Source organism: Canis aureus, chromosome 8 (genome assembly GCF_053574225.1).
Source record: "Canis aureus isolate CA01 chromosome 8, VMU_Caureus_v.1.0, whole genome shotgun sequence".
Taxonomy (NCBI): Eukaryota; Metazoa; Chordata; class Mammalia; order Carnivora; family Canidae; genus Canis; species Canis aureus.
Genome location: NC_135618.1, coordinates 49417147 through 49635241, shown reverse-complemented (window position 1 = coordinate 49635241; position 218095 = coordinate 49417147). Strand labels below are relative to the sequence as shown.

Sequence of the window (218095 nt, the reverse complement as noted above, 5' to 3'; positions counted from 1 at the left end):
CTTCCCTTAGACGCCGCTCGCAATTTTTCCCCAACTGCTGGGAGGGACAGAGATCCAGGTCCGCTCAGGCCAAGCAATGCTCCATGTGGCCTTTACGCCCATGATAAAGATTTCAGCATCGTTATCTTCTTCAAAGGCAGCAGACTTCGCGTCTAAGGCTTTGGCTCCGAGCCTGGCTTTGAACTCTAGCTCTGCTCCTACTAGCTGGTTGATCTTGGCAAGTGACTTAAACTCTCGGTGACAGTGTCCTCTTCTATAAAAGGGGGGCTCTGGGCAGCCCGGGGGGTGGGGGGCTCAGCGGTTTGGCGTCTGCCTTCGGCCCGGGGCGTGATCCTGGAGAACCGGGTTCGACTCCTGCCTGCATCGGGTTCCCTGCATGGAGCCTGCTTCTCCCAATACCTGTGTCTCTGCCTCTCTGTGTCTCTCATTAATAAGTGGATTAAATCTAAATAAAATAAAATAATAAAATAAAATAGGGGCTCCTAATAGGATTATGCAGAGACAAGATTTGGAGTCTGTAAAACATCTAGGGTAGTGCCTGGCACACAGTTAAAGACAATTGATATAACTGTTAAGTGACCATGATTTCTTCATTGGTTATGTATGTCAGGCACAAGTTAACCTTTTTTTTTTTTTTAAGATTTTATTTATTTATACATGAGAAACACAGGCATATAGGCAGAGGCAGAAGTAGGCTCCTCGCAGGGACCCCAATGATGACACCATAAGCCGAACCAAGTTAGATGCTCAACCAACAGGCTACCCAGGTGCCCCCACAAGGCTGACTTCTTAAATGTGGGTTTTCTTATTCATAACAGCAATCCCAACTGTTCATCAACAAATATTTATTTGAGCACTCGGGCTTATGACACAACAAATGTCAAACAAAATGCCAGTCCTCAAAAGGCTTATGCGGCTAAGAAAGCAAGACACTACACCAGCAAACAGAAAGAGTAATTTCAGGTGCAAGGTCACTTGAGATAAAAGAGCTGGAAGGGGTCACTTTAGATGGTGAGGGAAGGCTGCTCTAAAGAGGTGACAACAGAGCTGAGACCCAGATGAAAATGACAGAAAAGCACTCTTATTGCTCTCATTTTATTAAGATTTTATTTATTCATGACAGACATAGAGCAAGAGAGAGGCAGAGACACAGGCAGAGGGAGAAGCAGGCTCCATGCAGGGAGCCCAATGTGGGACTCAATCCCTCGTCTCCAGGATCAGGCTCTGGACCAAAGGCGGCCTAAACCACTGGGCCACCAGGGCTGCCCTATTGCTCTCACTTTAAAGTTGAGAAAACAAAGGTGCAGGAAATTAAATGCATTGCCCAAGGAGTCCCAATTAGCAATAACAAATCAGGCTTCAAACCTGGGTCTGTTGGACTCCTACACCAGCCCTCTTCAGCACTACCCTAGAGACAAAGAGATTTTTAGCTATTTTGAGGCCTCCTGCCACAATCTTTAGAATCCTTCCTGCCTCTCTGCCTTGGTTAAGAATGGCCTTTTTCTAATTTGACTTTGTTTTGACTCCTCAAGTTCCTAAAGAAACTCAGACCCAAAAGGGAACCTCACTACCTGTACCAACAGAGTTAAGGAAAGTACCAACATGTCTTTCAGGAAATTTCCATCCCGGTCACAAACACTAATAAAATCATTCACACCCTCTCGACATTTTTCCTCTGATGCTCTCTTTCATCCTCAGAATTTTGACTCTCACCACTCCGGGAGGTCTCTGGGCAGGGAGTAATCATTCCCAGTTTACAGATAAACAGAAACACAAATTGATGAGTTACCAGTCCTGCCTCAATGGCATTGATTAAGTCGCTTAAAGTAGCTAGTTTCCAATTTCCTTCATTTTCCATAAAGACGAGAGGGAGTGCGTTGAAATGATGAAAGTCCTCTTCAGAATAGTTTAGGGGAAAGGGTTTGTTATTGGGTAAAACCTTTGCAATAAAAGGAAAATTCAGTGTACTTTAAAACTTTTTCCTTCTTCTATTCAGTGTTTTCCTTGTAGCTTTTAGATACGAATTAGCAGAGAGCTCAGTTTCTCTTGCTTTCGTCCTTCCATTACAATTCATTATTTCGGAACGCTAAACCTTTCGGAAGGGAAGTTGCTGGGGGAGAAACCCCATTAGTGGTAGCTAAGTTAATTTAAGAGGTGAAATGAATGTAAAGTGGCCTCTTAAGCAGCACAAAAATAAAACATCCTGGTTTCATAAACATGAGGATTATAATTTGGACATAGAAAAACCAAAAGTTACTCTCTGGTAAAAGAGTCTGGCCAGCAAAGAAATAAGAGTAAGATTAACAGAGACTATATTTAAGAAAATAACCCCTAGGAAAAATACGAAAGCACTCTTTCACAAGTATCAAATTGCTTTCACTTCATAATTGCTTTCAAGGGCTGGTGGTCTGCTTAGGCTGGTTTTCTACAGAAAACACTAAAACTGCATTTCCTTAAAAATTGTGATTCAGACTTTTCATTAACTTTCCATGTAGTAGGATTGATTCCACTTTACTTAGGGAGTTTAACCTGTTGAGATCAGGGACAGCTCTGGACTTGGAAGAATGCCAAGCAAAGTCAAACAAAATGTGTCTGTTCTGTATTATTTTGTGACCACCACCAACTTTTTTTAAAAGGCAATTTAAAATACAGTCACTTTGTTTCCTTTTTGTTATGTTTTTAGTTGCTTGGGTCTGTGTTCAGAGATACTCAACCAGAATAAAAAAGAAAAAACTCCTCTAAAGAGAAGCATATTTGGTACTTTGGGAGAAAGAAAGAGAAAAAAAGGAAAGAAAGAAAGAAAGAAAGAAAGAAAGAAAGAAAGAAAGAAAGAAAGAAAGAAAGAAAGAAAGAAAGAAAGAAAGAAAAAGGAAGAAAAAAAAAACAGACACTGGGTTGTTTTTTCATCTGTTCTAATTCCCACTTGGAAAATAATACCCACACACAGACACAATGAGGATTTACTTAGCAGTAATAAATACCTAAGCAGGCAGATGATGTGTGTGCTTGTCATCTGCTTTCTGGAAAATGAGAATCAAGCACAAAGGGTGCTTCAGCTACGTGTTTGATCTTGCCCTCCACAATAGGACTATACAAGGATGCCTACAGGGATGTATCAGCTTCCCTGAAATCACACCCCCCCCCGCCCCCGCAACAAAATCCAAATTGTTTAATGAAATGGCCTCATCCTGCAGGGGGTTAAAAAAAAAAAAAATCTCATTTGGCCATTTCGGCTTATTCTTCTGCAAAATGAATCTGTTTCTCAGCAAACTTCAGAATTGAACTTGTAGGTCGGATTCAGCTTGCACGTCTTAAATATGTCTCGATTTAGATGCGGGTTTTGTTTTTCTCAATAGCCACAGGAAGTAGGGAGCGGTTGGCAGTTTCGGAAGCGACCGTCTCATGCTTAGGTTTTTTTTTTTTTTTTTTTTTTTAATGACTTCAGGTAAAAGACCGTGAAGCACCAACCCTCCCTTCCCCCCCCCCGCCAAAAAAAAAAAACCCAACCATGCATGTCACATCCACCCACCGAAAACACAAGCCCCTACAGGCTTCGTAGCGCTTCCCCCTACCCCATCCCTGAAAAGTTTGCATGCACTTGCAGCGGGCTCTGGGCTACAGGGCTTTTAAAAATGACGTTTTCTAACTGAAAACACGAGGACCCCTTAGTGGGAGGGGGAGCCAGTGTGCAGCACACAGCCTGGGCACACACCTCCCTTGTTTGCCCCCTGGGTCACCCTCTTGCAAGAAGTGGCCCCACCGGGACCTCGCGGGAAGCCCCGCGGGCGGTTATTTTTCTCTCCACTCGCCACTAGGTTGCAGTAGATGAAGGATGCTGCGCAAATTATGCATCCCTTAATTTAAAAAAAGAGAGCCAGCGAGAGAGCCATCACGTGACCAGAGGGAACCAGGGAGAGCGGAGCTCGCGCGCGCACATCAGCGAGAGCGCCAAAACCGTCGCGTTTTTCATCAAAATCCTGTTTAAATCGCCTTCCCTCCAAAGACCCAAAAAGCTCAATCGTATCAAAATCCCGATTGGCAAGTTTTTTTCCAACCCCCACCCCCCCGCCCGGCTCCACCTCACAAGCCCTCTCATTCTCCGCTTATCAGGTTCCTTTCCACTCCACCACGATAAGCCAGGGAGAAGGCCTCCCTAAGCAGGGGGTTTTGGCCCCAAAAAGCCGGGGTCTCCCCCTGGGAAGGTCCCTATTTAGGGGTTTATCGGGAGGGGACTGAGCCTGACGAGGCTGCAGGGCCGCGAGGCCCCGCCCCCCCCGGGGTTCCCAGCACGCCCCGCGCGGGGAGGACGCGGCGGCGGGGGCGGGGTGGAGGAAGGGGCGGGGCCACGGCGGGCGGGCGGGCGCGGCGGGGGGTGGAGAGAAGGGCGTCGGTTTTGCGACAGGGGCGGTGCGGTGCGGAAGCGGAAGTGGAGGGTGCGCTTGGCGGCGGCGGCGGGAGCTGCGGAGTCGGGAATCAAAACAAAGGGCCTGGGGGGGCGGGGGGAAGGCAGCGGGGCCGGAATGTGAGCGGAGGTGGAGCCGGCGGCTGAGGTGAGTTGGCTGGCACCGCTGGGGACTGGTTCCTGATGGGCTCACTGCTCTGGGGCCACCGGCTGGAGGCGGGACAGCGTCCCCCCCCTTTCCCCTGCCCTTTGCTGGCGGGGGTGGGGGAGGTTGTCTGCTCCGGGGGGAAGGACTGGGACCCACCAGACAGGCCCCCACCGTGGGTTTGGGTTGTCACCCTTTCAGGTCGGTTCACGACTGTCACTGCCGCGCCGCTGCTGCTCTTTGGGGGTGTTTGGCTGCCCGCCCGCACCTGTCTCCCTGTTCCCTGGGGGGCTTCCAGGTGTGGAGAGCAGCCTTTCCGGAGCAGCGTGCACAGTTGGAAGGTTAAGAAGGGAAGACAGGGGTGAATGTTTTTCAGCCCCCCCCCCCTCCTTGAGCGTTCTTGCACTCCCCTCGGACGGTTCAGCACTCCCTAGGGTATAGTCTCTGGCTTGACAGACAGACTCAACACTACGTTGAGTTGCCTTAGGGCTTGAGCCACTCCCACTACTAATTGTAACGCTACGCCTCCATACACGTTTTAGTTTCCCAAGTAGTTTTTTTTTCTTTTTTTTTTTTTCTGGCATTACCAAGAGCTTTCCAGTCACCTTTTATCTTCTGGACTTCCCCCACATCCCCCCCCCCCCCGAGCTGGAAATACAGTTTTGCATGTTGGGAAATCAAGACCCAAAGGATCTTCCTAGACATTTCTTGAACACTTGACTCGTTCAGCAATCGTTGAGACGGTGCTAGGCACTTGGCAGGTGCAGGAAGTGGAGCAATGAATGAGAAAACGTGGTGTCTGCTTGTCTGCTGCCATGGAGTTTATGTTCAAGTCGGGGAGGCATAATTAAAAAAAAAAAATCAAACAATTTTAGTAAGAAGAGCTACGAAACAAAAGTAAGTAAGGGGACTGTGTCGTGTGGGGGTCGAAGACTAACTCGTGTTAAGAGGAGGCCGCTTCTAGATTTTATACTTCGTCTCGTTAAATCCCGACAACAGCCCTATGAGGATGCTACAGTTATAATCAGGCCCATTTTACGCGTAGGATCTGAGGTTCAGAGAGGTTGCGAACTCTCTAAAAGCTGCCTGGATAGGGAGCAGCAAAATTGGAGATTAATATACAGGCGGACATCAGACGGCTGCGCTCTCAAGCACTAATTGTTCAAAGACTCCCACTCAAATCAACAAAAAACTTGTTTTGGCTACCTGAGTTACTTAGTGGCATTCCCAGGAATGGGAAATTTTCTGGGTGCAGGCAACTTAAAAGCTATTACATATTTTTTGAAGATTTGTTTATTTATTCATGATAGACATAGAGAAGCAGAGACACAGGCAGAGGGAGAAGCAGGCTCCATGCCGGGAGCCCGACACGGGACTCGATCCCGGGACTCCAGGATTGCGCCCTGGGCCGAAGGCAGGTGCTAAACCGCTGAGCCACCCAGGGATCCCCAAAGCTAATACATTTGTACTTTTGATTGTGTTGAGCAATAAATACAGAAGGCAGGTGCCTTGGTGTGATGGAAAGAAAGAGGTGGACAAGCCTGGCTCTGCCCCCTTTCTAATTCTGTGATCTTGGCCAAGTTACAAAACCTAATTAAACTTGTGTTTACTCCTAGGTAAAATGTAGCTCAATTCTCCCTTGTCTAGTTCAACCTTGTATAGTTCAGGCTCAGGTTTCCTGCTCCTGCTTTACTGTGGGGGGAAAAAATTACACAAATGGATCTTATTGTCTGGTTGTTTTCATCATTGTATCTCTTGTGCCAAGCACAGGCCTGTTATATAATAGATACTAAATAAATAGTTGTTGAATGAGGAAATAATGTTAAATAAAAATGGTTTGTGATCTGTATTGTACTCTGCCTCTTAACTCACTTTCAGGATTGGTCTTGAAGAAATTTGAAAGAGCATGTTGAAGTTGCATATTGTGAACATCACAGGTTCCCATGATCCAGAGAGGAGATGGTTGGGGGTTACGAGATCTGTGTTCAGTAGGAAGAACAACTGTCATAATTTATTGTAGTTGTGGAGGTACACTCCATCTCTCCCTCCAGATTAACTCTTTTAAAGTTTTTTTTTTCTTCTTCTTCTTTTTTAATTTTCATTGATTTATGATAGTCACAGAGAGAGGCAGAGACACAGGCAGAGGGAGAAGCAGGCCCCATGCACCAGGAGCCCGATGTGGGATTCGATCCCGGGTCTCCAGGATCGCGCCCTGGGCCAAAGGCAGGCGCCAAACCGCTGCGCTGCCCAGAGATCCCGATTAACTCTTTTAGTAGTAGGTAAATAGTTACAATATTTATCCCTTCACTTAACAATAATTACTCAGTATATACTATGTTGCAAACCCTGTACTTGGCGCAAGCTCTACATTGGTGAAGACAGATGGTGGGGTCATTTCCATAATTTCCCCCCTTCGTAATGCTGTAGAGGGGAAGAACTTAGCCACACTCTGCAGAGGAAGAGACTGAAACTTAATATAAGTTTTTGTAGCTTCCACATAAGGGCCAAATAGTAAATATTTTAGGCTTTGTGGGCCATGCAGTCTCTGTTGCAAATACTCAACTCTGTAGCTGTAGTGCAAAAATAGCCAGACAGTATTTAAACAAAGTTATCTATTTAAAATAGAGACACCAAAAGTTGAATTTCATATAATTTTGGGTTACAAGATATGATTCTTTTGATTCCCCCCCCCCCCCAAGAATTAAAAAGTATAAAATACCTTCTTAGTTTGAAGGTCTTTAAAATACAAGTAAAGAGCTGGTTTTGGCTGGCAGGCTATAGTTTGCCTGCCCCTGCTTTATGTGATTGGTTCTATATTTTAGATAGAATACTCATCTCTCCCTTCACCATACTACGTAGATATTAAAATCTCTTGAGAAGAGCATCTTTTCAGAGAGAGAGACTTAAAAGAAATTGTTTTCTTTATGTCCAGTTGAAATTTCTGATAAATTGATAACCTTAAAATGGCCACTGCAGGTAAGAATAGGCAGTTGTTTGGTATAATGGCAAAGACTTGGAAATGAGGTTCAGTTGTCCTTACCATTGGCAGTCTGCCTCCACGCCCACTGGCTGTTATTGATTTGATCTGCTTTTATTGTACTGTTTAAGACTTGTAAGAATGCAGTTGGTTGCACTGGGGTAGATACAGCACATCTGTGACTGGAGATTTCTCGATTAGATTTTTGGTGGTATATCTGATTGTATTTTTGTAATAAGTAAATGAAGAAATTGGTTCGATTTGTTCTGTAGCAAAATCAAATTCAGAGTCCAAAGAGTTCACTTAGTTTGGACCTTCCATAGTCACATCAATGACACAGTGGGATAGGTTGCTATTAAGTCAACTTCAGAATCTTATGTAATTGGTAATGAAGACATGTAGCTGTTCTTTTACTAAAATTACGTACTCGGTTAACTTTTTGACCTTTACCAGGAGAGTCTTTAGGGAGAGATGGTTGAGAAGAATTAAGAAAAACTATAGAAAAGACCTGCTCAGGGCTAAATGGGTTGGCATTTGGCTAGAATTCTACCTTTATTCCTTACTCTTTGACTTAATGGGAGCCATTATACCGTAAATAATGTTGTTCCATAAGTACAGTTGCGGTCTCACTTTTTAAAATTTATTTGAGAGAGAGCGGCAGAGGGAGAGGGAGAAGCAGGCTCCCCGCTGAGCAGGGAGCACAACGTGATGTGGGACTCTCCATCTCTCCATCCCAGGATCCTGAGATTGTGATCCGAGCCAACAGCCACCCAGGTGCCCCTGCAATCTTCCATTTTAATAATGAAATTTGTACTTAGGCAAATAAATAACATTGCAGTCTCCTTCTTAACAGGGTGGAAGAATGAAAGAAAAGAAAGATGAAAGAATGTTGAACCACTTTGTATGGCTGTATGATGGAAGGAAGCGGAACTGAGGACTCCTGCAGTAGAACACCTGGATGGCTGCAACAAAATAATGATGCTAAGCCATGGCTTTGGAAATTCTCTAATTGCTTTTCTCGTCCTGAGCAGACATTGCCACTTAGTCCCCAAACGGTAACTATGCGCAAGACTGAGGACACAGCAAACTCCTTATGCAAATAGATGAGCGGTCCATTTGGTCTGGGGCAGTGTCTCTCCCTGGAGTCTGTACTAAGTTTTATCTCGTATCCAGCCTATTCCTCCTTGTAGCACATGGTTATAATTCCTGACTCAAGGAGAGCCTAAATTTTTTAACTCCTGTATTCCTATTCTAAGTATTGTAGGTGCTTTAAATATTTAATGTTAAAATTTGGGGATGATTTGTTTCTTATCAAAAGTCACAGATGCCAGAGATAAAATCCAAATTATAGAGTCAAATCAGAGGAAAGTATAAAATAGATTTTATTTCACTCTAGCCTTCTGAGATTTGAGTCTCAAAATTGAAGCAAGATTAATAGGACTTTATTGGCAGTCTTTTTCTATTCAAGATTTCTCTTGAATATTTAAACATGTCTGTAACTTCCTTTGCTTTTTCATAGTGATTTTGACTTTTTTTCTGATTCCATTTCATGCCCCATATTACCACTTTTTTTTTTTTTTTTTTGCTATTGCACTTGGAATTTAAATGAGTCTTTACTGTAAATTTACATAAGGGTATTAGTAACTTTTAAAAAACTCAAATTCCATATCTTCTCCAGGTTTTCATTATATACTTTTTTCTTTTTCTTCTTTTTTTTTTTTTTTTTTTTTTCATGGCATCAGTAATTGAGGTCATTTCTTTTAGGGACATTTGGCAACAGGGTTGGCAGCTTAGGCAGGGCTTCTAGGCTGGAGGATCTGACCCTTGTGGAGTCACATTGTACAGGATTGTGCTCTCAGCTTTACAGATCCAGAAACCTGATTTTATCAGTGGCACCCAGAATGGAGTAAATTCAGGGGGACCAACTCATAATAACCCTGATCATGAGAGCCAGGTGTCTGTAAATCACAATGCCAGTAGATGAATTTCCAGCCTGAACTGTAATTACGAAGAGGGCAGAACACACTGCTTGTTGGCAGTCAGTCAATTGCTGTCACCTCCCTTTTAGGAAATGTCCAAGTGAAAAATCCAGATTTCTCCTAAATGAGTGTACTCTCCCAGATGAGTGTAGAACCACAGCCAAAGGAGTGAAATCATAGCAGTCATATGGCCCTTTCTGTGCTCTGAGAGAAGAGCATGTCGCTCTCACTATATCAGGACATCCTCTTTCTCTTAATAGTTCCTGCAGTGAGTAAGGGCTACTGATTAGCTGGATCTCCTTTAAGAGGCAGGTACTCTGCTGAGTGCTTTACATGCACTATCTCATTTCCTCCTTCTAACAACTGCAGGAGGTATATCCTATTGTTCCCAATTGAAGGCGGAAGAAACTAAAGTATAGACAGGTTGTGTAACTTACCCAAGGCCCTCAGTTACTGAGCGCATTCAGACCCAAGTCTCTGACACTGCTATGCTATAACCTTGTAAATATTCTGGCCTCCTGTGTCTATGTTAGAGGCGAATAACAAACTCTTTCTCTGGAACCTTGTTCCCAAATAATTTTCTAATTACTCTTAATCTTGTCCCTGGCTATAAAGTCATTGTTGGCATTATGGCTTTAGGTCATGATACCCTGGAACTTGCTTAATGTCATCAGCTACACATTTGAAACCTCCAAGGGTGGGCCACTTGGACAGATAGCTAATCTCATCTTTAATGTTTGGAATCCTCTGGAGGACCTTCCTAAACCCTTGATGATTTGACTGCAGGAACCATTAAGTATTTTCCTCAAAGTACATGGCTTGGAAGCCATCTTTATTGAATGCTGTTGGTGACTGTTGTTTTCATGCCACCTGTTTTGTCTTTAGAAGACCCTAGGAGGCAAGGGGAAGTTATCGAAGGGAAGTCCCTGGGGCACAGATGGTTAACCTGCCCTGCTGAACATGGAAGCAGAACCCGCCCCCAGTCACCTAAAATTCAGGAAGGACAGACACGGTCTTGATTTTAGTGGTCTGTTTCAGTGTTCACCTCCTGCAGACCTCTCTGAAGAATACCCCTGGTTTCAGCTGCCATTCCATATTGTTTGGTTATGGTGGAGTAATGTGAACAGGATTGAACACTATTTTCATTTTGGGATTGCAGTAGGATGTGAGTAACCAAAAGTCACTGGCCTCATAACATTAATTTGCGTTTTGATCTTCTCTTCCCAGAAAGATTACATGGAGAACAAGAAAGTTGCTGTGGAATTAAAGGATGTGCCATCTCCCCTTCATGCTGGCTCTAAACTCTTTCCAGCAGTCCCACTTCCAGATATTCATTCTCTTCAGCAACCTAAAATACAGCTTTCACCTGTCCCCAAAGTAAGCTGCTGTGCTCATTGCCCTAATGAACCCTCCACTTCACCAATGCATTTTGGTGGTGGTGGTGGTGGCGGCGGTAGTGGAGGTACTGGTAGCTTGATTCACCCAGGCGCACTGTTAGACTCGCAGAGCACCAGGACCATCACGTGTCAGGTAGGGTCAGGGTTTGCTTTCCAGTCTGCGTCTTCACTCCAGAATGCCTCAGCTAGGAGCAGTTTGGCCGGCATTGCAAGTGACTTTCCCAGCATGTGTCTAGAAAGTAATCTATCTTCCTGCAAACACCTGCCCTGTTGTGGAAAGCTTCATTTCCAATCATGTCATGGTAATGTGCACAAGCTGCATCAGTTTCCGGCTCTCCAGGGCTGCGCCTCTGCTGGCTATTTCCCCTGTTCTGATTTCACAAGCGGGGCTCCAGGGCATTTGGAAGAGCACATATCACAGTCGGAGCTAACGCCTCACTTGTGCACCAATTCTTTGCACCTAAATGTGGTACCTCCGGTTTGTTTAAAGGGCTCACTTTACTGCGAAGACTGTCTAAACAAGGTGTGTATCTTTTTATTTGTTCTGTTGGGTGCAGCTGATGTTTGAGGAATGACTTTTTTTTTAAAAAAAAAGTAGATCTTGAAAAATCTTTATTGTGCATGGGGTTGAAGATTCTTCTGTGAGGTAGCTTTCACCCCATCAGTGCAGCTTCTTTTGGTCCTGAAAGAAGCAAAGGGTAAAAATGGAAGGGCCATTCAAAAAAGTACAGAGTCATCATTTATGTAGTTGATGCTTTTAGAGGCTCTTGTAATAAATCTGTTTCTTGTAAACCCTAGTTCGGCAAAGCTTCGTGTTCTGTTCTGTCTTTAAAGGCTAGAGCACAATTGCAGTTTCTCATAACTTAATACTCACCTTATACGTGGACCCATTTGTGTAATGTAGGTCACGCCATGTTGTTCTTTTGTAATAATTTGAGGGTCTTGGAACTTGGCCTCGATCACATGAATATTCAAGCAAAGATCTCAATCACTTCCACGTAGATTGTTCAGGGTCGCCTTTGCGGTATACACGTGCCCTAGATTGTAAAGGTCTGATCATGTGAATATCTTCCTAGATCATTTCAAGTCACTTCTTGAAGTGAGTTTATGAACTGATGGCTAATAGTTTTAGGAATGCCCTGAAGTACTGAAAATACATTCCACCAGAGGTTAACAGGTGGAAAGAAGAAACACTTAGACTGTATTTTCAGTTGTTGTTTATAACTCTAGGTTCTGAAATGATGTATCTGAAACCTCCTCCTCTTTTTAAAAAAATTTTTAAAACAGCCGGCAAGAAATAGTATAATTGATGCTGCTAAAGTCTGGCCAAATATACCACCTCCAAATACTCAAACTGCACCTGTTACTATTCCTCTGTGTAATGGCTGTGGAACCAAAGGAACAGGGAAGGAGACCACGTTGTTATTGGCGACCAGTCTAGGCAAAGCTTCTTCGAAATTTGGTAAATGACAGTATGGTATAAAATGTGCATATTTAAGTAGTTTGCAGTATCTGATACTAACACCGCATTTAATCGCCTTGAAAAGATTCCTTGTGGTTCTAAAGCTACTGTGTATATGAGTCTTCATTTCTACCTCTTGGTAAAAATCTTTTTATTCTCACAGACCAACAAGTCATTTGTCTTTTATGTTGAGCTGCGCCTATTTGAGACCAGACGCTGTGTATAGAAAAATAGGGAGTATATTAGGAGAAGTAAGCGCTAGAGGAGACTCTTTATCTACACAGGTTCATAAATAATCATGCTTGTTAATTGTGTACTCTATAGAAATACTTAATATTTAGAAAGATTTTATAATGTTTGATGAAAAACAGTAAGTGAAAAACCTATTGTCATTTCCCCCAAAACTAGCTAATGTGGTATTTTATCTTTCGAAAACCTTTTTTTAAAATATTAAGTCAGATGTTAATGCAGTGTTACATTTTTTTTTTTTAAATCAAGGACAGTAACAACTTTACACTTTGTCACCTCTTCATTGCTCTTCCATACTGAGTGGGTAGACAAGCATGAGCAGACATAACAATCAGGTCGCAGAGCTGCAGTGTCCATTCACCTCAGAGAAGCGTAATGATCAGCCTGAGAATGATGATGGCTCGTGCTTTGCAATGTGGGCTTGAAGTATTGTGGGTTTGAAGTAACTTGACCTTCAGATTTGTTCTCTCCTGAAAAATAGGAATAATGGCTTAGAAATACTATTGCAACTTGCAGTTGTGCTATTAGGTCAACCAGTGAGGTTGGTATCCTTAAACTTAACATCAATCAGTAATTTCATTTTTCTGCCAGTAAAAATGATAGGTAGCTACCTATGATTTTATTTTAGTTTGCCATTTTTTTTTCACTATATGTGATTGAAAGTGTTAACATTTCCTAAGGGTCACCAGAAGTTGCACTAACCGGACAGGTGCTGGAAAACTTACCCCCCATTGGAGTTTTTTGGGATATTGAAAACTGTTCAGTTCCCTCTGGCCGCTCAGCTACTGCTGTTGTACAGAGAATCCGTGAGAAGTTTTTTAAAGGCCACAGAGAAGCAGAATTCATCTGTGTGTGCGACATTAGTAAAGAAAACAAAGAAGTTATCCAAGAGCTGAATAATTGCCAGGTAAAAAAAAGAAAATTATTATGGTAGAAGAATAACCACATGGGGTTTTTTTTCCTAAAGAATTTTAATTTAGAGTTAGTTTAATATATATTTCTGTCAAGTTTGCAAATAGAGGAAATTAGCAAAAAAATATTTCTAAAGTGCTAGAAATCATTTAATCATATCTGATGTTTCAATAATCTACTTATATGTGATTATTGCTCTGCTAGTATGATGGTTATGTCTATTGTTTCTTTTGACTTCCATGACTGCCCTATGGAAAGGGCTCATAGAATTTATTTGAAATAGACAAATTCAGCTGAGGCACCAAGATGTTAACCAACTTTTTATTTATTTATTTATTTTTAAATGTACCTTTTTTGTTTTTATTTTTTATTTTTTTAAAGATTTTTATTTATTTATGAAAGACAGAGAGAGAGAGAGGCACAGACACAGGCAGAGGGAGAAGCAGGCTCCACACAGGGAGCCCGACGTGGGACTCGATCCCCGGTCTCCAGGATCAGGCCCTGGGCTGAAGGTGGCGCTAAACCACTGAACCACCAGGGCTGCCCTTAACCAACTTTTTAGTTCACATGGCCGATGAACTAGGATTTACTTGGGAGAGGCAGGCTCCCTGCAGGGCTCAATCCCAGGACCCAGGGATCATGACCTGAGCCAAAGGTGGACACTCCACCACTGAGCCACCAGGTGCCCTGGATGAGCTAGGATTTAAATCCAGATGGTCTGACTGCAGTCTGTTCTCTTAAACCAGAACTAGAATCCAGTTCTTTTGACTCTTGGACAAGTAATTCTATTGATATGCTATATTGCTGCCTAAAATTCTATGTCCATGCTCCTTAAAAAAACTAATAAATTCTATGGTGTATTGCACGTAGTTGAAGTACCTCTCAAACCCTTTCCTTGCTCTGGCGACTGCTATGTAAGCCTCATGGCTTTAACAGAAATAAACACGTTTTAACTCTTGGGGTGGGGATGGGGGACACAGAAGCCTCCCCTGTCCCACCACCTGACCCCAGACCCAAAAGCCACAGGCAATGTATGGTGGAGACAAATGACATTAAATACAGCGCTAAGTCATACCTTCATTATATACCAATCTCTGCTATTTCCCCAGCTGTTGGCAGAAGCTGTTAGAGCTAATTTACCTACTTCAGATTTCACTTCCTTTTCTGCCTGTTCTCTGAAGGGGGGATGGATAAAGTATAAAAGCAGAAGATCAGAGAGGCAAGCAGGCATAATAATGGATCCAGTTCATTTGTACGGAGAGACCAATTTGAAGTTACTGAGATCCACTTATAATTTTCTTCCATTCCTAAGTGGCAGTAATGTGTCTTTCCTCGGGGACCATCTCTTAAGATGTGGGCAGAACGCATAGTGGTTTTCTGACCTAAGCTCTCGCTTGTTTGTCCTTATTCTATATTAACACAGGTAACTGTTGCCCACATCAATGCTACCGCAAAGAATGCGGCTGACGATAAGCTCCGCCAGAGTCTCCGAAGGTTTGCAAACACGCACACTGCTCCAGCCACGGTGGTTCTTGTGTCAAGTAAGTGCAGAAACATCTGCTAATTTCAACAAAACCCACTATATGGGAATAGTTGGAGAAGCCGGTACACATTAAAGTAAAATATGCCCCCAGAGAGGCTGAAACACACAGGACATACTTAACGCTTATGTCTGAGAGCTGTTTAGAGAAGAAGTGGAGTCTATGTGGGTTTTCTGTATTTTCTCCTTACAACTTGAGTACAGGTTCTTGTGGAGCCAGTTAAAGAAAATATATTTTTATTTATTTATTTTTACCCTGGTCCCAGTATTGCTAATTGTAAAAATCTAAGAAGAATCAGTTCCAAAGTTGATGCTCCCTAATAAAATGTCAGTATTTGCTCTTTTTTATTACGGGAAGTAACATGTGTCTTGGAATTCAATGTAAATATGTGGTAAAATTGTCCTGTTAGTGTTAATTTGTCCCACATGAAGGGGATGGGAGGTGGTAAGCTACTCTGGATATGGTCTAGCCATCCCTCTTTTCTCAATATGTGTCGGTGGAGTTGTATGTCTCTGTCCTTCTAATGTTTGGGGGTGGGGGTGGGCTGTACCTTTTCTTTCAGCTGATGTCAATTTTGCATTGGAACTGAGTGACCTGAGACACAGGCATGGTTTCCACATAATTTTGGTCCATAAAAACCAAGCGTCAGAAGCCCTGCTACATCATGCTAACGAGCTGATCAGATTTGAAGAGTTCATTTCCGACTTGCCCCCCAGGTTACCACTAAAAATGCCAGTAAGTGGGTTTGCATTCTTTTTTGCTGTATTCTGACATTACATTATGGAGACTAAAGACCACCTGTAATAGGGGTCACCAAGTGAGGCCGTTCTTTGCAGGAGGCTGGCCAGAGTTTTTTTATTTTTATTTTTTTTAATTTTTTAAGAGTTTATTTATTCATGAGAGACACACAGAGAGAGGCAGAGACACAGGCAGAGGGAGGAGCAGGCTCCTTGCAGGGAGCCTGATGTGGCACTTGATCCCAAGTCTCCAGGATCACACCCTGGGCTGAAGGCGGCGCTAAACCGCTGAGCCACCAGGACTGCCTAGCCAGAGTTTTTAAATAAGGCTTAGAAATAGTTCTTCTCTTAAAAATTTACAGAAAATTGATATGAATGGATTTTACTTTTATTTTGTTGCATAGTATCATAGGGAATTATAGGTTAACCCTACCAAGAGCCATTTGTGTCTCCAAAGCCAGCAGTGTTTTGTGTCTAGTGGTTGGAATAATGGAAACATTATTACTCCATTAACTTCCTGGCATGGATAAAGAATATGGTGGTGGTTTGCACACGCTCATGTTTTGCAACAAATAAACAGAATAATTGTACACCTTTTTTTTTAAAGAGTTATTTATTTTAAAGAAAGAGAGTGCATGTGTGAGTAGGGGGAGGGCAGAGGGAAAGAGTGAATCTGAAGCAGACTGCTCAGCAATGAGCCTGACATGATGCTCGATCCCACGACCCCAAGATCATGAATGGAACTGAAACCAAGAGTCAGAGGCTTGACTGAGTCACCCTGGTGCCCCTAGTTGTATACCATTGAGGCATTTAATCCTTAAGCCCCAGGAACCCTTGGGCTTGTTTTCTACAGTTACATTCCCCACCATGCATGCGCACTTGCACAATTAGGTGTGGTTATTGCTACACCTGTAGCTCATTGAGCCACATGCTAGGATCATATTTCCAGCAGGGTGAGCATTTCTTTTAGTTTTAATTTGGGATAAGCATGTTTACCAGTGTTGAGCTGTGTTTAAGCTCTTTGGAGAATATATAAAGAAATATATAAAGAAATTGGCATTCCCTTTTCTGAAGTCAAAGACCTTTAAGTCAAATATATTTTAGGTAACACACTGTCCACTTTTGGGATCCTTATTCTTTATGGTTAGGAAAAAAAAAAAAAAGACTTGATTATCCAGAACAGTAAATCTGGCCATTTTCATTCACTAGAGTGATCATTTAAGGTACATTTCTCCCTTTCTGTGTTTTTTTTATTCAGTCTACATAAGTTTACCTTCTCCCCTGTAAATCATTATGACCTCCTCTCCAAGGCTAAGGCTGTTAGCTTAAGTCTAGAGATCCCTCCTTGTTGTTCTAATTATGTAATTGAACGTGTGCCCCTGAGTTAACCTGTTGTAACACTTCTCCTCTGTATCAGCAGTGCCATACTCTGCTCTATGTTTATAACCTACCAGCAAATAAAGATGGCAAGAGCATCAGCAACAGGCTCAGACGCCTGTCTGATAATTGTGGTGGGAAAGTGCTGAGTATCACAGGCTGCAGTGCGATTCTCCGCTTCATAAACCAAGATAGTGCGGAACGGGCTCAGAAGCGAATGGAAAACGAAGATGTCTTTGGTAATAGGATCATTGTGTCATTTACTCCAAAAACTAGAGAACTCTGTGAGACAAAGAGTTCCAGTGCAATTGCCGATAAAGCGAAGTCTCCCAAAAAACTTAAGAATCCAAAATTGTGCCTCATCAAAGATACAAGTGAACAATCTTCCAGTGCCAAAGCCATGCCTGGAAAAGGGTCGCAGGCAAATTCTGGATCTGCTACAAAAACCACAAATGTTAAAAGTTTACAGGTAACTTTGATACCTCTTGCTTTCTGAAGTTTATGGTAGGTTTGGTTTTTCTTTGGTGTCTGTGTTTTACATGCCTGCCTGCTTTTGGTGTGTCCTTTTTTTATTTCTGTCTTTGATGATACTCCGAGTTCCATGTTTTTCTTTTCTGTACGGTCGTTAACCCTCCTTAGGTACCTACATTTTCACATCCGTTGCACTTGTCTCTTTTAAGGAGCTGTGCCGCCTGGAGTCGAAGACTGGGACTAGAAACAGTGACTCCCAGCAGGGTAACCCAAGGCTGGCAGCACCTCCTCACAGAAGCTCGAGCGCCACAGCGCCCGCACCTAAAAGCTCGGGGACAGCAGAATCTGCTTACAAAACCAATCCGAAGTAGGTTAAATTACTCTTGCTCACGGATGCTTGTCTAACATGAAGGAAACCCAATGACCCATCCCCTTCAATTTTTCCCTCCTTTAGAAAAGAGAACCTCTGTGCCCGAAGTGTCACCAGTTCTCCCGTAGAGAAAAAAGACAAAGAGGAGACCCCGTTCCAAGTGAGTTACCCGTCTGCTTTTAGCAAGTTGATCGCGTCGAGGCAAGTCAGTCCTTTGCTCACTGCACAGTCTTGGTCTTCTCGGTGAGTCTGGCTTCTTGATCGTGGGGGTAGTTACTCAAAAGGGTAGGGCTTACAGAATAACATTTGTTGAAAAGAATGCAAGTGATATAGGAGTGCTCAAAGGGAAAGATGAGTCTTCCACCCCTCCTCCTCCATCACCACTTTTTCTTAGGTAATTAGCTAACGTTTGGGGCCAGTGGTCCTCACCATTTCTCCCTCCTCCAAGTGGGAATCAGGGTAAGCAGAGTACAAAGAAATTTATCCAGGAGTCCCTGGCCTGGACGGGAGGCACGTTAAGATGTCCTTACTGTTTCTTCCTTACTTTGTCATGTTGGGGAAGAAGCCCAAACTGGACACGAGTTGGTTATTCTTATTCATAGCATAATTACCAGGAGCTGTTTGAGAAGCAAGGGTCTCTGTAAACCACCATAATTACCTAAGTAACGCTTAGCTTATCTAAGCTATCCAGACTCCCTCAGTACTTCTGGAGGACAGAAGCCACAAGCCCGAGTTGCATCACATGAACTCCTTCAGGCATCATATTTGTTCTGCTGAGTTGGTGAAGACTCACTCCAGAAAGTGACTTTGTATCTGTAAAGTCACATTTTATTTTTATTTTTTTAAAGATTTTATTTATTCATGAAAGAGACAGAGAGATAGAGACATAGGCAGAGGGAGGAACAACAGGCTCCATGCAGGGAGCCCGATGTGGGACTTAATCCAGGGACTCTAGGATCAGGCCCTGAGCCAAAGGCAGACGCTCAACCGCTGAGCCACCCAGGCATCCCTGTAAAGTTACATTTTAAAAGTCACATAATGGGGATCCCTAGGTGGCTCAGCAGTTTAGACCTGCCTTCGACCCAGGGTGTGATCCTGGAGTCCTAGGATCGAGTTCTGCATTGGGCTCCCTGCATAGAGCCTGCTTCTCTCTCTGTGTGTCTTTCATGAATAAATAAATAAAATCTTTAAAAAAAAAATAAATCACATAAAAGTTTTCTGATCTGGAGAAAGACTGTAACACATGAGCAAGAACATATAGCGTTTTCAGAGCCAGGGAGAGGTTGAATGACATATTGGTATAACAGGCTAAACCAAGAATAAATGCCCAAATTGGAAAACTAATTCATCAGGGCCACCTATAATTTCTTTTCTTTCTTTTTTTTTTTTTTTTTTTTTTTTTATGATAGTCACACAGAGAGAGAGAGAGGCAGAGACATAGGCAGAGGGAGAAACAGGCTCCATGCACCGGGAGCCTGACGTGGGATTTGATCCCGGGTCTCCAGGATCGCGCCCTGGGCCAAAGGCAGGCGCTAAACCGCTGTGCCACCCAGGGATCCCTTTTTTTTTTTTTTTTTTTAAGAATTTATTCATTTATTCATGAGAGAGAGGTAGAGACACAGGCAGAAGGAGAAACAGGCTCCGTGCAGGAAACCTGATGTGGGACTTGATCCCCGGACCTCTGGGATCATGCCCTGAGCCAAAGGCAGATGCTCAACTCCTGAGCCACCCAGGCGTCCCCCACCTATAATTTTTGCCTTTAGTTTTAAATAATCCGGTAAAAGAATATTTGATGTTAAATCATGTACTGGTTGTTAATAAGGGGTCAACGTAGTACTTTTGACAATAAATATCAATCAGTGTGTATTTAAGATAAACCTACATTTGAAAACCAAATAGTTTGGTTGTGTTGTGGAAGGCTGCTTTCTACATATAGCTTCAAACAAAGTCTAAATGATATACATGAAGTGAATAGAGTCACAGTTTTTAAAAATAATTCAATATGTATGTCTTAAGCAGGAGTATGTCTCCAAACCTTTTAAACAGAGCATCCCCACTTGCTTTCAACATTGCAAATCCGAGCATTGGTGCCGACAGCCCAGACCCATTTGCAAACGGTGCTGACATCCAGATCAGCAACATCGACTACAGATTATCCCGGAAGGAGCTGCAGCAGCTCATGCAGGAAGCATTTTCTAAGCATGGCAAGGTAACCTTTCTCTTTTGTTCTTGCCTTTCTTTTACCTTTTGCTAGCACTCCATGTCAAGAGAATGTCATTCAACACATGTAACCACAGGCAGGATATAAGGATTACTGAATAAGTTTGAACTCCTTCCTTTTCCCTATGATCTGCTCATGGTCATGCTATACATTTGGTTTTTAGGACATAGCCCGAGAGAGCAAGAGACCTACTGGAGAAGCAGCTGTAGTTATAGGCAGGGACTTAAGTGGCACTTTGGGAAATAAAACGCTGACGATCTTATTTGGCTCTGGCTGCTAAAATACAGAAATAGGATTCTAAAGTAATGTTGTCTGTTTTCGTTAATACCTTACTGTATTTGATGGAGTTTTTAGGTGCTGTTTGCTAGAAGTGCACCTCTTCCAGATTATTAAAATGGCTATGTCCCAGGTGTTTGCAGGGTCTGGAGAAGACCAAAGACTCCTCGCATGTGTTGGCCCCTGAGCCTGCATGGGAGAGCTGTGTGTGCCAGAGCATGCAGGCAAGCCAGGCCAATTTTATATCCCTGAAGGTCACTCAGTCCTAGTTCACTTAGGTTTTGCTTGGCAGAAGTGTAGAGTTCTGACAAGTTCCCTCACAGAAGCATGGAAGTTCACAAACATGTTCCTTAATGATTCACCTTTAGTTTTAAGATGACAGGGTTCTGGGTAGACCTAGCGTTCCATTTTCCTTTTTACTGCTGTAGGTGAAGAGTGTTGAGCTCAGCCCCCATACAGATTATCAGCTCAAGGCTGTTGTTCAGATGGAGAACTTACAAGAAGCAATCAGTGCGGTGAATAGCCTCCACAGATACAAAATTGGCAGCAAGAAGATCCTGGTCTCACTTGCCACAGGAGCTGCTAATAAATCACTCTCTTTACTGAGGTAAAAACCAACCATTTATTTCAAGAAATAACATTGTAGCCCAGAAACAATTTTGGAAATAAGAAAATAGATTTGATCACATTTCCAGCCCTCTTTGATGATTAAATATGCAATAATGCTTATTCCTAATTGATAGAGCTTATAAATAAGCTAGAAGTTAGCAAAAAGCTAGTTAGAATAATCCCAACTCTTTTTCAAGTCATTACTCAAAGGTGAAGTACAGCTTAAGCTTGGCAGGCAGTTAGGAGTAAAGTAATACACCACATATCCAGAACAGGTTCTAAAAATAGTACCCCTCTACAATAAAAGTTTATAAGCCTGGAAAGTTTGAAATATTACCTCCAAATCTTAGGAGAAGGTAGGTTTGTCTGTAAAGGGTAGATCTACAAAGCTCCAAACTCAACTTACAGATAGATCCTAAACATCAAATAGATGCTCCGAAAGTCTGCATTATGATAATGTCAGTTGTAGGAATCTGGTGATGATTTTATTCTCAATGCGCTTTGGTGATGCTTCAGTTCTCCCTGTTTTGGGGGGAAACTAGTGAAACAGAACTCCCTCCTAAAAAATCTGAACTCTCAGAGATCTTTTTCTGTGACATGTACTTCACCATTATTTTAAATTATGGTTTTTATCCCCTAGAATAAAAATAATACTGAAGAAACTTTGGAAAGATCAGAAACAAAAAAGAAGCCGGAGGGGGCAGGGGGGTGGAAATCCATAATCCTGCAGCTCAAAGCCAAGCACTCAACAGTTTGCCTTTTCGTTTTCTCTCAGAGTGTTTCTGGGTGTCTTTTTATTTTTTAAAACCAAAGTTTGGATGATATATTCAGTTGTGTACTGAACTGTGGGAATTCCACCCCCCAGGTCTCTAACAGGTGAACCACAGCATGGCAGGAGACATTCAAGCCTTTTTCTCTGTTAACAAGGTGTTTATCTCAGAGTGGTCACCATCCTTCTGATACACAGGTGTGAGAAGCCCTATGCTTGAGTCTGATAAAAATCCCATTGTCTGACTTTATATTCTTCAATCACCTTGTCTCTAACGTCATGTTTTTAAGTTTTTCCAGGAACTAAATTTTGATATATCAAAAACTGGCAAATTTATGTTGCGTGGACCATTGAGAAATTCAGGGGTGAGGGGTGCTGACCACTCCCCCACACATGTAGTCAAACACCTTCATATAACTTTTGGCTCCCCAGAATCTTAACTACTGATTGTGTACTGTTCACTGGAAGCCTTACTGATAACATAGACAATGGATTAATAACCTGTTTTGTATGTTCTATGTGTTACACGCTGTATGTTTACAATAAAGTAAGATAGAAGAAAGTGTTACTAAAACCATAAGAAAATGTGTATTTACAGGACTGTACTACTTCTGTTGAAAGAAATCCATATATAAGTGGGCTCTTGAAATTCAGACATGTGTTCAAGGGTCAGCCATGCATCTTGTTAATTTTATGAGTTTTTTAAGTACAACTTGGAAAACATTTTTTTTTTTTTTTTGGAAAACATTTTTTGATATCCAACATCTATTCGCTAATTGAGTAAAATTTTGTTTTACAGTGCAGAAACAATGTCGATTCTTCAGGATGCTCCTGCCTGCTGTCTGCCTCTTTTTAAATTTACAGATATCTATGAAAAAAAGTAAGTTAGGTGTTTTTTGTTTTTTCATTAATCTAGTCAGTACTGATTGGTGGCTTCCAGAATTCCTATATTGATGTGGAGATTGGCATAAAATTATGGTAGCTGCTTTTAAGGAATTTCCAGCTTGGTAGAGGAAAAGACACAAAAGCAGTGATATTCTGAATTTGATTTTAACATACATCTTAAAAATGTCTTTGGTTTTTAGTAAATTGAGACCTCATTCTCTAAAGCTGTACTTTTATTATTTTCCAATTGAATTTTGAGTTTTATTCATCATTGAGTGAACTTTTTTTTTTTTTAAGATTTTTTAAAAAGTTATTTATCCATGAGAGAGACAGAGACATAGGCAGAGGGAGAAGCAGGCTCCCTGAGAGGAGCCCGATGCGGGACAATTCCAGGGTCCTGGGATCATGACCTGAGCCAAAGGCAGACGACGCTCAATCACTGAGCCACCCAGGTGCCCCAACATTTTTTTTTACATAAGTTTGTTTGTTTGTTTATTTATTTATTTATTTGAGAGAGAGTGCACAAGCTAAGGGGAGGAGTACAGGGAGAAAGACAAGTGGACTCCCTGCCAGCAGGGAGCCCGACACTGACAGTGGGCTCATTCCCAGGACCGTAGGATCTTGACCCAAGCTGAAGGCAGATGCTTAATCAACTGAGCTGCCCAGGCACCTTGAGTGAACATTTTTTAGTATCTTCTAGAACTAGAAGCTCCAGGACAACAAGGACTTAAGACCATCGCTTTCAGTACCCAGGGCTTTGTAGGTGCTCAGCAGGTATTAGTGTAATGAAAGTGTGAGGCTCTATGGAGAATGCAGAGCTTGGAAGACACAACCCTTGTTCCTGAGGAACTCATGTCTGAAAGGAAAGAGCAAACACAAATCATTACATAGAACAAAGAAAACAGAAGGGAGAAGCAGGGAGGAGAAAATGCTATAGCATTTCTATATGGAGCTGGACCATTACCCTGTGAACTGTGGGAGCCCTGAGTAGTGGAAGAGTAAGGGGGGTAGGTGTGGTGGTGGGAACCATGCTTCAGGATGACTCTTATGGTGGTGGTCTGGTCTGAGATGGAATGGACAGGGCAGGAAGGGAGATGAAGGAGGGACAGTGCCACACCAGCCCCCAGGCCTGGGCAAATGCTGTTGGAATGCTGAGGTTCCAGTTGTCAGGTGAGACAGGACTGGGTGACTGGTCTTACATAGCAGGGAAGCTAAAGAGTAGAGGTCAATTTGATGCTGAGTTATTTTGCCAGATGACTGGGAGAATGGTTGTATCGTTAAGCCAGAAATTGAGAGATAAAGGAAGCATGTTTAGGAGGTACAGTGAATTTTTGACCTTGGTTTTGGACATTTGAGATCTGATGTGACAGTTACTTTCCTAAAGGGGATCGTGAAAGACGAGAGCAGATAGGGAGGGACAGGGAACCTAGAGAGGCAGAACTGGATGGAATGCCCCCAGGGACGGAGGTGAGAATGACATCGGGATGTATGGGGATGTGCGAGGTTTGGCAGGGAGGAGGCAGCTGCTGGTGACTTGAGAGCCATCCCTCCAGAGTTCTGTGGATAAAATCCTGAGGGGAGCAGGCTGACGGGCTGGATGGTAAAATGGCAGAGCAGCTCCTGAGATAGCAACTGTTTCCATTAGACGCAAGACCAGAGTATAGGACTGAGAGTACTAGGGGTGTGTATACGTGTGCAGGGGCAGACCGTGCGAGTGAGGGCGTGAGACTGCATTTGGTCAGGGGGACGTCTGAGTGTGTGTGTAGGGCCTGGGGAAAAAAAACCACTGGAGTGGTTGAACGAGTGCTTAATATGTTCCAAGTTCTTTCCAGACATTTAATCCTCACATCAACCCTATGTGGTAGGTAATATCTTCCCATTTTGCATTTGGGAAAGCTGAGGCCCAGGTTGGTTCTAGAAGGTGACTGAGGCCACACAGGTTGAGTCAGGATGTGAACTAAAATCTGCCTTCCAAGCTTGTGATTTTAAGCTCCCGAGTATGAAAGACCTATGTTGGGAGCAGTGGGGGGTGGCACATGTGGTTGAGGAGTTCAGCTTCGGGAAGAGTGGGTCATGAGGAGGCATAGGTGAGGTGAGAGAGTAGCTGGAAAGGACTATACCTCTTTTGAGAGAGGAAAGCAGAGGTGGTGAGGGGTAGCTAATACAGAGGGATTTCCAGCTTGGTGAGCCAAGTTGAAAGAGGTCCTGTCAGATAGCTTTCCATGTGAGAAAATTCAGTGAGGTCATTTACAGAAACTGCAGAGTTCGAGGAATAGGTACCAAATGACACAGAGACTACTGGGCAGTGGGCCAGAGGTGACTTGAAGCAAGTGCCAAGCATTACTGGTTTAGTAGTGAATGAATTTATAGTAGAATTATTCCACTCTGACTTTTGAAGAATCTGAGGAACCATTTTTGGTGATAGCCCTTTGTTTCATCAGATACATAGGCATTTCTGTATAATCCAAGAAAAACATCCTATGTCAGCATATCTCTCCTTTTCCTCGCTTTTAGGTTTGGACACAAGTTGAATGTGTCGGATTTATATAAATTAACAGACACAGTCGCAATCCGTGAACAAGGGAATGGCAGACTGGTGTGTCTCTTACCCAGCAGTCAGGCCCGGCAGAGTCCCTTGGGGTCTTCTCAGTCACATGACGGTTCCTCGACAAATTGCAGCCCAATTATATTTGAAGAGTTAGAATATCACGAGCCTGTCTGCAGACAGCATTGTTCCAATAAGGACTTCAGGTATATATATTCCCCTTCAGAAATAATCCTTTTGCACGTGGGCGTGGACTGTCTATGGCAATCACCTTGCAGACGTTTTCAACCACTGAGAAATGTCCCCTAACAGTTTTTTCTCTTTTCTGTAGTGAGCATGAATTTGATCCAGACTCCTATAAGATTCCTTTTGTGATTCTCTCTTTGAAGACATTTGCGCCCCAGGTTCATAGTCTCCTGCAGACACATGAGGGCACTGTGCCTTTATTAAGGTAAACATGTCAAACCATTGAGATATGATGCCTTAGGTCTTCTCTTTAAAGAAGGTCTGCCCTCTGCCTGTACCTCTTCCAAGCAAGTATTCTAGAATGCTTCATCCTCACATTTTTAGCACCGTGCAAGTCAAAGTAGATCTGAAATGGGACCCATTGGCTCAGTACTTCAAGTAAATTAGTGTTTGTGCTGAGTTTTAGAAACATAAGCAATGACTAGGAATGTCTCTTCCCTGCAGAGATGAGATTAGTGTAAGCACTATTCTAGAAGTATGCACACATGCTGCAGGAGTGTACAGGACCTCAAGCAGTAGGTTGTAAAACTTGAGAGAGAGGTGTCCTTCACAAGGCCATATAACCATCCCATGGGCCACATGGTACACTTAGGAAAAGGGCCAGCACTGGATTAGGTTGCCCTAAAGGCACTGACATATTAAAGCAGGTAAATAACTGGCTTGGAACCCAGTTGTGCCTTATTTCTAACTCCCCTCTGCTGGAACATTGTCCAGGAATTTCTGGTATCATCAGAATGCATCAAGGAGATCAGTGCCACAGTGGTTGCCTCCCCTCCCTGGGACCTGAATTTTCATGTTCAAACCCAGATCCTGAAGATTTAAAGAGAAATGATTTATTAACAGATATATTAAAGATTTCTGTTTGGCAGGTGCTTTGGTGTTCCATTATTTTGATTAGCCTACTTTTTCCCCCTGCTTCAGCTTTCCAGATTGTTATGCTGCCGAGTTTGGAGGACTGGAAGTGGTGCAGGAAAATCAAGGGGGTGTTCCCCTAGAACACCTCATCACTTGTGTTCCAGGTGTAAACATCGCCACTGCACAGAATGGTGTCAAAGTGGTCAAATGGATTCACAACAAGCCCCCACCTCCAAACACAGGTGGGAGTCAGGCATTTGGTGTTTCTGAGCCACTGTCTACTGTGAGAGGAGGCTGCTTGCCAAGCACAAAGCACCGTGAATGTCTCCCTTGATCTTTTTTTTTTTTTCTCTTGATCTTTTAAAAACCAAAACTACTCTAAAGTGCTGAAGGTTTGGCAGAACCAGACTTTTTGGAAGTACCACACTCCTGAATGTCTTTAGCCCTAACCTAATTTTGTGAAGCTTTTTGGCTTGTCAGTTGACTTACCTTTTAAAAATCATTCCAGGCATTTGAAAGAAATACCTCTAAATGCTGATTTACCTTTGAAATTCATTCTGGTCAGTATTTCTGACTTTGATAAATGTGAAAACAAATTGAGTTCTCAGTGTGAAGGACCAAGAAATGTAAACGTAGCTTTGGGTGAGTTTCTGAGTTCCTGTCTAATCCCACCACCTGTGAACAACACTCTAAATTATGGCCTTCCTATGGACTCTTCGTTCTCTTTGACCCCAAACACTTCCTCTTTTTGCTCCTTCTCCAAGGGGAAGAAAGGTAAAGATTACCAGGGAAGGAGAAATGTTTGTGTCAGAGCTGCTCACCACCTTCTCCTGCCTTTCCCTCAGTCCTAGACCACACAGGCTCCCATACAGTGTGCTCTTTCTCCTTTGTCATTAGCTTGCCAATGTTGTATAGAAAGGTTTCCATCCAGTTATACTTTTATAATTAAATTTTTTTTCTTAATTGACATTCAAGATAATTAAGAAAATTTTTTTCTTAATTAAGTGGACATTCAAGATAAATGTAAGAACTTCATTCTTACTCAATTTTATATCAGCAAGTTTTATGTTACTGCTTTCTGTGGTTTCCTGAGCAGTTTTTCAGCTTTCCTGTGTGTTAGGCTTTTCTGGGCTACCTGCTTGCTGCTCATCTAAATAACTTTGTTTCTATTGGAAAGTATGTTCCATGGGACCAAGTTACAAATGAGTCTTTGAAATACAACCAGTTTATAAGCTGGAAAAATCCTGTATTAATTTTTACTTCTGCTTTTGACACTTTGCCAAACTACTTTGACTGTAGAACACTGAGAAGTAGTGGTCAAGCATCTGCCAGCCCATAAAGAAGTTTCACTAGCCTGCAGATTATATGGGACCCGAATATAGATGCTGAGAAGTAAAGCGGCCCTTTGGTCTCGTCTCCTTGGTCACGGTTGAGCTTAGGCAGGGGAATGCGGGGTTAGTTACCTTTCTTTCAGTGGTGAAATCCTGCTTTCTATCTGAGGCACGTTCTGTTTTTCTCCCTGTCTAGACCCTTGGCTTCTGCGTTCCAAAAGTCCTGTGGGCAACCCCCAGCTGATCCAGTTCAGCAGGGAAGTGATTGACCTGCTCAAGAGCCAGCCGTCCTGTGTCATCCCCATTAGTAATTTCATCCCATCCTACCACCACCATTTTGCAAAGCAGTGTCGGGTATCAGACTATGGATATTCCAAGCTGATAGAATTATTGGAAGCCGTGCCTCATGTGTTGCAGGTAAGGAAAGCTTAGGGATTATTTGTTTAATGACAGGAACGTTCCTCAGTAGCTTCTTAGTTTTCCCAGAAAACTGTGAGTTTAAACTTAAAGAAGGAACCCGTTAGAGCACTGAGGAGTATTTTCCTTCTAACCTCTGTAGACTGACCCTCCTCTTTCTGGCCCAGACCACTTCAGGATTGTTTATTCTTACAGAAGAGCTGCCATGAACACGGGCTTTGCTCTCACCAATGAGTTGAAGACCAGCTCCTGGACTGGAGCCTAGCATTGGTTCCTAAGGAGTCTTTGCCTTATTGAGAGTGTTCTTTTTTTTTTTTTTTTTTAAGATTATATTTATTTATTCATGAGAGACACAGAGAGGCAGAGACATAGGCAGAGGGAGAAGCAGGCTCCATGCAGGAAGCCTGATGAGAGACTCCATCCTGGGACTCTGGGATCATGCCCTGAGCCAAAGGCAGACACTCAACCGCTGAGCCACCCAGGCATCCCAATTCAGAGTTTTCTATATCCTACCTATAAAACAGTTTTCCATTTATAAAATGACTTGGAACACCTTAGCTGTAGGTGTAGGCAAAATTAGTTTAGGCAAAATTAGTTGTGTAGATTAATAATAAGCTTTTTATTTCTATACTCGTGACTCTCTGAGAAGGAGCATGAAGGGCAAACAGAAAGGGAATGGAGGTCCCATTAAAATTTTAATTAAAATTAAAATGATCTGTTGATCATTTTAACCATCTATATTCTGTTGATCTACATGTGTTTGAAAATGCAGATATCATACATAAAAGCACTTATTCTCTGAGAGTAGCAACAGGTGGGAGAGAATGCCATCAGCCAGAAAGTCAATACATGCCAAGGTCTGACAAGTGTAAATAATCAAAAGTATTTGATTTGCAGATTCTCGGAATGGGCTCCAAACGTTTGTTGACCCTTACCCACAGGGCTCAGGTGAAGCGCTTTACTCGGGATTTACTAAAACTTCTCAAATCCCAAGCCAGCAAACAGGTCATTGTGAGGGAGTTCTCACAGGCTTATCATTGGTGAGTTGATGAGAAAGGGGGAGAAAAAAGCAAATATTTAAAACACGTTTTCTTCCCACAAATTTAAAATAATTAACATTCTCTGTTTACCATTCTTTTGGAACACTTAGAAAGTTAATTAAGCAAGTGATATTTCTCATTATTTACCCATTTCCATGGTTAAATTCTAGGTGTTTCTCAAAAGACTGGGATGTTACCGAATACGGTGTTTGTGAGTTGATCGATATTGTATCAGAGATCCCAGACACAACCATCTGCTTATCCCAACAAGATAATGAAATGGTGATTTGTATCCCCAAAAGAGGTATGTTGACTTAAATGTGCTGGAAGACCATTGCATATCTCAGTGGTTATCTTAACACAGAATTCTTTATGCTCCCCCCCCACCTCCCACCTCTGTGGTTTCTGAAGATTCCATAGACAGTGCAGTGTGAGAACTCTCACTTAACAGTGGATCCAAGGTTCTTTGGAGCAGATGCAGCCATTTGCCAACAAGAAAAGCAAGTTGGTTTTTTAGAATTCAGTGTAGGGGGGGAAAGGGCATAAGCAGCATTTTCTTGAAATGCCTTCTTCAGCCTGTCTGTGGCTTTTGACACCACAATTATCCATCTGAGAGTCAGTTGCCATGGCTGTTGGTTGCTTGTCTCTGGTCTTTAACTGAGCTACTTGACTGCACTCTTGAGAAGGAAAGAAGATCCAAGCAAATGTTTTGCTTTATCTTTCACATTTTGGTCATTCTGGTTGAGGTCTGGGAGCTGGGATAGGTGAAATTACATCTATCTACTGTCTTGTTTTCCCAGTAATATTAATCACTGATTCTTAACCTGTGTTCCTGCAGAACACTGATGTTCGTGGAATCATAATACTCCAAAGCTTTTGGAGTAATGTCAGTCTTACCAATTCTAATTTAAAAATAGAAACAAAAATGGAAGCTGAAGATTTTTCTCCCTGTATTTTTGTTAAACTTTCATTGCTCTTTTCTGCTAGCAATTTTAACTGAAGATCAGAAGAAGAAACAAAAAGTATGTGGCTATTGAGAAATGTGATTTTACAAAAATAATTTCTAGGCCACTTTTATAAGTACAGAGACCTGGATGCATGTTAGACTCATATATATAGGATGGGGTGGGTGACAAGGAGCTAGAGAAAATACGTCTAGCTTGCAAGGCGAAATTGCAAGCTAGTATATGTGTATTTGCAAGATGTGTATTTCATAGTATTCCGTGATAGTCTCCTGGCTTCCTGGTGTTGTGCCCTTGAATGCATTTGAAAACCATTCTGGAGAGAGAACATGAACATTTTTGTTTCAGGTTGAATGTGTTCAGAAGGCAGTGATGATATCCCTTGGCTTCTGGGGTAGGACTAACTATAGCAGTAAAGCTTAACACAAATGAGTGGAAGAAAACTGTGACTTCTTTCTTTCTTTCCTTCTTTTTTAAGAGCGTACCCAGGATGAAATAGAAAGGACAAAACAGTTCTCCAAGGATGTAGTGGATTTGCTGCGGCACCAGCCACACTTCCGGATGCCCTTTAACAAATTCATCCCCTCCTACCACCACCACTTTGGCCGGCAGTGCAAACTTGCTTACTATGGGTTTACCAAACTACTTGAACTTTTTGAAGCCATACCTGATATCTTACAAGTGAGTGAAGAGATTCCAATGATGTTTTTCTGAACAATATATGGGGGGAGTGTTTGTTTTTCCCCCAGGCCTATTTTCCTGGGAAGCAGAGAGTTAAGAAATAGGAAAACTTTAAATATTTCGGTCAGAGAAGCTATGTCATTGGCTCACTTGTGTTTTTAGGTAAACATAGGGTTTTTTTTCCTATTCAATAAATCATTCTTCAAATTTGTTTCAGATAATTCTTGAAAAAAAGTTGAAATATTTTTATTTCTTAAATGGGATGTCCTTTTATTAGCACCATACTTTTCACATCTTAGGTTGGAGGTGGGGACAAGAGTATACAAAGTGATAGGAATGCTTAGCTGTTAAGCCATTGCTAAGTTGAACTAGATTTCTCTTGTTTTATCAGAATTACTATTTTTGACACCTGAAGTGCTTTTCAGGTTTTTCTCATGTATCTTAAAATACACATTACCTCTTAAGCCTCTTTAAGCATGCGGTTCACTGGTATTAAATACATCATATGTGGGGCACTTGGTGGCTCAGTCCGTTAAGCATGGGGCTGCTGATCTCAGCTCACATCAAGATCTCAGTGTCGTGAGTTCAAGCCCCATGCTGGGCTCCACAATGGGTGTGGAGCCTACTTAAAAAATAGGTGTATATGTATATATATTACATGCTGTGCTGCCAATTTCTGGAACTTTTTAATCTTGCAAAACTGAAGCTCTATATCCATGAAGGAATGCCTAAGTGCTTCTCAGTCACGGACTGTATATGTTTCTCTGCCATTTAATTCCATGAAGGTAATAACATGTTCACTCTTGCCTTCCTCCTCTGTGTTTTCCAAGGTATTAGAATGCGGAGAAGAAAAAATCCTCACGTTGACAGAGGTGGAACGCTTCAAAGCTCTGGCTGCCCAGTTTGTCAAACTCCTTCGGTCCCAAAAAGATAACTGCCTCATGATGACAGATCTACTTACAGAATATGCTAAAACCTTTGGTTACACGTTTCGTCTCCAAGACTATGACGTCAGTTCAATTTCAGCTTTAACACAGAAACTCTGCCATGTTGTAAAGGTGAGCAGGGTTTTATTTTTATGGACGACAATATGTGGTGGCATCATCATTGCCAGGATGCTTACCTGTGCTTCGCATGTCTCTGTCCACACCTGGCACTATTTACTGCTTCACAGGCAGTGCTTTATATGCCATTAATACATTTAGGTAGTAGGAGATGACTCTGGTTTGGCAGGTAAAAGTGTTGGTCTTGCTCTTTCTTTGGCAAGGGGCCTTGGAACATCTTTTTGAACTGAGGAGATCTCTGTGTTATCCAAGGGTGTTTCTTCTCAGGTGTATCCTTCTAAGTGGATTGTGGTCTCTGAAGTTTTGGGGAGACTGTCATCACTTTCTCCCTCCTTCACCTTCCAGATTCTGACTCACTTGAGTAGATTTAGAAGCAAGCAAGGCTTATGGCTACCTTAGTTGCTGATAACAGGAGGTTGGAGAGGGTAACTCCTTTTTCCTGCCCTGGCCAGAGCAGCTAGATGGCTTCAAGCTGCCTCCAGCACGAGACCACAAAACTCACTTTAAGGAAGGAGAAGTGGAAGGTGAAACGTACCACCAAGTGGGGGTCAGCCCAGCTTACAGATATGGAAAGGATCCAGTGACATACTGTCTGGTGATGGGGAGAAGAACCTTCACAGGACACAGAGAAGCAGCTGCTGGAGAGCAGGACAGGTGGGAGGAGTGTGGTGCACTCATGGCCACAGAGGAGGAATGGCCTTAGTGTTGCCTGCTGGGAGGATGAGGGAGGTAGGAACTGATATGACCTTTGGGCCTAGCTATGTGGAAGGACATGGTGGTAGTGCTGGCCAGGGTGGGGCCAAAGAAAGGCACACTGAGTGGATTGAGGCAGGAGGAGTAGGAGGTGACCATGGTGACAGGTGATGCAGACAGCTTTCGGCTTGTGTACTTGTAGGGAGGTGAGTGAGTGCATGGTGAGGGGAGATCACGAGACTGAGTGGGCCAGTGAGCTTTCTGGTGGCCAGCTCCCAGGTGGTCTGCTTTCTGGTGGTCTGCTCCCAGATAGGGAGACCTGAGTTGTGTGGGGGCCACAGGGACAGATCTGCTTGAGGAAGAAAGGCAAAAGACAGCTTGGTGGGGCAGGGCAGGGGTCCTGAGGAGGCAGGCCTGGGAACTGCTATTCAGTGGAAGGAGGCACAGCCCTGATATGAGCACTTTGAAGGAAGGGAGTATAGGATGGATGCAAACATACATAAGTGTGATGTTCCTCACTGGGAAGAGGAGGGAGGTACCTTTTGTGAGCTGTTTTTCTCTCAAGTGGATAGTGAGAGCAACTGCATGGAGGAGAAACGGCGAAAAAGACAGGATACAAGATTGAAGGAGCCATTGTAGTGCATGGGATCGGCCAGGATATCAGGCCAGGGGTGCTGAGAGTAGGGGGAGCTCTGCAGGAGGGAGGCGGTGCCCATAGGGCCACCGTGGGGACAGTCAGTGGTGCAGGGCTATGAGAGCAGACAGTTGAGCTCAAGGTGGGAATTTGCTAGAAGGTGCAAAGAAAAGGCACAGGGACAAAGGAGTTTACAGAGTATGACCAGAATGGCAGTGAATTAATGGCCTGTCAGCACCAAGATGGACCAGAGAGGAATGTGAGGAAGGGAGAGGACTTGAATTGGGAGGACATGGGAGTCTTCGAAGGCAAAGCTGAAGAAGGGGAAGAAGAGCTGATCATTGGAATCTCTTTCCAGTCTCCTACCCCATCTCGAAGGCAGTGGGGCTTCAGTGGATAGCAAGTCTAAGCCGTGACCAGACACTTTGATGAGTGAGGGCAAGCAAGTAGGGAGTTGGGGCATAAGCAGTCAGGATCGGATGGGCTCCAGTGTGCTGCCCTGGCTGCTGCTGCCTCTCCCGGGAGCCTCTGGGAAATGCTGATGCCAGGATTTCACCCCTGCCTCTGAGATTCTGATGTAATTGGTCCTGGTGGGCTCTGAGCATTGGCATTTTTTATAAGCTCCCTAGTTGATTCTGTGCATAGCGTGCATTGAAAATCAAAAGATGTATCTAAGTAGCATCAAAAGAGCAGGTTTTTTTTTTTCTCCTTGAAAGGCTGAAGTTGTAGCAATGATCTGGGCATCTGAGATGACGACTCAGATTCCCTAGACTTGAATCTGTTGATTGATTAAACCCTGCATCCTCAGAGGAAATCTGTCATCAAAATCTCCACAAATCTGTAGCCCTGATAAGTGGGGTGGTGGGTTTACCCAACTGACTTCCTGCTTTGGCTGTGGGTGAGCGTCCAAACCAGGGACACACTGGGAGTGTGATGGTTTCTCAAGTGCTACTTTCCTCTCTCTGCCTCTGAGAACCCAAAGCCCTAGAGATTGTGAGTCTGTGATTACCCAGATGAGGCACTGAGATGGGTGGTCTTGGCTAGGAAACCTGACAGAGGGAAACTCTGTGACAGTAAACTTGGTTTGCCTACCTACACCTAAGCAGCGCGCATGCTGAAGCTCTGCCTGTTGTAAATCCAGGGATGGCTCGCTTCACAGACTTGTTCCTCTGCCCGAGGCCTGCGGCTCCCACTTAGCAAATGCTTGTTTCTTCACATGCTGTTTGGTCCCCAAACGATAACCTATGTCTTTTCCAGAAGGTTCCCCTTCCATTTGCACTTCATCACTCCAACCCTGTATCTCAAGAATCAGAGAGAATCAAGGGATATACATTTAGTCAGATAGGAAAATACCCACTTGCTGGCTGGTGATGATGGATTAGTGTGGATGCCTGTAGTCCAAGTGGGCCTTCAGTCTCCACCCCAGTCTAGTCCCTGGGGCACAAATGTGGAGTATGTGGACAACCCTGTGGACTGTCACCTGCAGTCCAGACTAACCCCTTGAGTGCAGCATCCTTCAGTTCAGGGGCGTGGGCCCTGGGATGCCAGCGGCCAGTCTCACCTCCTTGCATAGGGGAGTGGAAGGAGTGCCCTAAGAGAGGATGGTACTGATGGCCACCTGATTGTGGACCAGCAGAAAGGGAGGGAACAGTCCCTGCTCTGGTATGCCACAGCAGCTGGAAACAAACTCACACGTTCACTTCCGTGTAAGAGAAGGAAGTAGAGGTTTTCCCTGTGTTGGTCTCCCTAGCCCCAAGAATAGTAGCTGAGCCAGTGGCTGTGGCCCAATGTGCCATTCTCAATCTGGGAAACTCTGGGACTCTTGTTCCCCCAGATTGCTGACATGGAGTCGGGCAAACAGATTCAGCTGATCAACCGCAAGTCCCTGCGTGCCCTCACTGCCCAGCTGCTGGTGTTGCTGATGTCTTGGGAAGGAGCCACTCACCTTTCTGTCGATGAGCTCAAGAGACATTACGAAACTACCCACAGTGCTCCCCTCAACCCCTGTGAATATGGATTCATGACCTTGACTGAACTTCTGAAGAGTCTGCCCTACTTAGTGGAGGTATGCGTGCTCACAGTTCTGTAGAGCCATCTTACTGAGAACTACTGAACTGTTCCTGGATCACCTGATGGCCTGAGTTAGAGGGTATAACGTGGGAAGGGACCTTTCAGTTATTTTGTTGTTGAACAAATGAGAGAGCCTGGGTGCAGGCACCTTGCCCGAATGAGTGCCCAGCTAAGAGGGAAGCCCTGGCCTCCTGAGTCCTGAGCTAGGGTGCCTTCATGCTACTCCAGGCTGCAGTTTGCTACTGTTAGTTCTTTCTGAATAAAGTAGATGGTGTCGGGACAGAGGGTAGGGGTGGGGCTCTGTCATCAGTTAGGCACAGGTCAGAAAGAAATATTGGTCACCTGGGTAGCCTTTTAAGAACAGCAATTAAGGGGGATCCCTGGGTGGCTCAGTGGTTGAGCACCTGCCTTCAGCCCAGGGCGTGATCCTGGAGACCTGGGATCAAGTCGCACTTTGGGCTCCCTGCATGGAGCCTGCTTCTCCCTCTGCCTGTGTCTCTGCCTCTCTCTCTCTGTGTGTGTGTGTCTCTCTGTGTGTCTTTCATGAATAAATAAATCTTTTTAAAAAAAATAATAGCACTTAAGATGAGAAGAATCCTAGAATACTACAGAAATAGATGAGGTCTCTACACACCCCCCATTATCAAAATTGACCCCAAGAAGTTAAAAATTAGACCAGTTACAAAAAGGAGGCTGTAAGATCATTGAAATTTTACCACTGAAACAGACACCAGGACCAGATAGGTTAACAGTTGGATTTTTGACTAACTTTAAAGAATAACTCCCAACTTCTAAAAATCATTCTAAGCCATGTTAAAAACAAAACCAAAAAAACCTCACCACTTCACTTTATGAAGCCAAAGCAACTTTAAAACTAACACAGTCCCTCAAAAGATAGTGATTCTAAATAGGGTACTAACTAGTCAAGTCCAGCAACATGGGGAAAAGAGTGTTACTGTGTAACCATGTGAGTGATGACTAAGTAGTTAAGAGATGTGGACAAAAACTCTGTCCCTGGCCAAACTCGGGCCGGGCTCCTGGGAATCGCCTTCTAGATGACAGTGCGACTTTGGATGTTAGTAATTGTCCGTCCCCCAACACCCCCTTCCACTTTACCTATATCTCCACTTTCTTTGCTATATTCAGAATTGAGCCCAATTCTGCACTGAGATTCTTTCCTTTTATTGCAGTAGTTCCTGAATAAAATCTGTTTTTCTTACTGTGACTACTGTCCAGCTCTGGTTTGTCCTCACAATATCAAATCCAACATTTTCGAGACTCTCTTAATTATCTATTAAGTGAACAGTGCTTCTAGGCAGCATAAATGGATGATCCAAGACGGAAGGCTTTCCGTGGCCAGCTCGGGTTGGGAAGTACCCCTTCCCTTGGAGATTCTCAGCACACATTAAGAGTCTGAAAAGGTTTATGGTAAAGAAACTTGTTTACTTGAGGCCAGAAGAGCTTTTGGGGTTTCTTCCCCTACTGCCCCCCTCCTTTTTAAAGACTAATGGCGCCATCCCGCAGCACAGCATTCCTCAGACCCCCACTTTGGGAGAGGAGGTTCATTGGCTGCAGTCCCTGCTGTCCAATGCAGTTCTCTCTCTCTCTCTGGGGGTTTGCTCCCTCCTCACTGTGTCCTTCAGTCTGAGACCCCCAAGTCTGCCAGTTTCCCTCCTTCCTGACAGTTTCCAGACCTCTGCCATCCCCGACACACAGATAGTACTGAAGTTTGTTCAAGGCGAAGGAGATCCTTGAATGAGCGCCCCCTCTTCCCAGGCTTATTGCCCATTTTCGAATTGACTTGGCACCTTTTCACTCTCAGCTGGAGGCCCTGGCTCCTAGGGGGCATGGCCAGTCACTCTGGAAGTTTCTAATGCCACAATTTTCTCTTGAACCAGGTTTTCACTAATGATAAGACCGAAGAGTGTGTGAAGCTCACAAGCCTGTATTTGTTTGCCAAGAACGTGCGGTCTTTACTTCATACTTACCACTACCAGCAGCTTTTTCTTCATGAGTTTTCCATGGCCTATACCAAGTATGTTGGAGAAACACTGCAACCCAAGACCTATGGCTACAGTAGCGTGGAGGAGCTCTTGGGAGCAATTCCGCAGGTGGGTGTCCTCTGAGCTGCTTAGAGAGCATCTTCCTGGAGAGCCCCAGGTTCACTCTCCTGAGCACAGAAATGAAATGCTTCCAGGAGAAGAAAATGGCAGGCATTTCAAAAAACATACTGTTGGCATTAAAGGAACGATTTTAGCGTTTCTGCTTCATTCTACAAGCCTTTATTAAATTCCTGTATGCCAGGTGAGTAAGTTGTAGCCCCTTTCCTCAGAAAGCTGTCAGATAATGGAGAATAAGGGCACCTGGCAGGTGAAGAGGCGGTGTGGTCAGTGCAGCCTTGGGTGGATATAGCCCATGCCCAGACTCGGGGTTCCTTCCAGAGTCTCAATATCAAGGATTTATAGAAATGAACCATGTGACGAAGAGGGGACCACATAAGCAGATGCAGAGTAGTGACAAGTAGTGTGGAATATTGAGGGCATTAAAAACCAGTTAGGGGCCCACCAGTGGAGTTAGAGCTCATGCATGGAGGGCCTTGCTCCTCCAGGTAAGTAGAATGACTTGGAAGAGAGGAGCGGGGAGCCTCGGGTTTGTGTGTGAAAGGCACCAATGTCACCACGGTATCCAGAGTAGCAAGAGGGGAGGAGGGAGCTTGGTGAGTACCCTGGCCATGGCCAGAGCACAGGTGAGAGTGAGAACAAGACTGAACCTGTGCGAGGGGCAATAAAGCGCCCAGGGAGGCTGGGTGGAGACTTGGTGACAGATGCATGTCGGGAAGTGCTGGGAGCCAACAGCCTCCATTCCTACTCTTGCTTGGCTGAGGTGGAGAGAGGACTCTGTTTCAGGATTAGGACCGGGAGCTTAGTTTGAGAGGTCTGGAAGTTTTGCATGAATTCTTTTATGGAATATTTAGTTTCTGGGGAAAATAGTAAGGACTCTTGTGTGATAACTGTCTTCTTTAACAGACCAGAACTGATGTAGAGGAGATAGTTTTTCTAAAAGCCATAAAATATTTTTAAAGCTGAGTCGCACCATTTTTAGACCACACTTCTTATAAGGGGCATGTTTCTGCCACCTGTTACTTTAAAAGCTAAAGAAAGTATAGAGGAATTTTCCTTGGCATTGGTTTCTAATTTCTAATATATTTAGGGTCACCACAACAGGTCACGTTCTTCCTGGATTTAGGGCTTATTTCCCCTCCTTTTCCACTGCTTAACCAGTAGTATGTCTTGTGTGCAGGTGGTCTGGATAAAAGGACATGGTCATAAGAGAATTGTAGTGTTAAAAAATGACATGAAAAGTAAGTAAGCCCCCATCCCCTCCCCACTTCAGAAATCCCAGTTCTCTCACTGACTTCTCCCTCTGACGGGTGCTCTTGATCCCCCAGGTCGTTTGAGTTCACTCAGCCTGGCCCCCACCCATCCTGAAAACCAGCCTTCATCCACAGAGCACATTCTGGTGGCCCCTGAATCTCGCATAGCCTCGGAACTCACCCTTGGAGCAGGCAGCGATGGTAAGCAAGGCAAAACCCAGCCAAGCTTGTGAAAGTCTCAGAGAACTGGCTGGGAGTGGGTGGGAGTCAAGGACAGCAGGGGACCATCTTCATTCATTCAAGTTAAGTCTTGGTACATTTTCCGAAACAGTGTGGTATTCAGTTGATAACAGAAAAACCAGCCTGCACTTGATAGCATTTTATGGTTCCTGGTTCAGGTTCTTGAAGGATGTTGACACCCCTGTAATGACAATATGTCAGCTCAGTTCAGACGTTAGAGGAAAAAATTTTTCTGATGTTTGTTAAAACAGTACTTTAAGACGATTTCAATAGGGTCAACTTTGCTGCACCCGGGGAGGGAGATGGAGGTCAACTCTGAGTACAAGGAGGAGCAGAGATGTTTTAGTCAAGGAGCAAAGTGAGGGGGCGTAAGTGTGGGCGGACATCACGGGAAGATATCAGGGTGGAGGAATGAGGACCTTGATCAAAGAGCAGGGATTGGAGGGGCAGGAGGGGGGTATTCTCGCAAAACGGACTTCCCAAGATGGTTGCTAAGACTGGGCTCAGTAAGGACCAGACAAACACAGAAAGCCAAGGTCAAGGCCTTGTGGAGAAGAGGGCTGAAAGGGCCAGGCTCGAGTTGGATCAAGGAAAGAGTCTTTGTCCCGGGGCCTCCCTGGGAAAGACTTGGTAGTAATGCATTAATAATATTCAAAACATTGACTCACTCAGATTTTATGTGGAGCCTCCTCTGGAAGCTCAAACTGACTCACTTGAGCACTATAGCAATTGTAACTTCACTGAGTCTTGAACCCATTGCTGTGGATGAGACTTCTATCTTTCTACGACTCTGTAAATCGCTAATTGGAAGCATTACTGTGGTCTGTGTGTGGAGGACACATTTCACATTTTATAAAGCAGGGAATGGCACACCCTGCCCTCAGCTATCAACACAGCCTGCAGGGGGGTTACCTCCAGTGTCCAAATGAGGAACCCAAGTTCTGAGAGGTTAAAGAACTTACCCAGGATCACTCAGCAAGGGAGTGACAAAACTGGGGCCCAAGTCTTAAAATTCGGAGCTTGTGCTCATTTTAATTATCTTGTGCCTCCTCTAAGGACTGTCATTTCCCTTCTTTGGAAACTGACTGTGGAACACCGCCCCCCCCCCCCTTTTTTTTGGCTGGGACCCCTTGGGGCATTGCTGTTCCTGAGAATACAAATCGGGAGATCCGGGCTTGTGGCATTTCCTTTACCAGAGTGACCCAGACTTTTCTGTTAATGGCTTTGTTGTTGCTGTTAACCTTGAGTTCTTGAGTACTTCCTGGCCTTTTTCATCTTGAAGGCCAAGAGAGAAAGCCTCAGGCACAGACTTGTGGTAGACTGCTGTCCTGAGTCGAGCCCGGCCTGCCTTCTCTGTCCAGGGCCCCACCAGGCAGAACAGGAGCTTCTCCGCCTGACCAACGACTCTCCTGTGGACCTCCTGTGTGCACCTGTCCCCTCCTGCCTGCCGTCCCCTCAGCTGAGACCAGATCCTGTCATCCTCCAATCTGCTGATCTCATTCAGTTTGAGGAACACCCTCAAGAGCCTTCTGGTAAGGATGCACGGTGTTGTTGCGGGGGGATTTTCTCTGTGGGTTAAAAAATAAAAGCACGATTCCAGAACGGTAAAAAGTTTGACGGAGGTAGGGAGAGGCTACGTTTTCAGGCACAAGAATACCTGCCCTGATTATTCAGGACCATCTTTTCCAGTCAGTCTTCCTTGCAAAACTAGGTTCACAGCCCTGGGTGGCTTGGGGAACAGCAAGCCCCAAAATGATGGCGGGTCTGGAGGGATGATGTGGCTGGGCCATGGAGAAGCCCACAGAGGTGTGCGCGGAGGGCTTCCTGGGCCCGTGTTGCCTGCCTTCTAAAGGTACAGCAGCTCCGGTCTGGCGCAGAGCTGAGTGACTGCTCTGGTACTAGGGCCTCCTGGGGTATGAGCAGGGGAGGGAGGGTCCTGCACAGGTGAGCTGAGAAGGGACAGGAAGTCCGCTGCTGAGGGCATCGACCTGGTACCTGCCTTGGGTGGCCCCCTTGTGTCCGATCCTGCGCTAAGGCTCACAGGCACACTCCTGCCTCCTCCTCACCTCAGCCCTGCAGCGCAGGGCACGGCGGGCTGGTGCAGGTTGGCCTGCCGCCAGAGACCACACCAGCCCCAGGCTGCTGGACTGGGAAGTGGTTGAGCTGGGATTTGAACCCCAGGCCTCCTGTCTTGCTGCTGTGTTGCCTCACCTCCGGAGAGGATGGCCCACCTGCTCTGTCCGGACCCTTCCCTCATCTGCCACAATGAGTTCTTCTCCGCTCTGCTTCTGTTTCCAGGGGAAACAGCCTCGTGTTGCCCCATGAAAGAACTGAGGCTGGAAAGCAGGAGGTGGGGAAACTCAAACCTGCTTGTGCTCCTGGGAGATATAACCTGTGGCAGAAGCAGGAGAGTGCTCCCCTAGGAGGCTGCAGTTGGTACGAGACCGACTCCAGCCTCCCGCGCAGGCTGTGGCTTTGGTGCATTTAGTCCACGTGAGTTCAGCCGTCCATCCACATGTGACCAGGGAGAGAGATCTACTCTCTGGCTTGGGCAGTTCTGTCCGTACTTCTCCCGAGTGCCCGCCTGAGAAGGGAGCTGGGAATCTGCATCCCTCCGTCACTCTGGCCTTTCTGTGCCTCTGGTGCCTGGGCCCCTGGCGCACGCAGTGGGAGTCTGAGGTACACGACATCTCAAGCAAAATTGGCTGTGTGTGTGCGGCACGCCCAGTACCTGGGGCTCGACCAGAGGAAGAGCAGCCTGTAAACACAGGGGAGATGGCTGTACTTCACTGCCTGGATATTTGAGGGTGATTCTGACTCTGTGCACATCTCTCCTTGTCCCTGCCCACCTTAGAGCCACGCAGGGTACAGTCCTCTGTCAGTGGTACAGGCCAGGGCTTCCTGACACTGAAGCCCCGTGTCAGGGGAGAGTCTTTTTTTTAATATATATTTTCTTTTTTTTTTTTTAAGATTTTATTTATTCATGATAGACACAGAGAGACAGAGAGAGAGAGGCAGAGGGAGTAGCAGGCTCCATACAGGGAGCCCAATGTGGGACTTGATCCCGGGTCTCCAGGATCGCGCCCTGGGCCAAAGGCAGGCGCTAAACCACTGCGCCACTCAGGGATCACCTCGGGGGAGAGTGTTTAGGTCCCGTGAGGGTCATGTCCTATCTTTACCTGACAGAATGAATGGGCAAATAATCCACATGGGGGGCAGGGGGGTGGGTGATATTTCTACACCATTGCCCATGGAGTTATAGCCCAAAATGAAGCTTTCTAAAACTTTGTAATTCCAGAGAAAGCTGAGGTGCAGTGTATCTATAAATATCTGACTCAAAAAAAAAAAAAATCTGACTCACGTGACATGTTGACCATGTGACTGGTATGTAATTGCAACAAGGGCATGATGTTTGGTGGGTGACTTTAAGAATATTTTTTGAAATAATATGAGGGAGAAACTAAAAACCCAGCACATCTTACAGGTCTTAGAACTGAATGTGTTTGCTTTTTTGTCTTTACAGAAATTATGATTTTAAACCAAGCAGAGAAAATTGAAATCCCAGTACCAGTAAAGAACAACCACCCAGCCTCAGACTCCAGCTCCTCTGGCATCTCAGCAGCTGACCCAGTGCCTCCCTGCCCCTCCTCGGAAACCTCAGAGTCACTGCCCAGCAAGGACCCCGTGGAAAGCCCAGCCAAAAAGCAACCCAAAAATAGAGTTAAATTGGCAGCCAATTTTTCCTTTGCACCTATAACCAAGCTTTGACTCGCGTTTTGAACATAGAATTAGGATGGGGAAACACTGTCTGATTCTGCACACAAAAGTGGGTTCAGAAAACACAGCCTTTTCTGTTTGAATGCAGACCCCCTAGAAGCCACTTACTTCATCTTTAGATGTATCCCATAACGTTTTGTTTCTTTTACGTTGAACACAGCTTAGAGCTGTTTCTTTTTCTTCTCTCCTAATTATTTGGAAAAAACAAACCAAAAAAAAAAAAAAAAAACCCAAAAAACCTCTTGGCATTTGTTAAGGAATCCTTAATATATATATCTTACCAAATTTTTTTGAATGATTATGAAATGTAATGGTGTTCTGTGAGAAGAAAGCAGTGAGAACTCAGAAGGAATGGTTTTACTTCCATTCAAGCCACATTCGTGGTAGAGTCTTACATGTAGCATAAGAAAGCCTCTCAGCCTTTGCTTGCTGGTGTTTCCAGACAGTATGAATCCAGTGCAGAGTGTGTGACGCAGCAAAGCCTGCTCCACGGCCCTGCGTGTTCCCACGCGGAAGCAGAAGGGCAGGCGAGGTGGGGAGAATGTATTTTCAGGTTGGGTGTTGAAGGTTCCTGGCGTCCATGTGACTTGTAAGCGTGCCTTGTTTGTCTTATTGAACTATGTCTGTAGTTGACAAATGTGACTTCATCACAAATTTTTAAAAATGTTTCCACTTCGGGGTGCCATGTCAGAGCTTTCTAGAACGTTGAGGATGTTTTAAGCTTCCCTTTTATGTTAACGTTCCAGTGTGATACGGATTTAGGTTAAGGAAAAGGAGATGGTCTTGGTGTCATGAATTTAAAGTCAGCATTTGAATTCCAGCACACAGTATTGTGTGTCGAGCGGCAATGTTGGGAAGAGAGCCTGATTTTCTAAAATATGCATGAAATGCATAAATTACAAATCAGAGCTGAGGGGCAAGGTGCTTTGACAGGAGCGATATCGATACTCTTTCCACTAGGAAGAGACAGAAATTCTATCTATACGTGTGAAGGCCAAGGTTGATCATCTTAACCTTGTATTTGTAATTTTAAACCTGGTTTTGGTAGCTGGGAAGCTTTATGTGGAGTGTGAGCAAGTGTGTGTGTGTGTGTGTGTGTGTGTATGTCTATGTTGGCTCAGTGTCTTTTAATAGCATCTGCTTTTACTGTTACTTCTCGCAGTTGGAAGCATGTTGGGTTTTTTGTGGTGTCTGATGTTGGCATTTGGGAAAAGCCAGCCTTACGAGGGAGCACTGCCCTGTGGACCGAGCTTCGCCTCGAGGTGGCAGAGGCATCCGGTGACGGGTGGCCTCCCACCCCTCCTGGAGAAACCTGACATTTACAATGGGTTGTATTTGTTGGGCAAAAAGGCGGATTCATTCATAGAGCAGAAAGAACCAGTTGGCATAAGGTCTTCCACTACTGAGATGGTTTCTTTTGGGGAAAATGTTCATATTCTGTAATTTCTAGAAAGCCAGAAAATGGGCTCTGATTTCATAGCCAGCATTTTGATAAAATGCCACAAAACAAGGGCTATAAGAGAGATTTTTACAAGTCAGGTTTTTGTTCCCCAAAATCTTTAAAATGAAGCCAGTGATTTCCCAGTTCTTCACACATGGCCCCAGTCAAGATGGAACAACACTGGAAAAGCCTTCCAAGCATTATGGCCCTGTGCGAATCCTCTACGAATGAAGGCATTTCTTCTACAGACATAGTACGTACGGCAGGAAGTCAAATGCAGATGTGCAATTTTTTTTTTTCTTTTTAAGAAGCTTTTAAACAGTGTGATAAAGTTGGTGTTGAGAACCTCAGTTGCCTTATTCTGAGACTTCTTAAGGCTGAGTTTGCACTCTGGGACTTTAGTTTTGCTCGCATATGCGGGATTGATTCTAAAAACGTCAGAGGTACCATTACAAGTCACGAGGAACAGTCTCAGAGCAGCTGCTTTGGGCAACAGAGCCTGCAGGCGCGCACTGTCATGGGAGTGTGGCCGAACCGAACTGTTTGCTGGGATCGCCAGTCAGTCTGGGACGCGTGTGTGGCCCTAACAGTCGCTGCTGGAAGATAAGAGAATATGGCGTGAGCTTGTTGTGTCCGTGATGTACTCCACAAATGGCCAGTCTGATTGCTATCTATTTTTTTATCCAGAGGCTTAATTAAATGATGTGACAAAATAATGTATGAGAATTAAGACAAAGAAATTCTTTATTTCTGGGTGGAAAGATGTACCAGATTAGATATATCTGTTAAAAGGAAAAAAAAAAAAAAAAAAGAAAAAGTTACCACCACAACCCCCTTTCCCATCTTGCACTGTTTGTTTCAGATTGGGCTTGGGGGAAGAGATGTTTTTTTTCTTAACCGTCTACTTTGTTTGAACACTTTTTTTGTGGTTCAAGTGCTGTTTTGTGTGTTGGGACCAAACAGTTGTCAATAAACTTTACGAAGCAAGCATCTAATTCGAGTTTTCCAAATCTTTGTGACTTGTCTGAGTGGAGGGACCATCCGGTCTGGTCCTCTTTTCACCTTGGGTTCCCCCCAACTTCTCACCCCTTCTGAAAATCCAGCTGTTGGAGAGAGTGGATTGGCCTGACAGTTTAGGGGCCCTTTTCACTTAGCACGCGGCGCTGGCAGGTGTCTGCACTAATGCTGCCCTCCCACTGGCATGGTTAGGACCCTCCAAGGTTTCCAGCTGAGTTCCAGTGTATGAACACATGTGGGGCAAATACAGTAACTACAAGCCCCTCTGTTTATAAACCTGAGATAAATCCCTTGGATCTCTCTCCCCGTAAGAGAAATCCTGTGTTTGCAGGCCACCTTGTTTTTTTTGTCACTGCCAGGCATGCCTTTCCAATAAGTCCATTTGGAAAAGACCCCTTTCACAGACTCCACTGTGAAGCCCTTCCCCGGACACCACTGTGACACTCCCTGCCACCCTGCCCACTCCCCCCATCCCCGTGCGAGAATCTGAAAGGACCTAGAAGATACTTGAATGTTTGGCTAAATTGCTTCTTCATGAAGAACAATTTTTTAAATTGCAACACTAAAAAGTTCTTAAAGACTTTTGGCCGTCCTTTCTAGTCGTCTTTTATGGTAGCAGATCTTCCAGAAAGACTTGAGCTGCCACCGTGCCCCTTTCGTAGTTTTGTAGGTCTGGACATGGGTTTGCAGTGGGGCCTTGCCTTTCTCTCTGTGTGTTCCCACATGGTCCAGAGGTGGTGGCTTCGAAGGGGGCCGGCTGAGCGCAGGTAAACCTGTCTGTGCTCAGGAGATGGGTGTTGACATCTAGAACCTGGCTCCCGACGCTTTGCCCTAGCTGTTCCCTCTACCGTGAGGAGCGCGGTGCTCTGGGATTTCTCTTCTCTGCTTTCTAGCAGCTTCCCGTGGGCAGAGACCAAGTCATGGCTCAGAAGCGTCCCTGCTGCCTCCCCCATCTGTGACCATGCTCCGCAGACTGGGACAGGTCACACATTAGCTCTGGGACTGTGGGAGGACCAGCCACCCTGGCTCACTGTCCCAGAAACCAACCCTTGGCGTGGCCCCGCCACTGCCTGCTCGACCTGCACTTCACACACTCCCAAGATAGCCAGTCTCCTGGCTGTGTTAACAGCATCAGTGTCACCTAATGCCACTCTTTGGGGACAGACCGAGCCAATATGTTTGAATCAACACTTTGCCAGGAAAGTTCTAGTCTCTCCCTGGGAGGAAGACAGCCCTGGGAAGTAGGAGGAAACAGCTGATTACCTATGGGACACAGTCAGCTAATGATGGAAATGGCCCGACAGAGAGAACCGCTCACTTTGCAGGTGTGCGGGGACAGGAACCCAGAAGCTCTCAAGTCAGAAACCGAGGGCCATGACGTTTCTTAGCCAGACAAGAAGAATTCCCATTTTCTGGGAAGGAAAGACTTGGAAATGGGGCACTCAGTGCAGAGGAGGCAAGAGGAAGCGCATGCAGGTGGAAGCTCAAGAGCCACCACCACAGTGTGAAGTGGCCAGGAGTCCTGTGGTGGTCAAGGGCACAGTGGCACCATCTTCTCCGTCCGCTGCAGGCAGCTCACAGGAAGACCTCTCCTTCCACCTCCCTTCTGCCCAGAAGCCTTCCCAGCTGCAGGGCCTGACGCGGGAGAAGGCCCCACTCCCACCTCCCACCCTGCCTCCCTCAGAGTTTCTGAGGTCGCTCACAGTGAGTGCGGGGCCCCTGCCCTCGGTGTTAGCAGCCTCTGAATCTGGTGTGTGGCCCAGACGTGGAATCAGGAAAGACCTCTCTGTTCTCGAGTAGAATCCCTGTCTCACCTCCCTATGTGAGGAGAATAGGGTTTTACACATGGACTCTGAGTCCTGAGCCTCCCGACTTCTCCCCACTGCCCTCTGTCCTGAAAGAGGGCCCCAAGTTTGGTTGGTTCTCAGCTAGAAGCCACCTGCAAACCCTGAAGCCCACCTGCAATCTCTGGAGCCCCCCTGCAAACCCTGAATGAAGCCCACCTGAAAATCCTGGAGGCCGCCTTCAATCCCTGGAGGCCACCTACAAACCCTGGAAGCCACCTGCAAACCCTGGAGCCCGCCTGCAAACCCTGGAGCCCGCCTGCAAGCCCTGGAGGCCGCCTGCAAGCCCTGGAGGCCGCCTGCAAACCCTGGAGCCCACCTGCAAGCCCTGGAGCCCGCCTGCAAGCCCTGGAGGCCGCCTGCAAACCCTGGAGCCCGCCTGCAAACCCTGGAGCCCGCCTGCAAGCCCTGGAGGCCGCCTGCAAGCCCTGGAGGCCGCCTGCAAACCCTGGAGGCCGCCTGCAAACCCTGGAGCCTGCCTGCAAGCCGTGGAGACCGTCCACAGTTCCCTGCCACATGGGCTCCCTCAAAATGACACCTTAGCTCATTGAACCCACAAGAATAACCTCCAGTCGGCTAGGAGGGAGCCTCACAGAATGTAACCTAGTCAAGGGAGTGCCTTCCCATCGTCCTTGCCAACATCCCTCAGGTAGAAGGAAGCCTCGGGCTCCTCCGTGATCCTGGAGTGAGTGGCTGGGTCCCGGGCTGAAGCATCAGAGAGGGTCAGCAGCCACGTTTCAAAGCTGCGAGGGCCCTGATGGACTGCCTTCCAGTCCACCCACCTTCTACCTCTGCACTGACGTTTACAGATGGGAACGGGGGGCGGCGGGGGCGAAGCAGAGAACCAACCTCTCTGACCCAGCAAAGTAATACTGGGCCTGTCATGGGACTGTTAAAAAGAAAAAAACAAAAAACAAAAAACAGGACAAGAGGCCCAAAATGGAATTGTTTATGCTGAGCTCCATACCACTGACCAAGACTTTGCTACAATTTCGGGGCTCCCAGTAATCAGAATCAGCACTAGTCAGGTAATCTGCCTGACAGGCCCCTGGGGTCCCCTAAAGGAAAGCGGCCTCACGATGACCAGCCTGCTCGTTGCCCTAGTGTACCTTCCGCCCCTGCTCCCTCCTGCCCATGAAAGGCTTTCCTTTTGTGCAGCTCCTCAGAGAGCCTTCCTCTCTGCTTTTTATTTTTTTAAGGATTTTTATTTATGAGAGAGACAGAGAGGCAGAGGGAGAAGCAGGCTCCATGCAGGGAGCCCGATGCGGGACTCGATCCGGGGAATCTGGGATCAGATTCCTGAGCCGAAGGCAGACACTCAACCGCTGAGCCACCCAGGCGTCCCACCTCTCTGTTCCTTTGGATGTTGCCTCATTCGAATTGATTTTCGTTCAAGTGAGCTTAACATTTTTCACATGCCTCAGTTTACCTTTTACCATGACACAAGCCAGGCCTGCTGACCCCATGGTGGGATCCAGGAGGCCCCAGGACGGGTGCCCAGAGCTGCTGCTGGAGACCCTGCCCAGGATAAAGCCAGCCCGAGGGAGGCAGGCGCGGAGGCAGACAAACATGGAGTCCAGGTGACAGCACTTGAACCCCTGGGCCCAGTGGGTTGATTGAACCCCTGATCTCAGCCAAGGCAGGAGCTAGGAAATGTTCTTCTGTTCTGGCCTCTTTGGCTTCCATTTTGGTGACTTACAACCCAGAGCATCCCCCTGCGGGGTTGGCAGCCCCAGGCGGCCTCTGTCCTCACCCCGACCTCACCTCCTCCAACTTTTCTCCGAGCTGCGTCTCGCTGCAGAGGTGCGTCCTCCTTCAGGGACGTCCCCGAACCCCAGACTCAGGCAGCTGTCCCCTCCCATGCTCCCGGGGCCTCTGCGCTCACCATTCTCCCAGTAGAACAGAAGTCCACAACCCCACCACTGTTTAGCAAAACTCAAAACCGCTGCACCTGCTGCTCCTGTGGTCAGAGGGGCAATGAGTTGCAGACACCTTATTGGCAGAGGAATAGACCCTGGTGTGGGTAGTGGGCCCGGGGACCTGGATTTGGGTTAGTGTGAGCAGCCCAGAAGGAGCTGAATTGTTCCTATTAAAGTAGGAGGGAAATTGCTCACGAGGAGGCCTGGGGACACAGAGGTGGGCCCTACGGTGGCTGGTGGCAAAGCTGGTGGGAAAAGCGGTGGGTCCTCACCAGTGTGTGCGGCTGTGATGCAGACCCGCACCCACCTCCATAGACATTCTGGAAGGTCGGCTTTGTGTCCTGAGGCTCTGTGCAGCTCGGTTTCTGTGGTGAGTTGGGGAAGGAGGTGAGTTCCACGTAGGACTCAGCGGGTGGAGGAGGGCACGGCCGAGGGAAGGGATGTGAGGGGTGTGCAGAGCTCGTGGTGGCACAGGCCAGGTCGCGGGTGACCAGTGGCGGGGGCTGTAGGCCCGGGCAGGTGCCAACATCTTGGGGAAGCACGTGGATTGGGGCTCCAGCTGACACGTTACAGCAACTTTTGTCACCACATCCTATTCCCAAGTCTGCTCACTGCCAGCTTCACGGGGGCAGGACCCAGTGGGTCTTACCCTCTCCCCCAGAAATTCCTGAACCTGAGCAGCCTTCTGATCACGCAGCTCCTTACCTTCAGCTGTGGCCAGTAACAGCCTGCTGTTCTAAGGACATTATTTACTACGTGCATTGCCCTGAGCCCGTCCTGCACGGTTGACGTCGCATCGATGCCCCAGTGTTCTCTCCGTCTTACAGGTCTGGACACTGAGGTGCAGAGAGCAGAAGGGATCACCCAGGCTCCCACAGGGAGGGCTTCAGCGGGGATTTTCACCCAGGCAGGCTGACTCCAAGCCGAAGCCCTTCAGCACCTTCTAGATTGCCTTCCCTTTTGCTAATCCTGCTGGTCAGCAGGTCTTGTTCGGATCTACCGCCACTGAGGAGGCCTACCCCCGTCCTCCTGTTCGGTGCCCATCTCCCTCACTAGACAGGTTACAGGAAGACAGGACCCACCCCCTTATCTGGTTCATCCGTGTTCCCTGGTACCAGCTGTGTGCAACACTCACTAGTGGAATTAAACACATGAAAGGATGGAAAAATGACCTGCCACTTGTTCTTCAAGCCAGCCGTCCTGTCTTGCCCCAGCCCATGACGCCCACCCTGAGGTCCTGTTGGTGGTGGCAGGTGTCTGAGCCTTGGCTGGTGGCAGTGGTGTAACTGCTGCTTCTCAAGCTGCATTCAAGCTGAGCTGGTGCATTCCTGCAGCTCAGGGCTGTCCAGCCACCACGGGAGGAACAGAAAGGTTTAGAAAAGGCTCAGCTGCTGCAGGTGTGGTCGTGACTCCCCTCCATTTGAGGACGGCTCAACAGGGAATGGGGTGCGAGGCAGCTGGGGTTCGAAATGAGAAAGAAACACACTGAGCCCAGCTCTCACCGTGCTCTCAGACTCAGGTCTTCGCTCTCCCACGGACATGCTGTGTGAACTTGGGCTAATCACACCTTCCCTTGCTGAGCTTCTGTTGTCCCATCTCCCAAATGGGAGTGATGGCCTCTCCCCCACTGTGATGGAACAGTAGGTGAGGGGACACTCTCCTGCCTGATGCATCTGGCTTCCATGCCAGCACCTTGCTGAAACTGCTCACACCAACCCCATGCTTCAAAAAAATATATTTATTTATTATTAATTAATTAATGACAGAGAGGCAGAGACACAGGCAGAGGGAGAAGCAGGCTCCCTGCGGGAACCCTGATGTGGGACTTGATCCCAGGACCCCGGGGTCACGCCTGGAGCCGAAGGCAGATGCTCAACTGCTGAGCCACCCAGGTGTCCCCCCACCAACCCCATCCTATTGCAACATCCCTTGGGCCCTTTCCAAGGTTTTTAAGGTCACATGATCCCCAGGTCACAGTAGATGCTAAAGAACATCCCCTCTCTGACAATGCCAGGTGTTTCTTCTTCCTGCCCAGCTGCTCCTACTGCTTGTTCCCTTAAATGATAGTGTGAGCAAGGGTGTGAGGCTGGAGGAATGGTGAGGCCGGAGGTTGGAAAGGCCCTGGAGGTGCTGATCACATTAAGGTTTGGCAAACCAGCCCAAAGACTTTACTGCAAGAGTGGGGGCAGGTGCAAGAGAGCTGGAAACTGGCCAGGTTCGCACATTAGGAAGGTCGTTTTGGCTTCAGCGTGGTGCACAGGTAGAGCTAGAGAAAGAACTGACAGGGAATCTGAGAAGTTCTTGGCAGGGAGAGTAATGTGTAAGGGCCCAGGAGAGATGCCGACAGGCGGCATAGCCAGAAGAACCATAAAAACTTCAGAAAACTTCGGTGGCCCCCTGCACAACAGGCTAGTGGATGCGATGGGGCCAGGGATGTGGGGAGGGGCTAGGTCCAGAGGGCCTTGTCATCCACACGAGAGAGCCTGGATTTCAACCTGAAGACATGGGCACTGTTTTATTTTTTTAAAGATTTTATTTATTTATTAATGAGAGAGAGAGAGGCAGAGACACAGGCAGAGAGAGAAGCAGGCTCCACGCAGGGAGACCGACGTGGGACTCGATCCCGGGTCTCCAGGATCACGCCCTGGGCAGAAGGCAGGCACTAAACCACTGAGCCACCCGGGCTGCCCATGGGCACCATTTTAAAGAGGGGAATGACAATAAGGTCTGTATTATTCAGAAAGGCAGCCGGCTGGCCGCTCTGTAGAACTGACCAGGTGCTAAGGAGCCCGGCTCAGAGCTCCGAGGTTGATCAAGCAAAAGATGATGGTGATTACACTGGGGGTGTGGTGGTGTGCAACAGACACTAGGGAAACTCAGTGGGCAGAAGCTAAGGACTTGGCAGTTGTGTGGATTTGAGGAGGGACAGATGAGTCAAGGTCAAGTCCTAGGATAATCTTTTTTTGGGATGGGAAATAGCAGAGGAAGCTGAGGCTAAAGTTTAGGATGGGGGTTGGCCAACTTTTTCAGAAAGGGCCAGAGTAAATATTTGAGGATTTGCTGGCCACACAGTCTCTGTCACAAGTACTCAACTGTGCTATTGTAGCACAAAAGCAGCCGGAGACGATATATACACAAATGCTCTCGGTTATCTGCCAATATAACTCAATTTACAAAAAACAGGTGATGGGACCATGGGGCTGGCCCCTGGTATAGGACCTGTCACATTTGATGTGCCTACTCTGGTTTCAGATGGAGAGTCTAGGCAGCAGGGAAGTGGATCCGAGGACAGGAGAAAGTTCTAGGTGAAGGAGAGAATCCAGGAGCAGTCGGGGTGCAAAGGCCATTTACCAAGGCCAGGAGGGAGGAAGAGCAGAATGCTGAGAGCCAGGCCCAGAGGTCAAGAAAGAGAGAAAGGAGACTGGAGAGAGGTTCTCCTGGGTGCTGGGAGGTTCCCCTAGAGAAAGGGCATGTTGGCAGTGTCATCAGTGGGCTCTAACACACTCCAGAGAGCTAGCATGAGGGCCGACTGCATGGAGTGGATGTAAATGCCGGGTGCCAGAAGAGGCCACCCCAAGAAATGCTGCACCTTGGCATATGGGTTATTTTGAACTAAAGGCCCTTGAGAACCAACTAGTGCAGGGAAAGCTCTCCTTTCAGAAAGGCAATCTCCATTTATTTATTTTTTTTCAAATTTTTTTTTTTTGCAATCTCCATTTATAAAGGAAATTTCCATTTGTAAAAGGTGTCTGGCTCTCACACACCAGGAAGAGGAGGAGTCTGATCAGTGAAGGCAAGTCTTAAATCTGCATAACAAACCGTACCATACAACCGCTGTTTACCATACTCTTCCTGGGGCCTGTCCCCATAACTTGCCACCCCACCAGAAGCCCCAAACCCCTTTTCCTTTTAGTTCAAATGGTTTGTAAGTTCAAGTTCTAAAGACCTCTTTGGGTTGCTGCGTGCTCCCACGTATACTCGTGCAACACCTATGTTCATACACTCCTGATTGCTTTTCTCTTGTTCTTCTTTGGGCAGTCTTATGGAAAGGGACCAAGTTGAAGAACCTAAGCTGAATAAAGGAACGGATTTTTCTTCCCTACATAACCACATGGTGACATCCCCAGTGAGAGGGCTCAGGGATAAGAGAGTGACAGAAACCAGACTGAAATAGGATGAGCACAGGAGTAGAGATGAGGGAATGAAGATAGCAAGATGGCGGACAATTCTCAACACGTAAGGCCGTGAAGATGGAGAAAGAAGTGGTGGCTGCAGGGGAAGATGGGATGGAGAGCTGGTTGGTTGGTTGGTAATGGGAGAGATTTGTTTCAATTCTGAAGGGAAAAGGAAGCCTCTTGAGTCTACAGGAGGAGAGTTGGGATGAATGGCCCAACCATTCATCCCAACTCCTAGGTGGTGGGCTCCCACCACCAACTCCTAGGGTGTTGCTCAAAGGACTTGGGACCACTTCCTCATCTGTACGGTGGAAGTGACGAAAGCATCTGCTTCTGGGGGCCATGTGAGGGACTTTAGAGAAAATGCACATGTGGCTCTCAGTAAATATTTCTCCAGTTGTATCCTTCCTGCTCCAGCTTCCAAAACGAGTGTGTCTGGATCTGCAAGGTTTCCTGGCTTTGCAGGCAGCCCTGGTGATCTGGGAACATCTTGAATGATTACTTTCTTCTGCTCTTGTGTGAAATCCTAAATAAATGGTGGAGGGTTTTTGTTTGTTTGTTTGTTTAAAACAAATCAATAGAAATAGCAGGAACATAAATTAGCTGTACCCCAGGGCTCTGGGGATGTACTAGAGGCAGGATTTTTATGAGGGTTTCGATCTCCTTTGGCTCGTTGGATCAGTGAGTGACTGCTCTCTAATTGGTGTGAGGTCAGGCCTTCCAGACTCATGCTTCCTACAAAGGAGGAAGAGGGGCAGACCCTTTGCAGCCTGGATTTTTATTGCAAGAATGGGAAGCATGCGTGGAGTGGCTTGAATAGCATTCCCCCCAAATTCAGGTGTACTTGCTATCCCAGAGTGTGACCTTATTTGGAAGTAGGGTCTTGGCAGAAGTCATTAAGCTAAGGATCTACAGGAAAGCATTCTGGGTTGTAGGCGAACCTTGGAAGAAGAGGATGGGACATAGACACACATACACAGAAGACAAAAGCATGTGGAGACAGAGGTAGAAACTGGGGTGGCCAAGGCAAGGAACACCGAGGATTTCCAAGAGTCACCAGGAGCTGGAAGTGGTGAAGAATTCTTCCCTAGAGCCTCCAGAGGGAGCATGGCTCTGCCAACACCTTGATTCCAGACCTCCGGCCTCCGGAACTGTGAGAGGGTACATTTGTGTTGTTTTAAGCCACTCTGGTTGAGGTAACATGTTATTGTCGCGTCCTGGGAAGCTCACAGAGTCTGGCTTCATGCTTGGTCTAGGGCAATGAAGGAGGCCAAAGGGTCCCCTGAAGCCAATGTGGTGGCTCAGGCAGTGGCCTAAGGCACCCTCTTTGGCTTCAGAGTGGCAGGAAGTGTGGTGTAAGCCAAAGCTTGGACTGAGGCACAAACACATCCAAGATGGGGGCAGGGTTTGAGGGTGTGCTGCCCCCTGGGAGATCCATGGATCCCAAGGCTCTGGGGTCCTCAGTCAGAGATATTTGTGTCAACTGCAAAGCTGCTGTGACTTGAAAGACCTTCAGATTAACTTTTGATTTACAAATATTTTTGAAAAAGGTGACCTAAGAACTTTACTTTTATCTTAAGGAAAAATCAGAAATTCAGATACAGCTCTATCCCCCAGGGTATTTATCTTGACTTTTTTTTTTTTTTTTTTAAGATTTTATTTATTTATTTGAGAGAGAGAAAGCATGAGCAGGGGAGAAGCAGAGGGAGAAGGAGAAGCAGACTCCACACTGAGCATGGGGCCCGATGTAAGATTCGATTCTAGGACCCCAGGATCATGACCTGAGCCGAGGCCCAACCCAATGAGCCACCCAGGTGCCCCATGACATTCTTAATAATACTAAAAAGTAGAAGCAGTCTAAATGTCCGATAGTAAGATAAGGGTTAGATAGATTATGGCATAGCCACGAGATGGATTACTGAGCAGCCGTTGTAAATATTTGTGAGGAGTGTTTGTTACAAAGAACTCTTGATGACGTGGGAAAATGATAGTGATCTAATGCTCAATGAAAAAAGAAACTGGTTATAAGATGATACAATATGATGCCGGTTGTGGGAGGAAAAAAAATGCATGAAAGGAAACCTGCCAAAAGGGCAGCATGGTCTCGAGCTGGAAAATTTGTGGGAGATACAAACAGAAAACAAAGAAACTTCTTTATACTTTCTATACTTTTAAAAGGTTTACTATGTACATGGATGACTTCCATAATCAAGAGAAAAAGTAAAAAAACGTTAAAAATGCTGTGTACGTGGTTTCCACTTTTATTTTCTCCGATGGATGATTGCACATCAGCGAATCTTGAGTTAGGCTAACTATGTTAGGCCGGTCACGACACGCACACGTACAGAGAAGTCACACGGGCTGCGCCGAGCTGGCTGTAGCAAATGTACATCAAGTTACACAGGTGGAATTATTAAGCTGGTTGAAACACACCACCGACTGATGGGACACGGTTGGGTCAGGCCACCTCTCCCGCCCGCCGCCGCTGATGTTTACGGAGGTCTGTGTGTTAGGCTGGTGAGTGTGTCCTGTTGGCACTCCCTCCAGTGGCCCCCCAGTGGGTGGAGGGCACCCGAGGCAGCATCTGCTCTGGGGCCCCTTCTCAGCCTGCCCTTGCCCGGTGTTGGAGCCTCTAGCTTTCCGCTACCTCTTCCGAGCGCTTGTTGGTCTCCAGCCCAGGCCATCATCCCCACTGTGCTCCACACACCTGGGGCACACATTGCAAGGGAAGGAAGGGCCAAGAGCAAACGGACACACTCTCGATGTGAACCGTGCCCAGACACGGGAGGGGAGGAAGCAGGAGATGTAACCACGACACCACACATGAGCTCAGCCTTTACAGATGGGCCCTCGAGTCTCCATGGTGCTTGGGCTGAGTGAAGGCCTCCAGAACACAGCCCCTGGGAGGGGACAGACAGGGGGGCGGGAGCTGTGCCCATCTGGGGCTGGCCGGATAGCAGAGCTACGAGGGTGGATGAGGCATGTGTCCGACGTGGTGCTGGATTGTTGAAAAGTCATGACTATACACACCTGGGGATCGTGCCCCTCGTCCAGATCATTCGCACGGTGGGTTAGATATAGATAGATAGAAGTGGAGACATACTTTTTCAAGGAAGGATCTTTCCTGGTGGTTGGATAAACAGTGAGACAGACTCCTGGGTTTGGCATGCTCTGGGAGGGTGGGGGGCCATGCGACGGTGAGGGACTCCCTATTGCTACACTCTGTACAGGGCGGTCGGGCCCGCCCGCCACGCCCACGGCCCCTGGCGGCAGTCACAGGCTGGCCTTCAACCCCTTCCGCCTTGGAGAGCTCTCAGGCCCCGGTGAAATGGGGGCTATGAAGACAGGAGGGTGGGGGGGTCCCCGTGGCCCCGGGGGCACCCCACATGGGGGGCTACATGATATTGCACTGGGTGGCCCCACAGCAATCCTTGATGAGTGCCAGGCCGGTCTTGGCCACTGTGGGCTTGCTAGGTGGGGGCTCTGCTTTCTTCTCTGCTCGGGAGCCTGCAGCAGGGTAGGAGCGTGGAGGGGGAGAGGGAGAAAGGGAGAGAGGGGAAGAGGTGATATAAGGAGAGCCCCTTGACCACCTGCAGCCCCTGCCCCGTCCCGACCCCTAGCCAGGCTTGCTCAGCTCCACAGGTACAGAGAGCGGCTGTGTGTTTTTAGACGGTTCCGAAGCCTGTTCCCACCCCCACCCCCCCACCTCACCCCCGCCAATCACAGTCTTCAGCTCTAATCCTATTCAGTACTCTTTGCTATTGTATCTGCCACGCCTGGCACAGGGTCTGGCTTTCAAAGCATCTGGTGAACCGATAAATGGGAAATTTTGTCCAAGTCACTTTAATCTGGGGATTCATGTCTTTCAATCCCGGAAAGTGGCCATAACGTGATCTTTTCAGATACCTCCAACTCTCTTGTTCCCTGTTGCCCCTCTTCTGGAATGCCTATGAGAAGGAAGTTGGACCTTCCTATTCTCTCTTCCATGTTTTGGAAGGCATTTTCTATATCTTTGTCTCTTTGTGTTACCTGCTGGTTAAGTTCCTCAGCTCTGCCTTCCAATTTCTGAATTCTCACTTCAGCTCTGCTTAATCTACTGAGTTTTTACTTCTGTGACTATGTGTGTGTGTGTGTGTGTGTGTGTATATATATATATATATATATATATATATATATATATATATGTATATATTTTATAGAAACCTAATTGTTTGCAAATCTACCAATTCTTTGCTCGTGGCATCCTGTGATTTCACTTTGGGTTTTATCCCTTCTCTTATCTCTTTCATCATTTTAAATACACTTACGATATTGCCTCTTTTAGGTAGTCTGTTATCTCTGATTCTTGGGAGGGCAGCCACTCTCCTTGTGGCAGCTACTGACTCCAATCATGGTGGTTCAGTTCTTCATGGGTTTAGAATTTTTATTGACAGCTCATCTTCACGGAGGTCGTTTTATCTGTGGGTTACATATTGCGGGATGCAGAAGTGTCCCCACTGAGTGGTTTTGCATTTGCTTTGCTGGAGTCCCAGAGATTTCACTGGTTTTATATTCGTTTTAATTTTTCAACTTTAGATCCCAGCACTAGATGATTAGAGTAAATTTGAACACTTGGCCCCTTGCATAGGATATAAGCTTGGTGTTTTGACTTTCTTGCCAGATTTCTTTTGGCTATCGATAACCCTGCGTAAAAGGCAATTTTCCTTGCTCCTTCCCCACACTGCTAGGTGAGATTTTTCTAATTGGCCTGACATGAAAGAGACAGTCCACTGAGGATGCTGGATTTAGGCAAGGACCCTGTGCCTTGTCATATTAGAGGCTTGCTGAAGGGACTTTCTTCTTCCTTTATACCCTTGCACTCTATACCACATTTCATGGGACATTAATAGATGGTCAGGGAAAACTGAATTTATGGCCATAGTAGATGGTGGTGGCTTTTGGGTTTCATCTTCCTAGCAAGAATTCCAGTCCCTTCTCTGTGATAACAGCAGATGTCCCTGTGGCTACAAGAGTAGGCATGCAACACAGATCTGGCCAACCATAGTATCCCAGCCTCTTGATGATGGTGATGGCCTAGGAAGTGGGAACATGATCCAAGAAGGTCCAATCAGAATATGCCCCTGAGATTGATGTGTTTGGATACCAGGACGTAGAACCCACGGTGTTGTCTTGCTGCTGCTAAGCTATGGTTCTGGAGTTCAGGCCCTATGAAGAAGGCCTGTGTAGTAGGAGAAAATGAAGCTCACATACAATGAGGGGCAGAGATAGAAACGGAAGGGAAGTGAGGGCATTCTAATAGTGTCCAGTCCCTGAAGCTCGTTCCTCTTGCTCTTCTTCCAACAAATCCCCCTTTTTTGCTACAGCAAATTTGAATTGGGTATCCGTTTCTTACAACTGAAAGTGGCCTCACTGGGCCAACAAAGAGACGACAGTTCCTTGACAGCAGGACCTGTTATCACTTTTATAGGCTAATAGACATTGGCACCAAAGTCAGGGTCAAATACACAGCACTTCCCAAACTTATGTCACATAGAACCCGTTTCGCTCTGAGTATCAACAGAGGCTGGAGTTCCCTGAGCCTCAGCTCCCATCTTTTTGCCCCAGTGGTTACACAACTCCTAAGAAATCCACCAAACCAGTGATTGGTAGAGGGACATTGGCTGCCAGGACCAGAAACACAGTCTGCAGAACCCAGTGCAAAATGAAAACTCAGGGCCCCTTGTTGCAAAACTATTAAGAATCTCAGGACAGCAATAGCAGAACATGAAAGCAGGCATGGTGCCCTTCTGGGCATCGGGGCCTGGGCAGCTTCACTGGTGGCATGCCCACAAAGCTGGCCCCACCTGCTGCCACCGTGTGCCCAAGTTTGATCTCTAGAAAGCATCTTATTGTCCCCCCACTATGGCTCCGGGACCTCTTTTAAATTTCCTTTTCTCTTGGATGGGGGAAGGAGGAGGAATAACGGATGCACTCACTGGCTGGAGATTTGGTTACTTTATCTAGAGGTTTTAACTTGATTCTCAGGAAATCCGCCATTTCCTTGTCTTCTTCTTGCTCCCTGTGGAGACAGGTGTATAAAGACATGAGTTACGAAGGGTAAGCAAGGAAAGCATCAAGGAACTGAAGAAATGGAGCCAGAGATTGTGTGGGACTACGTTGGGCTCTATGGCTAGTGCCCGCATGCCGCGTGTTATGTGCGGATGGGAATGCTGTTCTGTGTTCTGTGTGCGTGGTGCACATATGTTGTTGTGTGTTATGTGTCTATGGCGTGTGCATGTTGCATTTGATGATGCACAGAAGCTCTGAAGCACAGACACATATCAACAATGCAGTGATGGTCTCACCGGGGCCAGGGTGAGATCCCAGGGCAGAGGCAGGGCCATGGTAAGACTCAGCCTCTTGCTGGGGGTTCAGTGAGCTGAGTAACACCCCTCCTGACCCGGTACCCTTAAGTCACCCTGGACATCTGTGCTCCCCCGAGGTATGTGACAAGTGTCCAGAGCAGGTCACCTGAACTCTTCCAACAATTTACCAGGAATGAAGTTGGAGGACCCAGCCTGGCTGAGACACGCAAGGAGCATTCCAGGCCTTGGAGGACCCAGGAGGACACAGACAATAAAGAGCTAGTTGCCTTCTGGGTTGGAAGAGGCCCTGTGAGCCTCTCTCCTTGCGGAGGGCTCCAAAGGCCTGGGTCCAGGGCGAAAATACTCAAGAATCAACATTCACATCTCTCCTTTGAGCAGGAGGCTCCAGAGCCCATCGTTGTTCAGATCAAGTGGCAGGTGTGTCTGCCTTTGAAGGCTTTTTGGAGCTGGATTCCAGTTTCCCTGGAATGTGCAACGGGTCCTCAGGCCAGAGAGCTGGGGGTTCATTTGGATCCAGTGTTTGGGAACATTTGCCAAGGCCATACCTGGCAGGCGGGGCCATGAGTCCCTGCAGCAGAAGACAGGTTTGGGAGGAGGCCGAGGGCTGTGTTCTAGCCGCCTGGTGCAAGGGCACAGGAGCCCACTCACCTTAGCCGCTCGACCTCCGCGTCATCCACCAGAAAGTCTCTCTTCTGCACCAGCTTGTGGATCTTCTGGATTAGCTCATCCTCTCTCTGCTTCTGTGGCTTCGTCTTTTCTTTTTCTGGGAAGAAGAAAACACCAGCAAAGAAACAGTCGAGTGCAACTGCTGGAAGCACATGGGTCCGAGGGCCGGGGTTGGAATCCTGAACTGCCATGTCACTTGCTGGGTGACCTTGAAGAGGCAACTGGACCTCTTCAAGGCTCAGTTTCCCTTCCTGTAAAGACACACAATGGAGCTTAAACAGAGGGGCCTGAGTAAATGGCTTAGCACAGAGTCTGGTCCATGGCAGCTACTCGGGAAGTGGTAATGATCAACAAGGGGGGTCACGCAGAAGTCTAGGGGCTCGGAGGGCTGGGGTAGGGGTACGGGAGGGTTAGTCTACAGCCAAGGCAAATAAATCTGCACATGGAAATCATCCATGCTCATGGCTCTAGTCTTGCCCCAGATACTAAGGGCTAGAAGGCCAAAGAGAGAACAAAAGACCCAGGCCTAGTGATGATGACTGAGAGAAGTAGGAGGGGAGAAACTTGAACCCGCCTTGACTCCCTCTGCTCAGACCTCTTCAGAAGGTAAGAAGTATGGGGTGGCTTGTCTTGCACCACCCACTGGCCTCCAAGCATCAACCACCTACCTCCAGGCACCAACCACCTGCCTGTAGGCACCAGCCACCTGCCTCTAGGTACCACCCACCTACCTCCAGGCACCACCCACCTGCCTGCAGGCACTACCACTTGCTTGGTCATGTGATCCTCGTGCTTGCCAACATCCTCCACCTACTTGCCAATGAGAACTGTCAATTTGCCAGCTTCACCCCCTGCTTGCTGGCACCACACACCTGATTCCTAACATGTCCATGTGCTTACCAACGTGACTCTCCAACTTGCTTCTCCTCTCCTCCAGCACATCTCCTTAGCCCAGGCCATCTCTTCCTGGACCATGTGTGCCCTTCTTACTGGACTCGCTGGCCTGTCCCCACAACACAACTGTGAGCACCCCATTGTAGAACCAGACAATCCTGCCTTCAAGCCCAAGCTTCTCCTCTTCCTAGCTGTGTGACTCTGGGCATGTTCCACAACCTCTCCGAGCATCCAGTCTCTCAACATAGATAATCATGAAGTTACTGCAAATTTTAAGAGAGATAAACCAAGGAAAATAGTAGGCTCACTGCCTAGCACATAGCAAGGGTTCATAAACTGTCAGCAGCTCCTATTATAAGCCATTATTTTTACATCGCCTCTATTGTTTCAATGACTAAATGCCTCCCTCTTAAGTATTTACTGAATCAAGTATAAAAGAAAGACTTATTTAATGAATAAAAAGCAAATCTCATGGCATAAGTGTGCAGATGAAAAGTGCTTCATAAATTGGAGCTATTATATTTGTATTCCCATGAGCTTGTCACTTTCATTTAATCCCTGTTCCTCAACCTTGGCACTACTGATACTCAAGACTGGATCATTCTTTGTTACAAAGTCTATCCTCTACACTTGACGATGTGTAGCAGCATCCCCGGCCTCTACCCACTAGATGCCTGGAGTACACCACCCCAGATGTGACAACTCAGAATGCCTCCAGACATTGCCCATTGTCCCCAGGGGGCAAAATCACCTCTGGTTGAGAACTACTAGTTTAATCCTTTCCAACAACCCTATGAGAGAGCTACTATTTTTTATGTCCGAAGGCAAGGTGCCATGGCTTCAACAGCCAGGGCTACACATCCCGGGTTCTGAGGTGGCGGTGGTGGCAGGGAGGTGAGATAAGACATCTTGACTTGTCCCTGAGGAGCCCTCAAGGCAGAGAGGGCCCCAGGCATTCTCTCCAACCAGACATCTGTACCCACCATCTGGGAGCTGGTGAGTGATCTTCTGACCCTGGTTGGAGAAGTGTAGATTTCTTGGCCATTCAGTGAGCTCTTTCCTTAATACCTCTATTGATGTGCTGCCAGGAGCCCTGTTTCACCCTCTTCACCCCCCACTCAGCTTAATCCATCTAGACACCTGGTTGTGGTCTGGGGAATACACAGAAAGACTCAGCAAGGAGTTGGGAGGAGAATGTAGGGAGGGGTGAGTGGGAAAGCAGGAGAAAGAAAACTTTAGTATGTGAATTTCTACACAAAGGTGTCTGGGAAAACTTGATTTCCTGGAGCAATCAATGGGACTGGTATTAAGGACCTGGGCTCTGTTGCTGACTGGTCCCATGACCTTGTCAGCCCGTGTTTCTCAGCTGGATAGTCAATGACATTTCAGGCGGAATGTGCTCTTCGTGTGGGACTCCCTCACACTGCAGGTTGTGGCGTCCCTGGTCTGCCTACTGAGTATCGGTACTCATCTTAATTTAAACTTTTGGGTTTTTTGTTCGGCATGGATTTTGTGTGTGAGTGTGTGTGTGTGTGTGTGTGTTGCGGTTTTTTGTTTTGTTTTTTTAAAGATTTATTTTATTTTAGAGACTGAGAGAGAGAGCAGGGAGGGGAGGGGCAGAGAGAGGGGGAGGAAGGATATTTAACCAGACTCTGCTGAGAATGGAGCCCAAAGCAGGGCTTGATCCCACGACCATGAGATCACGACCTGAGCCAAAATCACGAGTCAGATACTCATCTAACTGAGTCACCCAGGCACTGCAATTTTGGCATTTTAAATATTGCGTTAATATATTATTTGTCCTGATTACTGACTCTTTTTGTGCTCCAGCTGAGCACCTTGTCCTCCTCACCCTAGTCCCGGTCCTGGTCAGTTGCGCATGCCAAGGACTGTGTCAACCAAGGACCCCTGCTCCCAACCATTTCCACCTGTGTTCTAGAGGCTGCCATGGCCCTGACTGGAGCCCCTATGGCTTGTGGTGGCCCTGGCTGGTCCAGTGGTCACACACCCATGTCTCCTTTGCTTTAGCAGCTCCCATGTGTTCTGCTGAGCTAACAGTGGTCTCAGAAATCCTCCTTCCTAGGAGGGAGAAAGCAACCACGTTAGGCCCATCAGAGTTCTCCAGGGAGGCTGGAAATTAGGACACAGTGGCCCTAAGAGTTGGGTTTTTGTGTGGGAAGATCATGGGAAGGAGATGGAATGACCTGGCTTGGCTCATGCAAAACAGGAGAGAATGACAGAGAGAATGACACAGAGAGAGAGAGAGACAGGAGACAGAGAGGGAAGGAACATTCCAACAACTTCCCTGTCTCTGGTTCTGGACCCTTGTGAGGTTGGATTGAGCTTCATGCCAGTATTGGGTTGAATAGTATCATTCCACCCCCCCCCCACATTGCCAATGATATGACTACCCTATTTGGAAACAGGAGCTTTGCAGATGTAATTAGTTGAGATGAAGTCATATTCACTAGGGTGAGCATAAATCCAATGACAGCTGTCCTGTGAGAAGGGGAGAGGACGCAGAAACGTATGGGGAAGAAGCCATGGGACGACGGAAGCAGAGACTGGAGCAAGCCAGCCGCAAGCCAGGCAGTACCAGGGATTGCAGGCGGCCACCAGGAGCTGGAGGAGGCGAGGAAGGACTCTCCTCTAGAACCTCCACAGGGAGCAGGGCCCGGTTGACACTTGGATTCTGGACTTCTGGCCTCCAGCACTGAGGGAGAATTAATTTATGTTGTTTCATGCTGCTGATTTCAAGGGAATTTGTTACAGCAGCCACAGGGAGCTAATACAATGGCTGAGGTCTCCAGGGGGCTCCCCTGTCATTGTCCATTGGGTGCTTCTGTCAGCTGGGGCGGGTATTTATATCTCTGAAACTACTTCTAGACAGGATATGAAATGCAACCGCACAACAGGTCTGGTGGCTCTTCACCGTGGCTGCTCCTCTCCATCTCATGAGGCTTTCAAAAATGACCCATGTACTAACCGAATGGAATTTCTAGTGGGTGATGTCTGGACATTGCTCTCTGGGTCTGACATGTGACTTTCTGTTGTAACGGTTTTATTGAGATATAATTCACATACCATTACAAGATACCCATCGAGTCATGCAACCATGACCACGATCAATTTTCGAACAGTTGAATCACCTCGAAGAGAAACCCTATACCCGTTTGCTGTCACCCGACACAGTCCCTGGCACCTGGTGACAGCTCGCTAGAGCAGTGGTGTCCGAAGGATCTGTTAGCCCTATACACACTGCCCGCAGAACGAGAATGTACTGAGTGCTCCCCTGCTTTGCCTCTACTACCTCACAGCATCTGCAGAGCAACCATGTGAGGGTGGCGTTATTGGCCTCGTTTTGCAAACAAGGAATTTAGGGCTCAGAGAAATCAGGTTGCCTTGTGAAGACCACCTGTCTGGCAAGCCTGGATTCAACAGGTCATTGGGCTCTAATGTAGGGCTCCTTAGACAGGTGGCAGTGTTGCACCCTCCTGCTAGGGTATATTTGGCAACACGTGGAGACATTTTTGGTTGTCACAGCTGTGGGGGAGTTGCTACTGGCATCTGGGGGATAGAGCCCAGGGGTGCTGCTAAGCATCTGCAGTGCACAGGACAGCCCCCCACTAACCCCAACAAGGAATGGCCCAGCCCTGCATGTCCTAGTGAGAAGGCATCTAGAACAGTGCCCAGTTCTATGACGCATTCTCGCTTTCTCTTTTTTCTTTACAGAGGGAGAGAAAGAGTGTGTGCGAGGGAGGTGGCGGGAAGGGTAGAGGGAGAGGGAGAGAGAGAGCATCCCAAGCAGACTCCACGCTGAGCACAGAGCCCCACATGGGGCTCGATCTCTCCATCCTGAGATCATGACCTGAGCTGAAACTGAGATGAGTGCTTGACTGACTGAGCCACCCGGGTGCCCCTGGATCTGCAATGCATTCCACTGCGTGTCCTGCTCCGTCATAGCGATTGCTCTCGCTCTCCGGAACCCGCCGTGTGCCAGGCCCTGTCTCTTCCCACTGGCTCATGAGCGGCTAGAGCAGGGAATCCTTTTGTCTTCATCACCACATGCCCAGCACCTAGTTCCAGGCTTGCAGCTGCAGTGTCTCGTGAGACACACTTACGGAACTGATAGAAGGGCAAACACATTCAAGTAGGGGCCAGGGGGTGCTTATCCGGCCTGTGCTGCTCCTCCCCAAGGCCAAGGCAAGGTTCTTGAGATGGAGTGGTGTTCCTGGATCCACTACCCCCTCCCTTAGCACCTACCAGGCCCTCATTCCCGCACCCAGCCAGCCTGGATGAGCAGGAAAGGCTCTCTCGGGAAAAGGGGCCACATAAACTATGACCTGAAGGATGGGGAGAAATTATACGTGTCTGTATATCTGGATTTATTCCATATACTTGAAGCCAAACAAGATTTTCCAACACAATACCTACCAGAGCAGATATGACAATATATTAAACAAGATGTAAAAGAGATTTCATAAAAAAAATTTTTAAATGCCACTTTTCTCAGGGCACCTGGGTGGCTCAGTTGGTTGAGCGCCTGCCTTCAGCTCAGCTCATGGTCCTGGGGTCCTGGGATCGAGTCCCTGCTCAGCGGGGAATCTGTTTCTCCCTCTCCCTGTGCCGCTCCTGCTCATGCTCACTCTCACTCTTGCTCTCTCTCAAATAAATAAATAAAATCCTTGAAAAATGCCACCTTTCTCATTAAATATTTGTGAGTTTGGAAAAGATAATTATGGTTCAGTTTTGTTACTGTCATGTTAAGATGAATTAATAAATAAATATGTTAAAAGGGTGGGTGGAAATTTGTTCAGTAAATGACAATAACAACAGGAATAATTTATTAAGCACCTACTATAGGATGGGAACCGTGCATAGCACTGTACATGGTTTTCCACTCAGTCAATCCCACAACGACCCTACGAGGTAGATATCATTGTTGTCCCAGTTGACAGGTGACAAAACCTGAGTTTTAGAGGAGTAAGCTGCTCTAGGTCATGTCATTAGTAATGGACAGATCTAGGTTGGACTCCAAAGTCAGAGCTTGTAACCACCCTACTCTATCTGCCCCCCAAAAGAACAGTAATAGTAATAATTATTAATACTCACCAGACTCTTATTTTTGGGCCAGATGTGAAGCTAAGCTCATAGCTTGCCATGTTTTGTGTATCACAATGAGATTTATAGCCAATGAGTGCTATGACTAGTCCCATTTTTAGAGGATGGGAAATTGAGTGTCAGATAAAGTAACTTTTCCAAGGTCAAGGGGGATGTAGAATTAGGACTTGAAACCGAGTCTACCTGATGTGGAGTGGTGCATTGCAAGAATGGTGCTGCATTAGGACAGGAGGTGAACTCTGTCTTTCAGACGGAAGGGGCACAGATGGGGCCGGCCAGGGTGCTCTGGGTAGCTCCTTCGCTAGGCTGGAGTCCCTAATGCTTACCTGGGATGGCCACTAAGTTCTGTAGCTCCTGCTTCAGGTCCATAATGTCGTTGCAGAGCTGGATGTCATCCATCCTGGGGAGACAGGACACCAGGCCACAGCAGGTTATGTTGACCGAACGTTCTACACCCTGAGCATCACCCAGTTTAAACAAAGGGTTTAGGGGAGGATGTTATCCTCTGTGAAGACTACACATGCTCTTTTTTAAAATTTAAGTTCAATTTAATTAACATAGTATATTTTTAGTTTCTGAGGTAGAATTTAGTGATTCATCAGTTGTATGTAACACCCAGCACTCATCACATCATGTGCCCTCCTTAATGCCCATCACCCAGTTATCCCATCCCCTCACCCCATCCCCTCCAGTAGCCTTCAGTCTGTATCCTAGAGTTAAAAGTCTCTTATGGTTTTCCTCTCTCTCTGTTTTCATCTTATTTTTCTTTCCCTTCCCCTATGTTCATCTATTTTGTTTCTTAAATGCCACATATGAGTGACATCATATGGTATTTGTCTTTGTCTGATTGACATATTTTGCTTAGCCTAATACCCTCTAGTTCCATCCACATTGATGCAAATGGCAAGATTTCATTTTTTGATGGCTGAGTAATATTCCAATATATGTATTGGAATATATTCCAATATATATATTGGAGATATATATATATATATATATATATATATATATATATATATATATCACATCTTCTTTATCCATTCTTCTGTTAATGGACATCAAGTGGACATCAAGGCTGTTTCTACATTTTAGCTATTGTGGACATTGCTGCTATAAACATTCTGGTGCAGGTGCCCCTTTGAATCACAGTGTTTATATCCTTTGGGTAAATACCTAGTAGTACAATTGCTAGGTTATAGAATAGCTCTATTTTCAAATTTTTGAGAAACCTCCATACTGTTTTCCAGAGTGGCTGCACCAGTTTGCATTCCCACCAACAGTGTAAGAAGGCTCCCATTTCTCCACATCCTCATCAATATCTGTTGTTTCCTGACTTGTTAAATTTAGCTATTCTGACCAGTGGACCACACATGCTGTTTTTTTTTTTTTTAAGATTTAATTATTCATAAGAGAAACAGAGAAAGAGGGAGAAGCAGGCTCCCTTCGAGGAACCTGGTGTGGAACTCGATTCCAGGACCCCGGGATCACAACCTGAGCCAATGGCAGATGCTCAACCACTGAGCCACCCAGGTGCCCCCCACATATGCCCTTTATACAAGTTCTCCTTCAAAAGAAGAAAAACAGGGGTGCCTGGCTGACTCAGCCAGAAGATCATCTGACTCTCGATCTTGGGGCTGTGAGTTCGAGCCCCATGTGGGGTTTAGAGATTACTTAAATAAATAAAAAATTTTAAAAATAAGAGAAAAGGAAGAAAAACAGAAGTGCCTGCTATCCTACTACTTAGAAATGATCAATAACTGTTAATAATACTTTGATTGCTTTTGGTCTTCACATCCTTGATTCTGTTTGCTTATACAAGTGAACTCAGGCTGCAGGTTCAGTGATTTCTTTTATCAGTTATATTAAAAAATTTTAAACATTATAGAAATTCATAATGTGGAGGAAAATCTCCCACAATCTTTTAGAAAAAAAGACATTGTCAACACTTTGGTATATATTCCTCCAGATTTTTTTAAATGTTCATGTTTATACCATAAGTTACAACATCGTTATTATGCAAAAACATTTTGCAATTTTTTTAAGTTCATGATATATCTTGGGCCTTCTTCTGTGTCAGTACATGCACATCTCCTCGTTTTTATTTTTTTTTTATTTTATTTATTTATTTTTTTTACATCTCCTCGTTTTTAATGGCTGCATACTATTTCATTATATTGCTATGTGGTGATTTATTTAACCATTCCCCAATGCGCAGACATCTGGGTTGTTTCTAGGATAAATTCCTAGAAATACATTAATTCCTAGAAAAATTAATTCCTAGAAATGTAATCACAGGGTCAAGTGACATATAACATTTACATTTTTTTTAAAGATTTATTTTATTTGACAGAGAGAGAGAGAGAGAGAGAGAGCAGGGGCAGAGGGGCAGGGCAGAGAGAAGGGGAGCCGGATGCGGGGCTCCATCCCAGGACCCTGAGATCATGACCTGTACCAAAACCAAGAGTTGGATGCTCAACCAACTGAGCTGCCCAGGCACCCCAACTCTTATGTTTTAATTAGTAACTTCCAAATTGCCCTCCAGATGGATTGTGCATGATATTCCCACCAATATGTGTGAAAGGACGCTCACTCCTATTATCTCACTCATCGGGCTGCCTGGACAATGTGGCATTACGAATTACAGTTTTGTAGATGTGCTATAATTTTAACTTAGATGGTTGTAAACAATACATGTACTGGATACCCGGAATTTCACCAAGTAGATGTTTCAAGGCTGCTTTAATTACCTCCTTATCTTCATTACGTAGGTGGGGTTTTCAGGTTGGGTTTTGGGGGTGCCATTTTAGCCACTGTCGGATACATCTGGAATCTTGAAATAATTTTCCAGATTTTGGAAAATACCAATAGGTACGAGAAAGGAAAGGATTCACATGAGGCTTTTTCTTCATGTTAGATTATTTGGAGTGGGGGCCGTGGATTCTCAGAAGTGGCATCACCGAGTACAAAGAGCTTGACGTGGCTGCAGCTACTGAGACATATTTTCAAATCGCTTCCCTGTGGGCGTAGAGGGTATCTGCCTTCATTCTGCATGTCTTTATTGAACATCTCTTGTGCCCACCACCGTCGTGGGCTCCAGGCAGGCAGCAGCTTCCTCTGCCCTCAGGAGCTATAAATTTAGGTGGGTTGACAGATAGTGAATGCAAATACAACAGAATGTCACATGCTCTGAAGAAGAATAAAGCGAAGGGCATGGCTGGGGTTGGGGGTAGGTGGATGGAGGGGCCAGTTTGGACACATCATCCTACTATCCCAGCAAGAGGGGAGCATTCACATTCTCAAAGGACTTGTCTGAGTCCACATAGCAAGTGGGAACAGGCCAAGGACTAGAAATCAACTCCTCTGAATCCAACCTTGCAGCCTCCTTCCACAAATCTGCTCCCCCCATTCAGAAGTGCCATCCACAGACCAGCTGGGCCCCCCACCCCCGCCCTTCCTTTGCTGGCCCGTATGACCCCCCTCTTCTGATACTAGCTCCCAGCTTTCAGGACAAGCAGCAGGATCATCTCCCCATTGCCAGAGGCCCCCATTTGTCATTCGTCAGGCCCTGCCCTAAAATGTCCTAGCAGGTGGCAGCTGCCTGGAGCGAGACAGAGGGCTTGCCAGGAGGGCACAGCCTGTTCCCGTGGGCTCCTATCGGCGATGGTTCAGCTGGAGGGGCTCCAGAATCCTTTTCCGCATCGATTGCAGAGATCAGCCTACATCAGTGGCTCTAATGAGGATGATTTCGGTCTCCGGGGATATTTGGCAACGACTAGAGACACGTTGGTTGTGACAACTGGGCGCGTGTGGGGATGGCTGCTGGCATCTACTGGGCAGAGTCCAGGGATGTTGCTAAACATCCTACAGTGCACGGGACGGCCCCGTGGTAGAGACTGATCCGATCTGAATCAATCATGCTCACGTTGAAAAATCGTGGGTTATAACCACAGAATTGAGACGGGTACCTGACTGATCATTTTTGAGAGATGAAAGAAGGAAAGGTGGGGTGATAGGGGCAAAAGAGAGGCAATGGTTAGAAGCAAGAGCACTGGCACCCAACAGCTCTATGTCTAAGTGGCTGCACACCAGCAACTTAACTTCTCTGAGTCTTACTCTCCTTGGTTTTTTTTTTTTTTTGAAAGATTTTTTAAAATTTATTCTTGAGTGCCACACAGAGAGAGGCAGAGACACAGGCAGAGGGAGAAGCAGGCTCCATGCAGGGAGCCCGATGCGGGACTCGATCCCAGGACCCCGGGATCATGCCCAGAGCCAAACGCGGTGCTCAACCACTGAGCCACCCAGGTGTCCCCACTTTCCTCATTTTTAAAATGGAAATAGTCTTGTCTCCCCAGATTATTCCACGTGTCAAAGGCTGAGCGTGTGCCCGGGACACATAGAGTAGAGTGCTCGGTAATTGGCATCTGTTGTAACGATTAACTATGACAAAGAAGCAGGGAGAGAGAGCAAATGATGCTGGGGAAAAATCTGACAAATGGAATGTGTTCAACCTGAGAAATAATCATCTTTATTGGTTATGTTCCTTGATGCAAAAGTTTTCAAATAACTTCTTACCTAATTGTAGGAGAGACCCTTGCTCACTGCAGAGTTTTTGGAAAATACCAATGGGTACGAGAAAGGAAACTAAAATGATGCGTGACCTCGAACCTTCCGCGCAACCCAGAGGCCGCTGTTCTGCTCCGAGTGTCTCCTCTCTGTAACCCAAGTGTGGCAGGCGTGCCCTGGGAGGTCTTAGTCCTCACTCTTCTGTCCTTCTCGAAACCACAGGCAGCATGATTTTGAGTTCTCCCAAACACACTCAAATCTACCACCATTAACAGTTAAGGTGGAAATCTTCAGAAGCTCTCAGGGGGAGTCATGCTGCAGATCCTCATGAAAATCCCCATTAGATAGCACTCTTGCCCTCACATTTCTCTCTTGCTACCAGTTCTCATGTCTTCTCTTTCTCTCCATTCCTCTTCCACACACCTTGCAGCCAAAGGAGGGCCCTCCCATCCCAGACAACCCAGTTCTGGCCTTCAACTTACAAACCCCAGTTGTGAGAGCCCAAAGCATGCTGGTTCCTGGAACATCCCCCCAGGAAAGGAGCGTATTCTCTCGTCCTCCTTCCCAAGTTATTTATCAGACTATTCACCTCAATAAAAATCAGGTCTGGCTGGCCTGGGTGACTCAATAAGTTAAGCATCTGCATTCAACTCAGGTCATGATCCCGGGGTCCTAGGATTGAGTCCCTCGTCGGGCTCCCTGCTCAGAGGGAAGTCTGCTCTCCCTCTCTCTTGGCCCTTCCCTGCCACTCACGCTCTCTTTCTCCCAAATAAATAAATAAAATATTTTATTTTTTTAATAAAATATTTTAAAATAAATAAATAAAAATCAGGTATTTCTCTGGAACATGGAGGGAAGGCTTTCACCATTAAGAGAAACAAAAAGTCAACATGTATTGAGCATCTGCTATGTGCCAGGCACTGTCTCACACTTTCTATGCATAAACTCAACTAAGTCCTTGCAGCCCATCCTATGAGAAAAGGGTGTGCATCCTCATTTTACGGAAGATGAAAGGGAAGTTAAGCAACGTGCCCAAAGCTCCACCCTGAGAAAGGGCAGTTGGGGTTCAGCTTGTGCTCTTGACCACTTTGCCATGGTGTCTCCTGTCTGTGTGACTCCTTGAGTTGGTTCTTGTCCTTGAGTTGACATGATCTGTTGCCCATCGAACTGACCTTCACCCTCCACCTTCTTCCTAGAGCCCTGGCTTGTTCAGGAAGCAGTATCTCCCCCCTCCCCCCCATGGAAGCCAGTTGTCTTAGTAAGCTCAGGCTGCCATAACAAAATACCATAGGCTGTCTGGCTTAAACCACGAACATCGATTTCTCACAGTTCTGAAGTGCTAGGAAGTCCACCAAGATCAAGATGTCAGCCAATATGGTCCCTGGTGAGGGTCTCCTTCCTGGTTTGCAGGTGGCTACCTTCTTGCTAAATCTTCACAGGATGGAGAAAGGGATCCTCTCTCTCTGGGGTCTACTTGTATAAGGACCCCAATCCCATTTGTAGGGGCTCCACCCTCATGACCTAAGTACCTCCCAAAGGCTCCACCTCCCAGTACCATCACACTGGGGATTAGGGCCTCAACATATGAATTTGGGGGGTAAAAACTTAGTCTGCAGCAATAGTGATAGCAATCCCATCTGCCTTTGCCAGACATCCACTTTCCCAGGCTCCCTTGCAGCTAGAGGTAGCCAAGAGACCCACTTCCAGTCAATGAGATGGAAGAGGAAGTCTGCTTGGGGCCGCTCCATGGAAAGATGATCCAAATCCTCAGTGTTACCCCGCCCCTAGTCCTGATGCTTCAGTTTGTCACTGTGGTGAGAATGGCACGGGGAAGGAAGAAGGAGGCACCCTGCTGACTCTCAGACCACCCATATCTGAACTTCTTGTGAAGTAAATACTAAATGTTCTTATGGTTTAAGTAGAGTGACCAACTGTCTTGGTTTGCCTGCAACTGTTTCAGCTTTAGCGCTGAAATTCCCATGTCATGGAAAACCAGCCCCTCCCAGGCAAAGGGGGACAGCTGATCACCCTAAATTTAAGACACTATTAAAAAAATTTTTTTTTGAATAGGTGAGGGACAGAGAGAGACTCTTAAGCAGGCTCCATGCCCAGCTCAGAGCCCAACACAGGCCTCGATCTCATGACCCCGAGATCATGACTTGAGCTGAATTCAAGAGTCAGACGCCAAACTGACTGAGCCACCCAGGTGCCCCTAGATTTAAGACACTATTAATCGAATGTTCTGTTACTTGTAGCTGAAGACACCTTCACCGATACATTAAAAAGTATTTCAATAGTTTATGCAAAGCACTTCTGAAGCTTGGCTGGAACTTTTGAATAAGGCACGTTAGTCTAGTTCTCTGTAGAAATAGAGCTAAGTCCTAGAAATTAAACTCTTCTGTTGCCAGCTTGTTCCAGAGAGAGAGAGAGAGAGAGAGAGAATGAGAGGGAGGGAGGGAGAGATGTCATCTCCAAGAACCTGATTAATGCAACAGGGAAAAGAAGCCAGCCCATGCCATTCTGCGTCTCAGCCTTTCATGCAGGGATGATGGAGAAAATTGGTCATTTTACCAGCTTTGGGCAGGAAAAAGTGATCAAGCTCTGTCAGAATAATGGTGCAGCTGCTTTACCAAATATCTTTGAAAATGACATGGTCTGGAGCCTAATGGAAATCCAGCAGAGACCGTAATACGAAGGTGGAAGTAGACTGACAGAGGAAAAGGCTGACTTTTAAAAATAATATTTATCTGGCTCTTTCTTTTATAAATTATGGATGCTGTGGCATTCCTGGGATGGGGTGAGAAGAAATAGCATCCATCCAGAGATGAAACACTGGTCTAGGGCCTGGAGCCTGGACCCTGACCTGAGTCCCAGCACTAAAAGGAAAAGCCTCTCCCATCACTAAAAGGAAAACTCTGGCTTTCTATACACTCTACCCTTCTGACACCAAATGTGTGTGTTTTTCCACACTGAGCAATTCTCCAGGTCTCGGCAGACCCTGACTGGGTGTCCTACGACTTAACTCAATTCGATACTTGCTGCCTAAGGGTAGCACAGACTCTAAGGTTAAGGGCTCCATCCCCTAAGCCTACCCCTGCTTCAGATGCCCATGGCAAACCCAGATCACCTGCACTTTTGACCAACTGGCCATAAATCGGGGTTCCCCCCATCCCCCTGCTCAGGTTCAGTACTTTGCTGGAACTGCTCATAAAATTCAGGGAAATGTCCATTTAGATTTTCTGGCTTATTATAAACTATATTACAAAGTGTGAACAGAGTGATGAAGAGAAAGCACAGAGCCAGATATGGGGAGCCCTCTCCAGGCTCTCCCAACATCCTACTTTACAGATTTTTTTTATGAGGCTCCATCATGTAAGCATGATGCTTTCTTTTTTTTTTAAGATTTTATTTCTTTATTTGACAGAGAGAGAGAAAGCACAAGCAAAGGAAGTGGGAGAGGGAGAAGCAGGCTCCCCCCTGAGCTCTATCCCAGGACCATGAGCTGACCAAAGGCAGATGCCCAACCGACTGAGCCACCCAGGCACCCTAACATGATTAATTCTGAAGTCAGTCTCCAGATCCTCTCCCTCCCCTAGAGAATGTTCCAAGCTTCTAATTATGCCTTGGTCTTTCTGGTGACCTGCCCCCATTCTAAAGCCATCTAGGGGCCCCAGCCACCAGTCGTCTTATCAGCATACAAGAAGATACTCTAATCACTCAGAAAACTCCTAGGGGCTCCTCATGTCGGGAACTTTGGTCAAAGACCAAATAGCAACACAAAGGAGGTGCTCCCAGCACCTCCTACCACTCAGGAAAGTACAAGAGTGTCAGGACCTTTGTATCAGAAACTGGAGTCAAAGCCCAGACATACTTCTTATTATACCACAGTGACTTTGGACAAGTCATTCCTCCCCTCTCAGGAGCTCTGTTTCGTGTATAAAATGAGGGGATCCCTCATTCTATGTTGGGCCATGCACCTGGCCCATCTGGGCCATGTTCTGCTAGCACATGGAGCCCGCCAGACCTGACGGCTGATCTCATGTTCACCGTTCACTGCCTGTACAACGTGGGCAGGTCCCGCCCTGGTCTGGGCCTCAGTGCTCTTGCTTGGAAGAGGAATTATACCCTTGTCTTGGGGTTGCATGAGCATGAAACAAGTTCCCGGTGTCCAGCAAGTGGCCCTGCGCTCAGCACACACGTAGTCGGTGCACAGGATAAAGGTCACAGCCGTCTGCCCTGGGTGAGGAGGTGTGTGGCCAGGCTGTCGCCTTTCAGACACTCCTGAAGAATCCTCGCCACTGTCCCCGCATCAGAGAATGAGTCTCACTTTCCTGTGCTATTTCAATGTTCTCAAGCCGAATGGTGAGGATGATGAACGTGGGCATTTGTTTAGTGTTCTTGGATTAATGAGCTTAAATGTTATCCCCGGGGGGTGGGGGGATATAAGGACTGTGACATCTCGGGGAGCCCGTGGGCTCAATCACTTCTTAGCATCCTGCCAGGGATCAAGGGCCCAGAGAGACGCCTGTCACGGGCTTAGGTGACACATCTACGACATGGACATCCTTGTGACGCAACACTGAGGAGCAAGCTGCCTGTTTGCTCTGTGACGTGTCTGTGATCTGCGTGCTTCTCCTTCTGTTATAACCCTACCCTTGTTCCTCGATGCGACCCTCTGTTCCCAAAAGAACGTCACCTCCCCGGGACCCCCTGTTCCCAAAAGAACATCACCTCCCCAGAAGCACAGATTACTTCTCTGCACCCCACCCCCCAGGGCTTTTCTAGACTGTCTCACTTGTGAGTCAAAGGAAATTGCTAGCACTGAAAAACTCATCAAGCTGAACCGTGAGGGTCTGTGTCCCTTCCTGTGTGTGTGCCACACGCGTCAATTACAGATTTACCTGAAAAAAAAAATTTCAACAATATTGTTGAGTTTTGTTTTAGGCCTGGAAGGGTATTTCTGATCTTTGGTTATTGTCTAAATATTCCTTAAATGCAGCCTCCCTGTAAAAATGTCAAGCAATACAGAAGTATAACCGTAGTTGACATTTATTCATGTTTTTGTACTATCGGTGCCGGGCTCTGGGCTAAGCATTTAGCACAAAACACCTCAATTAATGCTCACAGCGACCCTCCCAGGTGAATGCTATTATTATCACCCTTCTGATGATGTCAGGAATTTGTTCAAGGTCACAGAGCGACAGGAACTTGAACCACCAAGGCAGTCTGGTCTCCCCACTGGGAATATGCAAGTTCCATCCCCTATGGTGGTTGGAGTCTGGGGAAGACAGAGCTCAGAGTAGTTGGGGGGAAGGTTTTTCAGCATGAGGGGCCACTTGCAGGGGCACAGCCTTGATGTCGGGGAGAAGGGTGCCAGGCCCTCAGGCAACAGGGGCAGCTCACTCAGCTGGCTGCAGGAAGGCGTGTGTTGTCCCCAAGTATGTGGCAAGTGAAGAGTCCACCTGCATAGGACATATTGGTGGGTCTGGGTTACAATGGCCTACCATGGGAGCCATCATGGGTTCTAGAGTGAGAGCATGGCACGGCAACGTGTCTATGAAAGCCAGTTTGGCTAGATGTGTGACCCGTGTGCACACACCTGGAAGAGAGCACCCTCACTCTGAACTTTCTGTGTAAGGTACCCAGGAGACTTCATGGAGGATGAGTTTGTTCATGAGTCTTCAGCACCATTGACAAGCTACAGCCCATAGACCAAATCCAGCCCACTGTCTGCTCTGGTACATTGGATGAGCTAAGAATGGGGGGTTTTGTTCTGTTTTGGGGGGGTTTGGTTTGGTTTGGGGCATGGAGCCCAATATGGGGCTGGATCTCACAACCCTGAGATCACGACCTGAGATGAAATCAAGAGTCGGACATTCACCAGACTGAGCCCCCCCAGCATGCCCTGATAAGACGGTTTCTACATTTTTAAATAGAAAAAAAAAATCAAAAGGAGGATAAAATATCCGGACACATGAAAATTAAATGAAATTCAAAGTTCAGTGTCTATAAATAATGTTTTATTGGAACACAGCCGTGCCCATTCATTCACAGGTTGTCGGTGGCTGCTCTCGCTTAACTGCAGAGGTGAGTCATTGGGACAGAGGTTGTATTACGGCCGGCTGCACTCTCACATTTTTACCAGCTGGCTCTTTGTAGAAATGTTTTGTCAAGTCCTCATCTTCAGAAAGGACCATGCATTAATCAGAGACTAAAGGACTTGCTGAGGCTGGAAGAGCTCTCACCTTATATGGATGAAGAAGCCAATCCCCAGAGAGGGGACTATTGCTCACAGATGCATTGACTTGCTGATGCATCTAATAAATCAATCATCCTGAAAATACTTATTAAGAGCCTACTGTGTGCCAGGCTTCCTGACTCAATTTTCACTTGCACAAGCCACTGAGTATCTAGGCCAGCCACCAAGGCCATGCGGTGAGCCGGGAGGGCTCTCACAGGTCCTGCTGCTTTCACTAGGGGTCCAGCCTGCCCTCTTCTCCGGGCTCCAGCGAGGAATTGGGCTGTGCCCAATGCATAGAAGGTTGGCCAACAGACTGCCTGCAGGCACCAGCTAATGTGATCTGGCAATTTCTGCAAAAGCATTTGTCCTTCTATGCGTCCTTTGTCTCTTGAAAGGAGATACTAAGTTTCTGAGATTTCATTTCTCATTTTATGTTGAGGCTCCAATCTCCTACCAAGATAGAGCCTAGATAGCATCCGTAAGTGGTCCCTTGAATAGCTCAGAAAGCTAGGAAGGGGAGGGGGTTCTGGCCCCAGGTTTTTCTAATCCTGGCCCTGAGGCCCTTGGCTGAGTGGCTCACCAGGAACTGAAGATGCAGACAGGGCGCCTGGTTAAGTGCCTGCCTTCTGCTCAGGTCATGATCTCAGGGTCCTGGGATCAAGCCCCATGTTAGGTTCCCTGCTCAGCAGGGAGTCGGTTTCTCCTTTTCCATCTGCCCTTCCCTCACCCATGTGCTCTCTCTCTCTCTCTCTCAAATAAATAAATAAATTCTTTTTAAAAAAAGAATTAAAGATGTGGAGAAAGATTAAGTTTCAAACAGGTGAGGGTAGGAGGGAAAAAAGGGAAAAGAGAAGGGAGCAGAGAAAAGGAATCACTGTAAATACTCCAGAAGAGCACGTGGATTCCATATATAATTTTCAACCTCTATAGGGAAGAACTCAACAACCATTACGAGGTTATTGCCAGCCAGCCTGAAAGATTTTCTCAAGAGGACCCCTCGAGAAAGTACAGCCAAGAGAGAAGAGATGAGCTGAGATACTAAGGGGTTAGGGCTGCCCGATTTGGTAAACAAACAAAAACCAGGGCACCCAATTAGATTTGCTTTTCAGATAAATATCTGATAATTTGTAGTATAAAGATGCCCCACACAATGTTTGGAACATACCCCACCCTAAAAACAGGATCTGTGGTTTATCTGAAATTCAGATAGAACTCGGCGTCCTGTGTTTTCTCTGGCAATCCCAGGAGAAGAGGAAGGCTAGAGTTTCAGCATCGACTTCATTTCCAAGCCCGGGGCTGGGGAGTAGGGGGTAGAATGTTCTATGCTGGGGGAGGAGTGAAGTCTTCTGCAGGCTGCAGTAGTCAGAATAGTGGCTGCATCTCCTAGACTTGGCCCTCCCCACGGCCACTGGACAGCCCTCTGTTGAATGGTTTCCTGCCCTGTGGGAGTCTGAGAAGACCGGGATGAAAAGCCTCAGGGAGAAATAAGAAACATGGCCCATGGACTGATGGGAGGAGAAAATTGGGGACAATTTGGAAACCTATGTCAAGGGCTTTGAAAATATTTAAACTCTTGATTATACCCACTGATTTCCATTTCTAAGGTTTCATCCTCAAGAGAGTGTTAAGGGTACCATAAAAATTTAGCAATGATTATGTGCAATACAGCCTCGTTTGCAATAGCAAAAAAAACAAAAAGCAACCTAAATGTCCACCATTAATAGCAGGCTGCATAAGTAAGTATGGGACATAGGCATAACGGGATTCATAACCCAGGCATTAAAAATGACGTGTGGGAGAGATGGGATTGGTGTCAGAGAATAAACCCTATAAAAAATGGTTAACAAATGTGAGGATCCAGTTTTGCAAAGTACATATGCACAGACTCCATTCGAGATGTTACAGTGATGATTTTGAAGGAATTTTTATTGCTTTCATTTGCTTCTCTGTGTTTTTTTTTCACAATATGCATATACCTCTGTGGTTGGAAAAGATGCTTGGTATGCTATCTGGATGACTTTTAAAGTGTTTTGTTTTTGGGGGGCGCCTGTGTGGTGCAGTCGGTTAAGCATCTGACTTGCTTTTGGCTTGGGTCGTGATCTCAGGGTTGTGGGATCGAGCCCCACGTCAAGCTCCGTGCTCATTGCAGAGTCTGCTTGAGATTCTCTCTCCCTCTCTCTCAAAAATAAATAAATAAATTTTTTAAGAAAGAGGCATTTTGTTTTTTAAAGATTTTATTTATTTGGCAGAGAGAGAGGGCACAAGTGGAGGAGTGGGAGAGGGAGAAACAGGCTCCCCACTGAGCAGGGAGGGAACTCAACACGGGGCTCAAGTGCAGGACCCTGAGGTCATGACCTGAGCCCACGGCAGATGCTCAATCACTGAGTTACTCAGGAGCCCCTTGTTTTTCATTTTAAATTACTACAGGCCACCCCTCTCCCCAGAGGCAAACCTGGCCAGCCTTGGGTCACTGCAGCCACGGTAGAAACCCATCTGCGGCTTTATTTCTTTGGCCTCATCTCTAGCCATGGACTGGCCACTCTGGGCTAGTAGCCCAGTGCACACCTGCGTGCATCCTCACCTTCGACCTTCAAGCCTGCTCTCCCTTCAAGTCTTCCCGGGATCAGAACACCTTTGTCTCAGGCTAATTCCTCAGCAGTCCCCGAGACGGCCTTCCTGATTACCCCTGTGGCTGAATCAGGTGCTCTTCATTCACGCTGCCAAGGCCCAGGTCATACCGCCGTCCACCCCCCCCGCCCATAACAACCTGGACACTCGTATTTCTCCCTAATAGACTGTGTGCACCCTCTAAGGGACCTCAAGTCTTCCCTCTGCGGTTCAGGGTTCAGGTTCACCTGCACCTGACAGGTCTCAGTAAACCTGTGATAAGGAAAAGCAGGCGGGCGGGTGGCCACGGAGCAGACACATGGTCCCCGAGTTTTTATTAAAACAAGGCCTCGGGACTGCAATTGCAGGTGGAAAATTTTCAAATCCCATGATAGAGACCTCATGAGAGCAATAGCATTTATCAAAGGTGGTGAGTCACCCCCAGAGAAATCCAATTAAACATCCGGATTTCAAATGATCCTGCTTTGCATTTTGCTATCAATACAGTTTCTATTCTGAGCCCCTTGGGCGTTTGGGCCTCCTGTGCTTTCTCTGCTACCTGCTGAGTCTCCGCAGGTGTGCTAGGTCCTCTCCCAAACCTACCCTCCCCGCCCCACGGCCACCTCTCATGCTCACACAGTCCTAACAGCAGCGAGCACTCGCCTGAGCACGTACACAGGTCGGGAACAGGACCTGGTACTACCTCATTTCATCTGTAGGGCAGGTATTATCATTCCTAACTTTATCGAAGGCTCAGAGAGGTTAAGTAAATCGTCCAAGATCACATAGCTGGCAAAGCATGAAAGTAAGATTGAGGGCACCTGGGTGGCTCAGTGGTTGCGTGTCTGCCTTTGGCCCAGGGCGTGATCCTGGGGTCCTGGGATCAAGTACCGCATCGGGCTCCCTGCATGGAGCCTCCTACTCCCTCTGCCTGTGTCTCTGCCTCTCTCCCTGTGTCTCTCATGAATAAATAAATAAAATTAAAAAAAAAAAGGCAAGATTGAAAGAAGGCGGTCTGACTCCAGAGCCCTAACAACTGCCACTATGACACACTGGCTAGAGATGCTACCCAGATATTATTGTCCCATTCTGCCCCAGGACCCCCATCCTTTGCCCCATCCATGCAGTCAGGATGCTTTTCAAACGGTTTTAACAAGTGGCAGTTCCAAGGTGTGGGCTTCCCGGGGGATGACTTCAGCTCCATCTCATAATTTCCATTAGCTAGCCAAACCACCTTGACATTTCAATGTCTTTGAGATAGGCTATAGGAATTCCCCCCAGTATTTAGTGTAAAGTTTAAGTAAAAATCCTGGTAGAAAATCATGCTACATGTGTCGCTCTGTCCCATCCAGCGTTGGATAAAGACCGTGGTCATGCTATGGTAGCTGCAGCTTTCAGATCAATCCCCTGCTCCCTCCTTGTGACCACACAGCAGTCCTGAAGCTTCCCCATATGGGAATTCTAAAGCTGTCATTCCTTTCTGAGCATCTAAGGATGGAAGAAAAAAAAACTTAGAAACAATTTGAAAGCCCCCAATCCAGGAAGGGCTCCCCCACCGCTCTCCCCACCCATCCCTGGGGGTCTAGGCATTGGGCGGTCTGCCCACACTCTGGCTCAGCTCTAGACCTACCAGAACGCCAAGGATTCTTCTGGAGTGTGAACAGTCTGCCATCACCACCCAAAGTCCCTGTTAGACTCACTGCATCCCCAGAAGCAGATCTGCTTTTGATAAGTATATTAACATTTAAATCAACCTCATGTTTATTCAGCACCAGTGATTAGTGGCCTCCTTTACATGGAAGGAGGACCTTAGGGTTTGGCCGAATCACAAAGAAACAGCGAACACAAAAATCCAGCATCTGCTGGATGCCCCAGAACCAGGCAGAGTAGGGTTATCATAAGCAGTGCTGCTGGCAAATACTTAACAGCTGCCTGGAAGTCAGGGACCAAGTAGAAGCCTTGGTTTTTGTGTCATTTGCCAATTTCCATGGTGTAAATACTCCCATCATGGCAGATTCCGAGTTTCCAACAGTTCAACAATGAGCAGGGAAGATTCCTGCAAATTTAACATCACTGGTTGGAATCAGCAGGTGGACACATTTAGGGGGGTGCCTCTTCAACATTCTTTAAATATTTATTCAACATTTATTTAGAAAGAGGATCTGAGGGGCGCCTGGGTAGCTCAGCAATTGAGCATCTGCCTTTGGCTCAGGACGTGATCCTGGAGTCCCGGGATTGAGTCCCGCATCAGGCTCCCCGCAGGAGCCTGCTTCTCCCTCTGCCTGTGTCTCTGCTTCTCTCTCTGTGTCTCTCATGAATAAATAAATAAAATCTTAAAAAAAAAAAAAAGAGGATCTGAACGCTGTGTGGGGAGATTACCAGTGGTGATGATGATGGTGACAAGATGATGATGATTTTAACTACAATTTATTCAGAATTCACCACATGCCAGGCATTAAGTGCTCTGCACAGATTTTCTCAATGAATCCATATAGGGTTATAACAACCCTGAGAAGTGGATTCTCATGTGATCATCACTCTTATAGCTGAAAGATCCTGTGGCTCAGAAAGGTTAAATGGCTCAACCGAAATCACACAGCTGCTCTTCCCCCAAACGGCCTGGGGTGACCTCCGAAAATGGTTCACTACTCACTGGACCCAGAAAACCTTACAAAATCATGTAAGTTGAGAGGTTCAAATCTTCGTGTTCACTTTAAGAACACACGTGAAACTGCGCAGGCCATCAAGGGTATGCATATCCAAAAAGCCACCAAGTATCTGAAAGATGTCACTTTGCAGAAGCAGTGCGTGCCATTCCGTCGCTACAATGGTGGAGTTGGTAGGTGTGTGCAGGCCAAACAGTGGGGCTGGACACAGGGTCGGTGGCCCAAGAAGATTGCTGGATTTTTACTGTACATGCTTAAAAATACAGAGAGTAATGCTGAGCTTAGGGGTTTAGATGTAGATTCTCTGGTCATTGAACACATCCAGGTGAACAAAGCCTCCAAGATGCAACGTAGAACCTACAGGGCTCAGCGCCGGATTAACCCATACATGAGCTCTCTCTGCCACATTGATGATTCTTACTGAAAAAGAGCAGATTGTTCCTAAACCAGAAGAGGAGGTTGCACAGAAGAAAAAGATATCCCAGAAGAAACGGAAGAAAACTTCTGGCCCAGGAGTAAATTCTGCATAGAATAAATGCAAATTAAAAAAAAATCACACGGGTAATTAAATGGCAGAGCCAGAGTGTTAATCTAAGTAGTCTGACTTGGATGTCCATGCGAAGCCTCTCCTTTATTGCTCCAAGAAATTTAATTCTGACATCAGTACTATATAACCCTCGTAAAAGACAAAAACCCCAAATCCTGCAGATGGCAGGACTCAGCCTACTTAGAAAACCATTTAGAGACCATCTATTGTGATTCACACTGTTACCCTTGGGGTGAGGGAGGGAGTGGGGTGTGTGGAGCATGACTCCTGGATGGGATGAGAGTTTCAAGTTTGGGTTGCTAGATAGCCAAACTCTAAATTTAGGGGACCCATTCACTGTGTCAATTCTCATCAGAGAAGTTCAAACATGGAGGCCTCTGCCCCAACTTTGCCAGACACTACCAACCAGAAGATCCTGCCAAGACCACTGAGCAAATGACAAAAAGGGTGGTGAAGCTGGAGCTGTAGTATCCAGCAACGATGGCAGTGGTGTCCTGGTCAGATCGGTCCTGTGGCCAGCCCCTGGAGCCCTCTTAATTCCTGCTCATTTCCAAGCCCCCTCTTGGGTTCTATGAGCCCTCCACCCCACTCAACCCCAGTTTCAGCCTTGCAGTCAATCCTGTTTTAGTTCTGCTTGAGTCCAGCAGAGCTGATTTCTGTTGCTTGCAGCCAAGAACCTGAACGGAAACAAGCTTCTCCCCCAAGTGGCTCCTGCCACCCACACGATCCTTCCTCTAAGGGAAGTTGGGATGGGGACAATTTTCTCCATCTCATGTCACTTTACTAAGTCTGTTGCACCTCCAATAGGTTGGTAGCTGGCTAGCTTGCCCCTTAATTCCTTTCTGGACAGAAAGGTACCACTAAGAAGGTGTTAGAAAGGACTGATTATAACAGTGGGGCTTCTTTAGGTGCTTTTGGGGATGGTTTCACTCCACATTGGATATTGTCAGGAAGTGGGGAATGATGATCCTCTGATAAGTTATCTTAGTAATTCTTACCTATAATGTGAGAAGAACAGAGCAAGCTCAAGCTATGACCGGTAAGGAAGCAGCAGTCCCTCAAATGAGCCAGGATACCTAGATGTCTGGTCATTTGTGTGGCTTGCACAATGTTCACGTCTTATTTGCTCTCAGATGCACTCATGAAGTTGTTTTATTTGGTCTTGATCTACCACGGTCCCGGAATGGCCTTGTCCGATGCCGGTGATCTGCAGAAGGGTTATGTCCGGCAGGAGAACACTTGGCCTACGAGTACCTGGCCAGCTCTTGGCTACCTCTAGAGGTTCTTTTCTCTTCCTCACAGTGGAATAATTAATTTATATATTTCCTATCTCCCCATAAGTAATTAATGAAATCCTTGGCTCTGGGGACCAGTCCTACCCATTTCTCATCATTCCTGTGGTGCCCAGCACGGTGCCTCGCACATGGAATGTGCCCTGGGAATGCTTATTGAACTAAATCGTGGGCATGGGGAACTCTCTGGGACCTGGCACTTTGATGATCATGCAGGAGCATAGTTTCAAAATTTAAAACAGTGACTCCTACAGATCGAGAACAAACACTTGTCAAAAGGTATTTAACTCATTAGGGAAGCAGTAAGATGGTAAGGCTCATTCTCAGAGCATTTAAGAAACTGGATTCATGGGCACTTTTTAATGACAATCTTGGAACGAGATTGCTAGGTTGGAATGAATAAAATCATAACCTTTAGGGTTAGTTCTACTGGATAAAATCCACAGGTTAACATGTAATTTCCTAGTGTCGGTGTTCTGGTCAAATAGTAGGTGAGAGAGTCAAATACATGCACACACTTCACCCCAGATAATTCAATAATGCTTGGACAGGCCTCTAAATAATGCTCCTCTATGAAAAGGACATGCTCCCTCCATCCTCTTTACCTTATTTCCAATTTGTAATTTTTATTTAAAAAGTGTAATAAGGGGTCCCTGGATGGCTCCGTTGGTTAAGCATCCAACTTGATTTCAGCTCAAAGTTGTGAAATCAAGTCCCACATCAGGCTCCGTGCTGAGCATGGAGTCTGCTTGAGATCCCTCGCCCCCCACTTCACCTTCATTCACACACACACTCTCTCTCAAATAAAGAAGTAAATCTTTTTTAAAAAGGTGTAATAAAAAAGACTCTGGCTTCTTCTCAACACATTCAGTTGACATTTTTCAACACTTTATATCTGGTAATCTCTCACATAGCAGCAACATCATGGCTAGTATTTATTGAGTAGTTACTATATCTTAGGTACCATCATGACTTTTGTATATAGCTTACCTGCTCTTCACAAAGTAATCCCTATCAGGTAACTCACTCTGAGAAAACAAGTGTGGTATAATAAAATACAGCAGTCCTGAGGTGCCTGGGTGGCTCAGTTAGTTAAGCATCCGACTCTTGATTTTGGCCCAGGTCATGATCTCAGGGCCATGAGATTGAGCTCTGCATGGAGCTCTGAGCTGGGCATGGAGCCTGCTTGAGATTCTCTCTCTCTCCCTCTCCCTCTGCCTCTCCCCTATTCTCTCTCTCTCTCTCTTTTAAGATTTTGTTTATTCATTCATGAGAGATACACAGAGAGAGGCAGAGACACAGGCAGAGGGAGGAGAAACAGGCTCCATGTAGGGAGCCCGATGTGGGACTCAATCCCGGGACCCCAGGATCATACCCTGAGCCAAAGGCAGACATTCAACTGCTGAGCCACCCGGGTGTCCCCCCAACCTCTGTCTCTTTTTTAAAAGATTTTTAATTTATTTATTCATGAGAGACACACAGAGAGAGGCAGAGACACAGGCAGAGGGAGAAGCAGGCTCCTTGCGGGGAGCCTTATGCGGGACTCGATCCCAGGACCCCAGGATCACACCCTGAGCCAAAGGCAGACCCTCAACCACTGAGCCACCCAGGCGCCCCCTTTCTCTTTAAAAAAATTTAAGAAATAAAGTAAAATACATAACTCCCCCCTTATCCACGATTCCTCTTTCCATGGTTTCAGTTACCCGCGGTCACGTGGGTGGTCCAGAAGCAGATGATCCTCTTGTTAGTGTATGGTCAGGTCAGTGGTAGCCTAACGCTAGGTCACAACACTTACGTCATTCCCCTCATTTCATCTCATTACTTAGGCATTTATCATCTCACGTCATCACAAGAAGAAGGGTGAGTACAGGACTGAGATATTCATTGAGAGGCCATATTCACATAACTTTTGTTACACTGTATTGTAATTGTTCTATTTTATTATTAGCTACTGTTGCGGATCTCTTACTGTGCCTAATTTATAAGTGAAACTTTCTCATATATATATATATATATATATATATATATATATATATGAAAAAACATAGTGTATACATAGAGTTTGGTACTATCTGTGGTTTCAGTCATCTACCTGGGGGGTCTTGGAAGTATCCCCTCAGATAAGAGGGAACTATTATCTTTCTATTTGGTCTTTGTTCCTGGTTTCTGGCACAAAGCTCCTAAAACCTTTGGTGGAATTTCTCCGAGGGAAAGGAGAGTCTTTCCTTATTCATAATGACCCGCTCAGGCACAAACACCAGAGTCTATGCCAATGAGGGGGTCATAGTGGGACCCCTAGAAAGCTTCTTGTAGGGGATGGTCACCAGAAAGACCAACCATATGATTAGAAGCTGGGAGCTTTCAGACACACACACACACACACACACACACACACAACACACACACACACACACACCTCCTTCAGAAGAGAGGAAGGGAATGCAGGTTGAGTTATAAAAACATTTGAATGATGTGATTCAAGGAGTTTCTGGGTTGGTGGACACACATGAGCTGGGAAGGGCAGTGTGCCCAGAAAGGAAATGGAAGCTCTTGCATCACCCCACCATCCCTATCTTGTGCCCTACACATCTCTTCCATTTGGCTATTCCTGATTGTATCCTTCATAATAAACCAGTCCACACAAGCAAAATGCTTCCCTAGATTCTGTGAGTCGATCTAGCAAATTCTCCAATCTGGGGGGACGGTCATGAGAACCCTGAATTTGTAGTTGGCTGGACAGTAGCGTAGGTACCTGGGGACCTGTGATGGGCATCTGAAGTGAGGGCAGTGTTGTGGAAACGAGTCCTTTATTTTGTGGGATCCAACCTTGACTCCAGGTAGATAGTGTCAAAATTGAATTAAATTGTTGGGTATTCCATTAGGGTCAGAGAATCAGAGAATTGGTATGGAAAAATGACACATATTTGATCAATAACATCACACTAAACAAAAGAGTTACAGAGAAGGTAAACAAGTTGCCCAAGATCACACAGCTGGTGAGCTGCTCAGCTGGGACACAGCTCTAACACAAATACAGTTCTTGACCTTCGATCCTTCCATAGGCTTCCTCTATCTGTAGTGACTACCTCACCTCCCCCAGAAGAGGCAATATTCACATGCCCCTTGCAGGAAAGAAGGCTCACTGGGGTGAGGTCAGTGTTTCCTGAACATTGGTCATGTGCCTGACACCATGGCAATGACCTCCAGGTCTCATGCCTGCTCCACTATTACTCAATATTTTTCTTTCCATACGAAAACATTTTGATATAAAACTTTTGACAGCATCGTAGATGGCGAACCAATATTTTTCCTTAAAAGATGTGAAAACGAATTCTCAATGAATGTTTCCCCGGCTACCACCTAACATCACCCCAGACTGCAGCCCACTTTGGGAAAAACTGGACCAACTGAATCACCTGAGGTCACATAGCCGAGATCTCAACCCCGGTCCTGTCCTCCAGTCCAAAGCTGGTTCGGCCACAATGCAGAACCGCTGACCGCGCCGTGTGTCTTGTTAACTGTGCCAGCGTAGCAAGGGGAGAGGACCTCTTGAAGTTTCTCAAGAAGGCTCAATGTGACCAAAGGGAGAACCAGACAGAGTCACAGCAGACAACAGATGGCCAGAGGGCTGACTCTTCCAGGCAGTTAATGATGCTCTGGGCAAGTCTCCCTGAATTTAATCCCAGCCGATGACAGACTGCGATGCATCTACTCTAAATTGTTCTAGCAGCAGGTGCAATTTTCCCCCAGAACCTGAAAGGCCAGTCCTGGCGGGTCTAAGGGGCAGCCCGAACTCCTGAAGACCTGGAACAGCACTGGATAGTCATCATCCCCCCTTGTGGTGTGGGGCAGGAAGGTGCAAGATTCCCTTTTAATGACCTGGTACAGCTCACCAAACTCCCATCTGAAGAAACCTCATGTGAAGACAAAATGGTAGTTTTTTTCAGGCATTTCCTGAAGTGTTGCTTTCAAAGTGAAATTTGCATCTCATTTTATAAACGGACAATTTTTGTCTTGAGCCAAGTGCTCATTCTGTAACTTCCTCTTGGAATCACAGGCAGGCTTCGGTGAGCATTCCCATGACTAAGACATAGGAGGTGCTTACAGGGGCTGCGCTCTATGCTAAGTTCTTTTCATGCATTCATTCATTTATTCCTCACTCCAGTGCTATGAGGTGTGAACTTTAATTGCACCAGTTTTACAGGATTTGAGGCTTTGAGTGTGTGCAGTTCGTCAGTGGTAAGGCCGAGAGCAAATGTCTGCACCATCCAGCTCCAGGATCCACCTTTATCATATTACATTCTGATCCCCAAATCCCTCTGCGGTTCAGTGCAGAAGCTCAGAAATTCCCTATCTCTCAACCCTCAGCTGGCTCACTTGAGCTCTTTTAAAAAATTAAAACAAACAAGGGAGACTGTGTATTGGGTTTTTAGAAGTCAAAAACAGGTGGGCAACGGAGCAAAATGAAAGCAATCGTTGCTGAATGATTTTAAATTCGGCTTTCGGTGACAAGCTTTTAGAAAGCTAATTGTTGTGATTTTCTTGGTAAATACAGAACCAGGTTCAATTAAAGTCTTAATCAATGTATTTTGATAACGGACACGATGATGAAGACAACAGATGGCACTGGGATTTTCATATGCCATGGGAGACCACAAACATACATTTCATTCTGATTCCAATCACGATTTGAAGCAACTCGAAAGAGAGGTACCTATTGGCATGCCAGGAGCCATGCTAATGTTGGACAGATTTTATACTTTCAGGCTGAGACCAATTTTCATCAAGAAAAAAATTATAAAGAGAAAGTAAGAAGATGAGTCATCTGTAAGCAACCAGCTTCTACTTCACCCAGGGAAGAGGTGAAGGGACGTCTGTGCGGTGGGAGGTGGAGGTGGGCACAATCACCCCCAACTGCTTTTAAAACTTGCAATGGCTGCACTACAAACCTGGGGTCAATTAAATCAGACTCTAGCACAAGACCCAGGCATCAGCATTTTCTCTAAAGCTCTCCATGTGATTCCCATGTGATTTACTGCCTCCAGCCTCTGGCTGCTTTTTCTGTAAAGGCTCTGGATGCGTATGGGTCAGGGCTCCATCAGAGAAGCAGAGCCACCATGAATCATGGGGTAAGGGATGTATGGTAGGAATTAGGCCTTTCATAATCGTGGGAGGAGCTGGGGATGCAAAGGTCTGGGAGGGGCTGTGGAAGACCAGAGGAGTCACCAGCCAGCCCATCTGAGAAGTCAGGCACATCTAGCTGGTGAGGTGGGGCCGTAGAGGGAAAGCAGGTGGAGGGATCTTTGGGAGGCTGTTGTCTTGCCTGCCAGGTGTCTAGAAGACGGAGGACAGCTGTTGGTCAGCAGGGCTGGCAGTTGGGATGTCAGCTGGATGATAAGTTAGGGAGAGTGAGGGTGCGCTGGAACCTCCATGGCCTCCTCTCTCTGATTACCTCCTCATCTAAATCTGGTGGCCCTCAGCGAGTAAACACTGCACTTCCCGTCTGTCTCTCAGATCTCCCACCTTTCATCTGGAACCAGACAAGGAAAGGGATTCTGAGAAATGGAGTTCTCAGCAGAGCTTCGGTTTCAACAGAACCTCCCAGCATGGGCTTAGAAGGAATAGAAATTCCCTCAAGCTCACTTGATGAAAGATAGTTTAGTAAAGGTGTAAAAAATGGGGAGAAATATTAGTACCTCAACAGCTGGTACCTAGATGATTCTTGGGGAAGAAAGAGTTTTTGCTCAATTATAACCTGACGAACAGATGGAGTAGGGTTCCCGAGAGCCCTAGCATCTCTTGTGCCATGGCTTCTTGGAAGCAGGTGAAACTGCTCTGCATGAAACAGGGAGCAGGGTGTACCTGGGTGGCTGGGTCAGGTGAGCATCCAACTCTTGGTTTCGGCTCAGGTCATGATCTCAGGGTCCTGGGATTAAGGCCCATATCAGGCTCCAAGCTCAGCATGGAATTAGCTTGAGATTCTCTCTCTCTCTTGGTCTCCCTCTGCCCCTCCCCCTGCTCTTTCTCAAATAAATAAACCTTAAAAAAGACGAAGACAGGGAAGGGAGGTTGTCTTCCTTAGAACTGAGAGGTTTGAGCTAGGAGATAGCAAGCAAGGTGGTTGAGCCTGGGCCCTGTGAGTAAAAAAAAAAGAAAAGAAAAAGAAAAAGGAACCGCTCAGTACAGGATAGCTAAAAGGACCTCATTAGCCAGGAATGCCAACTGTGGGTTTTTTCATTGCTGTGAAGAGCTCAGTGCAAGCCCTTTCTGGATGTCTAGTTCGACAACTCCTCGGATGACCTATGGGAGTAGCATAGGGCTTTGTTACATTCTGTCGTTATGGAAACTGGTGAAGCAACCAAGTTTCCTACCCACGTGGATGGGGTTCCAGGATGCAGGAAACCAAGCCTGGGAGCAGAGAAGAGCTGAGCAGGGAAACCCTGAAATTCAGTAACATCACAGCGGCAGGCCTTGGGCTTCTCCAGACTGCAGAAACCCGGGTGTCAGACATTTCTCCAAGGGCCTGGACAGTGGACACCCAGGGGGGAAGAAGATGTGACATCTTATGGAAAGGCCCAGTTCAGCTGAGCTGCTTGGAGACTGGCATTGGAATGTCATGTCATTCTCTGCTTCCGGGGACAAGAATCTTTCTCGTTTGCTATGCTGGGGGCAGCTGTGCTGTCCTCCTTCCCGAAGATAGGCCTTCTGTGCTCATCCAGTGTCTTTGGTTTGCAAATCCATCACCAAACTGGCCCAGTCTCTGTGTATCTCAGGAGAGAGACTCTGATCTGCCCAGACTGAGCCCATCTGGACCAGTCAGCTCTGGCCAGGGGGAGGGGAGTAAGGAGAGACAGGAACCAGCCCTACACCTGGAACTGGTTCTCTAAGGAGAGGGGATAGGCTGGAAGTCAAAGATTGGCACTGGGTGAGCACCGCAGAGCCAGGCGCCAGGGCCAGGCTGCTGCATCTAGAATCCCAATCCTGCTAGTTCTTAGATGGGTGATCTTGGGCAAGTCTCTTCACTTCCATGAAACACAATCTCCTCCCCTGTTAAATGTGGCTCACAATAGTAGTTGCCTCGTCAGGTTGCTATGGAGATGAAAGCAGGCGATCCACATAAGAAGTTCAGCATCGTGCGTGGCACCGTGGGGGTGCTCAGGAGATGTCAGGGAAATCAATAAACGTGACAGCCTTAAGAGTTGAGCATAGCACCCTGGCACCCACTGGCCCACCCCATCGCCCATCTGAAGCTTCCGCACATCCCCCAGGAGTCACGCAGCTTTTATGTCCTCCCTCGGGCTGCACTGGGGCAGAGCTCCCATCTACACTGTTCATTCCCACGTTCCCAGGACATGACACACGGTAATTATATGGTAGATGCCGGCTGCATGAAGGAAGGAATAAATAAACTCTTGATAATCCCCAGGTGTGGAAACTCATTACCTCCCAAGGCTCCAACTTTTTATAGCTCCGAGTGTTTCGAGAGGCCTCTCTTGGGCTGAGATGGTAAGCTGATTCACCGGCGGCGTCTATGTTTGGTCCCGGTTGCATGTAGGAGAAACAGACTCCGCCTTCCATGGGCCAATCCTTCAGCTGTCTCGAGACCTATCAGGTGCCCCGAGCCTTCTCCTCTCCAATCCATACATCCTCGCCGTGGAGATCTTCGTGCCGCCTTCCAATCCCCCCTTCTTCTGTGCCCCCTTTTCAAGCTAAATAACTATTACTAAAAATCCAGAGCGTGGGCCCCACGTCTGCTCTTAAGGATGCACCTGTTCGTTTCCAAACTCGATTTCTTCCAGAAGGAAAGAAAAGTAACATTTACTGAGCACTTACATTGTGGCAGGCACGAGGCTGGGCACTCCGTCTGTAAGTGACTACTTTTACTCCCCGTAAGCCCCCTGCGTGATGTCAGAGCCTTTCCCGTTTGGCAGATGAGACAGCTGGAGGCCCAGAGAGGTTAAGGTGTTTGCCCAAGACTGCACAGCTTGTAAGTGGCAGGGCTAGCGTTCAAACGTAGGGATAATCTCACCTGGAGCAAGTAGAGGTCTCTCTCTTTATCAGAAGGCAACGCTGTCAAAGGCGAGGACACCCAGAAGTGAAAACACAGGCTGCCTTCCCACCGGCAGAAGCCAGCCCGGAGTGTCTTGGATTGACTGAATCTAACCCAAACCCCCTGAGGAGTTTAGGGGACCAAGGACAGAATGACCCAGAGTGGGTCAAAATTCCAGATGGAAATTCAGATCAGATCCCCTATCTGATCATTCAGTGAATGGCAGCCAATTAAATGAAGTGAAAGATGTAAATCAGGATATTTACATTTCCGGGGGAGGGGGGGCAGCTAAGCTTAAGGACCCGGAACCCCCAGGCACACCTGCTAAGCCCTTTGTACTTTCCGTCCTTCCCTCTCTCCGTGAGCCTCCCACCCCGGGAAATCTCAAGGGAGGGCTGGCTCTCATTTGAAGAGAAACGTGGAACTGAGGCGGCCCTGTCCAGCATCCTCTGATTCTGAGCGCAGAGGAAAAGCGGAGCCCTCGGTTGAGACCAGCCAGTGACAGGGACAAGCACTTCTCAACCTCTGCTGCCACTCAAATCAGCGTTGTTCCAGAAACAAGCAAAGAGAGCGCGAAAACCCTTGTCGGGCCTCTCTATTTGCATTACTGAGGCTCGCTCCCCACCCCCCCACCCCCGCCCTGTCTCATAAGATGCTGTTTCTTTGGGAGATTTCAAAAAATAATGAGAACTTAGCATAAGATAAAGCAATGAGGGTTCTTTCTCCCCATGGAGTTGTGCCTTCTCCTCTGCTCAGCCTGGCGATGGCCCTATCTGTCACTGTCAGCCCTATCTGTCACTGTCACTGCCACGCTGGGACCCCAGCTCAACCTTGAGCCCTTATGTGCATTGCAATTGTCTCTCCTACTGTGGTCAGCTGAACAATGTCCCTCAAAGATATGCATGTCCTAATCCCTGGGATCTGGGATTATGTTAACCTGTGTGGCAAAAGCGGTTTTGGGGGTGTGATCACATCAGGGCTCTTGAGACGGAGAGATCTTCCTGGGGTTATTTAGGTGGGTTCAAAATGTAATCACAGGGCAGCCCCAGTGGCCCAGCGGTTTGGTGCCGCCTTCGGCCTGGGGTGGGATCCTGGAGACCCGGGGTCAAGTCCCACATCGGGCTCCCTGCATGGGGCCTGCTTCTCTCTCTGCCTGTGTCTCTGCCTCTCTGTCTCTCTGTCTGTCATGAATAAATAAATAAAATCTTTAAAACAAACAAAATGTAATCACAAGTATCCTTATAAGAGGGAGACAGAGCGAGACTGGACGCAGAAGAGGAAAGGAGACAGGAGACGTCAGCAGAGAGGGATTTCAAGATTCCATTCTTCTGGCTTTGACAGGGGAGGAGGGGACCACCAGCCAAGGACTGCAAGAAACGCAGCTCTAGAAACTGGAAAACACAAGGAAAAAGATCGTCCAGAAGGAGCCTCCAGAAGGAGCATGATCCTGCTGATGCTTGACTTGAGCCCAGTGAAACTGATTTCAGACCGCTGGCCTCCAGAACTGTTAGAGCATAAGTGTGTGTTATTTTAAGGCACCAGCTCTGGGCACCTGGGTGGCTCCATGGGTTAAGCATCTGCCTTTGGCTCGGGTCATGATCCCAGGGTCCTGGGATCAAGCCCCACGTGGGGCTCCCTGCTCGGTGGTGGCTCCCTGGTTCTCCCTCTGCCTCTCTCCCTGCTTGTGCACCTTCCCTCTCTCTGCCGAATAAATGAATAAGATCTTTAAAAAAAAAGACAAAAAACACCGACTCTGTGGTAGATTGTTACAGCAGCCACGAGAAACTCATGCACATAGCAAAGCATCTACACTGCAAGCTACTGCATCACACTGTCATTCTGCAGGAAGGCTACGAACTGGATCCAGATAACCCTTCAGAGGGCCAGGAAGCTCTCCCTGCCTGGACTTGCCAGCCCCAGGGGAGCCCTTGCAACGGGTCGGGTGTGGGGACAAGTGGGAAGATGAATACTCTTGCTCATCTGTATGGTAGATATTCACTGTGCACCTGCTCTGAGTTTGGGCACGCGTTGGGTGCCGCCAATACTGCTAGGGGTGCAAACAGCTCAGCCTCTGCTTCCATCAAGGCCAGTGTCAGGTTGGAGAAGGATACTGAACACATACTCACACCAATGCATGTATTTATAAATGGAGGGAATCTAAGGAAAGGATCGCGGTTATGGGGATCAGACTGGACACAGTCTGGGAAATGCTGGGAAGGCTTCCCCTCAGATGCAAACCTGGATCTAAGCCCTGGAGGGAGAGAGAGAGATAACCAGGCAAAGAGGGTGGCAGGAGGAGGAGTCCAGGCAGAGGAAACAGCATTGGAAATGGCCCCGTGGCAGGACAGGGCCTGGAGGAACTGAAGGGTGGAACTGAAGGGTGGGGGAACTGAAGGGTGCCCATGGGATGCTGATCAGTGGTGGCGGCTGAGGGTGGAGGAAAGATGAAGAACAGAGGGCAGAAGAGACAGGAACAGACTCACTGGAACCAGATCCAGGCTTGGTCACAGTAACAAATTATGGAGGGTGTTTAACACTGGGACTGTGGCCTGATTTGCATTTCAAGAGGCTTCCTCTGGCTGTTCGACCCTGGCGACCCTGGCGTGGAGGGCAGCAGCAGGGTGGAAAGCTGGGATGCTCTTGAGATCCAAGACTGAGATGGGAATGCACACTTGGGTGACGACTGTGGCGGGGGAGGAAAGTGGACAGTTTTTAAAACTACTTTAGGAGGTAAAATTGACTCAATTTGGGGGTGCATTAACTATGCAAGGTGGCAAATTGGAAGGAATCGAGAATGGTGTCTGACTTTAGATTTTGGTATTTCCGTGAGTAGATGATGGTGCTGGGCCATTTGCAGAGCTACATTTGGTGGGGACAGGGCTGTGGGATGGCATGGGGGTCATGAGTTTGGACTTGGACATACCGGGTTTGATGTACCTGCAACATAGATGTGAAGATATCAAAGATCATAAACTTCCTTCCCTTTCCTAGCATTTTTCCTTTAAAAAGGTGCTTGTGGGGGCACCTGGGTGGCTCAGTCAGTTGAGTGTCCGTCTCTTGATTTTGGCTCAGGTCATGATCTCAGGGTCATGAGATTGAGCCCAGCATTGGGCTCTGTACTGGGTTTGGAGCCTGCTTAAGGTTCTCTCTCTCCTTCTCCCTCTGTCCTTCCCCTCTCCCATTGACACTCATGCACTCTCTCCCTCTCTAAAAAAAAAAAAAAAAAAGCAAAAGTAAAAGGTGCATGTGTGTCCAAAAAGACAAACACTGTATGATTCCATTTATGTAAGGAAATTAGAGTAGTCGAAATCTCAGGGGCAGAAAGCCAACTGTGGTTGCCAGGGGCTGGGGGGCAAATGGTGAGTTGTTGTTTGATGGATAAAGGATTTCAATTTTGCAAGTTGGAAAGTTCTGGAGATGGACAGAGGTAATGGTTGCACAACAGTGTAAATATTCTTAATACCACTGAACTCTACACTCACAAATGATCACAATGGTAAATTTGATGTTTATGTATATTTTGCCACAAAAAAAATTGGGAAAAAATGTGCATGTGTGTGTTTGTGAACTATATACAAAAGTAGGCATAAAATAAATATATGTCTTTTGTGGAGTAATAAATAGTTATGTTCCCATCATCTTGCCTAAGTCATAACCTGTATGGGACCCTTAGAAGCCCCATTGTGCCCTGTTCCTTTGAGTTTCCCTCATTCCCTCAGAGGTAATCACTAGGCTGAGCTTCTTGTAATGCTTTTTCTTTCTATAATTTATATCTTATAAATTTATTTATAATTTTATGTATTATATACATATTATATATTATATATTATATTATATATTATAATATATTATTATATATTAATATTATATATTATATTATATATTATATATTATATTTATAATTTTATATATCTTTATATGAATACCTACACATTATTTGGTTTTAGACATTTTGATCTTTACATCATCTTGACTGAAAGTCTTATTTTTGAGATGCATCTGGGTTAATGCCTGTAGACCATCCATTTTCACTGCTATATAGTATTCCACGGAGTGACTAGGCCACAACTCATTTGTCCTTTTCTACTGCCTATAAACACTTGAGCTGTTTCCAGTTTTTTGCTCTTACAAACAAGGCTGATAAGAATATCCTGGGATATGCCACCTGGCACTCATGTGTGAGCATTTCTTTAGGGCACTGCTGTGATGATGGAAATGTTCTACAAAAATGTGTATGCCTTCCAGCAGGACAGCCATTAGGCACAATTGATTAAGAAGCTCTTGAAGTGTAGTAGCTACTGAAGGACTGTATTTTTTTCATTTCTTTTTTTAAAGATTTTATTTATTTATTCATGAGAGACACAGAGAAGAGGCAGAGACACAGGCAGAGGGAGAAGCAGGCTCCCTGTGCGGAGCCTGATGTGGGACTTGACCCAGGACCCCAGGATCACGACCTGAGCCCCAAAGGCAGACACTTCGCCACTGAGTCACCCAGGTATCCCTCTATTTTATTTCAATGAATTTGAAGTGAAATGGCTATGTGAAGCTAGTGCCTACCCAGTTGTACAGAGCAGCCCTAGGGTATTACCCAGGAAAGAAGCTGCTGGCTGTAGAATAAGTACATGCTCATCTTTACTAGGTGATGCCAACTGTTTCACAAAGTGCTAGAACCAATATCCTTTTATCTTAATCAGTCTTCAACTTCCTAGGTCTTTGCAAGCCAGATAAAGCATCCAGATGGAAGTTTCTGAGAATAAACAGGGCTGATTAGTCAGGATTCTCCTATGGAACAGAAACAATCAGAGGTTTGATCAATTGATCTACTAATTAATTATAAGGAAGTGGCTCACATGATTATGGAGGCTGAGAAGTCCCAAGATCTGTCATTGGCAAGCTGGAGAAGCAGAAAAGCCGATGGTATTGCTCCAGTCCCAAAGCTGGCAGGCTCGGGCCCCAAGAAGTGTTGATTTTTCAGTTCAAGTCCACAGGAGGAAAAGATCAATATCCCAGCTCATCAGCAAAGCAGACAGAGTTCCCTCTTTTTCAGCCTTTTTGTTCTATTCAGGCCTCCAATGGATCACATGGGGCCCACCCACCTTGGGAAAAGCAATCTGATTTACTTGGTCTATTGATCTGAATGTTCATCTCACCCAGAAACACCCTCACAGACTCCCCCAGAATAATGTATGACCAACTATCTGGCCACCCTATGGCCCAGTCAAATTGCCACATAAAATTAACTGTCACAAGAGCCTAGGATGGTGGGACGCCTGGGTGGCTCAGCAGTCGAGCATCTGCCTTTGGCTTAGGGTATGATCTAGTGGTCCCAGGGTCGAGTCCTGCAGTGGGCTCCCTGCATGGAGCCTGCTTCTCCCTCTGCCTGTGTCTCTGCCTCTCTCTGTGAGAGTCTCCCAGCAAACAGGAGACTCAGAGGAGATCCTTGGATGTAAGAGAATGAAGTCCTGGTAAGGCAGTCCGAGTTCCAAGAGAGAAGAATTTCCTTTCCTGAAGTGTGGTCTGGCTGCAAAAGGCAACTTGGAACAGAAGCGTGTCAGGTGGGGGACATGTCTTTCTCCGTTTGATCAGCCGAGATTCCCACCCTCATCCCTACTTCCCGGCATGCTTAGAAGTTCAGGAGGATCCTTGCACTCAGAGGTCCAACCTGCAATGTCCTCCATCCTCTCTCCTCCCTCCCCCACCCCAACTCCTCACATTCCTGTACATTTTGTCCAAAACAAGTTGCTTTTCAGATCTTCTGCATCGAAAGGCATTGCTCCCCACCTGTTGTGTACAGTGGCTCTGGGAACAGTGACCTGTTCTTAGGGGATGCTATTTAAAACCCAGAGTGCAACCAGCATGATGCAGAACCCCTGAAGGTGGCTAAGATGTGTCAAGTTATATAAATGCACATGCTTCAATTTGCTCTTGGCTTGAAGCTTTTCCTAACAAGACTTGAGAACATCAGCTCATTAAAGACAAAAAAAAATGCAGGTGTATAAAACATTTTTAAAAATAACACTAGTAACAATAAAGTTAAGGCCCCGGAGCAGAGATGGTCTTACTGGTGGAGAGCCACTCCCCAGCTTCTGGGGGAGACAAATGTGTTTTTGGGTATTCCCTGGGGATGACTAAGCAGCCCCAAACCCTTCCAATCTCTCAAAGCTCAGTGTTAACAGTGAAAGGGAGGAGGGGAATTTGGATCTGCTTATTTCCTAGGAAGAGCCAGGCACCTACTTTCACACACATCCTCTCTTTTCTTGCTGTCTTGCTGCCAGGGAAACATCGATGCCCCACTGGACAGAGGGAGAAACTGAAGCTAGAACACGGCTAAAAATCTGCTCCAGGCCAGATAGTTGGTAACAAGTAAAAAGTGAGATTCTAAGCCAGTTGAGAGACCCCCCCCACCCCACCCTGGGCATGATGGTTGGGATGGACACTGGACCCAGAATGCTTGGGATATGTCATTATCTGCTATTTAATGGACACTGTGCAACCCCAGGCAAGTTACTTGACCTCTCTGTGCATGAGTTTCCTCCTGGCAGGGAGGGTGGGAAATAGCGGGGTGGGGTGGGTACTACCTATCTCTATAGTTGTGGTGAGGATGAAATGAATCAACACATGTAAAATATTTAGAACACTGCTCAGCATTGCAAGTATTGAAAAACTGCTATTTACAACTTACGCACTTTCCACCTCCCCAACCCGAATCTCCGCCGGATCCTAGGGCCTGACCTCTTCACCGCACCGAGTACTTCTTAATGAAATGAAGCAACTGGGGTGCTCCGGGTGGCTCAGTCGGTTGAGCATCTGCCTTCAGCTCAGGTCATGATCCTGCGGTCCTGGGATCGAGTCCCTGGTCAGGCTCCCTGCTCAGCGGGGAACCTGCTTCTCCCTCATTCCCCTCTGTCCCTCACCCCTCTCCTGCTCTATCTCTCTGGGTCTCTTGCTCTCTAAGTCTCAAATAAAAAAATACAATCTTAATATAAATAAATAAATAAAATGAGGTCACTGGGGTCCAAGTCCAGGCTCTGGAAACAGCGGACTGTGAGCACCGAGCTCCTGAGATCCTCCCTTCCCTGGCCTGCCTCCCCTGCCTGCTGCGGTTCTCAGTGTCCCTGCTTAAAGCCGCCACCGCCCAGGGCAAGCTGAGTGACAGAGCACACTGTCCCTTTTATGAAAATCCACCAAGCGGGTGTGAAATGAAGATAACCACCCCCTGCCCCTGCTCAGAGGCGGAAGATTCTTAATTATCTGAAAGCCAGTTAAACAGCAGGACTGGGATGGTCTGGGGATGCAGGAGAGCCAGGCTGGCTCGGGCTGCGGAGTCATGGGAAGCTGTTGGTGTGACTCAGTGCCCGGAGTTAAAGGTGAGAAAATGAGTGTGATGTTGGAGACAGCCTCCGTAGGACAGGCTAGGGAGTGGCACGGACGTGGGGCAGCAGCGGATGGACGGGAGCTGGGTGGCATAGAGATCAAGGAGCCCACAAAGTAGGCTTCAAGCTCTATGGCCTGGACATTTGGCACCTATTACAGAGGCATTTTTGTGATACTGAGGGCTTTCACTGACTCATTCAGATGAAGCTCGTAAAATCATCAAACTTCATGAGGGAGATCTCCAGCTGCCGCTTAGCTGCCTATAAACCAGAGTACAAGCTAAGGGACACAGAGAAGGTGACAACACCATGCCCACCGGAGTCATTCATAGCCCTTCCCTGAACCTGACCTTGGGCACCTTCACCAAGGCATAGGGAAGGCTGCCCTGATTCATCCTTCCATTAGTAGGCACTTTCCATAGATGATGTGATAACATGTGTTCAGGGCTCATTGAAAGTTGACTGCTGAGCTCCCTGAGAACCCCCGTAGAGCACTACTATGACTTCCTGGCGGGTTGACTTGCATACCTGGCCGCCCAAGTGAGAGCTCATCATTTTAGGTTCCAAATAAATCACTTGTCTCCAGGGCAAGAGTATGGAGAAGTCCTGACTCAGTCCTGTTTACTGAGCCTGAGCCGCCCTCAGTAAAATCCTTTCCATTTCTACCACACTTAATTCAAGATGGCGGAACAAGACAAAACCCAATGTGGGATGGTGAGATTGTGGGATTGTAGGCATCCAACCGGGAGTTTGTCTTTGCATTCCAGAAGTGCTGGGCAAAGACAGGGGGAATGAAGAGTACACAGCAGTTTTTCTATACTCTGTCCTGAGCCCAAGGTCACACACCTAGGATGTGGGAGAGCCAGGATGATCCCTGAGTTCACTTCTCATCAATTCATTCTAGTTCCCTGGGGATTGGGTAAATCTCCTTCTTCTATTTCCTCACCATCCTGGCAAGAGGAGAGGTTGAACCAGCAAGGTTCAAAGAACATAGCAAAGAACATAGAAATCCAGGAAAGAAAAATGCTAAACTTTGGGAGTGTTAGGAGCAGCAGCCGTTGGACCCATTCTCTAATGAGTCAATATAGCAGGAGACAGTAAGAGTGAGAAGACACCCGCAACCATGAAATGTGGTCGGACTCACATAGTCTCCACAAGAGCTGATGGGTATGAACCTGATTACTTTAGAGCAGGTGTGACAAAACCAATCTGGTCTTGGTTATTACAGCTACAATCATTGGGTCTGTCTCAGTCAACAGCTGTCACATTCCTGTCACTCAGCGCTTCTCCACCTGAGCCTGCAAATGCTTAGTATGGTCTGAAATTCTATTTCCCCTCTTACCCTGTGCCCAGAGCCCTAGTGTGTGTGTGTGTGTGTGTGTGTGTGTGTGTGTGTGTGTGGTGTGTGTGAAGGGAAGTTGCTCAGTAAGGACGGAATGTGAAAGAATAATTTACTGCATGTTCAACAAATAATAATTGGCCTAATAAGTGCCCAATTCAAAATGCTGGAAAGATAGAACAGTGAGAAAGATGAATAAGATTCCTACCCTCGTGGTGTATACTCTTTAAAGAATTTTCTTCCTTCATTCCCTCCCTCCCTCCTTCCTTCCCTCATTCACTCACTGAATCAATACTCTGGACTCCCTGCATCCTAGCTTGGCTTTTTATTAGTTAATGCAACCATGGACAAAATTTTTAACCTCCAATTTTCTCTTCTCTAAAAGGGATGCAAGAACAGAGCCCCTATAGCTGTGTGAGGGCCTGGCTCTGAGAAATAGCCAGGGTACTACTGAATTCAAGAATGGCCACCCATGGACTGCTAGCCTGAGAGGCCAAGGATGATGGAAGAGGCGTTTGTTTGGGTCTGAGTGGGCAATGATCTCTATCCTGTCCATCCGGGGTCCACTGTGTACCTCTGAGATTGACAAGGTAGATGCACCACCAGGTACAATACCAGGCTGGGTAGAGGGATGGGGGAGCTGTCAATATCACCCACTATTGTTTGCAGGCTCCTAGCAAGTCTCCCCACTCCAGGGGGCCTGGAAGTTGGCCCCTCCCCTGGAGAATGTCACTGAGCCTCTCTTATATCCTGACTACACTGACATCTTTCTGTATCCTTTGAATAATTTGATTTATTCAAGTATCTACTGATGTATTGACAGTCCCCTGGAGAGCATAGCTGCTTTCAAGTATCTATGGTCGGCATTTGTCCCTAAGTGAGCATGATGGAACAATTTATCGAGGTTGCAGGTCAAGAGTTTAGTGCAGCACTTGGCTCAGAGCTGGAGCTTAAATGCCAGGTATTTTTGTCACTGTGCCCTCACTGTGTGCCAGGCATGTGCCAGAGGCTGGGGCTAATGAGTGTGTGCACACTCGATGCAAAGGTCAGTAAATGCAAAGTGACAGCCATTGTTCCTCTAGCAACAAAAGCAATCTTTGCTCCCTCTTGACCATTGCAGGCTGAAGGGAGCTCTTCACTACTTTACAGCAGAACCTGTATGTTCTCTGTCTTCTTTCTTTTATTTTTATTTATTTATTTATTTTTTAGATAGCACACACGGGGGGGGGGGCTGAGGAGAAGACAGAAAACTGTTTTTTTTAAGATTTTATTTATTTATTTGAGAGAAAGAGAGAGAGCAGGAGCAGGGGGAGGGGCAGAGAGAGAGGCGGAGACTCTCAAGCAGGCTCCACACTGAGCACAGAGCCTAACACGGGGCTTGATCTTGCGACCCTGAGATCATGACCCGAGCTGAAATCAAGAGTAGGACACCCAACTGACTGAGCCATCCAGGCGCCCCAACTAAAGGTTCTAAGTTAAGTAATAGAAGAGTAGTCAGAAAACTATCCACCAGAATTAATAAAAGCCATTACTATTAACACAGGTCATTTTTATGAATTGGGATTAAAGATAGAATGGAGGAACAAAGACTTGATTTGCATGCACAAAGTATGTACAGGCACACCTGATTTTACTGTGCTTCACTTTATTATGCTTCACAGATACTGCACTTTTTATTTTTTATTTATTTTTATTTATTTTTTGATATTGCACTTTTGAAAAATGATTTTATTTATTTACTCATGAGACACACACAGAGAGGCAGAGACATAGGTAAAGGGAGAAGCAGGCTCCCTGCAGGGGAACCTGACACGGGATTCGATCCCTGGACCTGAGCTGAAGGCATACGCTCAAGCACTGAGCTACCGAATATTGCATTGTTTTTACAGATTGAAGGTTCAAGGCTCCAGTAGGGGAAGTTGGTGCAGATGTGGTGGGAATAGCAAGGGAATTGGAATTAGAAGTGGATCTTGGAGATGAAACTAAATTGCTACCACCTCTTGATAGAACTTTAACAGATAGGACCTGCTTCTCATGGACGAGCAAAGAAAGTGGTCTCTTGAGATGGAAACTACTCCTGGTGAAGATGCCGTGCAGACTGTTGAAATGACAACAAAGGATCGAGACTATGACATAAACTTAGTGGATAAAGCAGCAGCGATGTGGTTTGGAGGATTGACTCCAGTTTGGAAGGATGTTCTACTCTGGGTGAAATGAGATCATGGGAGCATCACATACTACAGAGAAACCGTTCATGAACAATCCATACATGTGACAGATTTCATTGTTTTTTCATCTTAAGAAGCTGCCACAGCCACCCCCACCTTCGGCACCCACCAGCCTGATCAGTCCGCACCAGTCAACATCGAGGCAAGACCCTCCACCAGCCAAAGGATTATGATTTGCTGAATGCCGAGATGACAGCTAGCAGTTTGCATTTTTTTAGCAAAAAAATCTTGTTTTAATTAAGGTATGTGCGTTATTGTTTTTTTTTTAAAGACAACACTATTGCTCATTTAGTAGGCAATAGTACAGTGTAAACATAACTTTTATATGCACTGGGAAGCTAAAAAATTAATCTTGCTCAGTTTATAGCAAGTTTTGCTTTACTGCAGTGGTCTGGAACTGAACCCACAATAGGTCTAAGGCACACCTGTATTATTTATAGACTGTGATCATCCCAAACCCTCTTGTTGCCAGGGAACCCTCAACTATTCCAGACTCTCTGGCTTTTCCCTTTGCCCTGAGTCCATCCACAAGGAGGAGCTGCATGGAGACTGCAGCATTCTCCAATCCCATGCTTGATCCTTGCTGTTTGTCTACTCGTTTAACGCAGGGGGACCATAGCCATTACTTGAATTCAGGAGTTGCCGCTCTGAGGGCGAGCCCTGGGAATCTGTATCAAGTCCAGTGGTCTCTTGTGCACATCAGACAAAGACACAGAACTTCTTGCCACTCATCTGTACTTGGATCACCCACAGGCACCTCAAAGTCCTCTCCTGTCCTAGTTATCTCCGTGGTTGGAATCACCTTTTTTTAAAAATTTCTTTTTATTGGAGTTTAATTTGCCAACATATAGCATAACACCCAGTGCTCATCCCATCAAGTGCCCCCCTCAGTGCCCGTCACCCAGTCACCCCAACCCCCCTCCCACCTCCCTTTGCACCACCCCGGAATCACCTGACTTACTAGAACAGTTGGTCATACTTCTCCTTCACAATCGATCCTTCCTCAAGTCCTTTTGATAAACCAAAACCGAAACCAAAAGCAAAACCCATGAAGAGGAAAGAATTGTTTCTCGACACTCACGTATGGAGGGATTTAGCTTATTCCCAGGTTAGAGGGAAGATGTTTCTCATTCATAGAGTGGGGTGCTTTAGAGCTTTCTTCTAAGGGACCGTGCCTGTGAAGCATTTAGCACAGGGTCTGGCCTACATAGAGAACCGAATAAATGGCAGCACTTAAATCCAGTGGGCCACCTCATGGGGTGAGAGAAGGCCACACAAGGAGAATACGGGTTTTGAAAGCAAGAAGATCAGGATCTGAAGCCTAATTGTTCTATTTATTAGCTGGGAGGCCCTGGGCAGGGTAACTTCCCTGAGCCTCAGTCTTTCTCATCTGCAAAATGCAATAATCCCATAATGGGCCTAAGTGAAATCAGTAAAAGGGTACATGCACTTTCCAGGGCACGCCCAGAAGGTGTGATGTTGCTGCTTCTTCCAGTGGAGGTTGGGTCAAATCATGTGACTCTGAGGTTGCCAGTGACCCAAGGGGAGAGGTATTATCATTTTCCCCCATTTCCCAAATCAGGGAAATGAAGTGCTGAGAGAACCTGCCCCAAACTCTCCCAGCTATTTTGGATCTCAGAACTATCTGAACCCAGAGGGCATGCACCTACCAACACGGGCAGAGGTATCACCTCTGGGTCCCCATCTCTACCACCACCAACCCTCCCCCACCACTGCCCACCCTCTCTTGTCCCTTTTCTCTTCTCAGAAGGAAACATAGAAAGAGCTTGGACTCTTTTGGTCTTTGAGTCAGCCTGGCTTGAGTTCAATCCCAACTTCAAGATCTTGTTTAAAATGGAAGACTCCATGGGGGCACCTGGGGGGTGCAGTCAATTGAGCATCCAACTCTTGGTTTCAGCCCAGGTGACGATCTTGCAGTTGTGAGATCGAGCCCCAGGTCAAGGTCTGTGCTCAGCGCCGAGCCTGCTTAAGACTCTCTCTCCTTCTCCCTCTGCTCCTCCCCACTGTGCTCACTCTCTCTCAAATAAATCTTTGCTAAATAAATAAATAATAGAACAGGAGACTCTGATACCCACCCCTCTAGGCAGTAGTGAGAACCAAACAAGATTTTTTTTTTCAACGTACGCAATGCCTTTATCCCAGCGCCTGGCCCACAGTCACGAATAGTAAATGCTAGGTTGTCTGGGCGCCCTCCCCTCCCCGTCCCTTCCTTTCCTCGGCCATGTCCCTAAGGCACTCACATAAACCTGAGCTCAGACTCCCGTCGGACCAACACTTCTCGGAGGCGCTGAATTTTCGCCATCTCCAGCTCGATCTCCTCAGGCATCATGGTTGTCTCTGCCATGGAGATGATGTCCAGCTGATCTGTGCAGGAGACATGACACGTAGGCGTCAAGACCCCAAGGCCACCCCAGTTTTTCAAGAACTCCCTTAGGACAGTCCTTGGGCTGGTTCCAGGGGGCTGCCCTGCCCCAGTGCCCATGGCACCCCGAGAGGGCACACGGATGGCACCCTGAGATGCATGCATGTATTTATGAGCCAGCCCTTTGGAAACCTGGAAAACCCCATTTTCCATGGGAATCTTGTTCTGGTGGCAAGGAGGAGGCTCAGGTGGGCTCACCAAACCCGTGCAAGGTTATATACATGGCTCTGACAGTCCCTGCCAGGTCCCCAGCTCCTGAGCTTCTGCTCCCCCCAACCGCAGCCCTTTGTCCTTGTCCCAGCCTCAAGACCAAGGCCAACTTTATGCAGAAAATCATTTTATAATCATTCTTTTACAGTCATACTATTAATTATTACCTTATTAGGAACACTAAGTAATGAAAGTAATACAAGTTCATTGTAGAAAATTCAGGTAATACAGGTTGGCAAAAAAAAGATCAAAGTAAAAAAGTCACCCATAACTCCACTGCCCGGAGAACCACTATCCACATTTTTTGGTGGACATTCTTTCCATCTCATGTTTATAGTTAGAATAAAAAATATGGCAATATATAAAAATCCATATATTAAAAAAACTCTATGTAGTGGCTCAGTCGGGTAAGCGTCTGCCTTCGGCTCAGGTCATGATCTTGGGGTCCTGGAATTGAGTTTTGTGTCGGGCTCCCTGCTCAGTGGGGAGCTTGCTTCTCTTTCTGCCCTTCCTGCTCGTGTTCTTGCTCTCACTCTCTTTCTCAAATACATAAATAAAATCTTTTAAAAATCTTATATGTATTACCATATATATGGAAAGACACTAAATATATATGCATATATCCGTCTATGTGTGCATGTGTATTCACTCACTTGAGTTAACATAAAAAATACCTGAGGGGCACCTGGGTGGCTCAGTGGTTGAGCGTCTGCCTTTGGCTCAGCTCGTGATCTCGGGGTCCTGGGATCGAGTCCTACATCTGGTTCCTCTCAGGGAGCCTGCTTCTCCCTCTACCTAGGTCTCTACCTCTCTCTGTGTGTGTCTCTCATGAATAAATAAATAAAATCTTAAAAAAAAATACCCGAGGCTGGGGCTTAGGCATCAGATATTTATTTTCTCACAGTGCTGGAGGCTAGAAATCCCAGGTCAAGGTCTGGCAGGGTCAGTTTCTAGTGAGAGCTCTCTTCCAGGCTTGTTAGATGGCCACCTTGTCTCGATGGGCTCACACAGCCTTTTCTTTGCACACACGCAGAGAGCGCTCTGGTGTCTCTTCTTACAATGACACTAATCCTATCAGATCAGGGCCCCATCCTGATGACTTAATTTAACCACAGTCAGTTCCTCAAAGGCCTTCTCTACGAATTAGCCACCCTGGGGGTTAGGGCTTTAGTATATGAATTCAGGGGGACGTAAAGACTCAGTTCATGACAATATGCATGTATAATATATTTGTACATATACGTATTAGCACACATAGTGCCATTAACATTCTGGTGTACATTCTTCTAGTATATACATGGTAATTTATACGATTATATATATTATATATGTGGTGTGCATATTTGGGGTAATACATGTGGGGTTTTTATATGTTTTCTATGCATAAGATTATATATACACATGCATTTCCCTATAGCGAAGATATGAGATCACCTAAATGCCCATCAATGGATGAACAGATAAAAAAAGACGTGGTATATGTACGATGGAAGACAAGACAAGTATGATTATCACTTACATGTGGAATTTTAAAAAGTCAAATTTGTAGAAAACAGAGTACAATGATGGTTACCAGGGGATGGGGGGTGGTAAAATTGATGTCGTTCAAGAGTTGTTAAGGGTACAAACTCGCAAAAAAGGAGTAAATACACATACCTTAAAAAAAAAACTGGAAAAATGTATACTAAACTGTTAGTAGTTAAAAATGTTCATACACACCCACACCAATGTATATCAATATTTCCACCAACATACAGGTCTGGTTTGGGTGATATAAAGTTAGGGTCTCACATTTTATTACCTGTTCTTTTCCCGTAACGTATCGTGAGCATTTTCGTACATCCTTGGGTGTTTTTCCCCAGCAGCAGTGGGAAAGGTTTGTGGTCTTCTATTTGTGGTTTTACCATGAATCACTCCACCAACCCCCAGACATTTAGATTGTTTCCCATTCTCCCCTCCATAAACAGCCCCGTGACGAGCATTCTCAGAGCTCAGTCTTTGCATTGCCAGAGCAAAAGGCTGGGTTTTAAAGGCTGTGGGATCCTGAGATCTTTCACAGGGAGAGAAAAAGATACAGGGGAGGAGATAGCATTGCTTTGCTGAGGCCAACTCCACATATCCTACATCTATCTGCCCATTCCTTCTACACCCAGCACCTTGGCTCTACCGCCTGGCATTTGTCTTTTTCCTTACCTCCAGGTCAATTGTTTGGAAAGCTGCTCTCTCTCTATCTGTCTCCCTCCTATGACCTGGACTCCTGACTCTGACCTGGATCCCTGATCCAGGGGACCCAGGGGCTGGGGCGTTGTGATTTGCAGACTTCCCTGAAGTCAACTCCTGCTTGCTTGGATCTCGCGTCATCACCTACTCGGAGAAGCCTGCCGGACTGCTCTGTCATCTGTGGGAAACTCCTGACCCAGGGTTCTCCACTCAATATCAGGTTGGGGCGAACTGCCATATTGGTCAATCACCCGCCCCCTAACACGTCTGTTCCGTAGGCCTCCCCTCCACCCACCAGAACTCCCTATTTGTGTTGAGGAATCAGGAGGAAGCTGATTCCTGTAGCTGACTCCCACCTTCCAACGAATGGTCTCCCTAATGCTCTCTGTGATAATTCACAATTTGTAAGAGATAAATGATGACAAAGGCAAGAAATGAGTCAGGGTGAAGAAACTGTGGCCCGGCAGCGGTAGGCTCGCTGGAGTCCTTGTCCCCACTCTGCTCAGCCCCTCAGAGCAGCATCTCCTCTTTATACTTTCCAAGAAGTCCCAGATTTCCCAGCACGGACAGTGCATGATGCTGAGCCAGGGAGAAGGACAGTGATCAATTGTCTAGATGGGTGGTGGGGAGGTGGGCAGATGGAGGAAATGTCAAATCGGGGACACACTATCCCCTCCCGCAGCCCTCCGAGCATCGTGAATCCCGAAGACCATCCTGCTGTCAGACTGAGCTGGTGCCAAAATGGGGGTGAAAGGGGAGATGGAGGGGTTGGGGGTGGGAGGGTGAGCGTCAGAAAGAGAGGGGAGAGGGAGGGGGATCAGAGGAGCTGTCTCAGGACTGGGACTTGAGCAGAGAGACAGATGTCTAAGGAGGAATTTTAGGAACTGTCCATGTGACATGCTGAGTCATGATCTCAAGGCTCCCGGAATCAGATGTGGGGTCCTATGATCCCTGACGCCAGAATCAAGGTGGCTCCTGGGGCTGGAGTAATGAGGCCTGACTTGAGAGAGGAGGAAGGCAGGGACAGGATAAAAATATTGATATTAATTGAACGTTACTGTGTGTCAGCCTCCAACGAGGCTAGAGGTTGAGGCCAGATTGGAGGAGTGTGGACTCTGGGCACAGGGCAGTGCCGGATTGTAGTGACCAGGGATGGGGGTTGGGGGCGTTCTAGAGTCAGATGGCTGTGGTCTGAGTCCCAGCTCTGCCCGGCACTACCTGTGCGGCCTCAGAGAGTTAGCTAACATCTCGTGACTCAGTTTCCTCGTCTGTAATGTAAGGACACCCAGGGCAGTTGTGATGATGGAATTAACAGGCACATCAGCCTCCATGCCTTGTTCCGATGCCCTGTGTCATCACCACCAGCCCCCTCTGCCGCGCCAGCTCTTTTAATCCTCACCATAAACCAGTAGGATCAAGATGTTCTCTTGTTGAACAAGTAAGGAAACAAAGGCTTGAAGCTGGCTACGGAAGGAGCCAGGCCCTTGTCTGCCTCCTAAAGGCGGGCACTTGTCCCCATCACCATCACCCTTTGTGCAAACAGATGTTTTACATCCAGCTCTCGCTGTCTATGCACATCATAAAGGCAAGGGCAGTGTCTTGGTTTCCCAGGGCTACAGGAACAGAGCAGCACAGACTCAGTGACTTAAAGCAACGGGACTTTATTTTGTTTGCATTTCTAGAGGCCAGAAGTTCCAAATCAAGGTGTCGGCAGGGCTGTGTTCACTCCAGAGGCTCTGGGGAGCGTCCCTCCTTGCCTCTTCCAGACCTTGGTGGCTCCTGGCAATCCCTGGTCTGTGGCAGCATTGCCCAACCTCTGCCTCTGTGTTCATGGGGCTGTCTTCCCTGCGGCTCTGTGTGTCCTTTTCTGTAAAAACCCTATTTTCAAAGGTCACATTCTGAGGTTCTGGATGGATGTGATTTTTTTTTTTTTTTTTTTTAGATTTTATTTATTTACTCATGAGAGACACAGAGAGAGAGGCAGAGACATAAGCAGAGGGAGAAGCAGGCTCCCTGTGGGGAGCTCAATGTGGGGACTCGATCCCAGGACCCCGGGATCATGCCCTGAGCTGAAGGCAGAGGCTCAAATTCTGAGCCACCCAGGTGCCCCGGTGGAGGTGAATTTGGGGAGCGCACTATTTAACCCACCACAGGGATGAATGGCCATGGGCTTGCAAGCTCCCTGCTGGCAGCGTCCCCTCTTGGAAAGCTTCAGTCACTGCACTGGGTGCAGCCCTAACTGGAAGCAGCTGGGGTCCCAGGAAGCAGTCAGGGGGAGAGGCAGAGTTTAGAGATCTTTGGCCTTAAGCTGATCCCAGCTGCATGACCTTAAATGAGCCCTTCACCTCTTAGCTTCTCTTACTTCCTTTGCAAAATGGGGTTCAATAGCTACTATGCACTATGCTGTACTGAGGTTTTGTATGATCTCATTTATTTTTTTTAAAGATTTTATTTATTTATTCATGAGAGACAGAGAGAGAGAGAAAGAGAAAGAGAGAGGCAGAGACACAGAGGGAGAAGAAGGCTCCATGCAGGGAGCCTGATGTGGGACTTGATCCCAGGTCTCCAGGACCAGGCCCTGGGCTGAAGGTGGTGCTAAACTGCTGAGCCACCCGGGCTGCCCCATATGATCTCATTTAATCTCTATTTTATACCTGAGGAATCAGAGGCTTAGAGAAGGAAGTGACTTGGCCAACATCACACAATCAGAATGTTGCAGAGACGGGATGCAAACCCGGGGCACAATCTCCGTCTCTCTCAGGCACGTTACATAGCCTCTGGGCAAGGGCTAAAGGCATTTGTGGATGGAAAAGCGTGTGGTTAACCACCCTGAAGGTATAAGTATCCTAATTTCTCACATCGTGGTTCAGATGGGCAACCTGATTGCCATCAGACAGATGTTGAAAATGGCCACATACCCTGGGGCAAAACACAGGACAAGGCCTCAATCACCTTCTATGGTTTGGCATTTTACCTCCGACCTCAAGGGAGGATGGAAGTGGTAGCACTGCCAGGCTCCAGGTGCTAAGATGAGCATTTAGGGTTGACTTGGGGCAGAGAATGGGTTGAACCCTGTGTTGAAAAGTCTTGCAGGGGTGCTCTCCATCTCCTGGAGAAAGGAGCAAAGCCTAGGCCTCAAATCGGATGCGGCATGGTTAGTATCCCTTCTTGCGCTGAGTGCTCTGTGCCAGCTCTGTGCTAGGCTCACGATAGGCCTCCTTGCAGAAAGAAAGAAAGAAAGAAAGAAAGAAAGAAAGAAAGAAAGAAAGAAAGAAAGAAAGAAAGAAAGAAAGAAAGAAAGAAAGAAAGAAAGAAAGAGAAAAGAAAGAGAAAGAAAGAAGAGTTACCCAGTAACAATAAGAGCTAACATTTATTGAATATTTGTCATATGCTAGGATCAAATTACCTTATTTGAGTCTCAAAACAGCCCTATTTAGCACCCCCACTTCATAGACAGGCAAGATGAAGCTCAAGAAAAGAGCTGAAATTTAAAGTCAGATCTGTCCTACTCCAAAGCCCTTGTTGAAATAATCACACTCATTTCAGAACTACCTCCCAAGCTTCAGAAGTATCATCACCATCTTGACAAGAGAGAAAATGGAGCATATTCTATTGCTCTAGGTAAACGGGGAGGAGCAGGCATGGTGATTATCTGCGCAGCTTGTGAAAAAGGCAGGTTCTCTGATTCTACCCCAGGAGAGTAGGCTAAGACCGGGCTGGGGAGTCCTGTCCAGGGAACCTATGTAGAAAGCCTTCAGGCCAGACTGTGAGGGGCACCGGTACAAGTCGTGAATAAATCAATGTCACACATGCTCAGCTTCTGTTCAGTCTGAACTTGCGAGACAGAGCTAGCATGATGGAAACCTTCCGGACAACATTTTCCAGCTGCAGGGCAGGCATCCAACGGCTGCCAATGAGTGTGTCCACCAGCAGGACCAATCCTGGGAAAACACGACCAAGCTTTTCTGGCTGGCTAGAGAGGACGGTGCCCACAAGGCTCCAAGGCTGCTGTCTAGAGAGAGCAGAGCCCGAAGGCAAGGAAGTCCCCAGGGCTCCAACTGCCACTGCCATCGTCACTGAGCTCCCGGGAGCTGAGTCACTTCTGGGGGTTGAGGTAGCTAAATCCATCTTTTTATCCCCAAATGCCACACCAGGGAAATGCATGCCTCATGAACCCTGCAGCACAAGCTAACAAGAGCTGAGCCCTGGGCACGATGGGGATGTTGCTGCAGGTTTCACCATATACCTGGAAAATTTAAAGCTGTCCAGGGATAGGGTGGGGATAGGGTGGTGGTGATGGTAGATGAGGGAGGGCTGACCATCTCCTAGAAACGTGTGATTTATTTTTTTATTATTTTTTTAAAGATTTATTTATTTATTTATTCAGAGAGAGAGGCAAAGACACAGGCAGAGGGAGAAGCGGGCTCCTCGCAGGAAGCCCGACGTGGGACTCGATCCCGGGTCTCCAGGACCACACCCCAGGCTGCAGGTGGCGCTAAACCGCTGTGCCACCCGGGCTGCCCGAAGCTTGTGATTTAAATATAGGCAGGTAGGGGTAAAACCATGCTGGGGAACAGAGAAGGCTTCCCTAGTCTGTCTTTTCCAACTATGGATCCGAATAGGAATTTAAGCCCGGGGTCCCCCAGACAGTCTCCCACCCCCATCACCTTGTTTCTGCTTTGCAACTTTCATGTACCTTGTAGATGCCCCCCCTCAGAGCTTGAGCTCATGGAGCATTTACTGTGAGTGTGGTGCATGTCACCACACACCCCAGTGCCTTAGCAGGGATACACTAGCATTAGTACCCTTCCTTTAGAGACTGATAGGATGGAGGTTCAGAGAGATCGTAAGTCATTGGCCAAAATCACTGAACAGGTGAATGCCAGAGCTAGAACTCAGACCCGGGTCTTTCTGATTTCAGAACCCATGTTGTAGATCAAAGGGCTACAGAAGAGCATTTCCAAAACCTCAATCACTGCTTGGAACTCATCACAGCTTTGCATCACACAGTATCGGCTATGGCCTGAGTGACTGCCCCCCTCCAACCCATATGTTGAAATCCTAAACCCTAGTGTGATGGTATCAGGAGAGGGGACCCTTAGGAGGTAATCAGGGTTAGATGAGGTCATGTGGGTGAAGCTCCATGATGGGATTAGTGTCCTTAAAGTAAGGGGACATCAGAACTTGCTTTCACTCTCTCTCTACTCTCCCCCATGCAAAGACATAGTGATAAGACCACCATCCACAAACCAGGAGGGGTTCTCACCAAACACAAGATCTGCCAACGCCTTGATCTTGGACTTCCAAGCCTCCAGAACCGTGAGAAGTCAATGTTTATAACATAAGCCCCCCAGTCTATGGTATTTTGCTAAAGCTGCCCAAGCAAAGGCACGATCTATACTATCATTTATTCAATATTTCTTTAGATTGGCTTTTTTTTTTCACTCAAATAGGCTCCTTAAGAGGAAAGTCCTATCATATCCATAAAGAATAAGTCACTATTACTTAGCATAATTGGGAAGTGGCCATAAAAATAATTCCAGTGGAAACAAAGCAATGTTGTTAAATTCCGGCTAAATGCTCAGATTGAAGCCAAATGCTTCTTTCTCAACAAGGTAGATTAGCAAATCCTAGAAAGTTAGCAAGTGCTAGAGAGATATTAAAGGCAAACCACCAGATTGAGGCTTTCTTTGATAATTGGGGGGGGGGGCAAATTTCCCACAATGTAATTCAATGTTGTTTGATGCTAGAAGCATCTGAGTACCACTGGGAGTACCCTTTCACCCCCCTCCCCGGAAAAGTTGTCATACAGATTGGAACAGTGTTAGAGGTCGTTTGGTCAGCGTCATGTCTGTGCCCTACAGGGTGTGACCTGACACAACAGGATTGGGTTCTGAGGGTCCCTTGATAAACAGCAATAGGCCTGCACTCTGGAGTTGTCACTGGAAAATTAAATGAAAATGGAAGTCTGAAGGAAAAGTCTCAACCATGTGTCACTTTGTCACCCAAAGATGCATCAGCCAACTGAGTCATTATTTCAGCCCAGCTCATATCATAGAGGCAATTACATGAGTTGACACACTGATTTCAGCCCCAACAAACATTTGTGAGGTGCCTAGCATCCTTAGAACAACCTCAGAAGGACACCTGAGAGAAGGGCCTTGGTGGTTACCTGTGGGGAATGGGGAGTCAGTGTTAGGATCCCCTTCCACCATCCTTTTCCATTGTTTGAATTTTTATTTTTTTAAAAGATTTTATGTATTTATTCATGAGAGACACACAGAGAGGCAGACACATAGGCAGAGGGATCAAGAGGGTCCTTGATCCCAGGACCCCAGGATCACCACCTGAGCCAAAGGCAGATGCTCAACCACTGAGCCACCCAGGTGCCCCCATTGTTTGAATTTTTAAATAAACTTGCCGTTTTGGAATTATTTTAGGTTTATAGAGAAGTTGCAAAGGTATCACGGAGATTTCCCGTATACCCTTCCCACTGTTGCCAACATCATCAAGACATTGATGTTGGTGCATTGCTATTGGCTATATTGTTTGAATTGTAGCATTAGCAGGAGTAAATCAAGGTAGATTTAAAATAAAGAAATGAAGAGCAAAGGAAAAGGGTTGGTGAGTGCGGGCTCTGTAGGAGCAAGGCCAGCCCCCGAAGAGGGCAAGTGAAGGGGGTAGTTATGGGCATGGACTCTGGGGTCTCAGGCTTGGCTCCTATGCTGACCTTGGTCTCATCCATTGATGACTCTGGGCCTCAGTTTCTTCATCTGCAACATAGAGACAATCATACTCATTTCATAGATAATTTATTTAAGTGCCAGGCACATAACAAGTTCTCTTTAACTCTCTCTGTAATATTTGCTCTTATTATTCCTTTAGTAAGTATGCACTAAAAACCCACTTTGTGCCAGACACCACTCTAAGCAGTGAGGATGGAACAGACAGACAAAATCCCTGTCCTCGTTGAGCTGACCTTCCAGAAAGGGGCTTACACGTCAGGGAGGAAGGTCATTAGTACACCATCAGCTTAACCCGGATGGTAGATCTGGGCAGAGTCTGGTTCAAGTCTTGGATCTACTATTATGTGTGTGATCTGGACACACCACTCAATCTTCTTCTTCTTTTTTTTTTAAAAGATTTTATTTATTTATTCATGAGAGACACACAGAGAGAGGCAGAGACACAGGCAGAGGGAGAAGCAGGCTCCATGCAGGGAGCCTGACGCGGGACTCGATCCCAAGACCCTGGGATCACGCCCTGAGCCAAAGGCAGACGCTCAACTGCTGAGCCACCCAGGCGTCCCACCACTCAATCTTCTTAATCTCAGCTTCCTTTTCGGTTAAATGGGACTCCTACGTCACAGAGTTGCTGCTCTGGAGGCGACATAAAATGTCAAGTGCTTGGTGCCGCACCTGGCACGACAAAGAGTGCTCAGTCTTGTTCTGACTACCCTCATGTGTTCTTCCCCTGGAAGAAGCCAGACTAATGAGGAAAGGAAACAGGATGAGGAGCATCAGATCTGGAGATCAACATGCTGCATTTGGGCCATCCTTCTGTCCCTCTAGGTAAGACTTTGGTCCTCCAATTCCACCTGCCCTGGAAGCAGAGTCCAGAGGGTACCCATAAGCCCTCTGACAGGAGCCAGTCTCTTAGCTCACCCCCAAGTGTACCCAGGCACGTCTTCCCACCCGACAGCCTTAAATACCAGGGAAATACAGCTGAGCCCCATTGCTATATCCTGATGCACTTCCAAGGCTCCTGGTGACACCCCCACCTTTTATTGTCATCAATCATTCATGTAGGAAAGAAGCTCATCTCAACCCCCAAACATTGCATTATGGGATGCACCAAGCATCTCGCCCTCTCGCTATAACGGGAATATGATAGGAAACAGCCGGTTGCTTTTAATGAGTCATCATTTCCCAAGAAGATGAAGTAACTGCTTTTAATTCCAATACTCCCGGCGGCTCCATCCCCCCCTCCCCCCAGCCTGCCTCATGAAGGAGGGTGCCCTGAGTCCTGCATGTAATCATCCCTCCTGCTACATTGGGCCTTCCCGCCCCAGTCTCTTTATACTCACAATCACCCCACAAGGAAGGCTTTGCAGCCGAGGAAGCTGACTTGCCTCCAAACTTTGGCCATGATAATTATTCTCTGATGTGACTTTGGGCTCATTTTTTAATGTCTCTGAGTTTCTATTTTCTCAGCCACATCTGACTTGTCCGAGATGGCAAAAGTAATTAAGAGAATGTATGCTCAGCACTAGGGTAAAGAAACAAGTGCCCCAGCCAAGTCGACTTGGGTTTAAACTCTGGCTCTGCCCCTTTCTAATTGCTGACCTTGGGCAAATGACTTAACCTCTTTAAGCCTCTGTGTCATTATCTGTAAAATGGGGGTAAGGAAACAATGTGAGAACACTGAAAGCTCATTCTGAAAGCTCGGGGACCGAAGCGAAGGCAAGGGTTTGATCTTACCCCTGCTCGGCAGCTTCTAAGCACTGTTTGGACCTGAGTCCCTCCCTCTCAGCACCATGGACATTTAGAGCCAGATCATTCTTTGCTAAGGGGATTGTCCTGTGCATTGTAGGATATTTAGCAACGTCCCCGGCCTCTACCAACTAAATGCTGGTAGCATCCTCCCACCAACCCCAAATATCTTCAAACATTTGCCAGTATCCCCTGGGGAACAAAAGTATCCCTGGCTGACAATCACTGGTTTAGCTCCACTTTTTCAGGAGAGCGCCTAGAAACACCTTACATTTCCTGTTTGCTGTACAAGGTTAACATAGTCACACGTTTCATAGATTAGTCTGTGGACATCTTAGAGGTGTCAATATTCAGCCTGTCACAGTCTACCCTCCCTACCATGGAGGGTCCTAGGATGGGGTCATTATCATCTTTGAAGGTAGAAACTTTGTCTGTGGGGAGGGACCTCAATCCGGTGAAGGACGTGAGACAACCAAGCAGGGAGAGTGCCCTCCTGCTCACTGGCCACTGTCCATGTCACCCAGCTCAATGTCAGCAGCCATGGCACAATACCGCTTAACTGATGACAAGGCTCAAGTCAGAATGTTGGCTCTGCCCCTTACTGGCTTGTGCCCCTGGACAAGTTATTTAAATTCTTCGAGTTACCTCTTTCTCACTAAAGTCGGTCTAATAATACTCGCTCACAATATTTGTTCATCCCATAACAACTATCTGCACAGTTGGTAAGTGGATTATGCAATCTTATGTACCCTTAGTATCCATCATTTGTAGGTGGGGACAATAATAGAAGCTACTCATTGGTTGTAGTGAGGCTTGAGTCAGAGATTATAAGGCTAGTACATCAAAAAGACCAAGTTAGATCTTGATGAGTGTCAATTATCATTCACCATCACCACCACTATCATCATCATCATCACCATCACCACCATCATCATCACTATCACCACCACCATCATCGCAGTCACCACCACGATCACCATCACCATCACCATCACCGTCATCACTATCACCATGCCCATGCGCATGACATCATCACCATCACCACCACCATCACCATCACCATCAAAAGAGAAAGCACCCGGACACCTGGGTGGCTCAGTGGTTGAGCACCTGCCTTTGGCCCAGGGCCTGATCCTGGAGTCCCAGGATCGAGTCCCACATCGGGCTTCCTACATGAGTCTGCTTATCCCTCTGCCTGTGTCTCTGCCTCTCTCTGTCTCTGTGTGTCTCTCATGAATAAATAAAATCTTTTAAAAAAGAGAGAGAAAGCACCCCACCACAGCTGGAGGTAGGAGTGGGAAAGAACAGAGATCACCCCTTGGGAGCCCCTGTCCCCTTTACTTCCCTTCCCAGAACTCTGTTCATTGGGAATACTCCACCTCATACACCATCCCATCTCATGCCTTCTTAAGAAGGAAGAGAAGGACCAAAAGTCGTGTGTACCACCTACATCATTCACAAAATCAGCATTAGGCTTTGGGTGGGGGGGGGGTGATAATAAGGTAATGGAAATAAATTATTTTTTAAAAGCAAATATTCTAGAATATTATCCTTCAAGGAATCATCTTGGAATCTTTATCCTTCCATTAATACCAACATTCCTCAAGCCTTTTAAGACTTTTCTTAGACTCTTATATGACTATTAAATCCTTTATGGAATAAGGAGAGGTATTAATAAACAAACTCTTTGATAATTACTTTCAAATCAGCTTAGGAGCCATTGAAGAAAAGCAGTTTAACACATTTTTTTTTAGTTTAACACATTTAAATTCATGTTTTTATATTCACATGATCTGATTACCCATTTTATGTGCATAAGCTGACTCAGAATGACTTTGGGTAGTTCCAAAAAATCAAACTCCCTCTCCAAGGCAAAGATTTATCACTATTGTGGATGTTCACAAGATCTCAGCACAGACTGGAACTACAATTCCAAAGGAGGATTTCCAGAAAGGCTTTCATCTGAATAATGCATGTGTAACCACCAAGGTGGGACTTTGAGGGAGATGACACATGAGTTGTAGCAGATCATTTAACAATGTGTAATGTCATTTTTTATTACTTGGCATCCTCCCTCCAACACTTCTAAGTGACCTTCAATGTGTCACCAAACAGCTCTGTCATATTTCTCCCAACCCTGAGTGGAAGGGCTTGGGTTGGCTTATGAAGTCCTCTGAGATCATATAAGAGAATCAAATACTCTTGCTAATTCAGTAGGAATTGTTAAGGATGTAGAATTAAGACTGTGGAATGGAGGGACACGTGGGTGGCTCAGCGATTGAGCATCTGCCTTCGGCTCAGGGCATGGTCCTGGGGTCCTGGAATTGAGTCCCGCATCTGGCTCCCTACAGGGAACCTGCTTCTCGCTCTATGTCTCTACCTCTGTGTCTCCCATAAACAAATAAAATCTTAAAAAAAAAGACTGTGGAATGGATAAACTTGTAATAACAATAAGATGACTGTCCAATTAAAACTGCATAAACATGGTGCACCTGGGTGGCACAGTTGGCTAAGCTTCTCACTCTTGGTTTCAGCTCAGGTTGTGATCTCAGGGTCCTATGACCAAGCCCTGTGTCAGGCTTGGTGCTCAGTACAGAGTCTGCTTGAGGATTCTCTCTCTCCCTCTCCTTCTGCCCCTCCTGCTCATGCTTTCTCTCTTTCTAAAATAAATAAATAATTATTCAAAAAATAAAAATAAAATTGCATAAACAACTAATTTTTAGCACCTTTGCAGGTTCATTCTATTATTCAAAGTTCATTTAAAAAATCCTCCAACCCTGTAATCTCAGAATGATTTCATGAATATAGACCATTATTAATCTATCCTGAGTCGTGATTCATGCATCTCTACTAAGACTCCCTAACAGGGATCCCTGGGTGGCGCAGCGGTTTGGCGCCTGCCTTTGGCCCAGGGCGCGATCCTGGAGACCCGGGATCGAATCCCACGTCGGGCTCCCGGTGCATGGAGCCTGCTTCTCCCTCTGCCTGTGTCTCTGCCCCTCTCTCTCTCTCTGTGACTATCATAAAAAAAAAAAAAAAGACTCCCTAACATTTGCAATTTACAAACCAATTCAGAAGTAAGTAAAGGACGAGGGTCATGCAAGGATGGATAGAGAACCAGATGGTACTGCTTAAAACCATGCTTGGTGGGGCTAAATGATTGGGATCTAGAGGAAAATTAATTGTGACTGTCTAAAGTAATATTTCAGTTTTTAAAAATTGCCTTGCCTGGAAATCATGTGGCTCATTTCATCCTTCACCGGCTGGAAACTTAGGAATAAACCACTTGGAGAACATTATTTTCATTCAGAAAATGCGAGACAGGGGAACAGCATGGATAAATCATGATATGAATGGAGACAATTTGGGTGGGATTCAATGTGTCTGAGGGTCCGAGAGCATCAACCAAGGAAGCCAGTGCAAGGACTGCACACGAGCATGGGTGGGCCAAGGTCAATGTTCATCAACACAGATGGCTCACTGGGAAGCCAGGGGCAGAAGCCAATGTGGAGATGGAGATGCTGGACTGGAAGTCCAACATGGGAAGTAAGCTGTGGTCCCAACAGGGAGATGATCAATCACAAAGGCAAGAGCTTCAGGACTGGAAATACTCAAGGATTTTTCTTTTAATTAACTGAAGTCCATACTTTATTCAGATTCCCTCAGTTTTTACCTAATGCCCTTCTTCTAGTCTCAGTTCCAACCAGGTTACCACAACATTTACAGTCCTCTTGGCTGTGACAGTATTCCTTGTTTTGGATGATGACTTTGACAGTTTGGAGGAGTACTCAGCACCCATTTTGTAGAATGTCCTTCAACTGAGATTTGTCTGCTATTTCTCTGATCCTTACCCTGAGGCTATGGGTTTGAAGGAAGAAGACCACAGAGGGAACAGGCCATTCTCATCACTTTCTGTCAAGGGCGCATGTTCTCAAGATGACTTGTCAATGCTGATACTGACCTTGATCACCTGGCTGAGCAGTGTTTGTCAGATTCCTTCACTGTAGGGTTATTCTTCCCCTTTGCCACACTCCTTCCCATACTGCCCTTTCTAGAAAGAAGTCACCGAGCACAGCTCACATTTACAGGGTAGAAAGTTATATTCTCCTCCTTGAGGGGTGGACTATGGTATTATTTTAATAATCAGAAGATATATATTCCCACCTTAGTAGATGAAGAGGAGGGGCATCTGGGTGGCCCAGTGAGCATCTGCCTTTGGCTCAGGTCATGATCCCAGGGTTCTGGGATCAAGTCCCGCATTGGACTCCCTGCAGAGAGCCTGCTTCTCTGCCTCTCTCTGTGTGTCTCTCATGAATAGATAATTACAATCTTTTTTAAAAGATGAAGAGGATCACATGCCAGTGGAGCAAAAGCCCAGAATTTCTCATGTGTCCCAGCCTGACCTGGAGATGTGGCAAGAGCCAGCTCCCCAGCAATGCTGCAAGAGCTGCAAAATTTGAGCATTAAGTCCAAGGGTCAACCTGACTTCAGAAAAGCTGAAGACACCAAAAAACCCAAACCAAACCAAACAACACACACACACACAATTTAAAAAAAAAAAAACAAAAAAGAACACTGGACACAAAAGCAAGGCAAGAAGTTCAGACAGTATTCTTTTCATAGGCGCTGACTTTTTTCATTTAGTTCGTTCTTTTTTTTTAAGATTTTATTTATTTATTCATGACAGAGAGAGGGAGAGAGAGAGAGAGAGAGAGGCAGAGGGAGAAGCAGACTCCCTGCAGGGAGCCTGACACAGGACTCAATCCTGGGTCTCCAGGATCACGCCCCGGGCTGAAGGCGGCACTAAAACGCTGGGCCACCGGGGCTGCCCATAGTACATTCATTCTTTTTGAACACTCAAGGCTCTGTCCCCTTGGGTGGTCCTTTCTCTGTGGAGCTTTGGGCAGATGACATGGCTGCATATGTCACTTGGTGACTCTCCGTTTATTCGACATAGCTACTGTACACCAGACACTCTTCTAGGAGCTGGGCTGCAGAAATGAAATAGCCCTCCTAGGCAGGGAGATGAGCCAAAAGCAAGCAGATAGACAACATCCTTTAAATTGACAGAATTATACAGTGAGTAAAATGCCCTTATGAGCTACGACACGATAGATGGGGCACTCCTTCAGACAATGGGGTCAGGGAAGACCACTCTGAGAAAGGGACATTTGAGCTGCCATCGAATGGCCAACAGGATCAAGCTTGGGAAGTTAAGAGGAGGTTGAATTGCAGGTGCAGAAGCTCTCAGATGAAAGCCAGCTTTGTGTTCAAGAACCAACAGAGACGGGCCCATGTGGCTAGAGCAAGATGAGGAAGCAGAGCAGCATTCTGGAATGTAGGGACAGGGAGAGGCCGGAGGACTCAAGGCCTGGAGGTCTCCAGCTACCGCCTCAGAGGGCTGTTGAGGATTAAATGCATCTCGACGCGTGCAAAGTGCTTAGCCCGGGGTCTGGCCATAGCCAGCAATCAATAAATGCAATAAAAAATAAAATAAAACAAAACAAAGGCAATAATTTTGAACGCAGTTACGCAGATGCGGGCTGCTTTCCCCCACTCAGCCACAGCCAGCTCAGCAGCAACCTGTCTGGATGTCTGCTGGGTGTGGGACAGCCCAGAGCCCCCCCACCCCCACCCTGCATCCCTTCCATCCTGTTCCAGACTGGGGGGTGTGTGGCATTCAAACCACAAGGATACAGAGTGTTTGGGGGCACACACACCCAGGCACACACGGCAGGGCCCGAAACACCAGCCCAGGCCTCAGTCAGCCCTGAAGTGTGTCCAGAAGTTTCCTTGTGAGGGCTTAGCAGAACGTGAATGCGCCATCCCCAAATTTGCCACTTTGGCCTAAGAATTATTTTGAGCTAAAGGCATGTGAGGAAAAAAAGTGAACAAACCAGAAACAAAGACAGCTCTCTGCCCTTCCCCACTTGCCTAAAAGCAGGACATCAATCATTAAAGGTGTCTCTTGCCTCGCTCTCAGGTAGGCCAGAGGTTAATCACTGCAGAGAACTCTAGACCCTTATCAGCATCAGACAAATCTAAGAAACAAATGCTGCTAAAAACTAGCCCTTGTCTGCCATTAATTTCCCCCCATACATTTACCTTCCTGCGATTTACTGCCTGGCAGCTCAAAGTCCTTCCCCTCTGACTTCTCACTTCTCTAAAACTGTACTGTTCTTTTGCAAAGATGCTGTACGAGCCCAAATTCTAACCAGTACCGAGAGTTACTGATCACGGGGCGCTCTGGGCTGTGAAATCAACTGCTATTCGTTTCTGTCTTGATAATCCATCTTTTGTCAGTTTAATTTACAGGCCCCCAGCCCAGCACTGTAACCTGTGTAGGAGAAAAAGATTTTTTTTCTTCCCCCTACACCTGTTTGGTGTCTCTGAAAGTGGGTGCTGGTAATTAGGGGCCACAGCCTGGGTCTGGGAAAAGCTGGGGGAAGCAAAAACAGCGTGGGAATGAAGTGTTCCCTGCAATAAGGGCATGGGGGGAACATGTAGGAAAAGCTAAACTCCGTGGGGTAGAGAAGCGCAGAAGAAGCTGTCCACAATATCCGTGAGCGTGGAAAACTGCAGTGTGAATCACGGAGAGCCCACGTCAGGAAAAGGCTATTTTGAGCCGAGTGACAGAGTTGGCTGTTCACTATTCAAGTCACTGTTTCCCTGAAGCAGAATTTCAATCAAAGGAGGCCTATGAGTCGAGGCCACCCGATTGCACGGAAAATGAAAAATAAACCTTTCTGTAGCTCTAGGCTTCCCAAGCCCAGGAGGTCTGCTCCAAGACAAGCTGGACTCTGCAAAGATTTTGCCAAAGGGGGTAGACAAGCAGTCCCCTCGAGACAAGGGGGTGGGAAGGGCTGTTTCCTGCTGTGGGCTCATTTTGTTCAAGGCCTTTAGATTCTAAATGTCATTGTGTCATGTCTCTGACGTGGACTGGACATCTGTAGATTTTGGCCTCCCTGCACCCATTCACCTTCCTTGGGTAATAAGACCCCTATTTCCATTGGGGAACCAATGTGGGCTTCCCTCCCAATTCCGCACCACCCCCCGGCCCCGCACACCCCAGTCTTGGGGATTGTGGAGCAGAGCCCACCCAGGCATTGCATTCCATCTCCCCAGCTGCTGGGGCTGGTTCAGATGGGCAAGGGGCCCAAGGGCAAAATGCAAGGAATCTGGCCCAGAACTTTTACGTGAACTCTTGGAGGAAGACAAACTGTCCAGCTTCCTGCTGGACATGAACCTGCTGTCACATGGATCTTGAGAGCGAAGCCTTCATGGAAGAAGGTCAAGGACTAAGAGATGGACAGAAACCAGTGAGGGGTTTTGAAACCCTGGATAGACCACCCCCAGAGAAATAGAACCTAGTGAGTCCTCTTTTTGCCTAAACAGTTCTGAGAGTTTCTTGCTGCATGTAACCAAGAGAGACACACAAACACTCCACACACATCCTTTTAAGAGAAATGTGTGAGGAGGAGCAGCATGGGGTGGAAATGCCTCCGGAGGAACAGAGCTGCGGATAAAGGGCAGTCCTGCTGTCTCCAGCCTGCCTTCACTCAGAATGCTCCCATGATGGGCTCCTAAAAGCAGGATCTGCAAACCACAGCCTGAGGGCCAAATCCAGCCCTCTGCTGTTTTTGTACCGCCTGTGAGCTAAAAAAGGGTTTTTACATTTTTAAATCGTTGGGAGAAAAAAAAAATCAAAAGAAGAGGAATGGATCGTGACATGCGAAGATTATACAAAATTCAAATTTCAGTGTCCATAAATAAAGCTTTATTGGAACATAGCCATGCCCATTTGTTTATGTATTGTCTATGGCTGCTTTCACACAGAGTCGGATGGTTGGGATAGAGACCATATGGCTTCAAAGACACAAATATTTACTATTAGTCCTTTAAGAAAAGGTTTGTAAACCCTTATCCAAAGGGGTCCTTTAGACATTTGGGAAAAGTGATTCTGTTACTTGTCTTTATAAACTTACTATGCTGATAAACTTGGTAAAAAAAAAAAAAAAGGTCTTTCTGGCCAGGTAAAGTGAGCAGAATAGCTTTTTTGTTTTTTAAAAGATTTTATTTATTTGTTCATGAGAGACACACAGAGAGAAGCAGAGACACAGGCAGAGGGAGAAGCAGGATCCCTGCGAGGAGACTGTTGTGGGACTCGATCCCAGGACCCCGGGATCACAACTTGAACCAAAGGCAGTCGCTCAACCACTGAGCCACCCAGGCATCCCAAGAAAGAAAATATTATTAAGAAAATCATAAGGAAGAGAAAATACATTTGCAGGACTGTACTGTATTTATTGAAAAATATCCTCATACAACTGGACCCATGTGGCTCAAACCTGTGTTGTTCAAGGGTCAACATTAGATTGCCTTCCCCAGTGTGGGTGAGCAGCCTCCAATTCTTTGAGGGCCTGAACAGGGCAAAAGGCAGAAGAAAGAGGAATTCACCCCTGCTTTTTTGTTTTTTGTTTTTTTTCTACTTCATTGACTGAGCTGAGCCAGCTCATCTCATCTTTTGTCAGTTTAATTTACAGGCTCCCAGCCCAGCACTGTAACATGTGTAGGAGAAAAAGATTTTTTTTCTTCCCCCTACACCTGTTTGGTGTCTCTGAAAGTGGGTGCTGATAATTGGACAGCCTGGGTCTGGGAAAAGCTGGGTCTCCAGGTAGCAGAAGACAGATCATGAGAATCCCCAGCCTCCATAATCTAATGAACCAACTCTTCCTAATAAACCGTATACATACATATACGTATCCTGTTGGGTTTCTCTGGGGAATCCTAACTAATACAATCCCAGAATCCTTAAACAATATCCCCTTGTGGCCAAATCGAATGGGTTTCAATTACCTACAGCAGAAAGGATCCTCTAACGTTGCCCAGTTAAGGGCAAAACAGTCTTCCAATTTTTATATTCTCTGAATCATCAGCACAGGCATCTCAAATAACGGATTTTCTGTATTTCTAATTATTCCCTCAGCTGTGCGCTAACTAGGCCAGCTCTCAGGAACTACTGGTTTACAGGTGGAGGGACTCGTTGACTATGCCTAAAATGGACAATCTGGGAGTCCGAGAATTGGTTGTAGGCTTTGGTCTTGGTTTTCTGGTGGAGGTTTGTTTACTTATCTTTTCCTGAGAAGGAAGCAAGCATCGCTCCCCATTTTCTTCCAGTTAAACAGCTGGAAATGGCAGTTGATACTTGGCGTGGAGCTGGGGGAGATCAACAGTGTCTCAGAGCCAATTACTAAAATGACTGGCGCACATCATATGGATGAGCAGTGGAAGGACCTGAATGGCCAGGAGATTCGTGAACTGTGTCAAAGTCAGAATCAGGCCTCTGGCCTCAGAGTCCAGCTTCTCAAGCTCAGTGACCTCTGAATGACGAATTTTCTTTTGCCCCAGCTGGTGCAGACATTTCCTGATTTTCCCTTGGAAGATAGGGCAGGTGACCCAGAACCCGGCCTATCAGAACATTCTACTGCCACCTCTTGCCCTTTCTCCTGCCACAGTAACTCGTTCAGATGAAGAAATTATCCCAGTTGGAGCAACCAGAGTCAGTCCCAGGACTTCTAGTGAAACTCCTGGAGAAGAGTCTATCCCACTGGGATTGCTAGCTGATGGGTAACATAAGCTTGGGCTGTTGGCATCGCCAACACTGGGAATCCAACACTGGGAGATACAGAATTAAAGAAGATGAAAAGACTGAGTTCTCCGGATCCAGGACTGAACTGATGCATTTTTGAACCCCTGGATTTAGCCATGCCTGAAGCCAACATGATCTATTCTTAAGCCAATAACCTCTTTATTTTTTTAAAGATTTTATTTATTTATTTGAGAGAGAGAGCAAGCATGAGTGGGGGGAGGGGCAGATGAGAAGGGAGAGAAATCCTCAAGCAGACTCCCGGCTGGGCCTGGGCTTCTGTGGGGCTCAGTCCTCAGACCCTGAGATCATGACCTGAGCCCAAATCAAGAATTGAACACGCAACCAACTGAGCCACCCAGGTGCTCCCAATCACCTCTTTCTTTAGCTTAAACCAGTTGAATTAGTTGTGTTGCTTGAACCTGAGGAGTGCAGCCATCATCTTATAGCCTACAGGGCTGGCCACTTCCTGCCCTACACATTCCAAACACCTGGCAATGACCAGCAGGATGAACATGACAATGGCCATTCTTGCACACACTGTTCAGTGAGCATCTACTACATGCCAGATGCCGGGCCCAATGCTGCAGACACAGAGGTGAACGAGAGAGACTGACCCACTCTGTCCTCACAGATAATGGGATCGACTATTACAATAATGTAAACATGTGCTTTGGCAGGGGGAGGCATCAGGGCCTTGCCTAGTGTAGGTGTCCCTGAGAAAGAGAACTTTAATCGGACACTCAAAGAATGAGTTAGCTGTGTAAGAGGACCGAGAACACAGGGAAGTGGGAAAGGAGAAGAGGAGGCAGAGGGAAAGCCAACGCAAAGACCAAGCAGCAAGAGAGAGGGAGGGCAGCTGAGGATCTGGGCTAGGAACTGGCAAGAGACAAGGCTGGAGGGTTCTCTCTCTTCCTCATCTGCATGTCTGTTAACTATAATCCTAAAGCATATCCCAAATCCATCCACTTCATGCCATCCCATTGTCCCATCATCCGAGCAATTGCTAGAGCCACATGGCCGCAGCCTTGAACCTGCACAATCCATTCGTCACACAGATGCCAGGGTGAGGGCAGTAGGGAGCCATTGAAAGAACATGAGCCAGAAAAGATCCTTTTCCTACATCGGGGTCTTTTGTTGCCCACAGAAGAGATCATCTTTAGCTCTTTCTAAATTAGGCCCTGGGGCACCTGGGTGGCTCAGTCGGTTAAGCGTCTGCCTTCAGCTCAAGTCATGATCTCTGGATCCTGGGATCAAGCCCTCACCGGGGTGTGTTTCTTCCCCTCCCTCTGCCTGCTGCTTCCCCTGCTTGTGTTCTCTCTCTGTGTCAAATAAATAAATAAAATCTTAAAAAAAATAAAATAAATTGAGCCCTAAAGTTATTTTTCTGGATGTTCAGTCAGACTGCCAGAAGGTTCTACTGGAAGAACACCCCAGAGGGATGCTGCTTGGCTTGGCAAAGCCATCCAGGCTGCTCTGAATCAATTCACGGTGAATAATTATTTGTCATAGTCTTGGGTCTTCCTTGGATTCTTCAGCCTCAGATGCAGGGATCCTGTTTGGGGCTGCACTTCCCATTCAGTTCAGCAAAGAGGGTTCAGGGCTTCCTTTGGGCAGGACCACCTGCTGGATGGCAGGGGTTGGGTGCACACAGGAGGATGTCCTGCGGCCAAGGAACTTTGAAGCCCAAGGAAAGAGAGGAATTCATGAGACCAAAGAGGAAAGGCAAGGGTAGAACTTTCAATGTCAGAAAAGTAAAGACGGTGAAAGGAGCCGGACACAAAAGGCCACATGTTGTAGGACTCCGTTCAGAGGAAATATCCAGAATAGGTAATTCCAGAGACAGAGTCTCCAGAAGAGGACTGTATGGGAAGTTTTGGGTTTCCTTTGGAGGTGACAAAAATGTTTGGGAACTAGGTAGAGGTAATAACTGCAAGACATTGTGAATGTACGAAGTGCCTGAACGATACACTGTATAATGGATAATTTGACACTGTCTGAATTTTGCTTCAATTTAAAACCAAAAAAGGAGGGATGGCGGGATGCCTGGGTAGCTCCATGGTTGAACATCTGCCTTCAGCTCAGGTCATGATCTCAGGGTCCTGGGATCGAGTCCCACATCGGGCTCCCCGCTCAGCAGAGAGCATGCTTCACCTTCTCCCTTGGCCTCTCTCCACACCACCCCCTACTGGTGTTCACTCTCTCTCTCTTAAATAAATAAATAAATAAATAAATAAATAAATAAATAAATAAATATTTTTTAAAAATAAGAAAAGAAGAAGGGGGGAAAGGACATAATTCTAGCCAGGAAGATACTAAAGATTTCATGGAGGGGATGGCATTGGAGCTGGATCCTGACGGATGGTTTGGGTCTTGTCCTCTGGAGGTCGGGAGGCAGGAAATGAGTGAGAGGCATTTCCTAGGCCTAATAAAGAGCTAAGCCTTAATTACATCACTTATCCTCAGGGCAAGCCTTCCATGAAGGAAATAATATAGTGCCCTATCTTATAGATGGGGAAGGGAGGCACAGAAAGGGACTGAGCTAAGTTTGCACAGCTGGGGAGTAGTGGAGAGCTGCGATCAAATCCAGGTTCATCTGACTCTCAGCTAGGCTGAGCTGTCTTTGTTCTTTTTTAAGATTTTATTTATTTATTCATGAGAGACACAGAGAGAGAGGCAGAGACACAGGCAGAGGGAGAAGCAGGCTCCCTGGGGGGAACCTGCTGTGGAGCTCGATCCCAGGACCCTGGGATCATGACCTGAGCTGAAGGCAGATGCTCAACCACAGCCATCCTGCTGCCCCTGAGCTGTCTTCTCTAGAAGGAAAAGCATGTACACTCAGATTTCTCCCTTAAATTAATTTATACAAAATGAGCAAAAGAGGTCAATAGTTATAAATGTCCAAGTTATAAAAGAAATAAGTCCTGGGGTGTCTGGATGGTGCAGTCACTTGAGCATCTGACTCTTGATTTCAGCTCAGATCATGATCTCAGCGTCATGAGATCAATCCCCATGATGGTCTTCACCCTCAGTGCAAAGTCTACCTGAGACTCTCTCTCTCTCCGCTCCTCCCCCCTGCTCTGTCTGTAAAATAAGTAAATATTCAAAAAATTAAAAAAAAGAAGTCCCGAGCATGCGATGTACAGGATGGTGACTATAGTTAATAATACCACATTGTACATTTGAAAGTAAGAGAGTAGATCTGAAAAGGTCTCATGACAAAAATTTTAAAAATGCAAAGCTAATGTGTGGTGATAAACATTAGTGTGGTGACCATTTCACAATATATGCAAATCCTGGGTCATTATGTTGTACACCTGAAGCTAATATTATCTTATATGTTAACTACATCTCAATACAAAGAAGAATTTATCCTTCTAAGGCTTTCATGGAAGAATAATCCATGGAATTTAGCCCGCTAGATATATACTCATGACAGCATTCTTCGTAACAGTGAAAACTGGAGGGGCACCTGGGTGGCTCAGTGGTTGAATGTCTGCCTTAGGCTCAGGGTATGATCCTGGGGTCCTGGGATCTCATCTCACCTTAGGCTCCCCTCATGGAGCCTGCTTCTCCAACTGCCTGTGTCTCTGCCTCTCTCCCTATGTCTCTCATGAATAAATAAATAAAATATTTTTTAAAAAACAGTAAAAATTGGAAATGTCAAATGTTCAGCAAACATTTCCAACAGTAAAATGTTGGAAATGTCAAATGTTCAGGGCTAGTTAAAATCAGGTTGTTGAAGAATACTTGATGAGTTGGGAACATGGTTGCAATATATAGTGCCAAGTAAAAAAAAATGGCGGGATACGGAAAAGTGAATATTTACTTATTATTAGTTGCATGGGAAAAATATATGGAAAAATTACTGGAAAGAAAACATGCATCAGGATGTTGCTTAACTCAGGGAGGTGGAATTGTGGGTGATACTCTTCTGTATGTTTTATATTTTTTCTCAGTTTTCATGTCTGTAGAATTGACATAATATTAAGACTCCTCTCATCAAATTGTTATAAAGATCCAATGAGATAATGCTTGTAAAGTTTAAAGCTCACTGTCTGACCTAGGATAAATGCCCAACAAAATAACTGTAACTACAATTATTATGCACATGTACTAATTTTGTAGCTAGGGATACAGACAATAAATGCTATTTCAAAATCCTGTAGAACCTTTTTTGTTTTTTGGCTTTTGTCTTAAACATAGGACATTCCTACATCACAGCCCCTGGAAGTCACCTCTCTTTGCTCCCTGTCAGTGGTTTTCTCCTCCAGGTGGAAAACTGGAGGTAGTGGTGAGTCATGGCTCTTCCACAGGTGCCCTTGAGATGTGACCTTGATTCAGCTCCATGCTGCTCTGTGCAGAAAGAAACTGGCTTCTTCCAGGATCAGCCCTCTGTACCCAGGCTGTCCCTCCAAAGAGGGTTGCCCCATAGAGGGTGACAGGGCTCAAAGCCAGCCAGTGGATGGTTCTGGTGGCCACCAAGACATCTTCACATGCCCTACTCCCAACCCTAGGCATCAGGAACAGCATCTCTGCTTATCTCATGGCTTCCTGTTTTGGGTGGTGACATCAAGGCATCCAATTCAGCCTATGTGCTGGGCAGAGACTTTTTTCCTTAGAGATAAAGAAGATGTGGCCTTAACATCATCCCATACCTCTGGGTAGTCCCTCCAATTAGGATTGGGCTTTTTTTTCCTTTCTCTCAAGGCTGGTTTCCACTCAAGGTCACTCTGCCACTTGGAGCAGGCTGGGGAGCTGCAGGCATCTTGCCAACATCAATGGCAGTGGATCCTATCCTGCAAGGAAACATCTCTGTATTTCACAGAAGGTCTGGTTCAGGGTCCCAATGATGTTTTAGAATTACACAAGCAATACGTGAATTAATTCTCATTGTAGAAAATTTGAACAATCTAGAAGTATACTAAAAAAGGAAAGAAGAGCGTTCCCTTGACATTTCTCTTCTGGGCCCATGCCTCTCCCTGAGGTAACTAACCACTGGTGATAGTTGGGCGGGCATATACATATATGCATAGGTGCAGGGTTCTTGATTGTGTTTTACAAAAATAGGAATATACATATTCTGCAACTTGTTTGTTTTACCTAATTGACTTGTCTTGAAGAACTTTTCCTTGATTTTCGAAATAGATCTACTGCAGTCTTTTCTATATAGCTACATAGTATTTTATGTTAAAGCTCTACCAAAGTTTAATCACTTCCCTATTGATGGACATTGGGTTGTTCCCACATTTTCACTTCAAGATACAACGCTATAATGAAATTCCATTATAGAGAGCTTCATGCTTTCGTGCAAGTGTGTGTGAAACACAGATCCCTAAAAGGGAAATTCCTGGATCAAAGGAGAGGTTAATTTAAAATAATGTTGAGTATTGCCAAGGGCCTTTCCAAAAAGCCAAATGAATTTCCAAATTTAATCTTTCAAGTTGATGCTGATTTCTCAAGATTTTACAGACAATTGTGATATGTATTTAGGAAAAGTATTTTAAGTTTGCTATATTCCAGTATTTTTCTTCCTTTCAAGAGGTCTCCACAAAGAGATTAATATTTATAGAATAGGCACACTTACTACCTTGAACTTGAACATAAGATAGAAGAGAAAATTGCATGGTTGACTGGAGGCAATGAGCAGTAAAATGCACTTGATTGTCTTGACAAATCCACCACTGCCCAAGTGGGAACTCAGTGATAGGTTAATTGTCCTCTCCAAGATAGAGGGACTCAAAACAAAAGCTAATATTTATTTTATATCATCTTCCAAAAAATATCATAAGTTTCTGACTATTTTTATTGTTTTTTAAAAAGATTTTATTTATTTATTCATAGAGACAGAGAGAGAGAGAGGCAGAGACACAGGCAGAGGGAGAAGCAGGCTCCATGCAGAGAGCCTGACGTGGGACTCTATCCAGGGTCTCCAGGATCATGCTCTGGGCTGCAGGCGGAGCTAAACCGCTGCGCCACCGGGGCTGCCCTATTTTTTTTTTTTTTTTTTAAGATTTATTCATTTGAGAGAGAGAGAGCGAGCAAGCATGAATCAGGGGAGGGGTAGAGGGAGAGAATCTTTAAGCATTTTGCAAATCTCCTTAATGTCTGGCTAGATTTTCATATGTGCTTCCACATTCAGTCTATTGCGTTATATTGTTTTGGTTGGAGAAATAAAGAAAATCTACCCTTACACAGATATGTGGTTAGCAAATAGAAGTATTTTAATAGCCTTTTTAAAAAGTTTTTATTTAAATTCCAGTTAGTTAACATACAATGTAATATTAGTTTCAGGTGTACAATACAGTGATTCAACACTTCCATTCATCATCCTGTACTCATCTCAAGTGTAGTCCATAATCCCCATCACCTGTTTCACTCATCCCCCGCCCTCCGCCCCCTCCCATTGGTGTGTTCTCTATAGTCAGAGTTTGCTTCTTGGTTTGTCTCTCTCTCTCTCTCTCTCTCTGTTTTCCCCTTTGTTCATTTGTTTTGTTTCTTAAATTCCACATATGAGTGAAATCATATGGCATTTGCCTTTCTCTGACTGACTTATTTTGCTTAGCATTATACCTGCTAGATCCATCTGTATCATTGCCAATGGCAAGATTCCATCCTTTTTTTTATGGCTGAGTATTATTCCATTGTGTATTCTTTATCCATTCATCAGTAGTTGGACGCTCAGGCTGTTTCCATAATTTGGCTATTGTAGTTCTAATAGCCTTTCCAGATTATTGTGGATATTTTTATTTTTTCTACGATACTAAAACTCAACAAGTAGTATCTTCAAGGTTAGCTGCAATGTGGATTCTGAAACTATATCATGAACTTTTTATATTCTGTTACATGAAAATCCATTGATTTACCTTACTCTTTGAAGAAATCTTTTAGCTAAGCATGATTTTGCAATATCATACATTGGTCATTTAGAAAATATTGATTTATTAGTTATGGTAATCTCTCATTGCTGACACATTTCATCAGAAAAATCACATTAATTCACATTACTACCAGTCTCATCTGACAAGTCATGTACTGGGAAGCTGTCAAGCTCATGGGAACAGATGCAAGTTTTCCAAAATCCTAATCGTCTATTGAAAGCTCAAGTTTTATCACTGGCAACAAATACTGTCAGTTGTTTTCCTTGAAGTGACAGTCTCACTTCATTCACTTTTGAGAAACCGTCTGGCAAACAGCCAAGCCTTGAAAATTGTCAGTTATTCTTTTAAGTAAAAACGGCACTCTATACAAGAAAGAGTAAAAAGAAAGAAAAGAAAAGCAGCTAGTTCAGTTCAAACAATTGCAGTCTTTTTCCTTCAGAATACACAGAAGTGCTTTATATGTACTTCCCATTCCATCATCCAGAATATTTAAAGAACATGTACTCAATGGTCAAAAGTTAAAAGAAATTAATAATTCTTATTGTTTCATCAAGAACATTCTTAAGTGAAACTGATGTTTGTTTGTTTTTACCTGTGAGTGCATGGCAGTAAAGAACATAATGATTCCAAGCAGAGCTGGGCTCAGACTTAAGCCCTAAGACATCAATAATTATCTTAAATGTAAATGGCCTAAATATATCAACTAAAAAAAACCCCAGTTGGCAAGTGAATAGAAACTTATGATCTGGCAATATATTATCTACAAGAAATTCACTTCAAATATAACAGCATACGTGGATTGAAAGTAAGATGACAGAAAAAGTTAAACACACATTAGTCAAAAGAAGGAGTGACTATACTAATATCAGATAAAAGACTTCAAGGTAGATAAAGTAGACTTCAAAGCATAGAAAATTACAAGAAGGACATGATATAATTATAAAGGGTTAGTCCATCAAGACGATATAGCAACCCTGTTTATGCACCAAACAATACAGCCTCAAGATACATGAGGCCGACTAAAGAGTGGAAAGGACAGACAGATCCACATATATCCACTGGCGGGACTACTAGACAGAAAATCAGCAGATATCAAATAATTGAAGAGTTCTATCAACTAAATGTAACTTATATTTATGGAACATTCCACCCAGCAACAATAGAATGCACATTTCCCCCAAGTGCCCATAGAACATTAATCAAGATAGACAACATCCTGGGCTAAAACCAAATTTAAGAAATTTAAAACAGTTGAAATCACACAAGCTACGTTCTCTGAACATAGTGGAATCAATAACAAATATTCCAAATATAACACTTGGAAATTAAACAACATACTTCTAAATAATCCTTGGCTCAAAAAAGAAATCTCAAAGGAAATTTTTTAAAAAGATCCAAATGAAAGTGAAAATACAATATATCAACATATATGGGATGCAGCTAAGACTGTAGAGAGAGGGAAATTTGTAGCACTAAATATGATAGAAAAGAGAAATTTCTCAAATCAATAATCTAAGTTCCTATCTCAAGAAACTAAAAAAAAGAATGGTAAAATAAACCCAGAGAATGCAGAAGGAAGGACATAATAAAGATAAAAGCCGAATCAGGGAATTAAAAAACATCAAAACAATAGAGAAAAATCAACAGAATTGGGGCCCCTGTGTGACTCAGTTGGTTAAGGGTCTGACTCTTGGTTTCAGCTCAGGTCATGATCTCATGGGCCATGATCTCATGGGTCAGGAGATGAGCCCTGTGTGGGGCTCCAGGCTCAGCATGGAGTCTGCTTGAGGTTCCCTCTCTCTGCCCTCCCACCCTGCACATGCACATTCTCTCTCTCTCTCTCAAATAAAAAAATCTCAAAATATATATATATATGGTTTTAATACACACACTGCATGTAAATCTGGGAAAAATCTGAATAATATCAATGATTGCATAAATGTCAATCTTCTGCTTTTGATATTGCACCATAGTTATGTAAAATTCTACCATTGGGTGAAAATGAGTGAAAGGTAGACAGAGATCTCTCTATTATTTCTGAACAACTCCATGCGCAGTACAATTATCTCTAATTTTTTTAAAGACAGGTCAGACTGAGAAAATGTATTTATCACACACAAATATACCTATGATCAGGAACCAAACATAAAGAATGCCCTGAAAACAACACCACCATAGGAAGAAAAAAAAAAAAAAAAAAACCACAGCAAACTGATATGAACTAAGGATTCCCTGAAGAGGAAATTCAAATATCCAATCAACATATGAAAAGATGTTTAACCTAACTGGTAATCAGGAAAATGCAAAAATAAAATAACAAATACCATTTCACACTCATAAGATTGGCAAATTTTTAATAATCTTGAGAGCTGATGGTTGTTCAGTGTGGATATTAAAAAACACGGCTACTCTACCCTGCTGGGAAGGATGTAAATTTGTAACAGTCACAGTTGGATAACAATTTGACAGTGTTTACTAAAACTGAAGATGTGCATACTCTCTGCTTAGCACTTCCACTTCTAGATAAATACCCTGCCTCAACTCTTGGGCCCAAAAAGATACATACCAGAGGGACACCTGGGTGGCTCAGTGATTGAGTGTCTGCCTTCAGCCCAGGGCGTGATCCTGGAGTCCTGGGATCGAGTCCCACATCGGGCTCCCTGCATGGAGCCTGCTTCTCCCTCTGTCTATGTCTCTCCCTCTCCCTCTGTGACTTTCATGAATAGATAAATAAAATCTTAAAAAAAAAAAAAGAAGATACAAACCAGGGACCATGAGAGCAGTGTTTGCTAATAATGAAAAATCAAAAACCACCCAGATATTATTAATAGGACATTGAGTGAAGAATTTATGGTATATTGATATACTATAAATATTTTGAGCAGTTAAAAAAATTGTTCTACATGTATCAACGTGCATAAATCCTGAAAATGTAAAGTTTAGTGGCAAAAACGAGTGGCAAAAAGATATGTACAATGTGTTATCACATATTATTTATGGATATATACATCATACGGTAAAAAAAAAAAAAAAAAAAAAAGCACATGGATAAGCACTTTGGAAAGGAAGGGGATTAAAGAGGGATCTTCAGGAGCGCCCAGATGGTTTAGTTGGTTAAACGTCTGACTTCAGTTCAGGTCATGATCTTGGGGTCCTGGGATCAAGCCCCAGCTCGGGGAAGTCTGGGGCTTGGGAAGTGGGAAGTCTGTTTCTCTCTCTTCCTCTGTCCCTCCTCCCACTCATGTGTGCCCTCCCAAATAAATAAAATCTTTTTTTTTTTTAAAGGGAACTTGGCTGAATTTTTAAGTTTGTTTTTTTTTTTAATTGATGTGAAGTAAAGACCTTAGCAATATCCAAATCTGGATATAGGAGTGTTAGGTTTTCTCTGTGCTAGTCTTATGCCCGAAATTAAAAAAGAAAAAAAAGGCACCTGGGTGGCTCAGCAGTTGAGCATCTGTCTGCCTTTGGCTCAGGGCTGCCTTTGGCTCAGGGCATGATCCTGGGGTCCTGGGATCAGGTCCCACATCTGGCTCCCTGCAGGGAGCCTGCTTCTCCCTCTGCCTGTCTCTCTCTCTCTCTCTCTCTCTCTCTCTCTCTCTGTCTTCCATGAATAAATAAATAAATAAATAAAATCTTTAAAAAAAAAAACAATACTCACAGAAAGAACCCTAAGTTTGCTCCATGATACTGAGACATACCCCCATATGGAAGACCCATAGCCTGACGATGACTAAGGCAGTTGCTGGAGCTGGAGTGGGGAAGGTTTGAGGAGAGGGTGTGGGGAAGGGGGAGAGTGAGGCATGGGGTGGTTTTCCCTGAATCTATTCTCCCAACGTGGCATCTCTTCGGGAATATTTTAGGTGAGAAGTTACTGCGATCGTTTTTAAGGCCACAACGAAAATAGACCCAGAGAAGTTGTGTGAAAGCCAAGGTCAGGCTGTTGAGTGGTTCAGCGATGAGGCAGGCAGAGGCAGGTGGGTAAAGAGACGCTCCTGTTATGCTTCCTCCCCCACCTCCATGTGCTCCTGCCCTGGCTTATTCACCCTACGGGTTAGGACCCTGCTGCTTCTGCTGTAACAGTGGTTCCAAGGAGGCCTTTAGGAGCATTTCAAAAACTCTGTCACCCACGATACCATTGGAAGGAGGCACAGGACCTCGTTCCTGTCACTGGATTCAGAATGACATTTCCTCTCCTCCGCTCATCAGTATATCCATGCTAGGATTTCTCACCCTCAGCACTATTGACATTTGGGGCCAAATAATTCTTTGTTAGGAGGAGGGGGGTTGAGCCACACATCACAGGTTTAACAATACCCCTCGCTTCTACCCACCAGAGGCCTGCAGTTGTGACAATTAAGAACGTCTCCAGGGGCGCCTGGGTGGCCCAGTCAGTTAAGCATCTGCCTCTTGGTTTCAGCTCAGGTCATGATCTCAGAGTCTTGAGGTCAAGCCCTGAGTTGGCTCCACATTCAGCAGGGGAGCCTGCTCGGGATTCTTTCTCTCTCTCCCTCTGTCCCCCTACTCTACCCCACTATTCATTCTCTCTCTAAATAAATAAATAAATAAATAAATAAATAAATAAATAAATAAATAGTATCTCCAGACGTTGCCAAATGTCCCCTGGGGTCAAATGGTCCCTGGTCAAGAGCCACTGCTCCAGGCAATTGGCCAGCTACACAGTTACTTGGCTTCTGGTCCAAGTCTACTTGGTGAAACCACAGGTGTCACCCTGTGGTTTCAGCAGCAGGTCGAGTACAAGACCCTTTCTCATCCTCTTCACCACCGCCTTGCAGCCACATGGCCAACAAAGCTTGCTTCCTTGACTAAAAGGCTTCCCCGGTGGTGTCTCTCGGACAGATCAGTTCGGCTGTGCTTTATACTCAAGCAGAAACAAACTGGCCTCCCAGAACCCTTTCCAGTTTGTGAAACTCTGTGGATGAGTGTCTCCAGGCCATGTCCACCATACTGAGGGATGACTCTGCATGGTTCAAGGATCCGGAGCTGCCCGCTTCCCAGCCTCCGCGTCTGAGTTATTTGACATCTGGCAGCAGAAGGGCTGAGTGAGTCCAGCATTCAGCCCCCTTGACTAATCTTCTAGAATCAATAACCTGAGTCACTGTACCTGACATTTATAGCAGCCTCCTTAAAAACGTGATCTATTTATTTATTTTTCAATTTCTTTTCCTCTCTCCATGTCCCAGTAAATTAAATCTATGTCCTCAAGCCCCAGAGGGGGGCCTACTCTCAAATGCTTTTTCCAGGCTGTTTGCCACTCCTGTTCCTGCTGTCTCCTCCTCCTCCAGAAACATGTGCGTTTCCCAGACTCTCCTCCCAGGTAAAGGCTTCTGTGCTACGGATGTCACACTGTCTCCGACCACCATCCCCACTCTGCCCCAGACCCGGCCTTCCAGCCAGGTGATCTCATGGTATCTCGGACTTACGGTGGCCAGGTTTAGCAACTGAAAATACAGGGTGCCCTGTGAACTCTAACTTACAGACCAACAAACACTTTAGTATAAGTATATCCCCAAATATGGCATGGGACATACTTATCTTCCAAAAAATTATTTGTGGTTTGTCTGAAATTCTAAGTTTAACTGGGCATTTTTATCTGGCAACCTTACCTGGACTTCTCCTGCAGATGGAAATCATATTTCCACTTGTATGATTAGCTCCATGAGGGCAATGGATAGGTTTGTTTCTCCCCTGTTTTATTCCTGGCTCCTAGAATCAAGTTTTGGGTACAGATGGGATCGGAATGAACTCTGATAGGTGAATGGATGAGTGTGTGGAGGAAGGAGGGAAGAAGGAAGAAAGGAAGGAAGGAAGGAAGGAAGGAAGGAAGGAAGGTAGGTAGGTAGGTAGCCTGGTTGGGTAGGAATGTTCCTAACCAACCTTCCTTCCTTCCTTGACTTTGCTCATTACCTTCCTCGACTTTGCTCATTCCCTCCTCATCTGGTTACCTGAGCACAGGGGTAATTTCTGTCTGAATACCTTCCTGGGCTCCCCAGGCTGGGTCAGCAGTCTCTGAGTTCCCAATGCACCCAGATCTTCCCTCTTATGAGGCACTTAACATATTATATAATTATGTATTAATGTGTCTGTCTCTCTCACCAGCCCATAAATTCCTTGAGGGCAGGCGCAGTGTCTCATTCATCTTGGAAACCCTGTAACTAGGTAGAGCTGGTAAATGTTCAGCCAATAGTTGTTGATGTGTTAAAGCTGATTCACTGATGTGTCACACTGACTGCCTCGTCTCAATGTGGCCCAGCCCTGCTTCTACCTTTGACCATCTTCAGGCCGCTTTGGGCACATAATAACATCAAAAACAAATTAACAAAAACAAAATAAAGAACAAAGACAACAAACCTGACCCCAATAGTAATTTTTTTTAATTGAAGCTTTAGGGCAAGATAATTACGCAACTCATCACAGAGCAAAATTTCTAAATGTTCTCTTGCTTTGCATCTTTTCTCCTTATACACCCTTTATGCTCCACTGATTCTCCTCCTTATTTCTCCTCCCACTCTTCTCTGGCCAAGCTGGCTCCAAGGTCCCAAACACCTGCTCCAACTCCCTGTACCTATAGTTGGCAGGTTCTTTTTCTTATGTAGGGATGTTTAGTCCACTCTATAGACTTTTCCAATTTGCATCCCACTCAGAGAATCCTCAACCCCCTCAGAGAATTCTTCTTGGGAGTCTACTTCCTTAGAAGTTGGAGGGATAGGGGAATTTTAGAGGAATAACTTAAATTAGGGCTTCTTGTCACTGTCCATTCCAAGAGTGGAACAGGAATTGAAGTGGAAAACATGCCAATTCCATGGGGAGAATGGAAGGTTGGTGGCATTAAGACCAGAACTAATGAGAAGTGAGGTGTGGCAAGAGGGAGAGCAACTGAGAGACTAGAGATCAGATAAGAGAAGAAGAGAATGAAACCAGAAGTCCTGATGTTGAGAATGGCTTCTCAAGCATCCTCCACTGCCCCATCTAACAATGATGGTGGCTCTTCCCTGAGGCTGTTTCCTATTGATGCTGCTGTGATTTCTTTTCTGCATCAAAGCCACCACTAGTGCACCTGAGCGTGATGATACCTCAGAATAGAATAGAGAGGGGGACACCAGGTAAAGAACCCAGAGAGGTTCAAAGGGATGCTTCTGAAAACATGCAATTCATTCTACTCTTCCCTTTTATTTTTGTGCTTAGATGCATCTATGTTTATAAACATTAAAACTTCCTATTGGGCTGACCCTTTCATCATTGTAAAATGCCCCTTCTTTGTCTCTAAAAATGTTTTTTGTCTTAAAGTCAATTTCATTCAAGATTAATAGAACCATTCTTGCTCTCTTATGTTTTCCTGGGATATATTTTTCTATCTTTTTCTTTTCAACCTATTTGTGTCTTTGAATCTAATGTGTGTTTAAAATGTGTAGGTAGAGGCACCTGGGTGGTTGAGCATCGGCCTTTGGCTCAGGTCATGATCCCGGGGTCCTGGGATCAAGTTCCGCATCGGGCTCCCTGCATGGAGCCTGCTTCTCCCTCTGTCTCTGTCTCTGCCTCTGTGTGTCTCTCATGAATAAATAAATAAAATCTCTTTACAAATAAATAAATAAATAAAATGTGTGGGCAGCATGTAGTTCGATCTTCACCCCCATCCAATCCAGTCTGACAATCTCTGCTTTTTAATTGAAGCATTTAATCCACTTACATTTAATGTGATTACTGGTGTGATTATTGAATTTACATCTGCCGTTTTGCTCTTTGTTTTCTCTGCATCTCCTGTCTTTTTTATTCCTCTCTTCCTCCTTTACTGACTTCATTTATGTCAAATAGATATTTTTTAGTGTGCCTAGGATCAAGTCCCACATCAGGCTCCCTGCATGGAGCCTGCTTCTCCCTCTGCCTGTGTCTCTGCCTCTCTCTCTCTCTCTCTGTGTCTCTCATGAATAAATAATTAAAATCTTAAAAAAAAAAAAAAAAAGGACAAGCTGAGGGCACCTGAAGGGTTCAGTCAGTTAAAGCATCAGACTCCTGATTTTGGCTTGGAGTCTGCTTGTATGCCTCTCCTTCTGCCCCCCCCCCCCCGCCCCCCAGCTTACTCTCTCTGTCTCTCGTTCTTAAATAAATAAATAAATAAATAAATAAATAAATAAATAAAATTAGCTAGTTTTGTATTATTGACATAGGATGTGGGCCATGATATTGAGTGAAAACATTAGGCTCTGTTAGTAAACATACAATTATTTTCATTAAAAAAAAAAAAAACCTATGTTAATATATGTCCAGCAAATCTGATGGTAGTTTGAGGGTGAGAAATGGCTTTTACTTTGTCCTTTTTACATTTTGAATTGCTTGAATTTTTATAATGAGCACGTATGACTTTTAAAAGACTTTTGAAAGGCTTACTGACAGCATCTATCCAGCCCCTGCAATAAATGCCACGAAATTAATTCAATCTCTTAACATCTCAGCTGCCTGAAAAGAAAAGAAAATGTCAACTTGGTTGGCCAGAAATTGCTATAAAGAACAGTCAAACATTAACTATAGCCCTTTCCAAGAATGTGGATAGAAAGTCAGGCCAGAAGCCTCCTGGCTTCAGGATACAGGCTAAACGCCTTGCTGGGGAATACCACCTCAGAAGAGCATTCATTATACTCCCAACATGCGGCTCAAACTCACAATCAAGAAGGGGGAGGGGAAGGAGCATCCCTTAAAATAAAGCTATTTCCTATCTATCTTGACATAGTTAACATTACCACTGCTTTATTGACTCAATTGTTGTACATCCAATATACCAGCTCATTCCAGACACATTTTTTTCTCCTCTGGGGCCATGTTCTTGCAGCAGCTACCCTCAGCATCACAGTACCTGGCTTTTTGTGCCAGGGATAAGCAGGGGGTGACCCGTTATATAGTGCACCATTGTGTAGCAAAAACCTTCTTAACCATTGCAATCTCCATAAAACAGGTAGTAGGAGGGCAAACCAGGCTGGTTGGACTGATGGTTTCCTGGAATGCAGGACTTATCAGTGCTAAACTTGGGACAGGCTCAGGCAACCCAAAATGGTTGAAGCCCCTTGTAATGACCATTGTTGCATATTTTTTCAGATGACATTTGTTCTACTCTTCCCCTAATCATCTCAAGGCTTCTAGTTGCAAGAGATTGTTGATGCTTCAGAGCCTGCGTGAGCGATTTCTCACAAAATACTCATTATAACCAAATTCCACTACCTGAACCGTTGCTGCGTTCAAAGGAGAGCCTTTCAAATGTAATTTTCTGAGTGCTGAATTCCATTTTTCCTGCTCAGTCCTCACCATGCTCACAGTATAATAGAGTAGCAATCTTGATCTTGTAGCTTAACAAAGTCATTTTGGTCAAAAGCCTATTGCATATTCCCAGAGACTGGAATCTCTGGATTGAGATGGCGTCTGGGCACAGGTGATCTTAGGATGTACTATGGGAGGGACACTGACCCCATGGAAGGCAATAGTGCTGGAAACTCAATAGTTTTTGGTCCTTCCGATGGCTTGTTTGAGAAGGACTTGTTAACATATTCAAGCTCCACTGCTCCCCATCAAAGCAGTTAATAATCATCAGCTATGGCTAGGCTTATAATGATTTTTTTAATTTTAGAGACTGCGGGAGTTGGGGGGGGGGAGCACATGTGTGCATATGGTGGGGGCAGATGGAGAGAGAGAGAGAGACTCTCAAGCAGACTCTCTGCTGAGCATGGAGCCTGATGTGGGGCTCGATCTCAAGACCCTGAGATCAAGGGCTGAAATCAAGAGTTGGGTGCTTAATCAACTAAGTCACCCAAGCACCCTTTTTTGGAGACTTTTAAAAACACTCTTCAAATCACAAAAGACCCCCTTCTAGGAGACTGAAAATCATTTGATCCCAGGTTCAGGATTTCACATATTTTGGAAATGTGAATGTGTTTTTTCATACTTGTTCCATATACTCAGTAGAACCTAAAAAAAAATGTCCTAGGCTGAATTGAGGTGCTCTGCGAGTGTTGGAGAAATAGGGTTAGTCATTATTCAATTACATCAAGTCAGGTTTTAAGATTTAGACACTTTCATTCATTTTTTTTTTTACTATTTTATTTACTTATTCATGAGAGACACAGAGAGAGAGGCAGAGACATAGGCAGAAGGAGAAGCAGGCTCCCTGCAGGGTGCCCGATGAGGGACTTGATCCCAGGACACTGGGATCATGACCTGAGCCGGCTCAGATGTTCAACCACTGAGCCACCCAGGTGCCCCAAGAGCAGGTGGAGGAACAGAAGAAGAGGGTGGAGGGAGAAGCAGACTCTTCCCTGAGCGTGGAGCCTGATGTGGGGCTCAATCCCAGGACCCTGTGATCAGGACCTTAGCCAAAGTCAGATGCTTAGCCAACTGAGCCACCCAGGGACCCCCCCCCCTCCCTCCGGCAAAGGTCTTAATATTCACACTTTCAATCAGAGAGCTTCTGACTCTTGCTCAAGTGTCTGACTCTTGATCTCAGCTCAGGTCATGATCTTGGGGTCATGAATTCAAACCACACATTGGGCCCCAAGCTGAGCATGGAGCCTACTTACTTTTTTCTTTTTTAAGATTTTATTTATTTATTTATGAGAGAGAGAGAGAGAGAGAGAGAGGCAGAGCCATGGGGAGAGGGAGAAGCAGGCTCCATGCAGGGAGCCAGACATGGGACTTGATCCCAGGTTTCCATGATCACGCCCTGGGCCAAAGTCAGGTGCTAAACCACTGAGCCACCGGGGATCCCCTGGAGCCTACTTACTTAAAAAAAATTACATTGGTACAGTACTATTCACTACCCCACAGACTTGATTTGAATTCACTCATTTCCCCCATTAAAGTTCTTTTTCTGCTGCAGGATCCAGCCCAGCATCCCACACTGCTTTAGCATCCCCCTTTGTTAACTAAACAGAGCCACCCTATCTTAATCAGGACAACAAGCATCAGCTCCCTTTTCTCATTAGAGTGTGTTAGAAACCAGACAGCAGACCTCAAATGGAATCACTTATGCCAAGCCCCACATCACCAAACCAAGACTTAACTTAATTACAGTTTTGGGAAAAAAAAATTACAGTTTTGGCTCTCCCAGAAATGGAAGCTTAAACCAGTTGATCAGGAATTGTCTGATCAGATTAGTTACCTTATCTGCCTGATACACCCGTGTGATCCCCTTAAAGAAAGTAACCGTGCCATAACCAACCCATTTTTTTTGCCTAGTCCAACTATCTTTTTTTTTCTTTTCTTTTTTTTTTCTAGTCCAACCTTCTTCTTCGTGCTCCCTTCTGGCTATAAAATCTCTCACCTTGTACTGCTCTTTGGAGCTCTGTTCTATCTACTGGATTTGGATGCATGAATCGATTAAAGCCAGTAAGATCTCTAAAACTTATTCTGTTGCATTTTGTTTTTCAACACAGGTATTCTCACATTGGACACATTCACTTAATTCTCGCTCATTCAACAGATATTAATGGAGAACTTGCCAAGCGCCGGGCAACTAACAGGTGTGATCCCTTCTGTAACAGAACTAAGGGAAAGAGTAACCATGTGATGGGAAGAAGATTGCCAAGACAGAAGGACACTGAGCCTGCGGAACACCAGGGAAAGCCCTGGGGGCAGGGGGCGGCATTGATAGCTGACACCTTAAAGCATGAGAAGGAGGAATTTGCCAGGTGAGAAAGGAGAGAATCCAAGCAAAGGCACCCCGCAGAAGAGGTTCCCCACCCTGGGAAATGAGAGCAAGGCAACCAACTAGGAGGGGATCCAGGTGAGGCTGGATTGCAAAACAGGCCAGGTAGATGCCCTCCTATTTGTGAGATGAAAATGATTCAGAACAAACTAATTGATAGCTGCATATTATTTGCTTTTTCCTCTGTCTCTCTGTAACGCCCAGTTCTCGCTGGCTGGTGGTGAATGCACAAACCCAGTGCCCAGCAAGCCATTTGCACAAAAAGAAGCCAAAACGTATGTTTATTGAATCAAGTTAGACTTTCTGTTCCATCCCATTCTCGTTACTGTTACTCCAAATTATACCAGTTACATCTAATTTGTCAAGCACCATTTTCTCTTCGGCCGCCACTTCTCACCTGCTCTGAGCCGCATGCAACTCTGCCTGAAGACCTCCTCCCTCCAAACACTAAAAAAGAGCCCTCTCTTCTGTCCACAGGGAGGGAGATGTGCCCTAAAACAGTGGAAATGTGTGAGAAAAAGGGGCCAGATTCCAAAATGTGACTTGTCTCTCTTTGAGAAGAAGCGTGATTCAGAGGACAGGGGGAGGCGGGGGGAGAGGGCAAGGAGAGGAAGGAAGACAAAGGGACATCTGGAAGGATGTTCTTGGTGGTTATCTGAGGGTGGCAGGATTATTTTAAATGACATTTGCTTTCTTTGATAATCTTCAGTATTTTTTAATTAAAAAGATTATGACTCAGCCATGCCTAGGTGATGAAGCTTCCATTAAACCCCAGAAGGACAGAGTTCAAAGAGCTCCCGGGCTGCTGAACATGTGGAGGAGCAGGGAAAGAGGCGCATCTGGGAGTTCGCCACCCTTTCCCCATACCCTGCCCTATGCATCTCTTCCATCCAGCTATTCCTGAGTTATATGCTTTTATAATAAACTGAGGATCTAGTTTTAAAAAAATTATGAGCGTTAATCCTCTTGTTATCAGAATTTAAAAGCTAGTTGTTTTAATTGACGAGGGAAAGACAATCTCACCCCTTAGTGGTTATCTGTAGAGGGACTGAGGGGTTTTGCTCTGCAAGCCCCCGATGTCCTTTCTCTGGTCATGCACCTCCCTTGTGTTTGTGAAATTTTTCTCCATGTGGAATGCCGTCTGCTGGGACTGGCAACCAAGATGCCCCACTCTTCCTACGCCAGGGTTGGGTACCGATCGGGCTGGACCAATAAACACATTGGGCTTTGATCCTATTAGCTTGGCTGCTGCCAACCGCCGTGCAACACCGATTGCTCGTGGAGCTTGCCTGGTTGCAGGCGAGGGTCCACCGCCCAAGAGTAGTTGCAAAGGTCAATACCAGGAGGAGGCACTGGGATTTGGGGAAAGTTTGTAGAGTCCGGCGTGCCTTTTATAGGTTCCCATTTTGGGGACTTTTTTTTTTTAAGCATTTCTTTTTTTATTTTTAAGATTTTAAAAATGTATTCATGAGAGACACACAGAGAGAGGCAGAGACACAGGCAGAGGGAGAAGCAGGCTCCTCTCAGGGAGCCCAATGTGGGACTGGATCCCAGGACCCTGGGATCACGACCTGAGCCAAAGGCAGAAGCTCAACCACTGAGCCACCCAGGTGCCCCTCATTTTGGTGGCTTCCATACGCAGGAGGTAGGATTGTTTTCAAGCAACAGAACTAACTCTGGTTAACTTAGAGATTTTTCTGTCTGTCCTCCCCCTGGGTGTTTGAATCTTGAGCACAGTGTCTGGAGGATGAAAATGAGAAAGGGGGTGCTGATGCAGCTTGAATTTTCTACCACCTGGACTTTTTTTACTCATTTATTTATTTTTACCTGGAACTCTACAGTTATCATGGACCCTCATTTTAAAGTCTAGCTATCTAGCCTTTTTAAAAATTCTATAAGGATTTTCACATGTCTCTAATACACTTTTTTTTTCTTCCTAAGTTTCTGTGCTTTGCAAGCTTATTTAAATGTGATCTACAGGGATCCCTGGGTGGCTCAGCGGTTTAGTGCCTGCCTTTGGCCCAGGGCATAATCCTGGAGTCCCAGGATCGAGTCCTATGTTGGGCTCCAAAACATGGAGCCTGCTTCTCTCTCTGTCTCTCTCATGAATAAACAAAATCTTTATTTTATTTATGATAGTCACAGAGAGAGAGAGGCAGAGACACAGGCAGAGGGAGAAGCAGGCTCCATGCACCAGGAGCCCGATATGGGATTCGATCCCGGGTCTCCAGGATCGCGCCCTGGGCCAAAGGCAGGCGCTAAACCGCTGCGCCACCCAGGGATCCCTAAACAAAATCTTTAAATAAATAAATGTGACCCACAGTGAGACATACACAGAGTGGTCCTGGTATCTACATAAACATAAGTGAAATAAAAATTGCACAAAATGATATTTATCCTTAGTACCTCAGATGCATCCTTATATTTCCTATTTCATTGTTTAAATTGTTTGCAACCCCTTAAACTGATCGATGGGTTGTTCCCACACCTGGAAAGCCTCTCAGTTATCCTGAGTCGATTCCTGTTAACTTGTCAATAATCCTACCTGTCGTGTGTGGAAAGCCCCAAATGAGCACCTATAAAAGGAATACTAAACCACACCAACTTTTCTCTCGGGCAGTCTACTCTCCTTAGCTACAGGACAAGCTCTACGAGCAAAAAGCCTGCCACTGGTGATTGGGAGCAGGCAAGCATAAGAGCAAAGCCAAACTGGCCAGAATTTTCTCCTCCTGCAGCATACAAAACGTCACTTGGGATCTGACCACCTTCTCTATGCCTGGCATTTGTCTAGGCAAGGGGTTGACAAGCCTGCAGGCCAAAGCCGCCCACTGCCAGGTTTTTTTTTTTTTTTTTTTTCCTGGCTCATGAGCTAAGAATGGCCTCTACATTTTTAAATGGTTGGGAAAAAATATCAAAAGAAGAGTAATATTTCATGATGTGTGAGAATTACATGAGATCCAGGTTTCAGTGTCTGGAAATAAAGTTTATAAGGAACACAGCCATGCCCATTCATTCGGGTTATTCTCATCTGTGGCAGCACCCAGGCTACAGCAGTAGAGCTGAGTAGTTTTGACAGAGACCGTAAGGCCCGCACAGCTGAAAATATTTACTATCTAGTCCCGTACAGAGAGAGATTGCCAACTCCTGACCTAAATGCTGGAGGGAGATTAAAATAAAGGTAAGACTTGGTCCCTGCTCTCAAGGAGCTCAGGACCAACAGGGCGACACAGTCTCCATGTAACTGAAACAAATCAAGGACCCAAGATGGGCAGTGCAACAGGAGGTCAAAAGAAGGAGTGGACTGGAAGGACACATGGGGGCTCCTGGTGGAGGTGAGCCTGGGGCATTGGCAATACCTGTATTTCCTTTTTATTTCTTTAAAGATGTTTTAATTTATTTATTCATGAGAGACACACAGAAAGAGGCAGAGACACAGGCAGAGGGAGAAGCAGGCTTCCCACAGGGAGCCCGATGTGGGACTCGATCCTGAGACCCTGGGATCACGCCCTGGGCTAAAGGCAGATGTTCCACCTCTGAGCCACCCAGGTGTCCCTACACCTGTTACTTCTATGTAGGAGGGGCTTGGAGACAATCTGGTTGGGAACGTGGAGCTACATTTGCCTTTTTCTTTTTCTTTTTTTTTTTTTTTCTCATTCGCCTTTTTCTTTACGTAAGGGGCAGGAGTCAGCTGTGCATATCACAGGAAAGGAGCTGTGGAAGCAGGGAGACCGATGGAGCCGCCACCAAGGAAAGGTAGGATCCCGCTTGAGCAAACAAGAAAGGAGGGTGGCATGACACAAAGAAGGGAGTAACAACAATATTGTTGTCAATATGTCAACAATATTGACAACAATAATAATAACCATTGCTATGATCGAGCCCTTTACACGGGCAAGGCACTGTGTTCAATGCCCACCGGCAGTACCTTCACTGAATGCTCTCGATCATTGTTAGGAGACAGGTACCTATTATCCCCATTTTACACAAAGGATGTGAAGGAGACTGATGCTCAGATCAAAGGTGAATTGGAGAGCACAGAAGGAAGTAAGTTTGTTGGGAGGGAGAAAAGATGCGGATTACTGAGGGTGGGGAAGACCAAGCAGAGTGTATTATACTCCAATTAAAAAATAAATATGAGGGCAGCCCGGGTGGCTCAGCGGTTTAGCACCTGCCTTCAGCCCAGGGCGTGATCCTGGAGACCTGGGATCGAGTCCTGCATCAGGCTTCCTGCGTGGAGCCTGCTTCTCCCTCTGCCTGTGTCTCTGCCTCTCTCTGTGTGTCTCTCATGAATAAATAAATAAAAATCTTTTAAAAAATAAATATGAGAGGCACCTGGGGGGTTCAGTTGGTTGAGCCTCTGACTCTTGATTTTGACTCAGGTCATCATCTCGGGGTCATGGGATGGAGTTCCCATCAGGTTCCCTGCTCAGCTGGCGGGATATCTGCTTGAGATTCTTTCTCTCTTTCTGTCCTCCCCCCCTCCTCTCTCTCTCCCTCTCTCCTCAAAGTAATAAATAAATCTTTAAATACATAAATAAATACGAACAACCAATAAAATATGATACAGGTGGGGCACCTGGGTAGCTCAGGTGGTTAAGTTCCCAACTCTTGATTTTGGCTCAGGTCATAACCTCGGGGTCATAAGATAGAGCCAAGTCAGGCTCTGCATTGAGTGTGGAACCTGCTTAAGATCCTCTCTCTCCCTCTGCCCCACCCCCACTCTCTCTAAAATATATATTTTATATATATGGTAGAAGAGTTTGTAGTTGGTGTCAGAGGCCAACTAAAGGCCGATCGAAGATCCCTACCATCAAGAAATGTGCATCCCAAATTTCACCCAGCAATTCCCAAGCTTATTGACCAGAGGCCTCCCATTTTCTTAGAAAACTGGCCAATAGCTGCTCTTCCTCAGAACATGGCTTAGGAAATGCTGCCTTTGAGAAAAGGCCTATGGTCATACGGGAGATCACTTTATTGGACCATGAACATCCAGATGGCTGATTTCATAAATGCAGCCAAGACAAATGGATACGCGGATCTCTATCTTTATAACCGGCCTCCAATACGCCTCTGTGTGGAGTCTCCAGATCTTTATGCACCGAGCCGCCTCGTATGTCAAGCTAGTAAGTAATCGAACACCGAGGGGTTTAGACTCACTCGCCGACTTCAAGCTGCCTTGCTTTATTTTTAGAGAATACAAGTGGCAGCTGAGTACATACTGTAAATCGAGACACCCAATTCCAATCCCACAGAGGCCAAAGTGATTCCTCTCTCAAGGCCATTTTTAGAAGCTTGTTAGCATCTTGCCCAGTATCCCTACCTCCTCAGGAAGGGAAGCAGTATGCCTCAGCTGCTTAGGAATCAAATACCTCGATGCAGTTCGGCAAACTCGTACTGAATTCCTAGTGTGTGCCAGTTCCCACGTTTAACAGCCTCTTCTTTGAAAGGAAGATCTGTTAACCGGGCAAGGTTGGTAGACATCAGCCACAGGATGTATGGTAATGACCCTGAACTTAAATATATATATTTAAGAGAGAGTAGGTAATTTTAGATTGCTGGGCAGCTACGTGACAACTGCAAGGCTTACCCCCTCACGGCTTCAATCAAGCTGAACATCTGGATGGTGCTTTAAAGTCCATAAGCTATTTGGCATCAAGAGCTAAACATCTGGATAATTAATAGACTGGGTGCTTGCTCATTTTTCAGTGCCCTTCAGACTGGTTTTCAAATACAGATTTTCACTGGCCCAGGTCTCCTCTGAAATCGATTTCTTCTCTCAAGGGTAATTTTCCTCACTGTACCTCTTGAAAACGTGTAGTTTTCTTTGTGTCTGAAAGCTGGCTAATTCAGAGCCTGGGCTCTCATGGCTTCCTCTTCAGGAGAGCATGTATGGCATGTCGGAAGCGAAAATGCTTTGACGGGATATTATGCATCTAGTGGTCACCTCTCTGCTTATCTGATTCTATGCTTTCCTCGTCTTTGAGCTGTTTTGCAATTGTGTAAGTAGTAGTATAACAAGGCAAAAATAATTCTTGTGCACATGCAAATCCTCGCCCAGCTGGTAGAAGTCTGAGTAACTTCTCTTTCCTTCAAGGAAAATCCAGATTTACTTGCATTTACCCCTTCATTTCAAGATTTCTGATCTATATATATGAGTCTGTTCTTCAGATTCTGTTGGATTATAACATGTACTTGGTTCCCTCATTGAGCAGAGGAAAACCTTTAACATGTGTTTATTTTTAAAAAATGGTTTAGAGTAGGCTCCATGCCCAGCAAAGAGCCCAATTTGGGGTTCAAACTCAACCCTGAGATCATGACCTGAACTGAAATCAAGAGTCGATGGCTTAACCTACTGAGCCACTCAGGTGCCCCCTAACATGTGTTTATTTTTATATCATCGTGAGAGTCATGATTCTACCTTTTTCTAAAAATTATCTTTTTATTTATTTTTAGGGAGAGAGAATGTGGGTGAGCTGGGGGAGGGGCAGAGGGAGAGGGAAAGAGAGAATCTCAAGTAGATTCCCTGCTGAACATGGATCCAGATGTGGATGCGAGGCTTGATCCCATGACCCTGAGATCATGACCTGAGCTGAAACCAAGAGTCGGCTGCTCAACTGACTGAGCCACCGAGGTGTCCCTGAAAATTCTCTTTTAACAATAACAGAGAAAAATACATTAATGTTTTTCTGCATTCTCTCAAATATGCCTTGTCTCTTGCCCTATGCCCCATTAGAACTATGGGTGAATTTCTCCTGCTAATGCCACATTGTCATATAGTAGCAGGCTGTTTCTTTGAGAAATGCATTAGCTAATGGATAATTATCTTTTGTAAATACAGTTTTTTTGTGTTTCAGAAAAGGAGCTAAATTAATGGAGAGGCTCGTCCCCCTGATACAGGCTATACATCTCTCTATCCATGACAAATTTCTGAATAATGTTTGCTAATCATAATAGCAATAGTACCTTTTGTATTCAGAAATGGATGGCAGATCTAGGGCAACAGGACCCGTGGGTTGAATTGTTCTCCCAACAGCAATGACAGATTTACAATTTAGTATTTAATAATTTATTTTACGGAGAGTTTTCAGGTCTTGGCCATCATGACCTGGTGGAGAAAGTCCTTTATTAGGAAGGGAACTCTTATTTACTTAGTCCTTTTCAAATAGACAGGATAAACGGGTTCAAGTTCTACTGAGTTTACCCAGCTTGAACATTTGGGAAAATGATCATCCCTCTAGGGTAAGGGTTTCTAATCCATTAAAAAGGGAGGGATGGGCATGCCTGGGTGGCTCAGTCGGTTAAGTGTCTGACTCTTGATTTCAGCTCATGTCATGATCTCAGGGTCATGAGATCAAGCCTCTTGTTGGGCTCTGCACTCAGCTCAGAGTGTGCTTGAGATTCTCTCTCCCTCTCCGTCTGCCCACCCTGCACGTGTGCCCTCAAGTACACACACATGCACTCTCTCAAACAATAAGTAAATAAATAAAATCTTTTAAAAATACAAAAAAAAAGTGGGGGGGGGAGGTGGAGAAGTGGGCTAACTGTATTCAAAGCTGCTCTGGGGATTTATCTAATGTACAGACAGAGCTTAGAATCATACAAAACTAGACTATCTCCAGAAATAGCCATTTTTATCCTATGTTCTATCAAAGAAATAGAATGATAAACATTGAACATAAACATGGGCAAACATATACACAGCCTGTCTTTCTGAAGAAGAGGAGGGGACACCTGAACCATTAGGAATACTTGATTTCTTTGTATACGTCTACACTAAGAAATTCATCCAAGAACATTAAAAGAACTATGCCTTCTGTCTCCTCCCCACCTCATCAAAAGAAGTGCTCACTTCAGTTCACAAGAATGGAGATGTCATCTGTCACCCGTTGTGCTGTTTTCTTGGTCCCTTTTGTGACTGGCTGTGCACTCTTTGGGGTGGTGATAAGGAAGAAAAGGGTCAGTCCCCAGACACAGTGTTCCAGAAAAAACTTTGAGTCCGTGTTCTCAAGGCTGACATAAGTCCTTCTCATTTTGGTAGCAGAGTTAAGGGCTGTTGTTTGAAGGGGTATTTCTACTTATCTACCTGAAACATTTTCTTTGTTATAAGTAAAAGTGACAATTTCTTCTTCACTTCAATTTCTAGTAAATAGGAATCTTCCCAGGCAGGAGCCTTAAGGAAAATCGAATCCATTTTGCATGGGGATATTTCTTTATGCTTCAGGGAGCTCATAATCAGGTTCCTCCTGGCTTAATGCTGAGCACATCCAATACAGTTTTTAATGACAATGCTTTCTGTGTGTGTGAACAGAAAACCATGAGGTATGTGGAGAAACAGAGGCCAGAAACCTAGGGACTGAGGTGCAGAGATGGGGTCAAAAAACCTTTGGACTCTTCTGCACCACAAAACTAGGGTATCCATATCAAAAAGGAATGAGATCTGATCAGCACTTCTCTGGGGACAGGTTTGCCCCTCTAGTGAACATTTGGCAACTTCTGGAGAGAGTTTTTTGTTGTCACGATTGGGCAGGAGTGCGTGTGTGGGGGGTGTTGGTACTATTGGCATCTAGTGGGCAGAAGCCAGAAATGTTGCTGACCATCCTACAGTGCACGGGTCACCCCCCACAGTACAGCATGGTCCAGTCCCAAATGTCAATGTCAATAAGGCCAAGGTCGAGAAATTCTGGACAACAGGACTCCACAAATTTCCTTCCAGCCCTAAGATGTCATGATGCTAAAACATGATTCCAATCCTAAATAATAAGTCTATTGCTATCGACTTAATTGTCCCCCCAAGTCCCCATGTTAAAGCCTTAACTCCCCATGTGACTGTATTTGGAGGCAGGGCCATAATGAGGTAACTAGGTGTAATGAGGTCATAAGAAACAGGTAGAATTAGTGTCCTTATTAGAAGAGACATTATAGCGACCCCTCCCTCTCTCTACCTATGTGCTCGCAAGGGGTTATGTAGGCACCTGTGTGGCTCAGTCGGTTGGGCATCTGCCTTTAGCTCAGGTCATGATCTCGGGGTGGAATCAAGGCCCGCGTCGGGCTCCCTGCTCAGCATGGAGTCTGCTTCTCCCTCTCCCTCAGGCCCTCTCCCTGTTGTGCGCTCTCTCTCTCTCTCTCTCTCTCTCTCTCTCTCTCAAATACATACATAAAATATTTTTAAAAAAAGACTAAGTGAAAGAAGCCAGGTTACATATTGCCCAATTCCATCTATAGGAAATATCCGGAATAGGTAAATCCATAGAGACAAAAGGTAGTTGCCAGGGACTAGGGGAAGGGGTGCATAGGGAGGGACCACTTAAGGGTACAGGGTTTCTCGCAAGTAGGTAGAGGTGGAGATTGCACAAGATTGTGAATGTGCTAAATGCCACTGACTTGTACACGTTAAATGGTTAAGGGTTAATTTTATGGCATGTGAGTTTCAGTGAAAAAAAGAAAGAAGGAATGAATGAATGAATCTCTATCTCAGTAGAGGAGAAAGATGCACAAAGCTAAACCAGTCCTGGCTAAGCATTTGGGAAGTAACAAACCCCAGCTCTAAGGCAGAACTGATCCCTAGGAAAGCAGACCTCTTAGCTCTTGGAACCCAGCCCGGCGCCCTGGGCCCAAGCTGAGCTGCTTTTACGGATGGCGTTTGCACGGAATGTAACCACCAGGATGTGCTCCGGGGACGCCTTCCATGTGTCTGTTTAAACACAATGAAGATGGATGGGCTGCAGGACCGGTGGGCGGCAGGTGTCCAGCACCAACACAGCCCTGCAAGCGCATGATGCGTGCACAGGTCTCACCTGGTGTGCTGGCTGTGGAAGAACCAAATGGACCCAAACTGGGAATAATTTCTGTTTCTTGTCAAAATGATGGCCACCTTTTAAGAGCCACCTACTAAAAGCATTTCACCCCGGGAGTGGGGGCCTGGACTAATCTCCAGCTTTCAGTGATCTTAATGCCTTCCAGGACCAAGGAGGATGCTATCGATTGACTATGCATGTCCTCCCTCCCCCAAATTCATATGTTAAAAAATCTAATCCTCAAGGTATGGTATTTGGGGGTGAGAACCTTTGGGAGGTGACAAGGTCACAAGGATGAAGCCCTTATGAGTGGGATTAGCGCCCTGATAAAGGAGACCCCAGAGACCCCCTGTACCCTCCACCACATGAGGGCACAGCTACGGGACAGTCTGTGAGGCAAGAGGTCCTCAGCAGGCACAGAATCTGCAGGTGCCTTGATCTTGGACTTCCAGGCTTGGGAACTATGAGCAATAAATTTCTGTTTTTTATAAACTACCCAGCTTATGGCCTTTTTTTGTAGCCGCCTGAGCAGAGTAAACACGGGAAGCAAAACAGGAGTTAAGGGAAGCCTGGTAGGGTCCCTTCCTCCGCTGATTATTGCCTATTTCCCAAATACTGTCTCTGAGACTGGGATTACGGGGCGTGAGTGGTTTCACTCCTCAGCCCTGGGGACCACCAGGGGGAACTGGGAAGTGCAAAGAGAGAAGATCTAAAGGAACATGGTCCACATGGTGATGACCCAGATTCTTAAAATAGAGCTGCACAAACGATTGCAGATGCCTTTCCTTTAAAAAAAAACACACACACACACACACAATTCCAATGGAATTTAATATTCTTGGAAGTTCATAAATAATTGTAGAGGGAAAGGTATGAACTTCTTAATCAGTCTAGAGAGTCAAATCCCTTCTCTATTGACTAATGGGGTATGATTTCCATCTCTCTGCTCCTTGATATATATTTGTATACACACACACACACACACACACACACACACACTGCTTCATCTTTAGAGGATTGTGGTGAGGATTAAATCAGACGAAATTCTCTCTCCTCAATTCTGAGGCCCACCTTTCCCACCACATTTTATCATTTCTGAAGTTAGGATGCCTCTTCCCCTATTCCACAAATGTGTAACTTAACACAAACATGTAAGTGTGATAATATTATTAGAGGATGTTTTCTTCTCCCAGTGAAGTACTTTTTAAAATTCTCTTTTTTCCTTGACTGTCTGCTACCACCTCCCCTTTCTTTTTCTTTCTTTCTTTCTTTCTTTCTTTCTTTCTTTCTTTCTTTCTTTCTTTCTTTCTTTCTTTCAAGATTTTATTTACTTATTTATGAGAGACACAGAAAGAGATGAAAAGACATAGGCAGAGGGAGAAGCAGGCTGCCTGTGGGGAGTCCGATGTGGGACTCGATCCCAGGACCCCGGGATCATGACCTGAGCCAAAGGCAGACAGACGCTCAACCCCTGAGCCACCCAGGTGCCCCATGCCACCTTTTTCTTCCCTCACATCAGCTTCGTCCCCAATCCCTTCCCCAACATAGCCTATGGCAATAACTTATTACTCATCCTTCCATCTTTTTCTCTTACTACTAAGGTCACACACGGGCACGTGCATGCAAGTGGATGCTATACGTTATATGTGCTATACATAGAAACAATTTTGTTTTACAAAAATGAGATCCTATTACATACATTTCCCTGGATTTCCTTTTCCTCCCTCAATCATACCTCTAAGACAACTATTATTGCTCTACTTTCTTCCTTTTTAATGGCTTCAGAACATTTCACAGTGGATGAACAATAATTTATTCAACCATCCTTCTGCTGATGGGCCTTCATTTTGTGTCCAGTTTTTTTTTCCTCCCCACATATGTCTTTGTATGCTGGTGTTTTCATTTCTGTTGGATGGAGTCCCAGGAGCCAGGATTGCTAGGTCAAAGCATACGAGCATTTTAAATTTTAATAGATGTTATCCGGTTGCTTTCCAAAAAGGCTAGAGCGCTCAACGGTTCCACCAGCAGCATCTAAGAGGACTCTGCTCTCTGCATGAAATTAAAAGGCCTTTTAATGGCCCGGTGTCTTTAACATGGCCATGCTGGGTTTTGTTTCTGTTGTTCTGGAAAGATGTGAGGGACTCTGGATTGGTGTGCCCCACCTCTGTGGACACCTAATAGTCAAGGAGATATGATTCATATGTAAAGCACCAGCCAAGCCCACACCCGTCATGACTTGTTAGCTCACTGCCAGTTCGCAGTAACCAGGACCTATTCCTGCTATTTTGTATCTGCTCTGAGTGCCTCTTTCCCTGGAAGCATCGGGAACAACCTGTCTAAACCAGGAGATGGGCAGGCGATTCAGACCAAGACTCCAGCTAACTTTATTCTTCAGTTCAATGATTTCAAAGGGTTACAAACACCATTAAATCATTTGCACTTCAGTCTTTGGGGATTAACAGCCACCTAATTCAGCAGCTATGGGTTGAATGAGAAGCTTCTAAGTGCTGGCCAATGTGGTAGATGCCAGGCATTCAGCACTGAGCAGCAAATATGACACCCAGTGTCTCTGTGATCATTGTTCTTGCAAGAAGTCAGAATCACATCACAGCACTTGGATTTGGCCATAAAATGTGGCTTGACCTTATGAGGACTCATCTTCTCAAGGACCTTCAAAAATGGGTGTATAGCAAAACAACTGAATTAATCTCTGGATAATATTTTGCCGGGAGTGCATGGAGGTCAGCAAACTGACCTGGATCCTGTCTCCAAAGGACTAAGAAGGACAGCATCCTCTCTCTGGTCCCTTGGTTCAGCACCACTGGAAACAGGGACTGCTCCTTGCAGACCCCCCACCCCCCATTCCTCAGCTTGGTTGAGGTGTAATTGACTGATGAAAATGGAAGATCTTCCAAGTGGGCACCGTGGTGATTTGTGACAGGGATACACTGTGAACAAACTCCTATCATCTAGTGATTAACACCCCCATCACCTTACCTATTTATCTTCTGTGTGTGTGACAGAGAGAACATTTAAGTTCTGCTCCCTTAGCAAATTTCAATTATATGATACAGTGTTATCAACTGTAGTCACCATGTTTTACATTAGATCCCCAGACCTTATTCATCTTATACCTTAGAGTTTGTACCCTTTTTACCAACCTCTCTCTCATCCCCCAGCCCCTGGTAACCACTTCTCTACTTTGTTTCTGTGAGCTTGAGTATTTATTCTTTTTCTTTTTGTCTCTTTTTTAGGTTCCACATATAAGTGATATCATGCAATTTCTGTCTTTCTCTGATTTATTTTACTTAGCATAATGCCCTCAAGGACCATCCATTGTCACAAATGGAATATGGTGGGATTTCCTTCTTTCTCCTGGCTGAATGATACTTCATTGTAGATATTCACCACATCTTCTTTATCCATTCATCCATTCATGGACATTTAGGTTGTTTCCATATCGAGGCTATTGTGAATACAGCTGCGATGAACATGGGAGTGCTGATACCTCTTCAATATCCTGTTTTCGTTTCCTTCAAATATATACCCAGAAGTGGGACTGCTTGATCATATGGTAGTTCTATATTTACTAGTAGACCTTAAATCACTTTGAAGGCAGGGACTATAAACATCTTACTCAAAATGCTACTGTATTCTCAAGAGTTTAGCACCATAATTAGCATATAAGAGGCCAGCAATAAATATGTATTGAATGGATGAGGAATGAATGGATAGATGGGCAGACATGTGAATGAATGATTTACCTGTTTGGGAATTTCAAATGCACAGAATAATGAGTGTCACACATTATGGTTAATTTCCAATTTGGATGTTATGGAATTTGGATATACTTTATTATTATTATTATTATTATTATTATTATTTTGGAGAGAGAAAGAGAGTCATGTGAGGTGGGGGGTGGGTACGCAGAGAGAGAGAGAGAGAGGGAATCTCAGGCAGGCTCCATGCTCAGCGAGGAGCCTGATGTAGGGCTTAGAACCCTGAGATCATGACTTGAGCTGAAATCAAGAGTCAGACACAGCCCACTGAGCCACCCAGGAGCCCCAAGACATACCATTTGTAATGCAGTTGTTAAAAAAAAAAAAAATGCAGTTGTGTGTCAAATAAAAATGTCCCTGGAAACCCTGGTCTAGTACAAGCAGCCTAGACTGTTAGATTCTTACTCAGTCTTACTGCTGTACCCCTTCCCTGGGATAAGTCCTTAACCTGTTTACTTACATCCAAAGGGGCACAACAATTCCAGCTCCTTGCCCTTTTTTTGTAAAGAGCAAATGCAAAAATGCAGGAAAAATATTAGAAAGTGCTATATGAATGTATGGGGTCATTATTCTCCCCATACACCAATCCCTGCACCTCTTCAAACCCTATAGAAAGTGAGAGTGGGCCACACTGATGCCAATGTATTTAATTCCCGAGACCCCGGCTAACCATACTGCTAACTCCCTGCCTGCCTACCACACTGCCAGCACTTCGACACCATCCTTGCCTCCTATCTGTAATCAGCTACTAATGCCTTCTCCCTTCGGGAGATCTGATTAACCCCTTCCTCCCCACCCACTGCCACTGCTGTAGGCCCCAGCCTTGGTGACTTCATGACCAAATGATTCCAGAACCCTCCTGCTTCCCCGCCCTTCCCCACAATGTACAACCACTGCCAGACAAGTCTTCCTGAAATGCTACTTTCTTTTTTTAAAAGATTTATTTATTTATTTATTTATTTATTTATTTATTTATTTATGAGAAAGAGAGAGAGAGGCAGAGACACAGGCAGAGGGAGAAGCAGGCTCCATGCTGGGAGCCCAACACGGGACTCGATCCTGGGACTCCAGAATCACGTCCTGGACCAAAGGCAGGCACTAAACCTCTGAGCCACCCAGGGATCCCCAAAATGCTACTTTCTTTACCTCTATCCCTTGCCCTGCTCCGGACACCTGTCATATTTATTCTGGCCGAGTGTCGTGACCCTGCTCAACCAACCTCATACCTCATGACCCCTCCTGATGCAGCCAAGTCCAAGCCTGTCTCCAGCAATCGCCACATGCTCTGGCACCCGCATTCTTTTCTGAGGCTAGTCCACCCACTTTGATGTCCCTTGTTCTCTCCAGTTGTCTAAATGTACCCAGTTGAGGCCCACTATATGTCCTGTTCCTTCAACACCATCTCCCCCCATTTACCGAGAGCACCAGGCTCTATGCCAAGGGCTATCACATATTTTCTCTTTGGATCTTCTTCATTACCATATGAGGTAGGTCCTGTTATTAGCTCCATTTTATAGATGAGAAGGCTGAACTTCAGAGAGGTTAAATAAGCTGCCCAGGGTCACACAGCTTATGAGAGGGAAAGCCAGGATTCAAATGTAGGCAGAGCTTCCACTCTCAAACACTACGCTAATCTGCCCCTCTGTTGCCCAAGATGTCTTTCCTGAACACCCAAAGGAGGCCTTTGTGAAGCTACACATCTTCTCCAAAACAGAAAGGCTCTTCCTGCAGCATTTCTGTGAACCCGCTCCCGTTTCACCCTGAAGGCACTAGGAGGTAGTGAGATGGAGTCAAGTTTACAAGAGACGTGTGTGTAATGGAAATTAATGAGTCAGAGAACAGAATCACTACTAAGAAACACGAAGATGCACTAGAAACACTACATGACCTTACCCATGTGGATAAATGGCAGCCCCAGCCAATCCCAAGAGACCAGGAAAGCAACAGGGCTAAGTCCCCTGGGCTTGGGTTCGAGTCCTAGCTCTGCCATCTATTGGCAAAGTGACACTAGGCAAGTCATTTAACCTCCCTGAGAGGCAATTTCCTCATCTGTAAAATGCAACTAATATTTCCACGTGCCTCCCATCATAAGGTATTTTAGAAAGAGTAAATTAGAGGATGTATGTAGACACACACATGCATGGAACAGGCACTCGGGAAGGGCTCCGTACGTGTTACTTTCTGTAATCATTCCTTTCTACCTCCCTTAGAATAGTTGGTGTTTTCTCCTTTAACCATCTCTATGTGTACAGGCATTTTAATAAAAAAATAATCATGAACATGACTGATTCATTCAAAGAAACTTATTCTAGGGGTCTGGTCCTTAGGCGCCCCACTTGGACCTTGCAGGAAGATTTTGTCTCAATGGGAAGCTGAGTCTTCTCTATATCCAGCCCAATATAGACTTGCCCTGGGCTTCAAAGCCTGCTCATCTCCTGCTCTGGTCTTGCCTCCCTCATGCATTTAAAGCCTAGAGTATTACTGATACATTTACAGTTCCCAGGTCGCATGTGTCACTTCAGGTCTGTGTCTTCACAGGGGCTGTTCCCTCTGCCTGGACGGCTGTTCCTCCCAATCAGTGTTGAAGTACTGTTAATCTTTTCAGGCTATTTCAGACCGCCCAGAACCATCCCTCAAAACACACGTAACACAAAATGTGCCATCTTAGCCGTGTTCAAGTGTACAGTTCAGTGGTGTTAAGTACATCTCTGGGTTTCAGAGGAAGAAATTGAGGTCTGAGGAAGGTAGGCGACCGGCCCAAGATCACAAGGCGAGGAAGCAGTGGACAGAGGCCTGGAACACAGATAGTCGGAGAACCCCTTAAGGGTGGGGTCTGGGTCTTTTTCCTCTCTCTGCCTCTGCAGCCAGCACACAGGAGGGGCTCAAGCCTGCTGAATAAGTGAATAGTGAAGGAATGAATGAACCACTTGGGCAGCCTTGTTGGGGGAACCTTGTGAGTGCTGGTCTGAGTGGCCACGCTGCTAGCATCTATCTGCCTCTGCTGGTCTCCAACCTGCAGGCTCATCCAGGTAGCAGAGGATTCACATCCATGAATCAGACAGACCCTGAGTCCCAGGATTTGAGAGCCAAGGGGAAAGAAACAGAAAAAAAAGAGAAAAAACCCTAGTGTATGGACCCTGGCCTTGGGGACCCCCACCTCCCTGCATGGGGCTGGGCAGCTCACCTGAAATGCCCGTCCCTCTGTGAGTGACCTAGGGAAACCCTGCTTTGGCCTTCAGGCCCAGTGCCCACACTGCTCGTTGCTGTCACGCTGGGGTCCCCCAGGAAGAGCAGAGCTCTCCTTCCTCTCGCTTCTTGCTGTCCCTTCATTTAGCATTTGTTTCATGTTACTATATTACAAACGATGTCTGTGTCTCCACACTCCCCAAATCTGGAAGCTTCTTAAGGGTGGTGGCTGTGTCTTATCTCATCTCTAATCTCTGCAGCATCTATGCTAGGAATAATAGACACTGGCAAGGAACATTTACAGTCACGGAGGGTGAGATTCTGGTTCCAGCACTGCCACATACCAGCTTCGTGACCTTCAGAGCAAGTTTCTCAACCTCCCGAAGCCCCAGTGTCCCCATCTGTAAAAGGGGAGCAGGAATTCAGCTGACTTGATAGGGTTGCGATGAGAATTTAATAAGCTTAAGTTCCCAGCTAGACCTCATTAAGTACTATTATTATTAATAAGTCTTTAATAATTAATCAGAGACCAAGAAGAGGCACAAATAGTTTTTCCTTCAATTTCATAAGAAAGACATGGTTGCAAGAATCAAATGACAGGGGCGCCGAGGTGGCTCAGTCGGTTAAGGGTCTGCCTTCAGCTCAGGCTGTGATCCCAGGGTCCTGGGATCGAGCCCCTTTCCAGGCTCCCTGTTCAGCTGGGGGTCTGCTTCTCCCTCTGCCTCTGCCCCTCCCCCCGCTTGTGTGCACTCTCTCTCAAAGAAAGAAAGAAACAACAGTATGAACTCAGAGAAACATAAATAATTGGGTTTGCTCTAAGTGCATACTAGATACAGTCCTGTTCATAATCTTCACGTTCCTGCTACGATAATTCCTGCAGTAAGTTACACAATCAGCTGCCCATCCAGCAGAGAGGAGAGACGGTCACGTTTCCTCAGAGCTCGGTCTCCCACACGACAGCCTAAGCTGTCCCTACCCCTTGTCACACCTTTCACACTCATGGAAATTCCTACCACTTATCAACAAGATTGATTAAAGAAAGAACCAGGACTATAAAGAGCAAAGGATAATTTCATTGATCCTTACTTGCCCTCTGTGGTCTTATTCTCCATCCAGGGTGCTGATGTGACCTTTTAAAAACAAAACCCAGGGCATCTGGGTGGCTCCGTTGGTTAAGCATCTACCTTAGGCTCAGGTCATGACCCCAGGGTCCTGGGATCAAGCCCTGCTTTGGGCTCCCTACTCAGTGGGGAGTCTGCTTCTCCCTCTGCCCTTCCCCCTCATTTGTTCTCTCCCCTTCTCTCTCTGTCTCTCAAAAATAAATAAAAAAAAATTTTTTTTTTAAAGTGAAAACAAAACGCAGGTCATGTTAATCTCCTGCTTAACACTCTGTAGTAGCTTCTTCTGTAATAGGAATAAAATCTGTATGTTTGTGTGTGTGTGACCACAACCTAAAAGGCCCTACCTTGGCTCCTCTCTGATTCATCTCCACTCTCTTCCCTGACTCTCTGGGTGCCAGCCACCTTGGCCTTCTGTCTTCCTCTAACACAGCTAGGGCCTTTGCATTTGATCCCTGACATTTCCTGGCAAAATGTCACCTTCTTAGATATTTCCTGACCACCCAGATGGGAAATATCCCTCCCCTATTAATTCTCAAGTAACACTTACCATTTGAGCTACATTATTTGTTTGCCTACGTATTATCTGACACCTTCATTTCTCTGAATAGAAGCTCCCCGTGGGCAGGAACCTCTTCTGTCTTGCTCAATGCTATATCCGCCGCCCCTAGAACACTTTCTGGCACTTACACTCAGTACCTATTAATTGAATGAATAAATGGGGTGCACGGGGGCGAAGCAGATCATGGTCATTTTTCACTTTTTATTTTTATATTTCAGATGAATTTCCATTTTTTAATAAAGTATGCATACCATTCTATAATCTGAAAAAAAGAAATAATGCCAGCACAAAATAAAACTGAGATAATGAAATTAGCATAGTTCATCAGACAGATGAAAGGAACACAAAAACCTTTGCCAAGAATCAATGATGTGGATTGCCGGCAATCCGTATTATTTCCGCCTCCACACTGTTTATACCTGAAGCTTCAGCCAGGGGTACAATCTGCTTGCTAGTCAGTACACACCCTTGGACTTTTAAATAATCGTCACCTCCCCTGGTGATTGAGCTTTCCACTTAATTCCAATCCCCCACTCTCAGCACACTTATTTCTACCATTGTGCTTTTGCCAATGCTTTTACCTCTGGGGCATTCCCTCCCCTGCTGTGCCACTCTCACCTCCCCATCCCAGCCTTGAACCCTGCATGTCCCCAGTCCAAAATCTTGATCATCCTTTAGGGGACATGTAAGCCTATCATGAAATGGCTACGACCACAGACAACTGTGCTTTTAAAAAACTCCATGCTTTCTCAAAAGTCACCTTGTCTTTGTGTTTCCCTCAATTAATTACAGTTGGGTGAAAGCAATATTTTTATATATCTCACCACACTGAAATGTCACTATGCATTTTCCAACTGAGTAAAAAGAAAAAAAAAAAAACTAACTCACTGCTAGTGGGAAAATGCTGTCTAAGGTGGATGGGAGCAAATGCTTGTAATCCTTCTCAAAGGAGAAAACACCAGGTGGTTTTCAAGGGTTCAGAAGCCATTCCTCCATACGTTCCCATGAGGAGGAATGTGGTGGGTACACAATCATTATCTGCAAATTACAAAGCAATGGACACAAGAAAAGAACTGACTGGTAAGCTCAGAATAATCTTCTCTCATGTTGGCTGGTGCCATCCGCTTCTGTCCTATGATGACAACCATTCAGCGCTGACTTTCAGTGTGCCAGGCTCTGTGCTAAGTGCATTATATACATTATCTCATTGAATCCTCCGGACAGCCTTTAATGGTCATGATGATGACTATCTTGTAGGGGGAGGTTATGGAGAGGACATGACCACCATTTGACCCAAGAGCTGGCCCTGGAGCAAGGGGAGACTCCTCACCCCTGCCCTGTCCTTGAAAGGTACAATCATTTTCACAGGGGAAGCCATTCCAAGGGCACAGCCTCGAGAGAGTTACCTAGACCATCTGGAAGTATACATGACTGAACCCTGTTCAGGCCTGCATAAAAACTTTTAAGATTCTAGAGGGCAGACATGGAGATCTCCTCATCTTGCAACCACATAGAAATGTCCTTGGTTCTTGAACCTGCCACCTATGCATCTGGAGCAGCCTACCCATCCTTCCTCTCTGTGTATGGGGGGGGGGGGGGCGGTTTGAATCTCACCAGGGGAAGCTCCCAAGGTCTCAATCTAACAAATGGCTATTTTGTAAATGAGGTAGCTGACAACCAAGGAGGTGCAACAATTTCCTAGGGTGACAAAGCAACAAAGCATTAGAGCTGATTTGGACCCAATTCACCTGATTTCAAAACTCCCATTCTTTGCTACTGGACTATACATATCTTCCATCTGAAAACTATAGTTAAAATTAAAGATAGTAGTTAACACAATCTACACTGAGAATGACCAGTTCTGCAATCATTCCCACCCCCCCCCCATGCTTAAAAAATTCTTTTTAGGGGCACCTGGGTGGCTCAGTGATTGAGTGTCTGCCTTTGGCTTAGGTCATGATCCCAGGGTCCTGGGATCGAGTCCTGCATCGGGTTGCCTGCAGGGAGCCTGCTTCTCCCTCTGCCTATGTCTCTGCCTCTCTCTGTGTGTCTCTCATAATTAAATAAATAAAATCTTTAAAAAAATAAATAAAATAAAAATTACTTTTTGAGTAACACTCAAGGTTTAACAAAATATTTAAATATAGGTAGGAGTTAAAGCATGTCTTCTTTTTAAAAGAAGTATTTATTTCTAAAGTAATCTCTATGCCCAATGTGGGGCTCAAACCTCTGACCCCAAGATCAAGAGTCTCATGCTCTACCAACTTAGCCAGCCAGGTGCCCCAAGCCTAGCTTCTTTGTAATACGCTTCTTTTTTTGCCTCCAGCATTTCATCCATTACAACTTTCTGTTGACTTGGCAATTATTAATTCCATAGAATCAACAGTACTAATTTTCACATTCATTAATAAATAAACGGAGGTCCCACATGTTATGATATGAATCCACAGATCCCGAGGAAGTTGAGAGGAAGTTAAAAAAAAAACCCACTTGTATCCAAAAGGGTCAGAGGGTGTCCGGGTGGCACAATTGGTTAGGTGTCTGACTCTTGGTTTCAGCTCAGGTCATGATCTCAGTGTTGTGGGATTGACCCCTGTGTCAGGTTCCTTGGTGGATGTGGAGTCTGTTTTATATTCTCTCTCCCTCTTCCTCTGCCCTTCAGGCCTGTGTGCATGCCTCTCTCTGTCTCTCTCTCTCACAAATAAATCTTAAGAAAAATAAAACTAAAAACAACAACAACAAAAAAAGGTCAGGTTGCAGACAAGAGTCCAGAGATCAAAGCTTTCTAAAGATAACAATCCCAGTTTTAAGATTCAAAAGCAGGACTCTGGATCAGTGCTTTAAGAGTATTTCAAGTTTGAATAGGGGTGGGGGGAGAAGCAGATTTCGGGATCCAACCAAAAGGAGATCAGAAACTGTGGTCTTGTATGTGAACAGGAAGCAAAAGTCAGAGTCTTTGATGATTTGGAACAGAGAAGATGAGAAAGCCTTTCTACCAGGCTTTTAACAGTTTGCAACCTAAGTCTCAGAAGGATAAAAATTTCAAGAGCTCAAATGCTGTAAAGTGAGTGTTTGGTATGATTTTCCTGTATGTTTGAAAACTGTCCTAATAAAATGGCAAGAGAATGAAAAGGTAGAAGAGAATTATTAGGGAACTGACCAACACTGCAGTGTGAGTGTAGAGTGTCACTTTATGCACTCCCTTGTGAAAGATGGAAGGACAGACTCTGTTGCTCCTACAGACATAGTAATTAAAAAAAAAAAAATCAAAGCAGCAAACACATATTGAGCACTTACCTTGAGCTCTACAGACATTTTCTTATTGAGTTTTCACAATGAGGCTATAAGGTAGGTCCTATGATCATCTCTTTCAGAGACCAGAGGCAGAGTAAGGCTTAGAAACGTGTCTCAGGTTAGTCACAGAGCCAGCGAGGGGCAGAGCAGAGCCCCATTCAAACCCAGAGCTTATGGGAACACAGCTTCTACTCTACAAGGACCCAGCATTCTTTCAAGGCCACTGGGAGCTCCAGAGACCAACAGGGTGGCCTCATATTTGTAAAATTGCTATATGTCTTCTGGGATTCTCTCAACAGATTTAGAGCTTCCTAAAACTGTGAAAGCAATAAACAATCATGTTAAAAGCAGAGAGGGGCTCTGAGTTCAAATCTGACTCTGGAGCTTCACTGTCAGGGCACCTAGCAAGCCCAGGCTTTGCCAGCTATGAAAAGGGAGTCCACGATATTCACCTCGGGAGGTAGCCATGGGCACCGAATGAGATGATGCATTTAAAGTTCTCAGCCCAGGGCAGCCCGGGTGGCCTAGTGGTTTAGCGCCACCTCCAGCCCGGGGTGTGATCCTAGAGACTGGGGATCGAGTCCCACATCGGGCTCCCTACATGGAGCCTGCTTCTCCCTCTGCCTGTGTCTCTGCCTCTCTTTCTGTCTCTCATGAATAAATAAATAAAATATTTTTTAAAAAAAGAATAAGTTCAGGGACAACTGGGTGGCTCAGTGGTTAAGTGTCTGCCTTTGGCCCAGGGTGTGATCCTGGAGTCCCAGGATGGAGTCCCACATGGGACTCCCTACATGGAGCCTGCTTCTGCCTCTGCCTGTGTCTCTGCCTCTCTCTGTCTGTGTCTGTCATGAATAAATAAATAAATAATCTTAAAAAAAAATAAAGTTCTCAGCCCAGGACCTGGTGCGTGGCCGTCTATCAAACCGGGCAGCCATTGTGGGGATTATTCTGAGCTTGTAGGAAGCAGAGCCCCTCAGTCCTGGTGTCATGCCAAAGTACCAAAGCCAAAGGGCCCCTCGGTCCTGGTGTCATGCCAAAGTACCAAAGCCAAAGGGCCCCTCGGTCCTGGTGTCATGCCAAAGTACCAAAGCCAAAGGGTTTTGAAAGAAGGAAACAGGAGAAAGGACCCAGATTTTCAAAGGAGCAAGAAAAGGCAAAAGATTGGGAGCACTGTGAGTTCCAGGTGCAGAACTGAGCCCTCGAATTGTGATTTCAACCTGAACCCTTGAGAACTGGAATACAGTTGAGCCATTCTAGGAAGATTTTCTGAATTTGTAATTACAGGTGTGGGGAAAGGGCACACACACACAATCTCCTACCAAAAAAAAAAAAAAAAAACACATTCACAATACTTTCGGCCAACAGAGCTCTGCGATTGGTGCTGAGCATGGTTACTCAGAGCCAAGGCAGGAAGCTGAGGGTCCTTGAGAAGGGTGAGAGGCCCTTCCCAGCCCGGCAGGAGGCACCGCGCTAGCACGAGCAGCGCAGGGGCAGGGGCAGAGCGCCCGGCTTTGCAGGGAGGGCTGGCGACCCTCGGGCCCTGGCGGCCGCCTCTAGACTCGAAGGCAGGAGTTTTTAACCACTGCGCCCCATTCATTGCCAACAAAAACCCTCCGTTTATTGGTAAACATTGTTGGCACCCAAACACCGTAGAGAGACTCGCCCGTTTCCGAAGTGCCTTCTAGGATTGTCCCCGAACCAGAGACGGAGGGAGTCGAGGCAGAGAGCAGAAGGGTGCGCACAGGGTTAACGCTCCCCTAACCCTGAGCTTCCCCACCCGCGACCCGGGAGCAGGCGGGGGAAGAGGCGCTGGGGATTTCAGGTGTGTGCCCTGAACCTGAAACAACGGGGGAGAAGCCCGGCGGACACTCCCCCCCTGTTTGCAGGGGGGTCCAGCCGCTCCCGCGTCCTAGCGCATCCCGGGCGGAGAACCGCCTCTCCCCTGGCGGCCGCGGGCAAGACCCTACTTTCCGAGACGGGCCGCGAGCTTAGGGATCCGGGACGACCGAGTCCCCCCCCCCCCCTCCCGTCCCCGAGCTCCCGGTGCAGCCCAGGCTGGAGGGTCCCCCTTTTGTTCGGGGAGAGCGCGGCGCTGCGCGGCGCTGCGCATCCCCCCGCGCCGAGAGCCCCGCTGCGGGGGCGCCCCCCTCGCCCGGCTCCCCGCGAGCCCCGCGCTCCCGCCACCGCCGGCTCCAGCGCCCGGATCCCCAGCTGCCCCCCTGCAGCCGAGCACTCACTTCGCCCCAGTCCCTCGGCCGTCCACGCCGTCTCCTCCACCGCCCCATAGCGCCTCAGAGGCTTCTCGGTTTCCAGGTGGGTGGACAGAGATTGCTTTAACTCCATCGCTGATCCCCGCGGGCAGGTCGGCGGGTCCCCCCTTTACTCCATCCCCGCCGCGGGCTGCAGGGAGGGAGGCGGCTCCAGCCAGCAGCGTTTTAAGGGGCCGGGCGCTCGTGACGCTGCTCCATCTCTTCCGCCGCCAGGGCCGGGGAGCGCCGACTGGTACCCAGCAGGGGGAGGGATGCAGGGCGCATGCGCAATACGGGCGGCGGGGCCCGGGAGGGGGGCGGGAGGAGGGAGGGGAGGAGGGAGCGGCGGGAGCTTGGGGGTTGGGTAGAGAGAAAGAGGGGCAGATGATAACTCCAAGAAGAACAACAGAAACAACTGAAATGGGAAGTAAAAATAAGGCCCCTGCCCATTGCTGGAGCTGGTGGTGATGCTCGGCCTGGGCACTCTGCGCCGCTCGGGCTCCGTCAGCGCGCTGCTAGGATTTGAGTGGGATTTGTGAGCGCATCCCTAGCTGTGGGCGACGGATCCATCTTAGTGGGGAGGGTGCAGAAGCCTGAGTGTGGACTTGAATCTGTGGGTTCTGTGTTTGGCCGAGCGCATCTCTGTGGTTTGCTTCTCTGCGTGTAACTGGACTACGTTATGGGACATATGGGACTATGAAATGGGACAGTCTTGTTAGGCAGGTGCTTATGTCAACTCTGTGTGTTTGCATGAACTTGAGAGGGACGGGAACGTATTTTGGATACAATTGTAGCCAAGCTGTTCCGAACGTGGGTCTTTAACTTTCCAGAAACTCAGGGGTTCCTCTTAGTCACACAGCATGGCCGCGGTATTAAAAGTTCAAAGTAAAATCAGCAGCTACATTGGTAAAAATTAGTAATGGTTATTAAATGACAGGCTAGGTGCTAAACACTTCCTAATAGCTGTCTGAAACAGATACTATTTTGTCAGCCTTGTTTTACAGAGCAGAAAAAGAAAAAAAGATTATTTGCTCCAAGTCCCACACGTACCAAGTGGCCTGGTCAGCAACTGAATCCAGACCTAGCCTCTTTATTATGCTGACTCTTCAGACTACATTGATATGGTGTCTTGTATGGCAGGAGGGGGTGGGGGGAGACACTATAGAATATGAGTTGTTTGTTGTTCCTTGTTGCTTTTAAGATGTCATCTGGGGCAATTTTTGGTATCCGCTTGGCTTGTGGAAGTGTAGAATGGCCTAGCTGTTCCAGAAAATTGTTTAGCCACTGGTAGTAAGTATCCTTAAAAAGTTATTATCAGTAAGGATTACCTGGGTGGATCAGTGGTTGAGCGTCTGCCTTCAGCTCAGGTCGTGATCCCAGGATCCTGGGATCAAGTCCTGCATCATGCTCCTTGCAGGGAGCCTGCTTCTCCTTCTGCCTGTGTCTCTGCCTTGCCCTCTGTGTCTCTCATGAATAAATAAATGAAATATTTTTTTAAAAAGTTATTATCAATAATAAACTTCTAAATAGCCCATGAGAGAAAAGGGATATAACAATGAAAATCATGAAATATTTAGAGCTTGAATAACCTTGAGACTACCACATATTAAAACGTATAAGTTTTGATGGAAACAAATGTAGAGCCTTAAATGCCTGCATTGAAAAACATAAGACTAAGTGGGTTAGGATGAACAGATAAGCAAATGTGGTCTATCCATACAATGGAATACTGTTTGGCCTTAAAAAGGAAGGAAATTCCACAATATGTTACAACATGGATGAACCTCGAGGACAGTATACTAAGCAAAATAAACCAATCACATACATACATACATACATAAATAAATAAGACGGATACGGTGTGATTCCACTTACAGGAGGTATTTAGAGTAGTCAGATATCATAGAGATAGAAAGTAGAATGATGGTTGCCAGGGGCTGGGGGAAGGGAGGATAGTTATTGTTTAATGGGTACAGATTTGCAGTTTCACAAGATGAAAAGAGTTTTGGGGATGGATGGTGGTGATGGCAGCACAAAAATGAGTGAATTTAATACCAGTGACATACACTTAAAAATGGTTTAAAAAATGGGTGAAGTGTTCAACTCAAAAGACTTTAATAAAGAAGAAGGGATGGGCACCTGGGTGGCCCAGATGGTTAAATATCTGACTCTTGATTTGGGCTGAGGTCAAGATCTCAGGTTCGTGAGATCAAGCCCAGTGTCAGTGTCTAGCTGTGCTCAGCAAAAAGTCTGCTTGAGATTCTCTTTCTCTCTCTCTCCCCTCCCAACTCCCTGCATTCTGTCTCTCTCTAAAAGAAAGAAATAGAACTTAAAAAGAATAAGAAAGAACAGATAAAAACTGTGAAGCAGAAAAAAGAAAATCATCATGATAAGACATAAATTCAAGAAGCAATAGAGGAGATCCACAAAACCAAAACCTGATTCCTTGGGGGGAATATACAAATAAATAAGGCAAAACTTTTCTAGACTCACCAGGATAGGCACTCATGAGTAATATTAGGAATGAAAAAGGAGACATAACACTAATACAGGAAGGTTTTTTTTTTAACTGGTTGAAATAGATAACTTTAAGAAGCAAATTACTAAAATGTATTTAAGAAATAAAAAAAGTAATAATCATTACAAAAACTGGATTCTCAGAAAGGGAGACAGAACATGAGAGACTCCTAACTCTGGGAAACGAACTAGGGGTGATGGAAGGGGAGGTGGGAGGGGGGTGGGGGTGACTGGGTGACGGGCACTGAGGTGGGTGCTTGACGGGATGAGCACTGGGTGTTATTCTATATGTTGGCAAATTGAACACCAATAAAAAATAAATTTATAAAAAAACCCCAAAAACTGGATTCTTTTTGTTAAAGATTTATTTCTTTTAAAGAATGAGCTCAGGTTATGATCTCTATAGGGAATAGGACTTCAAAATAAACTAAGCCTCAGTCAGTTAAGCAACTGACTTGGGCTCAGGTCATGATCTTGAGTTCTGGGGTTGAGGCCTGCTTCAGGCTCCCTGCAGGGAGTCTGCTTCTCCCTCTCCCTCTCCTTCTACCTCTTCCCCTCCCCTCCACCCCCGCTCATGCTCTGTCTCTCTTTCTCTTTCAAATAAATAAATAAAATCTTTTAACAAAAAGCTATTGGAAAGCCTTTAGACATAAGAAGGAAATCGAGAGCCCCAAAATAGATCCGCATGTATTTGGAAATTTGGTATATGACAGAGGAGGCATTATGAATAAATACAGAAAAGATAGACTTTTCACTAAATGGTGGTGAGGTGGTTGCCTAACCAAATGGAAAACTAAAATAAAAATGTCAACCCCGTACTACCGATCATATATACACACAAATCACAGGGAGATGAAAGGCCTGAATGAGAAAAAAACAAAATTTTTAAAATTCCTAAGATCATAGGGGCACCTGGGTGGCTCAGTGGCTGAGTATCTGCCTTTGGCTCAGGTCATAATACTGGGATCCTGGGATTGAGGCCCGCTTCAGGCTCCCTGCTCAGCAGGGAGTCTGCTTAAATTAAAGAGACTCCCATGCCCATTAAGCAGTTATCCTATATTCCCTCTCCCTCCAGCTCCTGGCAACTGCCAGTCCTTTCTTCCTCTATGAATTTGCCTGTTCTGGACATTTCACAAGAATGAAATCATACAGTACGCGACCTTTGTGTCCAGCTTCTTGCACTTTGCATACTGTTTTCAGGGTTCTGTCCATGCTGGGGTGTGAATCAGTACTCCCCTCCTTTTGACAGCCGAGTGGTCTTCTATTGTATGAATACACCACATTTGGCTTATCCATTCATCCATTAATGGACATGTGTGTTGTTTCCACCTTTGGCTATGATGAGCAGTGCTGCTCTGAACATTTGCACAAAACTGTCTGTTCGAGAACCTCTTTAAAGGTACCGAAGAGTGGAATTGCTGAGTTATATGGCAATACTATGTTTAACTTTTGGAGAAACAGCAAACTGTTTCCCACGGTAGTTGAACCATTTTACATTCCCTCCAGCAATGCATGAGGGATTGAATTTCTCCACACCCTCCCTAACACTTATGATATATACATATTCTTTTTGTGATTGGAGCCACAGCAATGGAATAGATCAAACTACTCCAAAAAGGGATGACTTTTAGAGGCTTAATATTAAGCAAAAGAAATCAGACACAGAATAGTATATACTGAGGAATTCCATCCATATAAAGTTCAAAAACAGACAAAATTTACCTGTAGTGATAAATATCAGAATAGTGGTTATTTTTAGGGGGTTACTGAACAATAAGCAAGAAGGAGAATTGTTAAAATACTAGAAATGTATTGAAATGATTGATGACATGATGATATGGGTGTGTATGGATATATATTTTTATATGGATATATATGTGAATATGGATATTCATTGGGAAAGCCACTTAAGAGATATGCCCTTTACTATATGGAAATTATATCCCTATACTAAAAACTAATTAAATGGGATGCCTGGGTGGTTCAGTTCATTAAGCATTTGCCTTTGGCTCAAGTTATAATCTCAGGGTTCTGGGATGGAGCCCCGCATTGGGCTCTCTATTCAGCAGAGAGTCTTCTTCTCCCTCTTCCTGTGCCCCTCCCCCTGCTCATGCTTTCTCTCTCAAATAATAAAATCTCTGGGGAAAAAAAGCCTAATTAAATACAAGGGCATAGAAGTAAAATTAAAATAAATAATATTTTAAAAATAAGGAAAATAAAAATTAAAAAAACTAAACAAATGGGTGTATAAATAAAATTTAAAATGGTCAGTAGGTTCAGGGATCTTTGTCATGCTATTCTCTCTACTTTTCTGTATTAAATTAAAATTAATGTAATTTAAAAAAAAAAAAAGAAGAAGAAAAGAAAAGTAGCCAGAACCCTTGGACCCAAAATTCAACTCTCAGGAATCTACCCTAAGAAATATTTGAAATATTAAACATTATCACACAATGTTCTATGAACATAAAAGGGAAAAGTGGAATACACAATGTAATGTGAAGTATGGGCTATTGTTCTTGATCTTTTGATTAAGATCAAGCGTACACTGTAATCTCAAACATATTAAGTATTTCATAAAATGATAATAGTGGAAATTAAATGAAAAATACTGTGATCCCAAGTTTGTTATCTGCTTACATATATACACACATATATACACATATCCAATAAAAGAAAACATTGAAATGACACGTACCAAAGCATTAAGAGTGACCACCTGTGAACTGTCGAGATGATAAACAATGTTTTGTTTGAATTCTCCAATGTTCCCACAAGGTGTATGTGTTACTTTTATAATCAGAGAAAAAAATCAATAATGTTTTTAATGCATGGAAAATAAAAAGATGAAGAACAAACACACAACAATATTAATAATGGTCGTTTCTAAGAGTGGAGGGTTGGGGGAAATCTTTTCCTTTTTAATTTTCTGAATTCTCCAATCATCTCTACTGATCATATGCTGTGTCATTGTTGAAAGATAGATGAATTCTATTTCTAAAAATGTGTGAGTAATACAATTCCATAATCCTAGAGGACAAAACGAGCCCTGCCACAGCCGTGCCCAGAACCCTGTCTGTTTGCATTAGTCTGGGGTGGTAATGCTTCAAGTTCAGTAACTGGCTGAAGTAACCATCTGCGTGGAATTATTAAGTGTCTATTCCAGCCCTGGCTTCTCATCCTGGCTCAGTGCCTCACTCTTCTGGGAATGCCAGACTCGTAGGGGATGCTGGATGATTACAAAGAGCCAGGGCGGCAGCGGGGCCCAGTGCCACACACTTTTATAACTGTCATTTGGGTTGATTGAAAGGGAAAATAATGTAATATCAGCTTGGTAATTTGGTACTTTATCCGGTGTGTTAACAATTTGCAAATGTACATGACACCGAACTTATCAGAACAGCATGATTTTCAAAAACACAGGCTTTGATATCTGGAGCATCTGAGTTCAAGCCCCGACACTGCCACCTGTCAGCTGTGTTACCCTGTGTGACATATCACTTAATTTCTCTGAGTTTCACTTTCTTTACCTCTAAGCCTCTAATGACAATATCCCCGGGGACTGGCATGTTGGTGACATGAGACCACGTGCAACACTACATCAGAGGTCCCCAGTACAAGTGGTCGCTGTCATTGTCTTTGCTCTTTTTATTGTTATTACTACGAATACATTGTGCTGGCTGACGGTATGGAGTTCTCACCTTTGGGGCATTTACCCAGTGAGGTCTCCAAAACAAAACAGAGATTTATTAAAAGTCACCGAGTAGAGAAGTTGACCTCTCAGGTGTTGCTGGTGGAAATGTACCACAGTACAGGCACTTTGGAAGACAGCTTGGCACTTTCTCAAAAGGGTCAGCACAGTGACCATAGGACCCAGCAATTCCAATCCTGCTAAAAATGAAAAAATACGATTGTATAAAACTGTGTGCATGAACGTTCATAGTAGCATTATCCTTGAGCTGTTAGAGACAATGCAAATGTCCATCAGTGGACAAATGGACAAATAAAATGTGGTATGTTCTTAGGGTGAAACAATAATTGGCAATAAAAAGGAATGAAGCATCGATAATACCCTACGATGTGGATAAATCTTGAAAATGCTGTGCTGGGACACCTGGGTGGCTCAGCAGTTGAGGGCCTGCTTTCAGCTCAAGGTGTGATCCCAGAGTCCTGGGATCGAGTCCCACATCAGGCTTCCCTTGGGGAGCCTGCTTCTCCCTCTGCCTCTGTCTCTGCCTCTCTTTTTCTGTGCCTTTCATGAATGAATAAAACCTTTAAAAAAAAAAAAAAAGAAAAGAAAATGCTGTGCTAAGTGAAAGGCACCAGTCCTAACAGACCACATGTGTATTGTATGATCCCATTTGTATGGAATGCCTAGGATGTCTATCTATAGAGGAAGCACATCTATAGAAAATCTATAGAGAAAGGAAGCAGGTTAGTGGTTGCCTAGGACTTGGGGGCAGGGAAGGTTGTTTCCAAACCAGAAATGGACACTTCTCATCACGCAGAGCTGGGAGGACCACAACTCTCTTCTCTCATCAGAACTAGGTTGTTCTGTTGGTTCTGTTTGTAAAACCTGTGATCAATGTCTTAGGAGCTCATAAGCTTTTATAAAGCAAATCCGGATGTGTTTGTTTGGCATCTAAAATAAATACAGATGGGGTACAATGGACCAAATGTGTCAATAGACCTCCTCCCAGTTTAGGGAGAAGTGAATATTGAAGTAAGCATGTAAGTATGAGTTCGGGTTTTAAGGTTTCATCTCTTCCACAATGAAATAGCACATCATTAGTTTCCAACACAGACACACACACCAAGAGACGCTACTAACATTCTAGTGTGTGTGCAGTTCTAGCCATACCACTTACCAGTTCGTGACCCTGGGGCAAGTCACTTCTCTCCATTCAGCTGAAACGGCTCTAAGATCCCTGATGCTCTATTTCTTGTCATATCCAATAGCTTTGTCTCAATCATCATCCTACTTAATCTCTCCAAAAAAATACAACCTTGTGAGGCAGACCCCACTCTAAACTCCCAACCCCCACCTGGCTTCTAGGAAGGTTCTTTCCTGGTCCTCCTGACCCCAGCCTCCACTGTGCCATCCCCCTCAGGAGCTCCTCTCCCAATGCTGATCCCCTTCAGTTATGGTTTGCCAAGTGTTCATCCCCTTCTGGCTCTTCTCGTCTCATTCTTCACCCCCTTCCTGGTTAAAATTATCATTTGTTCTAATGGCTTCTAATCTCCATCTGCAGCTCCTGTCCCTCTCCGAAATGTTCCACTCCACACACACCCCTCCCCCATACCTCTTGGAAAGACCCAGCAGTCTTGGGAAAACTGATAAAAGAGGGAAATGGATTTGGAAGAGCAAATAGAGTTAAAGAGAGTTCCAGAAAGCACACTGTGTATTGCTCTTGAAGGAAGCTTAGGAGAGAGAAAGGAAGCTAAGGAAATATATACCCAAGACTTAGGATCTGAAATCCTGCATCTGTTAGAGCGCTGGGGATGGTGCTTCTGCACGAATTGTTCAAGGAGAGGGGATCAGGTGTTTCAGCCCTGCTGGGACATGAAGTTATTATGAGAGAAGCCAAGGCTACGTGCCTGTGTAGGGTACAGAGGGAGGCTGAGAAAAATCCCCAGGGTGCATGGGGACTCTCCCTGTATTATGGTGCTTTTTTAGTTGTTTTATTTTTTTTTCCAACTGACATTTATTGAGTGCTTACTATATAGTGGACACTTTACAAGCACTACCCTTCTTAACTCTATACTCCAAACAGTATCCTACAAGATGGGGGTTTGTAGCTTGGAGAGCTCCTCACTAATAAGTAAGTAAACTGCTCACTAATAAGTGGCAGGACCTGCATTCAATCTCAGCCTGCCAGTTCCAGAGGCCAAACACTTACCCACAGTTCACACCACCTCTCAAAGCTTTCCTTTCTTCTCCAGGAATCACCATGGCAATGGCCGGGAAAAGGGATTTATAACCTCAAGCTGAAAATGTTCAAAATCAGACTCCTTAGATCTTCCCCCAAACCTGCTCCACCTGAATTAGAAATCTCATATTTTTCCTCAGTACTTCATTCTCCAGTATTCTACAGTCTCCCTCCACCTTAGTCGGTCAACGAATCCTACTGATTCGACCTTAGGAACCTCTCCCAAATCCAACCGTACCCTCCATTCCCACTGCCTTGCTTTAGCTCACTTCTGCATCATCTTTCACTTAGACTATTGCAAAAAACATCTTCTCTGTTTTCTTCCCACTGGAGACCATTCTCCACACTGCTTCTAAAATTATCTTGAAGCACACACACACACACACACACACACACACACTCACACACACTCAATGCCACTCATGTGCTTAAAAACCCCCATTGCATTCCCACTGCCTGAAGAATAATTTACATAACCGGTCTCTTTGGTTTTGAGGAAATCAGGTTATTCCCCCAACTTCTTGGAATGATCAAGAAAACTGTGAGAATAGTCTTGCAGTTAAAGCTCTGTAGACATCCTTTCTTTCCTTAGGATGAATTCCTAAACCTGAAATTGCTGAGTCGAAGGATGTGTACATCATCAAAGGCACTCGATGCCTTTTATTAAGCCATCTTCCAGGGATGTCATGCCAAGTTATACTCACCAGAAGTGTGTACTACATGGGGTGCCTGGGTGGTTTAGTCAGTTAAATGTCTGTCTTCAGCTCAGGTTATGATCTCAGGGTCCTGGGATCGAACCCCAAGTTGGGCTCCACACTCAGCAAAGAGTCTGCTGCTTGCTCTCACCCCCACCCTGTCTGTCCCTCTCCCTGCTCATGCTTAATCTCACATACACACACACACACTCCCTCTCTCTCTCTCTCTCTATTTCTCTCTCTCTCTCTCAATAAATAATCATCAGAGCTGGAAGATTGAATGGCACACAGTAGGTACTCAGTAAATATTTGTTGAATGAACAAATAAACTAAATAAATGGAAGAAAAGTCTATTAAAAGCTCCCTGATTTGTGTATAGCTCTCATAAGCACATCATAACACAACTGCTCTGTGCTGTGTCCATATTCACTTGACTGTTCCATGCGGAATGATTCAGGAGCATCCCTCTGCACATGGGGCTGATATTTCTGGATGCTCCACAATACTGCTCCATCCAGGGAGCAAAATCCTTACACCCTATCCACACTGACTATGTAGATACAGACCCAATTCTACTCTCTTCAATTTTCCATCATCATCGAGGCTGGGAAAAGGTTGACGGAAACTAAATAGCAAAGTGAATAGAGGTGCTGAAAGTTCACAGATCTGTATCTCCAGATGTGTATATGCAACTCTGTTGGACAGCTCCACTAGAATAAATGTCCCAGAAGCACCTCAAATTAAATCCCTTCTCTCCAAAACCAACCACGGTGGATGACATTTTTGTTTCAGCCAGTCATTCAAGCCAGAAAATGTGTATTTTGACCTACAAATTTTGCTGATATCAGCTGGAGTGCACCTACATCAATTAACCTACAGTCTATCCCTTCCTCTCCGTTTCTACTACCGTTGAACAAATTCGGTTCAAGTGATGTCTCCCCTGTACAATGCAGTATACATTTAACCTTACTCTTTCAACAAATATTTGTGAGCATGAATTCAGTGCCAGGGAATGTGCTAGATTCCAGGGTTCAGCCATGAAGAAGTGTTGTTCAGTAGTTGGCAGAAAACTGTGGGCCGATGCAGGTGGCCAATGCATAATATATCACCTTCTTGGAGGTTTGTTATGATATTAACATCTTAGAAGCTCTGAGAACCGTTCAGCCCCATTTAACCCTGTGTTTTCCACACTTCTTTGAACAAGGAACCCTCTTGTCAGATAACAGTTACAAGGTTCTTAAAACCATGCATCACAAAGCATGTACTGGGAAACCCTCATGAGAAGGAACATACTGGTTTCAACTAAGATCTTGTATATTTATTTCCCTGGGGATGCCATATTTTGCTAGGTTCTGTCTATAAACAAGCTACATTTGTTAATATATATGATGTCCCCATTTTATTAAACAAATACATGTGTAACTCAATGCCCATAAAGACTTATGACAGAGGTAAGCCACAAATGCCAAAAAGCACTGATTTAGATGAAGAAGGTGACAAGTGAGACTTCCTGGAGGAGGTGACATCTGAGCTAAGTTTTGAGGCATGAATAAGAGTTATCAAGGGAAGAGAGAAAGATTTCTGGGCAGCTGGAACAGCAAGTGCAAAGATACAAATGTGTTAGTCTAGTGAGTTTGGGGAAGTCCAAACAAAAGTGGCTACTGTATGGAGAGCTTGCTCTGTGCCGGACTCTGAGCTCTGGGTCCTGTGCATATTACAAGCCTATGAGATAGCTTTTCTTATACACTTGCCTTTTCACCCCTTTCTTTTTTTTAAAGATTTTATTTATTTATTCATAAGAGACAGAGAGAGAGAGGCTGAAACATAGGCAGAGGGAGAAGGAAGCTCCCTGCAGGGAGCCTGATGTAGGACTCAATTCCAGGACCCTGGGATCATGACCTGAGCCAAAGGTAGATGCTCAACCACTTAGCCACCCAGGTGCCCCCTTTCTCCCTTCTTTTTAACAGATGAAGGCACCACCTCAGTGAGGTTAAGTGAGATTCCCAAAGTCACCTAGGTGGTGCCAGGCATTGAACCTAAGTCTGTATGACACTAAAGGCCATGTGTTCAACCACTGAGCTATTCTACAACTAAGCTGTAGTAGAGGGATGAGTTAGGTACCAGCAAGAGATGAGACTGCCCAGGCAGAAAAAAGTCACATTTGTCGCCTCGGTCAAAGGAATTTATAGATTATCCAGAAGACCACGAGGGACCACTGAAGGAACCACTGATATTTAGCAGAAGAGAGGCATAGTCAGTATTTCTGAAATGTCATTTGATGGTACCCAGGAGAATGGGGTGGAGGATTGGAAATGACATAAAATTAGAGGCAGGGATATCAGTTGGGAGGCTCTAGTGGTAAAATATAAAAGTGCTTCTCAAAGTTTTATGTGCTAGAACAGGCATTCTGATTCAGATAGTCTTAAATGAGAGTCTTAGAGGTTCCCACATGATACTGAGGCTGTGGTTTGTGGACCATACTTTGAGTAGCAAGGCTTTACATGAGAAACAATGGGTCTTGAAAGGAACAATGGCACTGAGATCAAAAGGGAGGTCTAGACCAAAGTGACATTAAAGGGACAACAGGAGGGATCCCTGGGTGGTGCAGCAGTTTGGCGCCTGCCTTTGGCCCAGGGCGCGATCCTGGAGACCCGGGATCGAATCCCACATCGGGCTCCCGGTGCATGGAGCCTGCTTCTCTCTCTGCCTGTGTCTCTGCCTCTCTCTCTCTCTCTCTGTGACTATCATAAATAAATAAAAAAATTTTTTAAAAAAAAGGGACAACAGGACTTGTTGACCAGCATGGGATAGCCTCACTAGGCTAACATAGCTCTTACAAATGGTAAAGGAGGAATGTTTGAATTAATCTATGCAACTCTGCTTTACTTTTTAAATATTTTATTTATTTATTCATGGGACACAGAGAGAGAGAGAGAGAGAAGCAGAGACATAGGCAGAGGGAGAAGCAGGCTCCCTGTGGGACTCAATCCCAGGACCCTGAGATCATGACCCAAGCCAAAGGCAGATACTCAACCACTTAGCCACCCGGGTGCCCTGGGACCCTTGGTTTCTTCTGAGGTCATGATGTCATGGGTTGTGGGATCAAGCCCTACATGGGGCTCCATACTCCTTGGGGGTCTGCTTGGGGATTCTCTCTCTGTCCCTCCCCCACTCATTCTCCCTCTGTCTCTCAAATAAATAAATAAATCTTTTTTTAAAAACCTCTATTAAATGATAAAGATATTTTATTATTTAAATATCAACAAATGTTTAATAAATCACTCAATTCTTAAAATCTAGAGCTCTATTTTGCTTACAAGTCTGTTTCTTGAGAACAAGGTCCTTCTCTTATCTCAATCCCTCATGCTTCATACAGTGGCTGGGCCACAGCTTAAATATTTGTTGAGCTAATGTTAAAGATTGGAATGGTGACTACAAAGTGATAGAGTTGTAGAAATTGTGTCAACCAGAAGAAAAGAGGATTGCCTGACTCTAGGGAACATGAAAACATAAACTCTTGCTGGTTCATGGCATTAGTAAGTTAAACGAGCTAGATTTAGCTGAATTATAGACTGGGATTAAAAATGCAATATATGCCAGTACATGTTTTAGGGGTCTGCTAGAATTTTTTTGTCAGTGCAGAAAAGAAATGCCAAGTAAGGGGTCATGGTCTGCTTTGCCTGGCTTGAGAGTAGAAAGGAGTAAGATCAATCTTTTTCTTTTCCTCATTTACGTCTATCCCAGAAGCGTCCTGTGTGTGAACGATATGTAATCCCCTACTACACAGGAAAATAAATTTCTCAAGAGAAAGGCTCATCTATCATTTAGTGGATCTTAAGAATCAATCTCTATTTAAAAAAATGCACTAACATTGATCGATCCTGTTATGTTCCAGGGACTCTTCTTCGAGTTTCCACATAGTTAATCTCATTTAATCCTGAGTAGATTGAAGCTATGGAAGGTTGAGCTCCTTCCCCAGGATCACATAACTAGTAAATAAAGAAGGAGGTGCTGAGAGGCACATGCTTCATCATCTCTGCTCTTATTATTAGAAAAAATTTCCTTGTATAAACCTCAGGGACTTTACACAGGAAATATTGGATTACTGTAATATGACTCATCAGCCCAATTTAAAATTACCTATTCATTATAATGTAATGATGCTTGCATAACAGAGAAAATGCTGTTGCATTTCCCCTTCTGGCTCTGTAGCAGCCATACATAGATCACAGAACTATAAACATAGGCTAATTATATGAACTACAGACGCAATCAATATTAAGAAAATTCTCAACTGCTCATATTTATGTGGTTGAAAATATATGGTCTAATTTTGGTCAGCAGTAGCATCTAGGTAATGCTGACTCAGAAGGAAAACATTTGTTGTTGCCATGAGAAGTGGAATAGAAAATCTGAATCATACTGTACCACATCAAATGTTACCACTATTAATATAACATGATGTGCTAAATAGTGAGCAAGATGGAATTAGACCATCCCTGACCGACAGATTCCTCATTACACCAGCAGACAGATACAAGGAATATTGTCACAGCACCATATCCGTCCCTTCATGGTTTTATGTTCTTTATCAACTAAGCTAATAAGCCATGTGTGGTTTTCTAGCCAATGTCACCAACATAGTGTATCATCAGAAACCGGGATTGCACAAACTCATGGCTACAGTGGCCAGGTGGGTGATGGAAATAAATACCTTGAGCGTGTTGTAAGACCATAGGATATGAAGTCAATGGTGAACTTTCTAATGGAGGCGGGTACTATTGCACAATGCTTACTGGAGGACCACAGCAACCATGGGGCTGGATCTTCCCCTTTTTTAGGAGATGCCAGAAACCCAGAGTTTTAGTATGAAATCTTCCAAGTCTTTAAACCTTGTGGGTGCCATAAAAAGCACTCTGTGGGCCAGATTTGTCCTTTCTCACCCGCATGCATCTATTAAAAGACTTCTGGTTTATCTCTCATTTCTATCTTCTCCTATCCTGTGGAAGGCTAAACTTGATTAAGTTCCAGTTTCCCTTTTGACATAAGAGTCTCTGATACACTTTCTATATATTTACTTGAGACATCAGAAAATTTAAAATTCATTTTTATTTTTTTAAGATTTTATGTATTTATTTGACACAGAGAGAGGGAGCGAGCACAAGCAGGGGTAGTGGCAGAGTGAGAGGGAGAAGCAGGCTCCCCACCGATCAGGGAGCCTGACGTGGAGCTCAATCCAAAGATCATGACCTGAATCCAAGGTAGATGCTTCACTGACTGAGCCACCAGGTGCCCCATAAATTAATTTTCAAATAAACTATTTCTACTTATGGTCTTTATTCATTCAGTCAGTCAAAAATATTTATTGAGTGCCCGTTATGTGCCAATTGTTTTTCTGGGAGCTTGAGATACACTAGTGGGCAAAATAGACAAGGATATAGACAATAGCCTACCTTGAGTTCGAGGGAAGAGAATGGTGGAGACATACAACAAACAATAAAGGTAATAAACTATATAGAATAATAAAAGATGTTATGTGCCATAGAAAAATAATGTAGATCAGAGTAAGGAAGATTGGAAGAGTAGATGGGGAAAGGGGACTCATGACCATTTTAACCAAGGTGGTAGGAGAAGACCTTATTGAGAAGATATATCAGAGCAAAGAATTGAGGAACCTGAGAGAATTGGCCCTGAGGTTATCATATGGAAGAGCTTATGCAAAGATCCTGTGGTATCCAGCTTCTAAGATGGCCCCCAATGATCCCTGCCTCTGGTATTCACACCCTTGAGGGCTGGATTTAGAACAGAGTGTGGCAAAAGTGGAAGTGTGTCTTGACAGCTAAGTCATACACAATGTTGACATTCTCTCAAATGTCCTTTCTCTTGGGTCTCAGACTCTGGGGAAAGCCATGTTGGGAGTTGTCCCATGGAGAGGTTTACCTGGTGAAAACCTGAGGCCTCCAGCCAATAGTCGTGTGAGTGAGCTGGGAACCAGATCCTCCAGCCTCGGTCTGTTGTCCCCAGACCACAGCTCCAGCTGTCATTTGACTATAATCTCATGAGAGACCCTGAACCAGAACCACCTACCTAAGCCAATCCCAGATTTCTGATCCACAGAAACTCCATGGAAGAATAGATGTCTGTTGTAATTACCTTTGGGGGCAATTTGTTACACAGCAACAGGTATAATAAATATGCCTGGAGAATGTGAGGAAGAGAAAAAAATGTAAGAACCAAGGTCAGAGGGTCAAGACACTAGGGTATGTGGTTGGATCTCCAAACTGTTGTAAGAATCTTGGCTTGTTTTCAGCATGAGATAAAGAGCCATTTCAAGGGTTTATTCTCGGGGGAGGGACATAAAATGGCTTACTCATCTGACGACTGGAAAAGAAGGTAGGATTTGGGGCACTCTACAACAAACTATGTTGTATTTGTAATAACGCAGAAAAGCCTTTTCTTTTTCTTTTTAAGTAGATTCCATGTCCAACATGGGGCTTGAACTCATGACCCTGAGATCAAGAATTGGGCAATGCTTTACTGACTAAGCCAGCCAGCTGCACCAGAAAAGCTTTTCCTTATTTTCTTCCTTGCCTCTAATTTCTGTCCTTAATTGGCCTGTGCTTTTCAACAAGTATTCCATGGCTATTTCAACTATAATCTTTAAGTATCTCTATATCCTGAAATATTCCAGTATCCTCTATATCCTGACACCTCATGCTTCTCCTTCCATGCACCAACCCAGAAACAATATTTTGGACTTCAGCAGAGCTATTTTTAAACCTCCGTAAAATCTGGACACTCTTTCTTTTAGAGGGTTACCCTACATAGTGTTAAACGTATTAAAATGCACCCACATCCCCCATTTAACATAGATGATAAAATTAGTACATTGAACTGCAGATGACTAGCAAACATGATATTGTCTCAAGACATTTAAATGTATGCATTTTAATTTTCCAAGATTTTTTTTTGTATTTTGAAGCCACACCTACGTGAGTGCATACATATATGTATATGTATATACCTGAAAAGCATATGTGTGTATATACACACACATTTCAAGTTTCTAACATTTCTATAAACCCTCCCTTAAAAAGGTCAGAGACCCTCAGCACTGTGTTCACAGTCCCCCTAAGACAAAATATCCTGGAACTAGCTTCTTTTTACCCTGTAGAACAGTTTCTTGACTGGATACAACTGACATTTGGGGCTAGACAATTCTCTGTTCTGGGGGCTGTGTACCGTGGGATGTCTAGCAGCACCCGTGGCCTCTACCCAGTAGATGCTGGTAGCACCTCCCACATCCCCAGGTCGTGACCACCAAAAATGTCTCTAGACATTGCCATATAACCACTGGCAGTAGGGTTGCCAGATAAAGCACAGAAGTGCTGGAAGTTTCCAGTTAAATATACATTTCAGATAAACTGCAAATCATTTTTATTCATATGTCCCCAAATGCAACCTCTGGGACATATTTAGACTAAAAAATTAGTCATTGTTAATCTGCAATTCACATTTAGCTGGGTGCCCTTTATTTTTATTTGCTAAATCTATGAGCCCTACCTGGAGGGCAAACTCATCCCCAGCTGAGAACCATTGCTCTTGATCTTAATTCCCACCCTACACCTTCTCTCCTCTTCCTTCTCTACCAGCTTGAGATCTAGCGGCATATTACTTATTATGCCAGATAGCAATATCAAAGAAATCAGCTTTCTTTAATTTTAGGAGCTCTCTATGCATGAATGCAATCAATGCCAATGTTAGTACCCATTTACACAGAAATAAAACAAGTATTTCTTGAACCCCTTTGGGCAAAGGCACTGGGCTGGAGGGATACAGAGCCAACCTAAAATATACTCCTTATCTTCAATGAGCTTCAATTTTGTTGGAAGAAAATGTAATATACGTAAGACAGCTTACAATACACAATAATATGTCATTAAGTGTTGCGTTGTGGGGTACAGACTGTAAACGCTCTGAGAGTCAGGTGAAAAGAACTGTATAGGAATGACCAGACCAGGCAGAGATGGCTTTATTTTTTTTTTATTTTTTAAAAGATTTATTTATTTATGTATTCATGAGAGACACAGAGACATAGGCAAAGGGAGAAGCGGGCTCCCCATGGGGAGCCCGATCCAGAATGCTAGGATCACAACCTGAGCCAAAGGCAGACACTCATCCACTGAGCCACCCAGGCATCCCACAAAGATGGCTTTAGGGCAAGGAGTTTAGGACTGGGCTTTGAACACGGACTATAAAACACAGAATAGGTACTCAGTTCAATAAATATTTGTTGAATAAATGGATAAATGGAAGAGGTGCCTGGGTGGCTTAGTTGGATAAGCCTTTGACTCTTGATCTCAGCTCAGGTCTTGATCTCACAGTTGTGAGTTCAGGCCCTGCACAGGGCTGCATGCTGGTCAGAGAGCCTACTTCAAAAAAAAGGGGGAGGAATACATGGATGAATGAGTAGTTAGGTACTCTAGTGAATTGTTTTTAGTTCTCTACCATCATGCATTGTATGCATGGCCCTTCCCTAGCCCCAGCAGCTCAGAGGAAGGAAGACGCAGTGAAAAACCATACATAACCCAGAAGTCCAATCATTAGCTCCTGGATTTCAAAACAAGCTTTGGAAACTCATGGAAGGATGACTTTTAAATACCTCTTATGGTCCGGTAATTTACCTCTGAGAATCAAAAATAAAGTCCCAAAGGACTCAGGGCATAAATTCTGGCAATGATTAATAGATTTGTGGAGAATCAATGAAGACTCAGATTACCTCGCCCGGGGAGGTAGAGGGAGGTGAAATGGAAGGGGGAGACCAAGCAGAGAGATTTCTGGGGCTGGAGAGAGAGAGAGAGAGAGACGCTGTCTGGGGAGGAGTTGAGTAAGCATTGAAAGGCCATCCTCTGAAGTGAATATCAGACCTCCTCAGCAAGGAGGAGCTAGGTCAATATTCAGAAGTGGCACTGATCACTGCCTAAGCCAACACTGGCCTTGGTCCATGCACAGAATCTATCTACATGGCAGTTCTTGTTGCCTGCAAGTCCATTTTCCAGCAAGATGGACATGTGTGTGGCTCCATCATGGCCCAGCCTGCTAAGTCACCATGTGTGCACAACCCTATTTTCCCTAACCCTGGAGAAGAGCCTTCAGAGCCCATACTGACCAGAGCCAGCACAGGAATGAATACTAACCTAGGCCCACTCCCCTCCACCAAGGGGATTTATGAGCAGAATTTACATCTTATTATTTTAAGATTTTATTTATTTATTCATGAAAGACACAGAGAGAGAGAGAGGCAGAGACACAGGCAGAGGGAGAAGCAGGCTCCCTGCAGGGATGCGGGACTCGATCCTAGGACCCCAGGATCATGCCCTGAGCCAAAGGCAGACATTCAACTGCTGAGCCACCCAGGCATCTCAGAATTTGCATTTTTAAAAAAGAGACAAAGACACAATATCCTAGGAAGGGACACATGAGCAAATGTCAGCTGTTCTAACAGGACCATTAAGAAACCAGTCTACAGTAGGGGGGAGGAATACAGAAATTGCTGATTTTCCCTTGTAAAAACATTTACGAGTATCGTTCATCATTCTTTCTACACATCTGCAGTTAAAAATTGCCTCCTCGAGCCTTCGTCTTACATTTGACCATTTTATACACTTTTTTTGTCCTTGTGAATTTTCATTTCTTCAGGTGAAAGCATCATTGCGCCAAACTGTTGAGAAATGACTCAAGATGTACATACCGCATTTTATTAATTCCTCCCAGAAGGTAAAATAAACCACTTGGAATTATTAACTCTATTCAAAATTTTCACACATCACCTGCAGGAAATTCTCTAACACTATTCTCACAAATTCATTATTGGCCCAAAGCCTGGAAATCGTGGCTCATTTTGGTATTATTTATCATTATGGAGTAAAAACAGTCTGCAAAAATGTGACAGATTATAATTTCTGCCTGGTAGGTTTATATCTTACTTTTCAGTATATTAACATAATATTTCATGTTTCTTTATTAAGACCTCCAAATATTATTAAAGCATTTTCTCTGGCATCCAACCACATAAACTGATGCCCCCCCCCCAACTTTTCTTCAATAGCGAAAAAATGAAATAAGACAAACTGGCCAAAATGTACAAGAATTTATACAAGTTCTTGTGAACACAAGGACATGGACAAATGTGGGGGTTTTTTTGTTGTTGTTAATGTTAAAACATTCTCCTGATCTTCAATATGGAAACCTGCTATTAAAGAAACCAAGTGAGGGGATCCCTGGGTGGCTCAGCGGTTTGGCGCCTGCCTTTGGCTCAGGGCGCGATCCTGGAGTCCTGGGATCAAGTCCCACGTCAGGCTCCCGGCATGGAGTCTGCTTCTCCCTCCTCCTGTGTCTCTGCCTCTCTCTCTCTCTCTCTGTCTATCATAAATAAATAAATAAATCTTTAAAGAAGCCAAGTGAATGTGGCATATTTTTACTTCGGTTTATTAGTTTTTATTTCAATTTTCCTGTTTACAACTGTTACACAGAAGACATTCAGAGAGAATGATACATGAAAATTTAACAAACCTGAATGTTATGTGTAGCTTAATTCCATGTGGTCCATCCCCATTCAAATTCTAGAATTAAAAGGCAAGCATCATGTACATGGAAGGGAATTCTGGCTCCCATACTCCCAAGTTCACTTCCTGATGACTACTTACTATTCCCATTATATCCACAACAGTTTTTAAAAATTTTAATTCCAGCTAATTAACATACAGTGGTATATTAGTTTCAGGTGTATCATATAGTGATTCAACACTTCCATCCATCACCTGGTGCTCATCATGACAGGTGTGCTCCTTAATCCCCATCACCTGTTCCACCGTTCCCCCCACCCACCTCCCCTCTGGTAACCATCAGTGTGTTCTCTATAGTTAAGAGTCTGTTTCTTTTTTTTAAGATTTTTTTTTAATTCATGAGAGACACACACAGACAGAGATACAGGCGGAGGGAGAAGCAGGCTCCTTGCAGGGAGCCTGATGTGGAACTCCATCCCAGGACCCTAAGGTCATCACCCAAGCCAAAGGCAGACACTCAACCACTGAGCCACACAGGCATCCCAAGGGTCTTTTTTTTGGGGGGGGGGGTGTCTCTCTTCTACCCACAACAGATCTTTTTTTAAATATATATATATATTTATTTATTATTTGAGAGAAAGAGGGAGAGCATGCACATGGGAAGGGGCAGAGGGAGAGAATCCCAAGTAGTCTCCCTGCTGAGCTTGGAGTTCCTCCCACCCCTTTAACTGCCCATCACCCCATGCCAGACTCATTCCCAGGATGCATGAGATCATGACCTGAGCCAAAATCACGAGTCAGACGCTCAACCTACTAAGCTGTGCAGACACCCCCACAACAGTTTGAGTCTATACTGAACAACAAAAAGGAACCTAAAATGCAGATGCAGTAAATACAGCAAGAGTAGCCAAGAAAAGACCTCTGTGACCTTGAGGCATACGAATATATACGTTCATAAGCAGAATAGACATGCAAATATTTGCTGAACTCAACTTCAGAACAATGCAACATGTTTTTCAAATGCATATTCCCAGTTGAGAATGAACACATTCTCATTGAGTGTGTTCTGGGAAATCTATTTCAGTCAAGACAGTAGGAAAGAATATAAATCACAAAAGAAGAGAAGAGCATACTCCAGCCTAAAGGAGCCAAGTCAGCTCTAAATGGTGCAAAAGTAGCCTTAGTAACTTGAAGTTGAAGCTCAAATTTGCCTCTACAGTGTTAGTAAAAGGGATCTTAATACTGCAATTTTTTTCCTACTTCTGCTCAAAAAGAATGGTTTTTGAGAAACCAGTTGGGAAAGATTTCAATTCTAAATTTTCAGCTCTTTGAGAGTATGTTTGTATGGACATACATAGGAAGTAAGCCAAACATTTGGAAAGAATTAAGTAAGTGACAAGAACACATATAAACGAATAAGGACAACTTGTATCTCAATCCAAAGTAAGGGCATAAATTTCATATTTGTAATAAAGAGGATTAGGGTAAATCTCATTTCCTTTACATATTTCCAAGAATATTCATACCACCAATAACACAATATAGCCAGAGTCATTTACTGTACTTAACTAAAATTCATTTATTTCTCATATATACTACATCACAATACACCAAAAATTTAATATACATGTTTTATACATAAAATTTAAACTTAAAAACAAAGCTACTGGTGTTGCCCTTACAACACTTCCTGACCCAAATATGAAAGAACATCCTAACTCTGTAGTTTGGGAGAATAGGACTCACCCCAGGGATTAGAAGATGAACAAATACAGCTTTTCATCACAAATACTAAAAAGGCAATGTTCACATGGCAGGTGTTTGACCACCAACTTGACCTTAGCATAGAGGCGGCATATCAGTCACATTGACTGAGTCTTTCACTAAAGAAGCACTTGCAAGGGGCACATGAGTGGCTCAGCCAGTTAGGCATCTGCCTTCAACTCAGGTCATGATCCTGAGGTCCTCGGATTGCGATTGCATCTCACATCAGACTCCCTGCTCAGCAGGGAGTCTGCTTCTCCCTCTCTCTCTCTGCCCCTTGCCCCTGCTTGCGCTCTCTCTCTCTCTCTCAACTAACTAAATAGAATCTTTAGGGATGCCTGGGTGACTCAGTGGTTTAGCACCTGCCTTCGGCCCAGGGCATGATCCTGGAGACCCAGGATCGAGTCCTGCGTTGGGCTCCCTATGTGGAGCCTGCTTCTCCCTCTGCCTGTGTCTCTGCCTCTCTCTCTTTCTCTCTCTCTCTCTGTCTCTCATGAATAAATAAATAATATCTTTTTTAATAAATAAATAAAATCTTTTTAAAAAAGAATAAAAAGAAAGAGCACCATTGAGCACTTAAAGGTCTCAGTCTAACTGGACTCCATTCTCAGCCCCCAACATTCATAGAATTCACAACATACATATCCATCCACAGTCAAGCTAAAGTGAACACGCAGTCAGTTCCATTATTTGGCAATTATCTGGCTAACTGGCTGAAATATTCTCAGGTCATATAGATTTATGGTCCTAATAGAGAGGCTGTGGATTAGGGTGGATGACCACCTACCTACACATTATGATTTCAGGGGTCCCAGAAAATAATGTTCTGTGTAATTCCATAATAGTTATGAGCTGGTGGTCATCGCCCACAGACAACCACAATGCATGAACCACAAACTATGAAATGTTAACATATATAAACAAAGAGGTATTGTTTAATGTTCTCCAGAGAAATACAACCAAGAGATGTACATATATGGGGGGGATATTATAAGGAATTGGTTCACATGATTATGGAGGCAAATCCCTCTACCAGTGAGTTGGAGGCTAGAGACGAGGAGAGCTGATAATTTAGGTCCAGTCTAAGTATGAAGGCCTGGGAACCAAGAGAGCTGATGGTGTAGATCCCATCTGAAGGCCAGCAGCCTCAAAACCCAAAATGGGCTAATGTTTCTGTTTGAGTCCAAAGGCAGGAAAAAAGCCAGTGTCCCAGTTTGAAGGCAGGAAGAATTTTTTCTTACTTCGGCAACATCAGCCTTTGTCTTGTATTCAGTCTCTCAACTGATTAGATGAGGCCCACCCACATTAGGGAGAGTAATCTGCTTGACTCATTCTATCAATTTATATGCTAACCTCATCAAAAAACACTCTCTAAACACCCAGAGTGTTTGACCATATATCTAGCTCTCCCAGGATCCAGTCAAGTTGACACATAATTAACCATTAGAAAATGTTTCTCAGTGATTCAGAGAAAGTCCAACTACCATAATTCTACCTATTCTCAAAGGCAAACAATCTAGCCCTTGTAGAGGTGTGAATAGATGCCTTTCTGAGGGAATGTGCAAGTTGGGCACAGGAAACTAAAGCCCGAAAGTCATAAGCATCCCTAAGAAGACATAAATGTCTGAGCCTGAAGCTGGAATAGGGGAAAGTCTAGGCTGTGCTGAGCTTAAAACAGGACAGCTGCCTGCATATTGGGGATGAAAATGAAAGTGAGAATAGTCCAGGAGCACCTGGGTGGCTCAGTGGTTGAGCATCTGCCTTTGGTTCAGGTCATGATCCCAAGGTCCTGGGATCCAGCCCCCTGTCAAGTTCCTGCTCAGGCTCCCCTGCTCAGAGGGGAGGAATCTGCTTCTCCCTCTCCCTCAAACAAATAAATACAAAACAACAAAAAAGTGAGATCAGTGCAGGTTTCTCAACACCAGCAAAAAGCAACAGATGATAAATTCACAAACTACACTAATTCATTCAACAGTGACCTTTTTTAAAGATTTTATTTATTTATTCATGAGAGACACAGAGAGAGAGAGAGAGAGACAAAGAGAAAGAGAGAGGCAGAGACACAGGCAGAGGGAGAAACAGGCTTTCCTGCAAGGAGCCCAATGCAGGACTCAATCCCAGACCCTGGGATCACAACCTGAACCAAAGGCAGACACGCAACCGCTGAGCCACCCAGGCATCCCACATTCAACAGTGTTAACAGAGTTTCTGCTGTGTGTTGGACATTGTAATAGACACTTTAGATACAAATATAAATAAAAAAATATACTCTTCCCTCTAGAAGCTCACAGTCTGGAAGGGAACACAAATATGCAAATAGATAATGACTACCCATCATGGAAATTTCACAATACATTGTGATGATCTTTGCTCAGCTGGTTCTGAGCCAACGGGAAGTGAACGGCATCGCAGAAAGTGTTTCAGGAGTCTTCTGCCAAAGATACATCCTCTTCTCTCCACCTCTTCCTGCTATGCCAATAGTTCCTGAAATTCCACCCAGAGATTTGTGTTAGCAATTAAAAAAAAAAAATCAGCTAGAAAGGCTCTCATCCACATCTCAGTAAATTAGCTTCATAAACTACTCCACATCTAGTTGAAATCAGCCACATGAAGAGAATGGGAGTTTTGAGAGGCAAGAATAGGAAACGAGAACTAATCTGGAAGATACAGCATGATAGCCAAAGAGATTGCAGGAAAAGGGCATCTCTGAAAATGGGTAATGCAAGGTCTAGATCTTAAGACACAAGAATCCATTAACTTCCTAATACTTTCAGAAGATGAACCAAATGAATGGAAGCTGCATCCAGAATATTTCACTTCAAAATTCTCCCTTAGAGCTGATCCAAAGAGGGACCCTGTGTTACCACCTCTCTAAAAGCATGGCTGCCATGCTTGGTCCCTAACCTCATCACAATTATTCTGTCTTGGAGTGTCTGGGTGATCTTGGTTGGGGGAAGGGTTGAAGGACAGAGGGAGTTTGATGTAGCCATTCAACAGAGAAAGAAGAATATATGGATGAATTAAAGATTTATTTAAGGAAAAGACAGACTTACAGAGAGGAAGAGAACAGGGAAAGTTTTTAAATTTATATATACCCAAAATGTTACTCAATAATTAATTACTCTCTTCTGGTCACTTGGCTACCATTCATAGCTGTCTTTGTCTGTAACCTTTAAACTCCAAGTACATACTTGATCTTTGAACTCCAGATTTCTCCTTTCACTTATTGGCTATTGACAGCATTAAAAGAAAATTTTTCAATAGGTTTTTTCTTTGTTTGTTTGTTTGTTTGTTTGTTTTTTAAGTAGGCTCCATTCCCAACATGGAAACCAAGGTGGGGCTTGAACTCACAACCCTGAGATCAAGACCTAAGCTGAGATCAAGAGTCACATGCTTAACCAACTGAGCCACCCAGACACCCCTTTTAATAGTTTGTAAATTGCATTTTCTGTGACTTGGTTCCTTTAGATTCCAAACATTTTGGGTAAAATGAGATTGAATGTAGCCAATGCAAAGTCTAAATCTTCATACAAAAATCTACTAACTTTCTAATACTTTCAGAAGACAAATCTAATTTCTGAATGAAAGCTGCCCCCAGAATATGTTAAGTGTGTTCTGGGTAGAATTTGTTTTGGCACGTACTCTGTAGAAATCCATGTAAAATTTCACTGAACTGAAAGTAAATTACCCACAGAGAAAAAAATATTTTTGAAAGCTTCAAACAAATTCTAAAGGATGGCAATCATTGGGAGAAAAACAGTAAATAAATAAAGTATATACCAATGATAGTTGAGTTAGAAATTGTAGTTCTGGGTAATGTATCTCAATAGAAGAGACTACTCACCTTTAATTTGGTTGGATGTGGTTAACATAATTGATCTGGGGGCCCTATTTAGATACAACCTCAAATACCAAAGTTAAACTTCTTCATCTATGTATTTTATTGGAAAGAAATGAAATACAGAGACACCTGGGTGGCTCAGCAGTTGAGTGTCTGCCTTCAGGTCGGGGCGTGATCCGGGTCCGGGGATCAAGTCCCACATCAGGCTCCCTGTGAGAAGACTGCTTCTCTCCCTGTCTCTGCCTCTCTCTGTGTGTCTCCCATGAATAAATAAATAAAATCTTTAAAAAAAAGAAATGAAATACATTTTTCTTCAAATTAAAGAACCAAAATTATGATTATTAATGAAGTCCTACAATGTGAAACACTTTCTTTTTGGGCCCCCAAAGCATCCATACAAATGAGAAAAATATTTCTCAAGCATCCTTCATTTGTATGACGCCCTAAAGGCCAAATTCACTGACTGTAGAGTGGGTAAATGAATAGTTACTTTGGGGGCACCTCGGTGGCTCAGTCAGTTAGGCATCTGACTCTTGATTTCTGCTCAGGTCATGATCTCAGGGTTGTGAGATCAAGCCCTACATTGGGCTCAGCACTCAGAGGGAGTCTGCTTGAGATTCTCTCCCTCTCTCTCTCTCCCCTTCCCCCCACCTCTCTCTCTTCAAATAAATAAATCTTCTTTTTAAGATTTCATTTATTTATTCATGAGAGACACAGAGAGAGAGGCAGAGACATAGGCAGAGGGAGAAGCAGGCTCCCTGATGCAGAACTCAATCCCAGGACCCCAGGATCATGACTGGAGTCAAAGGTAGACACTCAACCACTGAGCCACCCGAGTGTCTCTAAATAAGTAAATCTTTAGAAAAGAAGTCAATTACTTTGTCTACTGAATCACCTTCTGCACAGAGTCCAAGGAAAATATTTTCACATGCTTCTCTCAAATGTGGTATCAGAACATTTTAAATATATGGAAACTCTCACATTGCCTAATTCTGTCTCACCAAATCATGATGTAGATAAAAAGGTACCACTATAATTTTCCTACAAATGAAAAAGACTAAGAAGTTGCAAATCACTCATAATTTTGAAGTACAAGTAAGCTGGCTAGAAGCGTTTACATTATCCAAAGTTGAGGAGTGTTCTATGGAAATTTTCCTCTATGTTAGAACTTAAAGGCTTTTTCCTGGCTTTGTCTTTCAAGATCTCATCTCACTTGATCCTACCATCCACATTCCACTTTACAGACCTTTGATCTTGTGACTTTTCATCTTTCAGGACCCAGCTTAGGCATCTCTTCCAAGAAGCCTTCCTTGATTATCTAGGGCACCATGATTTCAAATTACCTACTGCTTATGCCACTAACCAACAGCTAGATAGCTTTGCTTCCTTTGGTAATATCCAAGCTTTCCACTGATCACTTGTCATAGGTGCTGTTCAAGCATTGAATGATGAAGAGGACTAAATGTTCTGAGAACTTGATTATCAATGTTTTTATTATACTCCCAAGTAAACCATGATCCTTTTTTCTTTTTTTTAAGATTTTATTTATTCATAAGAGACACAGAGAGAGAGAGTCAAGAGACATAGGCAGAGAGAGAAGTGGTTTCCCTGCGGGGAGTCTGATGTGGGACTCAATCCCATGACCCCAGGATCACAACCTGAGCAGAAGACAGATAGACACTCAACCACTGAGCTACCCAGGTGCTCGATCATGATTCTTTTCACATAGTTATCATCATGTTGGTTACTCTCTTTACATCCCTACACTGACCATTTAATAATGGTTGATTATTTACCTGAAGGTTAGGGTTAATAATAGTTGATTATTTACCTGAAGGTTAGGGTTATGGTTATTTTGTTATGGTTATACTAGTGGATGATAATAAGGGTCACATCCATTTGTGTAGAAGGAAAGATCTCTCCTGGATTGAGAAATCATTTCTCAGTTATCTGGGTCAGAGACCTAACTCTGAGCCCAGCGCTGGAAACCAAGCGTCCAATAAGATGGGACTGGGGCACTCGTAATTTTAATGGTAGCAGGGCCAAGAAGACAGCCCCCTGGTGGAGTTGGTCAATGGTCTCATCAATGACAATTAATGAGTCAGGAAACAAGAATGCTGGGAGATGCTATCTGAGCCACAGGGTAACTACCCCAAATGCCTGGATCTAAGACAGGACTTGTGATCCCTTGAGTTCAAGCTAATTCATGAGAAGATCAGAATTCGGTATTCTGTAAGCTTTAAAAAAAAAATGCTTTTGACATTTTTCAAATTCCCCTTTCAAATTTCTCTTTTGTTTTCTACGTGTATTGGGTAAAGTTGTTTTTGAAAACCCAGTCTGCCTCAGCTCTGTTAAGGGAAACAAATTATAGGCTTTGCCTTTGCTTGAGCAAGCCCAGGGCCAGAAGTACACAGTGAGGCAACACACACTCAAGTTAAAGAAATCTTACGGAATGGGAGAATCGGGAGGAAGAGTAGGAGTCACCTGCTGGGTTCCAAATCCAGGAAGATTTAGAGGGCATTTTACCAAGATTGGCAGCATTTTAAAATAGACAAATATTGTATTACTTGGGATAATTTTCATTTCTCACACTAAAATGTAAAAGTACAATTGCATACAAATCAGAAGTCTGTTACTTGCAAAAATTCAGAGCATACATACTCTATAAGCCTTTTTCCCCTTGACGGTATAAACAAGGTCTGTTTTCCCAATTAGTTTCATACAAAATGCAAACATTATTCTCCCATCATAAAAGTAATTTTGAAGCTCATCTAAAAGATTACCAGGTAATACTTTAGCATAGTTACTCAAGATACACTTTTTTTTTTTAAGATTTTATTTATTTGTTTATGAGAGACACAGAGAAAGAGAGAGGCAGAGACACAGGCAGAGGGAGAAGCAGGCTCCATGCAGGGAGCCCTAGTGGGACTCAATCCCGGGTCTCCAGGATCACGCCCTGGGCTGAAGGCGGTGCTAAATTGCTGAGCCACCCAGGGATCTCAAGATACACTTTTTTTAAGAATAAAATTTGCCTTAGGTATTATGAGATAGCTTTTCCATTGTACATATTCTGTTGTATTTTCCAAACAATGTAAATAACAAATTATTTTAGAAGGAAGCTATCTACAAATTTCCTTACTATTGCCCCAATAATGTAAAATATATTAATTCTTATTAAATTGAAATAAATCATAGACATTATATACTTATGAGCTACATAAATTTACATTACAAATTATATAAATTATATGCATAAAAATTTAAGGATATATTCTTAAATTAATCTTAAACACAAATCTGCAAGGTGAATGCTTTAACATTTCCCATTCTAAAATCCATGAAATACTCCTCTAGAAGCAGCAGCATTGTGATAGAATTCTTAAGTGAAGTTTGCTGAAACTTCTTGAGATAATGCATATCATTTTTAGACCAACTAGTTTTGAGGTTAGACAAACTGAGTAAATCTGAAAGTCTGGATCAAGTGTCTCATGTCTAACTTAAAGATTATTGATAAAAATTTATTGGAAAGCATTGATTTTTTTTTTAAGTAGGCTCAATGCCCAGTGTGGAGCCCAGCAAGAGGCTCAAACTCATGACCTGTCGATTGAGACCTAGCTAAGAGCAAGATCGGATGCATAACAACTGAGCCACCCAAGTACCCCTGGAAAGCACTGATTTTTAAAAATATAGCCTCAATGTGAAATTTGGGGTAACTGTTTTCCCTGGAAACCTATGGAATAGAGTTTTTTCTTCCAGAGGAAGAAAAATTGTTTATTTTCTTAGAAACTTTGCCCAATATACGTCTTTAAGATGCCAGAAATTTTGTAAATTTCCTATCTCTAAAAAATGGAGCACTTCAGTCCATTGAATATGCTCAAAACTAGAACACATGAACTAAAAAGCGCTGAACTTTGAAATTACAAAAGTAGAAGACATCCATAAAATACATTCTATATGAGACACACCAATCAGATTCTATTTTTTTTTTTGACAGCATAAAATGTACTTACAGAACTGGGTGTTAGTGTAACAATAAATTATTATACAAAGTATTTTGAGGGAAAAAATTCGGTTATCCAATCTTCTCTTTGAGCTCTATGTAAATAGAAATTTACTCTAAGGACTGTTTGGGGTATAAAAGTCAAAGTGATCCAAAAGTGTTCAGGAGATAACCTGAGATTTTAGAAGCAAAATGTATACAATCAAAACAGTTTTTTTTTTTTTAAAGGTTTTATGTTTTTTTTTTTATTTATTATTTATGATAGTCACAGAGAGAGAGAGAGGCAGAGACATAGACAGAGGGAGAGGCAGGCTCCATGCACTGGGAGCCCGACGTGGGATTCGTCCTGGGTCTCCAGGATCGCGCCCTGGGCCAAAGGCAGGCGCCAAACCGCTGCGCCACCCAGGGATCCCTCAAAACAGGTTTTTAAATCAGCTGGCATTAAAATATTAGAATAGAAATCATAATAACTGCTAAATGCCATGGTATCACTGTTAACCAGTACTAGCCAGAGAATTAGAGAAGTAAAAATATTAGAGAAGTGAGACTTTCAGACCAAGATGAGAAAAAAAAAGTTTGGATAAAATTTAAAGTACTCATGGATAATGAAACAATTGAATTGATGGAATAGTCCTTCTCCAAAATGGAGCCTATAATTGGTAAGTAGACTCTTTCATCTGCATGCAATTCTCTGGAGAGAGAAAGAAAGGAAGGAAGGAAGGAAGGAAGGAAGGAAGGAAGGGAGGGAGGGAGGGAGGGAGGGAGGGAGGAAGGAAGGAAGGAAAGGAAAGGAAATCGTTGTCAGGGAGTCCTTGGCTTCTCATTTCTTAGGGGATCTCTCAAGTGCATTGGCCTCCTTCACATGAAGGAAGGTGAAAGCAGACTTGAACGTGCCATCGCCACTCTGTTGCGAAAAGCAGAGGAATGTAGCCCACAGAAAACCACAAAGTCCAGTGTAAGCTGTCCTCCAGTGAACAGGAACCAGGCTGAAGTTGGTGAGCTGAAACAGAAAGAAAGAGTGTGCCAGGGCTCCGTGTCAACCACAGCCTTGATTTAGCATTCCAAGGAGTTGGAGACTCACCTGCACAAAAGGCCAGTACACCAGACCGCTCTGAAATACAGAAAAACTCCATTAGAATGCCTTGTAATCCCACAAGAAACAATCCCACTGCTCATTCTATGAGAGATGAAGAAATACCAGGTGGAGAGAACCCAGAGGTGATATTGTATTTCAGGCTAAGCGGATTAAATCAGACTGCTTAAAGTCTCTCAAGTAGAAGAGGGTGGGAGCTGTGCAAAGAGCTTTTAGGTATGAGACGATTATATTAGTCAAATGTACAGGTGCGGAATGAAAAGGCTACCAGAATCAGTACCAGTTCTGTTAAACAGCCGCTTTCAAAATAACATATACCAAAAAAAAAAAACAAAAAACATATACGTACGCTGTGGTTTTCCTGTTAGCCCAAGCAAATGCTGCAGGAATGTATTTATAAGAGGATCATCAATAAAGTTTTAAATTGATCATTTTTTATTGGATGATTTGTTAATAATATCTTCTACTGGGGTGCCCAAGTGGCTCATCAAATAAGCATCTGCCTTTGGCTCAGGTCATGATCCCAGGGTCCTGGGATTGAGCCCCATGTTGGGCTCCCTGCTCAGCGAGGAGCCTGCTCCTCCCCCTCCCCCCTGTTCTCTCCCCTTGTTCTCTCTTGCTCCCTCTCTTTCTCTCAAATAAATAAAATCTTTAAAAATAATATCAATAATATCTTCTACTATTTCGTGCAATGAGAGCCAGGGGTGACTCTAATTTTATCTAAAATGTTTGTTTTTGGGCAGCCCGGGTGACTCAGCGGTTTAGCACTGACTTCAGCCCAGGGCCTGATCCTGGAGACCCGGGATCGAGTCCCACATCGGGCTTCCTGCATGGAGCCTGCTTCCTGTGTCTCTACTTCTCTCTGTGTGTCTCTCATGAATAAATAAATAAAATCTTTTTAAAAATAAAATAAATAAAATGTTTTATTTTTTTATTAAAAAAATGTGAGACGAATAACATATACTATTTCCTGCTGTAGAATAAGTTTAGCTGACGTTCTTGCATATTACAAAATGTCTCCAAAAAGGGAATGCTTTGCTGTCGTCGTCGTTGTTGGTTTTAGGGGGAGGGGAAACAGAACTGTATTCTTCAAAAATATTAGTGTTGTAATAGATAAAACAAGGCCAAGGAAATACAATTAATGGAGACTAAAGAGACCTGGCAACTAAATGCACTACCTGACCCTAGGCTGGATCCTGGGCCAGAAGGAAAAAGAAATGCTAGAGAGACCATCAGGTAGTCAATTGACAAACATGGCAGAGGATGGTGGATGAGATCAAAAGATTATTACTTTTGTTAAATGTACTGAAGTTGCTAACTCTGCTGTAGTTATACAAAAGAACACACTTAGGGGCACTTGGGAGGCTCAGTGGTTGAACATCTGCCTTTGGTTCAGGGCGTGATCCTGAGGTCCTGGAATCAAGTCCCGCATCTGGAGGGAGCCTGCTTCTGTGTCTGCCTGTGTCTCTGCCTCTGTCTCTCTGTGTCTTTCATGAATAAATAAATAAAATCTTTAAAAAAAGAACACACTTATTCTTAGAAAATAGATCAAGTATATAGGGCAAAGGGTAATTCTGTGTGTAACTTACTCTCAAATGCTTTGGAGAAACAGACAGAAAGGTGGATGGAGAGATAGATCGAGCCAAGAAAAAATAAAAGAAACAGGCAAACTGTTAACTATGGGTAAAGGGTATTCACTGAACTATTCTTGTTACTTTTTCATCAGTTTGAAATTATTTCCAAATTAAAGTTTTTAAAAACTATAATAGAGACAGATGTAACATCAGACAAATTTCTAAGAGGTAATTTACCTAAGCTCCCCCCCACCACCTTGTGGCTGGTGAAAAGAGACAGAAATTTCATGCCATCTGCACAAAAACCAACCAACCAACCAACCAACCAACCAACAAGTACTACCTACATGTAAATAACAAATAAAGTAGGAATGTCCTTTCTACCTTCATCCAAAGAACTTGGATTGGGCAGGGTCTTGATTCCAAGCAATTCTATTCTCACTCATACGAGTGGGCTTGGGCTACAAAAAAGCCTTTTGTGACAGATTCTTTTTTTTTTTTTTTTAAGATTGTACTTATTTATTTGAGAGAGAGACAGACAGACAGAAACAGTGACCAGGATAGCACAAGCAAAGAGGAGAGGGAGAACCAGGCTCCCCTCTGAGCAGGGAGCCTGATGTGGGGCTGGACCCTAGGACCCCAGGATCGTGACCTGAGCCGCAGGCAGATGCTTAACCAACTGAGCCACCCAGGCACCCCTCGCGACAAATTGTCTTCTTATCTTTCAATTCCTAATGTTTGTGCTCCTGGTTTCATTGATCAAGATTGACTTGAGAGCCTGGTTTGAACCCAGTTTCTTCCATATCTAATATCCCTAGCTCTAGCTGCTTTCTCCTGTCACTATTACTGATGTTCAGGATCTTCGGTATGGTATTTAACACTCAACAAAGGTGGCCTGTGTGTCTTCATTAAGGGAGGGGGATCTGAAGCATCTCCAAATCCCTGCTTAAAGCCTCTTGCTTTCCCAATTCTTGCTTGCTTAAAAAAAAAAAAAAAAAGTTAAACGTATATCCTCCATAGGATCCATGATATACTGGGAAAACGTGTTCCTTTTTTCAAAATCAAGCAGAAGAAAATTATACTTGGATGTCGCATTGGACTCACAACTTCTGCCCCAAGAGAAGTTATCGAGTTCTGAACACACTTTCTGCTTAAAGGAAGAAGAAACTGTCCCTGAGCATGTGGCTTGCACGCTCCCTACCATCCACTTCCAACCACCAAGTGGGCAATGCTGATTCTGGAGCTCAGTGTAACTCAGTAGAAGATTCCAGAAGCAGGACGGGCGATAGCCAGGTGTGGGTTGGCACTGCTTCTGATAGGGAATTAAGTACATGTGAAGCCCAAGGCCAGTCTGTGTACATTCTGCAATCCTGAAAATTCACTCCATTGGGATTAGTAAATCAAACATCCTCTAGGCCAGAGATGGAAAGCACCCCTGAATTTGCCAGGCCTTATGGATACTGCTCAATAAATCTTAATTGAATGAGTTAATAAATATTTGTTGGACTGGGTTGTGTATATTTGCATTGAGCAAACAGTACAACAGGTGACTTACTTCAAGCCTAGAAGTAATCTTGGGAAACATTATCCTTCACACAGACTGAGCAGAATGTACACCTGGGAACATATGCTCCAAATGGGAATGATTCCATTAACCACTCAGATTCTACTTTTCCTATTTTGCAGTAATCTCTTTGGCTCCAAAATGCACTAAATGAACTGTAATCACTAACAAGAGTAACCTTAAAAAAACAGGAATTGTGTGAACGTCGACTAAAACTCAGAGACACTCATGTATGACACCCTTAAAGCCTCTTCTCATTTCTCTTTCAAAACAAATTTAAGGGGCACCTGGGTGGCTCAGTAGTTGAGCATCTGCCTTCAGCTCATGTCATGATCCCAGGGTCCTGGGATCTGAGTCCTGCATCAGGCTCCTTGCAAGGAGCCTGTTTTCCCCCCTGCCTGTGTCTCTGCCTCTCTCTGTGTGTCTCTCACGAATAAATAAAATCTTTAAAAAAAAATTTAGATCTCTTCATCAAAATATTGTTCCTTTGTGCCAACCCACTGGAGCCCTAAATTAAGAATAGCTTCCTTAGGGCTCCTGGGTGGCTCAGTCAGTTAAGTGTCTGCCTTCAGCTCAGGTCATGATCTGGGGGTCCTGGAAGAGCCCTGTGCTGGGCTTTCTGCTCAGCAGGGAGCCTGCTTCTCCCTCTCCTTCTGCTTGCTTCTCCCTCTCCCTCACCCTGCTTGTGCACACTCTCTCTCTCAGATAAATAAATAAACCTTTAAAAAAAAGAATATTTTTCTTAAAATGTATTTAAAGTTACAAATATACTAAAAGATCTTGATTACCTTTTCAAAAGTCTGTCTTACCTTGTATGTATTCCAAAATTTCTTTTTCAGGTCCAAAAATATATCATCCTTTTCCTGGAGAATACTCATACCTATTTGTAAAAACAGGCACCACAAGGATTTTGCAAGACTCAGTAGGAAGAACACTGTATAACAGTTCAAGTTTTCTCTTTCAATATGCAAAGTACCCACCAGTATGTATCTTTTATTCATTATATCCCTTCTGATCCAACAGTGAAAACAACATGAACTCCATTCTAAAACTAGATAAATCTTTTTAAAATATATATGGAATTTAAAAAATAAAACCAGATAAATCTTAAAGGAATGATAAATATGAAGTGAAAATAGCAGAGTATAAACATAATAGCAGAAAGATAGCTAATAGGTATATATATATGTATACCATATACATATACCATATATATATATACACACATATATATACCATATATATACACCATATATATATAGATATATAGATATGTAGTAAGAGAACCCACAGCATTCAGATAGGGCAATTGGTGACTTCTCTGCCTTCCAAACTTTTTGTAAAATGTTTAACATTTTTTAAAATGTTTTAAAATGTTTTAACATTTTAAATGTTAAAATGTTTTAAAATGTTTAACATTTTAAATGTTTAAAAATGTTTAGCATTTTAAAAATTTAGGGTCGCCTGGATGGCTTAGTCTGTTAAATGTTTGTCTTTGGCTCAGGACATGATCCCGTGGTCCTGGGATTGAGCCCCCACTGGGCTCCCAACTCATCAGAGTCTGCTTCTCCCTCTGCCTCTGCCCCTCCCCCTGGCTTGTGCTCTAGCTCATTCTCAATATCTCTCTCTCTCTCATGAATAAATAAAGCCTTTAAGTAAATAAATAAAATTTTAGACACTTAATTTCCTTCTTTTTAAAGAATAAAAAAAGGCTGATGGACCTCCTGGGTATTCCGGCAACTATAAAGTTCCCATCAGCATTCTAATCAGAATTATTCTAATCAGAATTTGAAAGCAGAACACCAATTCAGCCTTTCTAAAAACATTCTGAAAACTTTGCATGTTCAACAACCCTGAAAAGAAATTCAGGGAGCAAAGACAAAAATCCTCCTATTTTAGGAAGGAGTAAAAATAAAAGTGCTTTAAAAAGTCTCCTTCAAATCCGATTAGGAGGAAGGGGAAACAAGGGTTTTTTTAGTTAAATGCAAGGGATTCTGAGAACAGGATTTATAAGAATCCCCAGGCATATATTGGTAATATCGGGTTCTACTTACCAAGCACTAATTAAGCACTAAGCACTTTCTGTGCCTTATTTCATTTGACCACCCCCCTCCCCCATACAATCCGCTGAGGTTGGGAGTTACAGAGGCGGAAATGAGCTCTGGGAGGTTAATACCGGACCAAGTCCTACTGAGGTACGGATTCTGAGCCAGACCTCTCCATCACAATCTGAGATCCCCAAGGCGGCCCCAGCACAAAAGATCACCTGATATAGGCAATTTCTAGGTTGGAAGTTCCTTGAACAAACATCCAACCCATCCAGTCCCCCCCTTCACTTTCACAGGAGGAGAGGGAAATCGGGCCAGAAATCTAAAAGCAAAACAAAGCAGCCATCTGGGTAGGAATCCGTGTTCTGGGAGCCTCAGACTTAAATCACAATGCTCCGGGAGCTGGGTTCCTGCAGCATCTTTCTGGCTTACAGACATACGGACAACATTCAAGATGAACATCACAGCATGGATTATGTTGTTTTGGGGCAAGTCACTGAACCCCCTTTGAGACTGTGTTCTTATCTGTAACACAAGAATAGCAAAGAGTGCCTGCCTCACTGGGTTGTTGGAGGATTAAAATGGGAACCTGGGGGCACCTAGGTGGCTCAGTGGTTGGGCGTCTGCCTTTGGCTCAGGTCATGATCAGGTCCTAGGATCAAGTCCCACATCAGGCTCCCTGCAGGGAGCCTGCTTCTCCCTCTGCCCATGTCTCTGTCTCTCTATGTGTCTCTCATGAATAAATAAACAAAAATTTTTAAAAATAAATAAATAAAACAAAACAGGAAACTGGTTCCTCGAGGTCCAGCCCCTAGGTCCCAACTCCTTCACTGGAGTTCAAGGCAATTGCAGTCATGGGCATGAGGAGCCTCTTTGCAGATATGCCCCCAAAGTCACACATCTTGGGACCAGGCACCCGACAGCCATGGCTCCCAGGTCCTTTATTTTACTGACCCCACTAACCGCATCATCCATGTGGTCCGGCTGAGACTACAACAGGCAACCAGGTTCTTCATACGTCCTGAGGGGTTGATGAGGAAAGGAACCAGATCTGGATCCCCAAAATAAGATCCACAGGGCAGTGTAGGTTTCTTCAAGGTGCTGAGTGACACCCCACCCCCACCCCCATGACCTGGTTTAGAAGGCACTGGCAGCCAATGAAAAGAAGATCATCTTTGGGTAGGGGGAGGATATGTTATCCCCAATGCCAGGGTCAGGCCCAGGATTTTCTTGAGGAATTGGTGACAGTCCCCCACCCTTCTCCTTTACTGGCTATGGAAACTGCTAGGAGGATGGAGGCTACAGAGCCCCTCCCATTGTTTTTGGTCTGTAAGGCCCTAAGGAAGCTTCCCAAAGTCAGATCTTTAGGCCTCAGGGTGATTTTCAGAGGAAGGGCCTCCCAGACTTTTCACAGGCGAGAGTTCTCCAAGGCAGGGTCCAAGGTCCACTCACATTTTCTTGGCTTTTCGTAGACCGGACGGGACCCCCAGTGGAAAATCTTGTTACCAAAGCAGGACTAAGGCCTTGAGCATGAGTTTTCTGGGGGAATCTGTTCCTACCTCCGGTTGCACCTGCTCTGCTCCCGGGGTCCCGCAGCAGCCCCGCAGCGCACTTGGTCGGTGTGTTAGAAAGGAGTGGGGGGTGGGAGTGAATGGGTGACGGGCACTGGGTGTTATTCTGTATGTTAGTAAATTGAACACCAATAAAAAAAAAAATAAAAAATAAAAAAATAAAAAGAAAAGGAGTGTGCGCCCCTGGTAAGGAGGCCCGTCGCCCCAGGCTCGGATTTTCCCAGGAGCAGGACAGGCCTGTCCCACAACTGGGTCACAGGGGTTGCAGCCTCCAGGGCCACTGGCTGTGATCTTGACGTTCATGTGGACCTTTTTCAGGGGGGGAATGGACCTCCCCTCCAGCTCTGCCTCCCTCCAGTTCTAGCTGATGCCCCGGGCCCCCACCGAGCATGCACGACCACCGCAGTGTCCCAACCGTGGTCCTGGCCCCTGGCTCCCTCCTAGGCGCCACCTCTCAACTTCTCCCACTTACTCCCTGGTTGCCACACTTCTCAGCTCTTGCACCTGGACCCCCAGCTCCGCCCCTGCAGTCCTGTGCGCATCCCCACCCCCACCCGGACCCCATGGCTTGCTTCCAGCCCTGGGCGCCCCCCCCCCAGCCCCTGGCTCTCCCGCTCCATCCCCGCCCCGGGCCCCTCACCTGCATAGAAGGCCGAGACGGCCACCGGCCCGCCGATCGCCTGGTCGCACAGCACCTTGGCCAGCACCGCGCGCGGCGCACGGCCCGGCAGCGCGCGCTCCAGCAGGCGCAGCCACACGTAGTTGAAGTTGCCGTGGAAGGTCACGGCCACGGTGGCCACGCGCCGCGTCTGCTGCCAGTCGGCCGGAGCGCCCCGTAGCCGTTGCTGCAGCGCGTCTCCGGCGGAGAAGAGCGCCGCGTAGAGCAGCACGTTGGTGGGCCACGGGTAGCGCCGGGCCGCGCGCAGCAGCGCCCGCCACCAGCCAGCCATGCCCATGGGGGGGTGGGGGGGTGCCCAGCGACCGCGGCGCCAGCTCCCCGGGCCACGCCCGCCCGCGCCCGGCCCTGCGCGCCGCCTCCGCCACCTGCACCTGTCCTCGCGGATGCTCCCGAGCCATTGGGCGCCCGGCGCACACCCAGTCCGCGCGCTCCAATCCCGTGGCCGCGGGGCCGAGCCTTGGAAACGCGGGCCGGTGCACCGAATGCGGGATCCGTTTCCCTGAAATGTCCAGAGCAGGCTCGTGCATCGACAGAAAGTAGGCTAGCGCTTGTCGGAGGCTGTGGGGTGGGGGTGGGGGTAGGGGTGGGGGTTGGGGTGGGGGGGATGCGAAGTGACTTGGGTGTGCGCTTCTTTGGCCTGTGATTATATCTCAAAAAAAAAAAAAAAAGTTGAAAGAGATGGGAAGACAAGGGGTGAAGGAAGAAGGGATACCAAAACCCAGTTACCAAGAGGACGGTGTAATGTTAATGTGCAAACAAGTCACCCTTTCAATGCACACAACACGCTGTTGGGTCGCTTAGGAGACAAATCCAGAAGTTCACATGTGAAGCCTTTTCTGAACGGGAGCTCCCGTAAGGTAAGAGGGGGGTACCTACTGCCTTCTCTTCAGTGTGGGACTCACTGAATATTGCCTCGCAAAACATGCTGGGCTCCCAGGCAGTGTCCCAGAAGGAGGGGGTCACTGGGGACCCCAGCCCCAGATAACCATCTCAGCCCTCCTTGCTTCTTTTCCTCCTTCCTTGTTTTTAATTTCTTCATTGACACATCCAAGCCCATCCTCATTCTCTGTCTCTTTCTCTCTTCTATTCAGCTACCCTCTTTTTTTTAAGATTTTATTTATTCATCATAGAGAAAGAGAGAGAGAAAGAGAGAGAAAGAAGGCAGAGACACAGGCAGAGGGAGAAGCAGGCCCCATTCCAGGAGGCCGACGCAAGACTCCATCCTGGGACTCCAGGATCGCGCCCTGGGCCAAAGGCAGGCACCAAACCGCTGAGCCACCCAGGGATCCCCCAGCTACCCTCTTTTATTTCATTTTAATTTTTTAAAGATTTAGTTTATTTGAGAGCAAGAGAAAGAGAGAGCTCAGAATGGCAGGGGAGGGCCAGAAGGAGAAGGAGAGAATAGGGTGCCCCTCGTTTTAATTTGTTTTAATTTTAACTCTTCATTTCGAGATGATTCCAGACTTAGAAAAAAAAAGTTGCAAAAGTAGTACGGAGTTCCCATACAGGCATACCCAAGCTTCCCCAAATACTGACATCTTGCATAATAACCATAGTACAATGATCAAAACCAGACACTAATCGCTGATGTAATACTATTACCTAATCTACAGACCTTATTCAAATTGTTGCCAGTTGTCCCACTAAAGTCCTTTTTTCCAGTCTGGCCTCCAGTCTGGCATCCTGGTCTGGATCATTTTGCATTGCACTGAATTATTATGTTATCTATGGTCTTAGTCTCCACTCTAGGGAGCTGGGGTTATTTTGCAGACTTCCTCCACTTGACCTCCTTATTGTTATGGGCTGAATTATATGCCTCCCCAAATTCATATGTTGGAGCCCTAACCCCCAGGATCCCAGGATGTGACTGCTTTGGAGATAGGGCCTTTAAAGAGGTGATTGGATAATGATAGGATGGGACCAAGCAAGCTGACTGGTGTCCTAATAAGGAGAGGGAATTTGGGGATGCCTGGGTGGCTCAGCGGTTGAGCATCTGCCTTCGGCTCAGGGCGTGATCCTGGGGTCCTGGGATCAAGTCCTGCATCGGGCTCCCCACAGGGAGCCTGCTTCTCCCTCTGCCTGTGTCTCTCCCCTCTATCTCTCTGTTTGTCTCTCATGAATAAATAAATAAAATATTTTTAAAAAAGGAAGAAAAGGAGGGAATTTGGACACGCACAAAGAAGCACCCGGGCAGTGCATGCACAGAGGAAAGGTAGTGTGGGGACACAGTGAGAAGGAGGCCACCTGCAAGCCAAGAAGAGAAGCCTCCGGAGAAATCAGCTCAGCTGACACCTAGACCTTGGACTTCCAGCCTTCTGAACTGTGAGAAAATAAATTTATTTTTTAACCCACCTAGTCTGTTGTTTTTTATTCTGGCAGCCCTAGCTGACTAATAACACCCATTCTCTTCAATTCTTGGAAATCTGCCAATTTTTGTGGTCTTTGACCCTTTCTTCTTGCTTCAAGTCAACAGCCAGGCATCCCACACCCCTGCCCCCCCCCCTCATTCTATTGGCAATCATTTCTGACTCTGACCTGCCTGTCTCCCTCTTAGAAGGACCTTTGTGATTACATTCAGCCCAACTGGATAATCCAGGATAATCTCCATATCTTATGTCGAGAATCATCTACAAAGTCCCTTTTGCTGTGTAAAATAATGTATTCACACATCCTGGGGGTTCAGACAGAACATCTTTGGAGGGCCATTATTCAGCCTACTGTACCCCCTTTTATCATGTCTTCCTTCTCTGTAACCCTTCTGATCTCTTCCGACAGCAATTGATCATGTTAGCTGACATCAAACCGCCTGTTTCTCAATGCGTATGCATAAGGACTGTTTGTCCAGCACTTTTTCATTCATTCACTCAATAGATCAATAGTCTTGAGTACTATTATATGCCACGCACTAAACTCTATGCTTGTGGCAAGGATTTGTATTTGCAATGCCTTTTTTAAAAATCTAATTGCTGCCTAGAGGAGATTGTGGCCTTCATTATGAATACAAGAAAATATCCCAGATGATTCCTACACCACTCCCTTGACCAAATTTATTAGAGAGAAAAATAGAGCAAAATTGGAGACCACAAGCAGGAAAGTGGGGTGGGGAGGGATTGGCGTGGTGGCCATGTAAAATACAAGATGCCCAATTAACTTTGAAATTTCAGATGAACAATGCATAACTTTTTAGCATAAGTCTAAGTATGCCCCATACAATATTTGGAACACACTTATAATAAAAAATTTTCACTGCTCATCTGAAACTCAAAGTTAATGGGCACTCTCTATTTTTTAAGTTTATTTTGCTAAATCTGGCACCCCTTTGGTGAGAGCCCGCTACATATGTCTGTTATCTATGAGGCACCCAACACCTGAACTCATTATTTCTCCTAGAACCCTAGTGAGGGAGGGGATTGGAAACAATCTGCAGGGACATACATCCTCCAAAATCTATGGTGATCTTTATCAAGCAGCTCAACATATTTGCTTAATGGGAGTTGAAAGATAAATAAATACCGAGAAGGCTGAGATGGTTCAACATGGGTTGCTATATATTTGTCTCTTCTTAAGAACAAGAAAAAAACCAGTCATTAAGGACAATCTATTACTCAAGCAAATGCTGAAGGACCCACATGGCCTTCAAAAAAGAGGAGATGCTCTAAGATAAATTAATTCATTACATTGATGCTTCATCATCTGTGCAAGCTGTGATTTGGAGCCCTCTGGCAACAATGAGGCAACACATTCCATGTGACATTAATATCTCTGAACAGTAGGGGATAACTTGGAGAATGGAGCACCGTGTTAAAATGTAAAAGGAATTTTTTGAGGAAGAATTTCAGCAGGGAATAAGCCCTGATGTGGGAACTGAGTTTCAATGTACAACTAAGGATCACATTAAAAACACATTAGGATGATTACAAAGAAGCTTATTGTAGCAGCTATTATTTCTTTTTATTTAAATGAATAAGGGCTTCATAAGAACCACCCTGTGGGCCACGGTGTCTAAAATCTTCTATCCCCTCTTGAAAATTTCTCTGAAATTTCTACTGACAAACTGAAGGCTTCTATGCTTAAAAGGCTGCAAGACAGGTCTGTTTTACAAAGAGCAGAGGAAGCAATCAGTTAAGGCTACCCCTCAAAAAGAAAAAACAAAAGAGAGGTTCCTTGGGCAGCCCCCATGGCTCAGGGGTTTAGCGCCGCCTTCAGACCAGGACATGATCCTGGAGACCTGGGATCCAGTCCCATGTCGGGCTCCCTGCGTGGAGCCTGTTTCTGTCTCTGCCTCTCTCTGTGTCTATGTCTCTCATGAATAAATAAATAAAATTTATATTTAAAAAAAAAGAGAGGTGCCTGGGTGACTCAGTCGGTTAAGCATCTGCCTTCAGCTCAGGTCATGATCTCGGGATCCTGGGAGGGAGTCTGCTTCTCCCTCTCCCTCTGTCCCCCCCCCCCACACTCGTTTTCTCTCTCTCTCTCTCTCTCTCTCTCCAATAAATAAATAAAATCTTTTTTTTAAAAAAGGTCCCTGAAGCTCCTCAAACCCTTCCAAGATCACCTCTAAGACATCACTTGTTTCTGGTTATGGATACAGAGCAGAAAACCATCTTCCTCCTTGTCACCTGAAATGAGGCTCAAAGGGAGGCTGACAAGGATACTATGGAACCCTCCCTCTTTCCTTCCCACCCTTTCATTCCAGAATGCTTACTCTAGAATTTCTCCAGTAGAGATCCAAATGGAAGAGGCTGGGTCGACTTGAAGCTGGGTATGCCCAGCAAGCACACAGTCTTTGCTTAGCATGGCTACAGACGAATTAAAAGAGGTATGCTTGGGACACCTGGGTGGCTCAGTAGTTGAGTGTCAGCCTTTGGCTCAGGTTGTGATCCCGGGGTCCTGGGATGGAGTCCTGCATCGGGCTCCCCATGGGAAGCCTGCTTCTCTCTCTGCCTGTGTCTCTGTCTCTCTCTGTGTGTCTCTCGTGAATAAATTTAAATTTTTTTTCTTAAAAAAGAGAGCTATGCGTTATGCAAATCATACTACATTAATTACTACCACCCCCACCCCACCCATTATTTGCGCTGTCGGGGACCATAGGTCAACCACAGTCAGGAAGCAGATGATCCGCCTTGTGATGGATTATCAGAGGGTCAATGGTAGCCTAACCTTCCCTCACAGCGCCTATGTCATTCACATCACCTCCTCTCATTCTGCAGTCATTCTATCACCGCACATCATCACCAGAAGGGTGAGTACAGGACAGTAAAATATTTTGAGAGATTTATTACATTCATGTAACATTTATTACTGATTATAGTTATAATTGTTCTACTTTATCATTAGTGTGAATCTCGTACTGTGCCTGGTTTATAAATTAAGCTTTATCATAGTGATGGGGAGCAGAAGGCTAGCTGAGGACAAAGCACAAGCTCATACCCTGCAAACCCCACGCCCCCACTCCTGGGTGGGATGTATGTGACATTCCTCAGGTATTCCTGGATGCCCTAAAGCTAAGGGAAAGGAAGAACAAATAGTCAACTTACAGAGATTCTAGTTCTATAGACAGGAGTCCCGCCTCAGTTTACAAAATGTCTTAGTGATTTATAAGAAAAAGTATTTTTATCAATAACCTAACTTCCAAAAGGAAACTCCCAACTATCTTAATACTAATGTTTTAGTGGAAGAAAAAACAACCTTAACTTGACAATAGCAAGGCCTCCAATATCTCCTATGTCCTCTTTAGCATACAAAAATTCTTTTGAAAATCTCTCTTTTCTTTACCTACCCCAACTCCTGGGTATATAATCAACCATCCCTCACAACCTCAGGGCAGCAGCTCTTTCTGCCCATGGGTGCTGTCCCCATGCTTTAATAAAACCACCGTTTTGCACCAAAGACATCTCAAGAATTCTCTCTTGGTCACCAGCTCCAGACCTCACCCCTCCAAACCTCCCCTATATTCTAAAACACCAATAGGGATGCATGTATAGGAAAAGACACAGCATATATGTTTTCAGTACTGTCCGAGGGTTCAGACATCCACTGGAGGGTCTTGGAAAGTATTCCCTTGGGGATAATGGGAGGGAGGGACTGCTCTGCTCTATGACTTTCTTTTTATTTTTATTTATTTTTATTTATTTTATTTTTTAAAATATTTTGTTTATTTATTAGAGACACAGAGAGAGAGAGAGAGAGAGAGGCAGAGACATAGGCAGAGGGAGAAGCAGGCTCCATGCACCGGGAGCCCAATGTGGGACTCAATCCTGGGTCTCCAGGATCACACTCTGGGCCAAAGGCAGGCGCCAAACCGCTGTGCCACCCAGGGATCCCTGACTTTCATTTTAAAAGTTATTTTTAGGACAGCCCAGGTGGCTCAGCGGTTTAGCGCCACCTTCAGTCCAGGTCATGATCCTGGAGGCCTGGGATCCAGTCCCATGTCAGGCTTCCTGCCTGGAGCCTGCTTCTCCCTCTGCCTGTGTCTCTGCCTCCCTCTCTGTCTCTCATGAATAAATAAATAAAATCTTTTTTTAAAAAAAGTTATTTTTGGAGTGCCTGAGTGGCTCAGTTGGTTAAGTGCCTGCTCAGGTCATGATCCTAGGGTTGTGGTATCCAGCCCCATGTCCAACTCCCAGCTCAGCCAGTGAGTCTGCTTCTCCTTCTGCCCCTCTCCCTGTTCTGTTCTCTCTCTCTCTCAAAAAAAAAAGATCTTTTTTTTTTTAAGGTTATCTTTATTTGGATGGGCAAATGGAATTGAAATTATGGAGGTAAGAGTAAGAGGCACCACCACTACTGACTCCCGGTCTGAACACGCACTGGGGTAAAGAACAGGTGCTCCAGCTGGAAAAGATCAGAAAGTGAGCGGGAAGAAGCTGTAAGCCTGCTTCCCACCAGATCCTCAGTTTCTCCTATTAGCAGAAACAATATTAAGCAATTCTGTCTTGAAATCATTGCATTTCGGCTCTACTGTGGAAAAACCATGCCTAAAATTGGGTCTCTAAGCAACTCTTCACATCCTTGACATTGACACAAATTGTATGAAAGGTGTTTGGATAGATACGATGGGTTTGGGAGCGTTTCTATGTTGGCCAGAGCTGAAACAAAACACCGAGGCTAAAAATGTTATCTGTTCTTTGCTCTTGTTTAGAAGTTTGGAACACTTCCTCATCCTTCTCTCCTGCCCCCAGTAGAACACTAAGCCACGTCAATGGATTTCTCCAGAGGGATGGTGGACCTTATAGATTCCAACCTACAACTTGGCATTTTGAAATGGTGCTGTTTGAAAGAAATATTTGAGGTAGAGTGTTTCTCTGGCTCAGGAACTCTGCTTTCACCACCTTTATTTTAAGTAACTCTTCTGCCCACAATTGGTGTGGGATAATAGAGCAATTAAATTTATTTCATTAATTTTCCATTGTGACGTTTTGGGGAAAGGAAATAGCTTTGCCAAGTAAGTCCTCCTAAAATACATCAAAAAAAGAGGAAATTTAAAAATCTGAAATCATGGGAAACCCAACATAAGAGGTAGCTTTAAAGATACTGCATATTCAAAATGCAAATGAATTAAGAATTTCCATATAAAAGGTGAATTAATTAGGAGACTTTTCTTCTCCATTTATGCTTTTTTTGAACCTCTGAAACTCCAGTTACTATAGGAAATGTATGACTCTTCTAAAATGTGGAAGAAATAACTAGTAGGATACGGATCTGGGGATGAGTTTAGTACTATATCAATCAGCCTGATTCAATCAGAGAAATCACATCATAATTAGAACAAGGAAAGCAGGGGCTCCTGAGGGGTTCAGTAGGTTAAGTGTCTGCCTTTGGCTCAGGTGATGATCGTAGGGTCCTGAGATTGAGCCCTTCCTCCAACTCCCTGCTCCACAAAGAGTCTGCTTCTCTCTCTCCCCCTGCTTGTGCTCACTCGTGCTCTCTCTCTCTAACAAATAAAATCTTTTAAAAAAATGGTAATACAGTGGATTCTTATTTTTCAAAGCAGTTATATTCTATGAATTCGCTATGAACACTTAAATTAGCAAATGTTGCACTGTGGCTTTTCCAGGGTTGGGGTCCATTGAGGCTCTGGTCACAGCATTTTCATCAACCGATCGACCCGTAAACTTGGCTTTGTGTTTCTGTTGAAGGACACCTCGTTTAATATAGTGTTGATTCATTGCCATTGAACTCTCAGCCTACAATGTTATAACTCATGTCTGAACAAAGCTTATCTACCACTGTTTTCTCCTGAAGGCACATGACAGCCTTCTTGCACTCAGGAATGCTAGACAGCACCTCACCACTCTGCTTGACGGCCTTTTTAAGCAGCGATTTCACTAATGGCACAACAATGTGGAAAAGGTGGCACGACACAGACTGTGAAAGGGACACTCGGGACGTCTGGGTGGCTCAGTGGTTGAGGGTCTGCCTTTGGCTCAGGGCGTGATCCCAGGGTCCTGGGATCAAGTCCCACATTGGGATCCCTGCAGGAGGCCTGCCTCTGCCTATGGCTCTGCCTCTCTCTCTATCTCTCTCATGAATAAATAAATAAAAAATTTAAAAATAAATAAAAAATGTTTTTAAAAAGGGACACTCATTTACAATCTGAGAGCTGTGACATGAAGGCACGGTGTCTCCAGGTTCTACTCCAGCCAGGAATATGCAAGCCGGTTGACTTAACTGTGTAGCTGCTCTGTGCATGTGCATTCCTTCAAATAATAGCAAAAGCATCTGGAGTACGAATTCTGGGGTTCCAAATAAACTTTAGCAAGCAGTTGAGTTTGAAAATATGGAATCCACAGATAATGAGGATTGACTCTATACGGAATTGTTAACGGTGAATTGGAATAAGGAGGATTTAGATAATAAGAGAAATCTAAAGAGTGTAGAAACAGGAGGCATACAGGACAGCCCTGCTGCCAGGACTGAGATAAAAACACACAAGAAAGACCCCTCCCCCCCTCCAGGGCATGAATCCTGACCTTGTTGGGAGGGCATAGTCCTGGCTCACTGAATGGCAAGGTCAGTGGCTATAATGCCCTGCTGGGTGGTGGCATTTACTGGAAATCTGCTCTCTAGGGCAGGCTGTTACGGGGCAGTGTCTCATTGGAGGTACTCTGCTACAAAACCACTAGGGGGGGTGCCAACATGGGATATTGTGATTTATAATAAGAAATACATATTTGGGGGGCACCTGTGTGGCTCAGTAGTTGAGCATCTGCCTTTGGCTTAGGTCCTGATCCTGGGGTCCTGGGATCAAGTCCCGCATTGGGGTCCCCATGGGGAGCCTGCTTCTCCCTCTGTTTATGTCTCTGCCTCTCTGTGTCTCTCATGAATAAATAAATATTTTAAAAAATCTTTGCTACTTTGATAAGCAAAAATTCTATCTCATTTGATGTTTGCATTTTTTGATCAGTAGTAATGATTTTTTTAATGTGTGTTTATTGATCATTTGCACATGTTTTCCTCTTTAATTATTGTATGTTAATGTTTTTGTTCCTTACCCTTTGGGGCATAAAGTTTTAGAGAAGGCTGAATTATTTCATAAAATGTAAATAAGTCTGAAACAAATAAAAGGTAGAATTTACCTTTCTTTTAAGATTTTATTTATTTACTCATGAGAGACACAGAGAGAGAGGCAGAAACACAGGCAGAGGGAGAAGCAGGCTCCACACAGGGAGTCCGACATGAGACTCGATCCCGGGTCTCCAGGATCAGGTCCTAGGCTAAAGGCAGCGCTAAACCACTGAGCCACCCGGGCTGCCCTAGAATTTACCTTTTTATGCTATTTTACTTTTTGCAATGTCAACTAAAATATTCAATATCATCTAAAATTTTACTTTAGGGAAAAAAGAATCTTAAACGTAAGTTGAAATGTGGCTTAAGATGACAGTTAAATTTTTTTTTTCATATGGCTACATCAATCTTAACATACTTGCTTCAGATTTTCCAAGACTTCATGCCCAACTCTGCTCCCATGATATTTGGATGATGATAGGTCTGTGAATTGTGAGAACTGCTCAAACATCAAAGAAAGGTCCTTTGAGTAATAGAAAAATCAGTGGGAATGCCTTCCTCAAGATCTTGAAAATTAATGGTAAATTGTCCATGGTAGTGGTTTATTTTGGTTGATTTTCTTTTATTTCCAGCTAATTATCAGTGAACAAATATTCTCAATGTTTCAGAACAGAGATTTCGAATTTACAGCTTGAAAGATGAATTCATTCATGATTTATTCTCTATTCTCTTATCCTGCTCTATTTTCCTGATGGTACTTAAAATTAATTAATATTAGATAGCTATTTGTTATCTCTCCATTCCAATGCAATGTAAGATCCACAAATGCAAAGACTCTTTTAATCACTGTAACCCTGATTCCTAGAATACTGCCTGGCATGTAGCGGACTCTCAGAAAGTATTTGTTGAATTAATGCATTCAATAATCATACACTGCATCCCAGACATCGGACTATGGAGACCTGGGATGTGAAATTGCTTACTTGGCCCATAGAGTGTCTTTAAAATGTGATACTCATTAAAACCAGATTGAAAACACTGGAAATGTTTGGAAATAAAATCTGCACATTGTGCCAGCGTATAGATTCATTATCTATCCATTCATTCATTCTCCAACCGTTTTTAGAGTCTGCGTGCCAGTTACTGGGGACAAAATAACATTACAGACAGACTCTGTCTCTGCAGAAATGGCATTTATAGTCTATTAAGGGAGACAGACATTAAACAAATAACTACGATTGTGCTAAGTACACGGAAAAAGTACAGGTGCCTATATGAGCACTTATGACGTTTCCCTGAGAAAATGATATTTAAACTTCTACCAAAGAGGTTAGAAGTTTATCAAGGGGAAAGAAGGAAAGAACAATCCAGTGAAAGAAAACCACTTCTCAGGAAGGGGCTTGCTGTAGTAGAAGAACAAGGGAGGGGCACTGGGGTGGCTCAGCCAGTTAAGCATTTGCCTTCGGCTTAGGTCGTGATCCCAGGGTCCCAGGATCGAGCCCCATGTGGTCAGGCTCCCTACTCAGCGAGGAGTTTGTTTCTCCCTCTGCCTCTGCCCCTCCTCCCATCGTGTGCATGTGCTCTCTCTCTCTCTTTCTCTCGCTCACTCTCTCAAATAAATAAAATCTTGGGGGTAAAAAGAACAAGGGAGACATGAGAGCTGAGGTGAAAGGAGGCCAAATCATATTTGTGGGCCATGTGAAGGATGAATGCTTTGCTTCACTCCAGGGACCACCCAAGGCTTCTCAGCAGGAGATCCGATTTCCCTGTTTAACAGACTACTCTACTGGTTGTGTTCAGAATGGTTTGGCTACAGAGGTTGCTGAGGTATGGCAGAGTCAAGGAGTGGAGATGGAGATGTGGACAGCTTTGAGAGATATTTAAGAGGTATGTGTATGTATTTAAGAGGTATGTTCCACGGATTGGAAGATGTTGGGGAAGGAGAAGTGTATGAGAAAGACACCAGTTTCCTGGCTTGAACCACTGGGAGGGTGATGGTGCCTTTACTGGGATGGGGGATGTCAAGGAGACCCTCGTTGTGGATGGAAGAAGATGTGTTCAATACGTATCTATGAATGTACATAACTGGATTACAAGTTTCAGAAACATGATAACCCTCA

General features: G+C 45.1%; 3 protein-coding genes and 2 long non-coding RNA genes across 17 annotated transcripts; 2 read left to right on the top strand and 3 right to left on the bottom strand.

Moving 5' to 3' along the window:
• The first annotated feature begins 4424 nt into the window (after positions 1–4424).
• Positions 4425–45143, top strand: MARF1 (meiosis regulator and mRNA stability factor 1). Of its 10 annotated transcripts, none has more exons than XM_077906723.1 (28): positions 4425–4550; positions 8378–8579; positions 10731–10880; positions 11391–11423; positions 12188–12362; positions 13292–13518; positions 14947–15064; positions 15627–15799; positions 17219–17647; positions 17859–18016; positions 18104–18262; positions 20036–20228; positions 20945–21123; positions 22694–22774; positions 25294–25530; positions 25656–25775; positions 26492–26667; positions 27953–28173; positions 29071–29213; positions 29384–29517; positions 30654–30856; positions 31687–31914; positions 35082–35312; positions 37216–37428; positions 38618–38678; positions 38766–38891; positions 40292–40462; positions 42454–45143. In XM_077906723.1, exons 2-28 carry the CDS (start codon positions 8436–8438, stop codon positions 42696–42698), a joined length of 4728 nt encoding a protein of 1575 aa, XP_077762849.1. In that variant the 5' UTR covers positions 4425–4550; positions 8378–8435; the 3' UTR covers positions 42699–45143. The 10 variants fall into 10 exon arrangements, with proteins under 10 accessions (XP_077762849.1, XP_077762846.1, XP_077762851.1 ...); XM_077906720.1 differs by having other exon boundaries at positions 10731–11033; XM_077906725.1 differs by lacking the exon at positions 11391–11423.
• BMERB1 (bMERB domain containing 1) lies at positions 39056–168905 on the bottom strand. 3 transcript variants are annotated; one of them, XM_077906727.1, is made up of 6 exons: positions 168622–168905; positions 105317–105440; positions 66476–66549; positions 60117–60231; positions 59079–59161; positions 39056–39111 (listed from the first exon to the last, which is right to left on the bottom strand). In XM_077906727.1, exons 1-6 carry the CDS (start codon positions 168725–168727, stop codon positions 39071–39073), a joined length of 543 nt encoding a protein of 180 aa, XP_077762853.1. In that variant the 5' UTR covers positions 168728–168905; the 3' UTR covers positions 39056–39070. The 3 variants fall into 3 exon arrangements, with proteins under 3 accessions (XP_077762853.1, XP_077762852.1, XP_077762854.1); XM_077906726.1 differs by lacking the exon at positions 39056–39111 and adding an exon at positions 55349–56610 and having other exon boundaries at positions 168622–168904; XM_077906728.1 differs by lacking the exon at positions 39056–39111 and adding an exon at positions 57512–57561.
• LOC144318118 (uncharacterized) lies at positions 88633–90590 on the bottom strand. Its single transcript, XR_013383960.1, has 2 exons — positions 90267–90590; positions 88633–89595 (listed from the first exon to the last, which is right to left on the bottom strand). It is a non-coding gene; the product is annotated as an uncharacterized LOC144318118 (long non-coding RNA).
• Positions 168906–196482: 27577 nt separating the features above from the next.
• Positions 196483–206997, bottom strand: MPV17L (MPV17 mitochondrial inner membrane protein like). Of its 2 annotated transcripts, XM_077906729.1 has the most exons (4): positions 206433–206984; positions 202983–203053; positions 199024–199053; positions 196483–198942 (listed from the first exon to the last, which is right to left on the bottom strand). In XM_077906729.1, exons 1-4 carry the CDS (start codon positions 206746–206748, stop codon positions 198763–198765), a joined length of 597 nt encoding a protein of 198 aa, XP_077762855.1. In that variant the 5' UTR covers positions 206749–206984; the 3' UTR covers positions 196483–198762. The 2 variants fall into 2 exon arrangements, with proteins under 2 accessions (XP_077762855.1, XP_077762856.1); XM_077906730.1 differs by lacking the exon at positions 202983–203053 and having other exon boundaries at positions 206433–206997.
• A 4196-nt stretch (positions 206998–211193) lies between these two features.
• On the top strand, positions 211194–214420 carry LOC144318117 (uncharacterized). Its single transcript, XR_013383959.1, has 3 exons — positions 211194–211290; positions 211563–211713; positions 213610–214420. It is a non-coding gene; the product is annotated as an uncharacterized LOC144318117 (long non-coding RNA).
• Positions 214421–218095: the final 3675 nt, after the last annotated feature.

Bases quoted from the DNA above. Each gene is read 5' to 3' on its own strand.
- MARF1 (XM_077906715.1), top strand. From the start codon at position 8,436: ATGATGGAAGGAAGCGGAACTGAGGACTCCTGCAGTAGAACACCTGGA. The intron at 17,648-17,858 runs GTAACTTTGATA...GTCTCTTTTAAG, and splicing joins CAAATGTTAAAAGTTTACAG to GAGCTGTGCCGCCTGGAGTC. The intron at 18,263-20,035 runs GTGAGTCTGGCT...GTATGTCTTAAG, and splicing joins GCACAGTCTTGGTCTTCTCG to CAGGAGTATGTCTCCAAACC.
- BMERB1 (XM_077906726.1), bottom strand. From the start codon at position 168,727: ATGGAGTTAAAGCAATCTCTGTCCACCCACCTGGAAACCGAGAAGCCT. The intron at 60,232-66,475 runs GTAAGCATTAGG...TCTTCTTCCCAG, and splicing joins GAACTTAGTGGCCATCCCAG to AAAAAGAAAAGACGAAGCCA. The intron at 59,162-60,116 runs GTGAGTGGGCTC...CTGTCTCCACAG, and splicing joins GCGGAGGTCGAGCGGCTAAG to GGAGCAAGAAGAAGACAAGG.
- MPV17L (XM_077906729.1), bottom strand. From the start codon at position 206,748: ATGGGCATGGCTGGCTGGTGGCGGGCGCTGCTGCGCGCGGCCCGGCGC. The intron at 199,054-202,982 runs GTAAGACAGACT...TCTGTATTTCAG, and splicing joins AATTTTGGAATACATACAAG to AGCGGTCTGGTGTACTGGCC. The intron at 198,943-199,023 runs GTGAGTCTCCAA...TTTCTGTTTCAG, and splicing joins TGTACTGGCCTTTTGTGCAG to CTCACCAACTTCAGCCTGGT.